This window comes from Carcharhinus amblyrhynchos, chromosome 7 (genome assembly GCF_965287045.1).
Source record: "Carcharhinus amblyrhynchos chromosome 7, sCarAmb.v2.hapA, whole genome shotgun sequence".
Taxonomy (NCBI): Eukaryota; Metazoa; Chordata; class Chondrichthyes; order Carcharhiniformes; family Carcharhinidae; genus Carcharhinus; species Carcharhinus amblyrhynchos.
Genome location: NC_137330.1, coordinates 13,116,509 through 13,404,866, shown reverse-complemented (window position 1 = coordinate 13,404,866; position 288,358 = coordinate 13,116,509). Strand labels below are relative to the sequence as shown.

General features: G+C 41.7%; 2 protein-coding genes and 1 non-coding gene across 8 annotated transcripts; 2 read left to right on the top strand and 1 right to left on the bottom strand.

Moving 5' to 3' along the window:
* The first annotated feature begins 52,033 nt into the window (after positions 1–52,033).
* fam135a (family with sequence similarity 135 member A) lies at positions 52,034–245,160 on the top strand. Of its 6 annotated transcripts, none has more exons than XM_080191971.1 (22): positions 52,039–52,371; positions 68,394–68,489; positions 68,566–68,691; positions 90,944–91,023; positions 114,192–114,331; positions 122,262–122,332; positions 134,553–134,726; positions 142,028–142,154; positions 143,848–144,001; positions 164,101–164,178; positions 164,437–164,486; positions 166,312–166,470; positions 167,672–167,745; positions 176,402–176,556; positions 180,445–182,671; positions 191,995–192,155; positions 224,963–225,054; positions 232,204–232,301; positions 235,144–235,295; positions 240,955–241,065; positions 242,989–243,102; positions 243,381–245,160. In XM_080191971.1, exons 3-22 carry the CDS (start codon positions 68,615–68,617, stop codon positions 243,584–243,586), a joined length of 4,500 nt encoding a protein of 1,499 aa, XP_080048097.1. In that variant the 5' UTR covers positions 52,039–52,371; positions 68,394–68,489; positions 68,566–68,614; the 3' UTR covers positions 243,587–245,160. The 6 variants fall into 6 exon arrangements, with proteins under 6 accessions (XP_080048101.1, XP_080048097.1, XP_080048098.1 ...); XM_080191976.1 differs by having other exon boundaries at positions 52,040–52,371; positions 181,648–182,671; XM_080191972.1 differs by lacking the exon at positions 68,394–68,489.
* A 16,553-nt stretch (positions 245,161–261,713) lies between these two features.
* sdhaf4 (succinate dehydrogenase complex assembly factor 4) lies at positions 261,714–285,923 on the bottom strand. The gene is made up of 3 exons (XM_080193237.1): positions 285,859–285,923; positions 267,433–267,582; positions 261,714–262,043 (listed from the first exon to the last, which is right to left on the bottom strand). Exons 1-3 carry the CDS (start codon positions 285,902–285,904, stop codon positions 261,934–261,936), a joined length of 306 nt encoding a protein of 101 aa, XP_080049363.1. The 5' UTR covers positions 285,905–285,923; the 3' UTR covers positions 261,714–261,933.
* Positions 285,924–286,021: 98 nt separating this feature from the next.
* trnam-cau (transfer RNA methionine (anticodon CAU)) lies at positions 286,022–286,093 on the top strand. Its single transcript has one exon. It is a non-coding gene; the product is annotated as a tRNA-Met (tRNA).
* The last annotated feature ends 2,265 nt before the right edge of the window (positions 286,094–288,358 follow it).

Here is a 288,358-nt window from a genome sequence, read left to right as displayed (position 1 = left end):
GTAAGATGCTGTGCTGAGAGTTTGTGTAGGCTCAATGGGCTGAATGGTCTTTTTCTGCACTGTAGTGATCCTATGATTCTATATTATGAAAAGGGATATAAAAACACTAGTGGAACCACAAAAGAAAGCGGCCCTATTGGCCCATTGTGTCTGTGCCAGCCATCAACACCCACATATTCTAATTCCATTTTTAAGCATTTGGTCAGTAGCCTATGGTATTTCAAGTGCTCATCTAGATGAGCAGCACATTGCATTAGCCCTGAGCATGATGTGGGACATCTCTTTGAAACTGCCAGTATAATTCAGATACACCACAGCCTGTCCATTTTTATCAAAAGCTTCATTGGCAGAAAGTGTCTCTATTAAACACTTTCTTTCCAATGTAATGCACTGTGTATGGCTCTGAACAGAGAGGCTTCCTTGTGTTCACATGTTTGCTTTATAATACAGGGAAGTACTGGACGTACATTCTTTGAGCCCTAAATCATGGAAAAATTCATCAGTCAACAATGTATTACTTAAAGAAACCAAAAGCAAAGAACAAGTAGCAATCATTCTGCTTACCGGCACTGAGATTCAAGGAATGTCATTAAAATTCTCAATAAATGTTTCTCCTCTGGTATTGATAATCGCTTTGACCTTGACTGGTTGTATTTGCACCTTCTTGCAGTCAATGAAAAGTACGATGCTATCTGTTTCCACACTGATTGAAATCTTATGCCATTCAGAGTCAAACAGGTTGGCTGGTTTGAAGTCCATCTTCCAGCCCCAGCACATAAAACTCCACTGATTGGGTTTCACCATTTATTCTCACACCAACTTGCTCCTTGCCAAGAGAATCCTTTTTTTGCCAAATGTTCCAGATTTTATTGACAGTCCTGCCAGTCATTCAAAATGTGGTGACAAAAGAGTATTCAAACGGAAACCCATTTTGAAATGCAATACTGTTGGGAAAAGAATATTGTTGCATTTACCTCAAATACATTGGAATGTAACAGCACCATAGAAAGCATACTTTCTGGTTGTATCTCAGCTTGGTATGGCTCCTGCTCTGACCAAGACTGCAAGAAACTACAAACGGCTGTGAATGTAGTCCAGACAGTCAAAAAAAGTCTCCCACCCATTGACTCCATCTACTCTTCCCGCTGCCTCAACAAAACCAGCATAATTAAGGACTCCACGCACTCCGGACATACTCTCTTCAACCTTCTTCCGTTGGGGAAAAGATACAAAAGTCTGAGATCACATACCAACCAACTCAAGGACAGTTTCTTCCCTGCTGCCATCAGACTTTTGAATGGACCTACCTTATATTAAGCTGATCTTTCTCTACACCCTAGCTCTGACTCTAACACGACATTCTTCATCCTCTCCTTTCCTTCTCTATGTACGATATGCTTTATCTGCACAGCGTGCAAGAAATAATACTTTTCACTGTTTCCCAATACATGTGACAATAACAAATCAAATCAAAGAACATGGGAGATCCTTTTTTTCATTTCTTAACTTAAACTTCTCTCTCAATTACAACCTTTCTTGATTTTCACTGATGTTATTATGCTCTCTGCTCTTCTATTATTCTCCTGGGTATGCTATCTCATTTGGTTTTCTTCCTCTCTTAGTGCTTCTGATTTCTGTATTCTCTCCCCATTTAGAAAATAGTCTACACCTCTATTCTTCCTACCAAAGTGCATAATGTCACACTTTCCCACATTGTATTCCATCTGCCACTTCTTTGCCCACTCTTCTAACCTTTTTCCAAATTCTTCTGCAGCCTTCACACCTTCTCAATACTACCTGTCCCTTCACCTGTCTTAGTGTCATTTGTGAACTTAGCCACAATGCCCTCAGTTCCTTCAACTAGATCATTGATGAATGAAGTGAAAAGTTGTGGTCCCAGCACTGACCCCTGTGGAACACCACGGGTCACTGGTTGCCAACCTGAAAAGAACCCTCTTATCCCACTCTCTGCCTTCTGCCTGTCAGCCAAACAGGGATGTCACATGAGCCTTTTCTCAGTCCCCTGGGACCTTCCCTGACTCAAGTGACTCCTGAAAGATCACCACGAATGCCTGCACTCTCTCTTCAGGTATCTCCTTCAGAACGCTGGGGTGTAATCTATCGGGTCCAGGTGATTTATCCACCTTCAGCCTTTCGGCTTCCCTAGCACCTTTGCCTTAGTAATGGTCACCACATTCATCTCTGCCCCCAGTCTTATTGAATTTTTGGTATGTTACTGGTATCTTCCACCATGAAGTGTAACGCAAACCTATTCAGTTCCTCTGCCCCCATTATTTCTCCAGTGTCATTTTCCAGCAGTCCATTGTCCATACTTGCCTCTCTCTTATCCTTTATATATCTAAAGAAAAATTCTTGCAATCTTATATTATGGCTAGCTTACCCTCATATTTCATCTTCTCCCCCTTTATTACTTTTTTAACTGTCCTCTGTTGGTCTTTAAAGGCTTCCGAATCCCCTGGTTTCCCACTAACCTTTGCAACATTATATGCTTTTTCTTTTGCTTTTATGTTGTCCTTGACTTCTCTTGTGAGCCGCGGTTCCCTCGTCCTCCCCTTACTATGCTTCATTTTCCTTGGGATGAAATCTGCTGTGTCTCCTGAATTACTCCCAGAAACATCTGCTATTGCTGTTCCATTGTCTTTTCTACTAGGCTCCTCTTCCAATCAACTCTGGCCAGCTTCTCCCTCATGCCTCTGTAGTTACTTTTACTCAACTGTAATAATGTTACATCTGATTCCACCTTTCCCTCTCAAACTGCGGTGTGAATTCTATCACTGCATCATAAGGGTTCCTTCATCTTTAGCTTCCTTATCAAGTCTGCCTCTTTACACATCACCAAATCCAGAACTGCCTGTTCCCTAAGCTGCTCCAAAAAGTCATCTCATAGACATTCCACAAATTCCTTTCCTTGGGATCCACTACTTACCTAATTCTTGCAGTCCACCTTCATATTAGGTTAGGCACATTGGCCATGTTAAATTCACCCACAGTGTACCCAAGCAGGCGCTGGAATGCGGCAACCACGGGATTTTCACAGAAACTTCATTGCAGTGTTAATGTAAGTCGGCACGGTAGCACAGTGGTTAGCACTGCTGCTTCACAGCTCCAGGGACCTGGGTTCGATTCCCAGCTCAGGTCACTGTCTGTGTGGAGTTTGCACATTCCTTGTGTCTGCGTGGGTTTCCTCCGGGTGCTCCGGTTTCCTCCCACAATCCAAAGATGTGTGGGTTAGGTTGATTGGCCATGTTAAAATTGCCCCTTAGTGTCCTGGGATGTGGAGGTTAGAGGGATTAGTGGGTAAATGTATCAGGGTAGAGCCTGGGTGGGATTGTGGTCGGTGCAGATTCGATGGGCCGAAGGGCCTGTTTCTGCACTGTGGGGTTCTATGTTCTATGTAAGCCTACTTATGACACTAATAAATAAACCTTTTTTAAAAGTTCTAAAACTTAAAAGTTAAAATGTCCCCACGATCACTGCAACCTTGCCTTTGTAAAAGTCTTTTTTATCTCCTGGTGTATCTTTTGCCTCACATTCTGACTATGGCTTGGAGACTTGTACATAACATCACAAAATATAACTAAGGAAAGAATTACTTTTCAAATGCTGCTGATTACTTTTAAAATGAACATAACATTAAAAACCAGAATATCTGATTGGGATCATACTGCTGTTTGTTGGAACTTGCTGTGTGTAAATTAGCTGCCACGTTTCCTACATTACAGACACTACACTCCAAAACTATTTCATTACAAAGCACTGTAGGACATCCTGAGATTGTGCTATATTAATGCAAACTATTCTGATTTTTTATTCTGATTTAGTAATTATTTCATCCTGTCTTCCTTCTGAGCTGACCAAGATTTATCCCTGAGCTAACCCCCAAAAAAGCAAATGTCCTGATTCATTATTCCATCGCTAATTGTGGGAGCTTACTGAGCACAAACTGATTCAGGGTGGGGGTGGGGAGTGGCAGAGCAGTTCTGTATTACAACAGTGATGACACTTCAGAAGTAAGTAATTGGCTGTGAAGCACTCTGAAACGTCCCAAGTTGTGAAATATTGGATAGAAATGCAAGTTCCCCCTTTCCCCTGTACAAGTAGGGAGGCACAATGGCAAGTACTGCTGCCTCACAGCGCCAGGGAACCAGGTTTGATTCTCAGCCTGGGTTCCTGTCTGTGTGGAGTTTGTATGTTCTCCCGTGTCTGCGTAGATTTCCTCCTGGTGCTGCGGTTTCCTTCCGCAGTCCAAAGGTGCATTGGTTAAGTGGATTGGCCATGCTAAATTGCTTCTTGGCGTCAGGAGGACTAGCTAGGGTAAATGTATGGGGTTATGGAGATAGGGTCTCGGCAGGATTGTAAGATTCTATAATTCTACGAAGTTATTTCATCGTTTGTTTTGATGACTGCCCTTGTTAAACCTGATGATTTGCCAGTCAAGATTTTTATCTTGTTGATGTGAGGGTTACACAACAAAAGGTGGCGATGTTTAGCTAAATATGTTGCTGGGGCAGTGACTGTCTCTGAATGTACATTTTCTAATCAGTTCAGAAATCTCTTCACAGATTCGACCTTTTCTTAACCTGGCCTATTCACAGCTCCACCCCTCCACCCTTTCACCAGGGCCTGCCCCCGTTCCTCCACCAGAAATCTAAACAACAAAGACAAGCATTGAAAAAACATTAACTTCCTTCAGGAGTAAAAGATAGGTTAACATTAAAGCAAGAGGAGCAAATCAGCCTCTCGAGTCTGTTCCACCTTTAATTACACTCTGCTTAATCTGTACATAGTAAAAAGTCTGACAACACCAGGATTAAGTCCAACCGATTTATTCGATAGTACACTCACTAGCTTTCAGGGTTAGTCCCTTCGTCAGGTGAATGGAGAGTTCTGGCCTCAGACAGAGCATATAAAGCACAGACAGTTTACAGATTACTGATCAGAATGCAAATCTTTACACCTAACCTGCTGTTCAAACAGCAGGACTAACCCCGAAAACTAGTGAGTGTACTATCAAATAAATCGGTTGGACTTAAACCTGGTGTTGTCAGACTTTTTACTGTGTTTACCCCAGTCCAACGCCAGCATATCCACATCATAATCTGTACATCACCTCCATTTAACTGTATTCCTTGACACAATACCCAGTGCACAGTTTTTTAAAAGTCATTTATGGGATGTGGGCATTGCTGGCTGGACCAGCATTTATTGTCCATCCCTAATTGCCTATCTGAAAATGGTGGTGAACTGACTTCTTGAACTGCTCAGTGCCTGAAGTGTAGCTACATCCACAGTGCTGTTAGGGAGGGAGTTCCAGGGTTTTGACCCAGCGACAGTGAAGGAACTTCGATATATTTCCAAATCAGGATGGTGAGTGACTTGGAGGGGAACCTCTAGGTGGTGGTGTTCCTAGGTATCTGCTGCTCTTATCCTCCTAGATAGTAGAGATCGTGGGTTTGGATGGTGCTGCCTAAGGAACTTAGTGAATTCCTGCAATGCATTTTGTGTATTGTACACACTGCTGCTACTGAACGTCAGTGGTGGAGGGATTGAATGTTTGTGGATGGGATGCCAATCAAGTGGACTGTTTTGCTCTGGATGTTGTGGAGCTTCTTGAGTGTTGCATGGAGCTGCACTCTAAGCGTGGACTCTAACTCAATTTAGGACAGCATGGTGGCACAGTGGTTAGCACTGCTGCCTCAGTTCACCAGGGAGACCCAGGTTCGATTCCAGTTCTGCCCATGTCTGCATGGGTTTCCTCCCAAAATCCAAAAATGTGCAGGTTAGGACTAACGGGATAGGGCCTGGGTGGACTGCTCTGTCGGTGAGTTGGTGTAGACTGTTTGGGCTGAATGGTCTCCTTCTGCACTGTAGGATTCTTTGGAAATTCCGATTCTGACAAGCACAGAAGACAGTAAGTTGACCTTTTGTGTACACTTGTGATAGCATATGTCAATCAACTTCCAGAATAGAATAAACGTTACAACTGCACATGGCAGCAGGAAGTTTTGTTCATAGGGAGTTCAGAACCGAGCTTTGATAATGAGCAGCGTGAATTCTTAAATCCAGCTAGAACAGTAATTACAAAATAAAGAATAAATTCCATTCTAATGTAAACTTCTAAAACAAAATGATTGAAAAAGATATATTCCTTTTTCATTAAATCTAATTTATTTTGGTGTTAGCTGGTGGGAATGCTGAAGCTTGCATCTTGGCTGAGTTTGTAAGCCACTTGTAAAGGAGTGGATCCCGTCACCTTATAAACGCCACTCTCGGGAGATGCAGCATCTAACCAAAACTGTGTAATTATATCAAACACTGCAACAAAGAAATGCTCTCAGACTTTCTAGGAAATGACTGAGCTTATAGATAATGGGGCTTAGTTTCAACATAGCGTTCTGGCCAATCACACACTGGAGCAAACCCCAGGATCATTGGACAATGGAACTGCTTTATTTCCCACTGGAATCAACGGGATGAAAGTGAGGCAGTTTTTGAACTTGCCTCTATAACAGGCAGGCAATCACCTCAGCTCTAAAGCTCCATTGGACTCGAAATGTTAACTCTTTCTTCGCTGACGCAGCTCAACCTGCCAAGTTTTTCCACTGCCTCTTGTGGGTAGTATGGTGACACAGTCGTTAGCACTGCTATCTCACAGCACCAGAGACCTGGGTTCGATTCCCAGCTTGGGTCACTGTCTACAAGTCAAAAATTGCCTCCATCATCCCAACATCAAGTGATCACATTTTCAAGTTGCCAGCTCTCTAACTACTTTAAAAAGTCTCACAACATCAGATTAAAGTCCAAGAGGTTTGTTTGGTAGCACAAGTTTCTGACTACCTTATTAACCTTATTGTGAGAAGTGATCAATAAATAAACACAAAAATGCAACTTTAATATTGAAAAATGAAAGAAAGAGAAGAAAAAACTTGCTTTCATTTCGCATCTTTCACAACCACAGGACATCCCAAAGGATTTTATAAACAACAAAGTACTTGTTGAAGTGTCATGAATGTAGGAAATGCGATAATTAATTTACACATGGCAAGATCCCTGGTAAAGGGTGAAGTGATAATGAGCAGCTAACCTGCATTTTAGTAAAGCTAATGGAGGGATAACAGTGGAGATCAACTTTACTTTAAGATGCCTCAATTTAAAAATGCGGCCTATTGAGTCTTTTCAAATTTCTCCATGGCCTTAGCCCTCCTCCATCTCTGTGATCTTTATTCACTAGCCCCACAAACCTGCAGATATCTGTATTCTGCCACTTCAGCATCCCTGATGTTTAAACTGCAGCATTCATTAATCCTGGCCAATCCACCTAACCTACACATCATTGGGCACTAAGGGGTAATTAAGCATGGCCAATCCACCTAACCTGCACATCTTTGTCTGTGGCAGGAGACTGGAGCACCCGGAGGAAACCAACACAAGCATGGGGTGAATGTGCAAACTCCATGTGGTCACCCAAGGCTAGAACCGAACCCAGGTCCGTGGTGCTGTGAAGCAGCAGTGCTCACCACTGTGAGACTTTGCCATTCCAGCATCCATCCATAATTAGTTGTAGTTCACAAGCGGGTGTAGGCATCTGTCTCTGTTCACTGCACTTCTACATACCCTTCTCATTCCTCCCTCTCCAGTTTCTGATGCTATCCATCCATTATCATTCTCCAAATTTGCCTTATTGTCTCCAACACCAATTTTTACCCTGCTTCGCCAATTGTGCTTATTTGCCCAACTTCCACCAGGTCCCAAGTTCTTAAGTTCCCTCCCTAAATCTCTCCAATTCTCAATCTTGCTTTCCACCTATATGGCATCCTTAAAACCAACCACTGTGATCAAGGTTTTGGTTACCTGTCCTAATAACTCCTACTGTCGACAAGGTGACACAGTGGTTAGCATTGCTGCATCACAGCACCAGGGACCTGGGTTCAATTCCGCCTTGGGTCACTGCCTGTATGGAGTTTGCACATTCTCCCTGTGTTTGCATCGATTTCCACCCACTGTCCAAAGGTGTGCAGGTTAGGTGAATTGACCATGCTAGATTGTCTCTTAGTGTCCAAAGATACACAGTTTCGGTGGGTTGGCCATGCTAAATTGCCCCTTAGTATCCAAAGATGAGTGGGTTAGGTGGATTGGCCACGGTAAATGCACAGGGTTACAAGGGTAGGGCAGTGGAGTGGGCCTGGGAAAGGTCACTTTCGGATAGTCAGTGCAGACTCAATGGGCAGAATGACCTTCACTAGATTCTACGTGGCTAAGTGTGATATTTTGTTTGATAATCACTCTTGTAAAGTACCCTGAGACATTTTACTGGATTAAAATGTGCTACGTAAATGCAAGTCATTGTCATTTCTTTTTCGTGAAACCCACTTCCATAGGAATTAGGAGTTTTATCTTTCACACGCAATACCTGGACCCATAGACAGATGACAGACATGTTCTTTCAAACAATAAAACATACAGTTTGTACTGACCTGGTAAATCACCTTGCTCAATATCAATCCAAGGACATGAGCTGCTTTCAGAATTCTCGGAGGCGGAATCTATATGATTTCCAAGAGAAACAGGTGTCAGTTAACAGCCAGTTCAAAAGATGAGGAGGAGTAGGCCTTTCAGCCCTAGGAGCCTACTCTGTCATTCATTATGATGATGGCTGATCACCCCTTTCCCTAGGGCTGTGAGCTCTTTGCTTCTGGAAAATAAAGAATGTATGAGAATTAAGACCTCTATTCCCTCCTCCGTCATCTCCATCCGTGTTAGGTCTTCCACCAGAGTTTGCGATGAAGGATTTCCCAATGACTCGTAAATACACAGGGCAGATTGATCTCCAATGTTCCTGAGTTCTAGTCACCAGCAGACTGCTCAGTCATGCGTATTCTGCAGACTTCAGAACTGGGAATCTTGAATTGTTGGATTGCCAGACCTCAGAAGGTCATTAAGTTGCCTCTGGCACTATACCCTGCTGAAGCTGCTCATTTTATTAACCATCTCCAGGAATTTTTCTTCTTCTGGCTAGTTGAACTTCACTAGCTGCCTTCCATAATGGAAAGCTCCAATGTACAGAAACATCCTTGGAAGCCCACTGAAGGACACGCCCCTGTCTACATCAATAGAGGCAAAGTAGAAATGGTCGAGAGCTTCAGATTTTTAGGTGTCCAGATCACCAACAACCAATTCCTGGTCCCTCCATGCTGATGCTATTCCTGAATTCCCACCCCCCCACCCCATATCCTTTGATCCTTTTTGCCCCAAGACCTTTTTCTAATTTGTCCATTTCAGTCCAACTAAACAATCCAACAGGATAATAAGAAGCCAATAGTTAAATTCTACATTTGTTCCATAATGATTCATATTTCTTCACCTTAGGAATAGTCAGAAACAATCTCCAGATAACATTACTCACAAGAAAGGTAGAGGTTTTTCACATCATCTCAAAAGGTCAATAAACCAATACGACGTGAGTTACTAAGAACACTGTAATTGTATGATGGTGTTTGAAGGGCCAGGTCACATTATCCCTGGGTGAGTGAGGTCACAAGGTTAACATTGTTGGGCTGAATTTTCAATTGATTTGTTTTGATTTGATTTGATTTATTATTGTCGCCATGTATTGGTGTTCAGTAAAAAGTATTGTTTCTTGCAGCTATACAAACAAAGCATACCATTCATAGAGAAAGAAAGGGGAGGATGCAGAATAGATTGTTACAGTCATAGTTAAGGTGTCGAGAAAGATTAAGGGCGGGATTTTACTACCTCGCTGGGGCCAATGGAGATTTCCGTTCTGCAAGCTTCACCCGCCTCAATTCCGGGGCAGACAAGGCAGTAAAATTCTGGCCCAACTTCGCCACGTCTGTAAGAGATTGAATGAGAGTATTGGTAGAGAGTTTATAAGAGTTGGGGGGGGGGGGAGTTTTCCGGTCCTGGCCACCAGTGAATTGTAGCGGGCAGAGGAGGGATGGGACGGACCATGCAAAGGTCCATTGACTTTGGGCGGGATTTTCCAGTTTTGGGGTGAGCGTGGCCGGAAAATCCCACCCGTAGAGGAGAGTTTTAAAAGCATAGAACGAGAGCAAAATATAGAATCAGAGGGCATGCTGAGAACGGACGTCGCCAACTCCAACACAATATTGTTTAAGGTTACAAATCCGGCCCACATCAACATCTAACAACTGAAGCAATTTGCATAAAAGACAGCCAACAGCAGCCCAATGACATGTTCAGCGTCCAGTTAGGAGCAGTGGACAGGGTGAGGAGTTTGATGCAGTGGGCTCATTCTAAAGGGCAAATAGCAGTCGTTATTGTAGTCACCAGGGTATCTCAGAATGAATGAGTGTGAGGAGAGCAAATGGACCAGCATCAGGTCAGGCACCTCCCTAGAATACTGATTTGATTTGATTTATTATTGTCACATATATTAGCATACAGCGGAAAGTATTGTTTCCTGTGTGCTGTACAGACAAAACATACCATTCATAGAGAAGGAGAGAGTGCAGAATGTAGTGTTACAGTCATAGCTAGGATGTAGAGAAAGATCAACTTAGTGTGAGGCAAGTCCATTCAATTGATGACAGCAATAAAGAAGCTGTTCTTGAATTGGTTAGTACGTGACCTCAGACTTTTGTATCTTTTTCCCGACAGAAGGTGGTGGAAGAGAGAATGTCCAGACTACATGGGGCCCTTAATTATGCTGGCTGCTTTTCCAAGGCAGCGGGGAGTATAGATAGTGTTAATGGGTAGGAGGTTTGTTTGCGTGATGGATTGGGCTTCGTTCACAGCACTTTGTAGTTTCCTGTGGCCTTGGGCATAGCAGGAACCATACCAAGCTGAACCAGAAAGAATGCTTTCTGTAATGGTGTATCTGTAAAAATTGGTGAGAGTCGTAGCTGACATGCAAAATTTCCTGGGTCTTTTAAAAAATAGAGGTGTTGATGGGCTTTCTTAACTATAGCATCAGCATGGAGGGACCAGGAATTGGTTGTTGGTGATCTGGACACCTAAAAATCTGAAGCTCTCGACCATTCCTACTTTGTCTTCATTGATAATAGACAGGGGCGTGTCCCTCAGTGGGCTTCCATGGATGTTTCTGTACATTGGATTTTTCCATTATGGAAGGCAGCTACTGAAGTTCAACCAGCCAGAAGAAGAAGAAAATATTCCTGGAGATGGTTAATAAAATGAGCAGCTTCAACAGGGTACAGTGCCAGAGGCAACTTAATGACCTTCTGAGGTTTGGCAATCCAACAATTCAAGATTCCCAGTTCTGAAGTCTGCAGAATACCCATGACTGAGCAGTCTGATAGTGACTAGAACTCAGGAACATTGGAGATCAATCTGCCCTGTGTATTTATGAGTCATAAGAACATAAGAAATAGGAGCAGGAGTAGGCCATCTAGCCCTTTGAGCCTGCCCCGCCATTCAACAAGATCATGGCTGATCGGAAGTGGATCAGTTCCACTTTCCCGCTTTCTCCCCATAACCCTTAATTCCCTTGTCTATCAGAAACCTATCTACCCATGACTTAAATATATTCAGTGAGGTAGCCTCCACCACTTCAATGGGCAGAGAATTCCAGAGATTCACCACCCTTTGAGTGAAGAAGTTCCTCCTCAACTCCGATCTAAACTGCCCCCCTCCCCTTATTTTGAGGCTGTGCCCTCTAGTTCTGCTATCCTTTCTAAGCGGGAAGAATATCTCTACCTCTACCCTATCCATCCCCTTCATTATCTTATACGTCTCTATAAGATCCCTCCTCAGCTTTCTAAACTCCAATGAGTACAGACCCAGTCTATTCAATCTCTCCTCAAAGGCTAGCCCCCTCATCTCCGGTATCAGCCTACTGAACCTTCTCTGCACTCCCTCCAAGGTCAATATATCCTTCCGCAAATGCGGCAACCAAAACTGCACACAGTACTCCAGTTGCGGCCTCACCAGTACCCTGTATAGTTGCAGCAAGACCTCCCTGCTTTTATATTCTATCCTCTTCGCTATAAAGGCCAACATTCCATTCGCCTTCTTGATTACCTGCTGCACCTGCAGACTGGGTTTTTGCGACTCGTGCACAAGGACCCCCAGGTCCCTCTGCACCGTAGCATGCCGCAGCTTTTCGCCTTTTAAATAATAATCCCTCCTATTATTATTTCTACCAAAGTGGATAACCTCACATTTGCTAACATTATACTCCATCTGCCAGGTCCTCGCCCACTCACTTAGCCTATCCCGATCTCTCTGCAGACTTTCCGCACCTTCCACTCAATTTGCTTTTCCACTCATCTTTGTGTCATCAGCAAATTTCGTTACCCTACACTCAGCCCCCTCCTCCAGATCATCTATGTCATTGGGAAATCCCATTGAGTCATTGGGAAATCTCTCATCGCAAACTCTGGTGGAAGACCTAACACAGTTGGAGATGACGGAGGCGGGAATAGAGGTTTTAATTCTCACACATTCTTTATTTTCCAGGAGCAAAGAGCTCACAGCCCTAGGGAAAAGGATGGTTCAAGTGATTCATGCCCCATCCAGCTATGTTATTTTCAATGATGGAGGAGTAGGCCTATCACATTTGGCAGCACATCAGGAAGTCTACAATAGCAAGGTGGGATTCCATCAAAGAAGGGGTGAAAGGACTTTCCCATCCCTAGGTGGAACTCCCTACTCCTCAGTTTGTTCCTATAAGCTGTAATGGATCAGCTATAGCTCTGCAGAAGCCGTTGCTGCCAGAGGTGCGCTTTCCAAACCAAAGGTTATGTCTGGAGGAAGAACTAACAGGAGACCCATAGAAACCACACATTGCAGAAGCAGGCTGTTCAGCCCATCAAGTCTACTCCGACAACAGTCCCACCCTATTCCTGTAACCCCACATATCTACCCCACTAATCCCTCTAACCTATGCGTCCTGGGACAATAAGGGCAAATTAGTATAGCCAATGCACCCAAACCGAACATCTTTGAAGTGTGGGAGGAAACCGGAGCACCCAAAGGAAACCCACGCAGACATGGGGAGAACATGCAGAATCCACATAGACAGTGACCTAAGCTGGGAATTGAACCAGAACTCCTGAGCTGTGAGACAGCAGGACTGTGTCACCGTGCCACCCTATCATCGTCTTCTTCAATGCAGGAAGAAAGAACTGAGCTGGCACCATTCCATCAGTCAAACGTAGCTCCCAATGCAGATACACTCATGTAGGGTGGCTTGGTAGTTAGCAGTGCTGCCCCACAGCGCCAGGGATCCGGGTTTGTTCCCCGACTTGGGTCACTGTGCGTAGTCTGTACGTCCTCCCTGTGTCTGCATGGGTTTCCTCTGGGTGCTCCAGTTTCCTCCCACAATCTGAAAGATGTGCTGGTGAGGTGCATTGGCCATGCTAAATTCTCCTTCAGTGTACCTGAACAGGCACAGGAGTATGGCGTCTAGAGTAACTTTATTGCAGTGTTAAAATAAGCCTGCTTGTGACACTAATAAATGCACTTTAAAACTTAAAAAAATTTAGAACTATCTGGCAATCATTACAATGTTGTTTGTGGGAGCTTCCATTACAACAGTGACTACACTTCATTGGCTGTGAAGCACTTTTGAGACATCTAGTTGTCATGCAAGGTGTTATATAAATTCAAGTCTTGCTTTCTTTTTAATCAGTGATTGGGTTAGAACAATGCAGGGGCTGAGAACTAAGAGGAATTTTAAAAATACTAATATAAAAATAAGATCTGACTGGGATGAGGGATAAGAATCATAGAAACCCTTAAGTATAGAAAGAGGCCTTTTGGCCCATCCAGTCTGCACCAACCACCATATCCCTACATATTTACCCACTAATCCCTCTAACCTACGCACCTCAGGACATTAAGGGCAATTTTTAGCATGGCCAATCAACCTAACCCAGTGGGAGGAAACCGGAGCACCAAGAAGAAACCCACACAGGCATGAGGAGAATGTGCAAACTCCACATAGACAGTGACCCAAGCTGGGAATCAAACCCAGGTCCCTGAAGATGTGAAGCAGCACTGCTAACCACTGTGCTACCGTGCTACTCCAGATTAATCATTAAGATTAACAATTCTTTCCTGGCTAGATGACAAAAGTTTATGCGTTGAGATTTTGTTATATTGGCTGTGAACTGTATTGTAATCACCTGATAGCCTAAGTCCATCAAACTCCTCCTAACTAGTAGCAATCTCCAAGGGCTTCCAGATCATCACAGAAACAGCACCTTTGGCAGATCATAAACAAGAAGAGCTAAAAATATGACAAAAGTATTGCCATTAATTTATCTAAGAGGGACTTTCTGAAGACCAGGTCAGTGGAAAGGTTTCACAGCAGATTGAAGTGAGAAGGGGTTTCCTCACACATTGTCAATCAATGTACTTCAGTCAATGGTCAGGCTGGGGACTGGTCTTGCCATCATCACTTTGTACACCGAAGCTTTCTCGGATGTTAAAGTGTGTCTGAGAGCTCAGAAGGTGCAATGTGACCTATTGGGGCAGCACAGTGGCACAGTGGTTAACACTGCTGCTTCATAGCGCCAGGGACCCGGGTTTGATTCCTGGTTTGGGTCACTGTCTGTGCAGAATCTGCACGTTCTCCCCATGTCTGCGTGGGTTTCCTCCAGTGCTCTGGTTTCCTCCCACAGTCCGAAAGACATGCTGGTTAGGAGCACTGGCCGTGCTAAATTCTCCATCAGTGTGCCCGAACAGGTGCTGGAGTGTGGCCACTGGTAGATTTTCACAGTAACTTTATTGCAGTGTTTACGCAAGCCTAAATAAATATAGTACTTACGCAGAGGGAGCTGGTGAGTTGCAGACTCTGGCCAAGTTACCATGATGCTGAGACAGCAGCAGTAGAGAGGGACTGCCCTGGAACCCAAAACACAATCATAAGTGCAAACATGCAATCAGCCTCGTCGATTTTGTTTTAAAAAAAACACTAATACTTGCACCTTAGCACAAAATCTAAAATTGCAAATTAAGGGTGGCACGGTGGCACAGTGGTTAGCATTGCTGCCTCACAGTGCCAGGGACCCAAGTTCGATTCCTAGATTGGGTCAATGATTATGTCGAGTTTGCTCATTCTCTCTGTGTCTGAATAAGCTTCTTCTGGGTGCTCTGGTTTCCTCCCACAGTCCAAAGATGTGCACATTGTCAGCCACTTCAGGACTTGAATAGCAGGTTAGGTGTAAAGATTCACATTCTAATCAGTAAACTCTAAACTGTCTGTGCTTTATATGCTCTGTCTGAGGCCAGAACTCTCCATTCACCTGACGAAAGGGCTAACCCGAAAGCTTGTAAGTTTACTATCAAATGAATCGGTTGGACTAAAACCTGGTGTTGTCAGACTTTTTACTGTGTTTATCCCAGTCCAACGCCGGCATATCCACATCAGGTTAGGTTGATCAGCCATACTAAATTGACCCTAGTGTCACAGGATTAGCACAGTTAATATAGAGAGGTTACAGGAATAGGAGCTGGGTGGGATTGTTGTCAGTGCAGATTTGATGGGCCAAATGGCCTCCTTCTGCACTGTAGTGTTTCTATGGTTTTAAGTACTTTTTTCCGAAGTTGGTGGTACCTCCTAGAACAATTATTCTCTCTGGCCCCCCTCCCTCCCCAATCTTCTCAGATATCCGCACTCATTTAATTCTGAGGAGGAACCATCCATAGAATCGCTACAGTGCAGAAGGAAGCTATTTGGCCCAGCAAGTCTGCTCTGACTCTCTGAAAGAGATCTTACTCAGGTCTAACTACCGCCAGCCACACTCCCCCACACCCATTCACCACTCCACTACCCTCCCTCCCCACCAATCCACTTAATCTACAGACCTACAGATTCAAAATGTTAGTGTGGTTTTCCCTCCACAAATGCTGTCAGAACTGCTTAGATTTTCTGTTTTTGTCTCATTAAATCCTGGCCTCTTGGCTCTCCCTGAGTTTAATCATTCCGTGGGTATGCCGGCGTTGGACTGGCGTAAACACGTTGGACTAAAACCTGGTGTTGTCAGACTTTTTACTGTGTTTAATCATTCCACCATCAGTGGCCCTTTCAACTTTTAGCTGCCAGGCTCTTAGTCTCTGGAGTTTCCTCACAAAAGCCTTTGGACCTCACCTTTGCCCTTTCAAACTACTCACAACCTGTCCCTTTGAACAAATCTTTGGTCAACTGTCTTCTTTTGTGGATGAGTTTGAGTATTTATTCTCTAATGCCTCTGTGAGGCATCTTGGGGTCTCTTATTACAATAAAAGTGTCCTAGTGTTACTGAGATCCTTATCATTAATGTATTTCTAACAATGTATTTCCAAATAGTCTTTCATGTGCCTCTTCATATCAAATATCAAACATGTCTACTGCTCTATCACCCACCCACACTTCAGCAAATCAGGTCACAAGGCTGTGTTCCTGCTCCCAGCTTACAAGCAAAAACTGAAGCGGGAGAATCCATAAAAGAAAGGTGTGCAATGTTGGTCTGAAGAATCGAAGGATCCCCCAAGGGGCTGTTTAGAGCGAATGGACTGGACAGTATTTAAAAACTCTGTAACCAGCCTGAATAAGTACACCACTACAGTAACTACTTCATTAGTAAGTGCATAAAAGACTGCCAAAGAAACAAATCTGTGTGTTTCCCAACCAGGAACAATGGATGAACTGAGATAGTAAGAAGTCTCACAACACCAGGTTTAAGACCAACCAGTTTATTTGATAGTAATCACACAAGCTTTCGGAACCGGTGTTCCCTCGTCAGGTGTGTGGAAGGTTCTGATCAGAGAAAGGCATATAAAGATACACACAGTTTACAGAATACTGACTAGAATGTAAGTCTTTGCAGCTAACCTGCTATTCAACTCTTAAAGACGCAGACAATGTCAAGGACGGCCTCAACCGGGATCTGGGGTTCATGTCGCACTATCTGTAACCTCCGTGACTTGCCTGGGCTTGTAAAATCTCACTTACTGTCCTGTCTGGAGACAATACACATCTCTTTAACCTATGCTAATTCTATCTCCACTCACATTGTCTGCATCTTTAAGACTTGAATAGCAGGTTAGCTGCAAAGACTTGCATTCTAGTCAGTATTCTGTAAACTGTGTGTGTCTTTATAAGCCTTTCTCTGATCAGAACCTTCCACACACCTGACGAGGCAACACCGGTTCCGAAAGCTTGTGGGATTATTATCAAATAAACTGGTTGGACTTAAACCTGGTGTTGTGAGACCTCTTACTGTGTTTACCCCAGTCCAACGCCAACATCTCTACATCATGAACTGAGATATCCACTGCTTGCTGAAGTCCAGGTCTATGGCGTTTAAGTCAGGCAACCTTGACCTATACGAGAAATCCAGATATGATCTACAGAGATCCATCAAAGATGCCAAAAGACAGTACCAGACCAAGCTAGAGTCCAAGGCTAGCCATACAGATTCCCACCAACTATTGCCAGGTCTACAAGACATAACAGGCTACAAGATGATGGCATGTAAAATTGCCAGCAACAGTTCACCTCTCTCCAACGAGCCCAATGCATTCTATGCCTGTTTTGAGCAAGATGTCTGCGAGAGCACATCCTCCACCCCGGAAGCCTCAGATGAACCTGTATCCAAGGTCACCATTGCAGACGTCAGAGCAGCCTTATTGAGCATCAACCCACAGAAAGTGACTGGCCTGGATGGGGTACCCCAACGAGCACTCAGATCCTGTGTGGATCAGCTGGCGAGGGTATTTGCAAACATCTTCAACCTCGCTTTACACCAATCTGAGGTCCCTATCTGCTTCAAGAAGACGACCTTCACCTAGTACCAAAGAAAAGCCAAGCAGTGTGCGCCTTAATGACTATCCTTTGGTGGTTCTAACATCCATCATTATGAATGCTTTGAAAGGCCTATCACAGCATGAATCAAATTCCAGGCTGCCAGACTGTCTGGATCCATGATAGTTCACCTACCGACGCAATAGGTCCACAGCAGCCACCATCTCCCTGGCCCTGCGCTTAACCCAGGAACACCTAGATCACAAAGGCACCAATGTCAGATTCAAAAACAGCTCAGCCTTCAACACCATTATTTCTATGAAATACTTCTCCAAACTCTGTGGCTTGAGGCTCAGCTCCTCCCTCTGTGATTGAATCCTGAACTTCCCAACCCACAAACCACAATCAGAAAGGATAGGCAACAACACTTCCTCCATGGTCATTCTAAATACCAGTGCCCAACAAGGCTGTGTTCTCAGCCTCCTATGACCCATGACTGTGTGGCCAAATTCCCCTCCAATTCGATTTTCAAATTTGCTGATGACACCACTGAGGTGGGTTGGATCTCAAACAATGACAAGACAGAGTACAGGAAAGACACAGAGAACTCGGTGAACTAATGCAACGACAGTAATCTTTCCTTCAGTGTCATTAAAACAAAGGTCATCAACGTCAGGAAATGTAGTGGAGGACATGCCCCTGTCTACATCTATGGGGATGAAGTAGAAAAGGTCAAGAGCTTCACATTTTTAGGTGTCCAGATCACCAACAACCTGTCCTGATCCCTCCACGCTCTCGCTATCATTAAGAAAGCCCTGCAACACTTCTACTTTCTCAGGAGACTGAGGAAATTTGGCATGTCTGCTACGACTCTCACCAACTTTTACAGATGCACCATAGCAAGCATTCTTTCTGATTGTATCACAGCTTGGGTATGGCTTTTGCTTTGTCCAAGACCACAATAAATGACAAAGGGTCTAAAACAAAGCAAAATCCATCACTCAAACCAGCCTTCCATCCATTAACACTGTCTACACTTCTTGCTGCCTTGGAAAAGCAGCCAGTGTGATCAAGGGCCCCATTCACCTCGGACATTCTTTCTTCCAACTTCTTCCATCAGGAAAAAGGTACAAAAGTCTGAGGTCACACACCAACTGACTCAAGAATAGCTTTTTCCCTGCTGCTGTCAGACTTTTGAATGGACCTACCTCGTACAGAGTTGATCTTTCTCTAAAGCCTAGCTATGACTCTAACACTACATTCTGCAGTCTCTCCTTTCCTTCCCTATGTACAGTATGCTTTGTCACAAGAAACAATACTTTTCACTGTATACTAATACATTTGACAATAATAAACCAAACCAATCTTCCTGCCACACCTCTTATTTTAAATAAGGAATAGTTCCAAATTATTCTAAGTGCAATAAAAAAAAGTGTCAGTGTTAAGTTTGTTTGACAATAAGTTTGTCCTACCAGACGTGTGACCATCTGAATCTCCTCATCTTCGCTCTCACAAGCTTCTTTAAGATATGACTTTGAAATGAATTCTATGCAATTTCCTCCTGACGCCCAGCTCCATTCAGTCTTTGATCAGCTCATGTAGAGAATTGATAGACAACTTGTGTACAGCAAAAAACAAACTCCAGCTGCTGTGATCTGCACCAGCATCAATTCCCTGCTTTAAATCTGCTGGATTTTCACTCTGTGGGAGGTTAGAACTTGCTTCAGGAATACCTTCCTATTTTCATTACAAATTGAAGGGATGGAGTTTGGGTGTGAACAGAGTAGAACTGAGGTTCTCCCTCCTTTGCAAATCTGCTCAACAAGTTTAAGATTTGTCACCTTTTAACTGTTTTTTCTCTGTGTGGATCTACATGGCGTTTGACTCTTGGAACCTTCCAGAATGATTGATTTCAGTCATGAGTAGGAAAGAGTTGTATTTATATAGCACCTCACACAACCTCAGGATGTCCCAAAAAGCACTTTACAGCCAATGAAGGAATTCTGAGGTGCAATCACTGTTTTGATGTGTAAAGGGACGGCACAGTGGTTAGCACTGTTGCCTTACAGTGCCTGGGAACCGGATTCAATTCCAGTCATGGGTGACTGTGTGGAGTTTGCATATTTTCCCTATGTGTGCATGGGTTTCCTCCGGGTGCTCTGGTTTCCTCCCACACTCCAAAGATGTGCAGGTTAGTTGGTTGACCATGGTAAATTGACCGTTAGGGTGGAGTTTTCCCATCCTGCCCACCACTGGAATCGTAGCGGGCAGGACATGGACCATGTAAAGGCCTGTTGACCTCAGATGGGATTTTTCCAGTGTTGGAACAAGTTGTTAATGACCAGCAGTCAAGACTAGGTGTTTAACAATGATAAAAGCAGCCAGAAAATCCCACCCTTACTGTCAGAGAGATTAGTAGGATAAATATGTGGGGTTACAGAGATAGGGTCTGGGTTGGATTGTTGTTGGTGCAAGGTTAATGGGCTGAATGGCCTCTTTGTGCACTGTGGGGATTTGATGATTTTATTAAGTCTGGGTGGTCCCACCTGCTGTCATCCCTCCCTCCTCCTCCTCAGTGGATTGTCAGCATTATCTCAATACAATTTGTATTATCAGTATTCCCTCAATACTGAATGGTCAGCGCTCCCTCTGTACTCTACTGGGTTGTCAGCATTGGCTCAGTTCTACATTGGATTGACAGGATTAGCTCAATACCACATTAGATTATCTGCCTGGATTCTGTGCCTGACTTGATCAGTTTGGTATCAAAAGTGGCAAAGCCAATCCTAAACAGCTTAGATGATTCCTCGAACAGAAGATACATTATCTCTGTTGAACACCTAGTTTTGACTGCGGGTCATTAACAGCTGGGCCAATGTAATTAGGAAATCAAATACAAAACCACAATGTGACCTTTGCAAGGGTATGTTAAAGGCAGACTCAGTCCATGCTTTTCCTTTCTGAAGTTTTCTGAGTTCTTGGTAGACGGTTGGTAGACAAAACTTTACGATGCAAAATGTGGAAGTGGGGCCTTGTTTATTCATTTATGCTGTAGGCCATCTGCCATAAACACATGAGCTTGGGTTGGGCGGGGGGGGGGGGGGTGGGCGGTGTATGGTGAGTAGTTTTAATAGTTGAGAACATGAAGTTGTAGCCTGCATAAATTAATTATTCTTTGGTATGCAATAAACTGATCATGGACTAAATAGTTTTTGTTTTGCATTCCAGGCTTTCGTATGTTCAGCAGACAGGGTATTGTGGCAATTATTGCATTCATTTTATATGTTTAATCCAAGCCTCTATAATTATCAACCCTAAAAAGTTACTCTTCAACTGAGTAATATGAGTTATTTTAGTTTCTGTGCAATTCACTGTACAAAACTAAATTCAACATTTCATGGAATCCCTGCAATGCAGAAGGAGGCCATTTGGTCCATTAAGCCTGCAGCAACAAAAATGCCACCCAGCCTTATCCCTGTAACCGCATGTATTTACCATGCTAATCCCCCAACACTTAGGGACAACTTAGCATGGCCAATCAACCTGACCTGCACATCTTTGGACCATGGGAGGAAACCACAGCACTCGGAGGAAACCCATGCAGACATGGGGAGAATGTGCAAACTCCACACAGTGATCCAAGCCAGGAATTGAACCCGTGACCCTGGCACTGTGAGATAGTTAACCACTGTGCCACCATGTTGCCCCTTCTGTCCATCAGGAGTGGTCAGACCTGAACAGTTTACTCAATCCTCCTCTTAATTTGCTTTTACATTAGACTTGAATGTCAAGTGTCGCTGAGCTACACTGGCTTCCAGCCTTCTGATGCATTGGTTTTCAAAATTCTCATTCTTGTTTTCAAAATCCCTCCATGGCCTCACCACTCCCTTTCTCTATGACCTCCTCCAGCCCCACAGCTCTCTGAAATATCTGCGCTCCTCCAAACCTGGCTTCTTGAGCATCCCTGATTTTGTTCACTCTGACATTTATGGCTGTGCTTTAAATAGCAAAACCCTAAGATCTGGAATTCCCTCCTTAAATTTCTCAGCCACACTCGCGCAGCAGTGGCAGAGTGGTTAGCATTGCTGCCTCACAGCGCCAGGGACCTGGGTTCAATTCTGGCCTCAGGTCACTGACTGTGTGGAGTTTGCACATTCTCCCCATATCTGCATGGGTTTCCTCCAGGTGCTCCAATTTTCTCCCACACTCCAAAGATGTGCAGGTTAGGTTGATTGGCCATGCTAAATTGACCCTAGTGTCAGGGGACTAGCATGAAAGTGTGTGTTTACGCGAATATGACCTGGTTGGGATTGTGGTCGATGCAGACTCAAAGGGCCTAATGGCCTCCTTCTGTACTATAGGGATTCTGGTCCATAACTATTTCGTTAAAACCTACCTCACTGACCAAGTTTTTGATCACCTGACCTGATGTCTTCTTGATGTCAATCATTGTTAGATAAACTACTGCTTGAAGCACATTTTGCTCTGTAAGAGGGACTACATAATTGCAAAGTATTAATGTTGTCATAGAAGTAAATAGAGCAATTAATTGCTAGCTTGCATTAGATGTACTGAAGCAGGTAAGTAGTCAGAAGTTGCAAGGGCTGAAATTCTCTGGCTGTTCATGCCAGTGGGATTCTCCAGTCCCACCAGCAGCGCACCCCCACCCATGGGTTTCCCGCCGGCATGGGGTGACATCAATGGGAATTCCCATTCACAGTGGCGGGAGCAGAGAATCCAGCTGCTAGCAAACAATGCGCACCTCCCACCAGTGGAAACCATAGGGCTGGGAGACCAGAGAATCTTGCCACTGCAGTCCATTAGCAGGTTTCTCTGGGAACTATGTTTACCAACATTTGGGCTGCAGTTTCATATATCCACTTACAAGTTACCGCTTCCACAGAATTCCGGCACTGTGAACCATTCTGGGGAAACAAAGGTGAGCTGTAGGGTTGGATTTCACCTGATCTGGCATATGGGAGGGGTTGGTAAAATAGCGAGAAAAGGTGGGGGAGTTGGATTGCCTGTCCTCTATTCACCGCCATGGCATTTTACCAGCAGCATGATAGATAGAGGACAGCCCTCCCACCCAGAGGGCAGTACAGTGTCACAGTGGTTAGCACTGCTTCCTCCTTCCTTATGGAGGAAGCTCACGCAGACACGGGGAGAACATGCAAACTCCACAGATAGTGACCCAAGCCAGGGATTGAACCTGGGTCCCTGGTGCTGTGAGGCAACAGTAGTGGCCACTGTGCCATTGTGCCCAGTGGTCCTCTCTCAAATTTCTATGGGTTCTGGAATCATTCCAAAATGGAGGAGAGAGAGAAACCAGGGAACTAGAGATCTGCTAGCCTGACATCAGTAGTAAGGAAAATGCTAGAATCTATTATAGCATGAAATGTTAACTTAACATTTAGAAAGTAATGGAAGGATTGGGCAGAGTCAACATGGATTTGTGAAAGCGATATCTTTTGACAAACCGTTTTGAGTCTTGTTAAGGTTATGGCTGGCAGAATCGATAAGGGGGAACAAGTAGATGTGGTAACTTTGGATTTTATGAAGGTTTTTGATAAAAGCCCAACACACGAGTTACTAAACAGCTTTAGAGCTCATGGAATTAGGGTTAATATATCAGTATGGATTGACAAGTGGTAAATGGACAGAAAACAGAGAGTAGGAATAAACTGGTCATTCTCAGGCTGGAAGACTGTGGGTTATTGCAAGGATTAATGCTTGGGCCTCAGCTGTTCTCAATCTATGTCAGTGATTTGGGTGTGAGGCCAAATTTAATACTTCCAAGTTTGCTGATGACACAAAATGAGTTGTGAGGAAGATGCAAGGAGGCTTCAAAGGGGATTGGGACAGGCTAAGCCAGTGGGAAACTACATGGCAGATGCAATTTACTGTTGAAAAATGTGAAGTTATCCACTTTATTTTAAAAAGAAACAGAAATATGGAGTGTTCCTTAAATGATGAAATGTTGGGAAGTGTTAATATCTGAAGGGATCTTGTTCATGAGTCACTGAAAGTTAACATTCAAGTGAAGCAAGCAATTGAGAAGGCAAATGGTATGTGGCCTTTATCACAACAGGATTGAATATAGGAATAATGATGTTTTGCTGCAATTGGATTAGCTCTTTGGTTTCTTAGTGAGGCCACACCGGAAACATTGTGGAAAATTTTGGTGTCAGAACACCTGGCAAGAAACAAACAGTGCAAACCTGGGGGTAGTATAAGTGGTACAACAATAGAATGCTGATTGTCATTCATAGAATCCATACAGTACAGATGGAGGCCATTCGGCCCATTGAGTCTGTACTGACCACAATCCCACCCAGGCCCTGTTGCCGCAACCCCGACACATTTACCCTATTGATCCCCCTGACACTAATGTCAATTTTAGCATAGCCAGTCCTCCGAACCCACAATCTTTGGAGTGTGGGAGAAAACTGGAGCACATGTTTCAGTGGAGGAAACCCATGCAGACACAGGGAGAACATGCAGACTCCACAGAGACAATGACCCAAGCTGGGAATTGACCCCAGGTCTCCTGAGCTATGACGCAGCAGTGCTAATCACTATACCACCAAGTCACCCAGTAGATCCTCAGAAGATCCAGGGCAATACATACATAACGGGTGTGATTTTCCTGCCCCATTATGCGGGTCGAGCATAGCGGGGGCAGGAAATGTCAGCAAGAGGCTAATAATGGGAATCATGACCAACGTCCGACTGGTTGCGATCTTCTCTGGCCATTATTTATGACGCATTCCAGCATGAAGCTTATTTAAATATTCATAACGCAATTTAAATTTGTTAAGCGAGCTCACTTAGATTTCCCACCTCACCACTGAAAGTCCACACCAGTGGGAATCAGAAATGGTCCCCAGCAATTGTGCAGTCAGGGCCGGCAATGTCCAGGGGGTGGTGCCAGCGATTGGGAAGGGGGCAGGTCAACCGATCTCCCAATGTACAATGGCCCCCTGAGCACTCTGCTGCCAACCTCTCCAGCAGATTCACACCCCCAATGACGTGAATCGCCTGACGGCCTTTGTCCTGCACGGAGTGCCATAAATGATCAAAGTCAGCTCACCCAAAAAATGGGTGGGCATACCTCTCCTTTTCCTGCCCGTTGATCACTTTGATCTATTTTGGGAAAATCGACCCAACTTGTTTTTGACAAATTCCGTGGCCCAGACTCCACTGTTTCCTGGGGAAGAGAATTCCACAGACTAACAACTCGCTAGACAGAAAATAAAAGTTCTTCTCATCTCTATCATCCCAGTAATAATTTATTTACAGAAAACTTAAATTGAAAGTAAAGGCCATCAACACTCTGAACTGCCTTGTTTGCTTTCTGTGTGGATGGCTGCGTATTTGCTTGGTGACATCACTGTTGCTGCATTTGTGGTGATCACTTTAACTTGGAATCAGATACAAACTGTCAATAGGTAAGAGGAAATTTCCATTACTTAAGTCAATTACTCTACCTCAACTTATAATGGCATCATTCTGAGATCAATTGAAATCATAGAATCTCTACAGTGCAGTCAGCCCTTTGAGTCTGCATCGACAACAATTCCACCCAGGCCCTATCCCCATAACCTTGCAATATTTACCCTGCTTTTCCCCGTGACACTTAGAGGCAGTTTAGCATGTCCACTTCACCTAACCCGCACATCTTTGGCATGAGGGAGGAAACTGGAGCACCCAGAGGGAACCCATGAGGAGAACGTGCAAACTCTACACAGGCAATGGTGAGCCAAAGCTGGAATTCATTTTGGATCTCGAGTGTTGTGAGGCAGTAATGCTAACCATTGTGCCACCGTGCCCCCCTCCGGATTACCCGGGGGTGGGGGGCAGGGGGGTGTTCAAATTAGCTGACGCGACTATAACATTTATGGGAAAGTCAACAATGAAAAAGTGACTTATTTATCACACCTTTTTTCCAAACATATACAAAGTGATCTGCAATAAAATCTCCCTGATAACACTGGCCCATTTACTAACGAGTGGGCTCTACATGTCTCACCAGTGTGTCTGTTTCGGGAATGAGTACTTTTATAGTCTTCCCCTGGCTAAACATGATAAAGAGGAAAACACTAAAAGCTATCCATCTAAACGCACCAAGGTAATACTCTTCAAAACAAATTCAACATTCGGGAAACACTGATTTATTCTTCAATTGGCAAAGGGCCAATTTTCTTTCACCTGGGTTCAAAATGAATGATTAGCTTTGAAGCAGTTGAGTTGAATGTAAATTAAAATCCAAAACATTATTTAGTTTGCAGTGCTCGCATGCAGAAAATAATCTGCTTAGTATTTGACTATATCAAAGAAACAAAGCAGTAAGCAATAAAGATTAAGCTAATTCTTTAAATGAATTAAACCTGAATCCACTGGAACAAAATCACTCGACATTAACCATAATATATGTTGGGTATGTGCTATTGCAATTTAATATACTCTTGCCCTGTACAAAATAATAATTAATGTTCTGAAACTTTACAACCACTGGCATACCAGTGTGCATAATGTTTAATTCTGTATACTTATTTCCTGATAAATTATACCTTTTCACACATTAGACAATTTAACAATAGTGCAAAGTAAATAAATTAACTGAAGTACAAGGAGGAGGAACTGGACTGCGAAAAGGAATTAAAGGCTGATTAACTCTCTCAGACAAATTAAGAGAAAGTGAAAGAAATTCTTGCTATTAGTACAGTTTAATAAATTATTGACTGAGAGCAGTTTTGGGATGGCAGATCGAACGTGGACGCAAATTACAAAAAATAGTCATTCAACTGTAGACTGGCTGCAGAACAGAAACAGGCCATTCAACCCATCCTCCTGTTTGTGCTGACTCCCTCCAAGAGTAATTCACCTAGTCCCACTTCTCTGCCCCTCTCCATAGCCCTGCAAGATTTTTTTCCTCTTCAATTGCTCACCCAATTCTGTTTTGAGAGCCACAATTGAATCTGGCTTCACAACACTCTCATCCACACGCAGATCCTCACTTGTGCTGCCAAATAAGCCTGTTGGACTTCAACTTGATGTTGTAAGACTTCTTACTGTGCCTACCCTAGTCCAACGCCAGCATCTCCACATCTCAGTAATGGTGACTATTAAGCCTTTATTGATTGCCATAAAGACCCATCTGATTCAGAGAAGGAAATCTGCTATCTGCCCTACATGAGACTTCAAATCTATAGCAATGTAGTAGATTCTCAACTGCCCTCTGAAATTGTGTGGCAAGTCATTTGATTGAAAGGCAATTAGGAATGGGCAACAAATGTTGACCATGCCAGTGATGCCTGGATCCCATGTAAGAATAAATAAATTAAAAAGTTTAATTCACCCCTAACCTTCCTACAACAGGAAGAAGAATGTCAGAAAGATCCTGGAGGATCTTTCAAAGATTAGAATCCATGGCCCATTGAACACTGGGTCACAAATCTGGTTCACACCAAATGTTATGTAAAAACTCCATCAAGTGCATTGTTTTAACAGTTTGCCAACCTGGGAAACCAATCTCATAACCTTGCTTATTGGCAAGGAACACTCTAGAAAAGGCTGAAGAGCAGCTAGGATGGTGGCACAGTGGTTAGGCTGATACCGGAGTTGAGGGGGTTGAGCTATGAGGAGAGGCTGAATAAACTGGGCTTGTACTCGTTAGAGTTTAGAAGAATGAGGGGAGATCTCATTGAGACGTATAAGATGATGAATGGGATGGATAGGATAGAGGTGGAAAGACTCTTCCCGCTCAAAAAAGACAATAGGACTAGGGGGCACAGCCTCAAGATAAAAGGGGGGCGGTTTAGAACGGAGTTGAGGAAGAACTTCTTCACTCAAAGGGTGGTGAATCTCTGGAATTCTCTGCCCGTTGAAGTGGTGGAGGCTGCCTCGCTAAATATTTTTAAGACGCGGGTTGATGGGTTTTTGATAAGAGAGGGGATTAAGGGTTATGGGGAGAGGGCGGGAAAGTGGAACTGAGCAGCGACAGATCAGCCATGATCTTATTGAATGGCGGGGCAGGCTCGAAGGGCTGGATGGCCTACTCCTGCTCCTATTTCTTATGTTCTTATGTTAGCACTGCTGCCTCACAGCACCAGGAACCTCCACTGGATTGCCGGCTTAGATCACTGTCTATGTAGAGTCTGCACATTCTCCCTGTGTCTGTGTGGTTTTCCTCCAAGGGCTCTTGTTCCCTCCAGTTGGAAAGACATACTGGTTAGAAGCATGGGCCATACTAAGTTCTCCCTCAGTGTACCCGAACACGAGAAGGAGAATCGACACCAGGCAAAAGTGGATGATTTGCCATACAAGGAGCCGGAGGATAGAGGATAGGCGGTGCTGACAGCGATCCAGCAAAGCAGGGCTACAAGAGGAGCCCTAATCACAGCCCACTTCACCGAGTTGGTGCCGTGCAGTGTGGGGGCTGCTCCCACCACACCCCCGGAGCCACTACAGTCACCAACACCCAACAACCCAAAGCCACCCCTCAACACACATAGCCCTTCCCGTTCCCTACCCTCTCTCACCCCATTCCCCACCCTTCCTCACCTCATCTCCCACCTTTCCCAGCCCTCTCTCACACCATCCCTCACCCTTCCCCACCCTCTCACCCCATCCCCACCCTGTCACTCCATCTCCTATCCTTCCCCACCCTCTCTCACCCCATCCCCACCCTTCTCTCAGCCCATCCCCACCCTCTCTCACCCCATCCTCCATCCTTCCCCACTTTCTCTCAGCCCATCTTCTATCCTTCCCCACCTCATCCCCACTCTCCCCAACCTTTCTCACCCCATCCCCCATCTTTCCCCACCCTCTCTCACCCCATCCCCATCCTCCCAACCCTCTCTCACTCCTCCTCTGCCCTCTGACACCCCATCCCCCAAACTTCCCCACCCTCTCTCACCTGAGCCTCCATCTCTTTTAATCCACAGGTGTCGGTCCACCTTGTTGTCAAACGAGGGGCATGCACACGGTGGATCGTGCGTGGGCTGCTCTTGGAGGTTTCGAGAGCGGCCTAGTACTTCGTGACACTGTGTGTGCTTAATCCTGGGCCAGCAGACGGGCACCACAACTGCTCAGTGACTATCACTGCTAGCTGTGCAGACACATGGATTTGGGCCTGTGTCTGTGGGAGTTTGCACATTCTCCCTGTGGTTGCGTGGGTTTCCTCCGGGTGCTCCGGTTTCCTCCCACACCCCAAAGATGTGCTCTTAGGCTGATTGGTGTCCCAAATTGACCCTACACTATTCTCCCCTGAATCTGGCTACATTAGGGGTACCATTCACATACACACGGGGCAGGGTAGGTGTAGGAAAATGCTTTGTTGAAATGGCAGCGTGGGCTCGTTGGGCCGAGGGGCCTGTTTCTTGTGCTGAGTTGTTCTTTGTTCCCTTCCCAACCCCCTCTCACCTCATCTTCCACGCTTCCCCATCTTCTCCCCACCCTCCACCCTTCCACACCCTCTCTCACTCCTCCCCCACCCTCTCACCCCATCCCCCACCCTCTCTCACCCCATCCATCACCCTTTCCCAAGGACTCTCACCCCATCCCTCATCCCATCCCCCATCCTTCCCCATTCTCTCATGCCATCCCCCATCCTTCCTCACCCTCCCATCCCATCCCCCACCACTCCCCACTCTCTCTCATGCCACCTGACATCTTTTCCTTCTCTCTGTCACCCTATCCCTCGCCCTTTTTCAGCCTTCCCCACCCTCACCCTATTCCTACCCTTCTCCACCCTCTCTCATCCCATTCCCACCATTCCAAACCCTCTCTCACCCCACTCCCCAATCCTCTCTCAGCCCACCTCCACCCTCCCCACCCCCTTCCCTGGAGAAACATCACAACACGTTAATGGATCTGGGCTGGCTGGGGTAGCAAATCTTTGATGAAGGATGGAGGATAATGAATACTCATTGTAAGGCACATTGAGATCCTGCTCCTGGTGTCATTCGAGTCAGACTCCTACCTGTTCTCCGAGTGCACACTAGCTTGAACTGGGTGACACAGAAACGTCAGTGTCATCCCTGTGACTGCATGGGTTTCCTTCAGTGCTCTAGTTTCTTCCCACAGCCTAAAGATGTGTGGGTTAAGTTAATTGGCCATGCTAAATTGCCACTTAGTTCAAGGGGACTAGCAGAATTATGGGTGGGATTGTTGTCAGTTCAGGCTTAATGGGCCAAATAGCCTCCTTCTGCACTGTAAGGATTCTATAATTCTATGATGACTTGGCACCATGGCCTTCTGTTATTGGGAAATGTCACAGGGAGACCACCCAATAAGTGAAGAGTTTTTTTTGTCATCTCAGCCCAAGATGGCCTATTTCTTATCCTGAGAACAAAGAACAAAGAACAAAGAAAATTACAGCACAGGAACAGGCCCTTCAGCCCTCCAGGCCTGCACCGACCATGCTGCCCAACTTAACTAAAACCCTGGAGACCATATCCCTCTATTCCCATCCTATTCATGTACTTGTCAAGACGCCCCTTAAAAGTCACTACCGTATCTGCTTCCACTACCTCCCCTGGCAACAAGTTCCAGGCACCCAATACTCTCCGTGTAAAAAATCCGCCTCGTACATCTCCTTTAAAACTTGCCCCTTGCATCTTAAACCTATGTCCACTAGTAATTGACTCTTCCACCTGGGAAAAAGCTTCTGACTATCCACTCTGTCCATGCCTTTCATAACCTTGTAGACTTCTATCAGGTCTCCTCTCAACTTCCGTCACTCCAGTGAGAACAAACCAAGTTTCTCCAACCTCTCCTCATAGCTAACGTTCTCCATACCAGGCAACATCCTGGTAAATCTTTTCTGTACCCTCTCCAAAGCCTCCACATCCTTCTGTTGTGTGGCAACCAGAATTGAACACTATATAGTGCGGCCTAACTAAGGTTCTATAAAGCTGCTACATGACTTGTCCATTTTTAAACTCAATACCCCGCCAATGAAGGCAAGCATACTGTATGCCTTCTTGACTACCTTCTCCACCTGCATTACAATTTTCAGTGACCTGTGTATCTGTACACCTAGATCCTTTTCCTATCAATACTCTTAAGGGTTCTACCATTTACAGTATGTTTCTGATCTGTAGAAGACTTTCCAAAATGCAATACCTCACATTTGATCAGATTAAACTCCATCTGCCATCTCTCCGCCCAAGCCTCCCTATATCCTGCTGTATCCTCTGATGTTCCTGATCACTATCCGCAAATCCACTAACCTTTGTGTTGTCTGCAAACTTACTAATCAATCCAGTTAAATTTTCCTCCAAATCATTTATATATATTACAAACAGCAAAGGTTTGTTTGTAATATATATAATATAAAGACTGTGATCCCGTGTTCTGGAACCCCCAGCCAGGGGAACATTGCATCCAGACTGTCCAGGCCTGTCAGAATTTTAGACATTTCATTGAGATCCTCTCTCATTCTTCTAAACTCCAGCAAATACAGGCCTAGCCAACCCAATCTTTCTTTGTATGACAATCCTGCCATCCCAGGAATCAGTCTGGTTCACGTTCACTTCACATTCCATGGCTGGGATTCTCCCCAAAAAATTCAAATTGCTGTACTTGTGTAAAAACTGGAATAAATCCCGCTGGATTTTTCAGCAGGATTTTCAAAATGAATCTCCCACACTCTGTACTTCACAGACTGGCTCAGCGTGAATCATGCTAAAATTCAGTGAGCGGGGGGCCCAGTCTATTCCTGCTGGAGAAGCCAGCAGCATAGCGCTGAGCAGGCCATTGAGTATGCACCAATCTCGGCACTGACAGATTGACGCACATGCAGCAGCCCCACAGTGCTGGCCTCCTGATCGCCCCGCCACCCCACATTGCTGGCCATGTGACCCATATGAATCTGTGGAATTCCCTGCACAGTGGAGCAGTTGAGGCTACCTCACTGAATGTTTTTAAGGCAAAGATAGGTAGATTTTTAATAAAGGAATTAAGGGTTACGGTGAGCAGGTGGATAAGTGGAGCTGAGACCACGAAAAGATCAGCCTTGATCTTACTGAATGGTGGAGCAGGCTCGAGGGGTCAGATGGCCTACTCCTGCTCTGAGTTCTTATGTTCTTATTATCCACCCTGATTGCTGGTCTCTCGGATGTGTCTAGGTCAACCAACTACCACACCCCACCACCCCCCCCCACCCCACCAACCACCTCCCCCCCCTCCCTTCCCTCCACCTCCTCCGCTGGTTCACCTCAATCTCCCCCTTCTCTGGAAGTCCTGATCTCTCCAACCACCCTCCCCTGCAGCCCTAACCCCTCCCCTCAAAACTGCACAAAACAGTCCAACCGTAATCTCTTTTAAGATCCTGTACAGCTGCAGTAATACACCCTCGCTCCAGTACTCAAATCCTCCAGGCAATGAGACAGGCAGGGTATACATGCCACAAAACTATGTGTGCACTGACTGCTGATGTGATGATCATCTTATCATTTCAAAGATAAAGATCAAGATCCTAGTGGCCCCAAAGACACAAAGGTCCAGAGGTGCCTCAATGTCTCATGCCTCAAATAAGGTATCAGGAAAGAATCTCTCTCAGAGAAAGTCTAGAATCACCAATCTACAGTGAAAGTGGACACCTACAAAGGATGACTGGATGACCTTCAGGGATTTTCTGTACACCAGTGTTCTACCTCTCATTGGCATCAAGGTTGGTTCAGTGAAAACAATAAGATTATCCAGAAATTACAGGAGGGGAAATATCACTGCTACAGGATTTACCTCAGTGACATCCATGGGACTGTCCCATGCAAGACACTTATCTGAATGAGAAAGTAGATGAACTTTAGTCACATTCAGATTACAAAGATTGAAAGAAATGATACTCTGAAATCTGTCTAAGGGCTCCAGTTTTTGACTCATCATTAATCCTCAGTGGTAATGGATTGACACTGCTCATACAAAAAGTTCAAATTCTAGAAAGATGGACAGATCATTTTAACCACATCCTCAACTGACCTTCATTCATCAGTGAAAACACAATCAAAAGGTTGCCACAATTGCTTTACTGATAAGCCTCCCACATTATTAGAAATGACAAATAAATTCCTGACAGCAGAAAAGCTCCAGCAGCTGATGCCATCCCAGCTGAAGTCTACAAGGCTGGAGATCAATGCCTGGTCAAGAAGGTCACTAATCTCTTTCAGCCAGCATGGGAGCGAGGAAGCATCCCGAAACAATACAAAGATGACTCCATTGTCCACCCCTAAAAGTAGAAAGGAACTCACCAATCTTGGAGGAAGTATAAAGGGCATTAGTCCTGCCCACTTAGTTCTCTGAAAGCGAGGCTTTGACTGTGGACCAGCACCACACGATGAAGATCAATGACTTTCACCTGAGCTGCTTGCAGAAGCAGAACATTGGCAGAACAAAATGTGAAAGCATGAGATGCTCACCTGAACTGGCAACATATTGAGACAGTCACCACTGAGTTCGGATGGTCACACAACCAGAGTGCCTGACATTCCCTTACCAATGTATATCTATGGAGTGCTGAAGTCTTGGGAGTGCTCTCATGATAGTGGGAAGGGCTACAAGGACAATCTCAGAGCTCCTCTTAAGAGTTTGAATACTGACGTTGAGCCTAGCACTGCTGCACCTGGCACGACCAAATAAAAAACGATGTGACCTCTTTCAATAGCAAACACCTGAGGCAGCAACTTGTCCACAATGCAATCAGCTGTGGAGTCCTGTCCTATTTGCAGCAGAATCTTCTGGGTGCACTTGGCACCAGAACTCTACCAAACACCCCAGAATGGGAAGATGGTCAAGTTCACCTCAAAGGAAAAACAAGAGAAAATCCAAGCAATAGATCAGAAGTAACATCAAGATTGTAGACTCATTGAGCAAATTAATTTTCTGACTTCCTTGTTGTTCATTCAACCTCAGCAGGAAGGAGCTTTCACTGTTCCATCTAATGGAACTCCAGATAGTTATAAAAGTGTTAAGGCTAAAAAGCTTGCTATAATTTGAATATTTGTTTGTTTTTCTCATTGGGTCAACTTTTAAACCTCTATGTTTCAGACCTGAAGAATATCACGTCCAGCTATTAATCAAGTCATTTGCTGAACAACTCCCGACACTTCGCTGTTTTCATTGCAGTGTATTTTAGTCATTCTTCAACACATTTTGGGGTAAATTTGTTTCTATTTTCATTTGACTTGATTTGATTTATTATTGTCGCATGTATTGATATGCAGTGAAAAGTATTGTTTCTTGCACACTACACAGACAAAGCATACTATTAATAGGGAAGAAAAGGAGAGTGCAAAATGTCGTGTTACAGTCATAGCTAGGGTGTAGAGAAAGGTCAACATATATAAGGTAGGTCCATTCAAAAGTCTGATGGCAGCAGGGAAGAAGCCGTTCTTGAGTTGGTTGGTACATGTCTTCAGACTTTTGTACCTTTTTCGTGACAGAAGTTGGAAGAAAGTATGTTCAGGGTGTGTGGGGTCCTTAATAATGCTGGCTGCTTTTCTGAGGCAGCGGGAAGTGTAGACAGTGTCAGTGGGTGGGAGGCTGGTTTGAGCGATGGTCTGAGCTTCATTCACGACCCTCTATAATTTCATGCAGTCTTGGGCAGAGCAGGAGCCATACCAAGCTGTGATACAACCAGAAAGAATGCTTTCTATGGTGCATCTGTGGTTTGGGGAGCACAATGATCGGTTTTATAGTGCCTACATCACAACTGCAGTACCAGGATCATCAATAGATTTGTTTATGTTTTCACTAGACAGGATGAATCAGATTTGTGGCTGAGAACAAAATATAGATAACAATTAGCTCAGCTTGCAATGGATAAAGAGGGTTTGCCTGAAAGGTTCAAAGGAGGAGACACTTTGATTTGTTTGTGTCATTTTTTAAAGATTTTAAAATCTTTTACATTGCAACATGTTACAAATTGAATAATTTGGCTGAGTTTTTCAATGATTAGGAATCAATCTAAGACTCTGTGGTTGTGGATTTGTTTGCAGGGCTGCATATCACTAGAATCCAGTCCAAATTAGCTCTGTCACTCCATATCTTCATTCTATTGTCCAATGGAACACTTCATAACAGCAAACCTACTACCCTTGGCAGGATGTGCAAGGAGAATTAATCAAGCATACAATAGTTTCAGTGAAACAAAGAACTCACATTTATATAGTGCCTTTCACAATATCAGAATGTTGCAAAGCACTTTAAAGACAATGCGGCACTTTTGAAGAACAGTCACTTGCAATGTAGGAATCTACAAGGCTCACATCAGGAGTGTAATGGAATACTCTCCTTTCGCCTCCATGAGTACAGCCTCAAACCACTCAAGAGGCTCAACACTATCCAAGAAAGCTCGAACAGCACCCCATCTACCACTTTAAAAATTCACACCCTCCACCAACAGCACACAGTGGCAGCAGTGAGTATCATCAGTAAGATGCACTACAGCAATTCACCACGGCTTTTTCGAAAGAACATACCAAACCCAATGCTCTACCATATAGGACAAGGGCAATGGATGCAGGGGAACACCACCACCTGCAAGTCCCCCTCCAAACCACACACTATCCTGATTATGGAATTATATCACCATCCCTTCACTGTCACTGGGTCAATAGCCTGGAACACCCTCCCTAACAGCACAGTGGATGTACCTAAACTAGTATGAATCACTTGATTCAAGAAGGCAGTTCACCACTACTTTCTCAAGGGTAATCAGGGGATTTAATAATGGGAAACGAGGAAATGGCCGAGGCCTTAAACAAGTTTTTTGTGTCACCTTCACGGTAGAGGACTCAAAAAGCTTACCGAAAATTGACAGCCGTGGGACTGTAGGGAGTGAAGTCCTTAAAATGATTACTATTACTAAAGAGGTGGTACTTGGTAGGCTAATGGGACTGAAGGTAGACAAGTCCCTGGCCTGGATGGAATGCATCCCAGGGTACTGAAAGACATGGCAGAAATAATAGCAGATGCGTTAGTTATAATTTATCAAAATTCGCTGGATTCTGGGGAAGTGCCAGCTGATTGGAAAACAGCTAATGTGACGCCACTGTTTAAAAAAGGAGGTAAACAAAAGGTAGGTAACTACAGTCCAGTTAGCTTAACATCCGTAGTTGGAAAAATGCTGGAATCCATCATTAAAGGAATAGCAGGACACCTGGAAAAGAACGGTTTGTTCAGGCTGATGCAGCATGGATTCATGAAGGGAAAGTCGTGTTTGACAAATTTACTGGATTTTTATGATGATGTAATGAGTGAGTTTGACAGAGGGGAACCAGTGGATGTGGTGTTTTTAGATTTCCAGAAGGCGTTCGATAAGGTGCCTCACAAAGGGTTGCTGCAGACGATTTAGGTACACGGAGTTGGGGGTAAAGTGTTAGCGTGGATTGGAGATTGGCTATCTAACAGGAAGCAGAGTGTTGGAATAAATGGGTGCTTTTCTGGTTGGCGGTTGGTGACTAGTGGCGTGCCGCAGGGATCGGTGCTGGGACCTCAAATGTTTACCATATACATAGACAATCTGGAGGAGGGGACCGAGTGTAGGTAACAAAGTTTGCGGATGACACAAAGATGAGTGGGAAAGCGAATTGCGTGGAGGACACGGAAAGTCTGCAGAGAGATTTAGATAGGCTGAGTGAGTGGGCAAGGATCTGGCAGATGGAGTATAACGTTGGCAAGTGTGAGGTTATCGTCTTTGGAAGGAATAATAGTAAAACAGACTATTATTTAAATGGTGAAAAGTTACAACATGCTACTGTGCAGAGGGACCTGGGAGTCCTTGTGCATGAATCACAAAAACCTCACACTTGCCAACATTATACTCCATCTGCCAGTTTGTTATTTCAGTGAGGTTTTAGATCAGTGAGCGCTTGAGTAGGTGATCTCAGATCTATGTCTGAACTTCCCGCATATGCCAATGTTATAGGCATCCAACTGAGATGAAGGAGGGCCACTAACTAGCCTAGTTTTATCCATCCCTGTTTTAGAATTTGAGTCCGGTATCAGTGAGCTGCAAGGGATGCTTATAGGTCACATTATTCTCATGAACAGAGACATCCGCCGGAACCCTACCGCCTTGCCTGCCACGTAATAGGAGCAGGCAAGGGGCAGGCAATGGAATTGTTCATTGACCTCGGGCAGGGCTTTATTAGGGCTTTCTGCAATGTTTATATGTGAGAGAAGTTCAGACATAGGCCAAATGTCCTTAAGTAGTCCAAGAGAGTCTGCCATAGGCAGTTCATCAGAACAGCTGTGTCACTGAGACAGGTCTCAGATCTCAGTGCTCACTGATCCAGTACCTCACTGAAATAACAAACTGGAATTGAAGCACATTCTTTCACTGGCGCAGAGATTAAGCAGAATAAGAACATAAGAAATAGGAGCAGGAGTAGGCCATCTAGCCCTTCGAGCCTGCCCCGCCATTCAATAAGATCATGGCTGATCTGAAGTGGCTCAGTTCCACTTTCCCGCTTTCTCCTCATAACCCTTAATCCCCTTGCCTACCAAAAACCTATCTACCCGCGTCTTAAATATATTTAGCGAGGTAGCCTCCACCACTTCAACGGGCAGAGAATTCCAGAGATTCACCACCCTTTGAGTGAAGAAGTTCCTCCTCAACTCTGTTCTAAACTGTCCCCCCCCCCTTATCTTGAGGCTGTGCCCTCTAGTCCTGCTGTCCTTTCTGAGCGGGAAGAACCTCTCCACCTCTACCCTATCCATCCCTTTCATCATCTTATACGTCTCAATGAGATCCCCCCTCATCCTTCTAAACTCTAACGAGTATAAGCCCAATCTATTCAGCCTCTCCTCATAGCTCAACCCCCTCAACTCCGGTATCAGCCTAGTGAACCTCCTCTGCACTCCCTCCAAGGCTAAAATATCCTTGCGCAAGTGCGGCGACCAAAACTGCACACAGTACTCCAGCTGCGGCCTCACCAGTGCCCTGTACAGTTGCAGCAAGACCTCCCTACTTTTATATTCAATCCCCCTCGCTATGAAGGCCAGCATCCCATTTGCCTTCCTGACCACCTGCTGCACCTGCAGGCTGGGTTTTTGCGACTCATGCACAAGGACCCCCAGGTCCCTCTGCACCGTAGCATGCTGCAGCTTTTCGCCCTGTAAGTAGTAGTCCTTCCTACTATTATTCCTACCAAAGAATATCACCTCTCTGCCAATTAGCTACATTATCCTAACCCTAACCTATGTTGTGTGCACAGAATTTGTGCTTCTGCCCCAGTTGAGGATCACTCACATGATTCTGTGTGACCCTTTCATTGTTATCGCTCCTTTCTCATGTTATTGCCAAAGTCCAATATCACTCATATTGACCCTTTCCATTTACTGTCCTTTCAGATTAGCAGAGTCCCATGTGGCAGAGAACATGAGTTTGCAAAATTGTTTTGATTTAACATGGTGCTTAACAGTTTCCAATTTTTTTTTAAATAAATTATCTGCCATCCAGATAATGGCACAGGAACAATTTGAGAGGTAAGGAGTTAAGTGAAGCCTCTACATTGATGCAGGATGTTAATTGGAACCAGTGCCATGTCTTACCTCTCCTGCCTGCTTGGGGTCACTAATTAGTTTGTAAGACAGTCCTTCACTGGAGGCACCTCAGGCCTCTGACATCAGCTACTCAATGCACACTGATCCAGTAACTCATTGAAATAAGAAATCTCACAATACCAGGTTAAAGTCCAACAGGTTTGTTTGGAATCACGAGATTTCGGAGCGCTGCTTTTTCATCAGGTGCAAATAAACCTGTTTGGACTTTAACCTGATGTTTTGAAACTTCTTACTGTGCTTACTCCAGTCCAACACTGGCATCTTCACATCATTGGAATAATAAACGGGAATTGAAGCAAATTCTTTTACTGGCACAGAGATTAACCACAGTATTTCCTCAGTGTAGATGTTCCTTTGGCTGTTTCAGCAACTTCCCTCAGTAATGGCTTCACTCAACCCTCATGTGCCACCTGCCCTCTTATGCTCAGGTGTTGATCCCTTCTCCCCTTAGTACTGCCAGTAAAACCTCAGGAATCTAGGAGCCTTTACACTGACCTCCAAACCCACTAAACATCAAGCAAACACCCAGGCCTCCACTGCCAACTGACATTAGGATTGTTGTCGCAAAGTCACAGTCCAAATTAGCTAACTGCAGGTCAGTATATACTTTACCTCCACTCTACTTCCCTCCCTCCCCACTTCTCAGTCCCTTTGCTTCGGTAGCAGTTCTGCCAATTAGCAACAGGATCCCATCCCTTCCACTAATCTTTCAACAGGAGGGCACTCCAGCTCATCTTGTTCCAATATACTTTACAGAGGAATGAGCCACAAACTTAGAAGGCAAAGTCAAAAAAATGGATTTTAAGAAGGTTTAAAATGGGTCACTGGCAAAAGACAAAAAGCCATAGAAATGTCACTGTGCCATTTCACAGGCACTAAGCAGCCTACTAATGTGTTGATGTACAAAGAGACCTTATGTTCTAGTACTCCAGTCACTGAAAGCAAGCAGGCAGGTGTAGCAGGCAATTAGGGAGACAAATGGTATCTTAGCCTTAATTGCAACAACATTTGGGTACAGGAGCAATGATGTCTGACTGCAGCTATACAGGGCCTTGGTGAGACCACATCTAGAGTATTGTGTGCAAGTTTGGCCTCCTTATCCAAAAAAGGATATACTTGACAAAGCAAAGGTTCACCAGACTGATTCCTGGGATGGCGGGATTGTTGTATGAGGAAAGATTGGGTTGTCTGGGCCTGTATTCACTGGAATTTATAAGAACGAGAGGGGATCTCATTGCAACATATCAAATTCTGATAGGGCTGGACAAACTGGATGCAAGGATATTGTTTCCTCATGCTGGGAGAGTCTAGAACAAGGGGTCACAGTCTTAGGATATGGGTAGACTATTTAGGCCTGATATGAGGAGAGATGTTTTCACTCAGAGGGTGATGAATCAGTGGAATTCTCTACTACAGAATACTGTACAGGCCAAATCACTGAATATATTTAAGAATGAAGAGTTAGATTTCTAGACACTAAAGGTGTCAAGGGGTATGAGGAGAGAGCTGGATATAGTTTTGAGATAGAGGATCAGCCATGATCATGTTGAATGGTGGGCCAGGCTTGAAGGGCAGAATGGCCTACTCCTCCTCTTCCCTATGTTTCTATGTTTATGATCAGGAAGCACCTGCTCATTTCCAGAATTCATTCCTGAATTGCAATCCTGTGGGGATACAGCTAGTATTGACATTTGCAGCAATCTCATCCCACCACTTTGCAATTAGATGCCTAACCCTTGAGGTAAACAGATGTCTCTCCTCCAATGCAGCATCAGGGAGTTTTAGTGCCTCTTTCACTCCCTCCTTTGGCTGTTCCACAGTCTTTGTAGCCAGGTTGGAGCTGTCATTTAACTGTAATGCTGCATTCCTGATATCGTATCTGCACCCACCCCCCCATAGTGTGCATGACACTGAATATGCTGGCTGTATGCACTGATAACTATAATCAGCAGGCAGCACAGACATTACGCACTTCCAATCTGTGTACCACCCACCACATGCGCCTGTTTTCAAGCATACTCCAATATCAAGGGTCATTATGAAGCTACTGAGAAATAATTTGGGGAAGTGAAGTTTTCAGTCAACATTACATCAGCATTGCACAAACCATAACCAAAGAAATGAACTTTTCCGGACTTGGTTAATGCTGCTGTAAACAGTTCGGTGCTGTGTTATCTGATAGTGATCAACACCGACATCATAACTTCCTCCAGCAATCTGAATGTGTACTAAAGCGTTAGACCCATATACCGAACATCATCAGGGCACACGGAGCTCTATGCATGAGAAATAGCAAGAAATTAGTATATGGGTATTTGTGAGTGTTAAGAAAATATTGAGGAAAATCTTACGTATCATTTGTACCTACATACCAAATTGGCTGCTTTGTCCCAGACAGTGTGGAGGCTTCTTGAGTGCTGTTGGAGCTGCACTCATCCAGGCAAGCGGAGAGCATTTCATCACATTCCTGACCTGTATCTATATGCTTAGATGATTATATTAGATCAAGTTGAACTATGAAAACCAGTACATTTTGCAGAAAGCACCCTAAATGTCGGTGAAACCCTTAGCTACAACATAAATTGAGCTATATAAAGTTGTTGTGAACTGTCTCGCTTTCAGGTGGTGATTACAGGTCTGTAACTGGGGGCTGTCATGGCTAGAGCAATTTGAAACAATTGTTAAATCCAGAGGAGTGACTTGATTGAACTATGTAAGACCCTGAATGGTTTTGACAAGATGGACATGTGAGGAGGTGGTGACCTAATTGTATTATTGTTAGGCTATTGACCCAGAAATTCAGTTAATGTTCTGGGGAACTTGATTTCGAATCCCACCAAGGCAGATGGTGGAATTCAAATTCAATGAAAAATATCTGAAATTAAGAATCTATTGATGACATGAAACCATTGCTGACTGTTGGAGGGAATCAAAGGATGTCAAGAGTGGATGGAAATAGAGAAATACAGATCAGCCATAATCTTAATAAATGGTGGCATGGACCAAATGGTCTAGTTTTAATAATTTTTGTAAAAAACTGGTTGATTTTTAACCAGCAAACATAAATATTCAATTTTTGAGAAGAACAGAAGATGCTGGAAATAAGTAAGTCTAGCAGCATCTGTGGAGAGAGAAACAGGATTAATAGGTTAAATCTTTGCTTTGAGAGTGGGAAACAGCAATCAGGACTGTTTTAGTGTCCTGAACCCAGGCCTGGTAGAACCATCACTCTGGCACTCTGGCCCCTCAATTGGCAGACACAAGTTTCCTGTCCAGTTAAGCACTGTGTGCAGGCTTTCGAAGCTGCTAAGTATATTTTGTAGATTGATCAGTCTTTAAAGATGTTTCAACATGTGTGACCATTAATACTGTTAAAAGTTTAAAGTTTATTTATCAGTATCACAAGTAGGCTTACATTAACACTGCAATGAAGCTACTATGAAAATCTCTTAGTCGCCACAGTCCAACACCCGTTCGGATACACTGAGAGAGAATTTAGCACAACCAATACTACCTAACCAGCACATCTTTCAGACTGTGGGAGGAAACCAACATCAACAAGGGAAAAACATGCAGACTTTGCACAGTGACCCAAATCATAAATCGAACCCAGGTTCTTGGTGCCACCGTGCTGCCCCAACATTTAGCCAGTAAGTCATTGTTCTTAATTTACTTCACTGTGGATGGTAAGTTAAACCATTCCTAAACAATATAATACATGAAACTAAAATCAAATTGCTTAAGTACAGAAATGATTTCACCTGTGTTAATGAATAGTAACTGAAATAACTGTGGACCTCATTAAGACAAAATCTATAAAATCAAGGGTCATGAACTCTGCACTTTTGTGAAAGAATTAAACAAAAGGAAAGACTTTCTGGACACATGAAGTTGCTCGCTTGAATTTCTGATGTTAAAATTGCCCCCGAAATTAATAAAATCCAAAAGGATAAGAAAGAAACAAAGAGTTTCAATTACTTAACAAGCTCAAGAGACTGGCATGTGTGTAGGTGGTGTGAGATGATGACAAGGTGAGGATAAAAATTTAAAAACTTAATTGAACTATATGGAAGGATAAGTGGTTATATTTATCCACCTCACCCAGAAGTAGTCATTAGTTATTCATTATATATTGCAGTATGTCACCCACTATGTAAAATGAAATTCAGGCTGACATATTTCACAAAACTTTAATTGCAATAAAATTTTAATTGCAATATGTCTTAACTTTTTTCAATTGTTTAACTGAATTACCATTAATAAAGATCTTCTCACATGATTCAGAGTCATAACCACCACCATATTTCCTTCTCAATGCAAGTTATCCATTCATATTTCAAATAAGAGGTGATCTTATTGAATGATATAGCAATGCTGAGGGGGTTTTGACAGGGCGGATGCTGAAAGATCATTTCCCCTTGGGAAAACTAGAATAAGTAGACAAAGTTTTAAAAGTATGTGATCCTCCATTTAAAATGGGGATAAGGAGAATTGCTTTTCCTCTCAGAGAGTTATGAGTATTTGAAACACTCTTTCCCAGAGGCTCTTGAATATTTTTAAGAACCTGTTTTCAAGAATAGATTCTTTTCTAACAAGGGAGCCAAAGGTCATCGGGGGTAGTTATTGAATTTATTAGTGTCACAAGTAGGCTTACATTAATACGACAATGAAGTTACTGTGAAAATCCACTAGGCGCCAAACTCTAGTGTTTGTTCAGGTACACTGAGGGGGAATTTAGCATGGCCAATTATCCTAACTAGCACATCTTTCAGAACGTGGGAGGAAACAGGAGCACCCAGAGGAAACCCATGCAAACACGGGATAATGTGCAGACTCTGCATAGGCAGTGACTAAAGCTGGGAAGCAAGTCAGGGTCCCTGGCGTTGTGAGGCAGCAGTGCTAACCATTGTGCTACCATAGGTGGGGAAAATGGAATTGAGGCCACAATCAGATCAGCCATGATCTTGTTGAATAGTGAAGCAGGCTCGGGGATGGAATGGCCTACTCCTGCTCCTAAGTTGTGTAGAATGCTGCTCTGTTGTCTGAGAAGCAAAGGTAAAAGAGAGGAAATATGAGCAAGTTATGAACACCATATAGCCCGGACCTTTCCCTGATACTTTAATCCTCGGAAAACAACGCAATGAATGAACAAAATCCCCTCACGCTGACATTCCTTTACTTTATCATTGAATGTACACTAAAGTTCCTTTTCCTTAGCTTCATACTTGCAATGCTGTTTTTCAGGCTCCAGTATAAGTATTAATACCTGGGGTTCACAAGTCTTTCGATTCCTTGTCTGCTGCGGCAGTGACATCTTATCTTAGCCGCTATCAGTATCATTTCCAATTTCCTGAATTTCTGTTCAAAGTTTGTTCCCCATTATTTACTTAAATACAAAATGCAAATAATTAGCTTATGAACAATAATAGCTTTTGTGTTTCTTTTCAGGCTTGTTATCAAGGTTTTCATTGGCAATAAAAGTCTTACTCAATCATACTCCATCTTACATAATTCACAAATTGCAGCATAATATGGCTGTTATCTCTGACCGAATCAGACAATTCTTTATCGTAGCATTCTATTTAGTCCTAATGATAATTGCTCTCCCAATACTACATCTCCTCTGGGTGGAGATAAGAACCAGAAAAGGAAAGTCATTGATAGGAGTAGTTTACTGATCCCCTGAAAGTAGCTACACTATAGGGCAGAATATACATCAAGAAACTTTGTGAACAAAGTGCTGTAACAATCATGGGAAATTATAATCTCCAAGTGGGATTTTTCTCCCTTTCTGTGACTTTTTTGTGGACTTTGTACATTCTCCCCGTGCCTGCGTGGGTTTCCTCCCACACTCCAAAGACGTATGGGTTAGTTGAATGGCCATGTTAAATTGACCATAGTGTCAGGGGAATTGGCAGGGTGAATGTGTGGGATTATGGGAATAGGGCTTGGTTGCGATTGTGGTCAGTACAGACTCAGTGGACCAAATGGCCTCCTTCTGTACAGTAGGGATTCTACGATTTTATTTGGTGACAACGGAAGGCAGTTGGAAAGGAATTAAGACAGAATTGGTCACAGTGGAATGGAAAAGTCCTTGCATCTATCATCTTACCCTTACTCAAGGAAAAAATGATAGAGCAGCAGGGGGAGACATTAAGGGAAATATTTCAGAGCTCTCAAGAAAGATATGTTCCATTGAGAAAGAAAGACCCTTGAGGAGGATACACCGCTACTGACTAACTGATGAAGTTAAGGATGGTATAATAAGGCAAACAATGCTGCAAAGATTAATGATAGGCCAGAAAATTGAGAACATTTCAGAAACCAGCAAAGGACGACCTAAAAGAACAAGGAGGCAGAGATTACGATATGAGAGCAAACTGGCAAGAAATATAAAATCAAACAATAAGAACTTCTACAGGTATATAAAAAGGATATTTTTTCTTTATTCTTTCATAGGATGTGAGCGTTGCTAGCTGGGCAAGCATTTGTTGCCTATCCCTAATTGCCCTTGAACTAAGTGACTTGCTAGACCATGTCAGAGAGCAATTAAAAGTCAACCTGTGGGTCTGGAGTGAGATGTAGACCAGATTGGGTAAGGATGCCAGATCTTGTTCCCTAAAGGACATTAGTCAACCAGATGGATTTTCACAACGATCAATGATAGATTCGGTGGCCACCCTTATTGAGACTAGCTTTCAATTCCAGATTTATTAGTTGAATTTAAATTCCATCAGCTACCATTGCAGAATTTGAACCCATGTCCTCTGGATTACAAGTCCAGTAATATTACCACCACGTCACCATTTCCACACATATACAATAGGTAAAGTGAGAATTGAGGATGAGACTGGGCAATTAATAAGGGGAATCAAGAAAATAGCAAAGACTTTTAACAAATATTTTGTACGTCTTCACAGTAGAAAACACAAAGACCATTCCAGTCATAATAGGAGCAAACCAATGGACAAAAGGGATGGAGGAACTTAAAACAATCATGCTTACTAGAGAAAAGGTACTAGGTAGACTAATGGGATGAAAAACTGACAAGTCCCTTCAACTTGAAGTCTGGCATCTGAAGGCCTTAAAAGAAGTGACTACAGAGATAGAATAGAATCCCCATAGTGCAGAAGGACATCATTCGACCGGTCACCGACCACAATCACACCCAGGCCCTATTCCCATAACACAACGTATTTACCCTGCTAATCCTCTGACACTACCATCAACTTATCATGGCCAATCAACCTAACCTGCACATCTTTGGATTGTGCAAGGAAACTGGAGCACCCAATGGAAACCCACGGAGACACGGGGAGAATGTGCAAACTCCACACAGACAGTGACCCAAGGCCAGAATTGGTCTTGAGTCACAGTGCTAACCACTGTGCCACTGTGCCAGCCAGTAATGCATTGGTTGCAAATCTTCAAAAATTCCCTAGATTCTGGAAGGTCTCAGTGGATTGGAGGGCAACAGAAATGAGAAAACTGTAGGCCAGTTAACCTAGCATATGTCATTGGGAAAATGCTGAAATCCATTATTAAGGAAGTAGCAGGATATTTAGAAAATCATAATACAATTAAGCAGAGTCAACATTGTTCTGTGAAAGAGAAATCATGTTTGAGAAATTTTTTAGATTTCTCTAAGGAAAAGCAAGCAGAGTTGATAAAGGGAGACCAGTAAATGTAGTATATTTGGATTTCTAAGAAGCATATGATAAGCTGCCGTATAAAACGACAGAAGAAGTCATGATATTAGGAATATACATGTGTAGAGGACTAATGAACAGAAACAGAGTCAGGATAGATGGTCATCTTCAGGTTGGCAATGCGTGCCAATGGGAGTGCCTTGGTATTGTAGTCAAATTTGTTGATGATTCAAAGATATGTCAGAAAGCAAGTTATGAGAAAGATAGAAGGAATCTGTAAAGGGACATTGACAGATTAAGTGAATGGGCAAAAAAATTGGTAGATGAAGAATAATGTGGGAATGTAAGGTTATGCACGGGGAGAATAGAAAAGCAGAATACTACTTAAATAGAATGAGACTGAAGAATCCTGCTACATAAAAGATTTGGTGTGATCTTGTACATGAATCATAAGAAGTCAACATGCAAGTACAGTTAGTAATTAGGAAGACAAATGGAAAGTTGGCTTTCATCGCAAGGAGGATGGAGTATATAACAGATATTACAACTGTACAGGTCATTGCTAAGACTTCATCTCACTTACCATGTACAGTTTTGGTCTCACTACTTGAGGAGGGTCATGCTGCTTTCAGAAAAGGTTTACTAAATTGATTCCTTGGATTAAGGGGTTGTCTTATAGCAAAGATTGGGCCTGTGCACATTGGAGTTTAGAAGAATGAAGGGTGGTTTTATTGCAACGCAAAAGATTCTGAGGGAGCTTGCTAAAGTCAATACTGAGAAGATGTTTCCTTTTATTGGGGAATCTATAAGCCTCCAATTTAAGATTTATTTAAAAAGTTTATTTATTAGCGTCACAAACAGCTTACAATAACATTGCACTGAAGTTACTGTGAAAACCCCCAGTCGCCACACTCTGGTCCCTGTTCAGGTACACGAGGGAGAATTTAACATGGCCAATGCACCGAACCAACACATCTTTCGAACTGTGGGAGCAAACCAGAGCACCCAGGGGGTGCCCACACAGACACAAGGAGAATGTGCAGACTCCGCACAGTGACCCAAACCAGGAATCGAACCCGGGTCCATGGTGCTGTGAGACAGCAGTACCAACTACTGTGCCACCATGGATTTTTTTTTGCCTCAGATGGTTGTTGATCTGAGGAATCCTCCAGGCAAGAGAGCTGCGGAGGCTCTGTAGTTGAATATATTCAAGGCAGAATTAGACAGACTTTTGAACTAAAGGGAGTCAAGGGTTATGGGGGACAGAGAGGAAAGTGAAGTTGAGGCTATAATTTGATCAGCCATGATCTTGTTGAACAATAAGCAGGCTCAAGGGGACTGAATGGCCTATTTATGCTCCTATTTCTTATACTTTTGAATTCTAGCAAATACTGGAGGAGGGGAGAAAACTGGATAAGGAAAAGGAAAATCAAAAATTATACCATGTAATAAGGGATGCTCTCATAGGAGGATCTCTATTTTGCTTTCAAATTGCTCTGATAATTCCTTTTTATTTGTTAGTGTATTTAACATCCTGAAATAAGAAGCAACTTTCCCTTAGTTTAAAAAAAAGTTTGAAAAGTTCCTCGGAACCCTGTCTTGTGTAAGTAAATGTTTCAGTTTAAAATGAATAGATTCAATGTTTTTAAATTAAGATTAGCACACTATGCAAAGGTGAAGGGAAATCTTTACCTTGCTTGCTGGTATCCCAGTGACACTTCTCTCGTCCAACATTTTCCTTCAGCAACTACCTAGAGCAACTGAAGCTGTTTCTGAAGGCACTATTTTGTACCGTCATCTATCATGAAAACAAATGACACTAAGCTGTGATGTTTAACATGCAGGTACAGAATAAAACTTCTGAATTATTACTTGGAATTCTGCCTTGTCAATCATAGTGAATTAAGATTACTGGAGCATACTATGACAAGAGGAAAGGTTTGGAGAATAAGAGTGAGGAAGTCTTGCTGCAGTTATATCGGGTTTGGGCGACGCCACACGTAGAGTACTGTGACTAGTTTTCATCTCCTTACCCAAGAAATACATATACATCCCTTACAGGGAATGCAACAAAGGTTCACTAGATTGATTTTTGGGATGAGTGGACTGTTCGGTATGGAGAGATTCAGTGAAATGGGTCTATATGTGAAATTTTCCCATAAATTTATTAGTGTCAGGCTCTGACAGAAAACTGACCTGCATCTCTCCGGCTGCACTGCCGAGTTTCCAGACCAGATTTTGAGCTATTTTGAGACAAAAAAAACGGGGCTTTTAAAAAGCACCCCGATCAGAACAGATGTTAAATTCCCCCCAGCACCCCCTCCATTGCACAATTATTGGAGTCTCTGACCCTCCCAATTAAAGTGCAATTATCAGGGACTCTCATTCCTCCCCCCACTGCATAATTATCAAGGGTTTTCACCAACTTCTCCAACCCCAACCACACTATTGTCAGAGAATTCATCATTCCCCTTAACGTCAGATTTCCCCTCCATGCCAGATTTTTCCCTTCAGTGCATGCTTCCCTCTCCCCATGCCCACTCTCCCCCTCTCAAAGGAAGGTTCCCCCTAATGCAATGTCCCTCCCCTCAATGCAAGGCCCTCCCCCTCCCTTAATGCCTGCTACCCCCTTGCTGTCCACTCCTTTATCACTAAGCAGGAACCTCATTACATCACTAGAGAGGGGCAGGGAAAATGGGGAAATGAAATCTTACCAGTGAGAATCTTGTTTCCCAACTCTCATGGTATTTTGCAACCACGTTGCCATTCTCACTGATGGCAAACACAGGCACAAAATCACCTCTCCTGCAATTTAGAAGAATAAGAAGTGATCTCATTGAAATGTACACAAATCTTTAAGGTCATGACAAGATAGTTGTTGTTAGTTCTTTGCCCTGGCTGCATAACATAGAATTAGGAAATCATAGATTTGGGTGGCATAGTGGCACAGTGGTTAGCACTGTTGCCTCACAGCACCAGGGACCTGGGTTCGACTCCAGCCTCAGGTCACTGATTGTGTGGAGTTTGCACATTCTCCCCACGTCTCTGTGGGTTCGCTCCGGTTTCCTCCCATAGTCCAAAGACGTGCAGGTTAGGTTGACTGGCCATGATAAATTGGTCCTAATGTCAGGGATTAGCACGGTAAATACGTGGGATTACAGGGATAGGGACTGGGTGAGATGGTGGTAGGTGCCGTCTCAGTGGGTCGATTGGCCTTTTTCTGCACTATATGGATTCTATGATTCTAAAGATAGTCAGCCATCTAGGATTGAGATTAGGAGAAATTCTTTCAATCAACGTGGCTGTAAGTCTTTGGAATTCTTCACCCCAATGGGTATTAGATGCTCTATGGCTGAATATACTTAAGGCTGTAATAGACAGATTTCAGTATCTCAGAAAATCAAGGCATATGGAGGCAGAGCAAGAAAGTAAAGTTGATGTAATGATTCAGCTGACATTTACATCAATGGTTCAGCAGGTTCGAGAGACGGTATGATCTACCATTGCCCCTATTTCATTTGCATTTTATTCATTTGGAGGAATGACTCCAGGGAGGAATTGTTTTTGAGAGGGTATATTCCAGAAGTATAATTTAGAAGATGCATCCGAAGCACAAAGCCAGAGAATAATCACAAAATTATGACAAAGTGGCTTATATTTTCCTCACAATTCTCATTTTCCACTTAGTTGCAGGAATTATACTTGAAATAATCTACACAGCAAGTGTTACATGGAAACTGTGAAGACATATTTGGTACCTCCAGATTTCTCATGGCACAAATTGTATTCCAAATGTGCTTAGAATCAGAGCTGTTATTAATCACACTCCAGATTGCAAAGCTGAGCATATTTCTGGAGGTTTAATCATGTAATATCTAATTATATGATAATGGATCATGTGGCATCCATGTGACATTGGCACTTGTGATATTCAATCGCATGACACTTTCCTGCATTTGGAAAATGATACCATGTGCATCTTATAAAGGATAGATCCTTTGTGGTCAAGTGGCTTTGTACTAGCTGCTGTTGCACAACAAGTTTCAGAGAACTAAAAACTAAAAGTGCTGGAAATACTCAATAGGTCTGGCAGCATTTGAGGAGAGAGAAACAGAGCTAAAATTTAAAGCCCCAACAAGACTCTTCTTCAGGATTGAAGAGTGGTAGGAATGTGATGGATTTATGCTGTTGAAAATGGGGAAGGGTTAGGTGGAGTTTCAGTGAATCACTAAGGTACTGGTGAACATGCAAACAAAGTGCACAAGTACAAACAGTCTCACTTTTAATCCTGGGTTGCTATCAGGAATGCCTAAGAGATTCATCTTTGATTCGTTGAGACACTCTGATGATCTGGAAGTCTTGACCAATCTCCTCTCAATGCACTCTGTGAAGGATCATTTGTGGATATATAGTATATAACCCACTGCGAACTACGATCTGCATTTCTATATGGAATCATACAGTGTGAAAAGTCATTCAGCCCATTGTGCTTGTGCCAGCTCATTGATGGAACTATCCATTCTGATCCTGTTTCCTCGTAGCCCTGCAAATTATTCTCCGTCAATTATATTCAATTCTCCTTTAAAAGTTATTGATCTATATTTTTCAATCAGCTGCAAAGAAACAGTATCTGCTGTTCACGAGCTTTAGCTGTAACTGTAATCCAATATCAGCTTCAACACAACTCCCTCTACGGGGAATCTGCGAACAAGTTGACAAACAGTGAGGCTCTTCAACCAACCGGATTGAATAATCCCCACTGAGCTATGCATTCCAGGAAATATGCAGCAGGAGATACAAATGAGTTTCAAATCACGTACAGAAATTGAGGGAGTCAGGAGGGAGAAACAGGGAAAACTAAATGAAAAATATAAACATTTAAAAAATTTCCAACACTAGTTATCTTTTGAGCGAATGAGGCTTCTCACTTGTAAAATTAAATTTCAGGACCAGAGACAATGTTTAGCAGAAATGATCACTTATCAAACTTGTTAAAAATTCACTTCTCTTTGAATGAACCACCCCCTTAATTTTTCTGCCATCGTTGATATTTTTTATCCATTTGTGGGACATGGGCATCACTGGCTGGCCAGTATTTAGTGCCCATCTCTCGTTGGCCAAGGGCCTATGAAAGTCAACCACATTGCTGTGGCCAGGTAAAGACGGCAGATTTCCTTCCCTGAAAGACATTAGTTAACTAGATAGGCCTTTCAGACAATGGTTTTATGGACATAGTAGATTCTTAATTACAGATTTAAAAAAAATTGAATTCAAATTCCAGCATCTGCCATGGTGGGATTCCAATCTGGGTCCCCAGGATATTAGGCGAGTTTCTGGATTAACAGTCCAGGGATAACACCATGAGGGCATCGCCTCCCCAAAGCAGCAGTAGTACCCAGGTTCATGCCATCCAGTCATACCGGTGTTAAGGTTAATGATGAGAACTGCAAAAGCACATCTTGTACAGCAGCTAGGTATCTCCGAAATCAACTTCTGACTTGCACTCAACAGTGCATGTGCAGATGCCAGAAGTTGTTGACCAATTTGCCTCATTATAACAATGAGCATTGTTAGCCTTACAGTAATACTCATTGCAAAATCCACTTCACCCCTTTAGGCAGTGCATTTCAAATCTTACTAGAAAAATTCTTCTCTTTGCCTCCTCAGGTTCTTTCGTTTTGACATTAAATTTGTGTACTGTGATTGCCAACTCTTAAGTTGGGTGTTTGCTGGGGCTGGGAGGGGGTGCGGGGGGTGTTTGCTGGGGCTGCGACCGGGTGCGGGGGGGGTGTTTGCTGGGGCTAGGACCGGGTGCGGGGGGGTGTTTGCTGGGGCTGGGACGGGGTGCGGGGGGGTGTTTGCTGGGGCTGGGACGGGGTGCGGGGGGTGTTTGCTGGGGCGGGGGGTGTTTGCTGGGGCGGGGGGTGTTTGCCGGGACGGGGTGCGGGCTCGGGCTAGGATGGAATTCCCACCCCTTGTCTTCCCCACCTCCCCCACCTTTCTCCCTCCGCGGCGCCTGCGCACTACGAACCGGCACCATGGCATTTACTGTGTAGCTGCCGAGAGGCCGCTCGCTGTCTGTCTGCCTGCCCGCCCGCCCGCCTCCCGCTCTCCCTCCTCAACTACAACCGCGGCTTCTCCTCGCTCTACCGAGGCTGCCCGGCCTCAATTCGGTGACCAGGCCTCGAGTCGCTCTGCCGCCGCCGCCGCTCGCTATCGGCGGCCTCTCCTGCTCTACCCTTTCCTCGCACCCTCCCTCCTTCAGCCCGCAATGTGGAAGAGGCCCGCGGGCGGCGGCGGCGTCGTCTCCTCTCCCCGTTCCTGCCTCTGGGGCTGAGTGGCGTTGCTGACGAGCGTTGTTGGTGATCGGGCATTTCTCCAGGAGCCGAGAACAAGGTGCCGGTTCCATTTTCAACTTGTTTTGAAATGAGCGGCCGTTGTGCGCGTGTCCGCGGGGGGAGGGTGCGCGCGCGGCGGCGGCGAGAGGCGTTGGGCGCGCGCGAGGTTAAAGCGCGCGGGCAGGGAAGAAGAGGCCCCCCCCCAACCTCCCCACCTCTCCCTCTCCCCCCCTCCCCCTCCCCCCAACCTCCCCCTCCCCCCAACCTCCCCCCTCCCTCCTCCCTCTCCCCCCCTCCCTCCTCCCTCCCCCCACCTCGCCCCCCCCACTCCCTCCCCCCCCCCAACCTCCCCCCCCTCCCCCCCACCCACCTCGCCCCCCCCTCCCCCCCCCCCACCTCGCCCCCCCCTCCCCCCCCCCACCTCGCCCCCACCTCGCCCCCCCCTCCCCCCCACCTCCCCCCCACCCACCTCGCCCCCCCTCCCACTTCGCCCCCCGTCCCTCCCCCCCCCTCCCTCCCCCCCCCCACTTCGCCCCCCTCCCTCCCCCCCCCCACTTCGCCCCCCTCCCTCCCCCCCCCACTTCGCCCCCCCCTCCCTCCCTCCCCCCCCCACTTCGCCCGCCCCCCCCACCTCCCTCCCCCCCCACCTCCCTCCCCCCATCCTCCGCCTCACTTACCCCCTACCCCCTTGCCCCCTGCCCCCTTCCCAGCATGTACGTGCCTTCTGTTTTATAGGATTAATGCGGATTTATAGTTGAATCTGAGCCAAACTGCCCTATGTTTTGCTGGGATTGGCTTTCTTTCTGTGTATGCGTACACGAGTGCATGTGTTTATGTTCTCCATATATGTTTATCCTGGAATTGAAAATACATGTCTGTATCTATTTATTTCTCAGCTTATATGTTATCCTTAGAGTAAAGAAGGTAAATGGCAGCTTTTAGTGATATTTTAGAATCACAAAGAGAGAATCACAATGGGAGAAATTATTTGTACTGGCGGGAGGGCAAAGGTAATTGGCAAAAAGTGGTGCCCTACAGAAATCTTTTTAATGCAATGAGTTGCAATGATCGGGAATGCACTGCCTGAAAAGATGAAAGCTGTTTGAATAATATCTTCCGAAAAAAGTTGGATGAATAATTGAAAGAGAAAATATTTGCAGGGCTTTGGGGTGAGAGCCAAATTAATTGGATAGCTACAGAGCTGGAATAGGCACAATGGGCTGCATGGCTGCCTTATGTGCTATATCGTTCTGTGGCTATCTTCTTCTCTTCTGTATACTTCATACAATCTCTCTTTCCATTTCTATATAATCTTTCTCTTATATCTTCCTTTCCATGCAATGTGTGGGAGGATGCTATCAAATATAAATTCATTTTCCAATGTTGTGTCAACAATCTCTCCTTTGTCCTTTATTTTTACATGGGATAAAGCAGGAGGAATTGTTTCTCAAGAATTAAATTGACACCATAATCTGGGCTTTTTTATTTTGAAGTGAATTATTTTGAGGAGTTGTGATTGTGCCTCAAATAACAGGGGAAGGGAATATAAGTTGGAATGTCTTATCAATGCTGACTCATGCATATTGTCCACTTTAATTCTTCTAGTGATCATGGCTCTCCAACTTTCCTGGGCCTTGACAGCAACCAACATCTTGGTGTATTTCTGCTCTGCTTTATCTCTCGTGCTCTATTATTATCAGTTTTAGCAGATGCTCTGGTTTCTCTACTGTAAATTTTTGCCCAAAGAATTGTAGTTGCTTCTTGGTGATCATCTGCCAAAGTTCATTGTGTCTGCTTTCTTTAAAACTTCCTCATCAGTTGCGTGTTGTCCAACTATTCCTCCTCATACCTTTCAGAAACCACATCTCTGGCTTTATTTTCCATTGTCTTGCTTATATAGATGCAAAAGTTGGAATATAGGAATTCTGACCAGCATTAGCAGTTTAGCTATTTCATTCTATTTTCTGCTCTTATTTTCAAAGAGGTCTGACGTTTTTATCATCGTTAATTGGGATCTTATTTTCATTGATGCTTTGGTAGAGTCAGTATACCTTACCACTCTAAAATGCATGATGTTGCTGTAGGAAAGATCTTAGCTTTCTCTACTTTATGCTTGTGGCTGCTGATGTACTCTAGATTCTGATCTGTCTCTTGCTCTGTGCAACTGGCACACAGTAAAAAGTCTGACAACACCAGGTTTTAGTCCAACCTATTTATTTGATAATATACTCACAAGCTTTCGAGGGACACCCTCTTCGTCAGGTGAGGGTGTCCCTCGAAAGCTTGTGAGTATATTATCAAATAAATAGGCTGGACTAAAACCTGGTGTTGTCAGACTTTTTACTGTGTTTACGCCAGTCCAACGCCAGCATACCCACATCACAACTGGCACACAACATAATGTCCAGCCACATTGGTGCATTGTGCATGTGTGGTAACTGGTGCAAAATTTCAGTCCCAACTTCTCCATGCCGTCTTTTTTTTAAATCCTAAACTAATCCCAATTGCCTGCATTTGGCCCATATACCTCTTTACCCATCTTACCCATGTAACTGTCTAAATGCTTTTTAAAAGACAAAATTGTACCTACCCCAAGCAGCTTGTACCAGACACTCACCACCCTCTGTATGAAAGAATTGCCCCTCTGGATACTTTTGTATCTCTTCCCTCTCACCTTAAACCTATGCCGTCTAGTTTTAGACTTCCCTACCTTTGGGAAAAGATATTGATTTTCCAGCTGATCCATGCCCTTCATTATTTTATACACCTATAAGATCACTCCTCAGCCTTCTATGCTGCAGAGGAAAAAAGTCCCAATCTATCAAGCTGCTTTTATAACTCAAACCATCAAGCCCTGGTAGCATCCTAATAAATCTCTTCTGCACTCTTTCTAGTTTAATAATCTCCTTTCTATAATAGGATAACCAGAACTGTATACAGTATTCCAAATGTGGCTGTAACAATGTCTTGTACAACTTCAACAAGAAGTCCCAACTCCTGTATCCAGTGTTCTGCCCAATGACATCAAGCATGCTGAATGCCTTTTTCACCACTCTGTCCACCTGTGACTCCACTTTCAAGGAGCTATGAACCTGTACACCTCGATTGTTTTCTATGTTCTGTAACTCTCCCCTTTAACTGAGTAAGTCCTGTTCTGGTTCAGTCTACCAAAATGCATCATCTCGCATTTTTCTAAATTAAACTCCATCTGCCATTTGTCAACCCACTGGCCCAGTTGATCAAGGTCCAGTTGCAATCGGAGATAATTTTCACTGTCCTCTATGCCATCAATCTTGGTGTCATCAGTAAACTCACTAACCATGCCTCCTATATTCTCATCCAAATCATTAATATAAATGACAAAAAACAGTGGACCCAGCACTGATCCCTGTTGCCAAACTTCGGCTATCAGAGACTTTTTTGCAGGGTGGAAGTGTAAATTAGAGGGCGGCATGATATCACAGTGGTTAGCGCTGCTGCCTCACAGTGCCAGGGACCTGGTTCGATTCCCAGCTTGGATCACTGTCTGTATGGAGTTTGCACATTCTCCCTGTATCTGCGTGGGTTCCCTCCAGGTGCTTTGGTTTCCCCCTCAGTCCAAAGATTTGCAGGTTAGATAGATTGGTCGTGCTAAATTGTCCTTTATTGTCAGGAGCATTAGCTATGCATGGGGATAGGGCCTGGGTGGAATTGTGGTCGGAGCAGACTGCACAGTAGGATTCTGTGGTTCTGTACGAGGGGGCATAGGTTCAGTGTGAGAGGAGGAAAGTTTAAGGGAGATGTGCAGGGGAAGTTTTTCACAGAGTGGTGGGTGTCCGGGACACTTTGCCAGAGGTGGTGGAAGCAGACACATTAGCAACATTTGAGGCATTTGGATATGTATATGAATAGGGAGGAAATAGTGATACGGACTGAGTAAAGGCAGAAGGATTTTTTTTAGTTAAGTTCGGGCATCGTGATCATCATGAATTTTCAGGGCTGAAGGGCCCATTCCTGCGCTGTACTTTGTTCTAAATCAATTAGGATTATATTCATTAGAGAGTGAAAGGGGATCTCATAGCAATTTATAGAAACTCTCGACAGGGTGGATTCAGAAAGAATGTTCCCAATAGTGGGAAGTTCAGAACTAGGGGTCATGGTTTGATGATAAGGAGTAAATGTCTTAGAACTGTGGTGAGGAGAAATGCTTTCACTCAGAGGGTATGGAATTCACTATCGCAGGAAATAGTTGAGGCCAAAACATTGTGTGATTCCATGAAGAAAATTGGGCTAAAGAGATAAAGGGATTTGGGAGAAAGGTGGGATCAGGATATTGAATTTGATGATCAGCCATGATTAAAATAATGGTGGAGCAAATTCAAAGGGCCGAATCGCTTCTGTTTCTATCTTCTATGTTTCTATGATTGTAATTGAGCACATTACAATGTATTGTAATCCTGCCTGTCTATGCGAATCTGGTTCCTCGAGGCAGTGCCATTGAATTCTTAATACACAAAACTGTGATTTGGTTAGATTTCCAGTTCTAAGTAAACGTTATGTTTCAATCATTACTGACTGTTTTCTTTTATGAAATTCAAACTTTCAATTGAGATTGGAAAGGAATACACAGCAAGATTTCATGTTTTAAGACTCAATGTAAGAACTAGACTGAAATTGACTAGATACTGTTTTTATAGAAAACTTGCACTTTAAGCTACAGTCAGAACTTCCCCCTTTCATTTCTAACACAACTGAGAAACCCATTTCACAAGTATAGTTTCCATTCTCCCTGGGAAGCATTAAACTATGACAAGTATAATGTTAAAATTCAAAAGGACATAATCAGGCTGGTGGAATGGGTGGGCAAGTGTCAGATCAAATTTAGTGCAGAAAAATATGAAAAGATGTGTTTTGGTGGAGAGAATGAGGAGAAGTAATATGAAATAAAGGATACAATTCTAAAGAGATTTCTAAATTCAAAATCTTACACTGTCACTGGGTTAAACTCCTGGAACTCCCTCCCTAACAGTACTCAGTGTACCCTACACCACTGCAGTGCCTCAAGAAGCTGGCTCACCACTACCATCTCTAGGGCAATTAAGGATGTGCCGTAAATGCTAGCCTACCCTCTTATAAATGGGTGGCATGGTGGCACAGTAGTTAGCACTGCTGCTTCACAGTGCCAGAGTCCTGGGTTCAATTTCTGGTTTGGGTCACTGTTTGTGTGGAGTTTGCATGTTCCCCCCTGCATTTCCTCCCACAATCTGAAAGACGTTGGTGCATTGACTCAAACAAGGACCTGAGTGTGGCAACTAGGGGAACTTCACAGTAACTTTATTGAAGTGTTAATGTAAGTCTTACTTGTGACTAATAAATAAAACTTTACTTTAACTCCCATATCTCTTGAACAAAAATGCAAAGCAGAGGGTCTTGGGGCATATATGCACATAACTCTGGAGGTGGCACGATAGTTTGGGAGAGCAATTTTTAAAAAGCATACCGAACCTGGGCTTTTAGCAGTGGCATAGAATACAAAAACAAACAAAATGAATCTGTTGGACTCAACTGGAGTATTGCATTGAATTCTGAGCACCACACTTTGAGAGACATAAAGGCATCAGAGAAAGTGCAAAAGGTTCAAAAGATTGGATCCAGGGCTGAGGAACTGAAGTTATTAGACAGATTGGAGAAGCTGGGTTGTTCTCCTGGTGAAGAAAATGTTTAAATGTATTCAAAATCATGAGGACTATGAAGAGAGTAAATAGGGAGAAACTGATGAGAGGACATATACTTAAGATGATTGATAAAAGAAGCATCATGACATGAGGCAAACCTTTTTTACTCAGTGAGTGGTTCAGACCTAGAATGCACTGCCTAAGTGCGTGATAGAGGCAGTTTTAATCACATCTTTCAAAAGAGAATTGGATTGTTACCTGAAAACCAAAAAAATGCAGGACTGTGGGGGAAAAGGCAGGGGAGTGATACCAGGTGAGTTGTTCTTACAGAGAGCCAGCACAGACATGATGGGCTGAATGGCCCCTTTCGGTGTTGAATCCGTTTTGTGATTGTGTCAATAATGAGCATTTATTGAATGTATTTGTGTTAATGTATTAATGTAACAAGCATATATTTAATACATTTCATTTACATAATGTTGGTAGGGAGTGTATTTTCTTCTCTCAGGAACTTTCATATTAATCCTGTAAGAGGAAAGAAAATGGAAATACTTTTATTTAAAATGTGGTTTTACACTAATGTTAATCTTTTCAAAATTCCGGAAAGGATAATGTGGAATTAGCTGGATGCCTTTGCTAAAATATTTAGTAGGCAAATTCTTTGAGCAATAAGACTAAGAAATATTTTGTTTATAAGTTGTGTAAATTTACAGAGGATGCTGTATTGGTGTCACTGCTCCTGCTCTGTCACTATTAACATATCAAACAATTAAGTTCTATATCCATATATAGATTGTTATGGTTTTGTCAATCGCATGATGGTAGTTAATTTTAAACGAAGTCTTGCTGTTTAAAAGAGAAAAAAAGTCTGGGATAGATGGTGCTGTTTATTGAAATACAATGTTTGTATATTTATCTCTACCACTATCTGGAGTTTGGAGAACTCCTGTGGCTTCTGCTCTTGAAACTGAATTAAGGAGTGTATTGATTAGTTGAATGGATGTGAGTTGGATTTCTTTCTTTGGTCCTATTGCTATCGAGTCTTTAGTTTTTTTACAATGGAAATTAAACACAATAGAAGCAAAATCAAATAATTTGCATCAGTGGCAATTTCCTTATTTCAGATGATCGCCCTTGGAAGTGCAAGTAGGAGTGAAAAGTGAAATGTATACCAGCTCATCCTGCTGACATGTTTCCTAAAGTTAGATTTATAACTAAATTAAATCAATATGCATACAGAACTCGCTATCAAAATTGCAACATAACTTCCTTCTGTCGGTTTTAGTCGAACATACAAGTACTTGAAAATTCTATTAGCTTTAGATTTGTAGTGTTGAATTTGTACTGAGCTAGCTTTTGTAGGACTATTCATTTTTGGGTAGTTTTTTATTTAAAATATTTAGTTGCTGTAGAGACCTCAAAAGGTTTAGGCAATTGTAAAATGAAAGATAAAAGTTGTTTATAGAACAATAATCCTTTTAGTAGTTATGGCACAAAGGGCCAGTGAAGTTCTTTTTCCTTTTCTAGGGCTTGCAGATTGTGGCTGATGCAGGTTAAGTCGTCGAGAATCTTTATTCAGAAGGTATGGATGCAATAGGAAGCAGGCATAGGATTAGAAATTTAGCCAATTTACCTAATTTTTCAATTTATGTTGTGGATTTTGAATGGAACTGGGCTCTCTATCAGATGTTTTTCTCCCTATTCCCGAGATGAGAAGTTTTTCAGGTTCTATGGGTGTCACCATTCTGTTAGCAAACATTTTCCATTTTGGAGATGTGTATCCGACAGTAAGTCGATTGTCTGAAATGTTCCATGTGAATAACAAGCAACTTTGGTTTAGTCAAGACTGCAGGAGAGCATATCAAGGGCATCATTACCAAGTATACGTAAAATGAGATGCCACTTTGGTAAATACAGAACTAAATGGATGATAAATATTGGAAGCAGCATGAAATAGAACTAAGCAATCTCACAACCAACTTTATTTCTGTCTTCACAGAAGAAGACAACTTCTCAGAAATGTTAGGGAACCAAGGGACTAGTTAGAAGGAGGAATTGAAGGTTTTGACAAAGTCCCTCATAACAGATTATTGTACAAAATTAAAGCGCATGGGATTGGGGGTAAGATATTGGTATGAATTGAGAATTGGTTAGCAGACAAGAAACAAAGGGTAGGAATGAATGGATCTTTTTCAGAGTGGCAGGCGGTGACTAGTGGGGTCCCGCAGGTTCAGAGCTTGGGGCTCCAGTTATTCACAATACCCATAAATGATTTGGGCACCAGATGTAATATTTTCAAGTTTGCAGATGACATGAAACATGATGGGAATGTGAATGGTAAGGAGGATGTAAAGAGGCTTCAAGGTGATTTAGACAAGTTGAGTGAGTGGGCAAATACATGGCAGATGCAGTATAATGTGCATAAACCAAGTTATCCAATTTGGACAAAGAAACAGAATAGCGGAATATTATTTGAATGATGATGTATTGGAAAGTGTTGACATAAAAAAGGTTCTGGATGCCCTTGTACACCAGTCACTGAAATATTCATGCAGGTGCAGCACGCAGTTAGGATGGCAAATGGTATGTTGGTCTGCATTGCTAGAGGACTTGAGTATAGGAGCAAGGATGCCTTACTGCAGCTGTATAGAGCCTTGGTGAGACCGTGCCTGGAGTTTTATGTGCAGTTTTGGTCTCCTTATCTCAGAAAATATATATTTATCATAGAGGGAGTGCAGTGAAGGTTCACTGGACTGATTCCTAGGATGGCAGGGTTGTCATACAAGGAGAGACTGGGTCAACTGGGTCTGTGTGTACTGGAGCTTAGAAGAGTGAGAAGGAGTCTCATTGAAATGTATAAAATTCTGACAGGACTGGACAGCCTGGATGCAGGGTTGCTGTTTCCTGTAGCTGGGTTGAGGGGGAGAGGTGGCGAGAAAAGGGGAAGAAACTGTTCTTGGGTTGGTTGGTTGGTTGATGTCAGACATTTGTATTTTTTTCTGACAGAAGAGGGTGGAAGAGAGTATGTCTGGGGTGCGTGGGATCCTTGATTATGCTGGCTGCTTTTTTGAGGCAGCAGGAAGTGTAGATGGAGTCAATGGATGGGAGGCTAGTTTACGTGATGGACTGGGCTTCATTCACCACCCTTTGTAGAATTATGCGGTCTTGGACAGAGTAGGAGCCTTTCCAAGCTGTGATAAGTAAGAAGTCTCTCAACACCAGGTTAAAATTCAACAGATTTATTTGGAATCATGAGCTTTCAGAATGCTGTTCCTTCATCAGATGAATGGACAGTCCCCTCACCTGATGAAGGAGCAGTGCTCTGAAATCTCGTGATTCCAAATAAACCTGTTGGATTTTAACTAGGTGTTAAGTCTTACTGTACCCACCCCAGTCCAATGCTGACATCTCCACATCAAAGCTGTGATACAGCCAGAAAGAATGCTTTCTGTGGTGCATCCAATAAGTTGGTGAGAATCGTAGTGGACATGCCAAATTTCCTTATCTTCTGAGAAAGTAGAGCTGTTGATGGGCTTTCTTAACTATACCATTGGCATGGAAGGATCAGAACAGATTGTTGGTGACCTGGACATTTGGAAACTTGAAGCTCTCGACAATTTCCACTTCATCCTCGTTAATGTTGACGGGCATGTTCTCCATTACGCTTCCTGAAGTGGATGACTATGTCCTTCATTTTGTTGACATTGAGGAAGAGATTATTGTCGTCGCACTAATTCACCAGATTCTCTATCTCTTTCCTGTACACACACTCTCATCATTATTTGAGATCTGACCCACAACAATGGTGTCATCAGCAAACTTGAAAATCAGTTGGAGGGGAATTTGGCCACAATCATAGGTGTATAATAAGAACATAAGAACATAAGAAATAGGAGCAGGAGTAGGCCATCTAGCCCTTCGAGCCTGCCCCGCCATTCAATAAGATCATGGCTGATCTGTCGTGGATCAGTTCCACTTTCCCGCCCTCTCCCCATAACCCTTAATCCCTTCTCTTATCAAAGTAAGAGGCTATAGGTCTGGCAGCATCTGCAAACAGAGAAGGAGGGTTAATGTTTTGAGCCTATACAGCTTCTCCAGAGATGTGCATCTGTCTTCAGCATAAAACGTAGATAAAGTGTATGAAACATAGCCGCAGTAAGATGCATGGGAATGTCTGGTGCACTGAGTATAGTTGGTGTAATTACGTCCTCTGTGGCTAGCTGCATTCTTACTTGAAGCAGCCTTAGGAGAATGAAAGTACGTTTAATATTCAAAAGTTCAATTTTTGGTTTGACAACTGCAAGGTGTAAAGGAAAGATTCACAACTTTTGCCAGAATCATTGAAGCATTTTTCTTTTTAAATTTTACTGTGTTTAATAGGAATCACAGCATTCTTTTCAAGAAGTGAGCTCCTTAATTGCAGAGGTGTTGGGTATGAAGAACTGGAATGTGGTTCCTCTAATTTGTTCTCAGGAGAAGGAGGGCTGCATGAATCATTGTTTCTTAACTGGTTGCTTGCTGATATAATCACAAGGAACGTAGGCCATTTTAGCCCTTGGTTCAAGTTATTATCCCCACCACCACCGGCTCCTGAGATTTTCTTGAGTTACTTTTTGATTTTCCGGATGATTTTTATTTTTACCAATTCCTTTATTAGGTGATGCAGTCATGCACTCGTAACATTACATTTTGTACTTGTATTGAATTTTTTTAGGGATGGATTTCTTTAGATAGAGAAGGTAGCCAAAGACTGTACATAAATAATTTAATCTTTTAACTTGGAATCTATAAATAACATATTTTTGTTAATTTATAATAAATGAATCTCCCATATTTCTTTTCCAAAATGAAACTTCTAACAACTTGGCGCAAAGAAACTTATTGGAAATGAGTCTCAGATTTGCAGCCATTTAAAAAAAATTACAAGCATTTAGCGCACTCCAGCAATATTAGGTTTTGTTCTGCCAACTTTGAGTTTCTTTCCCCTCACTCCTTCTGTTTTAAAGTGAAACTAAATGAGTGCTGATTTCCAAAGGTTCAACTGTGCAACATGGGGAATACTCTCAAATTAATGTTGAAGTACCAAGCTAACTGTCAGATTGCAAATAGTTGAATTCGCGTAGTCTTCATATTTCAGTGATTTGTTTTTCCAAGTTAATGCACCATCTCACGTGGTTATCCATGTTTTGCACTTTGGTTACATTGAGAAACTGGCGCTATATGAAAGCATTAATCTCACTAACTGTGTCCCTAAATTACATACTTTTACATTAAACATTAAGTCTGTACACACAGATAGAAACAGACAAGAGATTTGCTGTCTGAAATGTCTTTAATAAATTCCCCTGGCCTGACAGGCCAAATTAAACTATTGTTTGGCTATTGCACGTTTGATTACCAAAAAAACTTTGAATTCAATGGTGAATTTTATCTTCAAATCAAAGACATGGCTATGGGTAAGCAATTTGCACTAGCCTTTATAAACTCCCTATATGTCACTACAGACATGAGTATAGCATATTCAGACTTGCATGAGTGGAATTCAAAGAATTTGTCAGTATCCCCAATAACATCACCCCACCATCTAAACCTGTAGTTGCAGTGCACAAATAAAGCGTTAAGTTCCTAGACACCAAGTATTTAAACTGGCCCAAGGAAATGAGAGGTATAAGCTAGCAACAAATGTTTTCAAAATACCTGACCCACATGTTTCAGTCCTCCAGAAATTGAGGCTTTAAAGTAATACGATCTGTACACTGCCATAAAGTAAGAGAATAGACACAGTGGATTAAATTAGCAACACAGTTGCCAAGTGTTTTGAATGAAGTATAAGGCAGGATAGTTTTCACCTAGACATAAAAATAAAATTCCATAAAAATCTGCTGTCTGGTAATATCTGCTGGTATATTAAGATAAACCATTTTCTTCCTGAATGCCCATTAAAATTCCCATCGATGCTTCTGTTTTCATCACAGTCTGTAATCTCATGGTTATTACCACCAACGCAGGGGATCAACTCTGGTTATGAAGAAAGCAGGAGGGCATGCAAGGAGCAGCACAAGGCATACCTAAAAATGAGGTGCCAGTTGCAAAGTATTCTGCCTGACATGCAAGTAGCCCTGAGCAGCAAGTAAGAGGCCAAGCTGAACGATTCCACAACCAATGGATCAGACCTAAGCTCCATAGTCTTGCCAGATCCCGTTGTGAATGGAGGTACATACTTAAACGAGTTGCTAGAGGAGGAGGCCCGACAAATATCACCATCCTTAGTGATGGGGAACTCAGCACATTAGTGTAATTGATGACACTAAAATACTTGCATCAAACTTCTGCTAGAAGTGCCAAGTGGATGATCCATTTCAGCTGCCTTCGGTGGTCCACAGCGTGAGGGTCTTCAGCCAATTCGATTCACTCCATGTGATATTAAGAAACAGCTGAAGGCTAAAAATATTGTGGCTACAAGAGCAGGTCAGAGGCTGGGAATGGCAGGCAACTCACTTCCTGACTCCTCAGAGCCACTCCGCTATCTTCAAAGCACAAGTCAGAATGTGATAGAATATTCTACACTTAGCTGGGTGAGTGCAGCTCGAACGACATTCAAAAAGCTTGATACTATCCAGAACACAGGAGTTTACTTGATTTGCACCCCTTCCACAAACATTCATTCAAACCACTAGGTCATTCCCTTCCAAGTCACTCACTATCCTGATTCAGAAATACAGTACTGTTCCTTCATTGTTGCTGGGTCAAAATCCAGAAGCCCCCTCCCTATTAGCACTGTAAATAAACTTAAAATAAGTGGACTGCAGCAATTCAAGAAGACAACTTGATGTCACCACCACCACCTCAAGGGCAGTTAGAGATGGGCAATGAATGCCGGTCTAGCCAGTGATGCCCACATCCTGTAAAATTAATTTTTAAAAATGTGATTAAACTCAATAATTTAGAAAATAATTTGATTGCTGGTTTAATATTTCATTACAATGTGAGAGTTCTTAACTAGAACATAGGCCCCTATTGGTTCTCTTAGTCACAATGGTTCTTCATTGAATAATGTACTTGAATTCTTTTTAAGATTGGTCAGCCAGTGAATGAGCGGGTTTTGCAGAAGTCGTTAGATAAGATTTTGAATTTGAAGCTTTTGAAGGTGAAGCCATAAATAAAATTGTATTCCATGTTTATTGCAATGATGCTTTTAGAGTTTAGTTTAGTTTATTTAATAGTGTCATAAGTAGGCTTACATTAACACTGTAATGAAGTTACTATGAAAATCCCCTAGTTACCACACTGTGGCGCCTGTTTGGGTACACTGAGGACAAATTTAGCACAGCCAATGCACCTAACCAGCACTGGACTATGGGAGGAAACCAGAGCATCTGGAGGAAATCCATGCAGACAAAGACAGTAATTAAGCCAGGAATCAAACCCAGGCTCCTGACGTGGAGAGGCAGCAGTGCTAATCGTTGTGCCGCTGTGCAGCCCAGAGACATGCATCCTTGTGTCTATAGCAAAATTCTAACACTGGCTTTTAGCATTTGTGCGTCTCCCTCTGTGACAGCTAGCCTTTAATATGGGTGACACAACTTTTATGATCTTGCTCTTGTGTTGAGAATTTTTTCATATTCTCTGCCTCGTTGACTGTACACATACACTCTTTTTGCTTGTGCAGTGTACAGGGCCAGAAAAGATTTGAGTGGTCTGTGGTTGGGCACATTAATGCCTGACCATGACTTTAAAGCAGCTAAAGGATGCATCTTACAAACTGAGCAAATTTGAAACACAGGCAACTTCATCATATGGAGGAATGACCTCTGCTGGAACCTGTTATGCATAGTCTGTCTTCAGATTGATCAGGATAAATTAAGTAGCTGGATTAAGAAATAACTTATTAATGTTTGCAGTGTGGCTTGTTGATAACTTAGTACCGTGATCTGTGCCCCTCCAAAGATGTAGTGCTACTGTACTATTGGTCTCTCTTTATTGATGGTTGGTATTTTAGCACCAAATCGCCGCGATCTTGCTCGTGTGTTCAGGCTTTTTCATATTCCCATACTGTCATTCACTTTTAGCATATTGCTAGGAAGTTGGAATGGAATGAAATGAACAGTAAAGAATTGGCTAAAAGGGAGACTGATAGGCACAAGGAATTGTGAAATGCATATTAACCTAGCGGCAGGATGAAACATATTTTGTGAAGCGAAGTGGAGACGTAGATCATAGCCGCACCCAATTGCAAAGCAGAGCTCTTAAAGAATCAATCTATTGTGCAGATGAGTCTGTGTGAGAGACCCATAAATTCCACTCATAGCTATATTCCTGTGAATTTGTGTTGCTGGATTTAGCTCGCAGTGTTAAAACCTTTGGGTTGTTATTTTGACGAAATTGTATCCTCAGAATATAGGAAAATAAATTCAGATTGGGGTGGGTAATTTAAGCATACTATCTGGGTAACCATTATTGTAATTAATTGTGAATGTTCTTCACTATTGCCTTTCAAGTTGTGTGATTCAAGTTCATTAAACATTTGTTAATGAATAATTTACAACAAGACTGACTTTTTTTCCTTACTGTGTTTCATCTGTATTTTTTCACACTTTTTCCAATTGGCAGAAATAAATAGTTAAAAACTGGCATTCCAAGTTTCTGTTCTGGGATTTAGGATATCCTTGCACTGAACATCAGCATGGTTGATAACACCTGTTGGCTTGTTCAGTATACGGGGATTTTCTTGCTTGTTCCCTGCATGTAGTCTTTCCACATGAGCATTGAAGCCATTTTGTATCATGACCTTGGCTGCTTTGTTGCAAACACTAGTTCTGCTTCACTTGTTTACTGCCTTGCACACATTTGTCCTTTGTTCATGCTTCCTGTCTTGCTCAAGGATGCTCTCATCCTGCCCTCTTATGCTTGTGCACTTTTGATTTGATTTATTATTATCACATGTATTAGCATACAGTGAAAAGTATTGTTTCTTGCGTGCTATGCAGACAAAGCATACCGTACATAGAGAAGGAAAGGAGAGAGTGCAGAATGTAGTATTACAGTCACAACTGGGGTGCCGAGAAAGATTAACTTAATACGAGGTAGGTCCATTCAAAAGTCTGATGGCAGCAGGAAACTGTTCTTGAGTTAGTTTATACATGACCTCAGATTTTTGTACATTTTTCCTGACAGAAGGTGGAGGAGAGTATGCTCAGCGTGCGTGAGGACTTTGATTACGCTAGCTTTCCGAGACAGCGGGAAGTGTAGACAGAGTCAATGGCTGGGAGGCTGGTTTGTGTGATTGGGCTTTGTTTTAGATCCTTTGTAGTTCCTTGCGATCTTGGACAAAGCAGAAGCCATACCAAACTGTGATAAAATCAGAAAGAACGCTTTTATGGTGCATTTATAAAAGTTGGTGAAAGTTGTAGTGGACACACCAAATTTTCTTTGCCTTGGCCTTTCCTGAGAAATTAGAGATGTACAGCACTCTCATTCAAGAGATCTCTCTTTCACGTGTTCTCTTGATGTCTACTATTTTGGTGCCTTCATATGCTGAACTTGGATTGCTTTTGGTCTGGGAAACTGTTCAGTCACTGTCCTAGATTTTATGCAGTCAAAACAAAAGAGCATTTAAATTTTGGTCATCTCCAAACTAATTAATTTTCCTCTCTGAATTGCCTTGTGCAAGAAGAATTGCAGTCTCTTATCTTTCACAGAATGCCAAATTCCATGCATTGCCCAAACCTGACAACTGACGTTTGTTGTGACTTATAGTAGACAGTTTGATGATTGAATGCTTTAAAAATAGCATTTTATAGTCACCTTTTAATTAGTTTGTTCAGATACTTTAAGTAATTTTACAGTTTTTTTTATTTTAGAGCATTTCAGATTGAAAATAGTCATAATTAAGCATTTGTTAACTGCTTTATTTCAGTGACAGTGTTCCACAATGCGATAACCAGGCATTAAGCTGATTTGTTTCTTGAGATTTCCATGTCAGAAAAAATAAAACTGTCTGTTTTGGTCCTGGTAGATGTTGATTTCTTTCAGTGCAGTCATTGGAATATAGATAATTTAACCGGCCTACTATTAAAATTCATTGAACACATTTAAAGTCAATTTAATTCTCATTTTAAAAACTATTAAATTAAGATTTATATCTTTGAGTGCATACTTTTGTCCATTAACCTTAACTTCAGGGAATATTGAAGGTATTTATTAAATTTTGTTTCCAGAGCTGTATGCAGTAACAGAACTGATTGAATATATAGCATTTGTACATCTTTCTTTGCAGCAAACAATTGGGATTAGAGCAGAAATTTCCTAAATATAGAAAGTTTGAATCCTTTTTTACATGTTCAAAAATCAAGAATTAATTGAATTAGCTTTACTAATCTTTTTTATATAATTTATTAATTGTGAAGCATATATTTATCTTTTCTAGTTGTTTACAATGTGCTTATGACAGCAACCACGGAGCAGCAGAAAAGAAAAAATTATTGACAATTAGCGTGATGCAATGGAAAATGTCTAAACCGAGGTACGCACTATATTGGGACTGTTTTATAATTATAAATTTTTTTTGATGCAACCTAAAATATTACTGTTTTTTTTAGGTAATAATGGTGATGCCCTAAAAGTTTTGCATATTTCTAAAGTAAGAAGATGACCGAGGTACAAGCGACAGTGGAATTCTCAGTGGAATTGCACAAGTTTTACAATGTGGACCTGTTCCAGAGGGGGTAATTGCTCTTTAAATGATTCCTTTACTGGTTCCATAAGTGATGAACACTGCAACTGCCTGCATTGTTACATACTATAGATAGCAAACCTGCAGTACATTGATTCAAAATATAGTTAAACTTTAGTCTGCTGATGTGGTGCCACTGCAGAATGCTGGATGAAAAAGTGGAAACTGGCAAATTCTAGGATAATTCTATTGTGCAAAGTAATTCAAAAGTTTGAATTTCAGCAGAGAAATAATTTACAAAACTTTCCCCTGGCAATTTTATTTTGTCACTGTTTTGCTGTCCTTTTAAATGCTCCACATATTTTACATCTTGTAGTTAAGGAGATTGATACTTTAATCATGTTTTAAAACTAGCTACTAGTTGATGCATGTGACTTAAAATGACTCAGCTACTAACACTTTTCTTCCCATAGTAGAATCGGTGTCTTCCTATTTGCATCCCAAATTATGGATTACCTGAAACTAAGATTGTGCTAATTTTGGAATATTGAGTGTGAATTTCTTTCACCCTCCTCTAGTGTAAATATATAAGGGCAGTCATACCAATCGTCTGTCAACAAACATGTTCTGTAATATGAATTGTTCTTTAGATTTGTGTTTTTTAGTGGTGTTCAGCACTAAAATCACAATTCTAGCAATTTCCAAAAAGATTCATCACCAAGTGATGTCATATAAAATAAATCTTCTGGAACACAGGAAATGAATATATTTCACATGCAACAGAAAAACTAAAGGTCCAAATGCTCTGAAACCTGGTGTTGTAGTAATTCTACATACAAAGCATATGTGATTCTATAGCTCTGCCCTTTAACAAAACCAATGGCAGGCTTGAGCACTGAGTTAACATCACATAGGCTGCCATACCCACTTGGACCATTACTATTTTGATATCACTTGATGAATCTTTTTGGTAAAATCTGGGGAGACTGTTTCAAGGTATTATATTGTCCCTCATAGTATCTGGGGATATGTGCTAGCCTGGAGGTCAGGCTTGAGAAGTCACGCATGTGGAATGGCCTTGCTGGATTTCTTTGAAAAAATAACTGATCTCATAGATGGAGAAGCAAGAGGGAAGTATGTTTGTTGGCTTTTGCCTTTCTGGATTTCTGAAAGACATTGAACATTTTGGCATAATGTGCTAGGACGTGGATTTGGGACCTGGAACACACAGCCTGAAAAGCTAATGAGGCAGAAACACACTCACCACATTTAAAAAAAGTACTTGGATGTCTATTTGAAAAGGTGTGACCTGCAAGTTGCATTCATTACATTGTTCTCAAATATTTGATACCCGGATACAAAATGCATGACTATTTAATTTATTGATTTTTGTGGCAAGAAACATGTGAAGCTTTTTTTTTCAATTTATAATTCAGTTATGTACTATTTTGTAAATGCCAATTTTGTCCTAGCGCAAACTTCAGTTTACTGACATGCTATGAATTAATGTGTCCAATTGTAATGTGTCACATGTCATGTACTGTGAAGGACAATGTGGAAATCTCAGGATTGGGCTTTTAAAATCTTAATAGAGGTGGAAATATTGGTTGTGAAATGGTGCTTCCTTTGTTTACAGTGACCAGAAACATTGGAGTTGTCATTGGGTTGGAGGTGGAATGATTGTAGACCTTTGTATTAGAGATGTTTAAAGGCAGATCTTTTGAACTGAACACGTGGGTTGTGAGGTGATGTACACAGATATTTAAAATGATATCACGGTACACCGTAGATAGAAACAACTATTTATAGAAAAAGGGGCCTTAGAAACAAGATTATATTCGTAATTTTGAACAGAGAACAGGAGAGACTTTCTTTACAGAGAAAGTTGGGAAGCTTTCAGAATTAATTTCTAGCATTAATAGTTGAAGTTGAAACTATATAAACATTGAAAATTAGATTCGATAAGTGGATAAAAGAAAATGAAAAAGGAAACTTGATTAAGAAAGTTTGCTTGCTTGAGAGTGAACACTACCATGGAATAGCTGAAATAAGTGGCTCATTTAAACTATACTGAAGTACGTAGTTACACAAAGGTAAGTTAAACAATTCCCATTCATGCTAAACTGGAGTTATTGTATGTTCATCAAAATTAGGGAAATGACAAAGACCTTAAACAAGTACTCTGAACCTGTCTTGACTGTAGAAATTGCAAAATATTTCTGAAAATAGTGGGGATCAAGGGTCTGGTGAGAATTTTAAAAACCGGTATAAAGAAAGAAGTAGTACTGGAGAAAATAATGGGTCTAAGTGGTAGCATATCCCCTGTAAGCATAATAGGAATTTAAGTGGTAACTCCAGTGATAGTGAATGAATGTTTTTGATCTTTCAGAATTCCTTAAATCTAGCACAGTTTCCAAGGATTGGAGGGTAGCAAATATAACGTCACTGTTTATGATTAAATGAGGGAGGAGAAAATGGGGAATCATGTAGGCCATTTAGTCTAATGTCAGTAGTAAGCAAAATACTAGCATCTATTAACAGAGCATTTCAAAATCATAATATGCTTCAGAAGAATGAAAAGATTTTTGAAGTGGAAATAGTGCTTGGCAAATTTGTTAGAATTTTCTATGTTTTAATTTATACAGTGAAAGGTATTGTTTCTTGCGTGCAATAAAGACAAAGCATACATGGGGGGAAAGGAGAGAATGCAGAATATAGTGTTACAGTCATAGCTAGGGTGTAGAGAAAGATCAGCTTAATATAAGGTAAGTCAATTCAAAAGTCTGATGGCAGCAGGGAACAAACTGTTCTTGAGTCAGTTGGTATGTGATCTCACAGTTGTATCTTTTTTCCAACAGAAGAAGGTGGAACATGTCTGGAGTGCATGGGTCTCTTGATTATGCTGGCTGTTTTTCCGAGGCAGGGAGAAGTCAATGGATGAGAGATTGCTTTATTTGGTGGACTGGGCCACATTCACAAACCTTTGTAGTTTCTTGCAGTCTTGGTCAGAGCAGGAGCCATACCGAGCTGTCATACATCCGGAAAGGATGCTCCTTATGGTGAGAGTCGTAATGGAAATGGCCTTCCGAGAACGTGGGCTTTCTTAACTATCACGTCAACATGAAGGGACCAAGACAGGTCACTGGTGATCTGGACACCAAGAAGTTTGAAGCTGTCAACCATTTCCACTTCATTCTCATTGATGTAGACAGGGGCACGTCCTTCACTATGCTTCATAAAGCTGATGACTACCTCCTTTGTTTTACTGACATTGAAGGAGAGATTATTCTCGTTGTACCATTTCACCAGATTCTCTATCTCTTTCCTGTACTCCATCTTATTGTTGTTTGAGATGCAACCCACTATGGTGGTGTCATCAGCAAACTTGAAAATGGAGTTGGAGCGGAATTTGGCCACACGGTATAAAGAGTATTGTAAGGTACTGAAGACGCAGTCTTCCAGGGCACTGGTGTTGAGCATAATCGTGGAGGAGGTGTCATTGCGTATCCATACTGATTGCGCTCTGTGGGTTAGGAAGTCTAGGATCCAGTCGCAGAGGGAGGAGCCGAGCCCCAAGCCACTGAGTTAGGAGATGAGTTTTGTCAGAATAATAGTGTTGAAGGGTGAGCTGTAGTCAATAAATAGGAGTCTGAGCTAAGTGTCCTTGTTATCCAGGTGTATAACGGTTGACTGTAGAGCTAAGGAGATGGCGTCTACTATGGACCTGTTGTGGTGATAGGCGAACTGTAGTGGATCCAGGCAATCTGGGAGACTGGAGTTGATGTGTGCTATGACTAACTCTTTGAAGCACTTCATAATGGTGCATCTAAGGGCACCGGGCGGTAATCATCAAGGCATGCTGCCTGGCTTTCCTTTGGTACAGGGATAATGGCTGTCGGTCTTGAAGCAGAATGGTGTAAGGAAAGGTTAAAGATATCTGCATATACACCTGCCAGCTGGTCCACCCAGAATCTGAGTGCTCATGTGGATACCCCATCTGGGCAAGTTGCTTTCCATGGATTAACTTCCAAGAAGGCCACTCTGACGTCTACAGTGGTGACCTTGGATACCAGTTTGGCTGAGGCTTTATGTCTTCTCACTGACCTCTTGCTCAAAACGGGCATACAATGTGTTGAGCTCACTGGGGAGGAGTGCATTGTTGCTGGCGATTCTACATGCTTTCATCTTGTAGTCTGTTATGTTGTACAGATCTTGTCATAATTGGTGGATGTTCGTAAGGCTACCTGCCTAGCTTGGTCTGGTACTGTCTCTTAGCATCTTTGGATGTCCGTAGATCGCATCTGGATTTCTTGTATAGATCTGACTCGAATGCCTCAGATCTGGACTTCATAAGCAGTGGCTATCCCTGTTCATCCATGGTTTCCAGTTGGGAAACACACAGGTTTGCCTCCGTGGCACACAGTCTTCTACGCACTTACTATGAAGTCTCTTATTGTAATACCTTACTCATTCAGATTGGTCATTGAGTTCTTCAAAATTGATCAGTCCAATGACTCAGAGATTGGATTCTCCCACTTCAGTTTTTGCTTGTAAACTGGGAGCAGCATTGTGGTCTGATTTGCTGAAGTGTGGACAGGAGATAGAGCAGTAAGCATGTTTGATCGTTTAGCAATGGCCCCTAGTGGGAAAGGACAGTGTTGGGTAATATCTTGGGTAGCACACTCTTAAGCTTGGCTTGCTTGAAATCCCCTGCCACGATGACCAAGGCCTCAGGATGTTTCGTCTAAAGGCTATTTGGAGTGGTATATATTTCATCCAGTGTGGTCTTCATATCCACATGGGGTGGGATGTAGACTGTGGTCTGGATAAGAGGTGAACTCGCACAGTAGGTAATAGGGTGGCATTTCAGCATCAGGTACTCTTTGTCAGGGAGCAGAGACTAGCCAGTGTTGCTTTGTCTGAGCGCCAAAAGTTCTTGTTTAGAAGACAGACAACTCCCCTGGCCTTGCCTGAGGCAGCTGTACAGTTCATTCAGTGGATTGAGAAACCCTGCCGTTGTAGGGCACAGTCCGGTGAAGTAGGAGCGAACCATGTCTCTGTGGAACAGAACATACAGCAGACTCTGTGTCCTGGCTTTAGGTTCGTCAAGCATGTTTTTAAGTGATTGGACGTTTGCCAGGAGTAAGCTGGGGAAGGGCCCTGGGACCATGTTATTTCAGTTTCACCTGCAGGCCTGTGCGTTTCCCACACTTCTTGGAGTGGCTGCTTTTGTTTAGGCCTGGGATTTGGTGTGTGTAGTCTGTGGTATCAAAGGTATAGATATATACCGTATAGTCCCGTGAGGTTCTTTGCTTTGGTTGGTGTATGTGTGGGTGGAGGATTTGTTGCCATGGTTGCAGTTTCCTGCATTGGCAATTGCGTTTGTGAGGTCAGGTGTTCCAAATCGCTGTTGGGCTATGGTTTGAGTTCAGAGGATGTCCACACAATGCTCCAGCATGGACAGGTTGAATGCCGGTAAAATGGATGGGGTCTCTGATGTCACGGGTGAGCCAATGGTTGGGTCCACGTGTTACAGTTCTCTAGGTCACTGCCAGGTCGGGGCCTTCCTTCAGAGGCTGGAGGATCTCTAGACCTGCAAGAAGATTTAAAGGAGCAGTCTTAATAATTTTTAAGCAGTGGGAATTGGAACACAACATAAGAAACATAAGTGGGACGGCGGCGCGGGCTCGTTGGGCCGAAGGGCCTGTTTCCCGTGCTGTGTTGTTCTTTGTTATCTTTGTTAAATAGGAGCAGGAGTAGGCCATCTGGCCCCTCGAGCCTGCCCCGCCATTCAATAAGGTCATGGCTGATCTGATAGTGGTTCAGTTCCACTTATTGGCCTGCTCCCCATAACCCTTAATTCCCTCATTGATCAGAAATCTATCTACATGTGACTTTAACATATGTAACGAGGTAGCCTCCACTGCTTCAGTGGGCAGAGAATTCCAAAGATTCACTACCCTCTGAGAGAAGTTGTTCCTCCTCAACTCTGTTCTAAATTGACTCCCCCTTATTTTGAGGCTGTGCCCTCTAGTTCTTGTTTCCTTCCTAAGTGAAAATAATCTCTTTGCCTCTGCCCTGTCTAGCCCCTTCATTATCTTATATGTCTCTATAAGATCCCCCCTCAGCCTTCTAAACTCCGAGTACAGGCCCAATCTACTCAATCTCTCCTCATAAGCTAACCCTCTCATGTCCAGTATCAACCTGGTGAACCTTCTCTGCACTCCCTCCAAGGCCAATATATCTTTTGGCAAATAAGGGGACCAACATTGCAAACAGTACTCTAGTTGTGGCCTCACCAGTACCTCGTACAATTGCAGAAGGATGGGTATGGGGAAAATCATTGGATGTAGTACATTTGAATTTTTAAAAATCATTTGATCAGCTCCAAATGAAGTCATTACACAAATTAAGGACTTGTGGGATTCCGGCGGGGGGGGGGGTTGTGGTGGTGGTGGGGGGGGGGGGGGGGCGTAATTATTAACATAGTTTAATCATTGGTTGTTGAACTGAAAACCACAGGAATAAACAGGACATTTTCAGGTTGGCATTCTGTAACTAGCGGGATATTATAAGGATGGGTACTTGGGCCTCAGCTGTTTATACTCTACGTTAATGACATGGATAAGGGGACTGAGTGTAATATATCCAAGTTTGTTGTTGATACAAAGTTAGATGGAAAAGTAAGTGGCTAAAAAGGATGCAAAGAGCCTGCAGAGAGATGTAAATAGGTTGAGCGAGTAAGCAAGAATATAGCAAGTGGGATACAATATGGCAAAATGTGAAATTATTCATTTTGGTAGGAGATGTTAATTTTTGGACAGTGGGAGACTGGGAGATGTGTACATTCAGAGGTAAATGGATTTACTTGTACCTGAATCACGCAGTTAGTATGCAGGTAGTTAGGGAGGCAAATAGCATGTTTGATTTTGTTACAAAGCAATTGGAGAGTAAGAATATTCGAAAAATTTGGACAATGCAGATTGTTCTCTGTTCAGACGTGGCTTGAGTATTTAAGTGGTAACTAGAAAAAGATTGAGAGTAGATGTCTTACTGATCATGTCAATCTCAATCCAATTTTTTGTATAATTTAGACAGAAGTGGATGGCTTAAAAATGGGTCTCAGATTTAAAAACTAGAGCTAACTTTGGTTTTTACCAATCCTGAGTAACCAAGAGAAAGGACAAGAATATGAGACCTGATCTGCATTACCAGGCAGGTAAATGGAAAATGGTTTTAATTAAGTCGACAGTACCATAGAAGTAATAATGGGATCAGGACCTAAGTGAGATTTCCTGCATCTGTCAAGTTTCCAGTAGATACGCATGAAGTTCAAAGTTATGTTGGTCAAACTGTGGAATGCTGACCTTGAGAACTGGTGGCTATGTAGCAATGTACTTGGATAGGTACATTGTTTGGAAAACTGATTCCGGAAAAAGGTTGTCTGGAGATGGAGAGAATTAATGAAGTGACAGAAGGCAGGTAGATGATCATCTACAGGGTGAGGAGGTGGAATTAATTTGAGGAAATTTTGTCAATCTGAATTTGTCCAATGGCATGTGGTTCTATAACGAAGGCAGTGGTGCAGCACACAAAGAAGTAAACCAAGAGTAAGACCACAGTAGCAGAGTGAGTGGTTACCCAAAGAGGAGATGAGACCCAAAAGTTTTGCGGTCGAGTATACTGCATTTGGGGACATCGCAGGTGTCAGCACACCCAAAGTGCAGTGAACTTAGCCTCGTCCTGAGCGAACCACCTGCTTGCTCATGATTTCACCCCACCCAATCCATGAGAATTGATGAGTAATAGTTGTGGGAATTCTGTAGTTGGGGGACTTCTGCCCAATATTGCAGGTGTAACTGGTATGTTACTTTCTAGGTGCAGTGGAAAGGGTATAACAAAACAGGTGGAAAAATTTTGAAGGAGGAAGATTCATCCAGCAATCATTATATACTTAGAAGCCAATGGTAATGAGATGCAAGATGGTGTGCATTGTGATCTTAAGACTCCTTCTGCCATATGCAATTTAGAAAGAAGCAATTTAGAAATATAAGGCTAGAAAGATGGTTAGCAAGAAGGGTTTATGATTCCTAGAACATTTGGACCCATTTGTATCCAGGGTAATCTAGATTGTATCAGTGCCAACACCCTCGTAAGGGGGCTAAGCAAGGCATTGAGGAGAGATAGACTTGAAACAGGGGAAAACAAAAGAGCTGAAAGCCTACTGAAGATGTTACAAGAAGGGGGCTGTTACAAGGCTCCAACAATACTTGCAACACTCAACACAGTCCATGACAAAGTAGCCACCTTGGTTGGCAGCCTATCTACCACTTTAACATTTATTTCCTTCAGCATCAATGCACATTGTGTACCTGTGCAAGATGCACTGCAGCAACTCACCAAGAGTCCTTCACCAGCATATTCTACGAACAAGCTTCTACCACCTAGAAGGACAAACGCAGCAGATGCATGAGAACAGGAGCGCCTGCTCCAAGGCACACACTCGCCTGACTTAGATCTGTCGTTCGTTAAAATCCTGGAACTTGGTCCTGAACATATGGGTAAACCTATGCCATGTGGACTGCAGCTTTCAAGAGCATGGCTCACCACCATATTTTCAAGGGCAATTAGGGCTGAGCAGCAAATGCTGACCTAGCCAGTGGAGCTCAGATCACATTAAAAAATTTTTTAGAAAGACATGATCATTCAAATGCAGACACTGATAGGTCACACACTATCAAAATATGGCCACATAAGGGCAATATAAATTAATTCTAATCTAGAGCAGGAATGTCAGTCATGTGGATACAAATTTGTTCAGGACACTCCCGGAGCTCAAGGACGAGACATTGGAATGTCAGAACTGGGAGAATAGGATCTTGCGTTGGGTGGGGGCAGAGGGAAACTGGAGGTTGGCAGGAGTAGGGAGAGAAGAACGTGATCACCATTGCACGCAGCATTCAAAACCAGTAGCAACAGCAGTGTAGTGTGGAGAGAGGAGTAACCTTACTTTAAATACTGTAAGATTGTTTCCATTGGTGAGTGAATTGGGGAACCAGGGGATGCTGACTGTACTCAGTACAAGCTCCAATATGGTGGAGGAGTTCCTGTATGCGCCACAAAAAGAAGTAATTAAAAAATCTTTTTGGAACCATTTCTTCAGTGACTTCCAATGTTCCTTTTAAACTTGGGGAACTGTAGGACTGGAAAAGTTAGGCTAAGCTTCTACTGCACATGCTCCACCTAGCTTTTCACACAGGATGCAATAAGGGTCCTGTAATATTGATGCATCAGGAGTAAAAACGGATCCTGAGCGCAGTGTTGCATTGTTACATGGAGCAATGTGTCAGAGAATCTGGAGTTGCTGCAGCACAGTAAGACGTCTCTCAACACAAGTTCAAAGTCCAACAGGTTTACTTGGTAGCACAAGCTTTGTGTTATAGCAGGTTAGGGAACTCTAGAACCCGTTGGCAGTAGTGACCATGATATAGCAGAGTTTAAAGGCTTAAGAAAAAAGAATTGGTAAGAGAAACTTTCAGCCTTTAGAGATTCATTTTCATGGGACAATGAGCTGTGGAAATTTAGCTAGACTAGAGCAGCAGCAACTTTTAGTGCTTTTACACCTGTGAAGTGTTTTAATGGTAAGGGGGAAGATGTGCGCGTGGCCAAATAAGGAGATATTAAGTGTTTAAAAGATTAGTTGTGCTATAAGAAAAACCTAAAGTGTGTGCCAAGAGATAAGATTAGAGGTTGCAAAAATAATTGAAAGACAGAATTAAAGGTACTCTATCTGAGTGTACACAACAGCAAGGTAGATGAATTGATGGCATAAATGGAAGTAATCAGGTGTGATCTAACTGCCATTATGGAAACATGGCTGCAGAGTGCCCAAGATTGCAAACTTATGATTCAAGGGTATTTGACATTTGAGAAGGATAGGGAGAAAGAAAAGGAGGTGACTTATGAGGACACAAGTTAAAGGTGAGGGGTGGGAGATTTAAGGGGGATACAAGGAAAAATGTTTTTACCCAGAGGGTGGTGATCATCTAGAAAGCATTGCCTGGGAGGGTGGTGGAGGTAGGATATCTTGCATCCTTTAAAAAGTACTTGCACAAGTACTTCGCACGCCATAACATTCAAGGTTATGGGCCAAGTGCTGGCTAGTGGGATTAGATGAGCAAGTCAGAACCTTTCATGCATCTTTGCAGATTCGATGGGCTGAAGGGCCTTTTCTGCACTGTAGTATTCTGTGAAACATGGCTACAGAGTGCCCAAGATTGCGAACTGATGGTTCAAGGGTATTTGACATTTAGGAAGGAAAGGTAAAAGGAAAGGAGGTGATAGTGCTGTTAATAAGGAATGATGTTAGTGCATTAATGAGAGCAGGTCTTGATCGAGGTAGAGAATCGGTTTGATTGGAGCTAAGACCAGAATCAGCAAACATTAGATGTTTATCAGCCCATTAAACAGTTGTGGTAATGCAGGGCATGATATAAATCAGGAAGTTTGAGATGCATGTAACAAAGGTAATGCTGTTATCATGGGGCTTCAATCTACATATAGACTGGGTAAACCTAATTACCACTAATGCTGTGGAAAATGACTTCCTGGAATGTATACAAAATGGTTTTCTAGAACAGCATATTGAGGAACCAACAAGAGAATAGGCTATTTTAGATTCTGTAAGGAAAAGTGATGTAATAGAGAAACTACAAAAGTATGAAAGGCAAATTGGCTGTGGTTGATTGGGAAATTATATTAAAAGGTATGATGGGAGACAGGAAATTGCGAGAAATTCAAAAGAAAATATAGTTTGCAACAAATTTACATTCCTTCGAGACAAATGTCCAGCAGGAAAGGTGATCCAATCACAAGAATTTAAGGACTGTATTAGATCAAAGGAAGAGACTTTTAAAATTGCTAAAAAGTACGAACCCTGAGGTTTGGGGACATTTTAAAATTCAGCAAAGGGGGACCAAAAAACTGAAAGGGAAAGCAGAAATAACAAGCATAAAAATGGATGACAAAAACACAAGTATGCAAGCTATAAGTACTGCTGCCTCACAGCATCAGGGACCCGGGCTTAATTCTGACCTTGAGTGACTGTCTTTGTGGAGTTTGCACGTTCTCCCCGTTTTCTTCAGGTGCTCTAGTCCAAAGATGTGCAGATTAGTGGATTGACCATGGTTAATTGCCCCTAAGTACCCAGAGATGTGTAACTTAGGTGGGTCAGCCAAAATACTTTTTTGACGAGATGGTGCAGACTCGATGGGCTACATGGCTTCCTGCACTCTAAGGGTTCTACAGTTTTTCTAGGTTTAAAAAAAATGAAAATTTTAGGAAAGGCAAATATGGGACTACTACAGGCAAAAACAGGAGAATTTATAATGTGGATAAAGAAATGGCAGAGAAATTAAGATGCTTTTTATCTGTCTTCACCGACGACAATACAAAAGTCTCACAGGAATGCAGAGACCCAAAGCATGAGTGAGAGCGAGGAATGAATAAAATTAGTATTAATGAAAAAGTGTGACTAGAGAAATTAATGGGACTGAATGTTGATAAAGTTCCTGAATCTAATGATCTTACATGTCAGAGTGTTGGAAGAGGTGGCTGTAGAGATAGTGGGTGGATTGATGGTCCTCTTCCAAAATTCTACAATCTTGAAATGGTTCCTTCAGATTGGAAGGTAGCAAATGCAACCCCACTGTTTAAGAAAAGAGGGAAAGAGGAAACGAGGAATTACACATGTTAGTTAGCCTAGTAGCGAAAATGCTATTTACAAGGGTGTGATAACTGGACACTTAGAAATAATGGTAGGATTGTGCAGAGTCAACGTGAATTTATGAAAGGAAAATCATGTTTGACTAATCTTTTCTGCGAGTATAACTAGCAGAATAAATGAAGGGCAGCCACTGGATGGACATATTTGGATTTTTCAAAGGCTTTCGATAAGGCCCCACATGGGGTTAGTAAGCACAATCAGAGCTCATGAAATTGGGGATAATGTACTGGCATGGATTGAGGATTGGTTAAGGGACAGAAAACAGAGTTGATATTGCCGTTCTTGTTATATGGTCATAGAGTGCACCTACATCACACAAACTGCAGTGGTTTACGAAGGTGGTTCATCACTTAATGGGCAGTAGGGATGGGTAACAAATGCTAGCCTTTCCAACAATGCTTATAGAGAATAAAAGATTAAAAAATCCTTACGCCTGGTCATGCCTCTAGTCTGTTTGGAGGTGATTTGTAATTTGCGATGGCTTACTTTATGAACTCTGTTTCCATTCTAGAAGTTAAAGTTAATCAGGCTAGCTTGTGGAGAGCACAATAGCACAGTGGTTAGCACTACTGCATCACATCCCGATGGCTCCGGGTTCAATTCCAGCCTTGGATGTCTTGTCTGTGTGCAGTCCTTGTGTGTCTGTGGGTTCCCTCTGAGTGCTGTAGTTTTCTCCCACAGTCCAAAGATGTGCAGGTTAGGTGGAGGGTAAATTGTCCCTCAGCATTCCATCCTGGATGTACCCTGCCTAATGCCCAGTGTCTGTCGGGACAGACTCCGATTCCCCACAGCCCTGAATTGAAGTAAGTGGTTAAGTGAATGTAAAGTGAAGAAGGCTAGCTTGCGAATAGTTAGGGTAAATGGACTGACTCATCTTTCTGACAGTACAATCGATTGAGATGCTTACTGCATTTATTTGCAAATGATTTTGAACTTCTAGCTATGTAAATCAGAGTTTTGTTAAACTTTTGAGTTCAGTTGTGTCAAAGTTGTTTAATTTCAGTTGTAAAACTCGGCCCTATTTTGATTTTTTTTTCGTTGTCAGAGAAATGTTGCGCAGTATTCTCACTGGGCTTTGCAAGAGTAATTGTTGCTATTCAGCAAAGCAGTTTGTATGATTCCTTTACTAGATAATTTTCAACTAGTTCCACAATTATGACTAGAAATAATTAATTTTATATGATAGAACTCCGAATCATATCCGTTGAAAGATGACAGGTCTGAAATGTTAAGTCTGTTCCTGTTCTACAGATAATTCCTGATCTGAGTATATTTCAGCATTTGCAGTGTTTTGCTTTCGTACTGATTGAAATGCCATTCCCTTTTTTTTTGTCCTTGTCTGTTAAATTGAGTCTGAGCTCCCTCTCCCTGTTATGGCTAGTTCAAAAAGTCAGAAACTATGCAATTGATGTAAGATGCTGTATTAAATAAAAATCAGAAGGTAAATTTACCAGAGTCATAAGATTTTAGGTTAATGTGACATAATTTTTATATTTTTTTGTTAGATTGGAGAAAATCAATTTAGAGCGGGTTGAATGTTGGGGAGGGAGGAGAGTTGTAACTCTCCCACAATCTAAAATTATTCTTCATTAAGCAAGTGGTCTGCTTCGTATCATTTACTAATATGCCCATTTCATTGACTATTATAATTCAGGCATTTAATGACTGCCGTGACAGTTATATTGGATAGTTAAAATTCATTCTCCGTATCGCATCTGCAACAATCTAAAGCTGACGTTTTTCAGTTTATAGATAACTTTTTAGCATTTTACTATGTAGTTACCTCCTCATGCTTTATCGCAGACTCTCCGATCAGCTTTAACCTGACTCATCATCAGAAGCTCTTGCTTCCAACTCAGCAAGATTATTATTTCTACCATGAGTGAGTCCCACTATTGGTGAAACCATTATCTGCGCTTGCCCCTTTGTTTGACTTCTACAGCTGCACCCACCAACTTGACATTGCATTCAAAATTCTGTTCGTTATCTGTAGACCTTCTTGTCAATCTTCTCTGATTTGCTCTACTTCAGCACTTAGAATCATAGATTCTTGCAGCTTCACACAACCACACTTCTGCTATTTTTATTCCAGCTTAAGACTTTTAAATGTTTAAGTAGCCATTCTCCAAACCGTTGCATTTGTCTAGATTTTGTTACCTGTTATATTTATTGTACATTTTATATTTGAGTACTTGTTTATATTGAAGTACAGCTTTCCAATATTTGCAGGCTTTTCTTTAGCGATTGGAAAAATAAATTAATTAACTTCCTGCTGTTTTCTTCATGGTCTTCTCCTGGGAAAGTGATTAGTTTTATGGGATCATATCATAGTACATGGAAAAATTGACTTGAATGTATGTGACATTGTGGATGTTCTGCATTTTGTAATTATTTTGTTAGTTACTGCTTTGTTAATGCTCCTAGTTACTCTGGGGAAATAAAAACCCTCTGCTCAACAAATGAACTATTTCATTTGTGATATGGAAGTTCCATCTGTGATCCAGCATGAGAAACTGAAATTTACACATCTAATGTTTCTTGCCATTAAACCTACTAATTTCTAATATATAAATAAATACCTTGTTAACATTGCAGCCAAAGGAGGATGGGGGGAAGGCATTGGGGGCGTGGGGGGGGGGGGGGGCGTGCAATGCAAGGTTTTACATTATGCTTTTATTTTGAAAAGATGTTACGGTTTTGGGATTTTTTTGTCAGTTTAGAGAGGGTCACACGTTGGCAGTCAAGTACAGTGTCTGTTATTTGACTTGTGCCCTTTTTTACACAAGAGTGATGGTATTTGTTTTAGATATACTTTTTTCAACGCTTGCCTCTTTTCTGACACAAATAAGTATTTTTTTCAATACTGGAAAGATTTTAGCATTAAGTTTAAAATTGATTTGATATGCTGTATACTATTGGCTTCCAATCACTGAGTTGCGGCAGAATGTTGTGTCGTGAAGCAAGTGCGTGCATGCGGGCGCGCACACACACACCCTCCCTCCCCCCAAGCCTGCATCCTGAGTGAGAGAGAGAGGGACCAAGATCTCTCACTGTTTTAGTCCTTAGCCTTCTAGCTGTTGCTAAAACTTGAAAAACTGAACAAAGATCCTTCAAATGATTGGGGGTCACAGAATGGCAGTGTTGTTCTGTGACCCCAGAAGAAAAGAAGCCACTTTGTGGTTTTAGAAACTTGTTATCTCTCAGGAGCTACTAATAACTCCAAAGGGAGCTATCTGAAGAACGCAATTTGTGTTTGATAATCCAGGCTGGCCAGCAGAAATGGAATATCTATTAAGACAATGGTCTCCCAGACATTCTTTTCAATTCCTTTTAATCCATAATGGCTGAAACATTATTAGCCCAGAACACACAGCCAGTGTCCAAACATTGGGTAAATGTGACTATGACTTTGTTGAACAAATAATATCACTTGACTGGGGTGAATAGCTCAGTCTGCTTTTTTTTAATCATGTGATGAACAACCTCACAGACAAGGAGCTATGGCCCAGGTTGAATACCAGGCATCTTCTCAGTCCAGTGTCTTCCTGTGTCTTTTCCTACAGCAAATGTGGTAGAAATAGCCACGGCAGAGTGGTGCTACTAAGCCACACCACACAATCTTATGAGATGGAATGAAGCGATTTGACCTGATATGAATGTTGGAATAAAGGAATTACTTTCCTATTTTATAGAATACACATATAACATTGTACACATCAAAGCAAAATTCTCTTTTTGATTATTCCAATTATACTTAAGTTTTAATCAAAGCTAGACTCCCATAATGTGACGTTTATAAATGAACTTCATTGCAATTGAGATAATACATTAAAATGCAGTTGAAACAAACATTTGGATAGGAAAATAATGTAATCAGAGTTTAAGCAATAATTCTGACAAGATATGGATGTGTCACGATGGACTGGCAGATACAAGGCTAGTAAAACCATAGTAATACCTATTGTGGCTGATGCCCTGGAGCATCATGTGGATATGCCGGCATTGGACTGGGGTGAACACAGTAAAAAGTCTGACAACACCAGGTTTAAGTCCAACTGATTTATTTGATAGTAAACTCACAAGCTTTCGGGGTTTGTCTCTTCGTCAGGTGAATGGAGAGTTCTGGCCTCAGACAGAGCATATAAAGCACAGACAGTTTAGAGATTACTGATTAGAATGCAAATCTTTACACCTAACCTGCTGTTCAAGTCCTAAAGTGGCCAACAATGTGAGTGGAAGGAGCACTGATCACAGGTTAAAGAGATGTGTATTGTCTCCAGACAGTACAGTAAGTGAGGTTTTGCAAACCCAGGCAAGTCACAGGGGTTACACTATCTGTAACATTCGCATTCTAATCAGTAATCTGTAAACTGTCTGTGCTTTATATGCTCTGTGGCCTGAACTCTCCATTCACCTGACGAAGGGACAAACCCCGAAAGCTTGTGAGTTTACTATCAAATAAATCAGTTGGACTTAAACCTGGTGTTGTCAGACTTTGCCCTGGAGCTTGACAACTGATATTAGGATTGGTTAGGATTGAAATGGAATTCCTGACTGTTGCTGTTCATTTCCACTTTGAAGTAGTGTGAGATCATCTTTTTAAAGAATTTCTATTCCATTGTTTACAATAGGATATGATTAAAGTTCATTTTGTAGCTTTAGCATGGTTGCCTGAATATCACAAACATGCAAGCATTTCCACTGTAAATTCTAAAGTCAGTTTAAGGAAATTTGTGTCTAAAAATGGAAAATCCAATACTATTTTCTCCCAGACTCTAGCTGTCTATCTTCCACTGTTCTCTCTCAGGCTTTCTTCCTATCTCCTGCCTCTCTTTCCCAAGCTCCCCCACTCCATTTTTTTGCTTAGGTTGTTGAAGAATTTAATAAAATTGTTTCCTTTTTGTTTTAATAAGTTTGAGTTCTAATGATCCTTATCCCATTACCATGAAAGTATTCACATGCAGGCACAGCGACGTAGAAGTCTAGCTCAGATCGTTGTCATGCTGCATTTTAAATCTGAAACTTGTAAGGAGGTGCAGTGCCAAGTTTATCGATTGCTCCTGCAGCAATGACGGAGCAAATTTTAAAATTCTTATCTTAGGCCAGGTCGGGAACTGAACCAATCTCTGTAACATCTAAAACTCTCCCAGATCTCTAGAAAATGCACTAAAATAAGGAGTCACCCATTCGGGACAGAGAAAAAGTAGAATTCCAAAGTCTCAAAACACTCAGAAAAATCTTTTTCTCTGAGTGTTTTGAGACTTTGGAATTCTCTGCCTCAAAAGGAGATTGAGTTAAGTAACGTTCCAAACCATGCAGGTAATGACCATCTCCAACAAAAATTCTAACCATGTGCCCTTCATGTTTAATGGTGTTACCATCGCTGTGTCCCCCACTATCAACATTCTGGAGGGTTACTGATGACCAGAAAACTGAATTGGAACAGCCGTATTAATACCGAGGCTACACGAGCAAGTCAGAGGCTTTTGTGACTTAATTCACCTCTTGACTCACCGTCTACAAGGCACAAGTCGTGAGTGTGATAGAATACTCTCCACTTCCCTGGCTAAGAACATTAGAACATAAGAAATAGGAGCAGGAGTAGGCCATCTAGCCCTTCGAGCCTGCCCCGCCATTCAATAAGATCATGGCTGTTCTGTTGTGGCTCAGTTCCACGTTCCCGCCCTCTCCCCATAACCCTTAATCCCCTCGCTTATCAAAAACCCATCAACCCGCAAAAATATTTAGCGAGGCAGCCTCCACCGCCTCAACGGGCAGAGAATTCCAGAGATTCACCACCCTTTGAGTGAAGAAGTTCCTCCTCAACTCCGTTCTAAACCGCCCCCCCTTTTATCTTGAGGCTGTGCCCCCTAGTCCTAGTGTCCTTTCTGAGTGGGAAGAGTCTCTCCACCTCTATCCTATCCATCCCATTCATCATCTTATACGTCTCAATGAGATCTCCCCTCATTCTTCTAAACTCTAACGAGTACAAGCCTAGTTTATTCAGCCTCTCCTCATAGCTCAACCCCCTCAACTCCAGTATCAGCCTAGTAAACCTCCTCTGCACTCCCTCCAAGGCCAAAATATCCTTGCGTAAGTGCAGCGCCCAAAACTGCACACAGTACTCCAGCTGCGGCCTCACCAATGCCCTATACAGCCGCAGCAAGACCTCCCTACTTTTATATTCAATCCCCCTCGCGATGAAGGCCAGCATCCCATTCGCCTTCCTGACCACCTGCTGCACCTGCAGGCTGGGTTTTTGCGACTCATGCACAAGGACCCCGAGGTCCCTCTGCACCGTCGCCTGCTGCAGTTTTTCGCCACGTAAGTAATAGTCCTTCCTACCATTATTCCTACCAAAGTGGACCACCTCGCACTTGCCAACGTTAAATTCCATTTGCCATTTCCTGGCCCATTCACCCAGCCTATCTAGATCCTTCTGCAGACTCTCCACACCCTCCGCGCAATTTGCCGTTCCACCAATCTTGGTGTCATCAGCAAATTTCGACACCATACACTCGGTTCCCTCCTCCAGATCATCTATATAAATGGTAAATAGCTGAGGCCCCAGCACCGACCCCTGGGGCACTCCACTAGTCACCAACCGCCAATCCGAATAGCACCCATTGACCCCCACTCTCTGCCTCCTATTTGACAACCAATCCTGTATCCACACTAACACCCTACCCCCAACTCCATGCCCCCTTACCTTCTGCAATAACCTCTTGTGCTAAGTGCAGCTCCAACATCCCCATCTCCTCTTCCATCTGCAGATGAGTGTCTGCCTTTTGTTGGAGGGGATCAAAAATTGTGCACTGGTTTTCTGAAAAAATGTTTATCCCTAAAATCACTTGGTGTAGAAAGTGTAAAAAACTTAATAAATTCATCAGAAATTCTCATCTTCTAGTGAAGCCATTGAGCCCCTTCTGTGTTAAATGTGTACCTATTCTGGGATGATTCTAGGCAGGAATGTGCATGTGCGTGCAGCCACTATCTCTGTCGACAAACATTTGGAGCATCAAGAAAAATACAGACTTTAAGTTCTATTTGTTTTTATTGACAGAAAAATCTATAGGCTGACTCATTATTACAAATCCAAACAGTTGGTCCACTCAACTGGACCTATGAATCCTCCCCAGCTTTCTCACTTGTAGTCCAAGTCTCTTCTGTGGTCTCATAGAATCTTGAAATGGAATGTTTACAATTTATTAGCGAGGATGACCAGCTGATGTTGTTACATGATGCATAAAGGAAATTCACACACTTCCTGTTTAAAATATCCAAAGGGAGTATTTCAGATTTAAGGATTAGATTGGTTTGCCCACAAGTATCTCTGAAAAATTATATTACATGGATGTTTAAACTTGGTAAGTTTGATTTCCAAATTGAGGATTCACCAGCAATATTTGGCTAAAGTACAGAAACTGGATATACTAGAGCCTCAGCAGTAAACATGGTATTTCAATTCACAAATAATGGTTGGGAAGCCATGTTATTTAGTGGTGCTTATCTAGTGTATTTTTGTTTTTTATTCCATTTCTCTCCATATATCCTAGCATATTTCCACTTCCTGAAAATTGTCAGATTTAGCCCGTATCTCAACCCATTCTGCATGCTTTTGTTAGCTCCATGTGTAGCTATTCAATGTTTTCCTGATTGACTGACCATCTAATGTTCCATGAACTTGATTTCCTTGGAAAACCTGATTCCTGTTTACTAACTTGCACTGAGACCCATTCTGCCATCACCCCTTTGCGCGCTGACTTGCATTCTCTTTGGATCCAAGGATAATCCTTGGGTTCAAATGTTTCTGTGCTCAGCCTACTCCATCTCTGAAACCTCTTCTAGATGTCCCCACTCCTGTGGACTTTGTTTCTATGGTTCTGACCTCTTGTGCATCCCAAACTGCTTAAATCACTGCTATGAAATGCTTTGCATAAAGCTCCCTAATTCTTTCCCTCTCTCACCATTAGGGCACTCCTAGAAACCTATAGGGTGGCTAAATCATCATTAACAGCACCAAGGCTGAAGGCATTGGAATTCAGACCCAAACTGATTCTTATTTGAGTAATATATAACTTTTTCCCCAACCTTTTCCTAGAAGTTAAGGAGTGTATGAACAGAAAGACAGTAAGAAGTCTCACAACACCAGGTTGAAGTCCAACAGGTTTATTTGGTAGCAAAAGCCACTCGCCTTCAGAGCGCTGCTCCTTCATCAGGTAAGTAGGGAGTTCTGTTCAGAAACAGGGCATATAAAGACACAAACTCAGTTTACAAGATAATGGTTGGAATGTGAGTCTTTACAGGTAATCAAGTCTGAAAGGTACAGACAGTGTGAGTGGAGAGAGGGTCAGGCACAGGTTAAAGAGATGTGTATTATCTCCAGCCAGGACAGTTAGTGAGATTTTGCAAGCCCAGGCAAGTCATGGGGGGTTACAGATAGTGTGACATGAACCCAAGATTCCAGTTGAGGCTGTCCTCCTGTGTGCGGAACTTGGCTATCAGTTTCTGCTCAGCGATTCCGCATTATTTTGCGTCGTGAAGGCTGCCTTGGAGAATGCTTACCCGAAGATCAGTGGCTGAATACCTGTGACTGCTGAAGTGTGCACCATCAGGAAGAGAACACTTCTGCCTGGTGATTGTCAATCGGCATTCATTCATCTGTTGTCATATCTTCTGCATCGTCTCCCCAATGTACCATGCGTCGGGACATCCTTTCCTGCAGCGTATCAGGGAGACGCTGTTGGCCGAGTGGCAAGAGTATGTACCGTGGATGGTGTTCTCATGTGAGATGATGGCATCTGTGTCAGTGATCCGGCACGTCTTGCAGAGGTTTTCCACATCATAATTGTGTGCTCAAGAGTAACAACATGCTGTGATATATCCTCTAACATAAGGTAGTTATGAAGAAACAGGAACTGATCTCTACAACACTACGATGTGGCAATGCCAGCGTTAGACTGGGATGGGCACAGTAAGAAGTCTCACAACACCAGGTTAAAGTAATTATAGATAGTGTGACATGAACCTAAGATCCCGGTTGAGGCCGTCCTCGTGCACAGAACTTGTCTGTCAGTCTCTGCTCAGCGACTCTGTGTTGTCGTGTGTCGTGAAGGCCACGTTGGAGAACGCTTACCTGAAGATCAGAGGCCAAATGTCCGTGACCGCTGAAGCGTTCCCGAATAAGAAGAGAACACTCTTGCCTGGTGATTATCGAGCGGTGTTCATTCATCCGTTGTCGTAGCATCGGCACAGTCGCCCCAATGTACCATGCCAAGGAACATCCTTTCCTGTATCTTCAGGTAAGCGTTCTCCAAGGCAGCCTTCACGACACAATGAAGAGTCGCTGAGCAGATCTGATAGCCAAGTTTCGTACAGATGAGGACGGCCTCAACCAGGATCTTGGTTCATGTCACACTATCTGTAAAACCTCCTCCCTCCCTCCCTCTCTCTCCCTTCTTCTTCTTCTTCGTCTCTCTCTCTTCTTCTGCTTCTTCTCTCTCTCTCTCTCTCTTCTTCTTCCCCCCCCTCACCACCACCCCGGCTTGCAAAATCTCACTGTCTTGATTGGAGACAATACACATCTCATTAACCTGTGCTTAACCCTCCCTCCACTCACATTGTCTGTACCTTTAAGACTTGATTACGTGTAATGACTCGCATTCCAAACAATACTTTGTAAATTGAATTTGTGTCTTTATATGTCCTGTTTGTGACCAGAACTCCCACTCGCTTGATGAAGGAGCAGCGCTCCGAAAACTAGTGGCTTGTGCTACCAAATTAACCTGGTGTTGTGAGACTTCTTACTATGTTTACCCCAGTCCAACGCTGGCATCTCCATATCATGAACAGAAGGGGGCCATTCAACCTTCCATGCCTGTTTCAGCATTCAAATAGATCTTGGCTAATGTGTATTTTAACTCTTATTGTTCCATCTTGATTGTGTAAGCCTTAAAGCTTTTGCCAACTAAAATCTTTCAATATTCTATTTTGAAATCTTCAATTGAAGAGAGTTCTAGATTCTTACTATCCTTGGTTTGAAGAATCAGGTTCTTCCTGATGTCATTCGGTGATACGCATTGTAAATTCTCTTCAGTCTTTTGGTCACTTAGCTTAATGCCTCATCCTTTGGCTTGGTTTTGGCCTTTCTTGTCAGATTGTGCTACTCACGGTGCCTTGTGAGATTCCTGTAATTTAACCCTTTAATTCCTGAAATTTTAAAGCAAAGCCATGATATAAATGCAAGTTTTTATGGTTGTAACAGTACGCACTGCAGAACAAATGTATTACAAGGTTGTCAGTTGGAGTAATTCTTTAGATGAACTGACACCATCTTTCTTTCCTGATTGTTGAGTTGCCTACTACCTTGATTTACAAATTGATAATTATGATTGAAGCATTTAAGGGTCAAATGCATTTTTAACATGCTTTAATTATGTGACAATTACAGAATTATTTCTAATTGCAGTGTATGCACGATCACCTTTAACATACTGTGTTTGTACATTTTCCCTTGCAGATTTTACCAGCTTCGTGCAACCATGAAACTGCCTCCCAGAGTTCCACACAAAATGGAGGCCAGTCTGCTGAATCCAGCAGGTAAGAGGAATGGAAAGAAGTTTGAACATTTAATAACTAACACAGCAAATAGAATTGAACTGTGACTTATGAAGACTTCCTTTGAATATCCAAAATGGAATGTTATGTCCCTTTTATGAAGTCCATGTATCTTTGCCATGTAAATGTTTAGGTTAGATATTTTAAGCAGCTTCAGAGCAGGCTTCAAATAAATGTATAGTGAGATAATTTTCTTTCTATACCGGTTGTTTGTAATGTCAGAGGGCAAAGTTGGGACCTAGCTTTTCTACCCTCCAGTTAGTGATTATGTAAATGTAGTAAATTGTAGCGACATCCATTCTCGAGCTATGATTTCTTTGTATTTATACCATGATGAAATGAATGTCTTATTCAGGCTGTTGTGACAAATAGCGAAAGAAAAGTTTGAGTGAGGAAATGAAGACGTATATGTTCCAAGCTGGAATTAATATGCAAAACATGGATGCTTAATTGTAGACACTTATTACCACTAGAATGTTTCAAAGTTCGGGAATTTGAATGCTGCACCACCCTTCCCTACCTTGCACAAAAGCACACAGTGGGAAAGGCACAGCATCCTGAAAACTGGAGATAATCTAGAAATTATTGATGATTCACAACATTAGAATGACTACTATCAAATCTGTCAGAGTTGGTGCAGACATGATGGGTCAAATCGCCCCTTGCTACACTGTTGGGATTCTATGATTATCAATTCATAAAATGTTCTGCAATTTACCTTGATCTTCACCAGATCTAATCAAGGTTTGTTCTGTCCATGAGACTGCCATGTTGAGTTTGATGGCAATCAAATTGCTAAACTTGAGATTGATGAATTAGTCCCATTGCAGCCATTTAGCAGTTGTAATTAATGTTGTCACTGACTTTGGCTATCAAACGCTGTTTACCCATGAAATAAACCAATGAAGATGTGAAATCACACTCAGGTGGGTACTAATTGTTCCTAGAGTTTTGTTTAGTTTTGTGACTTGGCAATCTTTGTGGCAGTCTTGTCATCTGCCCTACTCTTGGTATCGAATAGTAACAATTGTCAGGATGCAAAGTTGATTTGACATTCAGAAATATATTTGGTTTACTTTCAGAAACTAATATTTTGGAATACAGAAAATGAGTAATATGAGACATGGCTGGTGAGTGTCACCATAAATATGGCAGGAAAAAAAAATTACTTTGAATTTATGGTTCTTGAGGCTCTGCATTGAGGGTTCCACTGTTTCTACTCATGATGGATAGAAACTGTTGATTCTATACTTCATGAATGAAGAATATTTTTCACATCTATCTAGCCATCAATTCATTAATTTCTCAAGGATCAATACAGGAATTATGACTAGGTTACAATTTTGTCCTTCTTAATTTTTTCTTGCGTATGTGTCACACAGCCAGCCTCCCCCACCCCTTTCTCTTGCACGCCTCATTCCACAGCCTCTTTCCCGACCTCCCACATGGCATAATTTAGATGAATTACTTCAGGTGAATTTGTATTTCACTTGTGAAATGTCTGAAAGTAACTGGTATTTCGTAATAATCCATTTTTACATTGATCTAATGTTTATAATGCAAAGTATAAATTGGACATTCATGAACTGTTGCAGCCATCATACCTTTGTTTTCTGCCTATTAGAGATTCACTGAAGAATCTTTGCACACCCCAGATATATATCTCCCTGATTTTTAAGTTTAAAATTGTTTTTTATTTTTCAAGGAAAACACCACCAGCTAAAGTAATAGATTTTTGATAACAAATTATTGCTTATATGTAGAGGAAATAGGAACAGTAATATGAAGAAGGCCATTTGACACCTCGAGCCTGAACTGTCATTCATTAAGATCATTGCTGATCTGTTTGTGTTTCTAATTCCACTTCCCATCTATCTCTGATAATCTTAGATTCTTGTTTGGCAAGGGGCAATCTATTTCCGCCTTAAAAATATCTAATAAGCTCACCTCTAGGCATTCTAAGTTGCATGACCCTCTTATCCTCCTCATCTCTGTCTTAAAAGGCTGAGACCTAATTTTAATAATGTGCACCTAGTTTGGGACTCACTCCACGAGGAAACATCTTTTCCACATCCACCTTAAGACTGTTCAGGACCCCTTCTGCTCAATATTATCTTTGCTACAGAAGTATTTCCCTTCATTTTTTTTGGTGGGTTGGCCAACATCAACAATAATAATCCTATGTGTACCAATGGCTTCTTAAATTGGGTACAGCTATCCATTACTAAATTGGTCATTTTTGGCTATGCTATACCTGAAAAACAAGTGCTATGCAATTTCTACCTCTAATCTCAGATGTGTCACAGTGCCGCTTTGCATACTAAAGAAGGCTGTAATTTATTGACTAGCAGCACAAATATTTTGGTGAAAAAATTTATGGATGCTGTTTTGTGGGGAATAGATAACACATTAGAAAGAAAGATTAAAAACATTCATTGATTTGTGCTGGACTTTGGGTGTGGGTGGCAGAGATTCTCAACTGACCTTGAGGTTGATTTAGGGAGTTTGGAATCAGACAAGGCAGAAGGGATGGAAAGAAGCGGTTGCATCTATAGAGTATAGCAACTTTTAAGAGCATTTGAGCAAAGATTATCTGTATACTAATTGGGCACTTTTCCTCTCTAGAAATTCTCTGATTACAGCTGCCAAAGCTGAGTATTGGATATTGTGGTGGTTGAAATAAAAACATACTGTAAATAATTGGGACTTTTCTGCAAGTCTTTTAAACTCTGCCAAATGAGGAACAGGTCAATACTGCAGAGGCAGCATTATTCAGATTGAAATAGAGACGAACATGTGGCATATGGTGAAGGTTGTGGTGGAAAGTTTACAGTAAATTTGTGATTGGTATGTGGCTTCCTGACAGAAACTTGGCATTCTGGTTTCTTCCTCATCTTTCAACCTTGACACAGCCGACTGCTGATAGATTGAATGCTGAACTGCACGGGTAGGTAGGGTGGAGAAATTGCACGCTTTAAGAATTTTTAGAGGAAGTTACTGTAAATTCTTGAGCAGTTGGATGAAAATGGATTTGGATATTGATCAGAAAACCTTTGAGACCTGAGTATTGACTTACCATAGAAAAGAAATCATAGAAAATTTACAGCTCAGAAACAGGCCTTTTGGCCCTTGTCTTTGCCGTACCATTTTTTTGCTTAGTCCCACTGACCTGCACTTGGACCATATCCCTCCACACCCCTCTTATCCATGTACCTGTCCAAGTTTTTCTTAAATGTTCAAAGTGACCCCGCATTTACCACTTTATCTGGCAGCTCATTCCACACTCCTCCCACAACTCTCTGCGTGAAGAAGCCCCACTAATATTCCCTTCAAACTTTTCTCCTTTCACCCTTAACCCATGCCCTCTAGTTTTTTTCTCCCCTAGCCTAGTGGAAAAAGCCTGCTATCTATACCCATCAAAATCTTATACACGTCTATCAAATCTCCCCTCATTCTTCTATGCTCCAGGGAATAAAGTCCTAACCTGTTCAATCTCTCTCTGTAACTCAGCTTCTCAAGTCCCGGCAACATCCTTGTGAACCTTCTCTGCACTCTTTCAACCTTGTTTACATCCTTCCTGTAACTAGGTGACCAAAACTGTACACAATATTCTAAATTCGGCCTCAGCAATGCCTTACAATCTTACCATAACACTCCAACTTTTATACTCGATACTCCGATTTATAAAGGCCAATGTACCAAAAGCACTCTTTACAACCCTATCCACCTGTGACATCACTTTTAGGGAATTCTGTACCTGTTCCCAGATCCCTCTGTTCAACTGCACTTTTCAGAGTCCTACCATTTACCCTGTACATTCTACTTTGGTTTATCCTTCCAAAGTGCAATGCCTCACATTTGTCTGCGTTAAATTCCATTTGCCATTTTTCAGCCCATTTTTCTAGTTGGTCCAGATCCCTCTTCAAGCTTTGAAAATCTTCTTCACTGTCCACTACACCTCCAATCTTTGTATCAGCAAATTTGCTGATCCAATTTACTACATTATCATCCAGATCATTGATATAGACGACAGACAACAACGGACCCAACACTGATCCTGCGGCACACCATTAGTCACAGGCCTCCACTCAGAGAAGCAGTCCTCCACAACCACTCTCTGGCTTCTTTCATTGAGCCGGTGTCTAATCCAATTTACTACCTCCCCATGTATACCTAGCAACTGAACCTTACTTACCAACCTCCCATGAGTGACCTTATCAAAGGCCTTGCTAAAATCTAGGTAGATAACATCCACTGCCTTTTCTTCATCCACTTTTCAAACATGGCCTACCACGCACAAAGCCATGTTGACTCTCCCTAATAAGTCCCTGTCTATCCAAATATTTGTAGATCCTATCCCTTATCACACTTTCCAATAACTTGCCCACCACCGATGTCAAACTTACTGGCCTATAATTTCCCGGATTTCTTTTCGAACCTTTTTTGGACAACGGAACAATATGAGCCACCCTCCAATCATCCGGCACCTCCCCCGTGAATACTGACATTTTAAATACGTCTGCACCACCCCCGTGCATACTGACATTTTAAATACGTCTGCCAGGGCCCCTGCAAGTTCACTACTAGCCTCCCTCAAGGTCCGTGGGAATACCCTGTCTGGACCTGGGGATTTATTCACTCTGATTTGCCTCAAGTCAGCCAGCACCACCACCACCTTTAATCTGTAAAGGCTCCATGACCTCCCTACCTGTTTGCCCTATTTCTGTAGACTCCACGCCCATTTCCTCAGTAAATACGGAAGCAAAAAACCCATTTAGTATCTCCCCCATTTCTTTTGGTTCCATACACAGTCTACCACTCTGGTCTTCAAGAGAACCAATTTTATCCCTCACTATCCTTTTGCTCCTAACATACCTATAGAAGCTCTTTGGATTTTCCTTCACTCTGTCTGCCAAAGCAACCTCATGTCTTTTAGCCTTCCTGATTTCCCTCTTGAGTAGCTTCTTGCACTTTATATACCCCTCGAGCATCTGATCTGTTCCTTGCACTCCTTGACTTGTTGTGCTGATTTTGCATATAGGACATGTGTAAGGCATCTAATATAATACAGCATTTTTTGGAGCCTGTGCTTAACTACTTAACTCTTGAGAAGGCTGACAGATATAAAGTACATTCTTCCTTTAAGTATAAGTATGTCCTTAAAAAAAACATTTCAGATCCCCATGAGTAATTGAATAAGTCAATGTGTGGTATGACAAGGAGTTCCACAGAGCAGAAACGACCTATATTCAATCTTTAATAATTTAACTGATCTAGAGTGGGGCTTGGTTAATGTCCCAAAATTGTATTGAAGTTTCCTTTGTCATGGGAAATCATGGGTTCATATTTTCCAATAATTCATTTCCCTCTGGAGATGAAACATCTTGTTTGTTAAACCGTGACACTTAACACAGATGAAAACAAATACATCTGTTAATCTAGGCAGTAATTGAAGGAATACTACATTTAACTGCTTTAAGGTATTATTTGGATGACAGTATAATCTGTTTATATTCGAGGGATTTTATTAATTCCTAAATAAGGAAAGAATAATTAAATCGTGTTTTATCAGGAGAATTTACTTTTAAAAGATCTAATCTGGTCGTGAAATGATAGCTGAAGCTAAATGTCTTGTCTATAAACATATTGTTAAAAATTGTAATCCATCGGGAAGTGACAGTTGTGTCCTTGTAATCTTTATTTTATTTATAATGCATTTCAGATCTTTAAGACTGACTGGGTTTTGAATTTTGAAAATGTGAACAAAAGATTTGCCCTACACAAGTTGCAATTAGGTGCCCTGCCGACACTGCTACAAAAAAGCAACAGCAGTTGAAGGTGCATCTGTGGCATCAGGTGTTCTGACACAGATACAGATGTCTTGTGTGTCACTGTTGGCAGTCAGGGATTCAGCTGTCTCAGCTTTAAACACTGGAATTCTCTCCTTGAGCCTATCCAATTTTTAAAATGCTCTTAAAACCTGTCTCTCCAAGTAAGCTGACCTAATTTCTTCTTTATGTAGCTATATCTGTGTCAGATTACCTGATACATCAAAGAATGGTTATTGGATTGAATGAACTAGCGGAAGAACAAATCACTAGAAGCAACTGGAAGTTGAATATTTCAGTTTGGTGGATGACTCTAACTCACATTTGACAAATGTTAAATCATATTGAACATGTTGCAGTTGTCATTGTCATGAACCGAAACATCAAAACTTGATTTCATTCAAAGCTCTGTTTCCAGTATTCTAACTTATTCTGCAGCTCCATTCACCCATCAGCTCTTGGTTTAGCAACACCCCAAAAGTAATTTTTTGTGCAGTTCCAAATCCCTCTAAGGTCTTTCCCTTTTTCAACCTTGCAACCCTCTAGAAATATAAGAACATAAGAACATAAGAAATAGGAGCAGGAGTAGGCCATCTAGCCCTTCGAGCCTGCCCCGCCATTCAATAAGATCATGGCTGATCTGTTGTGGCTCAGTTCCACTTTCCCGCTCTCTCCCCATAACCCTTAATCCCCTCTCTTATCAAGAACCCATCAACCCGCTTCTTAAAAATATTTAGCGAGGCAGCCTCCACCACTTCAACGGGCAGAGAATTCCAGAGATTCACCACCCTTTGAGTGAAGAAGTTCCTCCTCAACTCCGTTCTAAACCGCCTCCCCTTTATCTTGAGGCTGTGCCCCCTAGTCCTACTGTCTTTTTTGAGCGGGAAGAGTCTCTCCACCTCTATCCTATCCATCCCATTCATCATCTTATACGTCTCAATGAGATCTCCCCTCATTCTTCTAAACTCTAACGAGTACAAGCCTAGTTTATTTTGATCTCTTTCTCTTGTGCATCCTCAATTTCCTTTGTGTCATCACTGGCAGTTAGGGATTCAGCTGTCTCAGCTTTAAACTCTGGAATTCTCTCCTTAAGCCTATCCAACTTTTAAAATGCTCTTAAAACCAGTCTCTCCATGTAAGCTGACCTAATTTCTCCTTTATGTAGCTTGGTTTTATCTAAGCATTTTTGAATTGGGTGGAAATGCACCGTAAGTACTTGAAAACAGCACTACTTGCATCCAATCATACAGGAAACGTAAGAGTGGCACAATAGCACAGTGGTTAGCACTGCTGCCTCACAGAGCCAGGGGCCCGGGTTGAGTTCAGGCCTCGGATCACAGTCTGCGTGGTATTTGCACGTTCTCCCTGTGTCTGTGTGGCTTTCCTCCAGGTGCTCCAATTTCCTCCCATAGACCAAAGATATGTGTGTTAGGTTGATTGGCCATGCTAAATTGACCCTAGTGTCAGGGTTAAATATGTGGGGTTACAGGAATAGGGTCTTGGTGGGATTGTGGCTGGTGCAGATTCGATGGTCCAAATGGCCGCCTCCTGTACTGTAGGGATTCTGTTCTAACTGTAGAGTTCTAAGTTGCGTTTCAAGGGTGTAAAACAAGTATTTTAATCCAGTGTCCATTATTTACAGTCTTGTGTGCAGCTCACAGCACACTTGATTAAATAAGTTTATAGTGTCAAAAGATGACCATGACATGAAGCCCTGTGCTAAGCAGTGACACAGTCATAATAAGAACATGAAAGTGGATGAAGAAAAGGCATGCTCTTTTCTAGATGCTCTGGTTTCCTCCCACACAGTAAGAAGGCTCACAACACCAGGTTAAAGTCCAACAGGTTCATTTGGGAGCAAAAACCACTAGTTTTCAGAGCGCTCGCTGCTCCTTTGTCAGGTGAGCAGGATTTCAGTTCACAAACAGGGCATATAAAGACACAAACAATTTATAAAATAATAGTTGGAATGCAAGTCTTTACAAATCATCAAGTCTTAAAGGTACAGACAATATGAGTGGAGAGAGGGTTAAGCACAGGTTAAAGAGATGTGTATTGTGTCCAGCCAGGACAGTTAGTGAGATTTTGCAAGCTCAGGCAAGTTGTGGGGGTTACAGATGGTGTGACATGAACCCAAGATCCCGGTTGAAGCCGTCCTTGTGTGCTGAACTTGGCTCCAGTCTCTGCTCGGCGATTCTGTGCTGTTGTGTGTCATGAAAGCCACCTTGGAGAATGCTTACCCGAAGATTAGAGGCTGAATGCCCATGACCGCTGAAGTGTTCCCCAACAGGAAGAGAACACTGTTGCCTGGTGATTGTGGAGGGGTGTTCATTCATCCGCTGTCGTAGCGTCTGCGTGGTATCCCTAACGTACCATGTCTCGGGACATCCTTTCCTGCAGTGTTATCAGGTAGACAATGTTGGCCGAGCTGCAAGTGTATGTACTGTGTACCTAGTGAATGGTGTTCTCAAGTGAGATAATGGCATCCATGTCGATAATCCAGCACATCTTGCAGAGGTTGCTGTGGCAGGGTTGCATGGTGTCGTGGTCACCGTTCTCCTGAAGGCTGGGTAGTCTGTTTGAGGTTCTGCAGTTGTTTGAAGGCAAGAAGTGGGGGTGTGGTGATGGCCTTGGCGAGATGTTCGTCTTAATCAATGACATGTTCAAGGCTCCGGAGAAAGCTTCCTCTGGAGCTTCTCCGCTCCGAGGAAGTACTGGATGACGAAGGATACTCTGTCCGCCTTGTCCTTATGAAGAGGTTGGTGCAGTTTTCTGCTGTGGCGCGTTGGAATTGTCGATTGATGAGTCGAGCGCCATATTTTATGAGGGCATCTTTCAGCATCTCCAGGCCATAAGCAGTATGCAAATAGAGATCAAGTTCCACACACATGACGAAAATTTTGCAACTGATATTTTATTGTAGGACATTTTATTATGGAAAAGTAAAACTGCAGTAAATCAACACACATTCAACAACAACTGAATTTTCTGTTGAGTTGCAAATTATATTGTCTGCATAATTTCATTAACAAACTTTCAGAGAATGCAGTCACTTTACAGAAAATGTATCTCACAGCATTTGAAAAGCAAATCTTGTGCAATATTCCTTGCACCATTTTTATGCTCACCCAAATTATAGATAGTTTACAAATAAAACTGATTTTTTAAAAGAAACATTTGAAATAAACAATTCAACAATTGTCTTTGTTGAAATAGATGTGACTAAACAACATAAATCAACACTGAAAAAAATCTAAAGCCATAATCTATAAAACAAGATACTGCATGGCATTTAATGTACAAAGTCTCAGTTAATCAGTATTCTGCCCTATTCTGTACCCTGCTGTGTCCCTTGTATTGCAGCTGAAACTGAACATGTGGGAAAGCGTGGGTGCAAATTTGCATCTTCCCACTCCATTGCAAGTCAAAGTTAGTGCTTCAGAAAGCTATCAGTTCATTAACTGAGCCACTCTTCCTTGCCCACTGATATGTGTTTGCAGCACTGTAAATTTAGATGCATAACTTGTGACATCAGCATAATTTTTCTGCCATTCTTGGAGGTGGATTTTTAATTGTGGGCATCAATTTGCCGCTTATTTGAAATTAACAGGCTGCTAAAATTTTCATTGCATTTTTTTATTTACTGAAGGTGTTGTAATCATTATGCAGCTATGAGATACAAATAATATCCTATTTTTGTGTGAGGTATTAAGTATTATTGGATAATTATTTTATCTCTGAGCTTCAGCTGACGTATCTGGTGCTTAACATTTGAATGACAGGGCATCTTTCGAGGTTTAAATGTGTTTACTACCAGGAAGGTCCCAAATTTAATTTGTGGCATATCTATGTTGGTTTATCTTTTTGAAGGAGAGGCAAGAATACAATAATTGCCCACATCTGTGATTAGAGAAAGATCAGCCGTGGTTTCTACTTGTATTCAAGGATATTGAGTCAGAGTCATAGAGATATATAGCATGGAAACAGGCCCTTTGGCCCAACTTGTCCATGCCATCCTTTTGTTTTTAAAACCCCTAACCTAGTCCCAATTGCCTGCATTTGGCCCATATCCCTCTGTACCCATCATACCCATGTAACTATCTAACTGCTTTTTAAAAGACAAAATTGTACCCGCCTCTACTACTACCTGTGGCAGCTTGTTCCAGGCACAGTCCACTCAGTGTGAAAAAATTGCCCGTCTGGACACTTTGGTATGTCTCCCCTCTTACCTTACACCCATGCTGTCTAGTTTTAGACTCTTCCACCTTTGGGAAAAGATACTGACTATCTAGCTGATCTGTGCCCCTCGTTATTTTATAGATGTCTATAAGATCACCTCTCAACTTCCTACGGTCCAGAGAAAAAAGTCCCCAGTCTATCCAGCCTCTCCTTATTACTGAATCCATCAAATCCCAGTAACATCCCAGTAAATCTTTCTAGTTTAATAATATCCTTTAAAAGGGTGACCAGAATTGCACGCAGTTTTCCATGTATGGTCTTAACAATGTCTTGTACCACTTCAACAAGATGTTTCAACTCCTATATTCAGTGTTCTGACCAATGCAACCAAGCATGTCGAATGCTGCCTTCACCACTCTGTCCACTTGTGACTCCACTTTCAAGGAGCTAAGATACATGTACTCCTAAATCTCGTTGTTCTGTAACTCTCCCCAGTGCCCTACCATTAACTGAGTAAGTCCTGCCCTAGTTTAGTCTATCAAAATGCATCACCCTGCATTTGTCTAAATTAAACTCCATCTGCCATTCGCCAGCCCATTGGCCCAATTGATCAAAATCCTGTTGCAATTGGAGATAACTTTCTTCACTGTCCACTATGCCACCAATCTTGGTGTCATCTGCAAACTTACTAACCATGCCTCCTACATTCTCATACAAATCATTAATGACAAATAACAGTCAACCCAGCACTGATCCCTGAGGCACACCACTGGTTACAGGCCTCCAGTTTGAAAAACAACTCTCTGTAACCACCCTCTGGCTCCTGTCAAGAACACTGCCAACGCAGGCATCTTCATATTCTGTCAAGAAGCTAATTTTGTATCCATATAGCTACCATACCCTGGATCCCGTGAATTTTAACCTTGCGCAACAATCTACCATGCGGTACCATCTACCTTCTTGGTTATCCCTTCAAAAAACCCAATCAAATTTGTGAGACATGATTTTTCTACTCACGGCCATTCTGATAGTCCCTAATCAGTCCTTGTGTCTCTAAATGCCTGTAGATCCTGTCTCTCAAAATACCTTCCAACAACTTACCCTCCACAAATGTGAGGCTCACGAGCCTGTAGTTCCCAGGCTTTTCCCTGCAGCCCTTTTTAAACAAAGGCACAATATTTGCCACTCTCCAATCATCAGGCACCTCACCAGTGACTATCGATGATTCAAATATCTCAACTAGGGGACCTGCAATTTCCTCCCTAGCCTCCCACAATGTCCTGGGATACACTTCATCAGGTCCCGGGGATTTCTCTACCTTGATGCGCTTTAAGACTTCCAGTACCACCACCACTCTAATATGCACACTTCTCAAGATATCACCATTTATTTCCCCAAGTTCCCTAGCATGCATGCTTTTCTCAACAGTAAATACTGATGAGAAATATTCATTTAGGATCTCGCCCATCTCTGTGGATCCGCACTTAGATGACCTTGTTAATCCTTAAGAGGCCCTACTCTCTCCCTTGTTACTCTTTTGCCCTTTGTATTTGTAGAAGCTCTTTGTTTGGCAGATAAGGCAAAGGAGAATCCAATCTTATGTCCCCTTTTGACCTCCTGATTTCTCTCTCAACTCTACTGCTACACCCCCCACACTCTTCAAGGGAGTCACTTGATCCCAGCTGCCTATGTCATGTGCCACTTTCTTCTTCTTGACAAGGGCCTCAATGTCCCGAGCCATCAAGGATTCCCTACTTCTGCCAGCCTTGCCCTTAACTCTGAGGAATGTGCTTACCCTGAACCCTAGTTAGTACACTTGAAAGCCTGCCACTTACCAGACGTCCCTCTGCCTTCCCACAAACTTCAATTAAATTTTGAAAGTTCCTGCCTGATAGCATCAAAATTGGTCTTGCCCCAATTTAGAATTTTAACTTTTGGGCCAGACCTATCATTCTCCATAGCTACCTTTAAAACTAATAGAATTATGGTCACTGGTCCCAAAGTGATCCTTCACTAACACTTATGTCACCTGCCCTTCCTTATTTCCCAAGAGAATGTCAAGTTTTGCCCCCTCTCTAGTCAGGCCATCCACATACTGTATGAGAAATTCCTCCTGAATACTCTTCACTCAACAAATTTCTCTCCATCCAACCCTCCAACGAGTCAATGTTGGGAAAGTTAAAATCTCCAACTATTACCACCCTATTTTTCTTGGAGCTGTCTGTAATCTGTTTACATATTTGCTCCTCAATTTCCCTATCTGGAGGCCTATAGGACAACCCTATCAGTGATTTCCCCTTTCTTATTCCTCAGTTCTACTCATATAGACTCAGTGGCTGAACCCTGGATATATCCCCTTTCAGTACGGCCGTGATGCTTTCCCTGATCAAAAGTGCAACTCCCCCTCCTCTCTTACCTCCTGTTCTATCTTTCCTATAGCATCTGTACCCTGGAACATTGAGCTGCCGGTCCTGTCCTTCCCTTAGCCATGTTTCAGTAATTGCTTTAATATCCCATTCCCATGTACCCATCCATGCCCTGAGTTCATCTGCCTTGCCCGTCAGGCCTCTTGCATTGAAATAAATGCAGTTTAATCTGGACTTTCCTTGCTCTCTGTTCTGCTTTTGCTTGATCTGTCTGGTACTGGGATTACTCACATTGCTGTTACTATTAATGTGCTCTCTTTAACTTCTGTGCAGTCCTCAAACTTCTCTTCTCTCTCCTACTGCTTTGGACCCCAACCCCCACCAAGCTAGTTTAAACTCTACCGAGTGACTCTAGCAAATCTCCCCGCCAGGATGTTAGTCCCTCTTCAGTTCAGATGTAATCCATCCATCTTGAACAGGTCAGCCCTTGCGCAGAAAAGCTCCCAATGATCCAAAAATCTAAATCCCTGCCTCCTGCACCCGTTCTCAAGCTACACATTCATTTGCCTAATTTTCCTATTCCTACGCTCACTAGTATGTGGCACTGGTAGTAGTCCAAAAATTACTACCTTTGAGGTCCTGCACTTTAGCCTTCGGCCTAACTCTCTACATTCACATTTAAGGACCTCAACCCTCTTCCTATGTATGTCGTTGGTACGAATATGTACAACAATCTCTGGCTGCTCACCCCTCCCCCTTAAGAATGTCCTGCAATTGCTCAGAGTCATCCTTGACCCTGGCATCAGGGAGGCAACACACCATCCTGGAGTTTTGATTGCAGCCACAGAAATGCCTGTCTGTGCCTGTAACTGGCAAGTCCCCTATTACTACTGTTCACTTGCTCTTTCCCCGATCCTGTCCCACAGCTGTGGCGTCAAGGCCTGGCTGTTGCTGGTATCTCTCCCTGATAGGCTATCCCCCTCAACAGTATCCAAAATGGCATACCTGTTTGAAGGGGGAATAGACACAAGAGACTCCTGCCTGGCTCGCCTGGTGGTCATCCATCTACCTGTCCGAACCTGTAGTGTGACAACCTACCTGTACCTAGTGTCCATCACACACTCTGCCTCCTGTATGCTCCACAATGCATCCACCTGCCTCTCCAACCGAACAATGCAGTCTGAGGAGCTGCAGCTGGACAAACTTCCTGCAGATAAAGTTGTCAGGGAGACTAGATTGCTCCCTAATTGCCCACATCTCTAGCTGTCATATAGCCCTTCTGTAGGTAAAAAAACAACAATCTCAACTCATTTCTCTCTTGCTTGTGGTCTTCCTGACGACTTTTTTTTGGTTAGAGCAGGAGGTAGAAAGGTTTGGGATTTAACTGTCCCTTCACAGTTGCTCTTCCACAAACCATCATCTGGTCGCAGTGACTGCACCTATGCAAATGTTACCTGCAACTGCCAGTCACCTTCACTGCTCTGCTGCCTCACCTGGACACTTGACTTCACTCAGAAACCCACCTTCTGGTCATAGAGACTGCACCTATGCAAATGTTACCTGCAATCACCAATCAGCTTTGCTGCTCTCCCCTGGGCCCTCATATGGTCAACTCAACTGTGTTACTTCCCTGTGGTATTGGGGACAAAGTGGTGACACAATGGGTTTTCACTGTTACCTTACTGCGTTCGGCACCTGGGTTCGATTAAAACCTTGGGTGACTGTGTGGAGTTTGCACATTCTCCACAAACTGGCAGGATATTACAAGGCCTGGATAGAGTGGATGTGGAGAGGATGTTTCCACTAGTGGGAGAAACTAGAACCATGATAAATGCATGAGGTTATGGGGATAAGGTGTTATTCATCCACATACCTTAAGTGCCACTTATCTTTGTGTCATTGGCAAATTTGGATGCGCCCTTAAGCTGTCATTAAATGTGATGAATGGTTGAAGCTTCAACATTGACCCTTTGCTGAATATTGCAAGTCAGATCTTTCCTTTTAGAGCACCTAGCATTGTCCCAACTCCCTGCCTCCTCTGTTCAACAATTTCTTAATCAGGTACTAAATAACTTCATTAAAAAGAGGTACTGAGTACAAAACTAGAAAATATATGCTTGAAATTATGTAAAGCTCTGGTTAGGCCACAACTCGAGAGTTATATCAGTTCTGGCCGCCACACTTTAGGAAGGATGTAAAGGCATTTGAGAGGGTGCAGAGAAAATTTACCTAAACAGTTCCAGTGATTAGGAATTTTAGGTTAGAGAAGCTGGGGATGTTCTTCTTGGAGCTGAGATTGAGGGGGGATTTAACTGAGGTGTACAAGGTTATGACAAGTTTAGATATGGTAAATCAAAGCTGTTACTACTAGCTGATGGTACAAGGACTAGAGGACACAGTTTAAGATTTTTTGGGGAAGAGATATAGAGAAGTGGGGTATGTGAGGAACAGTGTTTTTACGTAACACATGATAAGTTTGAAACTCATTGCCTATCTAGGTGGTGAAAGCAGAGACAATAACCGATTGTAAAGAAAGTTGGATAGGCACTTGAGGAAAATAAAGTTGCTGCAGAGCTGTGGGAAAGAGCAGGGGAATGAGACTGACTGGATTGCTCTGTAGATTGCAAGCAAAGACTTGTTGGGCTGAATAGCCTTCTCTGTCATGATGATTCAAGCGTTAGGTCAATGATTTATCTTCAAATCCTTGAAATTCAACTTTAGCTAACAGTTCTTCTTTAATGAAGAACTTAATTGACTTCACTGAGGCATTTGATATTATTAATACCAATGGACATCCTTTGTTCTTCACATTGTCACCTTTTCATGAAATCAAGTTAGATTCATTTGGCATAACATATCCTTTACAAATTCATACTGGCTCTCTCTGAACTGAAGGAGTAGTTCCTAAATTGAGAAACTACTGTTGGCATAAGTCTTCATGTTTATGGACATGGACATATGCAAAGACTCATGAATGGTGCTGAACATTACGCAATCATCAGTGAACATTTTCACTTCCCATCCTATGATGGACGGAAAGTTATTGATGAAACAATTCAAGATGTTGGACCTATGACACTTCCCTATGGGAATCCTGCAGTGATGTCCCTGGACTGAGATGATTGATCTCTAAAAACCACAGCCATTTTTCTGTGTTAGGTATGACTCCAACCAGTGAAAATTTTTTTCAATCGAATTACTGAATCCCTACAGAGCAGAGAGAGGCCATTCAGCCCATTGAATCTGCACCGACAACAATCTCACAAAGGCCCTATCCATGTAATTCCATGTATTTACCCTGTGAGAGGAAACCAGAACATCCAGAGGAAACTCGTACAGACACAGGGACAACGTGCAAACTCCATGCAGACAGTGATTCAAGGCCAGAATTGAACTTGAGTTCCTGTTAATGTGCAACAGCAGTGTTAACCACTGTCATTGTGCTGCCCATTCACTGTGCTGCCCATAATTTCTTCCTGATTTTCCATTGACTTTGATCTTCTTACAATAGGTCAAATGTGGTTTCCTTGATGTCAAGAACAGTCTCTTCCATCTACCTCTCCAGTTCAGCTTTTTTGTCCATGTTTGGACCAAGGCTATAATAAGATCAGGAGCTGAATGATCTCAGCTTTTGGTTTTGCTAATTTCATGAATCCTGTCCATGGTTCAATATTAGTTTCCTTGGGATTTCCAGAATTCCAAATTCTTCCCCTCTGTAACCAGTTGAACAAAATAATTATTCAGCATATCATTATTTAATTATTCTTATTTATAGAGGTCAGGTCGGCCCAGTCACCCCTTATATAATTGTAAAACATTTTCATGTTGATTTTCATATTTAGTTGAGTGGAGAAGGGGGAAGAAAGAATATTGCATAAACTGAGAAATCTGAACTATCCAAATGACTGGGCTTACCCTACTGTGCCAAACTGATTTATTGTTTGGAAGCAATTAAATTAAATTACATAATAAGGAATGTAAACTATTGGTATTTAGGTATTCAAATTGCTAAGTGTAGTCTAATGAGGATTAAGTTCCTTGAAGATCGGTGCAGCCTGCATTTGATTCATGATTCTATGCAGGAGAGAGAAGTAATGGGCCAAATCATCTGGTCTCTAGACGGTTGGAACTTGTGAATGCCATGACATCAGACCTCTACAGAATTTTCCCAGGATAATTCAACTGCTGATGGATGATTCTCCTGTTTCTTGAGACATAGGAGCATAGAAAATAGGAGTAGGCCATTGAGCCTACTCTTTGCTCAAATAGAGCAGGCAAGTATTTCCAAGGCTGTATAAGGCTCTGGTCAACACCATTTGGAGTATTGTGAGCAGCTTTGGATCCCGTGTCTAAGGAAGAATATGCTGGCCTCGGAAAGAGTCTAGAGGAGGTTCACAAGAGCTTGTCATGTGAGGAACGGTTGAGGACTCTGGGGCTGTACTCATTGGAGTTTAGGAGGATGAAGGGGGGATCTTATTGAAACTTACAAGATACTGCGAGGCCTGGATAGAGTGGACGTGGAGAGGATATTTCCACTTGTAGGAAAAACTAGACCCAAAGGGCACAACCTCAAACTAAAGGGACGATCCTTTAAAACAGAGATGAGGAGGAATTTTTTCAGCCAGAGTGGTGAATCTGTGGAACTCTTTGCTGCAGAAAGCTGTGGAGGCCAGATCATTGAGTGTCTTTAAGACAGATAGATTCTTGATTAATAAGGGGATCAGGGGTTATGGGGAAAAGACAGGAGAATGGGGGTGAGAAAAATATCAGCCATGATTGAATGGTGGAACAGACTCGATGGGCCAAATGGCCTAATTCTGCTCCAATGTCTTATGGATCATAGCTAATCATTTTTCCCAATGCCATTTTCGAGCTTACTCCTTGTATCCATTAATGTCTTTACTGTGTGAAGTTTGCCTTGAATATATTCAGTGACTGAGCTTCCAGAGCCCTGTGGGGCAGAGAATTCCAAAGATTCAGCACTCTCTGAATGAAGAAATTCTTCCTCGTCAATCCTAAATGGCTTGCCTCTTCAAACTTTATTCTTACTGATCTACTCCCTACCCACTTAATCCATTTTGCCTAGTTACCCACCTCACCCATTCATTCACACCTTCATTCACTTGCCAGCGTTCAGACTACGTTTAAACACCCCACAAGTTAAATGTCAGTTAATGTCATTAGGGTTCCCCGCCTCCCCCTCTTGCAATCTGATGAAGTTCTCCTAGGGCCACTGTGCTTAGTGAGACTGGGTTCAGAAGACAAAGAAAACTTAAGGTGAAGGAACCCTTAGGGAGCAGTAACCACAATATGATAGAACTTACCCTGCAGTTTGAGAGGGAGAAGCTGGAGTCAGATATAACGGTATTACAATTAAATAAAGGTAACTACAAAGGAGGAAATAACTGGCCAAAGTTGATTGGAAAGGGAGCTTGGCAGGAAAGACAGCGGAACAGCAATGGCAGGTGTTTTTGAGAGTTATACAGGGGGCACAACAGAAATTCATCCCAAGGAGGAGGAAATACGCTAAGGGTAGGACGAGGCATCCACGATTAATGAGGGAAGTCAAGTACAGCATAAAAGCAAAAGAAAAAGCATATCAGGTGGCAAGGATTAGTGGGAAGCCAGAGGATTGGGAAGACTTTAAAAACAAGCAGAGGACAACTAAAAAAGCAATAAGCGGGGGGAAAAGATGAAGTATGAGTGTAAGCTAGCTAGTAATATAAAATAAGATAGGAAGAGTTTTTTCATTATATAAAACATATAAAAGGTGAGAGGCAAAAATAACCATTGGACCATTGGAAAATGAAGCTGGAGAAGTGATAATAGAAAACAAAGCAATGGCAGAGGAATTGAATAGTTACTTTGCATCAGTATTCATAGTGGAAGACACCAGTGGGATGTCAGAGCTCCAGGAGAGTCGAGGAGCATAATTGAGTGTAGTGACCATCACTAAGGAGCAGGTTCTGGGGCAACTGAAAGGCCTGAAGGTGGGTAAATCACTTGGACCGATGGACTACACCCCAGGTTTGTAAAAGAGATAGCTGAGGAAATTGTGAAGGCATTGGTGGTGATCTTTCAGGAATCACTGATGCAGGGAGGGTCTTTCCAGAGCCCTGGAAAGTAGCTAATGTAATACCGCTGTTTCAGAAGGGAGCGAGGCAGTAGATGGGAAATTGTAGGCCAACTTGTCTGATTTCGGTCATTGGCAAGATTTTAGAGTCATTGTTAAAGATGAGATCGCAGAGTACTTGGAAGTGCATGATAAAGTAGGACTAAGTCAGCACGGTTTTAAGGGGAGGTCATGTCTGACAAATCTGAAAAGTTCTTTGAGGTGGTAACAAGGAAGCTAGATAAAGGAAAATCAGTGGACGTGATTTATTTAGATTTCCAGAAGGCCTTTGACAAGGTGCCGCATCGGAGACTGTTAAATAAGTTAAGTGCCCATGGTGTTACAGATAAGATCCTGGCATGGATAGAGGATTGGTTGACTTGCGGAAGGCAGAGAGTGGGGATAAAGGGGTCTTTCTCAGGATGGCAGCTGGTGTCTAGTGGTGTGCCTCAGGTGTCAGTGGTGGGATCACAATTTTTCACAAGACACATTAACAATTTGGAGGAAGGAACTGAAGGCACTGTTGCTAAGTTTGCAGATATACAAAAATATGTAGAGGGATTGAGGAATTTGGGGGGGGCGGGGGGGTGCGGTGGCGGGGAGGCTACAGAAGGATTTGAACAGGGTAGGAGAATAGCCAAAGTGGCAGATGGAATACAGTGTGGAAAAGTGTGAGGTTATGCACTTTGGAAGGAGGAACGGAGGCATAGACTATTTTCTAAATGGGAAAATGCTTAGGAAATCAGAAACATAAAGGGACTTGGGAGTCGTTGTTCAAGATCCTCAAGGTTAACGTGCAGGTTCAGTCAGCATTTAGGAAGATAGATGTGTAGAGTGTAGGGCTAACGGTAGGACTCTGAATAGTGTTGATGAGCAGAGGGATCTAGGTGTATGTGTACATAGATCCCTGAAAGTTGGGAATCAAGTAGATAAGGTTGTTAGGAAGGCATACGGTGTCTTGGCGTTTATTGGTAGGGGGATTGAGTTTAGGAGCCGCAGCGTCATGTTGCAACTGTACAAAACTCTGGTGCGGCCGCACTTGGAGTATTGTGTGCAGTTCTGGTCCCCACATTATAGGAAGGATGTGGAAGCATTGGAGAGGGTGCAGAGGAGGTTTACCAGGATGTTGCCTGATATGGAGGGGAGGTCCTATGAGGAGAGACTGAGGGATTTGAGGTTGTTTTCGTTGGAAAGAAGGCGGCTAAGAGGGGACCTTATTGAAACATATAAGATGATTAGAGGTTTAGATAGGGTGGACAGTGATAGCCTTTTTCCTCGGATGGAGAAAGCTAGCACGAGGGGGCATAGCTTTAAATTAAGGGGTGGTAGTTATAGGACGGATGTCAGAGGTAGGTTCTTTACCCAGAGGGTGTGTGAGGGATTGGAATGCCCTGCCTGCTGCAGTTGTAAATGCGCCTAGTTTGGGGGTGTTTAAGAGATCTCTGGATAGGTTTATGGATGGAAAGGGATTGGTTTAGGTTAGAGGGTCATTGCTTTTTAATTGGTCGGCGCAACATCGTGGGCCGAAGGGCCTGTTCTGCGCTGTAATGTTCTATGTTCTATTAGATGCAATGTTCGCATGTCGAGAGGCCTAGAATACAAAAACAGGGATGTACTTCTGAGGTTGTATAAGGCTCTGGTCAGACCCCATTTGGAGTATTGTGAACACTTTTGGACCCCTAAGGAAGGATGTGCTGCCTTGGAAAGGATCCAGAGGAGGTTTGCAAGAATGATCTCTGGAATGAAGAGCTTGTCATATGAGGAACGGTGGAGGACTCTGGGTCTGTACTCATTGGACTTTAGAAAGATGAAGGGGGATCTCATTGAAACTTACCGGATACTGTGAGGCCTGGATAGAGTGGATGTAGAAAGAAAGTTTCCACTACTAGGAAAAACTAGAACAGAGCACAACCTCAGGCTGAAGGGATGATCCTTTAACGCAGAGATGAAGAGGAATTTCTTCAGCCTGAGAGTGATGAACCTGTGGAATTCTTTGCTGCAGAAGGCTGTGGAGGCCAGATCATTAAGTATCTTGAAGACAGAGATAGGTTCTTGATTAATAAGGGGATCAGGGGTTATGAAGAAAAGGCAGGAGAATGGGGATGAGAGAAAAAAAAAATTAGCCATGATTGAATGGCGGAGCAGACTCGATGGGCCAAGTGGCCTAATTCTGCTTTTCTATCTTATGGCCTTATGACAGTCTTTAGAAATGTAGAAAAGGGTCAGGTAGGGGAAATTTCTGGATGTGGTAGCAATCTGATGATGGAACCACTCCTCATCAGACCTGGGCCAATGTCTACTGACATGTTCAATTGATGGAAATAATTCAAAAGATATCAACTATTCTCGTATTTATATTGCCTACAGTTAATCAGTAAAGTACAGTTAAATCATCACTTTTTGCATGCCATAGGTTTAAAACTTGAACTTATGTTTTATCAAGCTTGCATTGAACTTGGCCGTTTTTCTCAGTTCAAGTTTTTGAGCTTGTTTATGTATTTGCAATATAATGTATTTGTATAAGTATTTATACTATCAGATATTAAACCATTTACAACTGTCTTTGAAATGGATATTAAAGATTCTGCATGATAGAGGATAAGGTGGAGGAAGTGTTTTTTCTCCAATGTCCTGGACTTCATTCTTGACTCAAGTGATTCATGGAGTCACATTGTCATGGAGTCATAATCATAATGGCACAAAAGGAGGTTATTTGACCCATTGAGTGAATGCTGTAGAGTAGTCCTGCTCCCTGTTGCATCCCCTGAAAGTGTTTATTTAGTTTTTTGTTTGAAAATGATTGTATCCACTTTCACCATCTTAAATTTTGTCTTTATTCTTTTTACAATCTTACCATAGGTGTTAATAAGAACATAAGAACTAGGAGCGGCAGTAGGCTACCTGGCCCCTTGAGCCTGCTCTGCCATTCTATAAGATCATGGCTGATCTTTTTGTGGACTCAGCTCCACTTACCTGCCTGCTTACCATAACCCTTAATTCCTTTACTGTTCAAAAATTTATCTATCCTTGCCTTAAAAACATTCAATGAGGCAGCCTCAACTGCTTCACTGGTCAGGGAATTCCACAGATTCACAACCCTTTGTGTGAAGAAGTTCCTCCTCAACTCAGTCCTAAATCTGCTCCCCCTTATTTTGAGGCTATGCCCCCTAGTTCTAGTTTCACCCACAGTGAAAACAACTTCCCTGCTTCTATCTTATCTATTCCCATCATATATGTTTCTGTAAGATCTCTCAGAATTCCAATGAGTATAGCCCCAGTCTACTCAGTCATCAGCCAACCCTGTCAACTCTGGAATCAACCTAGTGAATCTCCTCTGCACCACCTCCAGTGCCAGTACATTCTTTCTCAAGTAAGGAGACCAAAACTGTACATAGGTTTGCACTGGTTAAACTACTGTAAGAAGTCTCACAACACCAGGTTAAAGTCCAACAGGTTTATTTGGTAGCACAAGCCACAAGCTTTCAGAGCACTGTTCCTTCGTCAGGTGAGTGGGAGTTCTGTTTACAAACTGGGCATATAAAGAACAAATTCAGTTTTCAAAATAATGATTGGAATGTGATCTTTACAGGTGATCAAGCCTTAAAGGTACCGATAATGTGAACGGAGAGAGGGTTAAGCACAGGTTAAAGAGATGTGTATTGTCTCCAGCCAGACAGTTAGCGAAATTTTGCAAGCCTAGGCAAGTCATGGGGGGTTACAGATAATGTGACATGAACCCAAAATCCCAGTTGAGGCTGTCCTTGTGTGCAGAACTTGGCTATCAGTTTCTGCTCAGTGACTCTTGCGTTGTCGTGTGTCGTGAAGACAGCTTACCCGAGGATCGGAGGCTGAAAGACCGTAACTGCAGAAGTGTTCCCCAATAGGAAGAGAACACTCCTGCTTGATGATTGTCGAGTGGTTTTTATTCATCCATTGTTGAAGCATCTGCATGGTTTCCCCAATGTACCATGCCTCAGGACATCCTTTCCTGCAGCACATCAGGTAGACCTGGTTAAACTAATTAGCTTGTGGTTACTAGGAATGCCCTTGCACCTTTTCTTGACTCACATTTGCCACCTTTCTATTCTCTGACACTTGTCTCTCCACCAAAAGAAACCTATGGCCTGTCATTCTGCTCTCTCCACTCCCAAGTTGCCTCCCTTTAGCAACCGGGGAGGCAAACCAGCTGAAACAGCCACTCTTTCCCATACATCCTGCCTATTAACTTTCACCTCATTCATTACATCTACCATCTCTAGAACTATCTATATTTTGCGTCCTCAATAAAAGCAATAACAAATTGGCCTCTAAGGATATATTATCATCTTTGCCCCCATCCCATCTATTACTACCTGCTTACTATATACATGCTGGTTCATCCACTTCATGATGCTGAGGGATATTATTCTGTCCCAAGTGGATGATCTATATTGAAAAGCTGTACAGCCTTACAAAGTATTTCATTGCATGTGAAACACTGAAATATTTCAGCAAATGTGATATGTTAGTTGATTTTTTTTAATATTCCATACTTTTAATATATTGTATTGTTTTAAAATACCAAAATCAACTTGAAATTCCAGCTTAGTAAATAATAAATACTAGTGTTTGTTTCATGTGAAACTAAAAATTGTAATGCTTGTTCTATTTATTTTCCTTTGCTAGGTTCTGAACTCGCTTTTCCTCCTGCTGCCCATGATTGTACAGTCTGCAGTAAAACCTTTCAGATTCTTTATAAAAACGAAGAGATCATGGTTAATGACGTGTTACTCCTCAAAGTTAAAATGTTGCTTGATAGCAAGAAGGTAAAAAAAACTTCAGATTGTACACATTCATTCACTTAGATTTATTGAAATGGTTATAAATAAATCAAGTTCTACTTTATTTAATATTAACGTTGTTGCCCAACAATGCTTGTATTTATAAAGTGCCTTTAATGTAGAAAATCATCCCAAGGAGCGACATGTAAGGAACTGACATGATGTGAGTAACAAAAGCCTTGGCCACAGAGTGTAAAGTTTACAGAATGCATGTCTGAGAGAAAAGGGTCTAGGTGATTCAGATCAAAAAAGGGGAGAGGAGGGAATAAATCTGGTAACTACAAGCTAGTTCATCTAACCTTTATTCCTTCATGGGATGTGAGCATGTTTGCAAAGGCAGCTAGAGACCATGGTCATGGATAAATGAATTCTCAGCTGGAGAAATCTTGGTTAGGAAGCAACAGCCAGCATGGTTTTGTTCAAGGCAATCATGTTTTGGCTTCCTAATTGACTTAATTGGTGAACAGAGAAGTTGCAGCAGATATTCTATATGTGGATTTTCAAAAGACAAGTACCTTATGTAAACTTGAGTACTCTGAGGGGCGCAGCCTTCTTTCATTTTTGATTTGCTCCACTTGTGACATTTTATTGCTTTAATAGATCACCGCACAATAAACAATCCCATTTGAAACATGCCCAGACTATAAACTCACTTAAGTGTCAAACAATTAGTAACTGTCTCTGAGCGTGTACTCTCTGAAAGAAAGGGATTTGTTAGTGTGTGGTGTCAATTTTGATATACATTTGTTCCACATTTTCTGAGTTCAGACATCTCTATTCCCAACTTTCCTGCCACAAACTAGCATCCACTAAAGATGTTGAACCCTTGAAAATATGTCTAGTTGATCTAGTGCATGCATATTGCAAAATACCCAATGACTTGGCATACTTTCACATGCAGCAAAAATATCAGATAACATTGCTATATCTTGAGGCCAATCCAGACATACACGCCTATAAGCTCAGCAAGGGAACTGGAATAGTCATCTTGAAGTGTGACCACTTTGCCAAAATGAGCGCTGTTCTTAATGCTGGGTCCAAATTCAAATCCATTGGATCTGCCACTAAGCATGACTGCACAGCGTACTCAAAAGCAAGTTACAAAATGCGTGTTGGACTTGTGTAAGCATTCAAACTGCCAGATTGTGTCTATGATAGCATTTGTCCTCGTGGCTCGTTGTATCCAGAGACATGTTCTGCTCAAAATACACAAAAATGATGCCCCTTTATGGCCTGTCTTAGTTGACCTGTACAACATAAATTGATCAAATAGTTGAGATAGTTAATTTTTTCAGATTAGTTAAGGCTGTACAGGACTTGTACATCAATAGCAATGCCATGCCCATTTGCTCGTTCGACATTGCTAGTCTGTTCATTAATGTAACGCTCAAGAAAGCCATAGATATTTGCACCAAGTCACTGTATCATAGTGGTCCAGATACACCCCTGTTGTCTGAATTTGTATGATAAACTCAGCAACTTGTGCAGTTGAGTTCAATTTAACAACACCTCATGTCTACCAAACAAATAATGCTTCCATGGGATTTCCACAAGGTCCAGCTCTCGTTTTCATCTCTGTCAATTTCCAGGGGAAACACATCTTCATTGGAATGGCACTATCAAGGGTTTGCCTTGCAGCAGCAGTAACAAGGATTTGCCTAGCAGCAACAGTAACAAGAATTAAAGATAAAAATCTGCCTAGCAACTATAAAAAGGCCTGAGAGGCAGAAATCTCCCTAGCAACAAGATTTCCAGGAGTAGGCAGGCCTCTAAAAGTGATCAGGGCATTTCAAAGGCATGACAGCATTTTAAGATGATCAGGTGGGCATTGCTCTAGGAATAGAAACAGATTACTTAGATGACTGCATTAGAAATTTTAATAGCTTACCTAGATGGCTAGGTGATTCAGGGCTATAGAAATGCTAAGCCCCACAGAAGAAAAGACTTTGAGATAGTAGACAACCGACTCTATCATTATCTCTGTAGCCACTTTGTCTAGTATGCTAGGATTCAGGCCAGTAGGTCCAAAACACTTCTCAGCCTTTAGCCCTATCAGTTTTTCTAGTACCTTTTATTCTGGTGATTGTCACTGCTTTAAGTTCCTTATCCCCTGCTTTTCTACATTTCGTGGGATGCTCTTCTGTTATTAAGACAGGTGAAAAATATTTGTCTCCACCTTTTGTTTCTTATATTAATTTCCCTCTAAGGATCAGTACTCAGTTTTGTTCTTTTCCCTATTATGTGCTTGTAGAAGCTTTTATTACCTCTTTTCATCTTGCTTGCTAATTTTCTCTCGTGTTTTAGCTTCTACCTTTTTTTATTCACCCTTTGCTTGTTTAAGATTTTTCTAAGTCTTCTGGCCAACCACTAATATTCACAGCAGTGTACATCTATTTCTTCATTTTGATGAATCTTAGCCAAGGATGATGCATCGTTAGACCATAAGATATAGGAGGAGAAGTAGGCCATTCAGCCCACTCTTGTCGAGTCTGTTTTTTTCAATGGAATATATCTGAGTTATGAACTATCTCCTAAATGTTTGCCACTGTTTCTCTACTGTCTTATCCTTTGACTTTAGCCAACTCTGTCTTGATGCCCTTGTAATTGCCTTTAAGTTTAAAACACTAGTTTCAGATCCGCATTTTTTATGCTTAAACTGAACGTACAATTTTAGCACGTTAGCACTTAGAAGATTCGTTTGCTCTGAGGCATTAATTAATATTATTACATTAATTAATATTATTACATATTGCTAGACCTAGATGTGAAATAAACAGGATCAATTAATGACACTTCAACACACTCTGCAACCGTGACTTTGTAATGACTATTATATCAGATTCATTTTCTTTTGTAATTTTTCCCATTTTGGCCTCATATGCTGGTGCAATCTTATGTTTGTATGGTTCGTCCTTGTCCTTTCTTTATAGCTGGCCATAAACTATTTTGATGCATTGTGTTCTGTGGTTGGTTTCAGAACATGTTTATAGAATCCCTACAGTATAGAAGAGACTGTTTGGCCCATCAAGTCTGCACCAGTCCTTTGAAAGAGCAGCCTACCTAAGCCCAATCCCCCATCCGAACCCTGTATCCATTCTTCTAAGAAACTGTCCAAAATACAATGAGCTTTGTGAACTCGTCCTTCAGGCTAACTTTGCCAATTACATTACAAGCCTGTTTTTTTCTTGATTTATACTCCCATCCTAATATGTAGCTACTGTCAGGGCCAATAAACTGCTCTCACCAGTGACTTTTCTTTGTTATTTCTTATCTCCATCCAAGTAAATTTTGATCCTCTGAATCGAGATAATTTCTGTCTATTGTTCTGATTTCATCCTTTTATTAGCTGTCCCACCTCCTGTAGCCTTTTTTCTTATTTTTATGAAATGTCAGAGGCCCTTGAAGTTTTAGTTCCCAGTCTTGGTTACCTTGCAACCATGTCTCTAATGGCTATTACATCAGACTGATTTATTTTCTAATTGTCCTATCAACTCATCCATCTTGACACAAATGCATGTATTCAGTTAAAGAGCTTTTAATTCAGTCTTTTTTGCCTTTTTTCTCTACTTTGACCTTATTTGCTGGTGCAATCTTATTTATATACTTTGTCCTTTCATGTCACACCGCCCGCATTGCTACCCTGCTCTATTGCCTTGTCCTTTTTAGTATTACTTCCCAAATCTCCCATTCCGTGAGCCCCTGCCCCCAAATTGAGTTTAGTTTATAGAAACTTTGAAAGGCAATTCAACATTTCCTGAATAAGACTACTTTGCAAGGCTATGGATAAAAAAGCTGGAAATTGGGATGAAATTGAGCAGTTATTTCGAAGGGGATGGCCCAAATATATTTTTGCTATGCTATAAGATCCTAATGAATGGATGTCAGGCATGCCGTCAAACAGAATTGAGCTGGCTAAAGGTAACATGAATTATGGTAGAGAAATGGGGCTCAGTGTAGACATTGTACACATAAAACTTGACCTAATGCCTGTGGATGATGACATCAAAGTATGGAGGCAATAAAGAGGTGGGAGCAAAGATTAATACTATGGGTTTTAGAAGTAACATATCTACATTAGGTAGAGAAAGATTGTTCCAGATGCTGTGGCAGATCCAAACTGGCCAATTATTGCCCCGTTAGTCTACTCTGAATTGTCCATAAATGTTGAATGGGTTATTAACATTGCTAGCAAGTGGCACTTAAGAACAACCTGCTCACAGGCACTCAGTTTGGGTTCTGCCATGGCCACTCAGCTCCTGAACTCATTACAGACTTGGATCAAGCATGAACAATAGAGCTAAACTCAGGAGGTGAGATGGGATTGACTGCCCTTGACGTCAAGACCATATTTGACCAAGTGTGGCATCAAGGAGCCCTAGCAAAACTGGAATCAATGTTAATCGAAGGGGGGAGTGGTGTGGCGGCTGGAAATTCCCCAGTGGTTGGAGTCATACTTAGCACAAAGGAAGTTGGTTGTTGGTGGTCAATAATTTTAATCCAGGACATCATTACCGATGTTCTTCAAGTCCTCGGCCCAACCAATTTTAGTTTATAAATTACCTTCCTTCTGTCATCAGATCAGAAGTGTAAATGTTTGCTGATGATTGCACAACGCTCAGCACCATTCACGACGACTCAGGAACTGGTGCAGTCTATGCCCATATGCAGCAAGACCTGCACAACATAAATGATTGGGCTCATAGTGGAAAGTATCATTTGAGCCACACAAGTGCCAGGTGTGATGATAGTATGCCTTTAAGAAATGTATTTATATCATGGTTGTTGTGAAGGACATGTTAAGAGCCTGCTTTGTTTAATTGATGCCAATCTGTTTCCTCCAAGCAGCTTGCATACTGAGAATGTAGACGAATAATTGACCCCAGAAATTGGGGTATTTATGTTAATCTGAGTTATTGCAGTTTTGTTTATTTTTTGTGTTGTCTCCTTGGGTTTCAGAGTAGGTTTTGATTAGGTTTATTCACAAAACCCGGGTCATGAGCTAATGTGAGGAACTATGCTTAGAGAAAATGAGCAGATTCTGCTTGGGTCTGCAAGGAGCATAAGGTCTCTCTTTCTCTCAAAACAGCTGAGGACTGACAGGCCACGTAAGCCTGTGTTTTGTTGCTGACGGATTTTGAAGAGGAGTTCGAGGAATATAAATATTGCTTAAATTGGAACTAATAGAGATACGTTAGCAGTTAGGAATAATATCTAGTCATGTTTAAGTATTTCAATTGTTAAAAGTTAAGTTAATTTGTATTTAAGCTGTATTGTTGAAATAAAGTTTGGTTTGATAAAAGCTTCCTAGTGTGTCACAGCTGGAGTCAAACACCTTATTTTCACACCAATGCCAAAAATAAAAAAACTTGGGGTTAAGTCAGACTTCATAACATGCTTTGGAGTTTCTGATCTGTTCCATAACACAGGCAATGACTATCTCAAACAAGAGAGAATCCAACAATCTTGCCATGACAGTCAATGACATTACCGTTGCTGAACCCCCCTTAACATCTTCGGGGTTAGTATTGACCAGAAAGTGACTTGGACCAGCCATATAAATACTGCGTCTGCAAGAGCAAATCAGAGGATAAGAATTCTGACTGAATAACTCACTTCCTGACTGCCTAAAGCCTGTCCACCATCTCCAAGGAATAGGTCAAGAGTGTGATGGAATATTCTCCACAACCCTGGATGAGTGCAGCTTCATTAGAAAGCTTGACATCATCTAGGACAAAGCAGCCTGCTTGATTGGTGTCTGTCCACTACCTGAAACATGCATTCTTCCCATCACTGATACACATAGTGGCAGCAGTGTGTGCCATCTACAAGATGCACTGTAGCCACTCACCAAGGCTCCTTCATCAGTACCTTCCAAATGCACAGCCTCTACCACCTAGAAGGACAAGGGCAGCAGATACATGCGAATGCCACCAGCTGCAAATTCCTGTCCAAACTACACACTATTCTGACTCGGAACTGTCTTGCTGTTCCATCATTGTCGCTGGGTCAAAATCCTGGAGCTCCTTCCCAGGCAGTACCCTGGGTGTAGCTACACCATATAGACTGCAGTGGTTCAAGAAGATAGCTCACCATCACCACCTTGAGGGAAATTAGGGGTGAACAATAAAAATGCTGGTCTAGCCAAAGATGCTCACAAAAAAAAAATCCATTCCTGAACAACAGGAAGTCATTGGTGTACTGAGTAACTCACCTCCTGACTGCCCAAAGCCTGTCCACCATCTCCAAGGAGTGTGATGGAATACTCTCCACAATCCTGGAAGAGTACAGCTTCATCAGGAAGCTCGACATCATCTAGGACAAAGCTGCCAAAGCGGCAGTGAGTTACTGTGCCGTTGTCTGAAATGAGGTTGAGAAAAAAGCACTATAGCACAATTACAAAGGATTTTAATGTCATTTATATTTCTGATGAGAACTATGTCAATGCTGTAGTAAAGATTTGGAGAGACTTGTGTGAATTAATGGATTTGGAAAAGAAAATGAGGTTGAGGTGTGTGTTAATTTGCAAGGACAAGAGTTGAGGGTTGTGTCTGTTTCGGAGTTGGTAATAATGGAGGTTCTTAAAAAATAACTGAGGAGAGGACAAATTCAGGGGATGGGCAAAGGAGAATCTTGGGGAATCTATTTTGGTAGGCAGGGGGAGTGAACAGAAGCAATTCAATAGACAGTTTCAAATTTAGTGACAAATCTGTCTATGACCTTTTCTCACTTGTGGAAAGTGAGGAGGAATGAGCAGAGGTGAACTGTTTAAGGAGATTGACACCAGTTAAAATAAATTGGAGCTGTCTTTTCGATAGAGTTTGACAGAAGACTAAGTTCCAGTTAAGTTGAATGTGGTTTAGTCAGATCTACCAATGAATTGCTAAACCTATTATGTGCCAGATAAACTGTGAACCTGAGAGTGAAGTTGGAAGCCTGAGGAGGGCCACAGAATGGAAGAATCAGGGTTTTGCTGCTGCTTAAGTAGCGTGGTACATGCTGGATTGAAGACCACTCAATCAGGTGTTTGAAAGTACAATTTTGAACAATTTAGGTAAGAGTATATTCCAGGGGCAGATGCAGATAGAAGTCTGGTTGAAAGGGCATAATAAGATGATATTTCTGACGATCTTGTCTGATTGAGGTGATGGATTGGAGATACAGAAAGATTGAGCTGGGATGATTGAATATGGAGCAGAGAATTTAAAGTAGAGAAAAAAAACTTCAGGAGAGCAGTGAAATCAGAATAGGAAACACAGTTTCAGATTGAAGTTGCCAAGAATGGCAAGTCCAGTAGTGCTGGAACTGGAGAGGAAAGAGGGAAGGATACCACAGCAAGAAATGGGTGGGTACTGGGCAGTGAATGAGAGTTTAAAGGGAAAAGAGTTAAAACAAGATGTGGTGTTCAAAGTAAGAAAAGGTACTGTAAAGGCAAGAACTGGTGAAGTGTGGTTTGGTAGTAACAACAACTGTCAGTGGAATGTTTGGGGAAGATAGTGGCAAATATAGGTGAGTGGGGAAAATTTTGTAAGTGCAAGGCATTGCTTTCCGTGAACCAAGTTTCAGTAAAATGATTGAGCTCTATGCAGTCCCCAATAATAAGGTTGCAGATGGCACTCAATCTGATTTCATTAACTTCAATATATGCTCAGAATTTCATAGTCCTGGATAAGTGTAAACATCCCAGTTTTGGAAAGCCTTTCATTGTTGCTTTATTTACTGCTTTTATTCTTATGTTTAATGTTTCAGTAATTATATATTTTAGTAAGGAATTACATTCATAAAAGGTACACTGTCGACCAAAACCTTGAGTTACAAAAATGAACAAAATATTTGTCATATATGAGCTGATTTGAAGTAAAAAATTATAAATTGGTCAAGAAAGGAAAAATAATGGTAACTTCAATTTTATGTCCAGATTGAAGAGTCCCTGAATGAGATGGATTTCCAATTGTCTTTAGATCTCAATTTCACTGACAAAGATTTTACGTGAGTATTTATCAAAAGCTTAATATTATTTTCTTTTATTATCTTGAAATAATGGCATCAAGTTCTGTGGAGATTTTAGCTCGCAGCCAACCTTTGTGGTGTTTATAAATACATTTTTATTTTATCTTTGGAATCTGGATGACTATGGCAAGGTCCAACTTATTGCCCATCCCAAGTTTCTCAAAGTTGATGCTTTAACTATAGTGTTGAGAATACAGGGATTCCATGTTCAATGGTGTAGATGCCACCTTATGTAGCAAGCCAACCTATGTTGCTTATGTACAAAATAAAGAATCCACACACTATCTGTCCTTCCAACAATGTGTGGTTATTTCTTCCTGACAGCCTCCCTGTTGCCTTTGTCCTGTCACAGCTTTTCTGTTACCTTTTCTGTTTTTATAGTCTTTCAGTTCTTACTGCCATCTGGAGTCGAGCTTTAATTACATCAAAAAGTTTGTTTTAATGTCCAGGTGAACAGCTGTACGTTAGAACCGCCTGCTTATTATGTTTAAGTGCCAGTAAAGATTTTTGAGTTCCATTTTATGTTAACTGCCCTTCTATCCTGATATTATTTCTTTGCCTGTTTTACTTCCCTCTTTATCACTCTCTTCTCAATTTGGCCTGATTATCACTTCAAGAATTCGGCTGCCATGCATCATGCACCTTGTTTTTATGTTTCATCATATTTTCTATCTCACTCATTATACAAGGAACCCTGGCTTTGGTTCCCTGGCTTTCCATCTTGATGGATTGTGCTTAGCTTTTACCTGAAATATCTCTTCTTTAAGAATCATCCAAGTTTGTGATTAATGGTGAGTGGTTTTGGACATTGAGAAAGAAGGGGAGGTAATGAGATATAGAACTATACACCCATAACTTCTTTTTACAAGTAGGTATAGGTACCTCAGCATCCCTACTGCAAGCCATATTCTTAAATCACTCTCCCATCCTCACCACCAATAACAATGTAATCAGATGATGAATTTCCCAGTCTTCACCATTGAGATAATCCAATCTCCAATGTCTCTTCCACTTCACGACTATCCCTTAACCCACAAACTGACTTTCCTCTAAATCTTCCATTACCAGCATCACCTTCTACCCTGATATAGTCCTGAACTGACTTGATATATTTTCATAAGCTACCTTCTATTACCCCTAATCTCTCCTCTGAGATTGTCTTGCCTTGTCCGTGAAACACACCTATTCTGTAACCCTATTTCCACTTGTGAGTGGCACAGTGGTTAGCACTGCTGCTTCACAGCTCCATAGACCTGGGTTCGATTCCCAGCTTGGGTCACTGTCTGTGTGGAGTTTGGACATTCTCCTTGTGTCTGCATGGGTTTTCTCTGGGTATTCCAGTTTTCTCCCACAGTCCAAAAACGTGCAGGTTAGGTTGATTGACCATGCTAAAAATTGCCCTTAATGTCCTGAGATGTGTAGGTTAGAGGGATTAGTGGGTAAATAAGTAGGGATATGGGAATTGGGTCTGGGTGGGATTGTGGTCGGTGCAGACTCGATGGGCCAAATGGCCTCTTTCTGTACTGTAGGGATTCTATGATTTTAAAGTACTGATCACACAACTCCCATCCTGACTCGCAGGTTAGCTGATGTTCTCTGTCCAAGTTCTTCCCCTCTCTCCTTTAATCTATAACATCACCCCTCTCAGGAATAACAACTCTGACTCCTGTGTCCTTGTAAAGTTCCACTCTATCCCCAATCTCCGTCCCTTCACTAAAGTCATTGAGTGTGTTGTTTCCTCTCAAATTTATGATCATCTTTTCTGGAATTCCACGTTTGAATCTCTGTGATCAGGTTGATTGCCAAAATACTGGAACGTTGTTTTCAATACCAGAATGCTGTTATCAAAGTCACACATGTCATCAGTTATGACCAGGTGAGAAGGGGTGAAATGGCACCCCTCTTGGTTGGGCACAACAAAGGATTAAGTTTATTTTTCACTTTTCCAAATCAGAATGTATTGAACTATTTAGCTGTGAGTAACAAGGATCTAATCAAATAAAGGGTTTCTTGGAGTCAAAAGAGGGCAAATTTATTACACTCAAAATCGGAGAAAAATATTGAAAATGCGACATCAAACATTTGGCTTTCATGAAGTAAATTGGGCACATGCACACAGGCATACTTGCGTAAGTATGTGCATAACACACAAGACGTGCGCATGCTGATATCAGAATTAAGGGGAGATAAAGTCTAATAGAAAAACAGTCTAAGAATATATGGTTAGGTGTGCTTTGATCGTCCCTGAGGCAGAGATTTTAAATATGCTTCTAATTTAGATAAGCTGATTTCTTGGTGCAGTCAGAAGTTTGAGTTTAAGAAGGGCTGCAGGGAAAAGCCTGAGAACTACAGGCCAGTGAGCCTAACATGTGTAATGGGTAAGTTGTTAGAAGGTATTCTGAGACAGGATTTACAGGCATTTAAAGAAGCAAGGACTGATTAGGGACAGTCAGTATGGCGTTGTGAGTTTAAAATCATGTCTCACAAATTTGATTGAGTTTTTTGAAGGGATAACCAAGAAGGTAGATGTTGATGTTGTCTACATGGACTTTAGCGAGGCCTTTGACAAGGTACCACATGATAGGTTGTTGCATAAGGTTAAATCAGGGTGAGGTGGCCAAATGGATACAAAATTGACTTGATGACAGAAGACAGAGGGTGGCTGTAGAGGGTTGTTTTTCAGACTGGAGGGCTATGCCTCACAGATTGACAGTGGCTGGATCCACTGTCATTTGTCGGTTATATTAGTGATTTTGATTAGAGTATAGGAGGCACGGTTAGTAAGTTTGCAGATGTCACCAAGTTGGGGGGCATAGTGGACAGTGAAGAAGGTTGTATAGAATTGCAATGGGATCTTGATCCATTGGGCCAGTGAGCTGATGGATGGCATTTGGAATTTAATTTAGATAAATGTGAAGTGATGCATTTTGGTAGATTGAACCAGGACAGGACTTACTCAGTTAATGGTAGGGTATTGGGGAGAGTTATAGAACAAAGAGAACTAGGGGTACAGATTCATAGCTCCTTGAAAATGGAGTCATAGATGGACAGAGTGGTGAAGAAGGCATTCGGTATGTTTGATTTCATTGGTCAGAACATTGGGGTGGCACAGTAGCACAGTGGTTAGCACTGCTGCTTCGCAGCTCCAGGGACCTGGGTTCGATTCCAGACTTGGGTCACTCTCTGTGGAATTGCACATTCTCCTTGTGTCTGCGTGGGTTTCCTCCCCACTCCAAAGGTGTGCAGGTGAGGTTGATTGGCTATGCTAAAAATTGCCCCTTAGTGTTCTGAGATGTGTAGGTTAGAGGGATTAGTGGGGAGATATGTAGGGATGTGGTGTAGGGCCTGGGCGGGATTGTGGTCGGTGCAAACTTGATGGGCCAAACGGTTTCTTTCTGCATTGTAGGGTTTCTGTGCATTCTGTGAATTGAATATAGGAGTTGGCACGTTTTATTGAAATTGCACAAGACATTAGTAAGGCCACATTTGGAATACTGTGTACAGTTATGGTCACCCTATTATAGAAAAAGGGTATTATTAAACTAGAGAGTGTGCAGAAAAGATTTTCTAGGATGCTACTGGGTCTTGACGGTTTGAGTTAGGAGGAGAGGCTGGATAGACTGGGACTTTTCCCTGGTGCACAGGAGACTTAGGGGTGATCTTATAAAAGTCTACAAAATAATGAGGGGCACAGATCAGTTAGATAGTCAACATCTTTTCCCAAAGGTAGGGGAGACTAAAGCTAGAGTGCATAGTTTAAGTGAGAGGGAGAAGATACAAAAGGGTCCAGAGGGTTCAATTTTTTCACACAGAGGGTGGTGAATGTCTGCAGTAGTAGAAGAGGCAGGTGCAATATTTTAAAAAAGGATTTAGATAGTTACATGGGTAAGACAGATATAAAGGGATATGGGCCAAAGGCGGGCAACTGGGACTAGCTTAGTGGGTTTTTTTAAAAAAGGGTGGCATGGACAAGTTGGACCAAAGGGCCTGTTTCCATGCTGTAAACCTCTATGACTCCAAGTAGAAGAAGCTGCAACTACTATGAGATCTCTGTTTGCTGATAGGTTTCTGGTAGAGTTGACGTCATGGAACAGGCCCTTTATGTGCATGAGTCGCAAAAACCCAGCCTGCAGGTGCAGCAGGTGGTCAGGAAGGCGAATGGGATGCTGGCCTTCATAGCGAGGGGGATTGAATATAAAAGTAGGGAGGTCTTGCTGCAGCTGTATAGGGCATTGGTGAGGCCGCAGCTGGAGTACTGTGTGCAGTTTTGGGCGCCGCACCTGCGCAAGGATATTTTGGCCTTGGAGGGAGTGCAGAGGAGGTTTACTAGGCTGATACCGGAGTTGAGGGGGTTGAGCTATGAGGAGAGGCTGAATAAACTAGGCTTGTACTCGTTAGCGTTTAGAAGAATGAGGGGAGATCTCATTGAGACGTATAAGATGATGAATGGGATGGATAGGATAGAGGTGGAAAGACTCTTCCCGCTCAAAAAAGACAGTAGGACTAGGGGGCACAGCCTCAAGATAAAGGGGGGGCGGTTCAGAACGGAGTTGAGGAGGAACTTCTTCACTCAAAGGGTGGTGAATCTCTGGAATTCTCTGCCCGTTGAAGTGGTGGAGGCTGCCTCGCTAAATATTTTTAAGAAGCGGGTTGATGGGTTTTTGATAAGAGAGGGGATTAAGGGTTATGGGGAGAGGGCGGGAAAGTGGAACTGAGCCACGACAGATCAGCCATGATCTTATTGAATGGCGGGGCAGGCTCGAAGGGCCAGATGGCCTACTCCTGCTCCTATTTCTTATGTTCTTATGTTATTCCAGAAGAGACGAGGGAGAGAGACAACAGATTTCAGCCTGTTTTCTCTGCTGAAGACTTTGTTGACACCACCTCTGGCAGTTTCAATCTCTATCTAATGGCTGGGCATTGTTGCCCTGAAATACTTCACCTATTATTCCAAAATCTTTTGGGTGTGCCTGTCTGTGACAGCCATTGTTTCAATATTCAGCACTTTTATGTATTTAATCTAGCTGTTCTTGGACAGTTTTGTGTTTTGATGAGTGTCTGGATTATAGGAATATCTCTCTCTCTCCCCCCTGCGCTTCCTTCTTTCTATCCCCCCCCCGCCCCAATATTCCCATGAGGGTGATTAGTTTGTTTCCCACCTTTACATTGGAATATGGTCTTGCATTTTTAAGCAGTCTACTCTCTCAATTCAAATTTATTTATTTTATTTATTGATTAGTTTCACAAGTAGGCTTACATTAACATTGCAATGAAGTTACTGCAAAAATCCCCTAGGCGCCAAACTCCGGCGCCTGTTCGGGTACGCTGAGGGAAAATTTAGCATGGCCAGTGTACCTAACCAGCACGTCTTTCAGACTATGGGAGGAAACTGGAGCACCTGGAGGAAACCCACGCAGACACGGGGAGAACATGAAAACTCTGAACAGACAGTGACCCAATTGGGAATCGAACCTGGGTCCCTATTGCTGTGAAACAGCAGTGCTAACCATTGTTCTACCGTGCCACCAGTCAATCGAATTGAAAAGTCATCCTTTCAAAAACAAAGGGGCATAACCTCGTGGCACGCATGCTGTGTAATTGTGACGAGGTTCATTCTTCTCCTTCTCAGTCTGTCTGCAGCCTTTGACGCAGCTGATTTCCCCCCACCATTCTCCTTCAGCACCTCTCGACAGTCATCCAACTGCATGGGACTGCACTCGCTTGATTCCATACTTACCTACTACAAAATCAAAATTTCAACAGTAGTTATCGGACAAAACCTCAGCACAATCCACAGTTCAAATTGTGAAGGCACAGTACAACATATTACAATCAACAAAAGCAGGGACCAGCAGACGACTTGTCTTCTCAGCCTGGAGTACAACAAAAAGGAGAACTATCGAAACTTGTACGTTCAGAAGTGCTAAAAATCACCATCTATCTTCTAAGGTCAGTGTGGATTTTGAACAGAGGCATAAACATTTTTTGTTAGCTTAATTCGCTGGGCAACATCACATGATCGAAGCTTCTGGTCTTTCGAAAGTTTTAATATTACATTTCTAGGCTTGTAACTCAGTCTGCTGTTTAAACTCCAGCCTGCAAACATCAGAGCAGGACTCCAGACTGATCAATAGGATGCATCAAGTCCAAGCCCTTGGAGCCTGTTTCCTCTGGAAGATTCCTGCTGAGCTGACCGACTCATCTGTATGCTAACCTCATTTCATTGCATCACCATTAACTTAAATTCTGCAAACTCCTGCTTCAGCTAGCTGAACCGGCCAGAACTGTAGCTCCTCTGTGAAGGAGCCCTCATTGAACTCTATCTTTTTGGGCTCCGATGGTCACATGAACTGATATCTATATCTGTGGTGCTTTTACTTTTAAGGTATCAATAGTTATAAAAAGCTTCTCTTTTGTATTTTATTCTTTCTATGTGTGTATAAAGTGGCGACCATTATTGGATTTCAATGTGTAAATAAATTATACCTCTAATTTAACCCTAAAGAGTTTGCTGTGAATCATTTTTGAAAATTGACCTCCACCAACAGAGGGTTTGGGGGAACATGTCACAGTTATTTCAAAAGTTTAAGCACTTCTGCTTACTGACAGATGGTGATAAAATAAAGGCGTTCAGTTTTGCCTTTTGTTTGCCTAAATGTAACAACTGCAACCATTGTCTTTAGACCTTACCGCAATCCACTCCCACTTTATTGACTCTATACATCACCCTGGCAATTGTCTTGAGGCTGAACCACACTGTTCGCAACGTCCACTTTGGGGTCAAGCATAACACTAACATTCTAACATATTATCTGTGCCTTCACGAAGACCACAAATTTCCACCTCAGTAATATGGTCCTGACTTAGCTCTTCTGCTGAAACCGTTAGCCATGACTTGGTTACCTCCAAACTTGACTGGCCTCCTATTGTTCTACCCTCAGTAAATTTCCAGTCAACCAAAATTCTGCACATGTCCTAACTCTCATCAAATCCCATTCATCCTTCGCCCCTATGCTTGCTGATCTGCACAGGCCACTAGTAAAGCAACAGCTTGATTTTAAAACTCTTATCCTGATTTTCAGGGGTCTTGCACCCTCCCTATCTGTGTAATCTGCCCCAATGCTACAATGATCCAAAAGGTCTGCCTCCTCTAATTCTGGTCTCTTGAGCAGCCCTGACTTTAATTGCTCCATGCTTGTTGGATGTGCTTTCAGCTGTCCATACCCTGAGCTCTGGAATTGCCAACCTAAAGCCCACTGCTTCTCTTTCCTCCTTTAACATGTTCATTAAAAATGACCTCTTTGACCATCTGCCTTAATATCTCTTTATGTGCTCAGTGTCATATTTTTGCTTGTTAGTGCATCTGAAATGGTTTTGGATCTTTTGTTGAATGTACTATAAGTTGTTATAATGGAAAGAAAACAGTTGGGATTAGAAGACAGCGGAGGGCATCAGAAGAGTCAGATGTAGGTGGATAGGAACTGCACAGGGGAAAATAGTGTCAAGGTAAGGCAAAGTAAGTTTGGAGCAAGATCAGTCTTGTGAGCCTTAGGAAAAGGATTAGATGCAAGATTGCAGAGCTGAGGTTGGAGGTCATGGAAGGCAAGATCTCTTCAGAGGAGGTCAGTAACGCATTGGTGAATGATGAAGGTGTTCAGTAGTGAGATCGGTGTCTAGAGCTGGGATGGTGTTTTCTGAGATTTGTCATTCGACATTGGCAAGATAAATTTGCTTCTGTTGTACATCAAATTGCTTTGATGGTGTCTGCATTAGAGAGAATTGAACACTGCATATCAAAAGGAGATGGGTTTGAATGTAATTATGACAAAACTCTCTCCATCCTAAAAATACTCAAGAAAAAGGCGGAGCAGGGGGGTCCAAATGAATTGGGCTGAAAACCAAGGAATTGCCTAGATAGGGAGGGAAACCTTTTTTGCTCATATTGGTAAACATAAAACAAAGACAATTAAAGAAGAGCTCAGCATCATGGAAAGATCGTAATTCGGTAGGTTGAGGGTGAGAATAGATAATCTGAGGTCAGAGGTGAGAAGGTCAGAAGATACATATGGTGAGAGGTGAATTTGGAAGGAGAGATGAGATCAAAAGAAAAATGAAAAGACAGAAGAGTGAGATTGAAAGCTGAAGATTATTGAAGTTTGACCTTGCCATTTGAAAAAAAAATACGTTTGTTGAAACAAAGGATGAAATGAAAAGGAGAAGCAGCATTTCTGTAATAGTGAGCTGATATAATCGAATGGTTGTAAAGAATATTGGGCATAGAAAGAGACCACGTGACCAAAACTGATGTGTGTCAGTGCTTATGTTTTATGCAAGCGTAAAGGCATAGATCAGATATATTCACATGGTGGAGGAAGTGGTTCTGATGAACCATCAAAAGAGGTGCATTAATTTTTATTGAGATTACAGTGATCATGGATGGACCTGAAATTGGAAGGGTGAAATTCCATGCAAAATGGGTCAGGTTTGCAGTTGGACACGCTTGAGTATATTTCATAGTTGAAAAGCATGCTGTGGAAAGTGCATCATGTAAGTTAATGTGATCCGCTCTGCAAAGCACAGCCCATGTTTTTGAGTTAAAAATGGTCAACAGCAAAACAGAATGGTCTGAAGACTCACCAAGCCTTAACACCATTTTGAGGGACCATCAACAGTTAAAGAGCGACCTTCATTTTCCCCTATTGTGAAATGTCAGCACATTTTTAGGATGAAAGTTTCATCTCTCACAAAGATGTCCCCCGTCCCCAACTGTTTTTACTGGATCACAGCAATTGGCATTTTTAGTCTGGCTGTATGGTTAGTAATAAGATGTCCTCACAAGCAGTACGTCTCTAAAGCTTCAAACATAGGAACCAGGAGCAGGAGTAGGCCATCTATCCCCTCAACATTCTCAAATGCTGACATTCAATAAAATCAAGGCTGATCTTTTCATGGACTCAGCTCCACTTACCTGCCCTACTCACCATAACCCTTAATTCCTTTACTGATCAAAAATCTGTCTATTTTGGCCTTAAAAACATTCAGTAATGTAGCCTCAACTACTTCACTGGGCAGGGAATTCCACAGGTTCCCAAACCTTTGTGTGAAGAAATTCCTCCTCAACTCAGTTCTAAACTTGCTCCCCCTTATTTTGAGGCTATGCCCCCTAGTTCTAGTTTCACCTGCCAGTGGAAGCAACCTTCCTGCTTCTATCTTATCTATTCCCTATTCATAATCTTAGGTTTTTATAAGATTCACTCTAATTTTTCTGAATTCCAATGAGTATAGTTCCACTGTACTCTGTCTCTCCTCAAAAGCCCAACCTCTCAACTCTGGAACAACCTAATGAATGTCCTTTGTACCCCCTCCAGTGCTAGTATATCCTTTCTCAAATAAGGAGACCAAAACTACACAATACTGCAGGTGTGGCCTCACCAGCAGCTTATACAGCTGCAACATAACCTTTCTGTTTCTAAACTCCATCCCTCTAATAATGAAGGACAAACTTCCATATGCCTCCTTAATTACCTGCTGCACCTGTAAACCAACATTTTTCAATTCATACACAAGGATAGCCAGGTCCCTCTGCACAGCAGCATGCTTCAATTTTTTACTATTTAAATAATAGTTCATTTTGCTGTTATTCCTACCAAAATGGATGATCTCTCATTTACCAACATTGTACTCCACTTGCCTGACCCTTGCCCATTCAAACTATTTATACCCCTTTGTAGGCTTTCAGTGTACTCGGCACACTTTGCTGTACCACTTAGCGTCATCTGTGAACTTAGACACACACTCGGTCCCTAACTCCAAGTCATCTATGCATAACATAGCTGGTACACTTCAAAATCTCACTGGACTTTTTTAATACCTTGTGCAGTCAGTTGTTTGACTGGGCTTTCTGGCCCTCTAAGTTGTAAGTGGGCCTCTCCAATAGTTTTTATTTGCACTAGCTGAGGAAAATGCAAGTGCTACCAGTGTGTAATTAAGGAAGTATCTTAGAAGGATAAGGGAGGTTCAAGAATGAACTGTGTTAGATTTTGAAAGTGAAATGGCAGAGTAGACAGTAAAGGAAGAAGGAAGGATCTCAGATTGGTGCCTGAAAGGGAAGGGAGCTGTGTGAGTGTACAGGTTCGGGTGATGGGGTACTGCACAGAGGTAGAAGTGACAGCAAGGTTTCAGTACACGTTGATGTCAGTGGATGTTCAGAACAGATAATCTATTTAAAGCTACAACTGGGAGTGATAAAGTTTATCATAAATCTTCAAGGCAAAAAAAATGTCACTTAGCAAAGTGAAGAGAAGGCACGTGAAAAATCTCAGGATGCTTGTCCATATCTGTTGTGTTTAATTGATATTTTACTTTTAGCTGATTGGTAATTATTTTACCCTGTGTTTTATTTTCCTAGTGTGACTTTCCCTACCTGCTTTCATTTGCCATGGTTATCTTAAGCGATGAACCAATTAGGTACATGGGTGACATTTTAGAAGTCTTATTGATAACACTTAATGACAGTTGTATGACACTTTGAGGTCTGACTGCCATTTCTCAAGTGAACGACTTTTATATCACCACTGTAACAGCCCAATATCACTGTCGGACATGTCCTTGTGGTGGTTTTGGGTACAATTGTGGCTGACAAAAGCTGGATTAGTGCAGAGACTTCATTTCAAAAACACCTCCACATCTAATTGTCCAGTTCATCTGGTTCTGGAAGGTTGAGGTCCACTAATAATACAGCTTTGTAAGAAGAGTGTAATTCACTATCAATTTCTGGCAGTAACCAATTTTTTAAAAGATGCTCATACTGTTTTGGAGCAAAACTGAAATGCCAGTTTGACCGAATTGCATGGATGAGAAATACACATAAGGTCACTGGTTTTCTGTACTGCTGTTACTAATTTCCAGCTTTAACCAGTCATTATTTAACTGAAAAAAACCTATAATATGGATGTGATAATCATCTAAGTGTTCTTGCCAATAACTTTCTTTACTTAACCATTTGAATATTGCAAAATCCAAGTGCAGAGGCATCTTCATTGAAAGGGAATTAAATGTGCATTTGAATGGTCATTTTCTGCTACTATACAAAAGTTGTTTCTTAGTGATTCTCTTCATCCAGAGGTTCTATTTACTTCTTGTCAGAAACTCAGCTACACTGTCCTATTCAACAATGGATGCGACACCTTGCCAACTGCAGACAGACAATTTTCTTACTTAACATAGCAGACCCGATGTTTGTATGGCCAAGTAGGTAGCACCTTGTTTGTCGCCAGCTTTTGTGTGTGGACTTTTCAGCAGGACTACCATTTATTTTGCCTTGCAATTCTTTAGTCCATCTGATACTTTCAAGACAGTGGTTGTATCAGCCTTTCTGGTGACCATGCATATTCTTTTTATGCACCTAGTGGAAAATGGAACCGTGTTATCACTTAAGCGTATCATATATTTCATATTGTTCTTTCTGTATTTGTTGATTTCTTTGATTCAATCTCTTTGGTTAACTACAATTACTGTGCACTTAGCATCTGCAAAATAATCCAAAGGACAAGAATCCTGCTGATTCTTGTAATACCTCTCTAAAACTGAACAAGGGACCCAGGAATTTGGTTTTTCTTGCATATTGCTGAGCAAATTCTTTAGTGTGACATAACTGAAAATACAGGATTTCATCCAGATATGAATGGAAACCTGAAATGCTTGCCCTCCACGCGTGGAAAAGCTCAGTGCTAAATTGAAGTAAGCATTCTCCTTTATTATAGATGGGGGGTGTATTTTTGAATGGAAAGTACCCTGTTCCCCAACCACAAAAAGTTTATTATTGATGTCACAAGTTGGCTTACATTAACACTGCAATTAAGTTACTATGAAAATCCCCAAATGGCCACACTCTGGCACCTGTTCAGGTACACTAAGGGAGAATTTAGTATGGCCAATGCACCTAACGAGCACGCCTTTCAGACTATGGGAGGAAACCCACACAGACATGAGGAAAACGTGCAGGCTCCACACAGACAGTGACCCAAGCTGGGAATCAAAACCAGATTCCTGGTGCTGTGAGGCAGCAGTGCTAATCACTATGTGCCACTATGCTGTCCCTTGCCAAAAAAGCCAGGTTTTCCTTTTTAATTTGTTTCTACGTTAAATCAGTAAATACCCGGTATTTATTAAAGTTGATTTAAAAAAAATTTCTTTCCAGATTTGATGACCCAAACTGTCTACAACTGATTAGTAGTCGAACATTGAAGTTGCACTTCAGTTTACATCGAGGACTTCATCACCATGTCAATGTTATGTTTGATTACTTCCATCTCTCTGTTGTATCAATTACTATTCACGCCTCCTTGGTTGCGCTTCACCAGCCTCTGATAAGGTGAGTCTTTCGAGATAACTTGCCGTTGAGGAAACAATACCCTATAGCTTCAATCGTACTGATCAAAATTATATTAACTGTTACATGATTGTATTAATTTATCAATGTATGATTCTAGATAATACCTCAAGCCATACAGCAAGTGAGGTTCTATAGAAACTTTGTGATCATTTCATTAATCATCAGAAAGCCAGTGGCTAACAAATTAGCATGTTGCTGGGTCTGAACATGCACAGTAGTTTTCAGTCATATGGAGAGGAATTAGTGTAAACCTAAAAACATGATGTGGATATGCCGGCGTTGGACTGGGATAAACACAGTAAAAAGTCTGACAACACCAGGTTTCAGTCCAACCGATTTATTAAAATAAATTTATTAAAATAAATCGGTTGGACTGAAACCAGGTGTTGTCAACCTAAAAACACCCAGCAGGAAGTTGTATGTTTCATATATCTAGATTTGGGATTTCTTTGCTGAGAACACATTTGGCAATGGAGCACTGGAATAGTAGTACTAGTAGAAGTCTTGGACTCTTGTCCCTCTCAGGCTCATGCATGTCTGCCTCCTATGTTTACAATTTTCCAGGGTTCAAATCTAAAAGGTGTATCTCAAAAGTGTCATATGCCTGTAAGACAAAAATTATAACTGTCTCAAAAAACATTGATCTTTCAAGTTAAGCGTACTGATTGACTCAAACGTGCCATCAGCTAAATGTGAATTTCAAAAAGCAGTTCCCATTCATTATATAACTATGAATGTTTTCTTTTGGACTTTAACAGAAATAAAAATGTTAGCAGGGAAAATTAGTGAAGAAATTATTTATGCAGATTGATTCATTTGAGCCAGATTACAAGTTGTTTTTTAAAAGCTCAAATAGTTTTGTGGTTGGGCTTATAACTGAACTGTTGAGGGGAAATTAATTGAAGGACAAAACTTTCTCAATTTTGGACTCAAATGTTGTCTCCAGCCACCACCATTGCAATTGTGACATTGGTTGCCCTGTCTGCCAGCAGCACAGAACATAATAGGTGTTTAAAATGTTTAATTGTGATGTTCCATAGAAAACCTCAGCATTAAAATGGACCTTAAAAAGACCTCTGTATTTTGCAGGAGCAACGTCCAGTCCTCGACTGAAGAACTTCTAAAGATATTTAGTTGTCCCTATTGTTCCTCCCTCACAGAAATAATTAGTTGTAATACACATAAGCAATTATGACACATTGAGACCATGAGTTATTTCCAATTGCCATGGGATCTTGATCAATTGGGCCAGTGGGCTGACGAATGGCAGATGAAGTTTAATTTAGACAAATGCAGGTGATGCATTTTGGTAGATTGAACCAGGGCAGGACTTACTCAGTTAATGGTAGGGCACTGGGGAGAGTTACAGAACAGAGATCTAGGGGTACATGTTCATAGCTCCTTGTGGAGTCACAGGTGGACAGAGTGGCGAAGAAGGCAATTGGCGTGCTTGGTTTCATCAGTCAGAACATTGAATACAGGAGTTGGGATGTTTTGTTGAAGTTGTACAAGACATTGGTACGGCTGCACTTGGAATACTGTGTGCAATTCTGGTCACCTTATTATAGAAAGGATCTTATTAAACTAGAAAGAGTGCAGAAATGATTTACTAGGAAGCTACCGGGACTTAATGGATTGAGTTATAAAGAGAGACTGAATAAAACAAAGAACAAAGAACAACCCAGCACGGGAAACAGGCCCTTCGGCCCAACGAGCCCGCGCCGCCGCATCGCCCTACACCTATTCTACCCTGCATGTCTACGAATGGGACCCTACTCAGTCAGATTCAGGGAAGAAATAGTGTCAATTTGGTGGAAACCAATTAGCCTAAGAGCACATCTTTGGGGTGTGGGAGGAAACCGGAGCGCCCGGAGGAAACCCACGCAGCTACAGGGAGAATGCGCAAACTCCCACAGACACAGGCCCAAATCCATGTATCTGCACAGCTAGCAGTGCTAGTCACTGAGCTGTTGTGGAGCCCGTCTATCGGTCCAGGATCAAGCACACACACCGACATGAAGTACTAGGCCACTCCTGGACTTCCAAGAGCAGCCCACGCACAACCTGCCGTGTGCATGCCTCTCGCTTGACACGAGGTGGACCTCCACCTGTGGAATAAAGACAAAACATATTAGTTATACAGCCTGCCCTTCCGGTGTCTCCCGAGGTTTACCCTATTTAATAGCCCCTACCATATCCCTCCATTCCCGTTTCACTCATATGCCTATCTAACTGCATCTTAAACGAGTCCAACGTGCCTGCCTCCACCACCCTACTCGGTAGCGCATTCCAGACCCCCACAACTCTCTGTGTAAAGAACCTTCCTCTTACCTCCAAATTATACCTCCCCCCCCTCACCCTTAATTGATGACCTCTTGTGTTCGTACCCAAATAGACTGGGACTTTTCTCTCTGGAGCGTAGGAGGCTGAGGGGTGACCTTATAGAGGTCTATAAAATAATGAGGGGCATAGACAAGGTAGATAGTCAACGTCTTTTCCCAAAGGGAGGGGAGTCTAAAACTAGAGGGCATAGGTTTACGGTGAGAGATGAGAGATACAAAAGTGTCCAGAGGGGCAATTTTTTCACACAGTGTGGTGAGTGTCTGGAACAAGCTGCCAGATGTAGTAGTAGAGGCGGGTACAATTTTATCTTTTAAAAAGCATTTAGATAGTTACATGGGTACGATGGGTATAGAGGGATATGGGCCAAATGCAGGCAATTGGGATTAGGTTAGGGGTTTAACAAAAAGAGCAGCGTGGACAAGTTGGGTTGAAGGGCCTGTTTCCAGAATCGTTATGATTCTATGACTGTATGATAGCTGCCTGAAGAGCAAACTCGTTGGTCCCATCCCCCCACTTGACCTTTGTAGGTCTGTGCATTAGCTCCTCCAAGTTCCCATCTACTTTCCTTTTGAAATCATTGATAATATCCACTTCCACTACCTTGTAGGTAACAAGTTTGAGGCCTTTCCCACTCACTGTGTAAAGTAAGCTTCTCCTCGTATTCCACCTGCATCGGATGCCTGACACCTTAAATCTGCCCCCTAAATCTTGCAAATCCAGGAACCTTTTAAATTAGTTGAATGTTTCAGCCTTAACCACCAATTTAGATGGTGAATTCCAAATGCCCACCACCCACTGGTTGAAAATGTTTTTCCTCTGTCCCCTCTAATCCTTCTACCAATCACCTTAAATCCATGCCCCCTGGCAATTGACCCGCTGGACAGGGGAAATATGTCTTTCCTGTCTACCCTATCTATGCCCCTTATAATTTTATACACTTCCCATAAGCTTAGCTAATCAGTATCTCGCAATATGTCCTGCCATCTTCAAAGATCTGTGCACCTAGGTCTCTCTCTGTCCCTGCGCAGTCGTTGGAACTGTTATAACCATAGAAAAGTTACAGTGCAGAACGAGGCCATCCAGCCCACCGTGTCTGCCTTAACCTCTCTATCCCTTGCAAAGTTATTAATCATGGCTCAGTGATAGCATTGCCTCACTCAGGAATTTAGGAGCTCAAACCCTAACCTGAAGAGAGACATTTTTATTGGTTTGATGTTTAACCACTTAATCATTGGGTATGTTCAAATTCTGTTCTGTGGCACATATAGGATGGATTAATCCTGCCTGGCTGCCCATGTTCTATTTGTTACATTTCATCTGTCGCTGGATTCATCTATCGAATTTCCATCAGTCAACAGTTAATTGTAGTGCTAAACCATATTAAGGGGGAAATTTTGCACTAATATTATGAGAGAATGGAAATTCAAAGAAAATATCACCAAATTAGAAAGGAATATGTGGAAATTAATATATTTTGTTACGTTGCCTGAAGATTGAAAGAATGAAACTAATATCTATGAACAAAGTAATGCTTCCAGTATGAAGAGAAAACATGCATTAATAAAAATGCTTATGTAGCTTTACAAATTAATTTTCTTTTCAAGTGTCCCTTAAATTCAGTGTCCATCTCATTTGTTCTTTGGAAATGATTGTGGATAACTTTGGTGATGCAGCATTTATTGCTTACCTCTTGTTGCACAGAGAAGTTGGTTATGGGCCTTCTCATAGAATCTTAGGATGAATGGTCTTTTCACTGCCATGCTTGTTCTGGGCCTTTGAAAGAACTATGAGTTAGTTCCACTCCCTTGCTCTTTTCCCATTGCCAGCATTTTTTTCCTCTTCACGTTTGAAAGTTACTATTCAACCTGCTTCTGCCATTCTTTAAAGTAGTGCGTTCCAGATCATTATAACTCTTAATTATATTATAAAATCATTCTCTTTTCTCTCTGATTCTTTTGCCTAATATTTCCCTCAACTGGCATTCCCATAATGGTGCTATGTAGGAATTTCTGGGATATTGATCCAACGATGTACATATCTACCAGGAGCTGAAATAAGAAATACAGGAACTTTGAAATGGTGATCATACAATAGTTTCACAGTTTACAGTACTGGAATAGCAACCAGAAGGTTCATACCTTACCATGGCAATTAGTGAAACTGAATTCTCTAGGTCTGGTAATTTAAGGATTGGAATCAAAAAATAGCCATGAGGGTTTCAGGATTATTGGAGGGAAAAAAAATAAACTTGTGATCCTTTGCTTCATCTGGCAGATAATGACTCCAGCACCGTGCCATATACTTGACTCTTAATATTCTCAGAAGTGACCAAGCAAACTATTCAATTATACAATATTTTTCCAAAGTATTAGAGCACTTGTTTATTTGTGCATTGTGTGGTTCACTATAATGTACACTTACTAATCCTGTTTTGCCTGATTGCACAAAAGGAAAAGCTGTTCTATTTTGTTTGTATTAAGTGATGTAAGAACTTAAGTAGGAGAAGGCAAAGTGGCAGGGAGCCTGCTTCACTGTTTCAGTAAGATCATGGTTGGTCTTCTATCTCAGTGCCACTTCCCTCCCTTGATCCCATTAATATCTTAAAAATCTGTCTGTCTTAAATATACCCAAAGACTCAGGACCCACATCTTCCTGGGGCAAATAATTCCAAAGATTCATAACCCTTTAGGAACATCGAAGCAGGAAAAGGCCATTCAGCCCATTGAACAGCCCTGCCATTCAGTGCATTTATGGCTGATCATGCATTTCAGTGCCCATTTCCCACACAATCTACATATTAATATCATTGCTAGTTAGAAATCTGTGAATCTCTATTTTAAACATACTCAATGACTGAGCTTTTGCAGCTCTCTGCGTTAGAGAATTCAAAGATTCACAACCCTCTAAGTAAAATTCTCCTTATCTTGGTTCCAAGTGGCTTCTCCCTTATTTTGAAATTATGTTCCCTGGTTCTAGACTCCCCAAATAGAGAAACATTTTATCTTGTCTATACCTTTAAGTATTTTGTAGTTTCAACGTAATCACCTCTCGTTCTTTGAAACTTTAGAGAAAATGGGGTCAGTCCCCCATTGTTATTTATAGGACAGTCCTGCCATTTCAGAAACAAATCTGGTGAACCCCTGTTGCACTCCCTTTATGGCATTAATATCCTCCCTGAGGTAAAGGGATCAAAACTGCACACAGTACTCTATTTACAGCAAAATAGATAATTTAAAGGCCCAAAAGAGGTAAATGGGTATGATCTAATTGCCTAAGATAAAAGCATATTGATGTAGATGCTGCAATCTGAAACAAAATAGAAAATGCTGGAAGATCTTAACAGGTCTAACAGCGTCCGTGCAGAAAGAACAGGACTAATATTTCGAGTCTAGATGACTCTTTGTCAGTGCTGAAGAACAACTGGAAATAGGATGAGATTGATGCTGTTGTGGGAGGGGGGAGTTGGAGTAGTAGAAGCTGGATCTAGGGCTAACAATAGGTGGAGGTAAAGGAGAGATTGACAAAAATGTCAGACAAAAAGACAAAGGGAATGTAAATGGTGATGATCATGGCTAAGAAGGGTGCTCATAATGGGGCAAGAGATCATAATGTATTCATGGCAGAACAATGGGAAGCAGTGTGTCAAGGTCAACCTGAACAGGTCACAGATGGCACTCGTGGTGGGAGGGGAGGCAGTGGTAAGGGAAAAAAGATGGAAAGCGGGATTAAAAAAGGGGAGATTGAAAAATGAATCAATGGAAGAAATAACAAAATATATAAACAATTAAAAAGAAATAAAATTCATGGAAACAGAGTGAAGGTGGAGGAGTGTGTTCACAGTCTGAAGTTGATTAACTCAATGTTAAGTCCAGAAGGCTCCTCCAGTTTGCATTAGGTTTTACTAGAATATTGCAACAGGACAAGGACAAACGTGTGGACAGGAGATCAGGGTGATGTGTTGAAATGGCAAGCGACAAGAAGGTCTGGATTATGCTTGTGGATGGACTGAGAGTCACCCAGTTTGCATTTAGCGCCTCCACTATAGACTGCATTGGGAGCAGCGAATGCAATAGAGCAGATTAAAGGAAGTGCACGTGAAGTGCTGCCTCACCTGAAATGCCTGTTTAGGCCCTTGGATGGGGTGCAGGGAGGATGTAAAGGTCAATTAGATGTGTGACTCCCTGTCAGTTGAAAGTGTACGGGTAACTTTCTCCTTTCCCAATGTCCTGAAATGCTGTATCTCAGACTCCAGCTTTACTAATGTTTCCTGAGTTGCATTTAAGCATTGAAGTTAATATTAAGATCCTCTAATTAATTTGTTTTATTTTATTCCTCTGCTGTGATTAATTAAACATTAAATTATAAATTTTACACTCCGTTATAAAATAAATTCTAGTTCCGCCAATCCTCAACATTATCTTTCAGATTTTTTTCAGATTCTTCCCACATCATAAAATGGTCTTTTCTCGCAGCTCCCTCTTTGCACTTCATGGTATTCCTCACAACCACTTGTCCAGAAGCATTTTTTATCTGCAGTCTGAATCCTGTATCTATTCTGCATCATTATAGCTTGTGTCTCCTCTGTCTTTGTTCTAAAGGTCATAGATAACATTAATTTATCCAGTTTCATTCAGAGCGCAGTATAAAACTGGGTATAATTTGGCGCCTAACTAACATGCTGAATTAGAAACCGCAAGGATAGCTAGTACGAGAAATTGAAATATCAAGTATTAAAACTAAAGGTGTATTGAACCCCTATAGAGTGAGCCCTGCAGTGGACCTAACTTCAACAGAGCTGTTCTGGGAATGTTTGATTTTGGCATTGATTCCAGCACTAAAAATAAAATCTATTGTTTCATATTAACTTCTCTTTTGCACCTTGTGATTGGTATTTGGATCTTATGCTGATATCGAATTTGGTTTTGTTTCCTATTTAGCTTTCCTCGACCAATGAAGAACACTTGGCTAAACAGGAATGCCCCAGCTCAGAGCAAGGATTCTGGCATTCCTTCCCTTGAGAGTGTGGTTTTTGGCAGTAGCTATACAAAACAGCTGTCACCTGATGTAAGACAACATAATCCAGTTAATTTGTGACTGCTCTAGGTGAACAGAATTTTTTATAGCAGTGCTTTGGTGAAGTATTTCCAGCAATCTAGGTTTGGCCACTATTTAACCATCAATTAGTCATGTTTTTAAAAGCAGAAAATGGGAATGCTGCAATTCTGAAATACAGTTAGGAAACTTAGCAATACTTGTAGAGCGATACAAAGTTGCTGTTTCATATCTGATATTTCATAAGAACTGGAAATGTTTATAATGTAATAAGGTTTGAGCAAGGGGTGAGTGGGACGAAGACATTAAGAAGGTCTTTGATAAGGTGAAAGACAGGAGAGATTAATTGAAGACCAGTAAGCCAGTAAGTTTTCCAAAGCTAAAGGGGTAAGCAATAAAAGATGTGCCAGAACAGCTGTACTACTGTGGACAATCAAAATAAGAGAAAAAACTGAAACATTCAAAGAAAAGGAAACAAAATGGGGAACAGAGTTGGCGGTCCCAAATTGTTCATCTCTCTGAGGCCAGAATGTTGTAAAGTGTCTAATTGAAAGGTGAGATGCTTTTTCTTAAGTTTACATTGAGCTGCATTTCAACAGTGCAGTTGGTCAAGGTCCATGTTCGGGGCTACGCTTACGGACTGAATGGAGATGTTCTGTAAAGCATTGTCCCGTCTGTGACCAAGTCACTCCAATGTGGAGGAGACCACGTTGTGAGCAATGAATTTGATTTGATTTATTACTGTCACATGTATTGGAAAATAGTGAAAAATACTGTTTCTTGCGCGCTATACAGACAAAACATACCAGTCATAGAGAAGGAAAGAAGAGGGTACAAAATGTAGAGTTACAGTCATAGCTAGGTATGGAATAAAAATTGAAAGAAATACACACAATACTCTGCTTCACCTGGAAGGAGCACTTGGGGCCTTGGATGTAAAGGAGGTAAACAGGCAGGTGTTACATCTCCTAAGTTTGCATGGGAAGGGGAATGTTTCTAACTGGTTGTACAAAAATAGAAGATGATGGAATAACAGTTAGACCACGTAATTCATCATCTGTGGAGGGAATAACGGAAGTTAAGAACAGGAATAGGACCATGAGTTAGCATGGAGGATATAAGGGACCATGAGTTGAATGGGGAAGAATGGATAGTATCGACATGGCATCAGGAGTGCAAGAAGGGGGGCTGGGTGAGCAAAGGTGAGGGCCAGAGGGCCTGCTAGTTTTAATATAACTGGAGCAAAGTCCCAGAGAACTGAGGCAGGCCCTCACACTTGGCCATCACTATGGCTTACGCTCTGCTTTCAGGGTTGGCGAACCCGCTTCCATCCCCACATGACGCCTTGAAGTGAAGATCACAACATCTGGGGGCCTTTCTACCAAGATGGGCCTGGTAAGCCAGGAAATTTGAAAGTTAGAATTCCCAGGAACCTGCAGGAATAAGAAAAAGAAAGGAATAGAGAAAATATATTTGTGGATGTTAGCTAACACCCAAGGTGAGAAATTGTGAAGATAGAAGTATTTCATTGCAGGGTTTCAACTTCAATGTTTTACATGGAATTTATGGTGGGAGTCAACTAGTGCATTCAGTTCACATTGTTAACTATTTTGCAATCTGGGATCTAGATCTTGTGTTCTTTATATCCTGCTTGCACAATTTAAGCATGCAGAATTAATTTCCACCAAACTTGTTTTGATTTCAGGGCAGCAGTTATTTGGTGCCAGAAAGCTGCATGCAACATGCTTACAATTTCCATCACAATCTCTGTTCAAACTTGCTGCTGGCTTACAAAGGCCTTTTCAACTACTTCACCATGGTTACAAAAGAGTTACCTACATCTCGCAGGATGGAACTAGGTAAGTTGTTATAGATTCATTTAAAGGCAGTTTTTTCTTTCTGACTTATGAACTTCGCCAAAACATTAAACTAGCTATCAGATTATCAAAATATTAAAAATCTTGTGCCCAGGCATATTTTTCCTTTGCAAACACCTATTCACAATTATAATCAAAATTGGTGTGCCCTAGTTCACTGGAAGGCTACACTTAGTCTTGATTTCCTGGAGAAAGTTTTGGTTTGTTATCAGCTAAAAGAAAATTCAACCACACTAGGAGAGAGTCAGTTTCAAACTTGAGGTGCTCGGATAGTTATTTAATTATTGAATGTTTTGTGTCCAATTAATCTAACTTAGAATTTAGATGTTTTACTCTCTTGGAGAAAAGTTGTTTTATTACCTTACTGATTCAGATAATGTGAATTAAATATTCCACAGTTCTATTTGTTTATTCACAATTCATTTCATAGAATATACTTTCAGTATCTGCTGGCTCCTTGAAAGTGTTCAGGCCTATTCAACTCTTTCCTCGCAACCCTGCCAATGATTCCACTTGGAGTTTTAACCAATTCCCTTTTCAAAATTATTATTGAGTTTACTTCAAATAGCAACAGTCATACTATTTATATTTGAAAAAGTTCTTAAGCTAGTTAAAACACGAAGCCACATCAGAAGATGTTGGGACAAATAATCAAGCAGTTGGTTAGGAGTAGGTTTTTAAGGAAAGCCTTCAAGAAGAGAGAAAGGTGGAGAGGCTTTGAGAGCGAATTCCAGAGCCTAGAACCCAGTTAACATAGAAACATAGAAAATGGGAGCAGAAGTCAGCCATTTGGCCTTTTAAGCGTGCTCTACCATTCAATGAGAGCATGCTTGCTTCTCAGTGCCATACTCCTGTGCTTTCCTCATACTCATTAACACCTTCAAAGCCTAGAAATCTATTTATCTCCTCTTTAAATATATTCAGTGATTTGGCCTCCACAGCCTTTCGTTGCAGAGAATTCTACAGGATTTCACCTCATTTCAGCCGTAAATGGCCTACCTTGTATCCTGAGACTGTGATTCCCTTGTTCTTGAGCCATCACCCCCCACCCAGCAGAGGAAACAGCATTCCTGCATCCAATCTGTCCAAATCTGTCAGAATTTTATAGATTTCAATGAGATCTCCTCTCATTTTAAGTCTTGTGAATACAGGCCTAGTTGACCCAATATTTCCTCGTACAATAATCCTGCCATCCCAGGAATCAGTCTGGTACACATGCATGCATTGTCTTTATAAGTATATTGTTTATTACATAAGGAGACCAAAACTGCACACACCACTCCATGTGTGGTCTCACCAAGGCCTTGTACAGCTCCGGTAAGTCGTCCTGTACTCAAATCTTCTTATAATGAAGGTCAGTGTACCATCTGCCACCTTGACTGCTTGCTTACCTACATGCCTGCTTCCTGTGACTGGTGTACAAGGATACTCAGGTCCCTTTGTATGTCAACATTTCGCAATCAATCACCATTTAAATGATACTCTGTCATTCTGTTTCTCTGTCCAAAGTGGATAACTTCACATATATTCATGTTATACATCAATCATGTTTTCCCCACTCATTCAACTTGTCTAAATCACTTTGAAGCCTCTTAACATCCTCCTCACCACTCTTATTCCCACCAAGTTTTGTCATCAGCAAATGTGGAAATTGATTCCCTCATCCAAATCGTTGATGAGTATTGTGAATAGCTAAGGCCCAAGCACTGAACCCTGTGAGATCCCACTAGTCACCGTCCACCACATCAAAAAAGACTAATTTAATCCTACTCCCTGTTTCCTATCTGCTAACCAATTTTTAATCCCATGTAATATATTACCCCTAATCCCACGTGCTTTAATTTTGCACATTGACCTCTATTGTGGGACTTTATAAAAAGCTTTCTGAAAATCATAGACGTTGGAGTAGGAGAAGGTGGTGATGCCCAGAAACCCAGAATTGGAAAATTGCGGAAGTCTCTGAAGGTTGTAGGACTGGAGGATGTTACAGATGTGGCGGGGGGGGATGAATTTTCCCGTTCCATTCACAATGGGAATCATAGTGGGCAAGGGCTGGGCCATGGAAACTTGCGTTGACCTTGAGCATGCCTGGAAAGTTCTGCCTGGGGAGAGGTAAGACCGTGACGGGAATTTTATAAATGAGGCCTAGCAGGCCATGATCCTTGGGTGATGGCCGAACAGGCAATGGTTTTCATGTGCTCAAATTTATAGAGGATGGACGATGGTTGAACAGCTGGAAGAGTGTTGGAATAGTTAAACCTAGAGATACCAAAGATAAGTGTTTCAGGAGCAGATCAGTTGAAAGGGGTGGAGGTGAATGATATTATGGAGGAAAATGTAGGTGTTCCTGTTGATTAGGATAACAGGCACAAGATTTTAATCCTGCCACAGTGAAGGAATGACGATTGAGTTCAAAGTAGGGTGGCATGTGACTTGCAAGTGGTGACATTTCCAAGCATTGGCTGCCCTTGTTCTAGGTGGCAGAGGTCACAAGTTTGTAAAGTATTGTTGAAGAAACCTTAATGAATTGCTGCAGAGCATCTTGTATATGGTACACTTCAGGATTGTGGCAATAATGCTCTGGTAGTTAAGTGACAAAAGTTCTTCATTTTTTTAATTCATTAATGGTTTTTGGGCATTGCTGACGAGGTTGACATTTAATTTGCATCTCTCATGCCCTTGAGAAGGTGCATTCTTGAACTATTCAGTGTAGGAACAGTATTACAGTTTCAAGTGAGGGTGGTTTAGAGGGGAACTTACTCCCTTTGGTGGTGTTGTCACGCATCTATTGAGCATATCTTTCAAGATGGCAGAGTTTACAGCTTGGGAAGGTGTCGCTGAAGGGGCCTTGGTGAGTTGCTGAAGTATATCTTGTAGATGGTACATGCTGCTGCAACTGTGCATTGGTGGTGTAGTGGTAGAAGGTGGTGACGTAGGAGTTGCCACTCAAGTGTGCAGCTTTGTTCTGGATGGTATTGAGCCTGTGTTGTTTGGGACTCTTATTGGAATTGCATTCATCTAGAGGGGGGAGTATTCTATCACACCTCTGACTCATACTTCAGATTGTGAACAGGCTTTGTGGAGTCGAGATGAATTACTAGCTGCAGCATTCCCAACCTCTGACCTGTTCTTGTAGCCATAGTATTTATATGGCTTGTTCAATTTAGTTTCTAATCAATGGTAACTCCTAAGATCTTGATAGTGAGGGATTCAGTGATGGTATTGTCATTGAATATCAAGGGAAGATGGTAGATTCTCTTTTGTTGGAGATATTAATTCTTTGGTGACACAAATGTTACTTCCCACTTACCAGCCTAAACTCACTTTGTCACATTTCTGAATTTTGTATCCCTCGTGCAAGCTTAAGTGCATATCCAAATCCAGTCAGTCATTTCTCAAAAAGAGCAATGGTCTCATACTGATCTCTGCAGAATAACAAGGCATACTTACTTCAGAATGACTGTTTGCTGTTACTCTGACTTCAGTCCCTTGTCCGATTTCATATTGAATCAGCCACTGCCCTTAATTCCATGTACTACAATATTACGAACAGCCTGTTATAAAGTGCTTTATCAGGACCACATATAGAATATCAACCCCAATACCACCTTCAACTCTCCTCCTTGCTCTGTCAATTAACATGATCAAGTTGCCAAAAGTGGAAGTTTTTTTTTCAGGCACGAAATGTGCACATTGACACAGCTTTTTGTGTTATAAGGGATGGAACGATCATCTTGGTGCCTTCTGAGAAATTGTTCCTTTGGTTGATATCAAGTCATTCTTTATCTGATTCTTCAACATTTAGCACAAAACTCCAATCCATTTCTCAAATAATGGGGGGGAGGTAACGTAGAAACATAAGATTTAGGAGCTGGAGTCGGCCAACCCTTTCAGCCTGTTCTTCCCTGCCATTCAGTAAGATCATGGCTAATCTGGTTGTTGTCTCAAGCCCACTTTGCTGTCTGCTCCCCATAACCCTTGACTCCTTTGTCTATCCAAAATCTGTTTAACTGTGCCTAAATAAATTCAATGACCCACCCACTGCTCTCTGGGCAAGAGGAGCTCGGGTGGATTTGGATTTAAATTGAATGAAAGCGTAAGTATCCTTGGCCTTGCTGTGTTTTGTCACTTGGTGTAAAGTTGAGGAAGTGAAATGGGAAATTTAAGTCTTTCCAGATGTCCCCTTATGCAAACATGTATTTGGTGCTTGGAAAAATTAATCTTTCATTGACTGTATTTATACATGAGAAGATATTTATTTACTTTGCCCCTTCAGTTTTATACCTGGTAACAAAACACTGCATTACCCTTGGATTATTTTTTCCTCCAGTGAGTAAATAGATTTTGAAATCCCTTTCAGCATATTCAAATGTTGGAGAATTGTGTTCTTATTTTCATGATTTATTTTTAAAGAAACATTTGTTGGAATTTGTTGTCTTTACAGAGATTGTATGAAAAATTGCTTGCTCTTTTTAGCTTTGTTCAATTATTGAATATCAAAAAAAAGTTTTCCATATTTTAATTTATATTTTTCCACCTAATCTAAATTATAAATAGATTTAAATGATTGCGTTTATCCCTTGAACAACAGCAATAGCATTGCCGTGGTGACCTTATTCAACTTCAAATTTGAATTTTATCCTTCTCAATGCCGCATGTGAATTGCATTTAATAGTTTCAGAACTGAGGCTGCCTGTTCCTTTTAATTGAGATCGTTAATGGAATCCAGGTAGCAATAGATCATTTCAGATCATCTATTGCAACAAAATTTAAATCCAGTCACCAAAGAGACAGGGTAAAATCCCATTCTGTCCTGACAGATCTGTAAATTTTATTTTCGTGCATCCATTATTTCCCTCTGTGGCACAATTTTGAGATTTCACTACTGGATTTAATCTACGTTTTTAAAAATAGCTAAGATCCATGCCACAAATTCAAGTTGCTAAATGCTGCAAAAATCTGTTTTGTCATAGGGGTGAAGGTTTCTGTTCGAACAATGTTTGTGCATCCAATTTCATTTGTAAAATTGTTTCTAATTTGAGTGCTATGGAAGCTAAAGAAGCAGTGAAAATTTAAATTTGCTGCAATGGTATCAGCAGTTTGAAGAATGATTAATGTTGTTCGTCCACACCTATTCTAAATGGAACACGGTCTTGCGTATAAAACAAGATTAAACATGTTGGAAACCTAATATGTAGGAATCTCCAAGGAAGCTTGGTTCTGATTGTCACTGGAAGCTCTTCTATTGAGGTTACATATTAGAATATGGGAGAATGCTGGTGTCCAACAGTTACATGGGGAGGGGTGCGTATTTCAAAACTTTGCTCACTTACAGAGCCAATGAAAGATAAAGCTTCACACAACATTAAACATGAATTTCCAAATAAAACAGGAATGAAAAGAAACGACTTGCTGAGCAAAAACAATCAACGTATAATAAATAAATATGAACATTAGAGTGTAGTAGGATGAGTGTGTGTTTTCCCTCGCTTCAAAGTGCATGTGGGTGAGACACTCCCTGACACTGGGAGTGATGCTGATTTATAGACATATGCAGCCCCCCTCTTCCCTCCCCTCGGCGCATGTTTTCTCGCCCTCCTGGCGTGTGCTCTCTCTCTCTCTCTCTCTCTCCCTCTCCCCTCTCCTGCCCGGCGCTCGGTCTCCCTCCCCTCTCCCGGCTGTCTCTCTCTTTCACTCCCCCCACCTGGCACCTGCTGTCTGTCCCTCCCCCTGCCCGGTGCACGCTCTCTTTCTCTCTCCCTCTTGCCCCGGCATGTGCCCCTCCGTACACACACCCCACACCTCTGGCGTGTGTCCCCCCACTCCCCAGCATGTTCTCTCTCGCTTCCCTTGCCCCCCACACTCCCACCCCCACCCCGGTATGTGCTCTCTTTCTGTCTCCCTCCAGCTCCAGCGGCATGCTCTCCTCCTCCTCCCTGGCACGTGTGCGCGCTGTCCCTATCCCACCAATCCCGGCGCGTGCTCTCTCTCCATCCCACATGCGTGTCTGCTCTCAAATATTTCAGTACAAAATTGGATGGATTAAAAAAGATTTTTTTGTTCAAGTGACCCAAATCAAACACAAACATAATGGATCTCCTGTGCTGCAAACCCCTAATGTTGTATTTGAGAGTAGGGTCTTTGGAAAATCTTTTGTACATTTGAGTAATTGTTCAAGAGGTGAATTATATATAGAAAATAATTAGCTTTGTGGGCTAAATTGCCATAGGAACAAACAGCTGGATAGCAACTTCTATGAAAACTGAAATTGTGTTAAATTCAATAATAAAGTTCTGCCACTAGTCTGGCAAACACTAGTAGACACTGTTTCTAGTGTCGGCAAAGAATGTCCAAGAAATGGCAGCATCAAATCTTTGCACTACTGTTAATTTGGGAATTTAAAATCAAGATATCAAATTATCATGCTTTTCTCCCATTGCTGCTGCAGCCTTGCCCTTCATTCTAAATTTCTTGATATTTGTTAATGATTGAACTATGTGGCTTCAATGCAAATAGCACCCTAATCTAAATCGAGCAAGCAATACTTTGATATTCAAAATTCATTTTAACTTCATCTGTTTCATAAAGCATTTTATATTTAATATGTTCCTTTTATCTGTTTGCCATTTTTTGTTGTATATTCTTTTATGATAGAACAGCTGCTAAGCCATTTTATAACTAACTGATTTACAGCTTTTGGTCATCACTTCTGTGCACAGCAAAAGAAACAAATGCCATCTCATTTTGCACTAACTCCATGCACCATTCTTGAACTATTTTAAATTATTTATGTCAGTGCTTTTGAAAAAATTGGCACACTTTTTTTTAAAATGCGGATTTTTAATATCAATAATGAATTACAGCATAGATCCAATATGAGCTGGTTTGAAAGTAGAATTGCAACATAGAATACATTAAAAAGAATACTTGCAATTAAAAGCAATTCAGTCCTTCTTACTCCGTTTGTTTTTGTATCCCAAGCACCCCCCCCCCCCCCCCCCCTCACACATCACAAATGTTTGTATTATCTTATTGAGAATCCTGGATGGAGAAACATAGTGCAGATTTTAGAGAAAAATAATGCTGTATGTAATTGTTATTGTGGCAGGCATTTTGCCATAGAGTTTCTCTGGGTACGCAATATATTTTTGCAGTTTTTTAAGCTGTATTCATTAAGGAGACAAATTATTGCTTCCAGAATAATATTTGCTGTTTCCAACAATTTTCTAGATACCTACAGTTAACTTTGTGCTTTCTCAGGTTCCAGATGCCTTGGTGCAGAATAACCATGAGAAATGATTACATGGTCTTGGTTAATTTTCATAATATAAAGTGTAATCTGTTGCTTGTACGAATGAAATAATTACTTTGTTGTATAGTAGTTTACAAGTTTGCAACATCTCAAAATACATCATCATGACTGACTTTGGGGTAGAGGAAAGAAGAAATAATTCATGTTTATACAGCACCTTTCAAATGCTCAGGTGCTTCACTGCCAGTTGGTTATAATAGAAGCATAGTGAGTCTTGTAATGTAGACAAATGTGTAATTGAATTCACTTGGCCCCAGTGACTAAGTAAGCTTAGTGACTAAAAGTGTTTGTGCAGCTGGGTTGGCCTGGACACTGCTACAGCTCTTCTGCTTACTTAAAATAAAATAAGCATAGGATCTGAGAGTTCGCATCTTGCACAAATGATAGCATCCCCAAAATTCCTTTAGCTTGGGGTGGAATGTGTCTTCTAACTCGGGTGGGAAAACTCCAGGAAAATGAGTGAGAAAGGATCAGCAACATAGAGACTGTTGTTTGGATAAACTGTGTGATTAAAATATATTTCATTATAAAATTAGTTGAAAACATAATCTTTTAGTTTATTATTAGTAGTCACTAATTTAAGCTCTGAAGTTTTATCAATTTGATAGAATCATCAGCTGATGTGGATAGTATGTTTTCATTCAGAACTTTCAGTACAATATCCTGTAACCATGGTTCAAGGTAAGAAATAATGACATATGATAAAGCCATGAATTATGTTCTGTGGAGGGCATTTGAGGAACTGGATTCTGAATTAATAAGCAGAAGCTCAAGGTAAAAATCTCTGGATTATTACCTGAACCACCCAGTTTGCAAATTGGCGTAATGTTAAGCAGATCAGAGAATGACATTAGTGGCTCAAAGACTGATGTGGGAAGAAGTTTTAGTTCTTCAGATGCTGGCATTGATACTGAGGAAAGAAGGAACTATTTCATTGGATGTGCTCTACTTAAACCAAGCTGGTATCAGCATCCTGCTGAATTGTTTAATTAGGGTTTTAAACTAAATTGGGAGGAGAGATCAAGTGAATGGAAATTTGGGAACCTAAAGGCAAGCATTGAGGTAACAAAGTAGTCTGGTTATTTTGGTAAAGCCAAGCAGAGTAGGATGGGAGGAACAAAGAAAATTACAGCACAGGAACAGGCTCTTTGTCCCTCCAAACCTGCACCAACCATGCTGCCTGACTTAACTAAAACCCCCTACGCTTCTGGGGACCATATCCCTCTATTCCTATCTCATTCATATTGTTGTCAAGACGCTCTTTAAACAGTGAACAGGAAATAGCATGTCAGCGAATATGGTCCGTGCAAACAATAGTGGTTAAAAAGGTAAAATTAAAGTCTGTTTATCTGAACATTTGAAGCTTCTGTAATATACTAGATGAAATAGTATCACAAATTGCTACTATAGAGACATGGTTACAAGTTGAGCAGGGTTGGAAAATGAGTGTTGCAGATTTCAGAAAGACAGGCAGTATATAAAAGGAGGGGTAGTAAAGGATAACTGAAAGACAGTAGTAAGAAAGAAGCTTCAATATGGGTGGAGATTGGGAGTAACAAGGATTGGAAAATGCTGGTGGTAGTAGTTTATAGGCCCCTTAACAGTAGTTATAGCATTGGTCAGAGTATGGACCAAGAAATAATTGGAGCCTGTAACAAAGGTAATGTGATAATCATGGGGACTAGAAGGCAGCCTGGAAGATAAATGCTTTCATGACAGTTTCTTGGAGCAATACATTTGCAGAACTAACTAGGGGTAAATGTGGTTTTGTGCAATGAAGCAGGGTTAATTAGTAATTTAGTTGTAAAGGATTCTCTGGGATGAAATGATCACAAGTTTGAAAATAGCATCCCAGAGTCCAAAACAAAAATCTTAAAAGACAATGACATAGGTATGAGTGGAGAACGACTTATAGTTGAATGGGTGATTGGATAAAATGGTATGGCAGTAAATAACTAGTGGGAAATGTTTCAAGAAACAATTCAAAATGTTCAATGAAAACCTATTTCATTGAAAAACAAAAACTCAAGAGGAAAATCCACATTTGTCATGCCAGTGAAGTTACGGACAATATTAGACTAAAAGAAGAGGCTTGTTATAGGAATAAGTCTGAGGATTGTGAGTTTTAGAAAGCAGGAAAGGACAGCCAAAAAGTTGATGAAAAGCTAAAAAAATGCAATGAGGGTGGGGCGGTGGCGGATGGAGGGGGGGGCGGGGGCAGGCAAGGGGGGGGCGCAGGGCAGGGGCTTGTACCAAAATTGGGAGCGCTGTCTCACAGACTAGTTGAGCAACAGTCATACTCACAGAATCATACCTTACAGATAATGTCCTGGACATCACCGTCTGGGAGGGAGGGAATTGTCCTGGCAATCCTCAACATTGTCTCTGGATCCCCATGAAGTCTTACAGTGCCTGGTCAAACATGGGCAAGGAAACCTTCTGCTGATTACGATATACTGTCCCTTCTTCTCAGCTGAGGAAGCTATGAGGGAGGCCAGGGCACAGAATGTACTCTGGGTGGAGGACTTCACTGTCCATCATAGTACCAAGTTGGCCAGGCCCTAAAGGACATAGCTGCTAGATGTTGGACTGCAGCAGGTGGTGAGTGAATCAGCAAGAAGGAAAAACATACTTTGACCTCACCTTCACCAACCTGTCTGTCACAGGTGCAATGGGCAGGAGTATTGGCAGGAGTGACCACTGCACAGTCCTAATAATCCTCTTCACATTGAGGATACCGTCCATCGTGTTGTGTGGCGTTGCCACCATTCTCAATGGGATAGATTTCAAATAGACCTAGCAGCTCAAGACTGGCCATCCGTGAGGCATGTTGGACCATCTGCAGCAGTAGATTGTACTCACCCACAATCTGTAACTTCATGGCCAGGAGGGCATGCCAACAGCAACACGAGGCATCCTTGAAATGATGTGTCAACCTGGTGAAGCTACAGCACAGGACTACTTGCGTGTCAACAGCATAAGCAGCAAGTAATAGCTAGGCAATGGATCAGATCTAAGCTCTGCTGTCCTGCCACATCCAGCTGTAAATTGTGGCGGACAATTAAACAACTCACTGGAGGAGGAAGCTCCACAAATATCCCTATCCTCAATGATTAAGAAAGATCAGGCTGAAGCGTTTGGAACAATCTTCATTCAGAAGTGCCAAGTGGATGATTCATCCTGATAACAGATGTTGAACTATCTGTTCTTCAGTTTCTTACTTTCTGTCGTCTTCCCTTTTTGAACAGGGACGTTACCCTTTTTCAATCCACTGTAACCTTTCCAGAATTCAGGGAATTTTAGAATATAACCAATGCACCCATTATCTCTACTACCACTTCCTTTAAGACCCTAGTATGCAGGCTGTCAGGCATTGAGGACTTGTCTGCCTTTAATCCCAATAGTTTGTTCAATATTTTTTTTCTCAAGTGATGCTGATTGTTTTAAGTTCTTCCTTTTCCACAGCCTCTGAATTACCATTATTATTGGGATGGTTCTACTGTCCTCCACTGTTAAACTGAGAAAAATATTGATTTAGTGTCTCTTCAATTTGTGTTCCCCATTATTAACTCCCCCACGTCATCCTCGAAGAGACCAATGTTGACTTTAACTACTTGCTTTCTTTTTATGTTGTTATAGAATCTTTTGCTATCAATTTTTATGTTTTGCTCCGGATTTTTTTTTTAACCTTTGTTCTTTTTGCTACATTTTTAGTAATTCTGTGTTTAAAAGTTTCCCAGTCCTCCAGCCTGCCATTAACCTTTGCAAAATGGTATGTCTTAGTTTTTGACTTTGTTATCTTTAACCCCCTTGCTTAGCTGTGGATGCATTTTCCCCCTCTTATTATCTTTCTTCCTCCCTGGAATATGTTTTAGTTGGGAGGAATTTAAAATTTCCTTAAATATCTGCCACTGTTCATCAACTGTCCTATCTTCTAGTCCTTCTGCCCAGTCAGCCCAGGGCCAAATGCCTCTGTAGTTATGTTGGTTTAACACCAGAATGTTAGTGTGGAGCTCAAGTTTATCGCTCTCAAGCTGAATTTAAAATTCAAGCATGCAATTCTTGCTCTTTCGGAGAGTACCCTTTACTACAAGATTATTAATTAATCCCATCTCATTACACAATACTAAAGCCAAGATAACCTTCTCTTTGGTTGGTTCAACAACAAGAAACGATCTCTGATCACTAAATGAACTCTCCCAGAGGCTGTCCTTGCCACTTTGATTAATCCAGTCTATATGCATATTTAATATCACCCATGATTGTTGTACTTTTTTTTACAAATATTTCCTGGTTTATACTGTGTCCTACTGTTGACCTATTATTCGGGAATCTACGGATTACTCCCACCGCGGACATTTTTCCCCTTGCTATTTCTTATTTCTACCCAGATTGATTCTATGTCTTGATCTCCAGTCCCAATATCATTTCTCACTACGACACTGATTCCCTACCTTTACTAATAAAGCTACACCACCACCTTTTCCTTTCTGCCTATCCTTTCAAAATAGAGTACCCTTAGATTTTGTGATGATTTCAGCCAGGCCAATGAGGTTGGCTTGCTAGAGTATAAACTACCTGATGAGTCCTAATTCATGGATAAATTAGGGAGCCTTGTGCTCCCTATTTAAAGCAGGTGTGTCAGACTCCCGGCCGTGCATTCAGCAGGGAGCAACTGGAGAACTGGCTGTGTACAGATGTATGGTGTAAATAAAGTATCTTGGTAACAGGACTTCGGCCTCTGGAGTTATTACAGTGGCGACGAGGAAAAAGGAGTGACCTGAAGGAATTGCTGAACCACCGCACATACTGAGGGTAAGCCATTGTTGAAACATGCCACTGTATGGGAAATTGGACTCTTTTGACCCCGCAGTGGAGGACTGGGCCCAATATGTGGAAAGGATAAAGTATTTCTTCAGGGCAAACGCCATAACCTCAGATGAGTGTTATCCTGCTGATTGCGTGTGGACCAGCAACTTTTATGATCATGTGCAGTTTAACTTTCCCAGAGGCACTGGACACAAAGTCCTTCTAAGAGTTGTCAAACTTAGTTCAAGAATATTATGACCCAAAGCCACCCCTGATCCTGCAGAGGTACCATTTATCTCCACATTTAGAATCACCAGTTTCCTAACAAGGCTAAGATGTCTGGTGGAGACTTGCTAATTTGGGGGGAGACACTAAATTAGATGCTCCAGTTGGTGTGCGGAATTAAAGATATGACTATACGGAAACGCCTGTAGGTGGAGGCTCAGCTGGAGTATAAACAGGCATTACAGCTGGCATTATCGTTAGAAAAAGTAGCAAGAGGAGCACATGAGCTTCAAGATATCCCGATGGAGGTAGAGGCCAATACCAGGGAGACTGGGCTTGGAGACGATCACTATGGGGCAGGCCACTATATAGTGGAAAGATTTGATTACGAGGGAACCCAAGTATACCTATAGAACCACACTTAGAGAAGGTCAAGTTAAGCCCAGAGTGACAGCGGTTCCTGTAGAGCCCCACCCAATATGACATTGCATTGGTTGTCAGTGTCAGGATGCACAGAAGAAAAGCAAGTCTCCTCAACCAATATGGCTGAAAAGAACATGTAAGTTGAGGGACAGGAGAATGCACAACCTGGAAGCTCCCCCTACCTCTGACATGGAACAGCTACTGTGCGTAGCGATGACAAAATGAGAACCCATCAAATTGTGAGTGAGACTGAATGGACGTCCAGTTCTAACGGAGGTCGACACAGTCGCAGTCGTATTGGTCATAGGGGAGACAGTGTTTAACAAGATACTCAGTGGACTCCAACCCTTAGCCCTGACCAAAACTTCGGCAAGGCTAAGGACCTATATGGGGGGAACCACTGAAAGTGATGGGTACAACCCATGTGCCAGTTGCTTACGGGAAACAATTAGTTAGGCTCCCATTAATGGTAGTGGAAGGTTCAGGATTGAGCCTATTAAGGCAAAATTGGCTAAAAGAGATCCAGCTAGATTGGACAAATACCTTCCAGTTGGAAAATGGTTGCCTGAGTGAAGCCCTGAGCAAATATCCGGAGACTTTTGGGGAAAGCCTAGGGACAATCAAAGGAGTAAAGGCAAAATTGCACGTTGACCCAGAGGGTGTCCAAAAGTTTTGCAAAGCCCGATTGGTCCCGTTTGCAATAAGGGAAAAGGTCGATGCGGAAATCAAAAGATTACAGCATGAAGGAATAGTAAAACCGGTCCAGTTCACGGAATGGGCGGCACCCACGGTTCCTATCTTAAAGCCATTTGGCTCAGTGCGCCGTTGCGGTGATTTCAAACAGACAATAAATCATTACTCTCAGCTAGACAAATACTCAGTTCCCAGGATTGAGGACCTGTACACAAAGTTGGCAGGAGGACTCCTATACACAAAACTGGACATGAGTCATGCATTCCTGGATGAGGATTCACAAAGATTCGCCACAATAAATATGCTGAAAAGCCTGCTTCAGTATAGAAGATTGCCCTTCGGGATTTCATCAGCTTGTGTCATATTCCAAAGGTTCATAGAGAGCACCCTACAGCGGTTACCAAAGGTTGCTATTTACCTAGACGATGTCCTCATTATAGGTAAAACAAGGGCAGAACATCTGCAGAACCTGGAGGAAGTTCTCAGGAGATTTGCAGCTGTGGGAGTGTGTCTGAAAAGGGAGAAACGCATCTTTTTAGCACCACAAGTAACCTACCTTGGGTACAAAGTGGGTAAGTCGGGCCTACATCCTCTGGAGGATCGGGTAGGAGCAATAAAAGAAGCCTTGGCTCCCACAACTATCCAGGGGCTACGGTCATTTTTAGGACTGGTAACATCCTATGGGAAATTTATACAGAATAGGGCCTCCATTCTGAATCCCCTCCACCAGTTGCTAAAAAAGGGACAAACCTGGGAATAGTCAGCCACCAGGACAAGGCCTTCAAGAAAATTAAACAGCACCTCTCATCCGAAAATGTATTGATATGTTATGACCCAAGAAGGAATTGATACTCACCTGTGATGTGTCCCCACTTGGAGTGGGCGCAATCCTAGCACACAAGTGGCAGAACGGACAAGAGCGGCCAATAGTCTATGCCCCAAGGACCCTGGCAATGGCAGAGCGAAGATATGTGCAGAGTGAAAAGGAAGGACTGGCGGTAATCTTTGCAGTTAAAAAATTTCACCAGTGTTTATATGTGCGAAAATTTATGATTGTCATAGATCATAAACCCTTGCTGGGCTTACTGAAGGAAGACAAAGCAGTGCCACCAATAGCGTCATTCCAGATCCAGTGTTGGGCAGAATTGCTGCCAGCATATCAGTATTGATTGGAGCACTGCCCAGGAACTACAGTGGCAAATACCATGCCTTAAGCTGGCTTCCATTACAGGACACCCCATCATTGGTACCCAGAATGGAGGAGATTGTATTGACATTAAACTTTATGGATACTGTCCTGTGAATGCACACAATTTGGCCAGTGGACGCAGAATGACCCTGTATTGGCGAAGGTAAAGTACCGAGTGCTAACAGGGCAGCTGGAAAAACCAGTCCATCCACAGTTCCACCCATACAGGAGCAGGAGGGAGCAGATCACAGTGGAAGACAGGATACTGCTGTGGGGAGCACGGGTCATCATCCCAAGGCAGGTCTGTTGGGACATACTAGCCGAACTGCACCATGGGCACCCTGGAGTATCAAAAATGAAGATCCTGGCCAGGAGCTTTGTCTGGTGGCCAGATCTGGATGCAGACATAGCAAAACTGGTAGGAGAGTATCGGAAGTGCCAAGAGAGGCAGAAGGCACCACCAGCAGCTGCACTGCACCCGTGGGAATGGCCAGGCAGACCATAGTTGTGACTCCATGTCGATCTTGCAGGCCCGTTTATGGGGTCCATGTTTCTGATGATGATAGATGCCCATTTCAAGTGGTTAGACGTTTATAAACTAAACTCGGCAAACACAACAGCAGCTATTGAGAAACTGCGCACCTTGTTCACAGTGTGTGGGATCCCAAAGGTATTAGTTTCCGATAATGGTTCAGTGTTCACCAGTTTAGAATTCACAAAATTTATGAAATCAAATGGGATCCCATACATTTAGACAGCGCCTTATCACCCGGCATCGAATGGATTAGCGGGGAAAGCAGTCCAAACATTAAAGGCCGAGTTGAAAAAACAGCCAGCAGCCTCATTAGAGATGAAACTCTCAAGGTAGTTATTTGACTATAGGACCACTCCACACGCCACCACGGGAACTGCGCCAGCAGAGTTACAGTTGGGCAGACAGCCCCGCACCAGACTAAGCCTGTTGTTGCCGAACCTGGGAGGAAAAGTGGAAAGACACCAGGAAGCCCAGTGCAGGGGCCATAACAACACTTGCCGAGAGAGGCACTTGAAGCGGGGGGGTGGGGAGTTTCGGTCAGAAATTAGGTAAATGGACCCGCCAGGATAACCAGAACAGTCAAGTCCAGGACTGGACCAGTATCCTACCAAGTACACTTAGGCAAGGCAGTGGTAAGGAAACACCTGGTATGGGCCTCGGGTGCTCCACCCGTTCTGGAGCTGAGTCTTTCCTGCAGCCTTAGGAATGAGCAGAGACCCCCTCGACAAGCTAGTACTGCCCTCCCTGCACTCTTAATGGGGACCACAGGGTCTGAAATGGATTTGGGATGAAGCTGCAGCGATTTCCCCTACCACCTGATGTGAACGAGGAACCAGACCCGGCATTCGCGGCGGAAGAGACGGGCACCCAACCATTATGCACCACCATCAGAGGCTGAGTTGAAGGATCCTGACCCAGCATTCAAGTGGAGGAAAAGATCCCGAGGGAAGCAAATTCTCAGACTTTAGCAGGGGGGGGTGGTGCGGTGGTGATGACTTCAGCCAGGCCAATGAGATTGGCTTGCTAGGGTATGAGCTACCTGACCAGTCCTAATTCATGGTTACCCAGGGAGCCTCATGCTCCCTATTTAAAGCAGATGTGTCAGACTCGCAGCCATACCTTCAGCAGGGAGCAACTGGAGAGCTGACTGTGTACAGATATATGGTGTAAATAACGTAACTTGATGATGGGACTTCCACCTCTGTGGAGTTATTACAGATATTCAACTTCCAGACCTGGTTCTTTGTAAACATGTCTCAGTAATCACCCCAAGTCATACCCCACTGTCTCTATTTGCATTGTTAAATCATTAATTTTGTTCAGAATACTATGCACATTCAGATACAAAGCCTTAAGTTTCGTTATTAATTTTCTCTATTCTTGCATGATTCACTCGTGTGAAACCACATTCAGATGCTCTGTCCCTTTTTATTATCTCGTAACAAATAGTACTCCTACCTTCTACTTGCACTTTTTTTAATGCATGCAACTCCATGCAACTGAACCCCCACTCACCTACTCCCGCCGCCCACTGTTTCATTTAAAGCCCTTAACACCCTTTTGTATCAAAGCCTGTCAAACTCAACTTTGAGTATATTTAAACACTAATAACCTGGTTTTGTGAGACTTCTTACTGTGTTTATCCCAGTCCAATGCTGGCATCTCCACATCATGTATTCACTGACCCAGCCGCCTTTGTTCTCTGGGCAAAAGAATCCCAACAATTAGTAACTCTCTGAGTACAGAAATTCCTCTTAAATTCTGTTAAAATAGGAGACCCTTATTTTCAACTTGTCCCCTAGTTCTAGATGCTCCGTCAAGGAGAAGCATTCTCTTAACAGTTACCCTGACTGGACCCCTCTGAATCTTATATGTTTCAATAAGCTCACCTCTCATTCTAAGCTCCAATGCATATAAGCTGAGTACAATGCTGAAGGTGCTTCAGTTGAGTCTAATACTGTTGTATTTATTTTGTGAACAGTCTACTTCCATGATTATGACACAGCCTGAAGCATCAAAAAATATATTTGTATCTAAGGAAGCCAGTATTTTATCTGTGGATTAATTATTTATAATATGAACTTAGTTCAGAAAATTGCAGTTTTTGCTTGGTCTTGTATGACTTTGTTCCTTGACCAGATAAGTTAAAATCACTTAAATATGCGCAATGTTTATTAGTGTCGGCTGCACTACCAAGAAAAGATCTTTCAGAGTAATTGAAGATTGCTTCTTGGCCTTACGGCTAAGATCAAGCGTCACATTAAGCCCAAGATGGGATGCAATGCCTTATTTTGTCAGCTTGGATCTTATTTGTCTTTCTTGAGGGGACCATGAATTGAATTCAGTTTGGATTTTGTATTTGGTTTTCGGAGCAAGCGATGAATGGATTTAATTTTGCCCAGTCCACTCTGAACGTTGGCTTTGTAACTTTAAGGATGGAGTTACCAACTTTCCTGATATTTGTAAATTTTAATCCTGCTGTTTTAATTCAGATTAAAGTTTATAAACTTTGGTTATAGTTTGAATTGTTGGTCCAATGACAAGAAATAGATTTTAAAGAATAATTTGTTTTGGGGTCAGAAGCTAGTTTAAATGTTTAATTGACTCCGACCACTTATCCACAGAAGAAAAAAGCCAACATGATCAATGGCAAGCAGTTATCCAGTTGCTGTTTGAGAATCGTTTTGATTATTTTCCACAGGAATGTTTAGAGAATAAAAGTTGCTCCTAACAAGAAGTTTGTTACTATGCTAAATGAAGGTTTTAAAAACAAAACAGCAAACTGTTGACTTGTCCACATAGGAAGAGAGATGGAAACACAGCATGTTTGCTGCGAACACTGTTAGACTCTTAAACGGTGCTGTGAAAGATATAAGCTAACTGGTAGTTAGAAATATTGAAGGAGCAGGTAAAAGAATCTGCTTAAGCCACATATATTTACTTTTGATGCAATTATGGCATATTCTTTATTATGGATTATGTGAATGTGATTTAACAATTGAATTGTGAAACTGATCCAAATTGTACTTGGTGTGAAATAAAACAGATGGAAAATTTAATTCAATCCTTACTTCGCTTTTGTCACACCACTTTAAAAGAAATTCAAGATGACAGGGTTGTTATGTTGCCAGTTCAAGTCATATACTTGTAGAAGCAAATATGTGCAAGTGCAGGTCTATGCTGGCAGAAGTAAGACTCTGAGTACTTGCTCCCTGCATCTGCATGGGTTTCCTCCCATACACCAAAGATTAGCTAAGATGGATTGGCAATGGTAAATTGCCCCTTAGTGTCCCAAGATGTGTAGGTGAGGTGGATTAGCCATGTTAAGTGTGTGGGATTAGGGCATGTGAAAGGGGCTGGAAAAGATGCTCTCTCAGAGCATTGGTGCCGAATCGATGGGCTAAATGGTCTCCTGCACTGTGGAGATTCTGATTCTACTTAAGGGAGCAACTTTATCTGCAGTAGATCCAAAATTTTAGAAGTTGAAAAATCCAAGTGAAAACAAGTTTGAATAGAAGTCACTATTTGTACCAAATAAAAATTAAAAGTGCTCACATTAGATTAGCTCTCTGTTCTAACTGACATATTTGCCCCATTCCTTTTTAATAGTAAAAAAGTAAAATTTATTTATTAGTCACAAGTAAGGCTTACATTAACACTGCAGTGAAGTTACTGTGAAATTCCTCTCATCGCCACACTCTGGCACCTGTTCGGGTCAATGCACCTAAGCAGCACGTCTTTCAGAATGGGGGAGAAAACCTGAGCACCCGGAGGAAACCCATGCAGACATGGGGAGAACGTACACAGACAGTGACCCAAACCGGGAATTAAACCCGGGTCCCTGGCACTGTGAAACAGCAGTGCTAACCACTGCGCTACCGTGCCTCCTTTAAAATAGAAGAATTTGTATGGTAGATTAAGCATTTGTATCTCTTCACTAGTGATACAATTTACTTTTGAACTTCATTATTGTTCACATAGCAAATCTTGTTTTTTTTTTGGATGATATAAATAGAACATGTTGGAAGTATTCAGCGAGCCAGACAGCATCTATTTATGGTACCAGTAAATGTGTCTTATTGGCACTCAACCATTTCGTAAATTGAAAAGGAATTCTGCAGTCAGCAGAATATTTAGTTAAAAAATTTATCTTTTTGATGACTTTTCTTTACCTTCATTGTCCTTTTCAGGGACCTTAAAAGTCAGAAATTTTCTGTTTGTCACACTTGCTATACCTGCATAACCATTGGAGATATAAGTGAGAGCTCCATCATTGTAAGCTGAACAATGGAATAAGATTTCTCAAAATGTAAAGTTATCTCCTTTAGTCCATAAACAATGAGCTGTAAAACTGGTGCAAAACATGTAAGGATGAAACTTATTTCAAAAATGAGTTTAGTTAGCGACTATATCACCATGAATACATGTGGTGTCATTTTTATGGCTAGTTTTGCCATTTTTTGATGTCCTCTTACTTAAAGCTATGAAGATACCTACCAATTCTAATAACCATTCAAAAGTTGCACTCTAATTTCTAATATTTAATGCATGTTTTTTTTATTGCAAGCTTATTCAGCACCCATATAAATTGCTCTCTTTATATAATATGTTCTTCAGGAATATGCATTATTAAGAGGATTTTCTGGTGTGTGCCATAACCAAGTATCTAACAAAAAAGAAATGGACTAATAAGCTCCATCTTTTTGCTTTTATCATTTGATCTTTGTGCTTTGCTATGATATTAAAAGCATGATAGCTAATTTTCAAGTTCTAAAAGCTTTGCTTGAGGTGTTTGGAGAGTTGCAATTCAGCAACTAACCTTTAGAAAAGTTGATAGGCTATAGGTTTTAAAAGAGGATACAATAACGAGCACGTGTGTACAATCCTATGACTAGCCATGACCAACATGCAGGTCCTTTATGAACGACTCCTCAGAAGAAAATATCCGAGAACACAGAGGGACAACTTGATAGGTATGTCTACATGACTTCTAACAGTAAACCTTTATATTTGAGTCTATCATTTTGTTCAAAATAGTTAATATAATTTCAAGCAATAGATTTCAATGTTGACAGTGAGCAAATCAAAAGCAATTTGTGTGAATCTTAGAGTATTTTATATATTCTGCAAAATTCAAATGATCACAAACCTTAACTTGCGGTTCTTTTACTGCTGCTGATATTTGCTTTTGCAATAATTATTTGTATTTTAATATAGACTTTATTTTTCAGAGGAGATTGATGTTGATGGCAGACTGTCAGAGCTTTGTGAACAGATAAAGGTATAACTATTAAAATAAATAGTTTGGCTTTGCAGAGATCATAACCACTTGTAAACTGGATCTCCAATTAAATATATTATCTTTTGTGCCTAATTAATGTTTGTATTTACTCCAAGAATGTAGTGTACAAGTTCTAGAGAATTCTAATATGCAAGATATCTCTTATGCTGGTTTCAGTTGGACCTTTTCTTTCGAATTCCTGTAAAGCCTACATTAACTATTAACCAGTAGCTGCAGTAAGATTATTTAGGACAGATAACAAAGTCACAAGAATTCAATCCTCGCCATTGCTAGGTTTGCAAATGTTCAGAAAGATTATGGATCTGCGCTCCTACAGTAAGCCTTGTGACTGACTTGCTAATTAAATGGCATAGGGAAGGGTTGTATTCTGACTGAATTGACAGATGGCAGACACAAGGTTTAAATTCTCCTCCAAGTCTGCAACTGGAGAACCATTTGTTTTTCAATAAAAAAAAGGTGAGGGCCTCTAGAACACTTCATTTATTGATACTGTATCCCTTGCAATATATTTGTAATTTTTGTGATATATCAACACACCATGACATCCGCACAAATACAAAATTCATAGAGTCAATGTAGCAATGAATCCTAGAAGCCAAAATAAATCTCACTATCTTGTATAGTAAATATACAATGTGGAAAATTTACATAAATTTCTGTTATTGGTCTGGCTTAATTTTGGTGTCAACAAATTATTAATTTCCATTTCAGAGCTTTAATTCTTAGTAAGTACATTTTTGTGTTTAAGGGATCTAGCTAATTTCTCAATCTGTCCTTTTGTCATTCGATCATTCCTTCCATTTGGAAAGTTTGAGTGTCCCTGTATTCATTTACTCAATGCCTTGTGTGTTTTCATCTTTACATTCATGGTTAGATTGCACTGTCAGATTATGGGATGAGGTAAATTTATCTCTTTCCTCATTGTCGTCCTCTCGTTTCAACATAAATGTATTTTTTGCTGCAAATACTACTGTTTGCGAGTGTGGAGGAAAACTGATGTCTTGCAAATATGTTGTAGGATTCAAAGGTTAAAGTTTGTTTTAGTGTCACATGTAGGCTTTCATTAACGCTGCAATGAAGTTACCGTGAAAATCCCCTAGTTGCCACACTGGCAGAGAATTTAGCATGGCCAGTGCACCTAACTAGCATGACTTTCGGACTGTGGGAGGAAACTGGAGCACTTGGAGGAAATCCACACAGCCATGGGGAGACCATGCAGGCTCCGCACACAGTGACCTAAGCCAGGAATTGAACACAAGTCCCTGACATTGAGACAGCATTGCTAATCACTGTGCACCGTGCCACCCAAAGGCATCACTTTAACATTTTCTTCAATGCGCAAAAGGAAAATAGCAAGGAGAAAGGGATGGGCCTCTTCGTGGGGTGGTGTGGTAGCACAGTCGTTAGCACTACTGCTTCACAGCTCCAGGGACCTGGTTTCGATTCCCAGCTTGGGTCACTGTCTGTGTGGAGTTTGCACATTCTCCTCGTGTCTGTGCGGGTTTCCTCCGGGTGCTCTGGTTTCCTCCCACAGTCCAAAAATGTGCGGGTTAGGTTGATTGGCCATGCTAAATTGACCGTAGGTGCACAGGTTAGAGGATTAGTGGGTAAAATATGTGCAGATATGGGGGTAGGGCCTGGGTGGGATTGTGGTCGGTGCAGACTCGAAGGGCTGAATGGCCTTTTCCTGTACTGTAGGGTTTCGATGATTACTGTAGATAGCACTGCAGATTAATTGAACCAATGTGTACATTGGGAAGCCCAAAACATAAAGCAGGCTTACTGTTTATGTCCTGAATTCTAGCTGAAAGTGGAAAATCCTGATGATCTGCCAGAACTGGTAAACATGGACCTTGCACAGCTTTGCTCTTTGCTGATGGCTCTTTGGGCACAGTTTATAGAAATTGTGTCACTACAAGGAGAAGTTGCAGCTTTATTAGCAAAGGAACATCACGTACTTCGTGTAAGTACTATATTCTTTACTTACATTTGAAAACTTTTAATTGCAAATTAAGTAAGAGGCATTGACATTGAATTATATGAGATTGCAACATGGGATCATGGGCAGATTGGCTTAAAAAGTCAGTGTAGCACACATTGAATACAAATCTTAATCTTGCCTGTCCTGTTCCTGTTTCCCTTATTCCCCTTTCAGCAACTACCATCATCAATATTTTCTCCAGTGCTGACGTGATCTCTACTTCAGTCATCAACTCTGATATTATATCAGGAGTGGGTCAGTTGGTCCACATTCTGTTCTTCTGCCATTTAGTCAGATTTTGGCTTATGTAATTGTGGCATTAAGTCCATTCCCTGACTGCCTCCCCCACCTCCAACTCTCTTCTCAAGAATCTGCCTAAATTAGCCATGAATATATTCAATGACTACTGCGATGTAGAGAATCCCATAGATTGATCCTCTGAAGTCAAAAAAATCCCTTTTCTACCTTAAAGGGGAGACCCCATATTTTGAAAGGCACCCCCTCAAATGTTTCTCCAGCTCCCTATCCTGCTTTATTTTTAAAATCTTCTATCTGTGGTTATTTTTGGCACCTAATGTTTTAAAATATTTTGCAAGCTCTGATTATTTGCAGTAACTCATTGTATTGCTTCCCTCCTTTGCTACAATTGAGTCTGAGTATGTCATTTATAGTTTCACCATTACCCTAGTTTTCCACCCTGATTGTATCTGTACCATTCTTCTATTTAATTCCCAACTCCTCCTCTAATTCCTTGCTACCACACTAGCTATTTTATATTTGTCAACAATAAATCACTTCCTCTACTTACTCAGGTTGATTTACCTGGAGATCTGTATCTGACAGAATATTTTTCTCTACTATTTACTGTGATTTACTCTTGGCTATCATTAACATATTTTGAGTATTTTGCCTGTAACATTGTCCATATTATAGTGCAGTTAAGACCAACCTCAAGTACCTTGCAGGTAATTTGTGGCTGTTGTTTTTTTTTGATATAAATAGCACTGCAGTGCTATATTCATCTCCTTATCAATGAGTCCTTGCTGGTGTATTAATCTGTGGTGTGGTGCTTGGCCTAAAGTATTTTATGTTATGCAAAACTTGAGGGCTTTTGGCATCTACTTTATATAAAGTTTGTTCAAATTGTGGCTTTGTTCTCTTCCTCCCTCACCCAACTGGATAGGTAAGAAGATTTTCAGAAGCTTTTTTCTGCATTGAACACCCTAGACAAGCGGCGTTAGCATATCAGGAATTGCAGTAAGTAACGTAGGAACTTAAAAATAAGTCAAGAAAATAATAGAAAGATTTGATTTTTGCTAGGAAATAACAACCTTTTCACTTCTGAGTGAAAGGTTTCTTACTACATTTCATGTCATTATAGTTAAATATGAATACATATTTTCATAACGAATGGCTCTGATAGATTAGTTTAAATTAAAAAGAATATAAATGTAATCTTAATGCAAAATTTTGTAAGAATAGTCTGTCACATGAAAAAATAATTTGTACTTTAGATTTCTGCATTTTTAAAACATCAGGACATAATTCTAAAATATTCTCAATCACTCTATGTCTGTGGTTATCCTATTTAGTTGAGAATTTTACATGGCCAGGATCTCCAGAATTCTGTAATATATTTCAAAGTTTGAAGCATTTATCTGTTATTATCAGCCTCAATAATTTTCAATTGGATTTACTGTGCTTAGATTCTCTCATCCTGCAGAGGCACGTTAATCCTTCCCTCCACTTCATTCTAACATATTTATCGATGCACTTTGAGACTTTAAATCTACGTAACTTGAAAGTATTAATTTGTACTGCATCATGTCAAGCATCATGTCATTGTTCTATCTATGATGTGGAGATGCCAGCGTTGGACTCAGGTAAACACAGTAAGAAGTCTGACAATACCAGGTTTAAGTCCAACCGATTTATTTGATAGTAAACTCACAAGCTTTCGAGGTTCCCCTCTTCATCAGGTAAATGAAGAGTTCTGGCCTCAGACAGAGCATGTAACAGCACAGACAGTTTATAGATTACTGATTAGAATGTGAATCTTTACACCTAACCTGCTAATCAAGCCTTAAAGTGGCCAACAATGTGAGTGGAAGGAGCACTGAGCACAGGTTAAAGAGAAGTGTATTGCCTCCAGGCAGTACAGTAAGTGAGGTTTTACAAACCCAGGCAAGTCATGGGGGTTTCAGATAGCGCAACACAAACCCAAGATGTCTGAACAGGGATCTTGGGTTCGTGTCGCACTATCTGTAACCCTGTGACTTGCCTGGGTTTGTAAAACCTCACAGTACTGTCTGGAGACAATACACATCTCTTTAACCTGTGCTCAGTGCTCCTTCCACTCACATTGTTGGCCACTTTAAGACTTGAATAGCAGGTTAGGTGTAAAGATTCGCATTGTAATCAGTAATCTGTAAACTGTGCTTTATATGCTCTGTCTGAGGCCAGAACTCTTCATTCACCTGACGAAGAGGGGAACCTCGAAAGTTTGTGAGTTTACTATCAAATAAATCGGTTGGACTTAAACCTGGTGTTGTCAAACTTCTTACATTGTTCTATCTAGGCATAGAATTATGTAATTGGCAAGGGTAAACATATGACAGGGTAGACAAGGAGGATGCTCCTGATGGTGGGGGTATCAGGAATCACAGTCCGAGGAAACAGAGATTTAGGACAGAGATGAGAAATTTCTTCACCCAGAAAGTGGCCAGTCTATGGAATTTGCTAAAGCAGAAAGGATTTGAGGTGAAACATCAAGGCCTGGATTCTCCAAAAAAAATTCCAAGCTTCCAAATTATGGGCAAATGGGAATAAATCCTGTTGGGTTTTTTAAAGCATACTTACCAGATCAATTCGTTGAAGCTGTGTGCATCACAGAGAGCCCTAACATGATTCCCTCTGAAAAGTGGTTGGTGGGACTTAATCCCACTTGAGAGGCTGGTAGCATAGCAATGTCAGTGCAGAGATCGGCGCAAGCGCAGTGACCCCCTCATTGTCGGCCTCTGGATTGCTGCCAGGCCGATTGCTGGCCAGCCCCGATTGTTCACACTCCCAGTGATTCCAATTGCAGAGTGGCAATGGGTTCCTCCTAACCCCCCTCCCCCAGTCTGCTCCCTCCTCCACTGATGGTGTCCTCAATAGGCCTCTCCCCAGTAAGTCCTGCCCCCTCTGACCTGGAAATTTCCATTCCGGGTGCACTAATCATATGGAAATATCAATTTGAATTTAATTTCCATTCTGATAATCAGCTCCATGCTGATATGCCAAAATTCATAGCCTGGCAGACAGTGTGACACCCAGGAAGAATCCCGTGAAACAGATGCCACTGATATCCCCCAGCCCACTGCTCTACTCATGCAGCGCACTGGGCTGGGAGAATCACCTCCTAAACATTTTCAAGAAGCAGTTAGATATTGTGTTTGAGACAAAGGGAGACCAAAGGATAGGGGAAGAGGAACACAGTTATTGTGTTGGATCATCAGCCATGATCATAATGAATGGAGAAATAAGATCAAATGGCCAAATGGTCTCTTGCTCCTTTGCTCTATGACTCCACCCCACGCTGCTGGGAGATTGTGGTTAGGGTGTGCCATCAATGGGACCAGAAGGATATGCTGGCATGAACAGCCAAAATGTTCCAGTCTCTATATAATAACAGATTGTATTATACAACCTGTAAATAACCAACTGGCTTTAGCCTGTGCATAATTGCCTGACAGCCGGGTGTTTCATGGCTTTCAAACCAGAGCAAAGAACATGATCTTTCGTAGTTGGTACAGGTAGGAGATTGTCATGTAATCATAGAATTATCCAGTTGAATCTGTCTTCACTACACTCTGAGGCAATGTATTCCAGATCCAACCACTCCCTATAAATAAGTTTTTCACACATTGCCTTTGCTTTTTTTGCCAGTTATCTTAAGTAAGTGTCTTCTGGTCCTGGATCCTACTGCCAACAGGAACAATTTTTCCCTAGCTACTCTGTTCAGATCCCTCAAGAATTTGAACACCATTACATATATCTCCTGCAGAGTGCAATGTTCTAGGTTTCAAGCAATTTGATTTAATATGGTGGCTGCCATTATTGTTATAAGCAGAAGACAAATGAATCAGGAGAAAGCGTAAATTATAAGATGAAGTGCCCGTATCAAAACTTAAAACTTCGGGCCATGAGGAAAATAGGGGTTGGATTCTTAAATAACATTAAAACATCTTGACAGCTGTCTGCAAGATTTCATCGCAAGGCTATATTTGAAGGATTATTTTTTTAAAACAATTGACAGCAAGACTAGCCATTTGTCCAATAATCTATATCTCCCTGAAAAGTGCTACATTCTTTTAAGGAGTAAATACAGACCAAGAATGCAGCTCAGTAATAGAGAATAATGAATTTTCAGCAGAATTTTCAGTAATGAAGTCAGCCTGGATATACATAGCTGTACCATGTTTTGCCTGGTACTAATCACATAGAATTCATGGATCTGAAACAGGTTGGGTTCAAGTGGGAGGGACATTAATTGTTTTCACATGCTCATAGAATACCTACAGTTCAGAAAGAGGTCATTTAGCCCATCGAGTTTGCACAGACTTTCTGAAAGAGCATCCCACCCAGGCCTCTGCTCCACCCTATGCCTGTAACCCCCATGCATTTACCATGGCCAATCCACCTATCCTGCACATCTTTGGACTGTGGGAGGATATCGGAGTACCTGGAGGTATGTGTAAACTCCCACAGCCAGAATCGAAACCGGGTCAGCAGTGCTAACCACGGTGTTACTATGCCACACATATTTTGAATTGGATTCTAAATAGACTTTCACCATTGCGTTGATAAATGCAGAGTGCTGACCAATTATCTGAAAGGACCTTCATTGACATGGTCAGTGCTTTTTCAGACCAGGAGGCTATTTTCAGCTGTTTGATCATCTTTTTGATGACATTACGTGGCATGATCCCTATCCTAGAAAGAACACGGAGAACATATGTACCTTGTTATTAATTCCCCACACAAAAATTGCAGGTGTGCAGCTAAATGTTACTATGAGGACTGTATCAGGAATGCTTAAGTGTAATCAATTGAGTGGCTTTTGGTGCTGTCTCATTGCCCTCCTGCCATTCACTGCAATGCCATCATGCTCCATGAAATAGAAAAAAATCAGGAGCAACTCTGACCTTCCCAGTAACAAAGATGTGGAAGTCTTTCTGAAAAAGCATTTAAAATCACAACAGCCACTCTGAGAAACAGCAGTCAATATTCAGGGAACTGGTATCAGCCACTAGCCAAATAGGTGGAATTGTAGGATGCGTGCAGCACAGAGAAGCAACACCTCATCACTGATACACCACAGATCCTTGGCTTTAATCTCCCTCAATGACAATGCTCAACCAAATTGACACTAAAAAATGGCGGATACAGCCACCAGCACCATATGTGGAAGATGAGGGATGACCCGAAGTGCTATTGTAACAATGAGTCCAAATCCATGGAACACAGCACATCAAGCAGCTCATTAAAACTTGGTGCAGGAGGTACCTCATTCCTCCATTCAGTATCCAAAGGTCACTGAATGCATAGCCAAAAGAGACATTCCATTGAGAGTGTTTTCAGTAAGACAAAAGGAGAACAAAGTTAGTAATAAGTGTGTTTTCACAGCGACATATAATCTTAGAGCATTGGAAGTGCCTATTTGGCCCATCGTATCTGTGATGGGTCTTTGAAAGAGCTGTCTGATTAATTTCACTTCTTCCTGCATTGCCACTTTCAAGTATATCAATTCCCTTTTGAAAGTTACCCTTTGGAGCTGCTTGCGTCATCTTTTCAGACAGTGCAATACAGATTATCTTAATTTGTGTATTTGGGCAACACAGTGACATGGGTTAGCACTGCTGCCTCACAGCACCAGGGACCGAGGTTCAATTCCAGCCTTGGGTGACTGACTGTGTGCGGTTTGCACGTTCACTCCATATCTGTGTGGGTTTCCTCTGAGTGCTCCGGTTTCCTCCCACAGTCCAAAGATGTGCAGATTAGGTGCATTGACCATGCTAAATTGGCCCTTAGTTTCCAAAGATTTGTAGGTTAAAGGGATTAGCTATGGTAAATGCATGGAGTTATGGGGATGGGGAGGTGGGCCTAGGTAAGGTGCTCTTTCAGAGAGTCGGTGCACTCATGATGGACCAAATGGCTTCCTTCTGTACTGTAGGGATTCCATACCACAAAAAGAAACTGCAACAAAATCCGATCTATTTCCTTTTGTTCTTAACTCTTGCCAGTGGAAACAATGTCTCACTATTTATCGAAGGCCCTCCTAATTTTGAAGACAACTTCTGTTAAGTCTCTCCCCGTAAGCTTCTCTGATCTGAGGTGATGAATTCCAGCTTGTCTAGTCTCTCCACAAATCTGAGATCCCTCGTTCTTGATATCAGTTGAGTAATTTTCTCCTGCACGACCTTGATGTCCTCCTTGTGCTGATTGAACACCTATCATATTGATGCTAAGTCTTTATAAATCGCAGATTAGGCATAACATTCTTGTTTTTGTATGCTTAATTTTAAGATGTCAAAGCAAGCTTCGTCAGTTTATCTACCCAGTCTCAAAAATCTATTTATGTTAGACCAGGTCTCTGTTTCTACACTTCTTTTAAATTGGGGGCATTTATTTTATATTGTCTTTTCATTCTACTCACCAAAATTAATCACATTTCACTTCTCTGTCGCAGATTTCATCTACCGTGTATCTTCCCGTTTCACCAGTCTATTGCTGCCCTCCTGAAATGTGTTTCTATTTTTCTCACTGATGGACATCTGGAAATGTATTTATTGTAGGCAGAAAATTGTGCATATAAATATCCAATATCGGCCCTGACGGACTGTAACATTTAATTATCCACTACCATTCATACTTGGATGTAGCAGAACTTTGATCTAATTTTATCGTTTGTGAGATTGCATATCCCAGTCTATCACACACTGCTTCTGCTGCTTGGAATGCTGCATTGTAGCTTCACCAGGTTGATCCTTTATTTTTATATATGCTTTGTGCTGTTTGTGGCATGGCTCTCCTTCACTCTTCATTGAAGCAGGGTTGATCCTTTGGCTTAATGGTAAAGTGAGGGACATACCGGACCATGAAATGACAGCTTGTGGTTGAACATAATTCCATTGTTGGTTGTCTGCAGTGCTTCATGGATGTCCACTTCTGAACCACTAGATCTGTTCAAAATCTGTCCCTTTTAGCACATGCTCAACGTGAAAATGAGCCTCCTTCCTCACAAGGACTGTGCGATTGGCACTCCTACCTATATTGTGACAGATACATCAGCAACAAGTAGGTTGATGAGAAGAAAGTCTTGTAGGTTTTTCAATCTGGCAGGATTTGGTCAACAGTGGTTCAATCAAACCTCTCCTGATGATGGGCTTTGAAGTCCCGCACCCAAAGTACACTCTGTGCCACCGACAGTGCTTCTTCCAGATGGTATCTAACATGGAGTACTGATTCATTAGTTGAGGGAAATTTGTGGGTGGTTTCCTTGCCCGTGTTTGACCTGCTACCAGGAAACTTCATTGGGTCTGGAGTCAATATTGAGGACTTTTCATATTTATTTCTTCTCTGTAAACAATTCTGTGCATTTCAGAGGGCAGTTGCCTGTCAATCACATTGCTATCAGTCTTGAGCACATGTAGACTTGGTGAAGATTGCAGATTTCCTTCTTTAAAGGACATTAGTAAACCAGATAGCTTTTTTTACAGAAATCATAATAGTTCCACCGTCATTGAGATTAGCTCTCAATTCCACATTTATTAAGTAATTTGATTTAAATTACACTAAATTCTGTGGTGGTGTCTGTACCCGTATCAGTAGTGTCTAGTAATTACTGGTCCAGTGAATTACCACTATGCCACCATCTCCCCAAGCTGACATGGATTAAGTGTACTTTATCTCTCCTATACCTTTTTATTCTCAAAGGATTCACAGTTATTTATGCAGGTGTTGATGCTACATTCTGTCAACATGTATTTATCTCCGCAATTCTTTTTCCCAAATACTGGACATAGATCAGGAAACAATTTGCATAAAAACAGTTGAACCGATTTCAGGCATCTGACATTTAAATTATTTCTCCCTGTGCCATTTACTCATTTCATATTACTATTGGGTCCTGATTTCTGCTCAAGTCAGTATTTATGCTGTAATCCCAGGAGGTAGCTCAATCTTGTACATATTACACTTGTGCTATCTACTCCCCTAAGCATTGAATAGTAAGACCTGTAAATTATACTCTCTAGTTTTCTATATATCTTTTCTTTCAAAGCCTTTATAAGACCTCTGGTTAACCAACAACTACAGAATTGCATCCAATTTTGGTTACAAGGAAAGATGTGAGGATTCTTGAGAGGATGATTTCAGGGATGAAAAATTTTAGCTACCAGGTTAGGCCAGAGAAGCAGGGGTTGTTTCCTTGAGTGAAGGGAGATTGGTCAAGGTGGAGAAACTTATGACGGGTTTAGATAAGGTATACAAAGCTTTTCTCATAAACTGCATATACATGGACCAAGAGACACAGATTTAATATTTTGGCCAAGAAGTAAGGAGGGAATAAAATCAGTAATATTTCTTGCGTAGCAAGTAGTAATAACCCGGAACTCACTGTTCTTGAGGGTGGTGCAAGAGGAGGTGTTTTCAACAGTAAATTGGATGGTTACTTTCAGGGCCGCAGGGATAAAGCAAAGGAATGGGACTGATTGGATCACTCTATAAGAGCCAACATGGACTAGATTGACTATATGGCCTCCTATGTTTGTATGACCCTTACTTCTGTAATGTTGGACAATTTGTGGCACAAAGCCATGCAACACAGTAGACCATTAAGCCTATCGTGCCTATCGTCTTTTTAAAGGAGCTACAGTATCCAATTTGTGACATTACCCATAATCCTGTTAGCCTACTTGAAAGTTACTATTGAATCTGCTTCCACCATCCTTTCAGGCAGCACATATTAGATCATAATGCTGAGTCAATTCTTTCATTCTCATCTTCTATTTTTCTTAATTATATTGAAATATTTTCAATACAACAGTCTCTTGAGTAGCTTCACAAGCTTTCTTGCATGCTTTTTTTTCTGGAGCAATGGGTGTGGTAAAGCCATGGGTGCTATTTTAAAGTAAACCTTTTGTTGCAAATAATACTTTTGGTAGATACTGGTGAGGCAGCCGAGTCCTTGGGCAGTCAGGCAGATTGCTGGGGAACTTTCTACACTTTTTCCAAGAGTAGTTTAATTATGACAAAGAGGTGGCTCAGATCTTCTCTTATATACCTTAGTTTGTATTTTCATGCTTTTGAGCAGTGCTCAGCAGATGTATGCAGAATTCTTTTCAAAAGGCATTGCAGAGGCAGGAATTTGGTGTATCATACAAAAGAATTACTATGCATAATCTATGATGTAGCAAGCTTAATGGTTTACCTTGGTTCAAACGTTAGTCTTACCTGTATTATGTACGAGTCGTAAAATTTATTTAAAATTATGCATTAGGAGTATTATGTGACATTAAAGCGTTTTAATTTAAGTGCATCCTTAGAATTTAAGAGTAGTGAAAATACTGCATAATTTACTTTTCTGCATTAATTCTATTGAAATTTTTGGTGACTTAGACAATTATGTATCAGGTTAAAGCTTTAGTTTAACCAGTTTGTTTCTAAAATGTGGACATATATAACACCACTGTAAGAACACAAGGCTATTCTTCATATAGTCCAGCATCCTTTTTAACAAAAAGATTTGCACATTAAGTTTGTTGAATGCCTGGAATTTGGTAAACCAAAAACAGTTGCATTCATTCATAAGTGATCTGAAAATATATGCTTTTTTGCGCCTTAACATATAAATTTATTGGGTAATTTTCAGTGCACAAAGTCACGGACAGATGGCTGCAGCTGTAAAGAATTCAACCTATTTCAGTTCCCTTCCATCTCTCCCTGTGGAATGTATAGAACTAGATGGAGACTTCAACTCACTGCCCATTATCTTTGAGGATCGATATCTGGATTCTGTCCCAGAAGGTGAAATATATTTAAATTCCAGTTTCATAGATACTTTATTTTCCAGCATTTCCGTAGTTTGGTTTTGATTCATTCTTATCTATACAGTCATAGCCAGAGAATCACCTACTATAATTTTTCTTCCCACTCCCACACTGTTATTCCTGGTGTCCACCAATGATCTATCCTAGTTCTCATTTGCTTGCTGCCACTCAGCTGCATCATCTGAAAACAGTGTGTGCATCAGTGACATCTAGCTCCTCAACACCATCGCCTCTCTCAATTCCTCCACTGTTGCCAAATGATCAAATTGCTTATCTGACATCCAGTACTTGATGAGCAGAAATTTCTTCAAATTAAATACTGGGAAGACTGAAGTCATTGTCGTCAATCCTTGCTGCTAATTATGGCTACCATCTCCTGACAACTGTCTGAACAAGATTGTTCACAATCTGAGTATCATATGTGACCCCGAGATGTGCTTCTGAACATGTATTCACACCATCATGGAAGACGGTCTCTACCTTTTGTAACATCATCCAAGTCTGATTTTCCCTCAGCCCAACGGCTGCTGAAACCCTCATCCATGCCCTATTGTCCCTGGATTTGACTGTTTCAGTGAACCCCAGCCATCCTCCCATCTTCTAATTCCTGAAAACTTGAAGTTATCCAAATTCTGCCTGTGGCTTTACTCCCACCAGCTCCCATTCACTCTTGCTTCTTGACCTATATTAGCTCTTGCTCATCCTTGCTTTTAAACTCTTCTGTGAACTCGCCCCTCCCAATCTCTGTGGTCCGCTCTAGCCACAAAACCCTCTATGATATATGCACACCTCTAATTCTGTTCTCTTGTGCATCCATGATTATCATGCCTCCATTGGTGGTTGTGTCTTCAGCTGCCTAGGTCCTAAGCGCTAGGATCCTTTCTGAAAATAAAAACAAAATAGAGTTCCTGTGTCAAATCCCACGAGATCCACATACAGATTTGTGTGAAGTTGAGCTCTATGTTAGTCAGGCATGCCCGATTTCCCCTATGAATGCATTTCTGTGTAATGCAGTATTCCTACAAATACAATCTATATCGAAAACAACAGATTCAAATGCCAGATGAAAACAGTAAAGTTCTAAATGTGTGAATAAGTCTTTATTCAATTTGTTCACACCTCCCAATGGCCTGACCTTGTAAAAGGCTGGAGCTTTGCATTGTAAAATACCTAGTGCTCCGTGACTTTGCATATTGTGTAGTCTAACTAAACTCTCATTGGTCAATTGTATATGACAAGCGTACACACTGTTGTTTGGTAGTATAGAACTTGAATATTGCTGGAAAAAGAGACATGCTTTCAAAACATTTTGTTTTACACTCATCAGGACAGTTTGGCTTTTTGCAATGAGCAAAGTACAGACTGTACACAACTAGCCTGTGCTTCAAGAATTTAAAACATAGGGTAGGATTTTCCAGCCACGCTTGCTCCAAGACCAGAAAATCCTGCCAGAGGCAATGGACTTGTCTCGCCTGCTATAATTCCCATGGTGGGCAGGGTGGAAAAATTCTACCCTTAGTGTCTAACATTAGATGGAATTGTTTGATTGGACAACAACTTGCAAAATAAAATAAGCTACACTGAAAATCAGTTTGAGATTACGCTTGCCAGAAGCTACAAATATTCACACATGGGTACTATTCTATGCAAGCAGAAGAAGCATGTACATGCCTTTTGCAACTAAACAATAGCTCAGGGTAAAAAACATTCCCTGGTTCATTCCCCAGGGCAATGCCTTGACCAATCAGAGTCAATCTGCCTGTTTTGAATTTTCACAAAACCTTGTCAGTTAACTGTTCACTGGTACATTCCCCATGTTAACATCTCTACCAATCAGCGTCCACTTTCCAACCAATCAGCCTTCTCTTCAAATGCGGTACAAATTGTTGTTCCCTTTACTTGCAAAAAGTTCAGATGAATGCAAATGAAAAGCTTTGACAGCACATTTCTTTTTTCAGCAATACTTATGATAAGCTTAGACTTGATCAACCCACTGTTTGATTAACCCACTAGTTACCAGTGCGAAATTTCTGCTTGTCATGTGCAGCATTCTGTGGGATTTTATATTCTGTGGGAATGGTTGATGACTTTGACAGTAAGTCCTCATTATAAGTCGTGGTTGTATTCCTAAAAATCACAACTTTAAGTGAGACAACTTTGTGATTTGTGTATTCCCGTTAGAATAATTGTTAAATTGGAGTTTGGTTTTTCCAGGCAAAAGAACCTATGTACAAATTGAAATACTGTACTGTACATGTGTAGCACTGTGCATTCCCAGATGGAATAACTCATAAAAAAATAAATCACTGTATATAACAAATACTGTTAGGTAGCAGTAAATAACCCAAAAAAGTCCTATGTAGCACAGCTGTGTGTCTCATCCTCACCATTCATGAAACTCAGCTCAACTTTTTTGCTTTCGTTTCCTTCCCATGCTGTTTGTTCTCCCTTCTCTCTGTGTCCATACGTGTGTGTGTGTGTGTGACTCCTTTCCTGCTGTGTCTTGCCTCACATTCCTCCCACCCCAATTCCTTGCATTTTTGCAGCTGGCAGTTTCTTGCTCCTGGAATCTCAGACCTTGCTGTCTCCTCAGTCTGGGCTCCAGCTTCAGAATATGGCAGCAGCTGATCTAGAATTCAAGGCTGGAGGGGCAGGGCTAGAGTGCAGACATCGTAAAATCAAGGCTGACAATGTAAATCAAAATCTTAGAGTGAACAACGTCATCTTGAAATGACTTAGTATGGATACTTACTGTGACTAGGATTTGGTGTCCTCTGAGTTTGAATATGGCAATTGCACTGTAAATGCTGAGGACAGCCAGGTTTCTGATAGATAAAGCGTTTGTTTGACACTGGCGATTGCATGGCCACAACCGTGAAAGGTTCGGTATTATGCAGTTTAACATTTAGTAAAGTCCTTCAGTTTTCCAGTATCTGCTTTTGCCTTTTACTTTTAATGTTCATTTATTATTGAAATGGGTGAGAGGTTTATCAGTTTCTTGAAGCATAACTTCTGGATTCTGAAATAAAGCTTAAAAAGCTGTAATGATGCAAGGCTGAAATTAAAATAAAAATTCCTCCAAGTTCTGTGATTGAAGTTGGATTCTGAAAATTAATCTCAGCAAGAGAAAATACGCTCCATGACATGAACATTTGAGTCAACTCCTTAATTTTACTCTTTGCTATGACTATAAATCGGAGCAAAGTGATTTATTGTATCATTAACTATAATAAAGATATTTTGTTTCATTTTGGGAATTTACTTATTCCCACTCAATAGACAAATCATTGCAAATGCTGCTAATATGGGTGGGATGGCCATCCTAAAGGTTATCTTGCTAATGAGATGCACAGAATGTACCATTTTCCAAGTTGAGATCAACAAACTCAGCATTGATTGAGAATCAAAGCTGGAACTTTCTAGTCTGTACAACTAAGGTGCGCTGCAACATAAGGAGCTGTACTATCCCATCTAGATCCAATTAGTTAGGGGTCATGCTGAGAGACTGGTGAAGAATCCAGGAACAGTGCTTCACTGAATCTCGACTATTTGCAATACGAAAGGATATGAGAAAGGAAAAGATAGAGAAACAAGCTGGATGTAGAAAGACCAAATGTGGCAAGAGCAATAAAAAAAACTTTTGCCAAATGTGTTATTAAACGAGATGAAGAATTATTGACTAAGTTGCTTCTGACAGCACATATGATGTGTGCAAGATGTGAATAAGTCTTACGTATCCAATTGCATTTATTCCTTACTTGAAATTTAACTCACATTTTTGATAATTGCTCTCAAATATTTTGTATTATTATTTCATAAATACTCTGCCTGTTTACAAATATTTAATATTTTCTTTCTTCAAAAGACTTGGATGTTCCCTGGAGTGGGATACAGAATGTAAGAAGATCATCACTCTCTGCCAAACTGGAAAAATCTGACTCAAAAGAATGTAACACTTCAGGTTTCTCTAGTCCTGATTTTAAAGCAAAACCAGCAAGCATTCACAATGTTAGATATATTGAAAATGAGAAGCCACAGACCAAACAGCACAAGACAAAAGCCGAAGAGCACAACAAATCAAAAGTAAAAGCAACAAAACTTAAGAAGACAATTAAATCTGAGAATAATAAAAAGTTGGTGAAGCAGAATTCTAAGGACTCAGTGATACTAGTTGGTTACAAGTGCTTAAAAAGTTCAAACTTGGGAGAGATCAGTAAATCTGAAGGCGGGCTTCCAATTTGTCCTAAAGATGGGCAGGTTCCTTTGAGCACAGGATCTGACAATGGTGCAAAGGCTGATTCTAAGTTACAGCATAAAGAGCTGATGCCTCTTCTGTCCAGTATGGAAAAAAATGTAGAGACTCCAAAAACTAAAAATCTTGATGGATTTGGTAACAGCACTAATCGTCACAGTATGGAACCCTGCACATTTGCATCATCAGGCTTGTTCCAGGCGGGTCCTGGGATGCCAGTTGAATGTGTAGGCTCTACTAAATGCTCATTTGATAGTTTGAGTAGCCAGCAAATGGCACCAATGGCAGGAGTTAAACACATTGAAGTCAAACCAAGAAGTAAATGTGCTTATGAAGGGGAAAAAGTAACAGTCATTATGGCCGCCAAGCTCCCTGTCAAAGATGATCATGGGCTTTGTCGATCTCCTGAACCACAAATTCTGGATTCTAAAAAAAATTCTTTACTGTTGGAAAAAGATGCAGTGCACTCTGCTTCAGAAAGTGCACTGCTGAAGTTAGGTACAAAAGGGTTTAATTTGGTTGTAAGTGGAGATGCAGTTAAACTGCCAGATGTTTATGTCACCTGCTCATCGTCCAGAGTTTCAGATTCTGGCATTGAAAGTGAACCCAGTTCTTTTGCTTTCCAGTCTGATCCAGACTTAGCCACTGAGCCAGTATTGGAGAAGACTTCCCTTCTCAGTGAAAAGCCTTGCGTGCAGGGACTACTTAAACCAGAATTAAGTTCGAAGAATGTGGTTGAAGGCCGGTGCACGGAGAGTACAAGTGCTGTAAGTGAAATTCTATCATCTTTAACTTCTATAAACTCTCTGCCTTCAGATGATGATGACGAACAGCAAGTTGATGAAAGCTCGAAAGTTGCTGCCGTTCTTGAACAACAAACTGGCGACGAACAACCCAAGCTAGAATCAGCTGTAGTACCAGATGAGCTGAATTTTGAAATGAAAAGGCCCAATGTTGTCGTACAAGAAGAAAATGTTGTGTTCATTGAAGGTTCTGGAACTGCAAGTCAAACACCTCATTCTTCTCTCTTTGCTAAGCAAGAGTTTCATGACTGTATAGTTAGTCAAGTTAGTCAAGAAAGTAACACCAATCCACAGCAAAGTATTGTTTCTGTCAATGATCTTAAAGAACTTCAAAGCTGTAATGAAGATTACAGTTCAGAAAAAGCAGCCACAAAACATGTAATTAAACTGAACTCTGAAGTGATTCATCTTGATGAGCCAAGCTGTCACACTTCAGATGTGGCAGAAATTATCCAGAGTGCGGATCTAGAGTTGTATTCAGAAGAACTTGCAGATATAACTCAAGTGTTTGAAATTCCTACTTTGCAGGAAATAAATGATGGAATGCACACAAATCTTTCTGCTGCCAGCAGCACTGACATTGTGAAGCAAGGATTAGTAGAGAACTACTTTGGATCCAGAAGCAGTACAGACCTTTCTGATATCAGTCCTGTTGGTGGTGGCAGCTGTCCCTCAAGCCCTCAAAAAGAGATTGTTGGCCTTGTTACTCTTGCACAAGCAGAAGAGGATGAAGAACAAGAAATGATAGAAAACGGTTATTACGAAGCTGATGATGATGCTGTGTATGATAGGAATGATGCAGTCAGATCTGAGCTAATTAATGCCGATCGGACCACCGAAGGAGCAAGCATGCCAGGTGCATGCACTCCTACTTGTTTATCGTTTTCATCAGTTGTCAGAGACTCCCCATCTATCAGCGGATTACCTTTGAGAAGCAAAGTTGATGCAATTACAAAACAGCCTAGCAGTGCTGTCTTCAGCTCTACTGTGTCGGCCTCCTGGTATGAAGATGCTGCCATGAAAGGACAAATGCAGATGTAAGTAGATTTGGCACATCACTTTTTATCTAAAGAGAAAGGAACTATCTTTTAAAAATCAGAAAATCTTGTATTCACACAACTGATTTAAAATATGTTATAGAACTTTCAGAAGAAATTGAGGCTATTCTGACCTCTTGCAAATGCAGACTGTCTTAGACCTTTTTTCCAAAGTGGAGGATCAATATCAAATGTCCTAATCAACACTAATTCCTCAAACATTATCACAAAAATACATAATCTAGTTATTGTTTGTGGAAGCATTCTATGCACAAATTGGCAGCTATGTTTCCCAACATGACAACAGTGGCTACACTTCGATTATACTTAAGTAACTGTGAAGTGCTTTAGAATATCATGGGGTCATCAGAGTGCTTTGGTTCGTTCAATCTTTTTTGTCTCGTGCATGTTCTTCATCTCTTGTTTGTTCTCCACTTTCTTACAAGTTGCCAAATTTCCTCTGGGTTTCCTATCCATAACTGGCGTTATAGGGTTAATTAGATTTGTGCTTAGAAATGTAAATCAAAAATATCGAGTCTAAAAAAAATGCAGATGAATTCTTCCCTTTAGAGTTCATCTGAATTCTAAAGTGAGGAGTCAGGGACCAATGTGAAATTAGAATTCTAGATTGTCAAGATTTAACTGTTTCCTTGGCCAAGCAATCTCCAAAGTCTTGCAACAGTGTTGAAAATAGAGGCTTTGTGCGAAATAAGGAGCCTAGGGTTATGGGGATAGGCAACAAAGTGGGTTTGGCCACCATCTAATTGGCTTTGATCTAATGGAATGGCAGAGCAGGCTTAAAGGGCCGTATAACCTACTTCTGCTCCAATTTCTTATGATCCTGTTTAGACCTATCAAGTAAGGACTTTCATAGCATAAACAGGAACTTAAATTTATAAATCTTGAACATTTATAGAAGGATCAGAGCTTGGTCAAAGAGTGTGCTGTGAGAAGATACTGCTCCTACTTCAGCAGGCAGTGCTGAAAGAAACATACTTAACAGTTGACGAAGCTACAAATGAGACAATCCAAGCAAGGAGGTCACGACATAGGAAGTTCAAAATAGAGGTGCTGAAGACAGAAAACCAATATATGTAAACAAGGACAGGGGATGATAGATGAACATGGATGGATGATTGGTGCAGCAGATAGGATATGAGGAGCAGAGTTCTGAATGAGCTGAGGTTTATACTGGTTGGGAGGCCAACAATGTGGTATCGTAGAAAAATATTGTTTCGGCAGAAGATGGGCTGAGGTAATGGTATAGTCAGATGTTTTTAAGAAGTGAAACATTTTTGAGGTAGCAGAATATATGGTACTGTTCCACAAGCTATTTTCCAACATGACACCGTTTTAACACTTCAAGATAAAGTGACCCCAGATGCCAACAAATACAAAACAGCAATAAAGAAGTATAGTAAACTTGATATAAAATTATTTATGTTTGCATGTATGGATTAGCATATAATATGTTATATAAATATCTGTTTTAAAGTACTTTGCAAAAATGTTACTTTATGTTCTCGATAGTCTGTTACTTTATCTGAGTCAATCCACCTCAGACTTTAGCCAGGAAGCAACGAATACTATAGATGTTCATATTTACGTTCCAGCATTGCTGATCTACAGCAACATGATTCTGTGTTTCCATAACGACAAGTCAAATATAATTTTCAAGTGATACAAAATAATATTCATAATCCCAGTGGCTGAGGATTCTGCTACACTTGATGCATCTTGAAAATAAAATAAATTTGATTCACAAAGTACCTGAATCTGGAATCATGATTCTCCTGATCTGGAGCTGTGTTTGATAAGGAAAGTGGATTACTTCTGAACAGGCATAGAATACAACATGTTACAGTTACTGACACAAAAAAAACAGAAAACACTGGAAAATCTCAACAGGTCTGACAGTGCCTGGAGAGAGAATAGAGCCAACGTTTCAAGTCAGGATGATCGCTCTTCAGAGCTGACAGATACTGCTCAACGAGGTTTGATCCAAACTCCCGATATTCCCCGGTGGCAGAAGACTCAGTCAGGTGTACACACTTCCTCACACACACGTGCACTCACACATAAACACTTCAGAAACGTATTTCTATCAGAATATACTATAGAAATTATCCCTAAAAATATAATACAGGCGTGCATACATATGCACATACACACACACTTGCACACATATAAACGTGCACGCACACACCACAAACATACATGCATGTAAACATGTGCACACAAGCACACTAACATATATGCATGTGCACACATGTAGATGTGCGTGCTTATACATGCATGCAGACATGTACATATACATACAACTATGCATCTATATCCACAAACACGTGTATGCCCAATTAACTGCATAAATGCAAGCATGTACATGCATACAAACATACACATGCACATTTGTAGGAATACAGGTGCACGCATACGTGCACATTAGCATGCAATTCTACATGTACATGCACACAGTCAGTGTGCACGTGCATACAGATGCATGTGTGCACGTGTACATATACAAGTGCGTACACATGGACACATGCTCACACATGCATGTCACACGCACACAAATGCATTCATACACAGGTGTTCACACATGCACGTGGACATATATGCCCACGAGCGCAGACATGCACACACTTGTTCACGTGCACATGCGTACACACTTGCACATATATCATACGCATGCATTTACACACATTTATACATGCGCATATGTTCACATGCACACATACATATAAACTAAGTCTGATGCAAGCATGCACGTGCACATACAAGCCATGCATATGCGCACATATAAACCTGAATGCATTCACAGTAAGCATGCTCAGACCCATTCTCTATCTCACGTACCCACATGTGTACACATTGCACATGCATAGCACCTGTGCATGCACACACCTGGACACACCCACAAACACATTTACTGTATTCAGCCTCTGACCCACACATCGCCTGTAGCAGCTTTGACAGTTTGAACCTCTGTGAGGCCACTTTGAAATTGTTTTAAGGGGAGGGAAAAAGACTGTCCCAAGAACAAGAGACAAGAGCAGCAGGTTGCCTAATGTCACCTGGGTCTAGATGCCAGTGCAGGGAACAGGGGTATTAATGAACCCATTTATTGCTATTTTGATAAACATAGGAGCAGGAGAATGCTGTCGAGTCTGCTCTGCCATTCAAAGAGATTCTGGTTGATCATTGACTTCTGTGCCATTTTTCCCCATCATTCACATATCCCTTGATGTAATTAATATCCAGAAATCTATACTTTTTTTTCTTTAACATGTGTAATGACTGAATGAAGAAATCCCTCTTCATCACGGTCTTAAATGCTCTATCCGTTATTGTGAGACCACATCCCTTGGTTCTCGATTCAAACAACCAGGGGAAACATCCCATCCACATCTACCCTGTCACACCCTGTAAGAAATTTATAACTTTCAGTGAGACCTCATTTTTCAAAACTCTAGAGAATAAAAGCCCTGTTTGCTCAGTCTTTTCTCGTTAGACAATTCCACCATCCCAGGCATTAGACTGTTGAACCTACCATTGTACTCCCTCTGTGACAAGCATATCCTTCCTTAGATGAGGAGACCAAACTACACAGTATTCCAGGTGCAGTTTTACCAAGGCAAAATACAATTGCAGCCAGACATCTTCACTCCTGTACTCGAACCTCCTTGCAATGAAGGCCAACATATCATTTGCCTTCCTAATCAATTATGCATGCTACAACCTGCATGCTAGTGACTCATGGAAAAGGTGATCCAGAACCCTTTGGACAGCAACACTTCCTAACCTCTCTCCATATTAAAAAAAAAATTTTCTCCCAAAGTGAATAACTTCACGCTTATTCACATTCCTTTCCATCTGCCATGTTCTTGCCCATTCAATCTGTCCAAATCCCCTGAAGCCTGCTTGCATTTTCCTCACAACTTACATTTCCACATAGCTTTTTGTCATCAACAAATTTGGAACTATTAGATTTGGTCCTCACATCCAATCATTAATATAAATTGTGAATAGCTAAGATCCAGCATTAATACTTGCAGTACCCCTTAGTAACAGCCTACCATCCTGAGAATGACAGTTTATTCCTACTGTTTTCTGTCTGATTAAAAATTACTTCATATCTTCATGGAGGAAGATACAGAAGTTCTCCCAGAGATACTTGGGAACAGAGACTTGTTAAAACGAGGAACTGAAATAAATTAGCATTAATAAAGGAGTAGCTTTCAAAAAAACTTAATTGGATTGAAGGTTTTCAAACAGCCTGGACCAGATGAGCTACATCCCAGAGTGTTGAAAGAGGAAGCTGTCAAGGAGGTGGATGCATTAGTGGCCATCTCCCAAAATTCTGAAGGTATTACACTGTATTACCCACAGTCCTGTGTGTTCTAATTATAGTTTACTAATCTCCTTTGTGGAACTTTATCAAAAGTCTTCTGAAAAACCAAATATAGCGCATCAACAGGTTCTCCTTTATCTATGCCACAGGTGATATCCTCAAAAAAAACCTCCCAAACATGATATCTCTTTCATAAATCCATGTTGAGTCTGCCCAATCATAGCATTATTTTCCTAGTCCACTTATCACATCTTTTATAATTGATTGTAATGTTTTCATGACTACTGTTGTTGGGCTAACAGGTGTTTGCCATGTTGTAGTAGGCAGGTGGATTATTCTTGCAACCTTGCTCCTCATTTTCTTAAACAGTGTGGTTATATTTGCTACCTTTGAATCTGCAGGAACGCTCCCAGAATCTGTAGAATTTTGGGAGATGGCCACTAATGCATCCACTTCCCTGACAGTTTCCTCTTTATACATTCTGGGATGTAGCTCATCTGGTCCAGGCTGTTTAAAAACCTTCAATCCAATTAATTTTTTTGAGAGCTACTCCTTTATTAATACTAATTTATTTCAGTTCCTCATTTTAACAAGTTTCTTTGTTCCCGAGTATCTCTGGGAGAACTTCTGTAATATGAAGATATTAAGTAATTTTTTAAGTTTTGCTTCCATTTATCTATTCTCCACTATACATTTTACTGTTTCTGTCTGTAATGGATCTGCGTTTGTCCTTGCTAATCTTTTTCTTATACCTAAAGAAGCTTTGACAGCCCTTTCCTCTGTTTCTCACTAACTTACATTTATGTTCCCTTTGCCTTTTCTTAGTCAGTTTCTTGCTGAATTTTCAATTAATCTTTTTTTAATGGTTTTTTTGGTAATCTTATGAGCCACTTCCTGTGATTTAATGCAGACATTAACTTTGTTTGTTAGTCACAGTTCATTTGCCTTTCTTGTTGGATCTTTTTGTGTTTTTGAGGAATTTATTGGTTGTAGACCATATAATAGTACTTTAAATACTAGCCATCGTCTTTATCCCTCATGCCTTAATAAGTTTCCTTTGTTCAGATTTGAGACCCTAGTTTCAGAATGACCAATATCACTTTCAAACTTAACGTAAAATTCTACAATAGTGTGGTCATTATTCCTCAAGCTCTTTTATAGCAATGTTATTTATTATACCTTTCTTAATATAGATTGCTAAATCTAAAATAATCTGATCCCTAAATGGTGCTTCAGCATCCTACTGAAGAAGCCCATCTCATACACGCTCCAAGAATTTATCCGCCATTGCATTAGCGCTAATTAGGTTTACCCAGTATAAATGTAAATTGAATTTGCCTATGTTTACTGTATTACCAATGTTGCATGTATCTCTAACTTACTGATTTATATTGTGACTAACATTACCACTACAGTTCAGGTGGCTTCTAAAAACTCTCATCAATGTTTGTTGCCCTTTGCTGTTTCTTAGCTCCTTACAAACTGATTCTACATATTGATTCTTCAATCTAAAATCCTCTCTCACTGATGTATTAATCTTGTTCTGTAACAGCACTGCACCACCTGCATTTCCTTTTTGTATATCTTTCCTAAGTGTGAATGTTCAATTTCCATTGTTGGTCACCCTTTAACCATGTCTCCATATGACAATTAAATCATCATATTTACTTGTGTTTGTGACTTCAAATCACCTACCTTGTTGCATACAGTCAGGTAGGGTACCGTAAACTTTGTCTTTTTCACATTATTTTGCATTGTGATCCTGTTTGATGCCTACTTTTGTTTTGCCTACCTTCTAATTTTACTTGCTACTTTTCTACTTCCTATTACCAATTTTGTTTCTGACTATTCTGAGCTCCCTCTCATGTTCCCATCCCCACTGCCAATCAAGTTTGAACTCTCTGCAGCAGCACTAGCGAATCTTTCTGCCAGGATGTTAATCGTGGTTTTGCTAAGGTGCAATCCATCCTGGCACCCATCCCTGCTACAGATACTGTCCCAATACCTCAGAAATCTGATACCTGCCCTCCTACACCAATTCTCCAGCCACATGTTCAGTCACTCAATCCTCCTCATCCTATGTTCACTAGCATCTAGCATTGGGAATAATGCTGCTTTTGATGTTCTGCTTTTTGAATTATTTACTAATTCCATAAAACCTACTTTTAGTACCTCTTCCCTGTTCCTGCGTATTGTTCGTACCAATGTGAATCACAACTTCTGGCTTTTTATCCTCTCTTAGAAGGATGTCCTGCAGCCACTCTGTGATATTCTTGATCCTGGCACCAGATTGGCAACATACCATTGTAGAAATGCTTGTCTGGTCTCCTGTTTACAATTTACATAGTTGATTTGGAGTTGGGGACCAAGTGTAGTATGTCAAAATTCACAGATGGCACTCAGCTCAGTGGCAGAGCGAAGTGTGCAGAGGACACAAAGTCTGTAGAGGGATATAGATAGACTTAAGTGAATAGGCAAGAGTCTGGCAGTTGGGAGTACGATGTTGGTAAATGTGAGGTCATCCATTTTGGTAGGAATAACAGCAAAATGGGCTATTATTTAAATGGTAATAAATTGCAGCATGCTGCTGTGCAGGGGGACCTAGGTGTCCTTGTGCATGAATCACAAAAAATTGGTTTGCAGGCATAGCAGGTAATTAAGGCAAAGGGAATTTTGTCCTTCATTGCAAGAGGGATAGAGTTTAAAAATAAGGAGGTTATGTTGCAGCTGTATAAGGTAATGGTGATGCCACACCTGGAGTACCATGTACAGTTTTGGTCTCCTTACTTGAGAAGGGATGTACTGGCACTGGAGGGAGTGCAGAGAAGATTCACTAGGTTAATCCCAGAGTGGAGAAGGTTGGCTTATGAGGAGAGACTGAGTAGACTGGAACTATGCTCATTGGCATTCAGAACTAGATCTAGGGGGCATGGCCTCAAAATAAGGGGAAGCAGACTTAGGACTGAGGTGAGGATGAACTTCTTCATCCAAAGGGTTGTGAATCTGTGGAATTTCCTGCCCAGTGAAGCAGTTGAGGCTATCTCACTGAATATCTTTGCCTTAAAAATATATATAATTTTCAACAGTAAAGGTTTTAAGGGTTATGGTAAGCAGATGGGTAAGTGGAGCTTAGTCCATGAACAGATCAGCCATGGTCTTATTGAATGGCAAAGCAGGCACGAGGGGCCAGATCGCTACTCCTGCTCCTACTTCTTATAAGTCTCAAATTCCCTGTCACAATTGTTCCTTCACTCTTATTTCTCCCCTGTTTAGCTGGCTCTTGCTGCATTCCACTGAGGAGCCATTGCTGTCACCAGTATCCAAAATGAAAAATTGATAAGCAAGCAAAATTGACTCAGGGTACTCCTACAGCACCTACCTTGCTCCCCTATACCAGCCTGGAGTCACCCATTCTCTCTTAATTTGTGGTGTGACCTGCTCCCTAAACGTAGTTCTCTGCCTCGTGGCACACCATGGTGACTCCTACAACTCTAAGTTCCAAAACCTGGAGCTCAAGCATCTGTAGTCAGTGACACTTCCTGCAGATGGGCTTGTCCAGGACACAAGGTGTGTCAATGATTTCCCACATACCACAGATTGCACATTCCACCCAGCCAAGTTGCCCTGCCATTACCATATGTTAATTTTTACAAATATTACAAGTAGAATAACTTGCCAGTTCATCACTTGTACTGATATTAGATCCAATATTGGAGGCTGAAAGAGGTACAACTAAGTGCTGCTGGCTGCTTCCAGGTCTTTTTGCTGTTCTTGGTGTTGCTGACTGCCTCCAGGTATTCTTCTCACCCAGTCTTCAAGTGCTACAGGTTGCTTCCAGGTCGCCTTATTCCCCCCTGCTCTTCTTGGTGTTGCAACTCACCCTATCATCTGGTCTTCTAGATGCTGCAGACTGTCTGCAAGCCCTCCTTTCACCTGCTCTCTAGGTGTTGCTGCCTTCCTCTGAGTCATCTTTTCACTCGCTCTTTTAGGTGCCACTGATTTCCTCCATGACCTTGTTTCACCCACTTTTCGAGATGCTGCTAACTGCTGCCATGTCCTCCTATCACCTCATCTAGATACTGCTAACTGTCTCCATGGCCTCCTTATGCTTAGGTGCTGCTAACTGCCTTTATATCCTCCTTCAACCTGGTCATGTAGGTACTGCTGACTGGCTTCAGTTCCATTGTTGAGATGAGTTGAAACCAATGACTCAATACTTCAGTCTTCCAAGCATTTAATTAGAGGACATTTAAGCCTATTAATGGCTAGAGAGTGTACTAGTATTCTAACAACATAGAGACAGTGAAGGGGTCATGATATATAGTGGAGATGTAAAACTTAATGTTTAAGCACACATCAAGCAATTTTTGTTTAGATATGTTTTACGTAGCCTCCAAAAGTACAGAGACCTTGTTAGCTTAACCATCTCATTTGGAAGGAAGAGATCAAAATATTACCCTGCTGCAAGTTGTCCACTGTAACTACCACTATTCTCTCAAATGGCAAGTAGGTATTCAACATCCACAAGATGCAGTAACAAATAAGTGCTTTAATTTTGATTTCATGTCAGCATGCCTTTGTCGTAATGACTGTCACTTGTTGTCAGCACTTTCCAGTAGGGGTGTATAACTGTTAACCTGAATGGATTAAATCATTTAATCACGCTGAACAGTTACTGTTTATGTTAGAAATACCATTTTCAATCGATGAGCAAAACCGAGCTAATGTGGTAGTGAAGTTTAACATCTGGTATTTACTGGAAGTGTATGATCATCCAGATTATGCTGAAGCATATTTCACCACCCATTGTGGAAATTATGGGCTAATTTGCACATAATGTCTTGCCAGAATATTTAAAAGGTAGCCAGTTTGCACTTATTGTACCAAGCATTACTGACTTTATCTGACACCTCTGAAGCATAAATATAAATGCCTGAATTAATAAAAACTAATAACTTTATTCTAACTTCAGTTTCCTCCAAGCAAAAGAAGAGTTGAAGCTACTGAAGTTTCCTGGTTTTATGTACAGTGATGTTCCTGATTTGGCTTCCAAAATCCCGTACTTCAGTTTGGAAGAAGAGGAGAACTTGGAAGATGGCATTCATCTGATAGTATGCGTCCATGGACTAGATGGTATGTTAACAAAATAAGCCGTTAGGTGTATCATTGCATTTGATTAAATTTTTGCTCTTTAATATTGCAAAATATATATTTTTTGCACTGTTATCTTATTCTTCCTTGAGAATCACAGATCAGTGGGTTTATTTTTGGCCTAAACTATGCATCGAAAACTCACAGAAATGCTTAATGTTTTGATTTTTTTTCCCCTTCTCGTGGGCGTGGAAGCTTGTAGCACAAATCTAGACTTTGCAATTTGTAGTCAGTTCAAATGCTTTAAGATGTAGTTGAATGTTGTCATGGAGTCGTGAATCGTATAAACTGAAAGCTGTTGGAGCAGTGAGTTAGCATGCTGGTTTTTAACCTTTGGCAAAATATTGCTCGGACCTATGGGACAGCCACCTAATTTTCCTTCCGATTTCTTTACATCATTTCTGAAGAATAACTTATGCTTGGGTGAAGGCAATGACAAACCACCACTGACGAAAACTGACAAGAAAATGCCTCAGGATGAAGAAGCATTGCAGGCAATGAGCTATGGACACGCCACATATATCATACTAATTTTGACAGTTACAATCGACTGATCAGATCTAAGCTCTGCCACATCCAGTTGTGAATGGTGGTGGACAATTGAACAACTAACTAGAGCAGGACATTCTACAAATACTCTCATCCTCAATGATGGGAGAGCCCAATGCATTTGCATAGTTCTCCTCTGAGGGTGCTCCGGTTTCTCTCATAGTCCAAAGATATGCAGATTAGATGGATTGGCTGTGCTAAATTGTCTCTTAGTATCTCAAGATTTGTAAGTTAGGGATTTTATCAGGGTGAATTTGTGAGGTTATGGGAATAGGGTGGATGGCCTAGTTATGATGCTCTTTCGGAGAGTTGGTGCAGACTTGATGGGCTGAATGGCCTCCTGCTCTGTAGGGATTCTGTGATCAGTGCAAAGGACAAAGCTGAAGTATTTGCAACCACCTTCCCTCGGAAGTGCTGGGTCGGTGATCCATATCTGCCTCCTCCTGAGGTCTCCAGAACCCCAGATATCAATCTACAGCAATTCAGTTCCCTCTGCATGATATCAAGGAAATGGCTGTAAGTACTAAGTATAGCAAAGATTTCAGGTCCTGATAACATTCTGGCAATAATACTGAAGAATTATGCTCCTGAACTTGCTGTTCCCCAGCCACAACCCTGACATTTACAAAATTGTCCAAGTATGTCCAACACATGAAAAACAAGATAAATCCAGCCAGCTAATTACTGCCCCATCAGTCAACTCTTGATCATCAATAAAATGGTGGAAGGTGGCATTGACAGTGCTGTTAAGTGGCACTTATTCAGCAATAAACTGCTCACTGATGCTCAGTTGGGTTGTGGCAGTGCCATCCAATTCCATATCCAATTGCTTGATCCAAATATGGATAAATGTGCTGAACTTAAGAGGTGAGGTCAAAATGACTGCCCTTGACATCAGGGCAGCATTTAAATGGGTGTAGAATCTAAGGAACCTAAGGAGAAATAGAATCAACAAGATGAGGAAAAACTCTTTACTAGTTGAAGTCATACCTAACTCAAAGGTTGTGGTTGTTGGAGGTCAACTACCTGCTGCAGGAGCTTGCAGTGTATTTTCCAAGGTCCAGCTATCTTCAGCTGCTTCATCAATTATCTTCGCTCATTAGGTCAATAGTGGGGATGATCTCTGATATTCAGTACCATTTGTGGCTCCTCAGGTATTGAAGCAATCTGTGTCCAAATGCAGCAAGACTTGGACAATATTCCATCTTGGGTTGATAACTTGGCAAGTAACATTCATGCCACAAGTGCCAGGCAACGACAATCTCCAGCAAGAGAGAATCTCATCATCTCCTTTTGATAATCAGTTGCAATACCCATCACTAAATCCCCCACTATCAACATCCTATGGATTAACATTGACCAGAAACAGAACTGGACAAGCCTGGTAAATACCATGGCTACAAGAGCAGATCAGAAGCTGGGAATTCTGCAGCAAGTAACTTGCCTGACTCCCCAAAGCCTGTCCACCATTTACAAGGTGCAAGACAGGAGTGTTATGGAATGTTCTTCACTTGCCTGGATGAGTGCAGCTCCAACAACACTCAAGAAGTTCAACATTGATTGGCACCCTGTCCACCACATTAGACATTCACTGTCTGCATCACTGGGTTGATCTTCAGACCATACTTTATCCAGGATTCCACATGTATATTTCCCCCATCTATTGCCAGATGATGATCAGGATCAGTAAACCATCCGATGTATTTTTCTTCAGAAATTTTGAAGTCAAATTTGATGCACCACATTCAACTCCATTTCTGCCCTAGCTGCCCTAAGTTATGTGGAGTCAGCCTTATCAGGTCTTGACTTTCTCCGGTCTTATTCATGTCTTGGGTTACGTGGAGTCAGTTTTACAGGGGTCTGGCATTTTGGAATAGCTTGATCAGCTTTCCTTATTTCGTACCAAATATTTGACCATTTTTCCCATCATGCCACTACTTCATACAACTCCACAGGGGGATTATGTGCAATAGATGTAAAACTTGTGTACTATTCAACATCACTACAACACAATGTCTGATCAATGTCACATTGCTATTTATGGGATTTTGCTGTTTGCCAATTGGATGCCACGTTCCTACATTTCAATAGTAACTACACTTCAAAAGTACTTCATTGACTGTTATGATGCTTTGGGATGTCCTGAGATTGTGAAAGGTTTGTGTAATGTAAATATAAATCATTTTTCTCTATTATTTTAGGAATATGCCAGTAGATTTTTACTAAGCTTAATTACGTAGGGAAAACTTATCAATGCAAAGATACATGTCTCCAACGTTTTCACAGGACGTTTATCCATTAGGGGCCATGTTTCCTGTGCATTTTGTGTGTCCATATTTAATCTGAACATTGCTCATTACAGCTGCTAGACACGAAGACTGCCAGCATAACCATGCAATTGAGATTTATTGGCTGTTTGACAAGTGGCTGTTTCGAACAAACTAAAGCTAATGTTATTAATTCTGTTGCTCTGGTTAAGATCATTTTCGATGAGGGCTCTACAGCCTGTTCGATTTTATGTTTGCAGAATACTCTGTTCACTTCCTATTACAACTGGATGTTTTTAACAAATCTCCAGTATCCAAGCAGCAATTACTCTTCCTGACAACTCGCACCAGCATCTGACCATCACTGTAAAGAAACAGTGTGTTCTAAATCTGCATCCCTTAACTCCTGAATCTGTGTCCTCTTACCCTGTAGCCCTGGTGTAACTAAATTAGTCATGATGTGGATATGCCGGCGTTGGACTGGGGTAAACACAGTAAAAAGTCTGACAACACCAGGTTTAAGTCCAACCGATTTATTTGATAGTAAACTCACAAGCTTTTGGGGTTAGTCCCTTCTTCAGGTGAATGGAGAGTTCTGGCCTCAGACAGAGCATGTAAAGCACAGACAGTTTACAGATTACTGATTAGAATGTGAATCTTTACACCTAACCTGCTGTTCAAGTCTTAAAGTGGCCGACAATGTGAGTGGAAGGAGCACTGATCACAGGTTAAAGAGATGCGTATTGTCTCCAGACAGTACAGTAAGTGAGGTTTTGCAAACCCAGGCAAGTCACAGGGGTTACAGATAGTGCGACATGAACCCAAGATCCTTGTTGAGATCGCCCTCGTGTGCGGAACGACATCTTCTGCGGAGTCTTCAACATATCATTGATGAAGACGAACATCTCGCCAGGGCCATCCCCACACCCCCACTTCTTGCTTTCAGATAACCACGCAACCTCAAACAGACCATTGTTCGCAGCAAACTACCCAGCCTTCAGGAGAACAGTGACCACAATACCACACAACCCTGCCACAGCAACCTCTGCAAGACATGCCAGATCATCGACACGGATGACATCATCACACGTGAGAATACCATCCACCAGGTACACGGTAAATACTCATGCAACTCGGCCAACGTTGTCTACTTGATACGTTGCAAGAAAGGATGTCCCGAAGCGTGGTACACTGGGGAGACCATGCAGATGCTACGACAACGGATGAATGAACATCGCTCGACAATCACCAGGTAAGACTGTTCCCTTCCTGTTAGCGAACACTTCAGTGGTCACGGGCATTCAGCCTCTGACCTTCGGGTAAGCATTCTCTAAGGCGGCCTTCACGACACACAACAGCGCAAAGTCGCTGAGCAGAGACTGATAGCCAAGTTCCGCACACATGAGGATGGTCTCAACAGGGATCTTGGGTTCATGTCGCACTACCTGTAACCCCCGTGACTTGCCTGGGTTTGCAAAACCTCACTTACTGTACTGTCAGAAGACAATACACATCTCTTTAACCTGTGATCAGTGCTCCTTCCACTCACATTGTCGTCCACTTTAAGACTTGAACAGCAGGTTAGGTGTAAAGATTTGCATTCTAATCAGTAATCTGTAAACTGTCTGTGCTTTATATGCTCTGTCTGAGGCCAGAACTCTCCATTCACCTGAAGAAGGGACTAACCCCGAAAGCTTGTGAGTTTACTATCAAATAAATCGGTTGGACTTAAACCTGGTGTTGTCAGACTTTTTACTGTAACTAAATTAGAGCATATTGGCTCCTTCAATAAGTTACTTTGAGGTGCATCTCCTTAATGTTGTTAGCCTTTACCTTTTCAAGCCACTTCACGTGGACACTAGAGATCAACATCTCCTTTGCTTGCTAACCAATTTGTAGAACTTAAAATTCTTGTGCCTTTTTTTCCCAGATGCCTCTATTGCCTCACTCTTCTGTAACCTTCTATAGCGCTCCTTCAAAACTTGCCATTTGCTTATCTGCAACTTTCAGTGCTGTGTCTTCAGCTGCTTGCTCTCTCAAATTGGAATTTCTTCCCAACAACCTAATTGGCTCTGTACCCCTCTCTTCTACTAAAGATGCTTCTTAAAACTACCCCTTTGTCCAAGTTGATGGTCATCTCGCCTAATACCTCCTAATTTGATGCCAAAACCTTGTCTGAAAATGCTCCTCTGAAGTAATTTTACTTTGTTAAAGGGATTGTATAAAATCAAGTTGTTTTATTTCACTTTGCATGCAATCATCAAGGTATTGGAAGATGCCATTGACAGTGCTATCAAATGATCCATAACCTGCTCATTGAAGTTCACTTTGAGTTCTGCTAAGTCTATTCATTTCCAGACTTCATTGCAGCCTTAGTCCTGAAAGAAAAGGGTGGCTCTCTTTGATATCAAGGCATCATTTGACCAACTGTTGCTTCAAAGAGTTCTAGAAAAATTCAAGAAATTGGAAATTGGGGAGAACTCTTCACTAGCTAGGTTCACACCTTGTACATGGTTATTGGATAGCAGTCACCGCAGCCACTGAATATTGTACTATGAGTTATAATGCAGCAGCATTACAGAATAAAAGGAGGCCAGTCAGCTCATCAATTCTTTGTCTTTTCTCTGTAGAGGATTTCAGACTCCTGTTCATTCCCCCACGCTATTCTCCTAGCCCTGTAAGTTTATTTCCCTCTAGTGCCCACCCAGTTTCCTTTTGAAATATAGTTGCCACTGTGTGCTCCACCCTCATTGACAGTGAGCTCCAGATCAGTACTAGTCTTGCATTAAAAGATGGCTCTTCACAACCTTAAATTTGTGTTGTCTGGTTCTTCAAGGCAATCGCCCAACCATCTTCAGTTGTTTTAATTGCCTCCATTCCGTCATCCGATCGGAAGTGGGAATGTTCACTTATGATTGTGCAATGTTTGGTTCCATTTGCAACTACTTAGTCTGTTCCTGCGTGCAACAAGACCTGGATAGGCTTGGACTATATTGCAAGTAACATTTACACCATACAAGTGCCAGACAGTGAACACCCTCAGCAAGAATGAATCTAACTATCTCCCATTGACATTCTATCTTACCATCTTTGAATACCCCACTATCAAAATCCTGGTAGTTACTATTGACCAGAAACAGAACTGCAACTAACATATAAATACTGTGGCTACATGAGCAAGTCAGGTGCTGGAAATTCCATTGTGAGTAACTCACCTCCTGACTTTCGCAAACTTTTCCACCACGCACAAAGTAGGCACAAGTCAGAAGTGTGATAGCATACTTTCCATTTGTCTGGATGAATGTACTTTCAGCAAGAAACTCAAGATAAAAGAAGGCCACTTAATTGGCACTCCATCCATTACCTTAAACATTTACTTCCTCCACCAGAAGCATACTATATTGGTAATGCATAGATTATTTATTCATAGGATGTGGGCATCATTGGTAAGACCAGTATTTGTTGCCAATTCCTAATTGCCTTCAAAACTGGCTTGCTAGGCCATTGCATGGAATAATTAAAAGTCAACTATGTTCCTGTGGATCTGGAGTCACATTTAGGCCAAACCAGATGAGGGCACTGGATTTCCATTCCTGTTAAGTGAAACAATTGACCATGGTTTTGCCATCACCATTATTGAGGCTGGCTTTATATTCCATTTTACTTGAATTCCAATTCCACCAGCTGTTATGATTTGAACCCGTGCCCCCACAGCATTAACCTCTAGAGAGATTAGTGACATTATTGCTATTCCACCATCTCCCCTGAGAGATCTACACAATTTATTATAGCAATTCACCAAGGCCCCTTAACTGCACTCGTGAAACCATGGACCTCCAAGGAAAACAAGACATGGGAACACAACCACCAGTACATTTCCTTCCAAGCTGCACGCCATCCTGACTTGGAAATATATTGGCTGTTCCTTCACTGTCATTGGGTCAAAATCCTGGCACTCGCTCCCTAACAGCACTGTGTATATCAACACCATGTGGACTAGAGTGCTGAAGAAGGCTGTCCACCACCTGAAGGGGAATTAGGGATAGGAAATAAATACTGTCCTGGTTCCCACATTCCACTAAATAAATGGGGGAAAAGTATTTAGTTTTTAACCAATTAATTCAAAATATAATGTCAAAAGAGTCATCCGATATTAAAACTCAAGGGGATCTTTGGGGATAAATTTAAAAGTTCTAAAGAATTTCAAATGCCCAGAGATTCATGACCATGTTAAGTGACTAGCTAAAGACTTTTAGTAGCACAGCATTATAACTGTCCAGTAGAAATTGCACGTCATGAATGGTCCAGGATTTTGTTGTTCTGGCGAAAGCATTGGAAACTGTTTCGTTAAATTATTTTCATTGAGGTGTTCTTCCATTTCATTTTCATTTCTAATTGTTGATTCTATAAATTTTCAAATCACTGAAGTCAGCTGAATAGCTCACTGATTAGAGATATGTTTGTCATTCCCTTTCAACTGCATTTGACTGTTCAGTCCAGTGGAATTCTTCCCACTCATCAACTTCCTTAAAATATGAGTGTTTTTCAAAACCCTGTGTATATTTATTCTGCTCCAGAGAATGTATTTATTTTCGATCCCTTCAACCCTTTTAGGATCTACGTTGCAGACCACAGCGTGTGTTTGTTTTTGGATAATATGTCTTCCCTTATTAAAAGCCTACAAGAAACTCCTATGGATACAAGGAGAGTTTGTCTAACCGTTCCTCATCAGACATAATTTAGCATGTTCACTATCTCCTATTCAGTTTTGTTCGAATTAAGAAATTCTAATGTTTTTACTTTCTCCATGAACAGCCTCTTACTGTAGTATGGAATGAATTTGTTTCCATCTTATTTTGCAGCATCTACATTCTCATAGCACACTTAATCTCTTTTGACATATTTTGCTGAAAAAAAGATTTTTGTTGAAATTTTCATCTTATGCTCATCAAGTCATCTGTAAGACAAATTTATACTGTATGAGAAGAGACTGTTGATTGGTTGGCAAATGGACTGTGGTAGCGATGTTGTCATGGAGAATTCACAAGTTGATGGTGACTAACAGTTAACTGCCAAGTATTGTTTGAAATTTGAACCAGGCAGCTAGACTTTGGTCTAACATTACTCTGAGGAATGGCTGTCATTTATTTTGTTTGGCTGAAACAGGTGTAATGTGTGTGTGTGTGCGCGCATTGTGTGTTCTTTCTGTCTGCAAGAAACAGGGCCTGTGTTTTAATATGTAGCATCCAGTACATGAAATGCACTGCATGTTGAACCTGACTGACAGTTTTATATTAGTTGTCAATGTAATCCACAGCACACTGAGGATTATAATCCTCAATTGCGGAATCACATCTAATGTTGGACACTGTATTTTGAGTTTTGCCCAAATGGATTGGTTCGGTACAGTCTCTACCTTGCCCATTACAAACTGTGGAATGACATGCTGTTTGATATGATCCCCAAGTCTTTGGGACATACTGCCTGCAAGTGGGCTCATAATGTGTCACATTTGTAGGTACTGGAAGCTACATATGTTACTGTAAACAATCCTCTCAACATCCACCCTGCAAGATTTCTAGGAATCATATGTTTCAATCAGATAATGCACTCTTTAAACTCCAATGGAATGGCCTACCCTACTTGACCTTTTCTCATATGACCATCCCACAAATCAGCTTACTAAACTTTGAAATGTTTGCAAATGTATCCATCCTTCAGTAAGGAGATCAAAACTGTACACAGTACTCTCTGTGGTCTCGTCAATGCAAAGACTTCCCTACTTTCATACTTCACCACCATCACCACCCACCCACCACCAAAGCTCCCCCCCCCCCCCGCAACCAAGACCAACATTCTAGTTTTCTTATAACTTGCTGCATCTGCGTGCTAACGTTTTATGATTCATGTACAAGAACACCGAGATCCTCTGTACTGTATCATTCTGTAGTCTCTCTTGATAATATTTTGCTTTTCTAATCTTCCTACCAAATAGTTAACCTTACATTTTCCCACATTATGCTCTCATCTGCAAAAGTTTTGCATGCTCACTTAACCTGTCCCTTTTTCAGACTCTTTGAACTCTCCTCACAATTTGCTTTCCTGTTTACCATTGTATTATCAGCAACTTTGACTACAAAACAGTCAATACCTTCATCAAAGTCAATAGTATGGATTGTAAGTAGTTGAGGCCCCCAGCGCTGATCCCTTTAGCACCCCACTAGTTACAATTTTGCAACCTGAATATTGCCAATTTATAATTGGGAAATTGGAGTCAGGAGTGGATAAGTTGGAAAAGTTAGGTTGGGATCACAGCAGCCTTTTTCCTTCTCGATGCCTGGTTTCTTATGTGCTACTTTAGCTGGTTCCACCATGCAAATTATTTAACCCATCTTTAAACAGTAAGGATCAACTGATTCTTAATTCTGGAGCTCATGTTCTTAACAGAAAAATGCCTTACTACAGGGAAGTCAGACAGGTCTATTTCTGGATGACCCCAACTCTTGAAAATATTCTAAATTTATTGCAGATAAATTTGACTTTTACCAGCATACTTAGAGAATTGTAAATGATTAATTTCGTCTCTCTTCCTCACTTCATGTTCTTGATTGATCTTAGGCAATCTTTATCTGCCCAAGGTCATAAATACATTGCTGATGGGATACAGATCTTATCAGCAATTTGTCAGGACAAGTGTTTGATAGGCGTATCAATCAGTTGGAATTGAGCATAGCAGCTTGACTGAAGTACAAGTCAGCTGAAATATGTGCATTTATTATGTCGGTGTGGGGTGGGGAGGGAAAGAATGAGTGAGACATGCTACATCATCTCACAACTGACACTTGAGTAAAATAACTCATTATCCTATGGATGTTTTATCAAGAGTTGCAGGTGTTGCTGGAGAAATATTATCTCTGAAAACAGGTTGCGTTAACTTATAGGTTTTGTAAGTCTTTGTTGTGGAAATGCAGATTTTTGAATAGAATTCTTCCGTATACAAACAGGCTGTTGCAGAAGTATAAACACCATCCTTCCTGAAATTCACAAGTTTCCATCTCATGTGGGTGTACCTACACCTCGGATTGCAGTCATTCAAGATGGCATCTCACTATCACTTTCTGAAGGGCACCTAAGGTTGGGCAATGCTGGCCACATCTCATAATTTTTTTTCAATAGCATTCAGCAAAAGCTAGGTCACTGTGTCTCTGAGATTCTTTTCAGTGGATTTAAGTATTGCATCTGAACCTGGAGACACACAGTGAACGTTTTTTTATTCATTCATGGGGTGTGGCTGTCATGGCTGGCCAAGCACATACTGCCATCCCTGACAGCTTTTAAAGTCAACTATATTACTGTGGATCTGGAGTCTCGCATAGGCTAGACCAGGTAACAACAACAGATTTCCTTCCCAATAGGATATCAGTGAACCAGATGGGTTTATGGCTATTGAACAACTACTAATATTAGATCTGAGTTTCCTGTCTGTTGTTGGATAACTTGTTAGTGTGCATGTATGAGTAAGCTAATTGAAAGCATTGTCTGTTAGGCTCACCAGTTGCAGTTGAGATAGTCAATTTTATTGATTGTAAGTTTTCTCTTGAATGGGATCACAGAACATTTGCACATATGATTTTTTTTAAACTCTTTCAGTATTTGTGGGAGTCATTAGCTAATCCGGCATTTATTGCTCATCCTTAATTGCCCTTGAGAAGGTGGTGGTGAGTTACCACCTTGAACCGCTGCAGTCCTTGTGAAGTGGTATATCCATATCTCTATAGCCATTCGGGAGGGATTTCCAGGATCTTGACCCAGTGACAGTGAATAAATGGCAATATGGTTCCACATCATGATGGTCTTTGGCTTGGAGCAGAATGTACTGTCTTCCCTTGTCCACTGAGCTGGTAAAGAATGTGGATTTGGAAAGTGCTGCGTGCATCTTGTATGTTGTACACACTGCTGCCACGGTGTATCGGTGCTAGAGGAGTGAATTAGTTTATGGTGATGAATGGAATGCCCGTCATGTGGGCTGCTTTGACCTGGGTGGTGTTGATCACCTTGCATATTGGTGGAGCTGCACTCATCCAGGCAAGTAGAGAACATTCCATCACAAGCCTGACTTATGCTTTGTAGATAGTGGATAGGCTATAAGGTCTCAGGAAGTGAGTTACCCACCATAAAATTTGCAGCCTCTGATCTGTTCATATAGCTACTGTATTTATATTGTTAATCCAGTGGGGAATTCAGTGATGATAATGGCATTGAATGTTAAGAGGAAATGGCTAGATTTTCACTTTTGAATAAAACATTAAAGTACAAACATACTAAGTAGGAGCGGAAGTAGGCCGTTGGCCTCTCAAGCCTTCTCCCCCACTCAATAAAACCATGGCTGATCTGTATGTTTCAAATTCCACATATTGATCTACTGCCGATAATCTTAGATCCCCTTGCATAACAAGAATTTATCTCCAGCGGAACAAAATTCGGTGACCCTGCTGCTACCCTCTTCTATGATGTGGAAATGCTGGTGTTGGACTGGCATAAGCACATTAAGAAGTCTCACAACACCAGGTTGAAGTCCAACAGGTTTATGTGGCAGCACTAGCTTCCGGAGCCTCAAGCTCCTTCTTCAAGAGGACTTGTGTTCACAAACAGGGCATATAAAGACACAAACTCAATTTACAAGATAATGGTTGGAATGCAATTCTTTATGGGTAATCGTCTTAAAGGTACAGACAGTGTGAGTGGAGAGAGGGTTAAGCACATGTTAAAGAGATGTATATTGTGCCCAGCCAGGACAGTTAGTGAGATTTTGCAAGCCCAGGCAAGTCATGGGGGGTTGCAGATTGTGTGTCATAAACCCAAGATCCCGATTGAGGCCGTCCTCCTCTGTGCAGAACTTGGCTTCTGCTCAGCAATTCTGCGTTGTCATGTGTCATGAAGGCCACCTTGGCGAACTCTTACCTAAAGACAGAGGTTGAATGCCCGTGACTGCTGAAGTATTCCCCAACTGGAAGGGAACACTCCTGCCTGGTGATTGAGCGCTGTTCATTAATTCGTTGTCATAGCGTCAGCATGGTCTCCCCAATGTACCATGCCTCGGGACATCTTTTTCTCCTGCATGGCCAGCGTTGTCTACCTGATATGTTGCAGGAAAGGATGTCCCGAGGAATGGTACATTGGGGAGTCCATGCTGACGCTACGACAACAAAGAAATGAACACCGCTCAACAATCATCAGATAGGAGTGTTCCCTTCCAGCCGGGGAACATTTGAGCAATCACCCAAAGGGTTGCGAATCTGTGGAATTCCCTGCCCAGTGAAGCACTTGAGACTAGCTTGTTGAATGTTTTTAAGGCAAAGATAGATCTTTGAACAGTAAAGGAATTTAGGGTGAGTGAGTGGATAGGTGGAGCTGAGTCCACAAAAAGATCAGCCATGATCTTATTGAACGGCTGAATGTCTACTCCTGCTCCTAGTTCTTATGTTCTTGTGTTCATTCATTTGTTAATTCACAGACCACTGAATCTTCTTATTTAACCTCTGGGCACTGTTCATTTCCAGGTGTAAGCCCTTTCAAATAGAAAAGATGTTCAGTAGATTCTAGCTTACTTTGAATCGAAGACACTTAGATCTATTTGGGAGATAATTTTCATTCAATTTAACAAATAACGCATTGATTGATTTTGTTCTTGTCATCTTTGCTCAGTAAACCAACAGAAACATACCTTGTGTCTGATCATGTGCAAATCGGTTTACTACTAATAGCTTAATAGTGTATGTAACTCCACCTCCATCCTCCTTGGATGATCCTGGGGATCTTACATCATCCCCAGCTTCTTATTCATGCTATCAACATCCTCCTGAAAACCCCTCTCCCCTTCCTCGTAACCAAGAGTGCAAGGAGCTCATAGACATCTTGGTCAGGATAGAAATCGTCTGTTCAGCCATTACTGCTTTCTCCCGCTTATCCACTTCCCCACTGACCAATGCATTCCCAGACACTCTACCTTAGGTTGAACCACCATCCCTTTACTTTCACTAACTCTCCTCCTTGTATCTTCTTGGGATTAATCTCAGCCATGAAACTCACTTGCTGTGCTTTTGACTCCATTGCTACTAAATTTCTGATCAGCCAATGTCCAAACTTTTCTCTATCGCACTGCCTTTCCTCTCTGCTTTCAAAGATGCACCCATTCTGAAAATCAAGCACTCGCACAACCTCTCTATCATTATAAACTGTGCTCCGTTGCACAAAGTTCAGAGGGACCTTGGGGTGCAATTTTCTATGATGTGCACATCCTACAAAAAAATGGATTCTGGAATGGCCTTGGTTGGCATTTTTGAGAGTGGTATACCTACCAAAATATAGCTCTGTAGAAAAATATATACAGTAAGAAATCTCACAACACCAGGTTAAAGTCCAATAAGTTTATTTAGTAGTAAAATCCACTAGTTTTCGGAGCGCTGCCCCTTTGTCAAATGAGTGAGAGTTCAATTCACAAACAGGGCATTTAAAGACATTTATATAACGAAGGGGCAGCGCTCCGAAAGCTAGTGGATTTTGCTACCAAATAAATCAGTTGGACTTTAATCTGGTATTGTGAGACTTCTTACTGTGTTTACCCCAGGCCAACGCTGGCAGCTCCACATCATGAAAAATATATAGACAACTGACCAGTTCATATTGGTATTTACACAAAATGAACCATATTTTCCCAGCCTGTCTCATACCCCTTCATGCCCTTTTCTTCAACTATCTAACTATTCTGACCTTGCCTATTAGTATGGTATCTATCATAGCCAATAACCCCAAATAGAGAGTTCCACAGCCTTGCAATTCTGCAAAGATTTCTCTTGCTATCTTTTCTCAGTACTCTCATATGATCTTCCATTTATCTCCCCTCTTTCTAGACCCCATAATTACTGAATTAAGTCAGTTTCTATGTGCCTGTCCCATCCTGTTGTAATTTTAAATACTTGTGTCATATTGCCCTGTATTTATCTAATGAAGAAAACCTCAATTTTACAAGTTCTTGCTATATTAGACCAGGCAGTAAGTGGCATAGTGAATCTGTGTTGCTCTCTCAAAGCCTCAGTAAACATCCAGTACACTGCAAATATCAGGCACAGTACTGAGTTTTTAAGAATTGCTTAGACTTGTTGTCATCTTTTGGCATTTGTTATATGCGTTTTTGATAAAGTCTAGAATTTGACTAGAAAATCTAGAATTCATACAACAAAATCTGCCTATCTTGGAGCCTCTATTACATTCAGTTTGCGAGTTGGTCTTCTGACATTTTTGTTGTTTGTGATGGTTTGTTTACAAATTCTCTATTCTTTGATTTTGTAACCTACTTTGCCCTTTTACCCATTTCACAGAATCATAGAATTGTTATAGTACAGAAGACCATTCTGCCCATCGTATCTGCACCACCACCTCCATTTCACTGAATGCCATTCTCCCACCTTCTCCCTGTTAATGTTCTTATCCCCACACATGTGGAGTAGGAGATAGGATGTCACTTGTACATTCCAACCGTTTCATGATGTTGCCTCTCAGTAGTTTAATAGTTCAGGTATTTTGACCTGCGTTCCAAGTCTTTCTTCACCCCCCTGAATTATTTGTAATGCAATAAAATTAGTGTCATACTGGATGCCCTGTTGATTTTTGTGTTCCTCAGATGATGTCTTGTCGTATTTCCGTATCTTGATTTTTGAATGGAAAATAACCTCCAGGGTATATGTGTTTGTGTTGTTCAGTCACCTATTCTTAGGAAACATATTCTTCCAATGAAACCATTGGTAACTCTTGTTTCTGCTGTTCTCCATAGACTTGCATATCTTCCTTTAAATTTTACCAAATACTTAATTTATTGGTCCTTTATCAGCGCCATCACTGAAGGGGGTATTTATTTGAGATGGGGTACCAATCTTCTGCAGAGGTATCTTGCATTGATTTTTCAATCTTCTGATCAGTTGTGCAGGCGTAAATCAAAACCCACAGTGCGCCTGTGTGGAAGACCCTCCAGAGAAACGGGAGTTACTATGGTAAGTCATGTTTCCTTCATAGGTGATTGTGTGGCAAGATCAAAATTATCATTTGGCTTGTGGATGGATGATTGTGTAATATGATGAACTGTGAGGGATCAGCTTGAGACAACATGAGAGATAATCTCATCACTGCCAGCATCAAATTTCACTACTCTGCCATCTCAAATGGAAGTCAAGTGGATGTGAGGAGCTTTTAATGGTGGCCCTGGCCTTTGTGCTATCCAGTATGACTGCTCAGAGTATTTGTTTTTCAGTACTGTATCAGATGGTATGTAAAAGTCAGTAAAGAAGTCTAGTACCCTCCTGCACTCTTGCAACAAAATCTGCCTATCTTGGAGCATTTATTACATTCAGTTTGTGAGTTGGTCTTCTGACCTTTTTGTTATTTGTGATGGTTTGTTTACAGATTCTTCATTCTTCAATTTTGCCCTTTTACCCATTTCACAGAATCATAGAATCATACTGCAAAAGGCCATTCTGCCCATCGTATCTGCACCACCACCTCCATTTTACTGAATGCCATTCTCCCACTTTCTCCCTGTAACCCTGCATTTTTTTTTTCCGATGACAGTCTCATTCTGTTTTCAATGCTTCTTTTGAACTTGCCTTCATTACACTCTGAGTTTTCAGACACTTGCTGCGTGAAAAAAATCTTGTTGCATTTGCTTCTTTCTTCGAATCTGTGCCCCCTTGTTCTCAATCCTTTTATAAGTGAGAAGAGTATCTCCCTATTTACTCTGTCCAGATTCCTCATGATTTTGAAAACCTCTTTCAGCCTTCTCTAAAGAAAACAGCCTCAACTCCTCCTATCTATCTTCATGACTGACATTCCTCGTCCCTGGAACCATTCCTGTAAATCTTTTTTTGCACTCTCTCCAAAGCCTTGGCATCATCCCTAAAGTGCAGTACCCCAGAACTGGATGCAATACTCCAGCTGAGGTTAGTGACTTTTATAAGTTCACATGACCTCCTTGGTCTTTTAAACTATGCTCCTATTAATAAATATGGGCAGGATACTGTATCCTTTATTAACCACTCAACCTGTACTGCTACCTTCAATGACATATGCACATATACACCCAGGCTCCTCTGCTCCTGCACCCTATTTAGACTTGCCCCATTTACTTTATGTTGTCTTTCCATGTTCTTCTTACCAAAATGAATCACCTCACACTTCTCTGCATTGAACTTCATCTGCCACTTGTCCACCCATCCCACCAAGCTGCCCATGTCCTCTTGAAGTTCTGTATTATTGTTGGGTCCATTCATTTGTTTCAAGAAATGAGAGGACAGCACTGATATGAATCTTGAAATGTTTTCTTTTATTGAAAAGAACTTAAAAAAATTAACGTGACGTAAGCAAAAAAGTGAACTTAAAGACTGGCTTCTCGGCCAGGCCCTCTACAAAAAAAAATGAACTGAAATGAATGGAATCTAAGGAATGAACTGAGCTGAATTAAACACACACTCTGAAATCAAAATTTATTTCAAACCTTATCTCGTTATTGGAAGTGTTTTTTGCACGCTGTCTCGGTCTAGAAAAACAATCCTCGTAGCTGCAGTGATGGGAAACTTTTGTTTGCCCGCATTTTACCCTTCAGGAATGCAGTCAATTTTTACTAACCCATCATGCCTTCTGATTCTGCGTGTAGTCAAGTTAGCTATAATTGTTCGGCTTAGAAGAGTTAGTTACACCTACAGTCTAGCATTTAAATGTAATTGTGCATAATATCTTAAAATAAAGCCTTTGCATAGACTGAAGCAAACAAGGCTATGCATACACAGGATCCCTCAATTATCCTTTTCTCAGTTCACAGTGCGTTCAAGTATCTTACCATCTGCAAATTTTGAAATCTTGCCCTATAACGTCAAGGTCCGAATCATTATTTTTGATGTGGAGATGCTGGCATTGGACTGGGGTAAATAAATGATCGGGGCCATTAATATACATCAGGAGGAGCAAGGGTCCCAACACTGACACACAGGAACTCCACTACAAACAATTCTCCTACTGAAAAACATCCATTAACCACCATACTCTGTTCCACTCAGCCAGTTTCATATCCATGTTTCGACTGTTTCTTTTATTCCATGAGCTATAATTTTGTTCACAAGTCTGTTGTGCGGCACTGTTTAAAATATATTTAGGAAATCTATCTACACCACATCAGCAGCATTGTCCTCATCAAACTTCTGTTACCTTTTCAAAAGACTCCAGCAGATTAGTTAAATTTGATTTTCCCTTAGCAAATCCAAGCTAATGTTTGCCCGCATTTTACCCTTCAAGAATGCAGTCAATTTTTACTAACCCATCATGCCTTCTGATTCTACGTGTAGTCAAGTTAGCTATAATTGTTCGGCTTAGGAGAGTTAGTTACACCTACAGTCTAGCATTTAAATGTAATTGTGCATAATATTCATGCATATGCTTATTAATTTTGTCCCAAATTCTTGTTTCTAGAAGTTTCCCTTGCCACCAAAGTTAAACTGGCTGGCCTATAGTTTCTGGACTTACCTTCACACCTTTTCTTTTTTGAATGTGGGTGTAATATTTTCAATTCTCTGTCTTCTGGCCCCACCCCTTTGAGTAAGAAAAACTGGCCAGTGCCTCCACAATTTCCACACACACACTTTCCCCATCCTTGAATTGTATTTTATCTGGTTTAATTTAATATGATATCTCCACTTCATCAGTTTTAAATCCTTCTATGATTGCTTGCCTCCTTTTTCATTGTGGCGTGAATGATGATGATACACATTCTTAGTGAAAACAGATGCAAAGTATTAATTTAATACCTTGGCTAGTCCCACTGCCTAATTTGTAAATCCCCTTTTTGATGTGTAATTGGCTTTACTATTCATTGCTATTGATATGTTATTCATGAATGCTTCACGTTCTCAACCTTGCCCCTTGTCTGAGGTATGGTGGTCGCCAAGTTAAACCGCCACCTGTCAGCTATCCTCCCTCAAAGGGAGAGGACAGCAGCCTATGTTCTTCTGAGAATATAGTGACCTTTTACTATTGATATGCCTATGGAGGACTATGCGATACCTTTTTATGTTAGTTGCCAGTCTCTCTCTATATTCTTTCTTTGCTTCTCCACTTCCTCTCTGAACTTTCTACGTTCAGCCTTGTTCTCCATTGTAATGTTCACCCATACTCTATCGTAAGCACACTTTTCATTCTATTCTCTATTGCTTTTATCATCTAGAAAACCGTGGATTTGATTTCCCTACCTTTCCCCTTCGAGGGAATGTACCACAGCTATCCCCAAACTATCACCTCTTTGAAGTTAGCCCATTGTTCAACTACCAATTTTTCTGCCAACTTTTGAATCCAATTTATTTGGCCCAGATCCATTCTTACACCAATGAAGTTGGCTTTCTCCTAGTTAATTGTTCTTGCTATAGATTATGTTTTTTAATCCTTCTCCGTTGCCAACGCAAGCCTTATGGTATTATGATTATTGCCTCCTAAATTTTCTCTTGCTCATACTTGATCCACTTGACCCTTCTTTCCCAAAACCAGGCCCTAGTAGTAATAATCTTAGTTACAAAAAAAAATAAGCCTCAACAGTTTTATTCTCTAGCTTAGATAAGATAAATAGGAAATAATCACCTGTGATGTTACACCTCGAATTTTCCCAGTACTCTCAAAGTGAAGTCTTGCACTCGCTGCTGTGCTCTTTTAAGCCCCAGTCTGTTCTTATTCCTTTATGCTGACCTTGAATTGACATCAGCTCTTTCTTGCACTTTCTTATACTTCTTTTATTGAAGGGTATAGCTTTGGGAATTGTATTATGCTACAGTGGCGCAGTGGTCCCTACCACACGACCAGAAGTTATGTGTTCAAATCCCATTTCAGGACTTTGAAATAACTCCTCAGAGGCTGATGTCTCTTCACCAGATTCCCTTTGTGCCAAACTCAATTCCACTTCTAAGAGAATCCGGATTACCAGTAAACCTGACACTCCCAAACTCCCATATTTATATACAGGTGAGGCTGTGTGATTAGGCAGGCAGTAGCCTCAATCAGAGAGCTCATACTCCAAGAGGCCAACCTCTAGGGCTTCACTGAAGTCATTACAGCCCCACCCCCTCCCAAGTCTGAGGAATCTTGGTAGTTTGCTTGCCTTATAGGTCTCATGACATTTCAGCTCTGGGTCAGGATTCTGAAGCTTGGCATCCGACGTGAGAGGAGTGTATCTAACAGGTGCCCACCTGTTAGGCAGCAAGAGCCAGAGTTCTGGTTCACACCCTTCCTTAGGTGCGTCTTTGCAGTATCCACTTCGGACTCGGGTCCTAACTGAAGGCGATGGAGAGGCAGAGCTGGCTGGTATGGGACGATTCTCCTGTGTTCTTGGCCCACTGAGATAGTTGGCTTCAGGACTAACTATGATTTTTGAGGCCCACACTTGGTCCATGTATTTTTTCAGGATGGTCTCACTCCCTCTGTAGAATACTGACCCATCCTAGAGTGCATCATTCTTGATAACCATGCAGGACCACAGGCATAATTCTTTACGCAAACCTTTTCACCAGCCTCCAATTGTCTCTCCTAGCTGCTATTGTCATGGGCTTTGTGTTGGGCTTCTTGTTGCCTGTCCATCTTCCACCCCCAAGTTTGGGAAGAGCAAACTTACTTTGGTGCAGAGTTGTCTGCCCACAAGCAATTCCTGTCGTGGCATTGGGGGGGTGTTATTCTATCATCGAATAACAAATGGGAGAGCTTGATGTCCATTGATGCTGCTGGCTGTTCTTTAAACTAGCTTTTAAAGTCTGGACTGCTCTCTCCCCAAGGCTGTTCTGACGATGGATGGTATGGTGCCATCCTAATTTGTCAAATCCCATTCAACTTCATGAACCAGATGAACTCCTAGCTGGCAAAAGCTGGTCTATGGTCAGCAACCAGCACCTCTGGGATCCCATACATCGAAAATGAGGTGCAAAGTTTCTCTTGCATTATTGTTGTGATCGCTGAATGCCACCTATGGACATCCATCCATTTGGAGAGGATGTCCACAATGACCAAGAACATCAAGCCCATGAATGGGCTTGCATAATCCACGTGCAGCCACGTCCATAGTCTACACAGCCATGACCAGGTGTAGGGGAGCTGCTGATAGCAATTTCTGTCCTTGCTGACATTCCTTGCACTGACCTACATAGCGCCACTACGTCCATGTCTATGCCAGGCCACCAAACATAGCTTCTGGCCAACATCTTCATTTTGGACACTCCTGGCCCTGACTCAGAACAAACACTTGTGTCCTCCATGGGTGAGTTTGAATTTTAGTTACTTGAAATACAAAATCCTGCTCTTATAGATATCCCTCTTAGTAATGCCCTTTCATAGAAATCCTTGGATCAGTTTATTGCAAGCAGACATCCTTGTCGCCTGTGAAATATTCTATACAGATACTTCAACCAGTTTATTGCTCAAAAACACGTTTATGCAGGTGCTTTTACTTGATGAGACAAACGAAGGAATGCGGTTCAAACTTGTTTTATTAAAAACACTTGTAAGTTAAAGAAACAACTCTTAGATGAGAAATTAAGTCAACGCATATACTAACCACTCTGGTGAACTTGGTTGAGCTGATGGATTCAATTCACTGAGCTCACATTGACGGATGAGCTCAGGGTTTTCTTGGTATCTTCTCCTCCATTGTCATGGGTCACAGTAGTAAGAAGTCTCACAACACCAGGTTAAAGTCCAACCAGTTTAAAAATTGATAGAAGCCCACAAGCTTTCGGGGTTTGCCCCTTCGTCAGGTGAGTGGAGAGTTCTGGTCTCAAACAGAGAATATAAAAGGCAGACACAGTTTACAGAATACTGATTAGAACGCGAGTCTTTACAGCTAACCTGCTAACTGGTTGGACTTTAACCTGGTTTGTGAGACTTCTTACTGTGTTTACCCCAGTCCAATGCCGGCATCTCCACATCACGGCTCACAGTAGGCCAGGATTTGCTGGGGTTTGTTTCGAGATGTTCGTTTTACTCCCCTCTCCGAGCCCTTCTGGAATGTTCTCTGGCTTTCGGCCAATGGGGTCACAGGGCAGGGGTCACAGAACCCAATGAGATTAGATCAGTTCATTCTAGGTGCACAAATCTCCTTTCAAGATATGCTTAATAGCATGGAGTCTCGCTGAAACTAGGGAAAAGTACCTCTAGATGGGTTTCAGGTCATAACGACTCTTAAGGTCGAGCTTCTCGGGAGGTAATGCTGCAACTTTATAAGACCCTTGTCAGGCCTCATTTGGAGTACTGTGCGCAGTTCTGGTCGCCTCACTATAGGAAAGACGTAGAAGCTATTGAAAGGGTACAGAGGAGATTTACAAGGATGTTGCCTGGACTGGGAGGCATGCCTTATGAAGTTAGGTTGAGGGAACTGGGTCTCTTTTCCCTGGAGAGACGTAGGCTGAGAGGCGACCTGATAGAGGTTTATAAAATGTTGAGAGGAATAGATAGGGTGGATTCTCAGAGGCTATTTCCCCGGGTTGAAATGGTCGCTACGAGAGGACACAGGTTTAAGGTGTGGGGAGGAAAGTACAGAAGTGATGTTAGGGGTAAGTTTTTCACTCAGAGGGTGGTGAGTGAATGGAATCGGCTGCCGTCAGTGGTGGTAGAGGCGAACTCACTGGGGTCTTTTAAAAGACTTCTGGATGAGTATATGGGATTTTATGGGATTGGGGGTTATAGATAGGTGTTGATGTGATCGGCGCAACTCGTGGGCCGAAGGGCCTGTTTGTGCTGTAGTGTTCTATGTTCTCTGTTTAGTTTGCAACGCAAGTCTGGATTCTCATGTCAGGATGTGGTTACTTCTTGATGGGTTTTGTGAATAGTGACTCCTCCATTGTTAAGGTCAAGCACTTCTAATCAATACGCAAGACAGGTCTGGGCTGGTTTTGACCTGTGGTAATCTTGTCCGCATTCCATCAAGCTTTGTTTATAGAAGCAGTTTAGCTGTATATTAATTTAAAGTGTCCAATTTTTATTGGGTCTAGTTGCTCCACTTGGCCACATTCTCCAATGTGTCAAATTAATGAGTAGGTTGAAGAGTCTAATGGGACCTACAGAAAACAGAACTTTTGAAACCAAGCATTCAATTAATGTCTTTGTCCCATAACATTACTATGGGAAACACACATATCAATGACATGAAATTATGCAGATATATTACCTGCAGCACAGTAGTTGGCACTACTGCCTCTCAGCACCAGGGACCCAGGTTCATTTCCTTGAGTGATTGAGTGGAGCTTGCACATTCTCCCCACATTTGCATGAGTTTCTTCTGGGTGCTCCAGCTTCCTACCACACTTTAAAGATGTGCGATTTTCCCATAGTGTCCCAATACGTGTAGATTAGGAGAGTAGCGGGATAAATACGTGGGGTTACAGGGATAGGGCCTGGCTGGATGATCTCTGTCAGGGAGTTGTTGAAGACTTGCCGGACCAAATGGCCTTTATCTGCACTGTAGGGATTCTATGATTCTAAGTCCTGTGTTAATAAAATATACAACTGTGCTGTTAAACTAGTTAACATTCATTTTTAAAAAGCTGCAGAAAATACAAGGTTAGTTAATATCTGAGGAAAGAGTGGGGGTGGGGGGGGGGGGGGGGTGGGGGTGGTGGTGGGGGGGGTGGGGGGGGTGGTGGGGGGGGGGGTGGGGGGGGGGGGGGTGGGGGGGGGGTGGGTGGGTGGGGGGGGGGGTGGGGGGGGGGGGGGGGTGGGGGGGGGGTGGGTGGGTGGGGGGGGGGGTGGGGGGGGTGGGGGGGGGGGGTGGGGGGGGGGTGGGGGGGGGGTGGGTGGGTGGGGGGGGGGTGGGGGGGGGGGTGGGGGGGTGGGGTGGGGGGGGGTGGGGTGGGGGGGGGTGGGGGGGGGTGGGGTGGGGTGGGGGGGTGGGGGTGGTGGTGGGGGGGTGGGGGTGGTGGTGGGGCAGCAGCATTCCCCAAAAAAAAAAATCAGTGTCCATATCATCCTCATTATGTCCCCCCAGATTGCTGTCTCCCACACCCTCCATCCAATCGCTGTCCTCCCGATGGCTGGCCCCCACGTGTCATGGCTGGCCTTGACCCCTGATTGCCAGCCCCAATCCCTCCTCTTCCCTCTCCATCTGGCCTGCACCCTCAAGCCCTTCCCCTTAGCACTGCCAGGATCCCAGGTGGGCATTGCCCAAGGAGCACTGCCACCGACCTCCTGGGAGGTCTCTATGGCCTCCAGTCCCGTCATGTGTGGTCCCTGGTGCTGCTGGTGCAGACCGCCACCAGTGAGGTCAGAAACCCACTGGGGCTCACTAAAAGGCTTTAAATTAATGTATGAATATTTAAATCAGCCTTGCGCTGGGAAACATCACAGGACTGATTGATTGAAAAAAGAATGGCCCTGGAGAGTCGCGACCTGCCAGGTTTCTTTGTCTCCCACTTATTTTTCCTGCCCCGCTACACTACTCGTTCAGCATAGTGGAGTGGGAAAATCTCGCCCCAGATTGTTTAATATTTCAAGCTACAGACCTTTACAACTCAAAAAATCAAAGCTAAACATTTATGTTAATAAACAGAGGAATGGCTAGTAACCTACTTTGGAAAAATAACAAGATGAATAAGTGTTCTTTATATCAAACTGTGAAAATACTGTTGTGAAAAAGATGTTATAATGATCAAATTTTCATATATTATTCTAGTTCTTTAAAAACCTCCATGTCCAGGCATTTTTTGTTTTGCCAGTGAAACAAGTTCAGTACTGAGAACCTTCATAACATGAAGCCTTAAATCCTTAAATATGGCCTGCTGCTCTTCATTGAGAATGCATGTATTTGTTTTTACACATATATTCCCCAGAATTAAATACGCTGTTTCAATGACCCAGAAAAGATAGCGGCAGCTAATTGACACACATTTCTTTTAGTGTGGGCATTTTTAGATCAACATCTGTGCAAGGTTAAAACATTGATTTTGGGTTAACAACTCAGGTTGCACATACAGCCACGTTTTGGAACGGCCCTGCAATAGAGAAGAGAATCTAAAATGGCAGTTGGTAATGAGCTTGTCTCCTTCAAAATAGAAAATATTAAGTTTGAAGATTGAGTAAGAGAGGGCTGGGTGTTCTATTCTGTGCGTATTATGCTTAAACAAAAATTGTTTTTTTGTGGGTATCTGGGGAAATTGAGTAACCAGTTAAATATTTGGTAAAAGTAAAATTGGCTCTCGGGAAAAAGTGCACAATTCTTTGGACTTGAGGATGATTGAAGTTTTGACATCAGCACTTGTATCAGTCAGTGTGATAATGGTATAAGGTTCCCCCCTCCCCCCGAAATGATTCCTATAGAGATTTGCATTTTTGCAATTTTCTGTGTTTTTTTTCATTTCAAATTTATGGGAATATTTTTTCAGCACAGAATTTACTTTCATGCTGTAATTATGTTTACATGCATTCAGGTAGTATGTTAGAGAAGTTTTTAGTCTTGTTAAATGCAATCAGTAATCTGTTCTAATCATTGATATTATTTTTCCTGTAATGATTTCAGTTAATGTAACAATAATTGCGTTATGCTAAATAAAACTTGGTCAAGAAATTAGCAATGCCCTCCTTAACAGTGCATTATCTGTTCAGGCAGCAAAGACTAGATAATCTACAGCTTCGGTTTATGTTGATGTAGTTTTACTTTTGCCATATTTCGGGGTTTTTTTGATAAATAGCAAATGCAGACATTTATGATACACATACCAAAGGGACATTAATGGTTAAACAAATAATAATTTGTTAAATTACTGTACTTAACTTTTGTTCATTTTTGTATTACCATTGAAAGAACATGATGATTGCCCAACCATTTAAGTGTGTTTGTGCAGCTGAAGAACTACATTATTGTAACAATGGTCACTATATATGAGATTATGCATGTAAATTCCCAAAATCAAGACTTGATAGTTTTCAGTGTTGCCTGGAGTTCCAGTTTTGCATGCAATCAGCAATCTGCTGCAAATTACTTTTAAGATTGTGCTAGTTTTGTGAAACTCTTTCCTCAATTTGCACTTGTTTATTTGCATATTAGCAAAATTGGTAAAATCTGCCATGAAAAACACAAATAGGCAACCTTTTAGAACATAACTTCATAAAATTTGCTTTAAGAATATTCCTGATATAGTTGAGTGGTAACTTACTGCAGTCTGATTATCACACCTGAACTAGGTTTATCATTTAAAAAACGCATTTTGTTTAACCCACCACCTGTGGGTAATCCATTTTTTAGATCACTTCTTTCAAATTCTGCAGTATTTTGCTTTTGTTATTAAAAGTTTCGCCAGTATGACATATTCTCAAATAGAAGTTGATTTCATGTAAACGGTGGCCCTATGATTTTTGGCCTAAAAGCTGTTTTTCATTTAAGAATTAATCTAGTTTTCAGAAATCAAAGCCTAAAAATTTTGGAACCAAAGTATAATCTCAACAATCACATCGTAAAATAACAATTCACAGAATGGTAACCATACCGAAAGAGGCCATTAAGCATTGTAGCTGTTCTGGCTCACTCCATAGCCCTGCACGTTCCTCCCTTTCAGATAATGATCCAATTCCCTCTTGAACGCCTCGATGGAACTTGCCTCCACCGTACTCTCAGGCAGCACATCCCAGATCCTAACCATGCATTGCATGAAAAAGTTTCCTTATTTCACCTTTTGCTTCTTTCGCAAATTACCTTAAAACTGTACCTTCTCATTCTTGGTCCTTTGACCAACAGAAACGGTTTCTTTCTGCCCAGACCCCTTGTGATTTTGAACACCTTTATCAAATGCCGTCTCAAGCTTCTCCAGTTTATTTACATAACTGCCTTGGAACCATTCTCAATAGTTTTTGCATTCTCTCTCATGCCATCATGTTTTTCTTAGTGTGGTGCCCAGAACTGGATACAATACCTGCAACTCAACCAGTGTATTTTACAAGTTTAACTTAAATGCCTTGCTTTTGCACTCTATGCCCCAATTAATAAAGGTTAAGATGTTACATGCTTTATTAAATTCCCTTTCAGCATTCAACATGTCATCTTCAATGATTTATGCAAATACACACCCAGCTCCCTCTGCTCCAGTGTCCTTTTGTATAGCTTTTATTTTTGTTGTATCTCAGCATTCTTTCAGAAAATGAACCACTCCACACCTGTCTGCATTAAATGTCAGTCATTTTTTTGTGCTATGCCTATGTCCTTTTGAAGTTTATGAACCCTCACAGTTCATGATATTTATAATTTTGTGTTATCTGAAAATGCCGATTTTGTGCCATGTACACCCAGTCCTAGGTCATTAATGTATGTCACGAAGATTGGGAGTCTACAATAAATCTTCCTCCAGTCTGAAAAACATGCATTAACTCTTTGATTCTTGTCACTCAACCAATTTTGTGTCCATGCTTCCACTGCTCCTTATATATTATGAGCTCTAACTTTACTCACAAGTCTGTTGTGTGATAATGCACCAATTGCCTTTTAGAAGCCCATATGCACAAATCATCTTCATCAACCCTCTGTTATCTCATCAGAAAAAATCTAAGTTAGTGGAACATAATTTGTCATTAACAAATCTGTGCTGGTTTTCTCTTAATTAACTTGCCTTTACCCCAGTGACTATTAAATTTGTTATGAATTATCATTTCTAGGAGCTTCCCCACACCGGGATTAAACTGACTGACCCATACTTGCTAGATATATTGTTACGACCTTTTTTGAACAAGAATGTAATATTTTCAATTCTCCAATCCTCTAGCATCACTCAGTCTAAGGAAGATTGGAAAATTATGGTCTGTGCCTCTGAAATTTCCACTTCCTCCTATTCTTGGATGCATCTCATCCACCCTGGTGCCTTCTCGACTTTAAGTAGACAGGCCATCCAATATTTCCTCCTTGTCAATTTAAACTCTTCAGGTGTCTGAATTACCTCTTTTCCAATGACTTGAGCAGCAGGTAAAGACAGATGCATTTAATACCTCAACTATTCTCCCGCTGTGTCTCTTCTTTTTTATGGTCCTTAATTGATTCCACTCCTACAGCCCTTTTACTGTTTATAAGCTGCCATTATTCAATGTTCCTCCAGTTTCCTTCAATATGTTTCCTCCAGTTTCTACTTGTCAATTAAGACAGGAATAGTGTAGAATGATTTTGATTTTTTTGGGAAAAGGAATCGACAGAGAAGAGAAATAAACATCGCTCATGGTAACAGAATGCAGGGGCAAACTTCCAGACATTAGTTAAATCCATAGTTAAGGTAAAGGCAAATTATTACTGATGCTGGAATCTCAAACAAAAACAGAAAATGCTGGTACATCTCAGTAGTTTTGACAGCATCTGTGGAGAGTAGAGAGAGCTACCACTTCAAGTCTTGATGACCCTTTGTCCAAGGATCATCCAGGCTTGAAACATTAGCTGTATTCTCGCTTCACAGATGCTGCCAGACCTGCTGGGATGTAGCCGTCTTCTTTTTGTGTTGTCAATTAAATGAATGTCTGGGCCTTCACCCATCACCTTCAGCCTCATTACTTATTTTGTGCAGTGCTGGTTGCCATAGTATGGTGAGACTGAGCCGGGCCAATTGAATTGTTATGGACACAGTCCCCTTGTACCAAAGTCTAGATCAAACCCTGAAGACCATCATCATGACACTTTCTTATTGAAGGGCAGTTCCCTTCTCTCAACACCTGAGCAGAATTGAAATGACAGGCCAACTGGCTTCCTCTCCTGGGCTGCTGAGTTAAAGAGGGGAGGTGCCATGGTGGGAGAGACTCCTTAATAAAACTAGAGTGAATCAGAGATAATGGGCTGGCAAAAGCATTACTTTCCCCCATTACCTGATAGATTTTTTTGAAAGCCATGTTAGGTATGTTTTTTAGTGAAGGTAAAGCCCTTCAATCACATGACCTGTGTGAAAGCCAACCATTCGTGTTTTGCTGAAAAGAAATTAGTCCCAAAGGTACTACTTTTACATACTGACTGTTGCCAGTTTCTTAGTAAGTTCAAAAATTATATTCAAAAGCTTTTACAAGAAGCCATTTGATGTATTTGCATCAAAACAATTCATATTAGGAGCCTCCTCAAAAAGCCTACAAACGAACACCATTAGCAGAAGCATGCTCTGATGTTTAATCTATCGTAAAAAGTCTGACAACACCAGGTTTTAGTCCAACCGATTTATTTGATAGTAAACTCACACAAGCTTTCGAGGGGACACCCCCTTCGTCAGGTGAATGCAGAGTTCTGGCCTCGGACAGAGCATATAAAGCACAGACAGTTTAGAGATTACTGATTAGAATGCGAATCTTTACACCTAATCTGCTGTTCAAGTCCTGAAGTGGCTGACAATGTGTGTGGAAGGAGCACTGATCACAGGTTAAAGAGATGTGTATTGTCTCCAGACAGCACAGTGAGTGAGGTTTTGCAAACCCAGGCAAGTCACGGGGGTTACAGATAGTGCGACATGAACCCAAGATCCCTGTTGAGACCGTCCTCGTGTGTGGAAGACGATGGTCTCAACAGGGATCTTGGGTTCATGTCGCACTATCTGTAACCCCCGTGACTTGCCTGGGTTTGCAAAACCTCACTCGCTGTGCTGTCTGGAGACAATACACATCTCTTTAACCTGTGATCAGTGCTCCTTCCACACACATTGTCAGCCACTTGAACAGCAGGTTAGGTGTAAAGATTCGCATTCTAATCAGTAATCTGTAAACTGTCTGTGCTTTATACGCTCTGTCGAGGCCAGAACTCTGCATTCACCTGATGAAGAGGGAGTCCCCTCGAAAGCTTGTGAGTTTACTATCAAATAAATAGGTTGGACTAAAACCTGGTGTTGTCAGACTTTTTACTGTGTTTGCCCCAGTCCAACGCCAGCACATCCATCATGTTTAATCTATCGCCATTTTGGTGGCAGATGGTCTTTAAACTGGTATAAAAGATCACAAACTTGATCTGCAATTAAATTCCACAATATTTTGTGCTGGATCAACTGATTTTGCGTGAATTGGACGGGGGATAAAAATAGCACAACCTGTGGAAACTTCAGGCTGCTGTTTGTCAAAGGAGTTAGTGCTGTTCCTCATAATGCATGGCATGTTTTTCAGAAGTCATATAAAACTGCTGTTTGCACATGTATAAAAGAAAGAACTTGTATTGCATTGAATTACTTGGAATATTAAGCACAGAAGCAATTAGCCTGTGTTGGCTTTCCATCTTCCATCATTTAATTACCAGCACAACCCTTTGCTCCCTTCTTCCTATGCTTAATTGCCTTTGTACAATTCATCTCCAATCAGTGTAAATTCCACATTCCCATCACACTCTAGATTAAAGGCCCTTCTTTGGAATTCCCTTCTAGATTTCTTGAAGACCTTCTGAGATTGATGACCTTTTTGATTTTCCCTGCAAATAGAAACACACCATCTGCCTAATCTTATCAAAACTTTTCATTATTTCTGATGTCTTGATTTGGTATCCCTTAGCTTTCTCTTTTTGAGAGAACAGAGATTCAACCTGTTATTTTTCTTATTATGTATATTCTTGCAGTTCTGGATTAATCCTTGTAGCAGTTTTTGCACCCTCTGCTGCAGTAGGAAGAATAGAAGCGTAGACTATTTTCTAAATGGGGAAAAGCTGAGGAAATCAGAAACACAAAGGGACTTGGGAGTTCTGGTTCAGGATTCTTAAGGTTAATGTGTAGATTCAGCTGGCATTTAGAAAGACAAATTCAATGTTAGCATTCATTTCTAGAGGGCTAGAATACAAAAGCAGGGATGTATTGCTGAGGCTGTATAACGCTGTGGTCAGACGCCATATGTAATTTTGTGAGCAGTTTTAGGCCCCATACCTAAGGAAGGATGTGCTGGCCTTAGAGGGGGTCCAGAGGAGGTTCGCAAGAATGACCCCAGGAATGAAGGGTTTGTCATATGAGGAGCAGTTGAGGAATCTGAGTCTATACTCAATGGGGTTTAAAAGGACGAGGGGGGATTTAATTGAAACTTACAGAATACTGAGAGACCTAGATAAGAGTGGATGTGGAGAGGCTGTTTCCACAAATGGCACAACTTAACAGTGAAGGATTGCTCCTTTAAGATTGAGATGAGAAGGAATTTCTTCAGCCAGAATTCATTGCCACAGAGGGCTGTGGAGGCTGTGAATGTTTTTAAGACATATAGATAGGCTCTTGATCAATAAGGGGATCAAGGGTTATGGGAAGAAGACAGGAAAATGGGGATAAGAATCGTATCTGCCATGATTGAATGGTGGAGTAGATTCGATGGGCTGAATGGTCTAATTCTGCTCCTATACCATATGATCTTATTATGCATTCATATCCTTTTTATAATATGGCAACCAGCACTATGTCAGTGTTTGGTATAATTTTAGCATGACTTCTCATTCTGTCTGAGTAATTGGTTTGCTTTTGATATGGCATTATTAATCTGGTTCACTCTCAGCTTTTAAAAACTTGTATATTTGTATCCCAGATCCCTTTGCTTATCTACCAGCAATATGAGATGTCCATATTTTTCTTTGCCAAAACATAATACCAGTACCCTTGCTCCGCATGGTCTTACTTTATTCTTTGGTATTTGTTTGAATTATTATATTGAATGTATTACCCTTGTCTGTTCTCTGCTTTCTCTTCTTATAATTCATTGAAGTTGGTCAAGCAAGAATTTTCTTCCTAAGCTTCATTTTTGGGGCTTCTAGATATTTTTGTATTTTTCCTTTTAGTAGGTATTCCATTATTTTTTTTCTGCTACAGATAAACTGGTCTCTGCATGTGATTTATTTCCTTAAATATATATATGACATTGGCTATCCACTAGTTCTCTGGAACCATACCTTTTATTTAAAATACAAAATATGTTTAGCCATGCCCTCTGAAACCTCTACTTTCATTTTTTCTGCATGCATAAATATAAATTGAACGAGGGATTTATTTTGATCCACTTTGGTTATTTTGTATATTGCCTTTCACAGCTGTGGGACACTCTGCAGTACTTTACATCCAATTAAGGGCTTCTGAAGTGTAGCCACTGTTGTAATATAGAAAATGTTGCAGTCAAGGTCCCATAAACAGCAACATGATGACAAGTAGTATTTTTTAACGATGCTGGTTCAGGCTTGGGCACAAGGGACAACTCTGCTGTTTTTCAACATAGTGCCATGGATTCTTTTACATCCACCTGAGAGAACCAAGGTGGCAGATCCTCATTCTAACCTCTCAAATGGGAAATGATTTATGACATTTACTTTGGACAGGAAAGCACAGAGTTTAACAAATGCAACCATTTCAGAGCTCTGCCTAAAACCATTTAATACCTCAAATTACAGTTAACAAATGTCTGCCAGGAAAACACCATTTTACTCATTGGGCCTCAGATAAGCATCCTTTTGCTTTGCATATCAAAGGCTTTAAGTGTGTAATGATCTGGGCATCTCAAAAACTGGCCTTAAAATCAACTTGCACCTGAAAATGAGAGTTTATGAATTGTGGAAGTAGAGCAAATTTAATTTGCAGTAGGGAAAGATAAAAGGTAGAAAGTAATATAAAAAATAAAGAAAGATGAAATGAGAATGGGAGAATTGAGATGCATAAGTGAGCAGCAATAAAGTTTTTGGATTTTACTTTAATTTAAAATTGTTTTCTTAGTAACATGATAACACAAGCATAAGTTTCTTTTGATGTTTTGAGTTGATATAACAGTAGCATTTTTAACATCACAGCACAGGAGCTGAAGGTAAAACAGGGTGTGTGGGTTTCCCTGGATCTGTTGGGGAACTGAGGGCTAAAAGTTCACATGGAAAACTACTTGCTGAAGGATTTCCTGATGAATATTTCATATATAAGTTAATATTGACCTTGAAAACAAATAATAATTGATTAAATTCTATCAACTTAAACATTGTGAGTTTCAGAAGTAATTTTTTTTCCCTCCAAGTAATGAGTATTTATGGCTGTCTTTTCATGAATAAATTAACCTAAATGATCAAGACTAAACACCAATATCTTGGTTTAAAATAATGAACACATTAGAGAAGCTTTTGCATTGTGGAACTTTATTTAGACACTTAGTGTGTGACAATTGCTGCTTTGATTTTATACAAAAGCTCAAAATTATATTTTTTATTGTTGTGGCATACTCATTCTTTACCATTTAGCTATTGTGATGTTTAATCTGTTGGTCAATAACCTAGTATGCCACTAGTCGATATGCTTCTGGCAGAGGAGTAGTCCATTTCTTTCATACAGTTGTTGAAATAAAAACACTTAATCGAAGTATTTTACTAATGGACTACTTTCCATGAATCGTTTCCTCCTCCCTGACACCGATTGCCATTACCAAACTAGAAAATGACTAGCTGATACAGTAAATCCCCTGGCCAGTTCCACTGTAGAACTAGTAACTTGGAAATGCACAAAAGGTCACTAAGCAGAACTTGATCCACTTGCCACCTCCAGATGTTGAAGCCAGGATTCAGAATAGAATTCATAAATTTTTTTTTGACAAAATGGTGTGATACTTGCCTACCTTCAAATGTATTTAATTTTATTTCACAAGCAAAAGATAGTGCTGAATATTAGGAACCATAATGAGAACCAATTATATTGGGCAGTTTTTAATAGATCAATGTACAATGACGAAGATGGAAAAATTTCAGGTGTTTGATTTCGCTAAGCTTGTACCTTCCTCCATGAACTTGCAATTAACTGGTGCAGAAAACATTAGACCACAATATGGTTTCCTTGTTACTGGAGAAAAATGTCCAGTTAACGTAGTTTGACTTTGCCGCAATGACTTTTTTACTAGCTATGGCCACTTATCACAAGCTTAATGTTAACTGTGCTTCTTAAAAAGAAAACTTTCGTCAATTTGAAGCAAAAATGTTGATGTTTTGCTTGCCTGTTTTAGGGAACAGTGCGGATCTACGTTTGGTGAAAACCTACATTGAACTCGGATTGCCAGGAGCCCAAATAGAGTTCCTAATGTCAGAGAGGAATCAGGTAAACATACTTTTTTTCTCCACGAATCAAACACTAGTTGATATTCTGTGGCAATGAATTTTGTTAAAATGTTGAAATTCATTAGATCAGGCACATGCAACTTGGCTCCCTCATGAGCAAATCCATTTGGCTGGGTCAACAACAAAGTTTTGAATGTCTAGCTCATTAAACTTAACTCAGCTTTCTGTTACAACTTTCAAATAACTTGAGTTGTTTAAGTTCACTTAAGTTTTCGGTTTGGTGTAAAATGTGAGTCTTGGATCTGATTGGTCACAGGTTGGCTTTTGGTTAGCCAACGAGAGCTCAGATTTAGTTGTTGTGTGGGTGGTTCTTCTGGACAAATTGGATACCTCTCATGGATGGACTTCCTTTTTTCTGCCATTTTCACGGATAAATGAGTGCTAATTTAATTAGATTGTTGAAGTATTGGAGGTCTTCTCTCAATTTGATATTTAAAGGAAACTACAATAAAAAAGGATCCTATGTTTTTATATCAGGTAGTTCAAATCCAGCTACCTAAAAACCAGACATTTTGTGCATTAGTTTTGTCATTAAATGAGCAAAATGGGGTGGCACAGTGGTTAGCACTGCTGCATCACTGCCACGACCCAGGTTCAAATCCGGCCTCGGGTGACAGTCTGCATGTTTTCCCCGTGCCTGTATAGGTTTCCTCAGGGCGCTCTGTTTTCCTGCCTCAGTTATAGAATAGAATTGCTGCAATTCAGAAGGAGACCATTTGGCCCATCAAGCCTGCACCGACAACAATCCCACCTAGATCCTATCCCGCAACTCCCAACCCTGCTAACCCTCCCTGACACTATCCAACAACAATCCCTTTCCCCAACTCTATCCCCATTGTCCCACATATTTACCCACTTAATCCCCTCTGATGCTAAGGGTCAATTTAGCATGGCCAATCCACCTGACGTGCACATCTTTGGAATATGGGAGGAAACCTAAGCACGCGAAGGAAACCCATGGAGACACGGGAAGAATGTGCAAACTCCACACACAGTCACCTGAGACCAGAATTGAATCCAGGTCCCTAGTGCTGTGAGGCAGCAGTGCTAACCATTGTGCCACCATCCAGAGATGTACAGGTTAAGTGGATTGGGCATGCTAAATTGACCCTTGGCATCAGAGGGGATTAGGTGGGTAAATATGTGGGGTTATGGAGATAGGGTTGGGGAAAGGGATTGTTGTTGGTGTAGACTCAATAGTGTCCTGTGTTGTAGGGATTCTATGATTCTAAAATAACAACAGGACAAGTCGGCTAGGTGGCCTCCTGTCCTTGTTCTTGTCCTCGCCTTCAGCATCCCCAACCCTGGCCCCTCACCCCCTGTTCTTGCCTTAGGTCCAGGTCAGTAGTTTTTCCAGCTGGTCACTGCACTCCCACTGAGGGCTTGGCTCCATCTGGTGGCAGAGGCTGCTCACTGCACTCCCACTGAGAGCCTGGCTTCATCTGGAGACAGAAGCTAATCAATGCAGGTAGTTCTGGGACCTCTGATATCTGCGCTGACCACTAGATGGAACCTGGTGAATTAAATTTTAGATTCCATAAAAGCGATTCCAAAATTGGTTCATGAGCCCAAAAAACTGAAAACTACTTTGGTGTGTTGCGAATCAATGTGAAGGTCATTGCCAGGGCTATCCCCACACCCCCACTTCTTGCCTTCAGACAACCACACAACCTCAAACAGACCATTGTTCGCAGCAAACTACCCAGCCTTCAGGAGAACAGTGACCACAATTCCACACAACCCTGCCACAGCAACCTCTGCAAGACGTACCGGATCATCGACATGGATACCATCATCACACGTGAGAATACCATCCACCAGGTACATGGTAAATACTCTTGCAACTCGGCCAACATTGTCTACCTGATACGTTGCAAGAAAGGATGTCCCGAAGCATGGTACATCGGGGAGACCATGCAGACGCTACGACAACGGATGAATGAACATCGCTCGACAGTCACCAGGCAAGACTGTTCCCTTCCTGTTGGCGAACACTTCAGTGGTCACGGGCATTCAGCCTCTGACCTTTGGGTAAGCATTCTCCAAGGCGGCCTTCACAACACACGACAGCGCAGAGTCGCTGAACAGAGACTGATAGCCAAGTTCCGCACACATGAGGACGATCTCAACAGGGATCTTGGGTTCATGTCGCACTATCTGTAACCCCCGTGACTTGCCTGGGTTTGCAAAACCTCACTTACTGTACTGTCTGGAGACAATACACATCTCTGTAACCTGTGATCTGTGCTCCTTCCACTCACATTGTCAGCCACTTCAGGTCTTGAACAGCAGGTTAGGTGTAAGGATTCGCATTCTAATCAGTAATCTCTAAACTGCCTGTGCTTTATATGCTCTGTCTGAGGCCAGAACTCTCCATTCACCTGACAAAGAGGGAAACCGCGAAAGCTTATCAAATAAATTGGTTGAACTAAAACCTGGTGTTGTCAGACTTTTTACAAGGTCATTGTAGCCAATGTAATGGCAGTTCACTCCTTCAATCAGTTAGCACTCAGTCACTCTTGGTAGTTGTGTATTGCTCCGGCGAGACATGAATGAGTGTATGTTCTCAGTTACTAATTCTTTGTTTGTTAGAATTCTTGTTGCTTTTTTTTATTTGAACTGCCCTACACTACATAATGGAACAAGTGGCTGAAAACAGGAAATGTATAAGACGCAAAGTTTAAGCTTACTCAAAGTGATACAAGTTACAAAAGTGAAATCTTGGAAGAGCATTGCTGTTTTCATAATTTAAATTGATAATATAATAAATTATGTGATAGAAGTGTTAAGGACAAAATTTATCTTTCCAAGATCATTGCTTTTGTAACTTATATAGGGAGAACACCCCTGAAAAATGTTTATTTTTAAGAGGGCGTGGATTTGTAAGATTTGACATTTTCAAGAGAGGGATTCACAGGATTTAAAAGTTTGGGAACCACTGATTGAAAGTACCATGTCGGCACCTGTATAGTGAGTTACCTTTATATTGAATAACGTATTGTATTTCCTTTATATTTAATGTATTTTATTTTGCAAGTTATTTCAGCTAGGAATATACAGTGCTGCAAATGCATGGTTCAGTATTTCAACCTGTACATCATTTTCCCGAGCAAGAAATGTCTGAAGAAACCAAACTCTGGCTTTAACCTTGATTCTTATGGAAGCTGTGATTCACTTGAAGTTGTATTCTTCAAGAATGCAACCACAGTTTTAAGTGAGGACTTATTGTATTGGGGATTATTTTTCTATATCAGGCTTCACCAATATTTGAAGTTTAAGATTGTGATCTCTTATAGGGTGGCACAGTGGTTAGTACTGCTGCCTCACAGTACCAAGGACTCTATTTCGAATCCAGCCTTGGGGACTGTTTGGAATATGCATCCTCTCGCTGTGCCTGTGTGGGTTTCCTTCAGATGCTCTGGTTTCCTCCCACAGTCCAAAGATGTGCAGGTTAGGTGGATCGGCCATGCTAAATTGCCCTTTAGTATCTAAAGATCTGTCAATTAGAGGGATTAGCAGTGTAAATGTGTGAGGTTACGGGGATAGCTAGGATGTTCTGTAGGAGAATCAGTGCAGACTTGATGGGCTGAATGCACTGTAAAGATTATATTCTATGGATTGTGAACAGTAGCTCCTAAGATATCGTGCATTCTCTCATGTATGCAGTGTAGCGCCTTCATTCGCTCACTGTCCCCCATCTCAGTTATCTACATGGGTTTACTCCGGGTGGTCCAGTTTCCTCCCACAGTCCAAAGATGTGTGGATTGTGGATTGACCATAGCTAAATTGCCCCTTTGTGTCAGGGCGACTAGCTAGGGAAATAAATGGGGTTATGGGGAAAGGCCTGGGTGGAATTGTAGTCAGTGCAGACTCAATGGGCCGAATAGCCTCCTTCTGCACTGTAGGATTCTATGATCTCCTTAGTTTAATTTCATATCCTTCTACAGAAGGTTTACTACTTTTAACTTGTTAATGTGCTGACCAGTTGAATATATCTGAAGCAGAGCATCACATTACAAACAAATAATATTGTAATGTGTTGTTGAGAAAACTACAGTGCAACACATGATCAAAAATTCTTCCTCAGTATTGTTTCTTTCTATGTAGATTCTGTGGCTGCCTCCTTTTTAAATTTAATCCTTTTGCCAGTACCACTGTATTTTGATTGTTTCATGATTGTTTAATTAAAAGGTTGTTTTCCTTATGTCAGTAATACCTTGGTGATTTTAAAAAGTTTTCTTATTCTACTAAGCAGCATCAACCATTTTATATAATTCTTTTGTCAATTGGGCATGTCTGAAACACGTTCTTCAAAGTACCTTAACTTGCACTTCCATTTGCTAGTTGCATATCCAGTTTATATAATGCTGTAGCATTTCCAAACCTTGTAGGAAAATGTTTTAAAGTTGATTAGCTTCTGAGAGATACACCTGTATTTTATCAGTTTTGTCATAAATTTTGTAAGGGCAAAAAAATCTCAAAATCTAGTTGCTAAGTTATCTGTTCTGAAATGTTGAGGCTCTGAGCTGGGGCTCTCCCAAACAGAGCTGAAATGGAAACAAAGAATCGGGATCTGTTCCTTTCTGGAAAATCCCAGCGACCTGCCAGTCAATGCATTTTGATTTTTCTTAAATCTACTGGAAAAAGTCATTATTTTGATCAACTTGCTTGAATCAATAACACCTGATTGGTGTCTCCAAAGAACAATTATAGTTTGAGGAAATCCCTCAGAAATTTGAGAGATTTTCTCAACCTTGTATCTTTATTTTGGGAGAATTTGACTAAAATGCAACCTTGGTTCCATTATTCACCATCAAAAATGGAATTTTGGTGCTTCACAATCTTGAAGCCAACCAGCCACTCCCCCTGTGTTGATTGATCTCAAGGCTGGGCGCTACTGGGGAATCTATAATTGATCTCAGCATCATCACAGTCAGTTCCCCCTCTTAATCATTATCTTGTGATGCCTGCTGAAAGTCTGGTAATGTGAATAAGATTAGATGCTTCTGATCAAGTTAACTTGTTGAAGTACTATCTGAGTTCTTGTACAAATAGTAGCTAATATGTGAGATGCCAGAGAATGATTATTGCTTGTAAATCCATACTTCAGCTTGAGATAGTGATGAGGAGGAATGAGAATAATATCAGCTATGATTGAATAGCGGAGCAGACTCGATGAGCTGAGTGGCCTAATTCTGCTCCTATGTCTTATGGTCTTATAGGACAATGGAGCAGCACTCTGAAAGCTTGTGATTTCAAATAAACCTGTTGGACTATAATCTAGTGTCGTGTGACCTCTCATCTTGTCCACCCCAATCCAACACTGGCATCTGCCCATCATGGCCACCATCAACATTTGGATAAGATCATGGCTGATCTGATTGAAACCTCAACCCCACACTCCTGCCTTGCCTAATAACCTTCACTGCCATGTTTATCAATAATCTATCAAGCTCAGTCCTAAAAAATTCAAAGATTCTGCTTCCACTGCTTTTTGATGGAGAGTTCCAGAGACTCTTAACCCTTTGAAAGAAAGACACTCTCTTCATCTCTGTCTGAAACGAGTCAAAGCAAAGATTAGAATTCGAGAATCCCAGTTTTAAAACGGTTTCAAATTTGACGTGAGTAAGGCTGTTGTTTATATTACTGTCTCGTGGAATCATTGAATCCTTACAGTGAAGGAGGAGGCCATTCAATCCATTGAGTCAGCACTGACCCTCCAGCAGAGCATCTTACCCAGACCCTATCCCCTTAACCCCACACATTTACTGCGGTAATTCATCTAACCTACACATGTATTTCCAAAACTGGTTGTATTATACAGTTTTCATTCTCCCAAGTTTTAATGTGAATATCCAGTCCGTTGTTAGTGTAGGGAGTGTTAGATTATGTCAAATTCATCATTTTTTAAAACATACTTTTTCCTGAGTTCCTTATTCTGAAAGTTTGTGTGGTTTTAATTGTTCTGGGAATGTGAGTGATACTGTTACGGTTGCATTTATTGTTCACCACCCGGTTCTACTCTGGAGGTGATATTAAACTGCTTTGAACCATTGCAGTTCTTGTAATGCTGAAAGTCCAAGTTAGAGTGATGTTTGGTTTGGAGGAGATTTTGGAGGTGATGCTTTTTTGTGGTAAAAGCTGCAGTGGAGAATGGAGTTGTCTGTGAGCACAGATACAGAATAGTAAATTTAAAGAAGTTCGTTCAGTTTGTTTCCGCTGGAAGGAGTGTGGAGGGCCTTGGATGGTGAGAAAAACAAGCAGAACTTGTATCTGTTGTGCATCCATGGAAAGTTGCCATGGGAAGGGGTGTTGGAGTTGATTGAGGAGTGGATCAGGTTGTCGCAGACATCCTTTAGAATGCTGAGAAGGGAAGGGCAGATATGTTTGGCAACACGCTGAAGGCAGATCCAGTGAACCCTGATATCGGTCAGTTTTAAGCACCATATTCACTACACGCACTGCAATCTGCTGGATATAGGGAGATCAAACACAGATTGAGTGATCATTTTGTGGCACCTCTCTATTCATTCCCCAACTGCAATCCTGAGTTTCGTGACACAACCATCTTCAGCTGCTTTATCAATGACTTTTTGTCCATCCTAAGATTAAAAAATAAGGAAGTTCACTTGCAATTCCTCAAATAATGAAGTAGTACTTGGCTATATGCATCAAGACCTAAGCAACCCCATGCATGTTGTAGTCTGGAGCTGTAGATAGTGACGGTAGAGGCTGCAGTTTTCTTCGCGTCATATGGCTGTCAGGGATATCTCCTGCTCATGTGTGCTATAGCATATGTTGAAAGGATTTACAACTTGACGGTCAAGCTGTTTGCGTGCGGTATGAGCTTGCTTTCCTTCAAGTCCTGGAGTGGAACTTGAACCTTGCTTCAGTCAGGGATGACTACACCACAAGACCTCCTGTGATTGTGTTACAAGTTGGCTTTCCCCAGACTCTTGCAGCATTCTAACTTCCATCATCAGCTGACCTGTATCAAAACATCATTATGATTATAGTATCCTTTGCTTTTCTTGTGAACACTGTGACAGGGAGTCCCATTAAACTTCTCTGCCATGTCTAAAGATAAAGTTTATATTTCATGGTTGAATATTTATCTTCCTTTCTCTAGAATGACACATTTGCTGACTTCGATTCCATGACTGATCGACTTCTGGATGAGATAATACAGTACATTCAAATTTACAATCTTTCTGTTTCCAAAATCAGGTAAGCTGGCAAGAAATACTTGTAGATTATCATTACTTTCAAGAGAAATACATTTTTTTAAAAAAGTTATCAATATGTCTTGGCCTGCAAATTTGAAAATCTTATCTTAAACATGGAAACAGAGCAACAATTTTACATTTATGCAGTAAGAATCATTTAATCATTATTCTGCTATAGCCACATAACGCCATCACCTAAAATTCTAGCTAAATCCTCCTGCCTTGCCACCTGTCTTTATATTTCAATAATATCCTTAAAGCCTTGAGATTTGTTTCCAGGCTTCAACCTGTTTTCCCTTTTTTTTCTCCACTTAGAGCTGAATATTTGTTCCCAATTCAGAAGCGCAGACTCAGAAAAATTCCCAACTTCACAAACCTGACTCACAACAATGCAGGGAGAAAGCGCCCAGAATAGTCAGTATACTGGTGTCATTTTGGGTAGAGCATTGAGCCCTCGACTCAGTGGCCTTAGGAAAATTCAGGCTTTAATGTCTACTTTTTTTCTTGTCTTCTGTGCTATACGTATGTTCTGTCTGAACTTCGGTAGCGAAGGCTCAGGAAAGCTTGCAATCAGGTTCCACTTGCCAACTGCTTTCTCGCATATAAATTATTGTTTACTTTACTGTTGATTTATTTTCTGAGCTGTCCTGATGAGTGCGAGCTTTGATTGCAGGTCTCTGATCAGCAACATTCAAGCAGTAAAATTATGATCGATCTTTATAAAACACTGGTTCAGTCTCAACTGGAGAACTGTGACCAATTTTGGGCACAGCACTTTAGAAAGGATATGCATGGTAGAATTCTCCCCAAAAGAATTCTAAGTGTTGAATTCCCATGAAAATTGGAGTAATTTGTGATGTTTTTTCAGTGGGAGTTCAGTGAAGAATCTCCCGCACTCTGTGCACTGTGGAGGCCACCAGGGTGAATCTCATTAAATTTCAGGAGACATGGCCTATGCCCGCTGGAGAGGCTGAAATCAGTGCACTGTCAATGCCAAGATCAGCGCATGTGCAGTGCCCCTGCATTGCTGGCCTCTGGATTTCTGGCCAGCTCCCCCCCCCCCCCCCCAAACCCCTGCATTGCCAGCTCTCTGACTCCTCACAGCCCGATCACTGGCCTCCTGACCATTCCCGGACTCAGCCCTGGAAACCCGCACCCCCCCCCCCCCCCCCCACCCCAAGTACAATAACCCCAGCAGGCTGACTCCCTCACCCCAGCCTGCCACAATTGCTGGCCTCCCTCCTTCCCTCATCGATCCCAAGTACCAGCAGGACCTCCCACCCCCACTGATTGCCGCCTAGGTCCCACCCCCTTGGTACTGCCCCATGGCCAGTGGGCAGTGCCCTGGGTGTTGGCACTTTTCCCCTGGATATATTCACTCCCTCAAAATATTCACTCTAGGGGGTGGAACACTCTGGTGGGGCGGGAGATGCTAACAGGTCTAGAGACCTCAGTCCCAGTTCTGCTAATGATATTGAAATAATATTAAAATGACCACTTAAGTTGTCTGTGCATTTCCCTGCTGATCTCCAGCGCGGAGCAAATGCTGCTGGAAATCTAGCACTGGGAGACACAAGCAGGGATCAAACACTCAGGCAAGCCCCACCAATCGGTCTTCTCCCAGCCCAGTACACTAAAATATTAGCGCAGTGGGATGGGAGAATCATGGTCATAGGCTTTAGAGATGATGTATAAATGTTTACCAGAGTAGTTCCGGGGATGAAAGACTTTTGTGGGTGTGTTGAAGAAGCTGGTTTGCTCTCTCTTGGGAGAAGAGGGGTTGAGACGAGATTTGATAGGATTTGTTAGAATTGTGAGGGGTCCGGTAGAGAGGATTTGTTCCCATTGGTGAAAAGCTTGAATTAAGAAACAGATTTAAGGTGATTGACAACTAACCAGAAGCAACATGATTTTTGATGCATCGAGTAGGATCTGGAATCACTGGCATAGAATGTGGTGGAGGTAGATACGATGTGGCTTTCAAAAATGAAAATATGAAGAGAAAATATTTTCAGGCCTATGAGGAAAGTTGGGAAATTGACAATTAGCTTAATTGTTCTTGCAGGGAGCTGGTGTGAATGGGATGGGTTGAATAGCCTTCTGTGCTGTACCTATTCTGTGAATTCTATCAATAACCTTTCAAAACTAAATACCCTTTAAATTTAATATATATACCATGCCTGCTACTGTAAAGAAAATTTCACTTTCAAAATCCTGCCATGCTTTTCAACAACTTTTAGATCAGTGGTGCCAGGATCTGTACAAGGCATGGAAGTAAAGTGATTTTTCAATTATCAATACTGATAATAGTACAAGGGCACCATTTAATCTCAGGTACTGCTGTGAGATCAAATGGGAATCAGCAGACTCACTTAACTCTCTGTTCAGGCAAAATTAGACTTCACTTTTGTGTTGCACATTTTTGCATTACTGTGAGGCAGTAATTGCTTTGCTTCAACACAAATGTGAAACACCTTCTTGTCCACTCCCTCAGATATCCCTTTCCCAATTCACACTGCGGCTTTTTGTATGATTCTTCTATGCTGTGTAATCACTGAATGTCTTTTGTCGACCAACGATGTGAATTGTATTTTTAACCATTCTAGATATTACATTTAGCAAGGTATATGGGAGTTTACACAACACTGATATCCAGGATGATTTAGGAGATGGTGGAAATTGTGAACCAGAAATTAATTTTCACTTCATGAAACGTGTTGATGATCCATTGCAAATGATGTATTGGAAGAAGATGCATATTTCTTTTGATCAAATTATGTTTTGAAATATTTTGTTCAACTCCCCTAATTGCACTTAATTTTCTCTCTCTCTCTCTCAAACAGTTTCATAGGACACTCTTTGGGTAACTTAATCATTCGATCTGTTCTTACAAGACAAAGATTTAAGTTTTACTTGAACAAACTGCACACGTTTCTTTCTTTGTCTGGGCCTCATTTGGGGACATTGTACAATAGCAGTGCACTTGTCAATACAGGTAAGCAAAGAATCTGTTGATGTGTAGCACCGAGGGAACAACCCAAAGTCCTAAAACTCATAATAAATAAACATTTCTATCTAGACGTGCACAGTCTGTTGAATCAGAGAATCCCTTCAGTGCAGAAGGAAGCCATTTGGCCCATTGAGCCTGCACTGACAACAATCCCACCTGGACCGTATCCCCGTAGATCCACGTATTTACTCTGCTAATCCCCCCGACACTAAGGGTCAATTTAGCACGGCCAATCAACCTAGCCCTTGGAGGGTGGGAGGAAATCAGAGCACCCAAAGGAAACCCATGCAGACATGGAGAGAATATACAAACTCCACACAGACACAGGAGAGAATGTGCAAACTTCTCACAGACAGTGACCCAATGCTAGAATTGAACCTGGGTCCCTAGTACTGTGAAGTAGCAGTGTTACTGTACCCCTGTGCTGCCCCACCCCAGAAAATCCAGCCCCTTGTGTTGTGTGTTCTCTTCTTATCTTCTCTCTAAGCTTATCTTTGTACAGTTGTAAGTTTGAGGACTCTTAGAGGGATTAGATCTTATAAGAGATAAATAACCCTAAACTTTTTTGCTATTGGACTGTCTGTTGATTTGTTCTTGTTATTGCAAAAACAAATTATTGCTCTTGAAAGAGAGAGGAGAAAGAACAGGGCAAAACTTAAAGCTGTATACAGTATGATATCTCACGTCTCTCTGGCCTTTGTCGTAGGAATTCTCTGAGTTTCTACTTTTTGAAATAAAATCAAATAAAAACTCTTTTTACTATTGTTCAGCATTAAGCTATACAGTTTGATCTTATGTTTGTTAGCCTACAGTTTTATTACTATTTTATTTCTCCTCTGGAATGGAATATACTAATATCTAATGGAATATACTAATATAACCATATTTGAAGAAGGATGTGCTGGCCTTGGAAAAGGCCCAGAGGCGGTTTACAAGAATGACCCCTGGAATGAAGAGCTTGCCGTATGAGGAACGGTTGAGGACTCTGGGCCGCTACTCATTGGAGTTTAGAAGGATGAGGGGGGGGATCTTATTGAAACTTACAGGATGCTGCGAGGCTTGCATAGAGTGGACATGGAGAGGATGTTTCCAGTAGGAAAAAAATTTAGAACCAGAGGGCACAACCTCAGACTAAAGGGATGATTCATTAAAACAGATGAGAAGGAATTTCTTCAGCATGAGAGTGGTGAATCTGTGGAACTTTTTGCTGCAGATGGCTATGGAGGCCAGGTCATTGACTGTCTTTAAGACAGAGATAGACAAATTCTTGACTAATAAGAGGATTGGGGTCATGGGGAAAAGGCAGGAGAATGGGGATGAGAAAAAAATCAGCCATGATTGAATGGTAGAGTAGACTCAGTGGGCTGAGTGCCCTAATTCTGCTTCTATGTCTTATGGTCTTATACCTTTGCTGAAAGTTATGAAATGTCTCCTTAAATATCTTGCACTATTTCTCTACTATCATATCTTTTAACTTATTTCCTCAGTTTACTTTAGTTGATTCTGTCTTCATACACTTTTTATTGCCTTTATTTGAGTTTAAAACACTTGTCTTCAACACTCACTTGTCACCCTCAAACTTAACGCAAAATTCTACCATGTTATCATCACTGTTGTCTTGGGGCTACTTTACTATGAGGTTGTTCCTTAATTTTGTTTCACTGCTCATTACCTGGTTTAAAATAGCCTATCCCTGGTTTGCCCTCAAATGTACTGCTGTGGAAAAAAAATGTTCCTGCAAGTACACCAAACCCATCTTTCAGGCTGACTTTGCCAATCTGCTTCATCCAATCTACATAAAGATTAAAATCATCCATGAGTATTGCAACACAAGCTCCTGTTATTTCTTCCTCTATACTCTGTACTGCAATATAACCACTGTTAAAGGCCCTGTAAAGTCCTACCAAAAAATATTTATCTCAACCCAATCTGATTGTGCACCTTGGTCTTCTGAACTAAGGTCACCCCTTGCTACTGCACTAATGTCATCCTTAATTAATAGAGCTACTCCGCCCTCTTTTGCTAGATTCCTCCTCTACCAAAATGTCAAATATCTTTGAGTGTTTAGGTTCCAGCATTTTTTAAAATTTATTAATCCAATTCAGTCAAATCAAGTCCAATTCAGAGTCTCAACAAGTGAGACATTCCCGATCAAAGCTGACAAGACAGGGCTCTCGCCTCCTGTCTTGGGCTTGATCTACATGATCCAAGCTGATTGGAGTAAGCATTGCACCTCCTTCAAGGCTTGATCTTATTTGCATCTTAGCCAAAAGGCCGAGATGCAGCTTTTAAAAATTGCTTCAAATGAAGCTAAAATGTAACGTAATGACTTCAACCAAGTACAGCATGTCGATACTACACTTGATCTTAGCCAAAAGGCTCAAAAGCAAGCCACATCTCAGGAATGACTATCAGGTCATGCATATTTATTTATATTTGTACTAACAAGTCATCAATTTGTTGCAAATTCTGGCCTTATCTGCTGGTTCACTCTAAAGATTGGACACTCTGTCTCTTCCCTCTGTTCCTGTCACATTCTAGTTATCACTTCTTCTATTGTCTTCTCTGTTCTTTTCAATTTACCACTTGTCCCTTCATGTGATCCCTTTCTCCTGTTCTACTGTCTTATTTATGCAACTCACCAGAACACGGGTCCCAACGCAGCTCAGGACCATCCCAGCAGTACGCTCCCTGTTTCCCCAGTACTGGTGCTTCCACACCAATCTTTGAACAATGCTTTTAATTCTCTAGTCTTACTTACTCTGCACGAGTTCACTTATGGCTCCAGTGGTAATCCAGAGATTATTACTGTTATGGCTGTTTTTTAGTTTGCCTCCCAGCTATTTGTAATCACTAAGCAGAATCTCTTCAAGGATGAGAGAAACTAGAGAAAGCTGCAAGGTCTGGACAAACGCAGACTGGTTGGGCTGAAAGTCCCCTTTCTATGTAGTTCCATTATGTAATTACATTAAATTACCAGTATCTGTAAATTTAAAGGAGGCTGTGATTATCTCTCCTTTTCTCCTCCCTCATTTGGTGCAGAGATAAGCTGTAACCCCACTTGTAACTTTGAAATATTTCACAGAATAGCTAGGTTGATACTGGTGATGTATTTTGTGAAGCAAGTGCTAGCAATTTGAATTGTGCTTGTCGCTATCAGGACAGTTCTGATTAACATAGAACGTTACAGCGCAGTACAGGCCCTTCAGCCCTCGATGCTGCACTTTTCAAACAGGAGCATTAACCATTTATAGTCTATAGTGCAGTAATTCAAAACCAACCACAGCACAAAATGAATCCAAGCTGCATTTTGCTTGGGTGAGAACAACGTTCATGTGTACATTTCAAATCTCCCCAAGAGTAAAAGTCTAGCTGGTTATTGACTTGGGTTAAACAGCTCTTTTAATAGGCAACTCCAAGCAGAACGAAAGTCTGAAACATCAAATTGGTACTTTAGAGTAGCTGAAACTGACAGAAGTTGCAGTTTGCCTATTACTAGCAAGCCAAAGTGGAAAAATATTAAGATACACATAAAAAGTAATTTCAAATTGGATTAATAATAGACTGTTAATAACTTGAGGTCACCTGCAATATAAAAATAATCTTAAAGTACTGAAACAGTTGATGGAGGAAAGATGAAAATGAGTTGTAATCTAATTTATTGATGGAAACTGAATAAGGAAAAACTACTTGAACAAAACATGAAAATTGAGCTGATTGAAGGGCTGATTATTCTAATTGAGATTTTTTTAAATGTTAAAAGGATTCAACAGGAAAAGAAATTAATTCCCTCTGGAGAGGGAATCAAGGATAAGGGGCATAACCTTAAAATTAGAACATTGCCAACCAGGAGCAAAATCGCAGAGAATCTGAAATTCCCTACTCCAAAAGGTTATAGATGTTGGGTCAGTTAAAACTTTCAATATTGCTATGAAGCAAATAGATTTTTGTTAGGTAAGAATATGATGAAATAGGCAGGTAAATGAAGTCTTGATCTAATGGAGCAGACTCAAGGGGCTGAATAATCCACTCCTGTTCCTATTCTGTCATTATGAAACGTAAAAGCATTTTACAGTAAGGCAAGGCAAAATCTTTATGGTTCTGGACAGTAAAGATCTGGCAACTATATCTCCAAATATGCTAGCTTGGAATATTGTACTTGATTGTGCTGGTTAGGTTGATTAGCCATGCTAAATTGCCCTTAGTCTCAGGGAGATTAGCAGGGTAAATATGTGTGGTTACAGGGATAGGGTCTGAGTGGGATTGTTCTCGGTGCAGGTTCAATGGGCTGAATGGCCTCCTTCTACACTGTAGGGATTCTATGATTAACTTTCTGAACTGAGGGGAAAAATATAAGTAATTTCATATAAGCAGGAGTAGACTATTCGGCCCCTTGTGCCTGCTCCACCATTCAGCTAGGTCATGGCTGAGCTTCTGCTTCAATATCATTTTCACACTGTCCTTGATATCTTTAATATCTAGAACATGTCTCAATTTCAATCTTAAACATACTCAATGACTGAGCCTCCACAGCCCTCTGGAGTAGAGAATTCCAAAGATTCACTACTCTGAGTGAAGAAACTCCTCATCTCACTCCTAAATGGCCTCCTCCTTGAACCAGAAAACAACAGTCTTGGATAAGAAACCTCCCCCTCCCCCTGCCCCACCCCAGCCAGGGGAAACATCCTTCATGAATCTACCCTGTTGAGCCCCGTAAGATTTTGTATGTTTTATCTGTCATTCTTCTAAATGCTCCAGAATACAGAAGCATTATATGAGAGATATAGAACAGGGGAGAAAAAACAAAGTAGCCATTGGAGTCGTTTTAGAAAAAAAAATAGAAATCAGCTTTGTGCATTGGTGTGAAGAAAATTGCAGCTTTTCATTTGCATAATTTTTGGAAAATGACTAGGGCTAATCGACTTTGCCCATTAAAGTTTACAAAACTAAAGCTATTTGGCAAACCTTGTTATTTTAAATATTCAGCTTGACAAGTGTGACTGGATTAACATCTGTGCCTTTGAACTTGAGTGAGTAAACTTCATCAGTTCTAGTAGTAGAGCACTTCACCTTGGAGAAATAAGGAATCAGTTCCACGTCATGAGAATATGTCTACTAATCATGGAAAGAGGAGGGTATCATATCTATGGAGAAAAACTGAAAAGTTGTCTAATTTATGAATGAAATGGATAATTGCCCAATATTTTAGTGTATATTGAGGACATAACAATTGCTAAGAGATCATAGAGTCATAGAATCTGTGGCACAGAGACAGGCCCTTTGGCCCAAACTGGTCCATGCTGACCAAAAAGCCCATCTAAACTAACCCATTTGCCTGCAATAGAAATGGTCATGGTCCACCTAGTCTACCTTCTACCATCCAGTAGTTACATGTTGCAACAATAAAGGAACTATTGGCTGTATCAATCAATCTCTATCAATCAGTCCACAGCATATTCAATAACAACACAGAAATAGTGGTGGAGAACTTTGGGAATCGTAGGTTCAAAGTTATCTATTTCTCTAAAGCATACTTTAAGAACAAAACCTTTGAACTGAAGTTGAGTTTGTACATATCTTTCACTTCTCTTACTGTAATTCCCTTATTGACTTTCATACTTTGTTGCACTACTTTCATGGACAGGACTCTGGTTTATGCAGAAGTGGAAGAAATCTGGCTCCCTACTACAGCTAACATGTCGAGATCACTCTGATCCTCGGCAAACCTTCCTGTACAAACTCAGTAAAAAAGCAGGTAGGTGGTACAGAACTGTTAAACATAGCACAAAGTTGGTTGCTGTTGTATCCTAACTTGCTTTTTGATGTAATGCAAGCATTTTGCGAGAATCAAAGGATTTTTCTTTGCACTCTACCAGTTGCTTGGTGTTTGGGAATAATATTTAAACCATCTGTCACAACTGTCCTCATTGGAGAAACAGGAAAATGATTATTTCTTAGTCACACATGTGTGAACTGAACAGCAGAATAGAAGGTTTATTCACTGGGTAATAAATAACTCAATTATAGAATAAATAAGATCCAGCTTCTTTGTTAGTTGTAAAAATATAAAAAATGTTGATGTGTGAGATTTTTTGAAACTCAGGTGAGTAACTGAGCTGTTGATGTGCCATTTCTGGATTTTATTTACTCTTGATTTGGGTTGAATTTAATGTTTTGCTGGAAAACTGGTAGGAATGCCAAATCAATCATTTCTGGGAGACCAGACAGAATTTTAGGATAATCAAAATTCATGGGCAGCATCGAACCTGACTTGACCCCAGTGGAGAGGGGAAATGCTGGCCAGTTAGCAGCACTGCCAGGAATGCTGGCCACAGCTGGTACCACATTGGTGCCTTCACTAGGGTGGACAATGTGTGAGCAGGATGCGGAGGTGTCATAGAGAGAGATGTGCTCGTGAGGGCAAGATAAGGGAGCCCATTGAAAGGTCAGTGGTTGGCTTCCCATGGGTTGTCCCTTAGCTAATCCTAATGTCATTCGGATACAGCACAGAGTGATTGAATATAAGGAAGCATACACATACCCCTATACATGCACGCACCCCCGCCCCTCTCCACCAGGCATGCACCCACGCCCCTCTCCACCAGGCATGCACCCCCACCCCTCTCCACCACGCGTGCACTCACGCCCCTCTCCACCAGACGTGCACCCACGCCCCTCTCCACCAGGCATGCACACACATGGTGAGTCCCCAGCCAGCTGCTTTCAGTTGTATTCAAGATGTGACCCTTAAGTAGCTACATCAGTGCATAAGGACCTAAGTTAGCCTCCAGGCAGGAAAGATACCCTCCACCGTTCCTACACACCCAATCAAATCTCTCCTACCTCTGTTCTCAGCTTTTGAGGAGGGTGGATAACATGAAGTTCCAGTTTATCTATATTGCTGTGTGTCATTATTCTTTCTGCTGAAGAATGGAATGTTATCCTTCTTTTTGTTCTTTAATAAATACTCTATATGCGGATCTGATACTATATTGAACTATCCTTGATGTCCATGTGGCTGCATTTATGGATACTCAGTATGCTCCTTTATTTACTGTTAGATATTTAGCTCATCATTTCCAGATGATAAACTGCTTTCTTGCCTGCCCGAACCACTGTGTGTTCGTCTTTATTTTGGACTGAAGGCAGGGTGGGGGCGAGGGGAGGTTCACACAAGGTGTCTTTGCTTCCACTAGAAGTCAATATAAATATCAACTGCAGTAGGAAATTGGTGGTGATCCGATTGTGTATGTGCTTTTACTTTGCTGCCATAATGTGACTAGTATTTCCATGTGACTTCTGACTTAATTGGGCTTGATTTGGACCAACAGTTGAGGCCTTTCCTATCTTACAGACTATTGTCAAACCAACGAAGATGTATGTCAAATGAATTTTTAAGCAAGCCTTGCGAGTTCAGTTCTTTCACTCAGCCACTTCATCTCAAGTATTATGTTAATAAGAATATTTCAGACTGGGATTGGTGCTGGAATGCCTTACTGTCGTAGGCAATGAAATGTGTACTTATTTCAAATTTTTCAGCAAGCTAGCTGAAAAGGCAGTTTGCCCTAAAAATGCTAGTAGTTTTGAATGTCCTTTGCTGATGCCGTTTTTAGATAAATAAAACTGCGCAAGTAATATGGAAGCAATTGTTCTATTGACATCTTAACTTTCATTCAAGGTCTCCATTACTTCAAAAATGTGGTGTTAGTCGGTTCACTACAAGATCGTTATGTCCCCTATCATTCTGCTCGAATTGAGATATGCAAAACAGCTTTAAAGGATAAACAATCAGGTAAGATTGAAGAGCCCGTAGCAGTTATTGCTTAAAAGATTTTGCCAATGACAGTTTAACTCATGATGAGGGTTCCTAGTCTCTGCGTTCTTTGATGCTACTTATTAAACGTTCTCATCCTTTGGCATATGCCATACATATATAGAAATGTAATTTGGCACACCACCCAAATACACAAGAGACTTGCCACAAATTCCCCATTCAGACTATGTTTAAAGTGGTTCTATTTTTAATTATTTACGGAGCAAGGAAATTCACATATCTGATCTATTTTACAGGACCAGTGTATGCTGAAATGATCCAAAATCTTCTAACGCCAGTGCTCGAAAATAAGGAATGTAATTTGGTTCGATACGATGTGATCCATGCATTGCCCAACACAGCTAATTCGTTAATAGGACGAGCAGCTCATATTGCAGTTCTCGATTCTGAAATCTTTTTGGAGAAGTTTTTCCTGGTTGCGGGCCTTAAATACTTTCAGTGAGAATGAGTGCCATAAACTCTTACCTCTATACTCAAAGAAACACATTTGATCCTTGAACATTGTCTCTGCCTGAAAAGAAGACTGTTTATACATTTTGTATTGGAAACAATCCTATATTGAGTCTTCAGAGATGTTAAAAGGTCTGGATATGTAAATGCCTGTTGGTTTGTGCTGTGCAATACCAATTTTATATTTTTATCTGTCTTATGTATCTATTTCTTTCAGTTCAGTTTTCTGTAATTTTCAGAAATTTTATTTTGCCTTTTTAAGTATCAGTTAATAGTCAAAATGATCAGGGTGCACTGATATAATTTTACTTTCTAAATTTATAAAGTTAATATTCAACTAGTAAATTAGAAATGAAACATTAATTTAATTCATGACTTCCAAAGAATACATTTTCGCAATCTGATTGGGAGCCTGTTGTATTGTAACATTTTTAGTGTGGACGTTGGCAACTGGAAACCCTTTAAGACGCTGCTATATATTTATACATTTTTAACATTGCTCAACCTATAGGAAAATTACAGATTTGTTTTTCATTTCATGCAATCTTTCTGAGAAGACCAAATACTGTCTTACGTACCTTGTGTCACTGTCAAATTTTAAACGAATTCACAAATGTCTGCAATACATTTTTATACAGAAAACATCCTCTTAGAACTTTTAACCATGCCTGTGGAACATTGCTACTTTTTCTACTGCTGAAGTGGAAAGATTTTTTGCTATGGAACTTTTGGAACAGAAGTAACTATTTTCAAACCTTCTCGTACTCTATATGTAGTTTAAAACTTGATTGTCATGCCAGTCTGATTACCTTGAATTGCAATAATTTTTATTGCACCATGGTATAAATTCCTACACAATGAGCCCAGCATACACACGACGTTTAAGTCAATACTTTTACATTCTGAGTAGTGAAGAGCCATTATTTTCAAAATCCTGCAGTTTAATGAACAGTCAATTGGTCCGACTGCCAAGATTCTTGTATGTCAATGTATTTGTATATGACATTCACTAAAATGTCGTTATCTCTTGTTATAGTTCTTTTTGAAAACTATATGAAAAGTGTGCTACAGGGAGGGGCCATTTTATATGGTGTCTCTGAATGGGAAGCTGGAAGCAGTGCATGTGATATCACAGGCTGTGGTGCATTAGTGTTGTACTGGGATTTACAATACTATAATAGACACAGGAAAATATTGTATTGACTTTTTTTTAAACTAAAAATGTTTGAGATAATTGGGCATTTTACTCTAATTTCTAAGCTCTTAAATAGAGGAAATATTTCCAATTTAATTTATTTATTTTAGGTGGCCTGATTTAACAGTGGGCATATAGCATGGTTTATGGGTTACTGGTGCATATCTGACTTTAACAAAAAGACAAGGAAACGACGCACTTTGCTGTCACATATGCATTTAACGAAGTTATGAGTTTATTTTATGTTGAAACGCAATCAGACTACATTTTGCTAAATGGTGCATGTGTCATCTGTTTGTAGCCTTGTTTTCAAACACCTGCAGCACATCATTGTACCAGTAACAGTTAAATAATAAAAATGTTGTATACTATACTGTACAAGTCAGTGTATCTGTTTCTTTTTTCTTTCATTTCTTTGACAATCTAGCATTGCATTAATGTCAGGACAACAGTGCACAGTGCCAATTTAAATGTATTTTGACCATGTAACTAGTTAGCAGCTACCATTAGCTGGTTACATTTAAGGCCTTTTTCTCCTGGTTGGGAATTCAATGATGAGAGATCATCTATTTAAAATCTTACGGGTGTGGAGAAATGTTAAGACAGTTTATTTTGTTGATTGAGTCCTTACAGTGTGAAATAGATTGCTGCCGACACAGGGACAGGGGTAGACCATTTAACCCCTTCAATCTGTTCTCATTGCAGGCTTTTGAATGCAAAGTGACCACAACAGTAGAAGCTAAGGCAGGTACAGGCCTGTGGGAAGAAAGCAAGGTAATGAGCTCAGCTTCTTATGATTCCAGCAATGGTTTTTGTCTGTGCTGCAAACGCCAATGGTTCGCCCTTTCCTGTAGTTCTGTGAACTGTTCTGTGGATATAGGGAATGGGCAGGGTAGCAGTGGAAGCAGGAGGTCAGCAGTGATTGTATGAAATGGCAGAGCAGCCTGGAGGAGCCATATTGTCCTTATTTCTTATGTGAGTTGAACATTTTGCACTGGACTCTGAGCAATGATTGTTGACTATTATAGTTAGATCCTGCCGTCTCCAACAGTGCATTTCCACAATAACTTGTAGCCAATGGGAATCTGTGCTTGATTTATTTTTGTGGCCCCAATTAACATGGTGTGATTAGCCTCAGAGGGAAACGCTACAATTTCAGTCAGAGGCTGAGTACCCTGATCTCAAAACAAATGTTTCTTGGTGAATGGCTAACGGGAGATCCTGTATTTTAATAATTTCAGATTTATAAAGAGAAGGTCTGATCTGAAACCTCTTTGATGATGTCTGATATAAAATACAGTAAGAAGTCTCACCGGTTAAAGTCCCACAGGCTTATTTGGTAGCAAAAGCCACAAGCTTTCGGAGCGCTGCTGCTTTGTCACATAAGTCAGCATCAGGTAAGGAGCAGCACTCCGAAAACTAGTGGCTTTTGCTACCAAATAAACCTGTTGAACTTTAACCTGGTGTTGTGAGACTTCTTACTGTGTTTACTCCAGTCCAACACTGGCATATCCACATCACGATGTAAAGTAGACAGTGGGATCTGATCTGTTTCAGTATCAAATTTTATTTCCCATTTTCCCAATTCCATAATCCAATATAAACCCTTCTGCAATATTATACTGCACCCTTTGTTTTTGCTGCTCTCCCATTTTGGTGATAAATTTTACATTTAGTTTCAATACTTGAATGATTAACAGCAGCATTTGAGGCAGTGAATAGTACAGGAACTCATTCAACGCCTTTTTGATTTGATTTATTGTCACACGTATTAACATACAGTGAAAAGTATTGTTTCTTATGCGCTATACAGACAAAGCATACTGTTCATAGAGAAGGAAACAAGAGAGTGCAAATGTAGTGTTACAGTCATGGGGTGTAGAGAAAAATCAACTTAATGCAAGGCAAGTCCATTCAAAAGTCTTGACAACAGTAGGGAAGAAGCTGTTCTTGAGTCATTTGGTACGTGACCTCAGATTTCTGTATCTTTTTTCCAACGGAAGAAAGTGGAAGAGAGAATGTCCGGCGTGCATGGGGTCCTTTATTATGCTGGCTGCTTTTCCAAGACAGCGGGAACTGTAGACAGAGGCAATGGATGGGACTTCTCGAACTGTCTTATATTTTTTGTGAAAGGTGTACAGTTTTGATCTAGTGTTTTTAAATTCACATTTGATCCAGTTACTATGGCTTTAAGTGTAATGAGGAATCTAGAATGTGAGTCTTGATCAAATCTTAGAAAAGTTTACGTAAGGGTGAGATCAGTGACATAGAATCCCTACAGTGCAGAAGCAGGACATTTGGCTCTGCACCGACTCTCAGACAGAATGTTTTACCCAGATCTATCCCTGTAACCCCACTTATTTACCCCGCTAATCTCCCTAACCTACACAACTTGGGACACTAAGGGGTAAGCTCCCATAACCAGCCCACCTAACCTGCACATCTTTGGATTGTATAAACTCTGCCATGTAGCATGCCAATTTCATGATTGATTTTTCTCCATATTTTACTATATTTTTAATAAATTGTAGTGCACTTAGCATTGAATCTAAATTGGTACACTTAGTGGCCCTCTAAAGTTGCCAGGTGGGTTTTGTGGGATGAAGTGTGTGTAATTGAATAGGATGTGATCCTGACTTTGAATGTTGGTATCAACGATTTAAAAATGTATTTATTAGTGTCACAAGTAGACTTACATTAACACTGCAATGAAGTTACTGTGAAATTCCCTGAGTCACCAAACTCCGGTGCCTGTTTGGGTACATTGAGGGAGAATTTAGCGTGATCAGTGCACCTAACGAGCACATCTTTTGGACTGTGGGAGGAAGCCAGAGCACTCGGAGGAAACCCATGCAGACAAGGGGAGAATGTCTGTGTGGAGTTTGCACAATGACCCAAGCTGGGAATTGAACCCAGGTCCTTGGTGCTGTGAGGCAGTAGTGCTAACGCTGTGCCACCCTGATTGGGACCATTGCAGGTCTGATAAACGCATGCTCAGCTGTGATTCCATTTTCGACAAAAGGTTGGGAGGTAGCCAAGTAAAATCTTTAAAATTAGGAAAGTCGGGTAAATGTAGAGGAATTTTGACTTGTGGGAGAGACAAAAACTAAGGATTATGAATATAGGATACAGTAGTCATTAAATCCTGTAAGGGATTCAGGAGAAATCTCTGTAGTCATTGCTGAGAATGCAGAACTCGCTAATACATGGCCTGTCTATTGCTAATTGACCTTGAGAAATTTCATGTAATTGTTGGAAGATTTTAACTAGCTCTGCAAGTTTTTCCTTCAAAAAAATGCATTTTTATAGAGCCTGTCACAATCTCAGAATATTCCAAAGTGCTCTACAACAATCAAAGACCTTTGAATTCTGGTTCGCGGGATTTGACCAGTGGTTGCCACAGGAATCATTGCCGGGGCCTCAACTTTTTAAGTGACTTGGATGAAAGGACTGAAGGTACGGTTGCTAAGTTTGCTGATGGCACAAAGATAGGTAGGAAAGTAAATTCTGAAGAGGACACAAAAGGGTTATGAAGAGAGAGGTTGATTGAGTGGACACAGAACTGGCAGATGAGGTATAATGTGGGAAAATATGAAATTGTCTTACCAGGATGGATTAAAGAGAAGCATATCTGAATGGTGAGAGACTGCAGAACTCTGAGTGATTTGGGTGTCCTAGTGCATGAATCAAAAGGGCACAGGTACATCAAGCAATTAGGCAAGTTAATAGAATATTAAAATTTATTATGAGAAATTGATTACAAAATGAGGGAGGTTATGCTTAATTTGTACAGAGCGCTGGTGAGACCACACCTGGGGTACTGTGTATAGTGTTGGTCATTTTGTTTAAGGAAATACATAAATTCATTAGAAGCAGTTCAGAAAGGGATTACTGGACTAATATCTGGAATGAGCAGGTTGACTTACAGGGAAAGATTGGAGAGGCAAGGCTGGTATCCGCTGGAATTTAGAAGAGTAACAGGCAACTTGATCCAAACTCTTCCGTGTTCCTGAGGGATCTTGACAGGATGGATGTGGAGAGGATGTTTCCTCCTGTGAGAGAATCCAGAACTCTATAAAAATAAGGGGTTGCCCGAGAAGAAATTTTATGTTTGAGGATGGAGTGTTAGGAAGTTCCTTAAAAGACAGTGGAAGCGAAGTCTTTGAATGTATTGGAGGCGGAGGTAGATAGATTCTTGATAAAGGAGCTGAAATGTTACTGGGGATAGACAGGAGGTTGCAGTCACATCAGCCACGGTCTTAATGAATGGAGGAACAGACTCCTAGGGCCAAGTGGCCCATTCCAGCTTCTAATTGACATGTTCGTATAAGTGTAGTCACCATTGTAGAGAAGCACAGCAGCCAATTTGCATGCAGTGATAATTATTCCTATGTAGATCTTCCATTTGCTTGGGTAGTTCTGAATCCTCTTTTTCTTCCCAAATGTCATCTTAATATTTGTCTCTGCTCCACCCTGGAGTTCATTCATTTCTTTGAACTTTGTTACAAAGCAGGAACAATTCCACAATGCAAACTGGAACAAGATATGTCAGAGTGACATGGCAATGGGATGGTAATCTGGGTACATCTAAGCCAGAATCTTCCAACCATTTTTTACAGCAGATTTGAAAAAAGAGACACAATTTTTTGCTGTTTCAAAATCTTGATCTTAAGATTACATAAAGAGCTGAACATGAAAGTTTATGTATTAGTGCCACAAGTAGGCACAAGTAACACTGCAGTTAAACCACTGAAAATCCCCCAGTCGCCACACTCTGGCACCTGTTCGGGTACACTGAGGGAGAATTTAGCTTGGCCAATGCACTAAACCAGCACGTCCTTTGTAGTATGGGAGGAAACCAGAGCACCCGGAGAAAACCCATGCAGACACGGGGAGAACATGCAAATTTCGCATAGTAACCCAAGCCAGGAATCGTATCGAGGTGCCTGGTGCTATGAGCAGTGCTAACCACTGTGCCATGTGTTTTCTGAAATCTTGTGTTTTGTGAGGTCACTTTTTAAGCAACTCTAATTTAGTCATATATTCAAACCCAAGGGGATGGTCGCCACTTCATCCAAATGCAAGCACACAATGAGAAGATAGAAAAGAAGGGTTTTTGCAACAAAAATCAAAGTGCAGTGAGGGTTCCTTCATAGAGGAAGTTCAGTTTAGGCAGGTTCCACTCACTGAAGCAGTAGCAGAATTCATTTAAAGTTGATGATGATGCAGTGAGATGAGGTTATAAATTTTTGTGTTCCAAATTACATTTCCAACCTTTTGAAAATATTTATTAATGAATTACTTATTCTTCAATTGTCTCACAATGAAGGTTGTCTACTTAACTAATCTGGCTGGTTTCCAATAATTCTAGGTTAGTGTTTATTAAAATAACTCCCACCAATTTTTGCCTAAACTCTTAAGAACATACTAATTCAAACTACAAATTGATGGTCAGACTATAACGAAAGATTTTGAAACTACCAGCACTGGTCAGTATTTAAAAAGCCTGAACACGTATGCCACCACAGTAACTGACTTCATTATAAGTGTGTAGAAGACTGTGTGCCGAAGAAGCAAATCCATGTGTTCCCCAACCAGAAACCATGGATGAACAGGGATATCCACTGCTTGCTGAAGTCCAGGTCTGAGACGTTCAAGTCAGGCAACCCTGACCTATACAAGAAAGCCAGATACGATCTAAGGAGATCGGCCAAAAAACAACACCAGACCAAGCTAGAATCCCAGGCTAGCCACAAGGACCCCTACGGACTATGGCAAGGTCTGCAAGACATAACAGGCTACAAAGTGAAGGCAGGTAAAATCGCCAGCACCAATGCACACCTCCCCGATGAGCTCAATGCATTCTATGCCCATTTTGAGCAAGGTGTCAGCGAGAGCACGCCCTCCACCCCAGAAGCCTCGGCCGAATCTGTAGCATCATTGCAAACGTCAGAGCAGCCTTCTCAAAAGTCAAGCCACAGAAAGTGACAAGCCTAGAGGGGATACCCGGGCGAGCACTCAGAGCCTTTGTGGATCAGCTGGCGAGGGTATTCGCAAACATCTTTAACCTGTCTTTACACCAATCTGAGGTCCCTACCTGCTTCAAGAAGATGACCATCATTCCAGTACCAAAAAAAAGCCAGGCAGCATGCCTTAATGACCATCGTCTGGTGGCTCTGACATCCATCATCATGAAGTGCTTCAAAAGGTTAGTCATGGCATGAATCAATTCGATCTCGCAGATTTCCTGAATCCATTATTGTTTGCCTATCACCTCAACAGGTCCACAGGAGATGCCACCTCCATGGTCCTACACTCAACCTTAGAACACCTAGATAACAAAGACTCCTATTTTTTGACTACAGCTCAGCCTTCAACACCGTTATTCCTACGAAACTCATCTCCAAACTTTGTGGCCTGGAGCTCAGCTCCTCCCTCTGCAACTGGATCCCAGACTTCCTAATCCAATCAGTAAGGATAGGCAGCAATATCTCCTCCACGATAATCCTCAACACTGGTACTCCACAAGGCTGTGTCCTCAGCCTCTTAACATACTCCTTATGTACCTATGACTGTGTGGCTAAATTCCCCTCCAACTCGATTTTCAAGTCTGTTGATGACACCGCCATAGTGAGTCAGATCTCAAACAATGTTGAAATGGAGCACAGGAGAGAATCTGGAGAACTGGTGCAATGACAATAATCCCTCCTTCAATGTCAACAAAATGAAAGAGATGGTCTTTGACTTCAGGAAGCATAGTGAAGGACAGGCTCCTGTCTACATCAATGGACACAATAGAAATAATTGAGAGCTTCAGGTTTTTAGGTGTCCAGATCACCAACAACCTGTCCTGGTTCCTCCATGCTGACACTATAGTTCAGAAAGCCCACTAATGCCTCTACTTTCTCAGGAGGCTAAGGAAATTTGGCATGTCTGCTACACTCTCACCAGCTTCTACAGATGTACCATAGAAAGCATTTTTTCCGGTTGTATCACAGCTTGGTATGGCTCCTGCTCTGTTCAAAATTGCAAGAAACTATAACAGGTCGTGAATGAAGCCCAGTCCATCATTCAAACCAGCCTCCCATCCATTCACACTATCTACACTTCCTGCTGCTTCGGAAAAGCAGCCAGCATAATCCAGGACCCCACACACCCTGGACATACTCTCTTCTACCTTCTTCCATCGAGAAAAACATACAAAAGTCTGAGGACGGGTACGAACCGGCTCAAGAACAGCTTCTTCCCTGCTGCCATCAGACTTTTGAATGGACCTGTCTCACGTTAAGTTGATCTTTCTCTACGCACTCTCTTCTTTCCTGTTTAAATAAGTTTAAAGCACTTTCGTAGTAAGAACTTACCTTGTGGAACTGTTTAAATCATTTAAAAGCATTTTTGCGGGCTTTTTGTATTTACCGCTTTAAGAATTCTAAGGGAATGGATAGCAGGGATTTGTGGGTGAGCAGGCTTTAAAACAGCGCCAGGTTTAAAAGGAGGCCTGGTGTAGACAGCGGGCAGCGGAGTGAGAGGGAAGCAGAGTGAGCTATTAGGGCTTTGGATCAAAGGGCTGGGGAGAAAAAAGGGCCAGGTAAGTTTGTGTGGAAATTTTCAATACTACTACAGTGAATAATGGAGGGGCATGTGATGTGCTGTTTCTGTATGATGTGGGAGCTGGTGGACCCCAGGGTCCTTTCCAGTGACCATGTCTGCAGTAAGTGCAAGTTGCTGGAGGAGCTCCAGCTCAAGATAGATGAGCTGGCCTCTGAGCTTCAGACACTGAGGCTCATCAGGGGGAGAGAGGGTGCCATTGTCAATGGGATGCAAGTGGCATCCACCCCCCCTAGACTGGCTAACTCTAAGGGTCAGGAACGAGAGGGGGCTGCTGAGAGGAGGAAGGAGGGTGGGGACCGGAAGAAGGAGGGTGGGGACCAGATGCCTCAGCGCCTCAATCTGCATAACAGGTTTGAGGTTCTTGCTTCCAGTGTGGACGAGAACGAGGGAGGTGAGGTTGGTGAGCAAACTGTACACAGTACAGTGATGCAGACACAGGATATAGGCAAAGAGAAGGTGATAAGGAACGTAGTCGTAATTGGGGACAGTGGGGTTAAGGGTATTGACACTGTCCTTTGTCACAATGACAATGTGCACAGAAGGGTGTGTTGTCTGCCTGGTGCTCGGGTCCGGGATGTCGCATCTGGGCTGCAGAGGAACCTGGAGTGGGAGGGTGAGAATCCGGTCGTTGTAGTACATGTGGGTGCCAACGATGTAGGCAAAATGCAAACTGAGGATCTGGGGAAGGGAGTATGAAAAGCTGGGAATGGAATTAAAAAGTAGAACCAACAAAGTGGTTATCTCTGGACTACTGCCTGAACCGAGTGCAGACGGGCGTAAGGTTGATAAGATTAAGGAAGTGAATGGGTGGCTCAGGGATTGGTGTGGGAGGAATGGGTTTGAATTTATGGAGCATTGGCATCAGTATTGGGATAGGTGGGACCTGTTCGGGTGGGATGAGGTTGGTCTGAACCGTGCTGGGACCAGAGTCCTGGCGAATCGTGTAAATCGGACTGTAGGTAGGCCTTTAAACTAATTGGGGGGGGGGGGGGGGGGGGTGCGCGAGGGTAGGTGACATTACGGGGTCTAAAGTTAAGGAGAGGGTACAGGTAAGGGAAGAGGCCGAGGATGTCCCAATAATAAAGGGAGTAGGGGGCGTGAGTATGGTTGGTGGCATTCTGGCAAATAGGGTCCAGGTGAAGGCTGGGATGAAGGCACTGTATCTAAATGCACGAAGCATTCGGCATAAAGTGGATGAGCTGGTGGCGCAGATCAGCACAAATGGATATGATCTGGTGGCCATTTCAGAGACGTGGCTACAAGGTGACAGGGACTGGGAGCTGAATGTCCAGGGGTATCAAGTGTTTAGGAAGGATAGGCAGGAGGAAAAAGGGGGGGGCGTAGCTCTGCTGATTAAGGATAGCATCAGGGTGGTAGCAAGGGATGATATAGGAACCAAAGAGCAGAAAGTGGAATCGTTGTGGGGAGATTAGGAACAGCAAAGGGAGGAAGACGCTGGTGGGTGTCGTCTATAGGCCCCCAAATAATGATCTGGAGGTGGGGCGGGCTGTTAACGCGCAAATAAGTGCGGCGTGCAGGAATGGAACGGCGAAAATTATGGGGGATTTCAATCTACGTATTGATTGGTCGACCCATGTTGGACGCGGTGGGCTCGAGGAGTTGTTTTTGGAATGCTGCCGGGATAGTTTCCTTGAACAGTGTGTGTTGGAGCCGACGAGGGAGCGAGCTATCTTGGATCTGGTGTTATGTAACGAGGCGGGTAGAATTAGGGACCTTGTGGTGAAGGATCCTCTTGGGGAGAGTGTTCATTGTATGGTGGAGTTTCTGGTGCAGATGGAGGAGGAGAAAGTGGGTTCCCGGACACGCGTCCTTTGTTTGAACAGAAGGGAGTACGGAAGGATGAGAGAAGAATTGGCGAATGTTGACTGGGGGAGCGCGTTGGAAGGTAGGTCTGCTGAGGAGCAGTGGAGGATCTTTAAGGAGATCTTTCTTGGTGCTTAGCAGAAATTTATTCCGATGGTTAAAAAGGACCGTAGGAGGAGAGGTAATAAGCCGTGGATAACGAAGGAGGTGAAGGAAAGTGTTAAATTAAAAGCGGAGGCGTTTAGAGTAGCTAAGAGTAGTGGGCGAGAAGAGGATTGGGAGAGGTTTAAAAGTCAACAAAGATTGACAAAGAAGTTGATAAAGGAGGGTAGGATAAACTATGAAGCTGGGCTAGCGCTTAATATAAAAAAGGATAGCAAGAGTTTTTATAAATATATAAAAAGGAAGAGGCTGGCTAGGGTGAACGTTGGACCCTTAGAGGATGAGAAGGGGGACTTAGTGGTAGGGGATGGGGATATGGCGGAGGTCTTGAATAACTTTTTTGTTTCGGTCTTCACGGAGGAGGACATGAATAATTTGCCGGATGTTAGAGATGAAAAGGTGGTAGGACAGGAGGGTCTCAAGGACATTACTGTTACTAGAGAGGTGGTGCTCGACAGACTGGAGGGACTGATTGTGGATAAGTCCCCAGGACCGGATGGAATGCATCCAAGGGTTCTGAAAGAAATGGCGGAGGTGATAGTGGATGCCTTAGTGGTTATTTTCCAAACGTCGCTGGATTCCGGGGAAGTGCCGGAAGATTGGAAAACGGCTAATGTTACGCCGTTGTTTAAGAAGGGTGGCAGGCAAAAGGCAGGGAATTATAGGCCGGTTAGTTTAAAGTCTGTTGTAGGTAAAATGTTAGAATCCATCATCAAGCAGGAAATAGCGAGGCATCTTGAGGGGAATTGCTTGATAGAGCAGACGCAGCACGGTTTCGTTAAGGGGAAGTCGTGTCTGACGAATTTATTGGAGTTCTATGAGGATGTGTCTAGGGCGGTGGATAGAGGAGAGCCGGTGGATGTGGTCTTTCTTGATTTTCAGAAGGCATTTGACAAGGTACCTCACAGGTTATTGCAGAAGGTAAGGGGGCATGGAGTTGGGGGTAGGGTGTTAGCGTGGATAGAGGATTGATTGTCAAATAGGAGGCAGAGAGTGGGGGTCAATGGGTGCTATTCAGATTGGCGGATGGTGACTAGTGGAGTGCCCCAGGGGTCGGTGCTGGGGCCTCAGCTATTTACCATTTATATAGATGATCTGGAGGAGGGAATCGAGTGTATGGTGTCGAAATTTGCTGATGACACCAAGATTGGGGGAACGGCAAATTGTGCAGAGGGTGTGGAGAGTCTGCAGAAGGATCTAGATAGGCTGGGCGAATGGGCCAGGAAATGGCAAATGGAATTTAATGTTGGCAAGTGCGAGGTGGTCCAGTTTGGTAGGAATAATGGTAGGAAGGACTATTACTTACGTGGCGAAAAACTGCAGCAGGCGACGGTGCAGAGGGACCTTGGGGTCCTTGTGCATGAGTCGCAAAAACCCAGCCTGCAGGTGCAGCAGGTGGTCAGGAAGGCGAATGGGATGCTGGCCTTCATAGCGAGGGGGATTGAATATAAAAGTAGGGAGGTCTTGCTGAAGCTGTATAGGGCACTGGTGAGGCTGCAGCTGGAGTACTGTGTGCAGTTTTGGTCGCTGCACTCACGCAAGGATATTTTGGCCTTGGAGGGAGTGCAGAGGAGGTTTACTAGGCTGATGCCGGAGTTGAGGGGGTTGAGTTATGAGGAGAGGCTGAATAAACTAGGCTTGTACTCGTTAGAGTTTAGAAGAATGAGGGGAGATCTCTTTGAGACGTATAAGATGATGAATGGGATGGATAGGATAGAGGTGGAGAGACTCTTCCCGCTCAGAAAGGACAGTAGGACTAGGGGGCACAGCCTCAAGATAAAAGGGGGGGGGGCGGTTTAGAACGGAGTTGAGGAGGAACTTCTTCACTCAAAGGGTGGTGAATCTCTGGAATTCTCTGCCCGTTGAAGTGGTGGAGGCTGCCTCGCTAAATATTTTTAAGACGCGGGTTGATGGGTTCTTGATAAGCGAGGGGATTAAGGGTTATGGGGAGAGGGCGGGAAAGTGGAACTGAGCCACGACAGATCAGCCATGATCTTATTGAATGGCGGGGCAGGCTCGAAGGGCTAGATGGCCTACTCCTGCTCCTATTTCTTATGTTCTTATGTATGCTTTGTATGTATTGTGCGCAAGAAACAATACATGTGACAATAATAAATCAAATCAAATGGACCTAATGTTTGAGTATCATACGGTATCTAATATCCAAGAACCATACAGTATCTAATATTGGTTAATGTCTGAATACCGCAATACATCTAATGTTCAAGTACCATATAGTCTCTTCTTTATTCATTGATGGGATGTTGGCGTCACTGGCTAGGCCAACATTTATTACCCATCCTTAGTTGCCCTTGAGAAGATGCCTTCTTGAACCATTCAGTCCCTGAGATGTAGGTGCACCCACGGTGCTGTTACGGAAGGAATTCCAGGAGATTGAGCTAGTGACAGTGAAGAAATGTATTCCAGATCAGTGACTTGGGGGGACATCTCCAGGTGGTGGTCTTCCCAGATATCTGCTGTATTCCTTAAATCGTAGCGGCCGTGGGTTTGGGAGGTGCTGTCTAAGGAACCTTGGTGAGTTCCTGTACTGCATCCCAGTGTTCGTGGTCTTCCCAGATATCTGCTGTCCTCCTTAGTAGCGGCTGTGGGTTTGGGAGGTGCTGTCTAAGGAACCTTGGTGAGTTTGTGTAGTCCATCTTGTAGATGGTACACACTGCTGCCACTGTTCATCACTAGTGGAGGGAGTGAATGTTTGCAGCAGGGTTGGCAATCAAGTGGGCTGTTTTATCCTGGATGATAAGCTTCTTGGATGTTGTTGGAGCTGCACTCAGCCAGGCAAGTGGAGAGTATTACATTGCACTCTTGATTTGTGCCTTGTAGATAGTGGAAAGGCTTTGAGAAGTCAGGGGATAAGTTACTCCCTGCAGGATTCCTAGTCTTTGACCTGCTCTGGCAGCCACAGTAATTCTTTGGCTCGTCCGGTTCAGTTTCTGGTCAATGGTAACCTCCAGAATGTCAATAATGGAGGATTGAATAGCGTGAAGACTCTGGAATCTTACCATCATAGAGAGCAGGCTTAGTGTCTGGCATCTTTTTTTAATTCATTCATGGGACATGGGTGTCGCTGTCTGGCTAGCATTTATTGCCCATCTCAAGTTGCCCTTGGAGGCAGTTGAGAGTCAATCACATTGCTCTTCACTGTCGCTGGTGAGATGTGATGTTTGGTTGACACTTACTACTGTTTTGCGTGAAGTTCATATAGCTGAGCTGGTATGGAGGGTATTCCAGGATTTTGATCCTGCAGCAAGATATCTTTACTCCTGTGCTCAGTAAAGCCAATATATTGCCTTCCCAATTGCTTACACAGGAACAAGAATATCCAGATCCCTTTGGTCATCAACACTTACCAGCCTCTCACCATTTAAGAAATACTCTGCAATTCTTTTTCCTACCAAAGTGGATAACTTCATATTTTCCAACATTATATCCCATGTGCCATGTTTTTCTTCCCAATCACATTGCCTGTCCAAATCCTCTTGAAAAGCCTCTTTTGCACCCTCCTCACAACTGACATTTCCGCCTAGTTTTTTTTTGTATCAGCAAACTTGCCTTGGCAGTAACTTGGTGGCAGTCCGCACTTTTGGGGAATCTGACAAAAATCCAGTGATCTCTGGACATGTGATGCCCCATCACTTAGGAATTATAATGTGTTGTCCATCCTGAGTGAAGAGGGTATCTCACCAGGGCAATGCAGTGCTGTGTGCAGCTGATTGTGAGATACTGCAGAGGTCCACAGCTAATAGGCTTTACTGGTGAAGAGACGAAAGGCTTTTTACACTGACAGCTCTTCTGAAGGGTACTGGGGAGCAGGGAATTGTATAGTGAAAGTTGGAAATTCCTGGGCAATTCCTACAAAGGTTAGTGTTTCAGGGTATCCGCAGAGTCCTAACACATCCTGGTGGGGGTCAGTCACGTCTCCAACAAGCTGGAGACTGTTTTAGGAGATTACAGCAGAGCCAAGTGAGTCAACCAGGTAATTTTGACGCATTTTCAATGTGACAGAGCTTCTACAAGGTTATATAATTGATCTGGGCCAAGTTTCTGGTCTATTTACACACTTAGCAGGAATTCCAGCTTATGCCAGAGTTCACCTATAGTAAAGAGGCCAGAGATTGACTGACAGATCTGCTAAATCCATAATGTGACTGACAACTTATTGGTTCCGTTTATTTTTATTAAATTTTATTTTTTTAAATACATTGTGCTAGTTTGTGCAATCAGTGGTTAATTTCACAGACTCCATGGGCTTTATATTTAAATTCTGTGCTCTGTCTCTCTAATAAGAACATAAGAACATAAGAAATAGGAGCAGGAGTAGGCCATCCAGCCCTTCGAGCCTGCCCCGCCATTCAATAAGATCATGGCTGATCTGTCACTGCTCAGTTCCACTTTCCCGCCCTCTCCCTATAACCCTTAATCCCCTTTCCTATCAAAAACCCATCAACCCGCGTTTTAAAAATATTTAGCGAGGCAGCCTCTGACACCAGAGATAGAGCAGCAACTGGCATTGCTTTGTTGGGAATGTTAAAGTTTATTCAGTAGTGTCACAAGTAGGCTTACATTAATGTTGCAATGAAGTTACTGTCGAAAATCACCTAGTCGTCATACTCAGGTGCCTATTTGGGTAGAATGTGGGAGAATTTAGCATGGCCAATGTACCCAACCAGCACTTTTTTCAGACTGTGGGAGGAAACCGGAGCATCTGGAGGAAACCTAAGCAGACACCGGGAGAACGTGCAAACTCCAGGGCATCGAACCTGAGTTCCTGGCACTGTGAGGCAACAGTGCTAATCACTGTGTATCATGGGCAGGCATATTTTTGCATCACGCATCATGTCCAACAGAAAACACCACAAAAATGTGTGATGACTCAGTATCCTGCCTCCTTGGTCCATTTGCCCAAACATGTTCTGCCAAAATATTGGCAGAGTTTGTGCTGCTGGTCTAGATGTCTGCAGAAGCGGTGGACACGAAGTATCTTCGCTTTAATCTTAAAATTGTTAACACTGAGTAGACCACTTGCAATAATTACTCAATCCAATCCAGAGGGCATCCTGTTTTAATCCCAAAATCAGATATCAATGGTCTAAAATCCAGGCGGATTGCTGGCAACACTGGATCAATCAGAACTGAGGAGGGGGCAAATAAACGCAGATAATCACCCCTAAGAAATTGGCAATTTTGAGGCAGAGGTGAATTCTAGACTGATGGGGTATAAGGAAGCAGCGCTGGTAGGATGATCCAGCCCCTGGAATTTATTAGCACCCTTTCTAGTGGATTCGAGAGCAGTGCACCTGAAACAATGCTTGGTAACAATATTAAAACAAACAGGATGTTCAACTATATTCACAAAGCATATTTTATATTGAAGTACGTTTATATATATATATTTAAGCAGTCCTGTGTATTGTGATATTGGACAGTTATCTAGATAAGGAGCAGTACAGCCTCCAGTATCAAATATCAACAAGAAATGACTTGATAAGTTGCATCAATCTTAAAAAAGACATTTTGGATAGGATCTTAATGATCCAAGGTTTTTAATTAAAAAAGTAAAACAGTAGTTCTAAGTATGCTAGGGTGGAAGGGAAGAGTTAAAACCTTCAAAATAGTAAGGGTCAAATTTAGGACAAATGTCATTAAAAGTTTCTTTACACAGGAGATTATCAATAGCTGTGCTTTGAGAATAGATGGTACAATGTCAAGTATTAGCATGAGATGAAATCAGCTGAGTACAAGGATCAGTTTTGGTGAGAGTCATCATTGACAAGAGGTGAATTCCAACAGTAGTCTCTCACAGGAAGCCCTGAACAGGAATTACAACAATCGACCTTTAACTTAAAGTTGGCTAGTTAAAACACTTGTGTAGCAGAAGCATAACTGCTACAATTAGGATGTTTCATTAAACATTCTGTCTAATTCAGTTAGTTATTCTTGTAAGCAGTCTGACATTATTGATGCTTCTTCAACACTTGGTGCTTTGAACTGGATATTCATGTCTGCGCTTGGTGCTTCTTCAATCGCACTTAAGATCGACAGAGGCAACATTTAGTGAGATGAAGCCTTTAATGACAAAATTGTTATGGCACAGAACCAGCTGTCTAAATGAGCAATTCACCCAGTAACATGCTCTCGCCTTCTCCCAGGACATTCATCCTTTTCAAATAAGCTCCTTTTGAATGCTCGATTTCTCGGGCAGTGAATTCCAAATCTTAACCACTCGCTGTGTGAGAATATATCACTTTTGCTTCTTTAATTTTTAAATCTGTGCTCTTTTGTTCTCGATCCTTTCATGAGTGGGAACATATTTCTCCCTATTTACTCTGTCCAGACCCCTCATGATTTTGAATATCTTTATCAAATCTCCTCTCAAGCTTCTCTAAGGAAAACAGTTATAACTTCTCTAATCTACCTTCATAACTGAAGTTCCTCATCTCACAACTATTCTCTCTAAATCTTGTCTGCACTCTCTACAATGCCTTTGCATCCTTCCTAGGATAAATAAATAATCTGCTTTATTTCGCACTAAAATGTTCAGACTCACTTCATTCAAATGATACAATTTATTTAAGCATTTTACAAAATGCTACATTGCCCCAGATCAGTGGGTTAGTTTCAGTTTTGCAGCTATTTCAATAGCCTGACCAATTATCTGTGTGCAGAAGCCTGCTGACAGTAACAAGCACTGTAATTAAATGGGTATGGCACACAGGAGTTTTCCAAAGCATGGATGCTCAGGCATTGGCTACATAGACTTGGGAAACAAATGAGCATAAAAGGCTCTCAGCCCAAATCACAGTTCTTCCAAACATTACACTGTTCTCCTCACCTATTATGGGATGTCATATTATTCTTTTTAAAGTTTATTTATTAGTGTCACAAATAGACTTACATTAACACTGCAATGGAGTTACTGTGAAAATCCCCTAGTCACCACACTCTGGCACCTTCTCAGGTACACTGAGGGAGAATTTAGCATTGCCAATGCGCCCTAACCAGCACGTCTTTCGGACTGTGGGAGGAAACCAGAGCATCTGGAAGAAACCCACACAGACGTGGGGAGAACATGTAGATGCCACACAGTGACCCAAGCCAGGAGTTGAACTAGGTCCCTGGCACTGTGAGACAGCAGTGCTAACTATTGTGCCATCAATGATATTAGCATACACATAAATAGTGCCTGCACCCACCCAGCCACATACTGTAAGCGGGGGGGGAGTCACATCTCAAATGTGAACTTAAAGTTATATTTAATTATTTCTACATTGTTCAATTGTCGCAAATAATTCTGAAGGATTTGGAGACACCTGTTTCAATATTATTTATTGATCATAGATTTTCTAAATTGAGAGAAAAAAAATCTTTCGGGGGGGGTAAAATAGCATTGAGAAATCACACCCGTTTGGTATCAGCTCCAAATCCTCATCTGAACACAGCAGCATTGTCATGTCACTGTTAAACTATACAGATCAACCTCAATTTATTTACAAAATGTGCACAACTACGCTTGTATAGAGCAGTAAATTCTAGAAGTCAATACAGCGACCCCTTCTCTCCCAGTCCCCATAGCGGGTAGGTTCAGGACCTCTTGGTCCGTTCCTCTCCTTTGTGACCGGATTGATGTCATCAGGAAACCCTAGAAAACAGAACATGAGTTATATAATTGTCAATTGTGTAACCTGTGGCATATTAGAAACTGGACACTAGAGCTGTGAACTCTCCAGCATCACCGATGCCAATCTTCAACTAATACACTTCACTCCAAGGTGTACTGGTTTACCTTCCCACCTTTTCACTGTTATCTATGGTGTCTTCCCATGGTCCATTTATGGCCCCTTCCTATTTCCCGACAACATGCTGTCCCTTGGCATATCAACTGAAAACATGTTAATTTTCACACGTTATGTCGATGACACCTTCACCAGTATCTCTCCCAACTCCTCCGCTGCCTTTAAATTACCAGGCTGCTTATCTGGCAGCATGAACAGAATTTACCCCCAATTAAATATTGGGAAGACTGAAGCCATTCTAATTGGTCTGTCACAAACTCCACTCCCTTGCTACTGACTCTGTCGCTTTTAACTGTGTAACCACTAAGACTACCTTTTTTGATCTTCTAATGTTACCTGACTCTGTTTCTGTTTCAGGACTGCTGCTGCTGAAACCATAGAATTAGTTGGATAATGAAAAGAAGCCACACTGAGAAGGACAAGCGGCTCAAAGGAGGAGGGGGAGAAAGTCTTTCATCAGAAGGCCATGTTTGCAGAGGGTCTTTAGGGAGTAATTCTCAACCTTTCATCCGTACTTCCAATACCGTTAGGCTTGATTATTCTAATACATTCCTGGCAAGGTTGGTAGCGTTCCTTCAAATAGGGTCCAGATAAAGGCTGGGATAAAGACACTTTACCTGAATGGACGAAGCATTCGGAACAAAGTGAATGAGCTGGTGGCGCAGATCAGCACAAATGGATATGATCTGGTGGCCATTACAGAAACGTGATTGCAGGGTGACAGGGACTGGGAGCTGAATGTCCAGGGGTATCAAGTGTTTAGGAAGGATAGAAGGGAGGAAAAAGGGGGTGGGGTAGCTCTGCTGATTAAGGATAGTATCAGGGCGGTAGTAAGGGAAGATATAGGCTTCAAAGAGCAGAACATGGAATCATTGTGGGTGGAGATAAGGAACAGCAAGGGGAGGAAGACGCTGGTGGGTGTGATCTATAGGCCCCCAAATAATGACTTGGAGGTGGGGCGGGCTATAAACAAGCAAATCAATGATGCATGCAGGAATGGAACGGCGATAATTATGGGGGATTTCAATCTACATATTGATTGGTTGACCCATGTCGGACGCGGTGGGCTTGAGGAAGAGTTCTTGGAATGCTGCCGGGATAGTTTCCTTGAACAGTGTGTGACGGAACCGACGAGGGAACGAGCTATCTTAGATCTGGTGTTATGTAACGAGGCAGGTAGAATTAGGGATCTTGTTGTGGGGGATCCTCTTGGGACGAGCGATCATTGTATGGTTGAGTTTTTGATGCAGATGGAGGATGAGAAAGTAGGGTCCCGGACCTGCGTCCTCTGTTTGATCAGAGGGGAGTACGTTAAGATGAGAGAGAAATTGGCAAATGTAGATTGGGGACGCAGATTGGTCAGTAGGACTGCTGAGGAACATTGGAGGATCTTTAAGGAGATCTTTTTTGGTGCTCAGCAGAAATATATTCTGATGGTAAAGAAGGAACGTAGGAGAAGGGATAATCAGCCGTGGTTATGAAGGGAAATAAAGGAGAGTATTAAATTAAAAGCTGGTGCGTTTAGAGTGGCTAAAAGTAGTGGGCGAGTAGAAGATTGGGAGAGGTTTAAAAATCAACAAAGAATGACTAAGAAGTTGATAAAGAAAGGAAGGATAGACTATGAAGCTAAACTAGCACTAAATATAAAAAAGGACAGTAAGAGTTTTTACAAATATATAAAGAGGAGGAGGCTGGCTAGAGTGAATGTTGGACCCTTAGAGGATGAGAGGGGGGATTTAGTGGTGGGAGATAAGGAAATAGCGGAGGCCTTAAGTAAGTTTTTTGCCTCGGTCTTCACGGAGGAGGACGCGAATAGTTTGCTGGATATTAAAGATAGAAGGACGGTAGGAGTTGAGGGCCTGAATGCGATTACTGTCACTAAAGAGGTAGTGCTTGATCGACTAGCGGGACTGATGGTGGACAAGTCCCCAGGACCGGATGGAATGCACCCCAGGGTTCTGAAGGAAATGGCAGAGGTGATAGTAGACGCCTTAGTGATTATTTACCAAACCGCTGGATTCCGGGGAAGTGCCAGAAGATTGGAAAATTGCTAATGTTACACCGCTGTTTAAAAAAGGTAGCAGGCAAAAGGCAGGGAATTATAGGCCAGTTAGTTTAATGTCTGTTGTTGGAAAAATGCTGGAATCCGTCATCAAAGAAGAAATAGCAAGGCACCTAGAGAAGAATTGTTTGATAGAGCAGACGCAGCACGGATTCGTTAAGGGGAAGTCATGTTTGACAAATTTATTGGAATTCTATGAGGACGTGACTAGCACGGTAGACAGAGGGGAACCGGTGGATGTGGTGTTTCTTGATTTTCAGAAGGCGTTTGATAAGGTGCCGCACAAAAGGTTGCTACAGAAGGTTAGGGGGCATGGAGTTGGGGGTAAGGTGTTAGCGTGGATAGAGGATTGGTTGTCTAATAAGAGGCAGAGAGTTGGTATCAATGGGTGCTATTCTGATTGGCGGCTGGTGACTAGTGGAGTGCCGCAGGGATCGGTGCTGGGGCCTCAGCTATTTACCATTTATACAGATGATCTGGAGGAGGGGGCTGAGTGTAGGGTGTCGAAATTTGCTGATGACACAAAGATGAGTGGAAAAGCAAATTGTGCAGAGGGTGTGGAAAGTCTGCAGAGGGATCTAGATAGGCTGAGCGAATGGGCGAGGACCTGGCAGATGGCGTATAATGTTAGCAAGTGTGAGGTTATCCACTTTGGCAGAAATATTAGTAGGAGGGATTATTATTTAAAGGGCGAAAAGCTGCAGCATGCTATGGTGCAGAGGGACCTGGGGGTCCTTGTGCATGAGTCGCAAAAACCCAGTCTGCAGGTGCAGCAGGTGATCAAGAAGGCGAATGGGATGCTGGCCTTTATAGCGAGGGGAATAGAATATAAAAGCAGGGAGGTCTTGCTGCGACTGTACAGGGCACTGGTGAGGCCGCAGCTGGAGTACTGTGTGCAGTTTTGGTCGCCGCACTTGCGCAAGGATATATTGGCCTTGGAGGGAGTGCAGAGGAGGTTCACTAGGCTGATACCGGAGATGAGGGGGTTGGACTATGAAGAGAGACTAAATAGACTGGGTCTGTACTTGTTGGAGTTTAGAAGGATGAGGGGGGATCTTATTGAGACGTATAAGATAATGAAGGGGATGGATAGGGTAGAGGTAGAGAGATCCTTCCCGCTCAGAAAGGACAGTAGAACTAGAGGGCACAGCCTCAAGATAAGGGGGGGGGGGTGCAGTAGAGTTGAGGAGGAACTTCTTCACTCAAAGGGTGGTGAATCTCTGGAATTCTCTGCCCGTTGATGTGGTGGAGGCTACCTCGCTAAATATATTTAAGTCACGGGTAAATAGGTTTTTGGTAGGCAAGGGAATTAAGGGTTATGGGGAGAAAGCGGGAAAGTGGAACTGATCCACTTCAGATCAGCCATGATCTTACTGAATGGCGGGGCAGGCTCGAAGGGCTAGATGGCCTACTCCTGCTCCGACTTCTTATGTTCTTATGTCTCCCACACTCCACTCTTTGTAAACTTGATCTTATTCAAAGCCTTGTGACCCATGTCCTAACATGCAACAAATCCAGTTCACCCATGCTCACTGACCTACACGAGCTCCCTATCAATTGCCTCCCTGGCCTCACTCCCCATGTCTCAAACCTCCTTCAGCCTTCAGATATAACCACACTCCTCTAATTCTAGCTTCCTGACCATCCCTGATTTTAATCGCTCCAGTCACAGCTACAGCACAGAAAGATCAACTTAATATAAGGTAGGTCCATTCAAAAGTCTGATGGCAGCAGGAAAGATGCTATTAGGCAAGGTGCTATTCGAAATGTAAGTTGTTGTTCTCTCATGCTGCAGTCATGCAATACAGGTTTTTAGTTATTCGCAGGACATGGGCATTGCTGGCTAGGCTAGCATTTATTATCCATCCCTAGGTGCCCTTGAGAAGTTGGTGGTGCGCTGTCTTCTTGAATCATTGCAGTCCACGTATTGTGGGTTGACCCACAATGTCGATAGGGAGGGATTTTGACCCAGCGAGATATTTCCAAGTCAGGAAGGTGAGTGGCTTGCAGGGGAACTGGCAGGTGGGGGTGTTCCCATGTACCTGCTACCCTTGTCCTTCTAGATGGAGTTGGTCGTGGGTTTGAAAGGTGCTGTCTAAGGATCTTTGGTGAATTGAATTTGGTGAAACAGTACTTCAACAGGAAGACTGACAGTGCACACAAAAGGTTTGAGAGCTTATTCCTTTAACAATCAGTGCCACCTTGGGTTGATACAGATATCTGCCAAAGTGTCCATAGCACCCAGGTATGCCAACTAGTTGGTATTCTGACCAAGCATACTAATTATTTGTTAATTCAAGTCATTAAATATGAAAAGCAGAATCTAAAGAATAAATCACCTGCAGAAAATAAATAGTATTAATGCTTAAAAACAATCATAGAATCCCTACAGTGCAGAAGGCCCATTTGGCCCATTGAGCTTGTATCGACAACAATGCCACCCAGACCCTATCCCCGCAACCCCATGTTTACCCTGCTAGTTCCTCTGACACAATTTAGCATGGCCAATTTACCTAACCTGCATATCTTTGGATTGTGGGAGGAAACCGAAGCACCCACAGGAAACCCACGCAGACATGGGGAGAATGTGTAAATTTTGCCAAATTCCTAGTGAACAATCTGATAGTTATTTTATCATGTTACTACAAAATTAAACTACTGCACTGAAATCAGACAACAGAACTCCCAAAAAGAATGGCCAACTTCCAGGTTTTGTTAGGTTTAAATGCCCAGTTTTTTTTCAAACCCATTTACTTAAATGTGGTTCTTCAATGAATAGTCATGAAGAAAATATTAAATCATTTACAGAGCTTCCACAATCCATTGCAATGAGCAGTACAATGAACCAAAGCATGAATGTGCACTGACAGAGTGGCAGCTTATGAGTTCAGTGTTGAGCTCCAACAGCCTCTGTGGTGTTGCAGGTCAGAGAGGAGAGAAAAATCAAAGGACAACTGCTTTCGTACACTTGCAGGCAGATGAGTCAGAGCAGCATTCCCACTTACTGATTCCTCAGCACCAGCCAGCAATAACACAGGGAGTTTGCTCTCAGATTTAAATAAAAAGGAAGCAGCTGCTGGCAAACAACTTGCCTCTTTCTCAAGATTCTAATTTCATTATGTAAACTCCTGCATTAAATGCAACTGCCCCACCCCGAAACAAAGAGCACTCACTTTCCAAGGGATCTTTTTCCGCAGGCTCTTGCTGTGGACGATCCAAGTAGCCGACAGGGGTTTCAGGCTTTCTCAACGATTCCTTTTTGAGCTGCTCTGGGCTCTCCGTTTTAGAACTAGCTGATCTCCAGGAGTTCCACAGTACAAAACCTATGCATGGTACGTGTGCAATCAAGATGAAAAAAATCATTTAATTTCTCTGTAAGTATATATAAGAGTGCTTTAGCTTGGGGAGTGAAAGGAAACAAGTCTGACTTTGCTGCAAAGTCATTAGCAAAACAGAGCTGAAATACACTCATTGCAAAAACTGAAAATCAATCTTAACAGTACACTGAATTCTAAATAGTATTGCCAACTAATGTGCCAGTGAATCTGTCATTTTACTTTAATTTAAAGCACTTTGATAACCAGTTATATTTATCCAGCACCCTAATGTAACAAATTGCCACTCCACTTAGAGCACTAATAAAACAAAGGATCATACTGCATCACAAAGGAGATATTAGGACAGCTGACCAGGGAAGTGGGGTGGTGCAGGGCGGAAATTTCATGATAAAATACCTATCGGATTGTTTACTAAGATTTTGGCAAGAATTTGCACATTCTCCTCATGTCCACATGGGTGTAGGGAGCCTGGTAGCTGAAGGCACAACTACCAATGGTGGAATGATGAGAATCAGGAATGCTCAAGACAGACGAATTGGAGAAGTGCAGAGATCTCGCAGGGCTGTCGGGCAGGAGGAAATTACAGAGATAGAGAGAGGTGAAGCCAAAGATGGATGAGTTAAGACATAGGCAGCCAAGTTTTGAATGACCTCAAGTTTACGGAGGGTAGAATGTGGAAGACCAGTCTTATTAGGGCAGTCTTATTAAGTCCTGAACTCGTGAGTTCATCAAACTTGCCATGCAAATCTATGCTCTGATTAAGCATCAAGTCCTACCTCTGAGAATGGGAGGTGGGAAATGAATATCAATCGCTTCTTGGTCTTTTGGCTAAGATTGAGTGTCAGATCAAGCCCATTACCTTTTTTTTCCATGTCAGTTTTAATATCGTCTGTCTCTCTTGTGGGGATATGAATCCAAATTGAATAGTTTTTTGCAGCAAACAAGAAGATGGATTAAGGGTTTGCCTGTCCACTCTGCGTACTGGCATTTTAACTTTAAGAATGGAGTAATATATTATTTTAAATGACCCACCCCAAGATTAACAGCCACCAGGAAGCTGGAAGAAGCAAAATGACACAGATTTTAAAATACCTTAGGCTAGTTCAAGGAAAGAAACTGTTCAGGTAAATCCCTCCCACAACCCCCAAAGGTAGAGTAGTGTCCAGCACCACAGTGCTTAGACCTAGAACATTTCAATGCTGTGACCAGTTTTCAAAGAAATAAAGGGCAATGGAAGAGGCCATTCAGCTCATTGTGCCTCTGCAATCTAATTCACCCCACTCCAATACACTTTCCCCATAGATCTCACATTTATCTTTATCAAGTATTTATCCAATTTCCTTTTGAAAGTCATTATTGAACCTACTTCCACCACCCTTTCAGTCACTGCACTCTTGGGTATAACAACTCACTGCTTTAAAAACAACTCTCATCACCTCTCTGCTTCTTTTGCTAATTTTCTAAAACCTCTGTCCTCTGATTATTGACCTCCTACCAATGGAAACAGCTTCTCCCACTCTATCAAAACCCTTAGAATTTTGAACACCTCTATTAAATCTCTCCAAAGTTATCTTCTCTTCACATGAACTCCCATTCTTGATCCTAACCTAGAAAATCTTCTCTCCGAGACCCTGAGATCTTTCCTAAAGTGTTGTGTCCAGCATTATAAGAACATAAGAACATAAGAACATAAGAAATAGGAGCAGGAGTAGGCCATCTGGCCCTTCGAGCCTGCCCCGCCATTCAATAAGATCATGGCTGATCTGTCGTGGCTCAGTTCCACTTTCCCGCCCTCTCCCCATAACCCTTAATCCCCTCTCTTATCAAAAACCCATCAACCCGCTTCTTAAAAATATTTAGCGAGGCAGCCTCCACCACTTCAACGGGCAGAGAATTCCAGAGATTCACCACCCTTTGAGTGAAGAAGTTCCTCCTCAACTCCGTTCTGAACTGCCCCCCCTTTATCTTGAGGCTGTGCCCCCTAGTCCTACTGTCTTTTTTGAGCGGGAAGAGTCTTTCCACCTCTATCCTATCCATCCCATTCATCATCTTATACGTCTCAATGAGATCTCCCCTCATTCTTCTAAACTCTAACGAGTACAAGCCTAGTTTATTCAGCCTCTCCTCATAGCTCAACCCCCTCAACTCCGGTATCAGCCTAGTAAACCTCCTCTGCACTCCCTCCAAGGCCAAAATATCCTTGCGCAGGTGCGGCGCCCAAAACTGCACACAGTACTCCAGCTGCGGCCTCACCAATGCCCTATACAGCTGCAGCAAGACCTCCCTACTTTTATATTCAATCCCCCTCGCGATGAAGGCCAGCATCCCATTCGCCTTCCTGACCACCTGCTGCACCTGCAGGCTGGGTTTTTGCGACTCATGCACAAGGACCCCGAGGTCCCTCTGCACCGTCGCCTGCTGCAGTTTTTCGCCACGTAAGTAATAGTCCTTCCTACCATTCTTCCTACCAAAGTGGACCACCTCACACTTGCCAACATTAAATTCCATTTGCCATTTCCTGGCCCATTCGCCCAGCCTATCTAGATCCTTCTGCAGACTCTCCACACCCTCCGCACAATTTGCCTTTCCCCCAATCTTGGTGTCATCAGCAAATTTCGACACCCTACACTCGGTTCCCTCCTCCAGATCATCTATATAAATGGTAAATAGCTGAGGCCCCAGCACCGACCCCTGGGGCACTCCACTAGTCACCAACCGCCAATCCGAATAGCACCCATTGACCCCCACTCTCTGCCTCCTATTTGACAACCAATCCTCTATCCACGCTAACACCCTACCCCCAACTCCATGTCCTCTGACCTTCTGCAGTAACCTCTTGTGAGGTACCTTATCAAACGCCTTCTGAAAATCCAGAAAGACCACATCCACCGGCTCTCCTCTATCCACCGCCCTAGACACATCCTCATAGAACTCCAGTAAATTTGTCAGACACGACTTCCCTTTAATGAAACCGTGTTGCGTCTGCTCTATCAAGCAATTCCCTTCAAGATGCCTCGCAATTTCCTCCTTAATGACGGATTCTAACATTTTACCTACCACAGACGTTAAACTAACCGGCCTGTAATTCCCCGCCTTTTGCCTGGCACCCTTCTTAAACAACGGCGTAACATTAGCCGTTTTCCAATCCTCCGGCACTTCCCCGGAATCCAGCGACGTCTGGAAAATAACCACCAAGGCATCCACTATCACCTCCGCCATTTCTTTCAGAACCCTCGGATGCATTCCATCCGGTCCTGGGGACTTGTCCACAATCAGCCCCTCCAGTCTGTCGCGCACCACCTCTCTAGTAACAGTAATGTCATTAAGACCCTCCAGTCCTACCACCTTTCCATCGCTAACACCCGGCAAATTATTCACGTCCTCCTCCGTGAAGACCGAAACAAAAAAGTTATTCAAGACCTTAGCCATATCCCCATCCCCTACCACTAGGTCCCCTTTCTCATCCTCTAAAGGACCAACGTTCACCCTAGCCAGCCTCTTCCTTTTTATATATTTATAAAAACTCTTGCTATCCTTTTTTATATTAAGTGCTAGCCCAGCTTCATAGCTTCTTCTACCCTCCTTTATCAACTTCTTTGTCAATCTTTGTTGACATTTAAACCTTTCCCAATCCTCTTCTCGCCCACTGCTCTTAGCTACTCTAAATTCCTCCGCTTTTAATTTAACACTTTCCTTCACCTCCTTCGTTATCCACGGCTTATTACCTCTCTTCCTACTGTCCTTTTTGACCATCGGAATAAATTTCTGCTGAGCACCAAGAAAGATCTCCTTAAAGATCCTCCACTGCTCCTCAGCAGACCTACCTTCCAACGCACTCCCCCAGTCCACATTCGCCAATTCTTCTCTCATCCTACCATACTCCCCTCTATTCAAACAAAGGACACGTGTCCGGGAACCCACTTTCTCCTCCTCCATCTGCAACAGAAACTCCACCATACAATGATCACTCTCTCCAAGAGGATCCTTCACCTCAAGGTCCCTAATTCTACCCGCCTCATTACATAGCACCAGATCCAAGATAGCTCGCTCCCTCGTCGGCTCCAACACACACTGTTCCAGGAAACTATCCCGGCAGCATTCCAAGAACTCCTCCTCGAGCCCACCTCGTCCAACATGGGTCGACCAATCAATATGCAGATTGAAATCCCCCATAACTACTGCCGTCCCATTCCTGCACGCCGCACTTATTTGCGCGTTAACAGCCCGCCCCACCTCCAGATCATTATTCGGGGGCCTATAGACGACACCCACCAGCGTCTTCCTCCCTTTGCTGTTCCTAATCTCCACCCACAACGATTCCACTTTCTGCTCTTTGGCTCCGATATCATCCCTTGCTACCACCTTGATGCTGTCCTTAATCAGCAGAGCTACGCCACCCCCTCTTTCCTCCTGCCTATCCTTCCTAAACACTTGATAGCCCTGTACATTCATCTCCCAGTCCCTGTCACCTTGCAGCCACGTCTCTGTAATGGCCACCAGATCGTATCCATTTGTGTCGATCTGCGCCACCAGCTCATCCACTTTATTCCGAATGCTTCGTGCATTCAGATAAAGCGCTTTCATCCCAGCCTTCTTCTGGACCCTATTTGCCGTAACGCCACCACTTGGGACATCCTCAGCCTCTTCCCTTACCTGTACCCTATCCTTAACTGTAGACCTCCTAACATCACCTACCCTCGCACCCTCCCCCCCCCTAATTAGTTTAAAGCCCTGTCTACAGTTCTCTTTACTCGATTCGCCAGCACTCTGGTCCCAGCACGATTCAGACCAACCCCATCCCGTCCGAACAAGTCCCACCTACCCCAATACTGGTGCCAATGCCCCATAAATTCGATCCCATTCCTCCCACACCAATCCCTGAGCCACCCATTCACTTCCTTTATCCTGTCAACCCTACGCCCGTCTGCACTCGGTTCAGGCAGTAGCCCAGAGAAGACCACCTTGTCGGTTCTACTTTTTAATTCCATTCCCAGCTTCTCATACTCCCTCCCCAGATCCTCAGTCCGCACTTTGCCTACGTCGCTGGCACCCACATGTACCACCACAACTGGGTTCTCACCCTCCCACTCCAGATTCCTCTGCAGCCCAGCTGCGACATCCTGTACCCGAGCACCAGGCAGACAACACACCCTTCTGTGCACTTTGTCATTGTGACAAAGGACAGTGTCAATACCCTTCACCCCACTATCTCCAATCACTACTACGTTCCTTTTCCCCTTCTCTTTGCCTATGTCCTGCTGCATCACTGTACCGTGTGCAGTTTGCTCACCAACCTCACCTGCCTCGTCCTCTTCCAGACTGGAAGCAAGAACCTCAAACCTGTTATGCAGATTAAGAGGCTGAGGCCTCCGCTCCTCACCCCCCTTCCTCCTCCCAGCAGCCCCCTTTTGTTCCTGACCCTTAGATTTAGACAGTCTAGGGGGGGTGGATGTCACTTGCACCCCATTGACAATGACACCCTCTCTCCCCCTGATGAGCCTCAGTGTCTGTAGCTCAGAGGCCAGCTCATCCACCTTGAGCTGGAGCTCCTCCAGCAACCTGCACTTACTGCAGACATGGCCACTGGGAAGGACCCTGGGGTCCACCAGTTCCCACATCATACAGGAACCGCACATCACATGCCCCTCCATTATTCAATATAATTTGTTGTGGGAAAAAATATTTTCCTTGTTTTTGCTGTAGTAGTTTTGAAAAAAAAAAAAATTTTTTTTTTTTTCCTTGTTCTTTCCACCTGGCCTTTTTACCTTCAAGCCCTTTTTGATATTAAACCCTAATAGCTCACTCTGCTTCCCTCTCACTCCGCTGCCCGCTCCGACGCTGCCCGCTATCTACACCAGGCCTCCTTTTAAACTTGGCGCTGATTTAAAGCTGATGGGCCACAACTGCCTGATAATCACTCCCTCACAATTCTTAAAGCAGTAAATACAATAAGTAAATGCTTTAAACAGTTCTACAAAGAACAAAGTGCTTTAAACTTATTTTAAACAGGTTTTTAACAGGTAAAGTCTTAGCTTTCTCTCTGATGCTCCTTCCTCGTCTGCTCCAGCAAACAATGTAAGGCTTCACCGTGTGGACACTTGATAATTAAAGCTGATGGGCCACAACTGCCTGATAATCACTCCCTCACAATTCTTAAAGCAGTAAATACAATAAGTAAATGCTTTAAACAGTTCTACAAAGAACAAAGTGCTTTAAACTTATTTTAAACAGGTTTTTAACAGGTAAAGTCTTAGCTTTCTCTCTGATGCTCCTTCCTCGTCTGCTCCAGCAAACAATGTAAGGCTTCACCGTGTGGACACTTGATAATTAAAGCTGATGGGCCACAACTGCCTGATAATCACTCCCTCACAATTCTTAAAGCAGTAAATACAATAAGTAAATGCTTTAAACAGTTCTACAAAGAACAAAGTGCTTTAAACTTATTTTAAACAGGTTTTTAACAGGTAAAGTCTTAGCTTTCTCTCTGATGCTCCTTCCTCGTCTGCTCCAGCAAACAATGTAAGGCTTCACCGTGTGGACACTTGATAATTAAAGCTGATGGGCCACAACTGCCTGATAATCACTCCCTCACAATTCTTAAAGCAGTAAATACAATAAGTAAATGCTTTAAACAGTTCTACAAAGAACAAAGTGCTTTAAACTTATTTTAAACAGGTTTTTAACAGGTAAAGTCTTAGCTTTCTCTCTGATGCTCCTTCCTCGTCTGCTCCAGCAAACAATGTAAGGCTTCACCGTGTGGACACTTGATAATTAAAGCTGATGGGCCACAACTGCCTGATAATCACTCCCTCACAATTCTTAAAGCAGTAAATACAATAAGTAAATGCTTTAAACAGTTCTACAAAGAACAAAGTGCTTTAAACTTATTTTAAACAGGTTTTTAACAGGTAAAGTCTTAGCTTTCTCTCTGATGCTCCTTCCTCGTCTGCTCCAGCAAACAATGTAAGGCTTCACCGTGTGGACACTTGATAATTAAAGCTGATGGGCCACAACTGCCTGATAATCACTCCCTCACAATTCTTAAAGCAGTAAATACAATAAGTAAATGCTTTAAACAGTTCTACAAAGAACAAAGTGCTTTAAACTTATTTTAAACAGGTTTTTAACAGGTAAAGTCTTAGCTTTCTCTCTGATGCTCCTTCCTCGTCTGCTCCAGCAAACAATGTAAGGCTTCACCGTGTGGACACTTGATAATTAAAGCTGATGGGCCACAACTGCCTGATAATCACTCCCTCACAATTCTTAAAGCAGTAAATACAATAAGTAAATGCTTTAAACAGTTCTACAAAGAACAAAGTGCTTTAAACTTATTTTAAACAGGTTTTTAACAGGTAAAGTCTTAGCTTTCTCTCTGATGCTCCTTCCTCGTCTGCTCCAGCAAACAATGTAAGGCTTCACCGTGTGGACACTTGATAATTAAAGCTGATGGGCCACAACTGCCTGATAATCACTCCCTCACAATTCTTAAAGCAGTAAATACAATAAGTAAATGCTTTAAACAGTTCTACAAAGAACAAAGTGCTTTAAACTTATTTTAAACAGGTTTTTAACAGGTAAAGTCTTAGCTTTCTCTCTGATGCTCCTTCCTCGTCTGCTCCAGCAAACAATGTAAGGCTTCACCGTGTGGACACTTGATAATTAAAGCTGATGGGCCACAACTGCCTGATAATCACTCCCTCACAATTCTTAAAGCAGTAAATACAATAAGTAAATGCTTTAAACAGTTCTACAAAGAACAAAGTGCTTTAAACTTATTTTAAACAGGTTTTTAACAGGTAAAGTCTTAGCTTTCTCTCTGATGCTCCTTCCTCGTCTGCTCCAGCAAACAATGTAAGGCTTCACCGTGTGGACACTTGATAATTAAAGCTGATGGGCCACAACTGCCTGATAATCACTCCCTCACAATTCTTAAAGCAGTAAATACAATAAGTAAATGCTTTAAACAGTTCTACAAAGAACAAAGTGCTTTAAACTTATTTTAAACAGGTTTTTAACAGGTAAAGTCTTAGCTTTCTCTCTGATGCTCCTTCCTCGTCTGCTCCAGCAAACAATGTGTTATAAATGATATTCTAATAGAACCCTAACAAGGGATTAATCATTACAGTTTAGTTTATCTTTGTTTTCATGTTCTGTGCTTCTGTGACTAAGACCAAGATCCTGTGTGCTTATAACAGTCAGAAACTAGTTCCGTCACTATCTAAAATTTGTGTATGTGAAACCCCCATCTCTGTTCCTGCACTCCCTTTAAAACTGTACCAGAGTTGAGATAGCCTTTCCTCATTCTTCCTGCCAAAGTTCACAGTTCTCTGCATTAAATTTCTTCTGCCATGTGTGTTCTTATTTCACCAATCCATGTCTGTCTGAAAAGTTCCAATCTCCGTCATTGTTTACGGCACTCCTGAGTTTTCTGTTATCTACAGACATTGAAATGATGCCCAATATACCAAGGCTAGGTTACTGATACACACCAAAAAGATAACTGGCTAAAATACTGAACCTCTGGGAGACACCACGTTATATCTTTTTACATTCTGAAAGATAATTGTGTAATGTTAGTCTATGCTGTCTCTTTGTTGATTTTGTATCCATGCTGCCATTTTCCCTCTAATTTTCACTTGGTCAAATATCTTTTGAAAATCCACACGGACAATGTCAATCAACTATTACTCACCGAGTATGTAAGCAGCATTAAAGCAGATCATATTGAGTCATATTAAGTAACCATACAGAGAATGTCATAAAGTCAGAGGTTTACAGCATGGAAACAGGCCCCTTGGCCCAAATTGGTCATGCCATCCTTTTCTTTTTAAAACCTCTAAGCCAGTCCTAATTGCTCGCATTTGGCCCATTTCCCTCTATACCCATCTTACCAATGTAACTGTCTAAATGCTTTTTAAAAGACAAAATTGTACTCGCCTCTACTACTACCTCTGCAGCTTGTTCCAGACACTACCCTCTGTGAAAAAATTACCCTCTGGACACTTTTGTATCTCTCCCTCTCACCATAAACCTATGAACTCTAATTTTAGATTCCACTATCTTTGGGAAAAGATATTGACTATCTACCCTGTCTATGCCCCTCATTATTTTACAGACCTCTATAAGGTCACCCCTCTGCCTTCTACGCTCCAGAGAAAAAAGTCCCAGTCTATCCAGCCTCTCCTTATAACTCAAACCAACAAGTCCCGGTTGCATCCTAGCAAATCTTTTCTGCATTCTTTCTAGTTTAATAATATGCTTTTTATAATAGGGTGACTAGAATTGCACACAGTATTTCAAGCATGACCTCACCAATATCTTGTGCAACTTCAACAAGACATCCCAACTCCTGTATTCAATGTTCTGACCAATGAAACCAAGCATGCCAAATGTCTTTTTCACCCATCTGTCCACCTGTGACTCCACTTTCAAGGAGTTATGGACATGTACCCCTAGATCTCTTTGTTCTGTAATTCTCCCCAACGCCATACCATTGAGTAAGTCCTGTTCTGGTTCAATCTACCAAAATGCATTTGTCTAAATTAAACTCCATCTGTCATTCGTCAGCCCACTGGCCCAATTGATCAAGATCCTGTAGCAATTGGAGATAACTTTCTTCACTGTCCACTGTGCCACCAATTTTGGTGTCATCTGCAAACTTACTAACCATGCCTCCTATATTCTCATTTAAATTATTAACATAAATGACAAATAACAGTGGACCCGGCACTGATCCCTGAGGCACACTGCTGGTCACAGGCCTCCCGTTTGAAAAACAACCCGCTACAATCACCCTCCGGCTTTTGTCAAGAAGCTAATTTTGTATCCATTTAGCTACTTCACCCTGGATCCCGTGTGATTTAACCTTATGCAACAACCTACCATGAGGTACCTTGTCAAAGGCCTTGCTAAAGTCCACGCAGACAACATCAACTGCATTGCCCTCATCTACCTTCTTGGTTACCCTTTCAAAAAAACTCAATCAAATTTGTGAGACTTAATTTTCCACTCACAAAGCCGTGCTAACTGTCCCTAATCAGTCCTTGCATCTCTAAATGCCTGTAGATCCTGTCTCTCAAAATACCTTCCAACAACAGGGACCTGGGTTCGATTCCCGGCTTGGTCACTGTCTGTGTGGAGTTTGCACATTCTCCTCTTGTCTGCGTGGGTTTTCTCCAGGTGCTCTAGTTTCCTCCCACACTCCAAAGATGTGCAGGTTAGGTTGACTGGCTGTGCTAAAATTGCCCCTTAGTGTCCTGAGATGCATAGATGAGAGGGATTAGCAGGTAAATATGTAGAGATATAGAGTGAGGGCCTGGATGGGATTGTGGTCGGTGAAGACTCGATAGGCCAAATGATCACTTTCTGCACTGTAAAATCTATGATTCTATGAACTTAGCCATCACAGGTGTGAAGCTCACTGGTCTGTAGTTCCCAGGCTTTTTCCTGCAGCCCTTCTTAAACAAAGGCACAACATTTGCCACTCTCCAATCTTCAGACACCTCACCCGTGACTATCGATGATTCAAATATCTCTGCCAGGGGACCCACAATTTCCTCCCCTAGCCTCCCACAATGTCCTAGGATACACTTCTTCAGGTCTGGGGGATTTATCTACCTTATCTACAACAATATAGCTTGTTACTGGGTGGGCAAGCTGGTTTAGTGAGGCAGTGTGTTGTTAGTGTTTCAGTTATTAAATGTATCATCCACACCTGACATTTTGAACATGAACTGTATGACTTTAAATATTTGCTGAGGTTTACCTAGCTAGAAATGAGGCTTCAGTCTCTTATATAAATTATATTCCCTCTACTTTTATCTTTGGGGGAGGGGGGTTGAATAGAAGGAAATTAAACTGTTAAATGAGAATATTGCATCAATATTTCTACAACAATGCTGAAGTTCAAATTCAGTATGCTGTCTCAATGGAGGCCAAATTCATTGACTGTAACTTACGTCCTTGATATATGAAATGATTCATTATTGAACAAAAATATATCTTTCACACAACTCAAAGCTGTAAACTAACGATTTGATTTATTGCCATATGTATTGGTATACACTAAAAAGTATTGTTTTTTGCATGCTATGCAGACAAAGTATACTGTTCATAGAATACATAAGGGAGAAAGGAAAAAGAGGGTGCAGAATGTAATGTTACTGCCAGGGTGTAGAAAAAGATGAACTTAATACGAGGTAGGACCAGTCAAAAGTCTGATGGCAGCAGGGAAGAAGCTGTTCTTGAGTCAGTAGGTACATGATCCCAGACTTTTGTATCTTTTTTTCAAATGGAAGATGGTGGAAGTAGGGTCCTTAATTACGCTGGCTGCTTTTCTGAGGCAGCAGGAAGTGTAGATGAAGCCTATAGATTGGAGGCTGGTTTGCTTGATGACTGAGCTACGTTCACAGCCCTTTATATTTCTTGCAGTCTTGGTCAGAGTTGCATGGTGGTCACTTAATCATCTCTCTCATTCAGCAAGTTAAAGTTACATGTCTGGAATCATTCTGATTCCAAAGAGGACAGACATACCCTGGTCTGTTGCATGTCATTTAGATTATTCCAAGCCCTATGCTTGGTTTTTTTCCTTCTTAGTACCTGTAATAAATCTTCAGAGGCGGAAGTCCCTTCACCAAAATCCTTTTATTTATAATTCCAATAGCAGTAGTGCTATCAGTCAGCAGTGGTGTGAGACAACTTTAAGTTGGCAGAGGAACTGACACTCCCAGATAAATACAAGGACTCCCTGATTGGCCCATCAATTGATTCCTTAATCAGAGAGGGAATTAATATTCCAGTAGACCAATCTCAATGGCCTGACTGAAGTCATTATGGTGCCATAGCTGAGGTGTGTGAATGCATGTTTTAATACACTGGCACTGTTTGCTGAGACTTCAACACTCTCAGACACTGGGAAAGGTGATTTAAATGGACTATTTTCTAAGCAATAATGAAGTCAGTCGCTGTTGTCTGCCTGCAGTGGAAAATCAACAAAGGTCCTGATGTGAGATAGGTTGCACTCTGGGAGCAGTTGACAATTTGTGTATTAAGACCAAACGGAAAACAGACGGCTTTGCAAGAGCGACTGTAAATGAAAATTATTCTGTCTAGAAATAAACAACCTGCACATGGGATACAATGACTGTAGCAGTATTCAACTTGCAGATGGCATCAAGGAATCATATAGCACAGGAGGTCATTGCATCTGTGCCAATTCTTTGAAAGAGCTATCCAATTAGTTCTCCTCCCCCATGGTTCTGCAAATATTTCCCTTCCAAGTACTACTCAGTGACCTTAAATGTGTCCCTTGGTTGCCAACCATTCTGCCAATTCCTCCTTATTTACTCTCTCAAAACCTACTGTGATTTTAAACACCTCTTTCAAATCTCCCTTTTACCAATCCCTCCTCACACTAGGGGGAGTGTTTCAAACAAGAGGGCATAGGTACAAAATAAAGGAGGCGCATAGAAATTTCTTTTCACAGAGGGTGGTGAATTTCTGAAATTCTCTGTCCCAAAGGGTTGCAGAGGCTGGATTATTAGAAGTGGAGGTGGATAAATATTTGAAAGAATAGGATGCAATGTGGAAAAGGCACAGAAAAGGAGCTGAGACCAGCATAGATCAGCCACGGTCATAGTGAATGGTGGGTAGGCTTGAAGAGCCTAGTGGTCTACTTCTGCTTCTACTCTTTGTGGGCTCTACTTTCAGCTAGATGAGCAGAATACAAACAGAAAACTATGTGCAAATGGTGTGAGGTATGGAATTTAGATAGTAGTTTGAAGAAATTTTGGGTATTACATATAGAGAACGGCCATCATTTTTTTCAAACCATTTGTTCTTGGTACGAGTGGTGCTGATTACTTTTGAAAATTAGCATGTGGTGTGGGACAAGAATTATAAGTTGGCCAGACCAGGTTGAGATGACCTTCATAAGGACAATGGTAACCATGATGTGGAGTTGCCCCTTCATTGAAGGGGTAATGCTCTGAAAGCTCATGCTACCAAATAAACCTGTTGTACTTTAACCTAGTGTTATGAGACTACTTACTATTCTTAAGGACATTAGTGAACTAGTTCGGTTCAAAAGATTCCAGTCAGTTTCTGTGTTAACTCAGAATTGCCAGTCATGAATTCAATTCCACAACTGGACATGGTCAATCCGAAATCTCAATCACTTGAATTGAAAGTCTAGAACCAGAACCCTGAATCTACCATATCCTATAACATCCAGTGGCCTATTTTGAACTTTGTTTTTGGCAAAGACACAAAGAAAACTCTGTTCCTCTTTATAGAGCAACATGGGTTCTCCCCTCTGCCTGGACAGGTCTTTAGTTTAACTTTTTCACCCGTAGAAACAAAAGGAGAAAGTTTTTAAGTGAGCGTTGATCATGCTCCAAGCAAAACAGGAATCTGAAGAACAAATAATACTAATATTTTACAGTTCACTGGCAAGTGATATATAATTTCAGTCAACCTCAGAAAGCACACAAGTTCATTGGAAAGATGTTCAGAGGTGACTCAAGGCCTAGCATGACTAACATAAGAAATAGAAGCAGGAGTTGGCCATTCAACCCCTCAAGCCTGCTTCAGCAGTCAATAAAATCATGACTGATCTGATGTAGCCTTGACTCCACTTTACTGTCTGTCCCCCTTGACTCCCCTATCAAGCAAAAATCTACTCAGCCCTGAATTTATTCAATGACCCAATTTCCATTTCTCTCTGGGGAAGAGAATTCCAAACACTAATGAACAACTGGGAGAAGAAATTTCTCCTCATCTCCAGATTCTGAAACTGTGGTTCCTGGTTCTAGATTCCTCCCATGTGAGGAAATATTTTAGCCTGTCAAGGTGGTTAGAAATGCAGTCCATATGGATTGAAATAAAAGAAAAGGGATCGATCTCACTAATAGGAATATAGACCACCTAAAAATAAAAGGTCCTGGAGGGAGAAATTTATAAGCAAATGTGCAAAATAAGTGAAGGTCACAGAATAATAATGACAAGAGATTTTAATGACCTCTAAATAAGCTGGCTCAGAGAAACAGCAAAAGGGGTACATGGTAAAGAGGCAAAATTTTAACTATCCCTAAATAAGCTGACAAGAAAAAACAGCAATAGGGGAAGGAGGAATTTATAAGCAAATGTGCAAAACAAGTAACAGTCATCAAATAATAATGATGGGAGATTTTAACTACCTCTAAATAAGCTGGCAAGAAGAGACAGTGACAGGGGTATGCATGGAAAAGAGGTTTTACAGAGGGAAGGGGTCGAGGGTCTGTAAGATCATGAAAGGGTTTGATAGGGTCGACACAGAGAAGATATTTCCACTTAAGGACCCAAACTAGGGTTTATAAAAAATAGAACAGTCACAATGGAATTCAGGAGAAACATTTTCATCCAGAGAAGGTTAGCTGGGGAAATTAGCTAAACCTATGACGAAAAAAGGGATAGATTGATGGGGGCGGGTGGAAGGAGGGTTAGACGCTATTTCCAGGAGGGGTACAGGGTTATATATAAAGTGGGACAATGGAAAACTAATGGCCAACTGTCTGTCTGTCTAAGAATACCGAAGGGTGTGTTGTCTGCCGGGTGCTCGGGTCCAGGATGTCTCATCTGGGCTGCAGAGGAACCTGGAGTGGGAGGGTGAGAATCCAGTCGTTGTGGTTCATATGGGTGCCAACAACATAGGCAAAATAGGAACTAAGGATCTGCAGAGGGAGTATGCAAAGCTGGGAACCAAATTAAAAAGCAGAACCGACAAGGTGGTTATCTCTGGATTACTACCTGAACCACGTGCAAATTGGTGCAGGGTAAACAGGATTAAGGAGATGAATGGGTGGCTCAGGGATTGGTGTGGGAGGAATAGGTTTGAATTTATGGGGCATTGGCACCAGTATTGGGGCAGATGGGACCTGTTCAGATGGGATGGTCTTAGTCTGAATCGTGCTGGGACCAGAGTCCTGGTGAATTGTATAACTAGGACTGTAGATAAGGCTTTAAACTAACTGGTTGGGTGGGGTGGTGGGGAGGTGGGGAAGAGAGGGAGAGAGAAAAATTACAAAATCTAAAGTAAAGGAGAGGGTACGTGTGCAGGAAAATGTTGAGGATGTCCCAATAATAAAAGGAGTAGGGTGCAGGAGAGAGGCTAGTAGCGTTTCTACAAATAAGATCCAGATAAAGGCTGGTATAAAGACACTTTACCTGAATACACAAAGCATTCGGAACAAAGTGAATGAGCTGATGGCGCAAATCAGCACAAATGGACACGATCTAGTGGCCATTACAGAAACGTGGTTGCGAGGTGACAGGGACTGGGAGCTGAATGTCCAGGGGTATCAGGTGTTTAGGAAGGATAGACGGGAGGAAAAAGGAGTTGGGGTAGCTCTGTTAATTAAGGATAATATCAAGGTGGTAATAAGGGAAGATATAGGCTCCAAAGAGCAAAACGTGGAATCGTTGTGGGTGGAGATAAGGAATAGTAAGGGGAGGAAGACACTGGTGGGTGTGGTCTATAGGCCCCCCAAATAAAATAACTTTTGAGATGGGGCGGGCTATAAACAAGCAAATAATTGAGGCATGCAGAAACGGAACGGCGATAGTTATGGGGGATTTTAATCTGCATATTGATTGGATGGCCCAAGTCAGACGCGGCGGGCTTGAGGAAGAGTTCTTGGAATGCTGTCGGGATAGTTTCCTTGAACAGTATGTGACGGAACCTACGAGGGAGTGAGCTACCTTAGATCTGGTGTTGTGTAACGAGGCAGGTAGAATTAGGGATCCTCTTGGGACGAGTGATCATTGTATGGTTGAATTTCTGGTGCAGATAGAGGATGAGAAAGTAGGGTCCCAAACCTGTGTCCTCTCTTTGAACAGAGGGAGTGCAATAGGATGAGAGCAGAATTGGCAAATGTAGATTGGTTGGTGGGACGGCTGAGGAACAGTGAAGGATTTTTAAGAAGATCTTTTTCGGTACTCAGCAGAAATATATTCTGATGGTAAAGAAGGACTGTAGGAGAAGGGATAACCAGCCATGGTTATCGAAGGGAGTAAAGGAGAGTATTAAATTAAAAGCTGATGCTTTCAGAGTGGCTAAAAATAGTGGGCGAGAAGAAGATTGGGAAAGATTTAAAAATCAACAAAGAATGAATAAGAAGTTGATAAAGAAAGGAAGGATAGACTATGAAGCTAAACTAGCACTAAACATAAAAAATGACAGTAAAACTTTTTACAAATATATAAAGAGGAGGAGGCTGGCTAGAGTGAATGTTGGACCCTTGGAGGATGAGAGGGGGGATTTAGCAGTGGGCGATGAGGAAATGGCTGAGGCTTTAAATAAGTTTTTTGCCTCAGTCTTCACGGAGGAGGACACGAATAGTTTGCCAGATATTAAAGATAGAAGGATGGTAGGAGTTGAGGGCCTAAATGCGATTACAATCACTAGAGACGTGGTGCTTGATAGACTAATGGGACTGAAGGTGGACAAGTCCCCAGGACTGGACAGAATGCATCCAGGGTTCTGAAAGAAATGGCAGAGGTGATAGGGGATGGCTTAGTGATTATTTATCAAAATTCACTGGACTCCGGGGAAGTGCCGGAAGATTTGAAAACGGCTAATGTTACGCCGCTGTTTAAAAAAGGTAGCAGACAAAAGGCAGGGAATTATAGACCGGTGAGTTTAACATCTGTAGTTGGAAAAATGCTAGAATCCATCATCAAAGAAGAAATAGCGAGGCACCTGGAAAAGAATGGTTTGATCGAGCAGACGCAGCACAAATTCGTTAAGGGAAAGTCGTGTTTGATGAATTTATTGGATTTCTATGAGAATGTGACTAGTGTGGTAGACAGAGGGGAACCAGTGGATGTGGTGTTTTTAGATTTCCAAAAGGCGTTTGATAAGATGCCTCACAAAAGGCTGCTACAGAAGGTTAGGGTGCAAGGAGTTGGGGATAAGCTGTTAGCGTGGATAGAGGATTGGCTGTTTAATAGAAAGCAGAGAGTTGGTATCAATGGGTGCTATTCTGGTTGGTGGTTGGTGACTAGTGGAGTGCCGCGGGGATCGGTGCTGGGGCCTCAACTATTTACCATTTATATAGATGATCTGGAGGAGGGAGCTGAGTGTAGGGTGACGAAATTTGATGACACAAAGATGATTGGAAAAGCAAATTGCGTGGAGAGTGTGGAAAGTCTGCATAGAGATCTGGATAGGTTGAGCGAGTGGGCGAGGACCTGGCAGATGGAGTATAATGTTAGCAAGTGTGAGGTTATCCACTTTGGCAGAAATAATAGTAGGAGGAATTATTATTTAAAAGGCGAAAAGCTGCAGCATGCTACGCTGCAGAGGGACCTGGGGGTCCTTGTGCACGAGTCGCAAAAACCCAGGTGCAGCAGGTGATCAAGAAGGCAAATGGGATGCTGGCCTTTATAGCGACGGGGATAGAATATAAAAGTAGGGAAGTCTTGCCGCAACTGTACAGGGTACTGGTGAGGCCGCAGCTGGAGTACTGTGTGCAGTTTTGGTCGCCGCACTTGTGCAAGGATATATTGGCCTTGGAGGGAGTGCAGAGGAGGTTCACTGGGCTGATACCAGAGATGAGGGGGTTGGCCTATGAAGAGAGACTGATTAGACTGGGTCTGTACTCGTTGGTGTTTAGAAGGATGGGGGGGGGGGGTGGATCTCATAGAGACGTATAAGATAATGAAGGGGATGGATAGAGTAGAGGTAGAGAGAGATTCTTCCCGATTAGAAAGGATAGCAGGACTAGGGGACACAGCCTCAAGGGGGAGGGGGGTGTGTGGGGAAGGGGGAGGGGGGTGTGTGGGGGAGGGGGGGGGGGTGTGTGGGGGGAGGGGGGGGGGGTGTGTGGGGGAGGGGGGGGGGTGTGTGTGAGGGAGGGGGGGGGTGTGTGGGGGAGGGGGGGGTGGGGGAGTGGTGTGGAGGAGGGGGAGTGGTAGTGGTGGAGGGGGAGTGGTAGTGGTGGGGGGGGGTGGTTGGGGTCGTGGTGGTGGGGAGAGAGAAGGGGGGGATGGTGGTAGTGGTGGGGAATAGGGGGAGGAAAGGGGGGAATGGGGGGGGAGTGGGAGGTGGGACAAGCAGACCTGTGAAAATGCACCCATTTCCCTTGTTATTGCGCACATCTCCAACCGCCGCTCCAGCCCCCCATGTCTATAACCACTCGCGTCCCCCCCCGGTCTCCTTTCTTTCTTTTTCTCCCTCTCCCAGGTGTGTATGTATGTGTGCGTCTTTCTTTTTCTCATACTCACTCTGTCGCCTCCCCACCGCCCAGCCGCGACCTGCCAGCGCCGCCATTTTATTTCTCGCCCCGCCCCCAATCTCGCTGACCACACGCGGCCCGGAACCCAGCGCTGTCAAACCAAGCCGCACATAGACTGAAGAGCGCACGTTACCACGACGGTTTCTGTCAGGAGCAGAGTGGCGCAGCGGAAGCGTGCTGGGCCCATAACCCAGAGGTCGATGGATCGAAACCATCCTCTGCTAACTGCAGATTTTTTTTAAAATTTCAGGTGACTGGAAAAAGGTTAACGTGGCTTCAATTTGTATTTTGCAGTCATCTAAATTAATTTAATTTAAATTAATGTATATAATTACAATAACATTAATTAGTACAAAAATTATTGTTAAAATGATATATATCGTAAACAATAATAAATTAATAAAGTATTATCAATGCAAACACAAAATAAATGTCATCATTGCCCAAATTTAAAATAATTCTACTTAAAATTTTAAATTAATGGTAAAATATGATATATATGGCATGAAATCTATGATAAAACAAAAAAAAGAATATGTATGTGTTGCCTACCCAGAATTACAAAATAATTCCTCTTAAAAGGCATTTAATTAGTTAAAATTATTTATAAAAATCACAGAATTATTACAACACTGAAGGACGTTATCCAGTCTGTCCTGTCTGCACCAGTTCTTCAAATTAACAATGCGCTGAGTGTCGCTCCCCATCTCTTAGTAACCCTGCACAGTCCTCTCTTACAGACAATAATCCAACTCTCTTTTAAAAGCCTCACTTGAATCCGCCTGCACCACATTCTCAGACAGTACATTGCAGATCCTAACCACTCGCTGCTCGAAAAAGCATCCTACGTCCTCATTGCTTTTTCTTGCCACTTACTTGCAATCTGCACTCTCTCTCATCCTCCACCCTTTCATGATGGGCAACAGTTTCTCCCTAACCACTCTGCCCAGACCCCAAGTGATTTTGAATACCTCTAACAAATCCCCTTCTCTTCTCCAAGCAAAACTTTTCCAAAAATAGAACTGAAGTTCTTCAACACTGGAACCATTATTGTGCAAATTTTCTGCACTCTCTCTAATGCCTTCACATCCTTCCTAAAGTGTGGTGCCCAAAACTGGACTCAATACTCTAGCTGAAGTTGAATCAGTGTTTTATACAAGTTCAACATAACTTGCTCAATGTGACTATTAATAAAGCCTATGATACTGGATGCTTTATTAAACATGTTCTCAAGATGTCAATTTCAATGCAGCTATAGACGCAGGTCCCTCTGCTCCTGCACCCACTTTAGAAATGTACTGTTTATTTTATGTTGTTTCTCCACGTTCTTCCTATCAAAATGGATCACTTCACATTTCTCTGCATTGAACTTCATCTGCCACATGTCCGCCTATTCCACGAATTTCTTTATGTCCTTTTGAAACTAAAACAGAAAATGCTGGAAGATCTCAACAGATTTGACGGCATCTATGGAGAGGGAATTAGAGAGGGTCCTTAAGGGGGAGGGGGATCAGTCGCAGGTCATGGTACACATCACTATCAACAACATAGGTAGGAGAAGGAACAGGGATTTAAAACAGGAATTTAGAGAGCTAGGATGGAAGCTGAGAACCAGGACAAAGCATGTTGTCATCTCTGGCTTGTTGCTGGTGCCACATGCTAGCGAGTTGAGGAACAGGGAGAGAATGCAAATAAACATGTGACTGCAGGGATGTGTAGGAGAGTGGATTTCATTTACATGGATAATTGGAGCACATTCTGGGGAAGATGGGACCTGCACAAACAGGACAGTTTGCACCTGAACCTAATATCCTGGGAGGGAAATTTGCCAGGGGTATTCGGAGGGGCGGGTTAAATTAATTTTTGGGGGGGGATGGGAAAACGAGCTGTAGTTCAGAAGCTAGTGTTGAGGGTTGTGAGATACTGAGGAAGGAATCAAGGTCGCAGAAGTGTACAGGCAGTCAGGATGGTGGGTTGAAGTGTATTGACTTCAATGCAAGGAGCATCCAGAATTAAGGTAGGTGAACTTGGAGTGTGGATTGATACTTGGGACTACGATGTTGTGGCCGTTACAGAGACATGGTTAAAACAGGGACAGGAAACACTTGTGGGATTCTCTTTTATGTTGGCTATCAGTCTGTTTTCATATTCCCTCTTTGCTTCTCGTTTGCTTTTTCACTTTCCCTTTATTCATCCTAATTCTCCATTGTATTATTCACCTGATCTCTGTCATATGCACACCTTTTCTTCTTCATTTTACCCTCTGTCTCTTTCATCGTCTTGGGAGCTCTGGGTTTGTTTGCTCTACCTTTCCCCTTTGTAAAACCACACCCTGGTGTCCAACAGTGTCCGAACTAACTCTCCTTTAAAGTTAGCTCATTATCCAATTATCATTTTTCCTGCCCACATTTGATTCCAAATTATTTGGGCCAGACCCGTTCTTACACTCATTGAAGTTGGCTTTCCCCCAATTAATTATTTTAACTCTA

Excerpts from the sequence above, each read along its gene's own strand:
- fam135a (XM_080191972.1), top strand. The coding sequence starts at position 68,615 with ATGACCGAGGTACAAGCGACAGTGGAATTCTCAGTGGAATTGCACAAG. Across the intron at positions 176,557-180,444 it reads TCTGGATTCTGTCCCAGAAG|ACTTGGATGTTCCCTGGAGT; the intron begins GTGAAATATATT and ends TTTCTTCAAAAG. Across the intron at positions 192,156-224,962 it reads ATGCGTCCATGGACTAGATG|GGAACAGTGCGGATCTACGT; the intron begins GTATGTTAACAA and ends TGCCTGTTTTAG.
- sdhaf4 (XM_080193237.1), bottom strand. The coding sequence starts at position 285,904 with ATGGCGGCGCTGGCAGGTCGCGGCTGGGCGGTGGGGAGGCGACAGA. Across the intron at positions 267,583-285,858 it reads GGCGGTGGGGAGGCGACAGA|GTTTTGTACTGTGGAACTCC; the intron begins GTGAGTATGAGA and ends TACCATGCATAG. Across the intron at positions 262,044-267,432 it reads GGAAAAAGATCCCTTGGAAA|GGTTTCCTGATGACATCAAT; the intron begins GTGAGTGCTCTT and ends TCTGTTTTCTAG.